The following is a 285,969-nucleotide window of genomic DNA, read 5'->3' as shown; positions in this document are numbered from 1 at the left end:
AAGCCTTCACGGTGAGTAACCAATGCGCCATTCTCCACATGAATGTGTCCTCCACTTGAGGACACAAATGCAATAAGCTGACGTGGCTGTGGCTGACCCTGTGTAAACAGCAGGCCCTCAGTCGGGCTTGTCCTTGTGGCTGTGTAACAAGCAGTGTGTGAATGTGTAGGAAAACTAAAGCCCTGTTTACACGTTGTGTTCAATGCACATATAATCTGTGGACCATATAAAGATTGTGCTCTCATCTCAAGTTGGTGTCGAGAGCACAATGGTCCTAGCAGTCGCATTCCATGTGATTTTCTTGGTAGAATACAGGAGTGATTTACCGGTGCCTCGTCCTCCACAGTATGAGATGATACCTTTCAGCACCTCCCTATATTGCTGCTACCCAATATAGGTGACTACAAATGTATATTTACTAGGCACTGTCTGGGAAGCCGGCGGGGATTTGAACTAACAGCCTCTTGCATTCTAGGCAAGCTGCTTCCCCGCTGTGCCACTGCAGCTGATGTGGACCATATACCTAGATACAAATCTGTATGCATATGCAGTTATTAACACACTATGTTTAATGCATGTACAGCACTTATCTGTACCCAGCATTTGAGTGAGACTGTACCCAGGTTTGTTTTTAAAATTAACGCATGTACAGTTACTCCTTACAAAATCATGTACATGTGTACAAACACCTGTACATAAAACTTATATGCATACAGTCTGAATAGGGCAATTGCTTGTTCATGTGCACTGGCTTTGAATCCCAACTCCATCCCAAGTCACTAGTCCCCTTCCTTGCTCAGCAAAGGTCCGGCAAACCTGGCATTTATTTATTTTATTTATTTATCATATTTGTATAGCGCCTGATATGCATATCTCTAGGCGGTGTACAAAATTTAAAATATTTAAAAGTCACAAATTAAAATACATGACAATAAAAACAATATAATAAAATTATTAAAACAAGTTTTTAAAATTATTAAAATTAATTCTAATTAAAAATCTGAGAGAACAGGAGGGACTTGAGGGTCTTTCTGAAAACAGAAGCAGATGCTCTTATTTCAGCAGGAAGCTTATTCCAAAGCTCTGGCAGCCACCAAGAAAGCCTGGTCCCTGGTCGCCACCAAACGAGCCGGTGGCAACCATAACTGGACCTCTCCAGAAGATTGTAACAGGTGGCAGGGATTATGACAAAGGAGGCACTTTCTCAGATAGCCTGGACCTAAACCGTTAGGGGCTTTATAGGTAATAACCAGCACTTGGTATTTCACCCGGAAACATATTGGCAGCCAGTGCAGTTCTTTTAGAACCGGTGTTATGTGGTCCTTTCCTGTTGTTCCAGAGACCAATCTGGCTGCCACATTTTGTACCAATTGTAGTTTTCAGACTATGTACAAAGGCAGCCCCACATAGAGCACATTACAGTAGTCAAGCCTGGAGGTTACCAGCTGAGCCCGTGTGGTGTAGTGGTTAGAGTGCTGGACTAGGACCGGGGAGACCCGAGTTCAAATCCCCATTCAGCCATGAAACTAGCTGGCTGACTCTGGGCCAGTCACTTCTCTCTCAGCCTAACCTACTTCACAGGGTTGTTGTGAGGAGAAACTCAAGTATGTAGTACACTGCTCTGGGCTCCTTGGAGGAAGAGTGGGATATACATGTAAGAATAAATAAACATGTACCATGGTTTTAAAGTCATTCACCTCTAGAAATGGACATAGCTGACGTATCAGCCGAAGCTGATAAAAAGTGCTCCTGGCCTCCACCTGAGAAACCAGGGAGAGCTTTAGGTCAAGGAGCACTCCCAAGCTACGTACCTGATCTTTCAGAGGGAGTGTAACCACATCCAGAACAGGCAAATCTAAGCCATCTCTTGGGTCCTGGCCCCCCACAGTCAGTACTTCCATCTTATTTGGATTCAACTTCAGTTTGTTATCCTTCATCCAGCCCATTACTGCCTCCAGGCAGGCATTTAGGGAAGATATGCCATTTCCTGATGAGGTCGGCATGGAGAAGTAAATCTGGGTGTCATCAGCATATTGATAACACCCAGCACCAAACCTGCTGATGATCTCTTCCAGCAGTTTCATGTAGATGTTGGAAAGCATTGGAGACAGTATGGAGCCTTGTGGGATTCCACACTTCAGTTCTTGCTTAGCAGAACAACAGTCTCCAAGTGACACCATCTGGAATCTGCCAGAGGTAGGAGTGGAACCACTGTAACACAATGCCACCCAATCCCATCTCCCTCAGGCAGTCCAGAAGGATACCATGGTCGATGGTATCGAAAGCCACAGATTCAAAAGGATCAGCAGAGTTACACTCCCTCTGTCAATAGCCAGTTGGAGATCATCCATCAGGCCGACCAAGGCAGTCTCGACCCCATAGCCAGTTTGAAAATGGGTCTAGATAATCTGCATCATCCAAAACTGCCTGGAGCTTAGAGGCCACCACCCGCTCAACCATCTTGCCCAGCCATTTACACCAACTACAGTTCTGAGGACTCTAGGCCCTTCTTTCAGTCTGCCTTGGTTTTCTCATTGGGTCGTATATTCTGCTCTGTCTTTGTAGAGGTGCAGTGCTTTCTAGCAGATTATGTTTCTGAACTGGGCCAGTCTTCAGCAGCTGGGTGTGGTCCAGCCCACTTCTTTGACTCTCTGGAACTGGTGGGGAGGTTTAGTGACCAGGCCAATGACTTTTGCTGGAGTGACAATGTGGATCGCTGCATCTCCTATCTTAACAAGGTAAGCAATAGCCTAAGGCAGTTTGGAGGAGGAAGAGGCTGGCATGTGGTGGTAAGGACTAAGCCTTTATGGTGCAAGTAGTTGGTCCTTCAGCTCTCTTTGCTGCTGTTCACTGAGTACTGTCATGCCATACAAGTAGTGACCAACAAATGTTCACCTGCTGTCCAAGCTGCATGCTGAGAACTTGAAGGAAGGATTCCAATTTCTGCCTTGAATGAGAAAAGTTCTGAAATCCCCAAATAGTCTCGGACAAGAGTGAACTCTGATGATGCTCACAGGCCTGAGCGGGCAGGAGAGGTTGGAAACCTTTTAGTGTGAGAAGATCTAGCTGATGGGGGGAGCAAGTGCAAGTGACACTGACTTAATCAAAGTCTGCTTGTAATGATCCCAAGTTGTTTAGCTTAGCTACTGCTGTTTACAGGGTCCTAACTCCATTTGAGGAGTGGACAATCATTTTACAGAAGTCAGTTCGTTCTTTCTGTGTGTGTGTGTGTGTGTGTGTGTGTGTGTGTGTGTGTGTGAGAGAGAGAGAGAGAGAGAGAGAGAGAGAGAGAGAGAGAGAGAGAGATGGGGGGGCATTGCTTATGTTTAACCCCATTTGTTCTACCCAGGAGGCAAGCTTGTGGATTTATTTCCTAGAAGTCTCCAGTTTAAATGCTCATCAGCACTGCTGTTGAGATTAGGCGAGGGAAGGGAAGTTGTTATATCCAGTAGAAATGCTTTCCTTCATGATGATCTTCAGTCCACCTTCATGAGGTTGGAGAATGGACTGAAAGCCATTGGGAAATGGATTGAAAGACTGAAAGTGTTAGTGGATCCGCCGGCTGATTTATCCTATTCTAGATTCTTTTTGGCACACACACTTCCAGTCTTGCTAGTCTATCATGTAGCTTTAGAATCCCAGCACGGTCCTGGTCTACAATTCATGTTTTGTTTTTATTTACTGAACTTCTACACATTCCTTCCCCAAAGAGTTCAGAGTAGCTTTCATATAATTGCCAGGTGCTCTTCTGCCCAGGCTGCTTCATATCATGTGTCTTCAGAAAATTATCTAGCCCCCTTTTAAAATAGTGTAAATCCTTTCTGTCTTTCTCTTCTGTACATTGGATTGTACTAGGCCGTGACAACAACACTCCATAACACCTTAACCGCTTCCAGTCTTGATAGTTTGGGTGAAACTAAGAACACACCACCAATACTGGCTGCAAAGATCCAACTGCTGTAAGAGCTGGAGCAAGGAATGGACTTCTCATAAAAGTCCCGCAGCTGGGCAAGAGACCAGTGCTGTTATGGGGACACTAGGAAAAAAGTGAGGCCTGTGGGTTGACCACAGAGCAGGTAGGGAGAGTGGGTATCTAATGGTAAGGTGGACAGGAGCTGGAGGAAAGTGAGTGGATCTAAATGGGCGCTGGACCTCTTTAGTAACTCTTCACTCCAACCATCTCTTGTACATAGGAACTGGTGGAACTGGGGCTGCCTTCCCTGTATAAGGATAGTGGCTCTGGCGATGATGCTGAGCATGGTGTTGATTTGCTGGCATTGACAAATGGTACCTGCAGGCTGCTGAATCTCTACCAAGGAATGTCTGCCAAGCTGGGTGACATGGAGGCAGAGGAGATGCGGCGAGCTGGGGAACTGGACTATCTGAGGACACGGCAGGGTAAACTTAAGGTCGGAGCTTCTGGGTCTTATATCATTAACCTCACAGTGCGTCTGGTCCAGTCTATATCTGACTTCTTCTTGCAGGGCTGACATTCTGCTACCTGAGATGGGAAATCCAAATGACACAACCCGCTATCATGGGGTACAATCGACTGGGAAGTTCTCCTGTGCAAGTCCTGTTGAAATTAATGGGATTTTGTGTGGCAGAACTTCCCAGTGGATTGTGTCCCTTGTGTCAGGTCTGTCTGCTTCCTGCTTTGTTGCCTTGGCACTTAAAGTTCGCTGCTTCCGTTTGCCCTTCAACAAAATGCCACGTTAGGTATGTAAGGTTAAAAGGAATGTCTCATAAATGATTGGGTGATGGTGATGCATTAGGGGAGAGGCTGGCTTAGTTAGATCTATGGAAATATTTCACCTAGGTAAAATTACACAGGGCTTAAAGTAGCAATGATAACCAAGGTTGTTATTAGATATGGAGCTTTGCTTGTAGCAATGGATCATCAGTATGAGGATGATAATACTGTCCTGCCTTTCAAGTTTGCTGTTACGATTACTGAGATACTGCATGAGAAATACTTCGAAGATTCCGAAGTGCTGAATACTTCTGCTTTTGGAACTCTTGTGAGCTCATCATTTGTGAGTTCATAAAAAAAGAAATCCCTTGTTGCCAAGAAAATGTTACTGTTCCATTCAGTCACGAATAGTTCAAAAAGACTTTTCTATGTAATGACAGTTAGCAGACTGGAGAGAAACATTCTATCAAGATGTCCTCGTTCAAGGACAGTTTTTGTACAGCAAGAAACTCTTTTAATACTTTATTAGAACATTCAGCACGTGGATTGCATAGTGGAATGCCATGTTCTCTCAAAGCTGGACATTACACTTTGTGTACTAAAAACAGCAGCAAAGGATGGCAGTGTCGTTTGCTGCCAAATGCAGGGTGTCTGTTGTGGGAGCAGATGTCCTCCTTGATCCCTGTTGGGAATTCTCTCTGGTAAGAGAAACCCTTCTAATATAGCAGAGTAGACAAAGGCACAACACAGAGGAGTCTGCTCAGGCATGCGTGTATGCTGAGAGCAAAATAACTTGGAGCCAGTTCATAGTTTCAAATCAAAATAAGGAGTATTTATTAGTTAACTCCATTCTAGATAGTAAAGTGGAGAGATAGTATCTCTAATCTAGCTAGCTAGCTAGCTGGATGCACATGGATGCATCTCTGGACACATGGTGCAGGGAGAGAGGAGCTTGCATGTTGCAAGGGAGAAGAAAAGGGAAGAGAAGAAAGAGGAAGTGGCAAGGAAGGAAGTGTCCCTGAGAGTAGCAATCTATATACCAAAGGGATAGTGTCAGAGCAGTAGAGAAGGAATGACCAATGTCTTGACCTCTCTAGCCCTCTGACTCACTAATCTGTACCCCTCTGTCATTGAGACATGAGACAGTGCAAAGTCTTTCTCTTCCAACAATCCTCAGGTGTTCAGATGGAGGACATATGGGGTTTGTTGAGCCCCTGAGGCTCTGTCTGCACCACTGCTCCACACTGCACTGCTTTCTTGGAGATGAGGAGGCCAAGTATATCCCTGGCATGCTTTCGTGAATGGAACGGTCTACGGCACACACATGCCTCACTGCAAAAATGGATAAAGGAATCCCTTTGTGAGCCTGCTGTGTCAAGTAGTGGCCTGGGGAACTTGCTCATGAATAGATGGTGGGGAGGGCTGCAGCCAGTCACTTGACGCTGCGGGTTGGCTCCTTGTGAGTAGTTACATCACATTGCCCTCTGAAATGCCAGGCTGTGTCACCTGTTCGTGAGTAGATCTACTGGTGAGTAAGTGTCCCATTCCCAGCCTACCCTAAACAAGGGCAAGGCTTCATTGGGAACTAATATCTATCTTAAATCAGCTTTGAGCCATGAGAACCTTCAACTTCCTTACCTAGACTGTGCTTGTGTTTGGACTGGCCCACAGGGCAACAGGGCATATTCCCAGTGCGCCCCACCCATGGGGCGCCTTTGTGCCCCGCCGCACTCAGCAGCAGTGAATACTCCCACCCTTAAGTACCCATTCTGCTCAAAACCCGGCGCATTCCACCGCCCTCTCAGTGCCCCAGTCTGGCCCTGATTGTGCTTGATTAAGTGCCGTCAAGTCAGTGTCGGCTCTTAGCGACCACACTGATAGATTCTCTCCAGGACGATTGGTCTTTAGCTTGGCCTTGAAGGTCTCTCAGTGGTGCATTCATTGCTGTCGTCATCGAGTCCATCCACCTTGCTGCTGGTCGTCCTCTTCTCTTTCGGATTGTGCTCAAGGACTATTATAAATAGTTTTTCCTCTTTGTTACTCATAACCTCCAAAATGTTTCAAAAGCTGTTCTATTACTCAGACTCCTGCCCTAAGGTTGCATTCTTAAAACTTACATGTTTATCTGTATATTGGGAGTCCCAGGTATACCCACCTTAATTTTCCTTCCTTCCCCTGTAAATGACCCTCCTGATTGCAGAATAAAGATGAAATGAGTTTTGCTCATTTTTAAAAAATGATTGTTCTCTGTATATGTGAATACTCAGTTAAAATACTTCTATATACACACATACCCTTGCGGCTCCTGTCAGTGATGTGCCTTGATCTTGTTGCAACTATTTCCCACTGTTCTTGGCACTTTGGTCTACTTCATTTTCTTCTGCCCCCCTCCACCCCACATCACTTCCCTTTTGTGCTTGGCAACTTCAAAACCCTTGGTGATACTGTAATGCTACTGTATTTTCTTACTCACTTCGCTACATACTTGTTCAACATTGCTGCTATCTACTTGTCCTGCGGTATATTTAATGGGGTGCTTCTATCTTCTTTGGGCGGGAGATCTGAAAGAGCATAGTAATACTTCCTGTCTTGGCTGAATTCTTCTCCTTCCCCTGCCACTTCCCTACCCCCTACATCTAGGATCAAGTGGAAGCTTGTGAAAGGGAAATTGCAGTTGTGCAGAGCAAAGAAAAAGAACTGCAAAGCAAGAACAAGCAGCTGAATAACACACTGAAGGAAGAGAAAGATGAGGTGAGGGGGTGAGGTGGGGTGCTCAGTCCGGTGGGGGCGAAGGGCAGAACCAGCCCAAGATGCTGGAAGTGGTAGATCTGGTTGGCATTAATTCTGGTTTGTGTTGAATTTGGTCCGTGTTAGTTAATATGGAGCACAGGTCACTGGGAAGTTCTGTACACGGGTCATTAAAATGAAGCTGCACCAGAGAACAACGGAGGCTTGTGTAGGACAAGTTCTCTTACACAATCCACCGATTGGGCTCCACGGGTGAGATCTGTTTCTGCATTTGACCACTCTTAACATGGCTGGCCTGAATGGGCTGCCTCCTAGGCTAGCCGCAAAGGGGCCACCAGCCTCCAGGTTCCATTTCGAATTCTGGACTCCCATCTTGGAGAACCTGGACAGCTGGCTCCTCAGGGTTACAGTTATGCCTCCTTTCTCCCAGTAGGCTTCTGACCTCTCCTGAGAGGGAGAGGCATTAATGGAGCCTAACTAGGGATTACTCTGGGTGTGCTTTTTGAGATGCAAGGCCTTCTTTGGGCTAAACTACATGTGACCATTGTAACATAGGATCCTGTGGCTTTGTAAATGTAAACAGCAATTGCAGAGGGCCCCCATTCTGAATTGGGGCCCATGCTGTGAAGGGGGATTTCACAGCCCGTCATGTCCTCTGCAGTCCCATTCCAGATCAGGGGGCTCTGCTCCTGATTTAATTTTAAAAACCAAAACCACACACTTTGGTCAAAACAACGTGATTAAAAAGGCATCTAGTCTGGGCCTCGGGTTGCCATATAGCACCCATGATTTAAACAAATGTAAACTGTAAACAAGTTTTGTTCTCTGCATCTGTAATGGAAGGAATCATTATCGGTAAAATAAAGTCTTATTCCTTAAAAACAAAAAACCATTATCAGAACTCCCATTGAGCAAAACTATATTTAAACTTTGTCTTCATTCCTGGGAACTAGGAATTGCTTTCTCTACTGGAAGCATTGAACACTCTGCTACTGTTCATCCAGAATGCAAATACATCAACATTTATTTTCTTTCCAGTTAATAGCATACTAAAGACACCTGTCCTGGTTAGGATAGCGCTATATGCAATTCTGTTATGCAAATCCACAGAGCTGTGCCATGTTTGACTAAACATACCATGCCTTTGTCTTCCTCATTTAACAAAGAGATGACCTGCTTTGACATTGCTGCCTAATGCTACCGTTTTGTTTAACCATTCATTATTTCTGGGTATCTCGTTTCCAGTATTTAAAATATAGTTTTTTGCTGCCACAGTCGACTCTACCCCATTGCCTCTATGTTGGTTATCACAAACAACAAAGGTTCAGTGGTGAACCTTTATTCTTAAGATTGTGTTTGACCTATGATGAATGTTTATATACTGCTTTTCAACCAAAGTTCCCAAAGCAGTTTACATAGATATAAATAAAATGGCCCCCTGTCCACAAAGGGCTCACAATCTAAAAAAGACAACAGACACCACCAGCAGCCACTGGAGGGATGCTGTGCTGGGACTGGATAGGGCCAGTTGCTTTCCCCCTGCTCAATATAGAGAATCGCCACTTTTAAAAGGTGCCTCTTTGGTTAGGGTTTCTGTTTTCCCTTCATTTCTAACCTTCCTTTTCTCCCCATTGAGTTTGTGAGCTGCAGTAATGCGATGGAACTCTTAAAAAATGTTTCCGATGATATCAGTTTGAGGGCTGCTGGTGTGGCTTGAAAGTTGCCAGCCCACTCTTGTGCATGTGTGACAGAAGGGGTTTCTTGCCGGTCATCATTGGAGGTGACTTGCAACGTACCACCCCACTTCTCAGCCACCAGACTCACTGCTCTGTGCCCTGGGCTGGAGGTCCAGCACTGATCATCACTTTTCTTCCTCTTGCTGGCCTCTTCAGTGGCCCACAGGGCTCTAGCTGATGTTGCCCTCGCTGCCATCAGTGCACCTGCTTGCTCGCTCATGCTCTCTCTCTCGGGCTTCCCTCCAGCATCAAACTTGTCTGCTTTGTCTCCTCCATTTTGGACAACTTTGGTGCAGGGGTGAGAGATCAAGCTGGAGCTGTGGTGGCAGCAGAGAGACCAGCTAGTGATGCTAGATTTATTTATTTATTTATTTATTCAGTTTCTATACCGCCCTTCCAAAAATGGCTCAGAGCGGTTTACACCAGAGAAATAATAAATCAGTCAGATGGATCCCTGTCCCCAAGGGGCTCACAGCCTAAAAAGAAACATAAGATATACACCAGCAACAGTCACTGGAGGCACTGTGCTGGGGATCGACAGGGCCATTTACTCTCCCCCCTGCTCAATAAAGAGAATCGCCATGTTAAAAGGTGCCAAGTTAGCAACCAGATGCCTGCTGATGGCTATAGCACGCAATGGAACCGGGCAGAGAATAGCACTGCAACAGAGAGGAGATGGGGGCAATGCTAGGCAAGCAGGTGGGGTTACGCCCATGGGGGCCCACCTCACATGCTGCCTGAGGCACTCACCTCACTTGGCCTCATGGGAGAAAAGCCACTACACTGACAGGTGAGAAGAAGGTCAGTGGCTGGGTTCAAAGGCAAGGGAACTTGACCAGTAGTGCCTCTCTTGGAAGGGAGAGGCCCAGCTGGATCATGGGTTTGGTTCCTGGTATGCCAGTTTAGGCTCTACACAGGAGGGACACAGTATGGTCAGTTTGAGGACGTTGACACTAGCTGCTGCCATAACTTTCACCTAACACACCAACAGATCACCAGGCTCTTGAGTGCCCTGTCAAGCCAGAAATCTCAGCACCTTCATGAACTAAAGAGGAAGGAGCAAGAGCTGATGCGACTCAAGGAAAAGATGAGCCAGCTGTTGAACGACAAGAAGGACAAGAGAGGAAGTGAGGTGGTGGGGTGGGAGGGGGCACCGTGGAAGGGTAATGGCTTTAGGGCTTGTGGGTTTAAAACCTCCTCCTTACAACTGGAATAATGGCAATTTGGACATATTTGTATGGTTTTTCTTGCGGTACAGTTGGAAGCCAAATATGATAACTTTATGCATGGTTTTGGTGGAGTTCTCTGGGAGAAGAAAGTTCTGTCCTTTATGGGGTGGGGAAGAACTATGATGAATATTTATATACCGCTCTTCAACCAAAGTTCTCAAAGCGGTTTACATATATAGAGAAAAACACATAAATAAGATGGCCTCCTGTCTCCAAAGGGCTCACAGTCTAAAAAGAAACGTAAGCTAGACATCCACTGGAGGGATGCTGTGCTGGGGTGGATAGGGCCAGTTGCTCTAAATAGAAGAGAATCTCCACTTTAAAATATGTCTCACTCTTTGCTCAGTTAGCAGTGGAAGCGTGAACTGCAGGTATCCCACTCCAGTTACTAGAAACCTACCCAGTAACTTCATGAGAACATGCAGAAACACTTTCAGATATTCTTCTGGAGGTGGCTGGAAACTTGCTTATTCTTCTGGAAAGAAAAGCTGTGATTTGGGTGACAAATGCCCCTGAGGAGTAGCTGTGTTCGACTGCAGAAGACGCAAGGACAAATTGTGTGGCACCTTGAAAACTCACAGATTGATTGAGGCAGAGCCCACATCATGAAGTGATCTCTAATCCATCCAAGCTTCTGTCACAGTAAATCTGTTAGCCGAAGGTGCAACAAGACTCAGTGTGTGTTTGATTCTTCTGGTGTGGAAATGATTGGATTCCACATTTAGGAATGTCATCAGTGGTACAATCCAATACTCTACGGCTAAATTAGGTGGTGATTGGGGCCTGTATGTATGGAATTTTTAAAATATAAATATCAGCCATGCATGCCCCTTGTCTAGACTGGGACCACATCAGGGGAAGGGGGCATTCTCGGCTGGTGTAGGAGGTCACCCAAGCTTGGGATTACATCCCCCCCACATGCTCCAAAAGGCAGGAAGTAGTCATACTTGAAGATCCTTAACCCAGTGCATGTGGGCGGATCTCCTCAGTTCTACTTCCTGCCTTTGCTCCAGAAGGCTCGCATTACAGCTCGCTGGTTTTGGCCTTGTTAACTAGGCCTCTTCTTTTCTTCTGCTTATATTCGTATTGTTTTTGACTATTTCCAATCTATTCTTCACCTGGTATTCTACTACTATTAGTTCTCTCTAGTTACTAAAGAAAATAATAATAATAATAATAATTTTAATTTTTTTTTTAAAAAAAAAATTCATATCTGTTCTTCTACTGTCCTTTCTGTTATTTGTTACCTCTCCTCACCTCTTGCCGACCTTTTGGCCGATGTCCGCTAAAAAGACCTTCGGACTCCTGGCTATTAGGGAGAGATCCGCCCATCAGCGCCTGTTCCCGCCAAAAACTCGGGACTGCGCAAATCCTGTAAGGAAAATGGCAGATGTATCAGATGACCTTGCTGGCGCCTGTAGGCCACAGCGGTTCTCTCTGTCGCCAGATACCGGTGAGGAGACTGGGCGCAATTCATGCCACCAGCAATCCACCGAAGCAGGACGCAGGTGGCGGCACCAGAATTGGAGGCTTCCCTACAAGGAGGCCCCGTTGGTGGCCAGATACCGGTGAGGAGACTGGGCGCAATTCATGCCACCAGCAATCCACCAAAGCAGGACGCAGGTGGTGGCACCAGAATCGGAGGCTTCCCTACAAGGAGGCCCCGTTGGTGAGAGAGCTTTCGCCTGGCAGCGCAAGCAAGGTAAGCCTGTGATATTTGGCCTGGCCCCCCCCCAACTCCTTTCCCTAGCAGTTGGGCGTGCAGGAGGAGGACTGCCTCAGCGAGTATTGGGGCCACGCCGAAAGGAACATCAGCAGGAGTGGCCGCCCCAGAGCCTGTCGGAATCAGACGGGGAAGACGTGCAGGATGATGAGGCAGGCGGTGCTGAGGCCGTGGATGGGGCGTCGGAGCACCCAGAAGGCCATGAACAGCTCCCCCCGGTAAGATTGGGACTTGCTCAGGGGGGGGAGGAGGTGAGTGCAGATGCCCCCTATGTGGCCCCTCCCTCAGGGCCTACTCCTACAGGGAATGTGGGGGTTCCCCCTGATGCTGCCACTGTAAAGGGCTGGATTCAGGAGGCCATTCAGGTCTCACTGGCAGCGACGCTTAAAGTGCGGAAGCCTGCAAGGCATTGCAAGGCAGGCTGTGATCCATGTGTCGCCCTCAGACTCTCAGGAGGAGACGGTGCCCGCTAAGCAGCCCAGGGTGGCTATACGCCAGGACTCTGTGCCCTTGGGTAGGGGGAGGTCTTCGGAGTCAGGAGAGGACTCCCCAGATTTATTGCGACCCAGGGTCAGTGGGTTGGAGACATTGCTGGGCAACCCAGACAAGGGGCCCTCCTCCTCGGAAGAGGGGGAGATTATTGAGGACTCTGCAGCAAACCTACACAGTCAGAGGCTCTCTCTTATGGTGGATTTTCAGCCACTAATTAACCAGCCTATTGCTGCGCTTGATCTGTAGCCAGTTACAGAGGAACAGATCTCTCCTGTGTCCAAGGGCTCCTTGGTGCTGCCTAAGGCTAAGGTACCACAGATTAAATCAATGATACCTGAGGACTTTACTAATACCATCAAGGAGGAATGGGCGTCTATTGCGACTCCCAAAGCGTATGTTGGCATTGGCTTGCAAATTGTACAACTTTGAGGAGGAGACTCTGGACTTGCTGAAGGTGCCACTTAGGGATGCTCTCTTCGGGGCCCTACTTAGTAGCATAGGGTACCCAAGGATGGGGACTCCTCTATTAAGGAGCCAGGAAACAGAAAAGCAGAATCTGCACTGCGCAGGGCCCATGAGGCTTGAGCAGTGGCCATCAGAGTTGACACCACTGCGTCCTTGGTGTCTAGAGCATTGGTCTTGTGGATCGGCGAGTTACCCAATGACCCTCCCGCTGATCAATCAAGATGCGGCGTAAGCTACTTCGTCTGCAGAAGGCAGCTGCCTTTTCAGCAGATGCTACTCTGGACAGTGTTCAGTTCTCAGCACGTGCGGTCAGTGCAGGTGTCCTGGCAAGAAGCAACATATGGCTAAAATTCTGGAAGTTGATAATACATCTAGGGCTAAATTAGCTGCTGTTCCCTATGCTGGGGGGGAAGCTAATTGGGGATGAGGCCCTGAAAGAGGTCCTCATTGAAACTGCCATCAGCCCCTAGGAAGGCGGACAAGAGTTTTAATCGTAGACCGACGCAAACCTTCAGGGCGTTTAGACCTCAGTTTGTCAGAGGGAGCCTTTTAGGCCTTTTCGATCGCAGTGGAACAGATCCAGAGGCCAAGGCAGGCAAGGGTTCACTCAGCAGAACCATCAGTCTTTCGGAAACCAGCAGCGGGGCCCCCAAGCAGCAGTCCTGACTCCCACTCAGGCAAAGTGGGGGTCTGCCATTTGGCCCGTTTGGAAAGAATCCATCGACAGGTGGGTTCTTTCCATTAGCCTACACGGGTACGAAGTGGAGCTGGCCAGCCCCCCAGGAAACAGATTCCTCCTTACCCCTAGATACGGGAAAAGCACAAGGGGTTGTCCATGGCCATTCAGTATCTGGTGGCTATAGGGGCCATAGAGGAGGTCCCACCTCTTCAGAGAGGCAAGGGCATCTATTCTGTGATTTTTACGGTGCCAAAAAAGGACGGATCGGCCAGGGCAGTTCTCAACCTACGCCCAGTCAACCGTTTTGTGATAAAAAGGAGGTTCAGGATGGAAACCCTTTGTACCATCTCAGAGGCATTGCAGATGGGGGACTACATGGCTTCAATAGATCTCCAGGAGGCCTATTTACACATCCCCATTCATCCACGCAGTCGACATATACTCCACTTCTGCTTCATGGGGAGGCATTATCAGTACAGAGCCCTTCCTTTTGGTCTCTCATCAGCCACCCGAGTTTTTATGAAGGCTCTAGTCTGCTAGTGGCCACTTTATGCACTGAGGGGGTCCACCTGTATTGTTACCTCGACAACTTGCTCAAGAAGGGGCAGTTCAGTCAGCTCTGTCCAGAACAATGTCTGTGTTACGTGCCCATGGGTTTCTGATAAATGTGGGCAAGAGTCTCCTGATGCCCACACAGAGCCTTCGTCATTTGGGCATGGTAATGGACACCTCAGTAGGCAAACTGTTTCTGCCACAGGATCGGATGGAGGTCTTATCGTCACTGGCTCGTGTGATTGCTTCGAGACTGTGGGCCAGCCTTCTCAATCTAGCAAGTTTGTTGGGTCTCATGGTGGCGGCTATGGACTCGGTGCCTTGGGCGAGGTTTTCATCTACGCCAGTTACAGTGGGCTTTCCTCCCTTACCAGCACAGGATTGCCCTCAAACGTGACAAGAACATTCCTCTCTAGGTGTCTCTTCACGAGTTGATTCGTTGGACAGCCCGGGGAACCTAGACAAGGGCAAGCTGTTCATAGAACCCGAGGGAGTGCTGGTCACGACGGACACCAGTCTATCGGGCTGGGGGGCTCACTGTTGGAACAGTTCTGCCCAGGGGCTTTGGTCGGTGGAAGAGTTGCTCCATAGCATAAACTGGCTCGAGCTGCGGGCTGTCTTTCTGGCCCTAAGAGCCTTCACGCCCTTGGTGAAGGGAAGGAATATCTTAATGTGTACAGAACAACTTAATATCCATTCTGGACCATCATGTAAACGGAATTTCCAATGTTCGGGCAGATTGGCTAAGACGGCAGGAGATCCAGCCGGCAGAATGGGGCCTGCACCCTCAAGTATTTAGGTGGCTGACAGAGCGGCTGGGGTGTCCCCAGATAGACTTGTTTGCATATCCTCAGAATGCCAAGATTCAGAGGTTTTACTCACATTTCCCGATTTTGGTGGCAGAAGAGACGGATACGCTATCGGTGCCATGGCCTCCGTGTCTGCTGAATGCATTTCCTCCAGTGCCGCTGCTCTCCCGTTGCCTCAGGAAGCTGCGGGGTTCCCGGGCATCCCTGATATTGATTGCGTCTTTTTGGCCCAGAGGGCCTTGGTTTTCCGAGATTGTCGACTTGACCGTAGGTCATCCACTCAGTTTGCCAGACCATCCAGTTCTGCTGTGTCAAGGTCCGTTTTACCATCCTTGCATATATAAAGTGTTCAGCCAACAAGATTTACCATTCGACTTGGTGTAGTTTTCTGCGCTGGACAGCAAAGCTCTCCCTGCAGCTGGACAAGTGCAGGTCGAGGGGATTACTAGGTTTTCTTCAGGATGGCCTTGCGCTTGGTCTGAAACCCAACACGCTTAAACACCAGGCAGCGTGCTTGATCCAGATGTTGTTTCTTCATCAGCATTTGTTCAGGCGTGGCACCCTCTTCTACGCAAGTTCTTGAGGGGGGCAGCTTTGTTGTCTCCTCTGGTCTGCCATCGTTTTCCGTCATGGGATTTGCATATTGTGTTGTGGGGTCTGCAGTTTCCGCCATTTGAACCACTTTGATCTGTATCATTGCAGATGCTGTCCTGGAAGGTGGCCTTTTTAGTAGCTGTAACATCAGCCAGGAGGGTTTCTGAATCGCAGGCTCTGTCAGTTAAGAGTAATTTGTGTATTTTCTCTAAGGACTCTGTGAGACTTATCCCGGATCCTTTGTTTATCCCTAAGGTAAAGTCTCAGTTTAATCGTGAGGCGGTCATTTAATTACCTTCTTTTTGTCCGGATGCTCGTCACCCTGCAGAGAAGGAGTGCAACCGGACGCAGGCTTTTCGTAAGTCAGATGCTCTTTTTGTGGCCTTTAAGGCTTCTAAGATGGGATGCAAGGTCTCTTCAGCCATTATTGCTCGATGGGTTCATTCTTGCATTACGATGTTGTATGAAGCCCAGAAACTTTCGGTGCCTGGTCAGATTACGGCGCACTCAACTACATCGGCAGCCACTTCCGCCGTGTTATCTTCACCGGTGTCCCATGAAGAGATTTGCAAGGCGGCTACTTGGTCGTCGCCTTTTACATTTTCAAGGCATTACAAGTTGGATGAACATGAAGCTGCCAGAGCAGCATTTGGTCAGAGGGTCCTGCAACAGGTCCTTCCGGGTCAGTAGCTCCAGCTTGGGTATTTTCCCTCCCGTGGTTGGTGCTGTGGTATGTCCCAAGCTTGGGTGACCTCCTACACCAGCCGAGAAAGGTACATTGGTACTCACCGTGAAGGTGTCTTCTGGCTGGTGTAGAAGAGGTCACCCAAGGCCTGCCCGGGTTGTGTTAGGCTGGAGCTGATGATCTGGTTGTAGGGGGACAGTTTTTCTGTCTTTCTCTGCATTATTGTTTGTATATTGTTGTATATTCTCTGTTGTGTTCTGTGGTTTTCATTCCGTAGCTTGAGCTGTTTTAAGCACTGAGGAGATCCGCCCACATGCACTGGGTTAAGGATCTTCAAGTATGACTACTTCCTGCCTTTTGGAGCATGTGGGGGGGATGTAATCCCAAGCTTGGGTGACCTCTTCTACACCAGCCAGAAGACACCTTCACGGTGAGTACCAATGTACCTTTTCCACTTGCCATGGTCTGTTGCAGGGGAGTAACAGCAGGAGGGAGGGCATGCCCTCAACTCCTGCCTGTAGGCTTCCAGCGGCATCTGGTGGGCCACTGTGTGAAACAGGATGCTGGACTAGATGGGCCTTGGACCTGATTCAGCAGGGCTGTTCTTTTGAGTGGTTTCCCGCTCCCTGCAGCTGCTATGTGTCCTAGAAGGAAAGCTCCCATTGGCGCTGATGGGGAACTTTCCTCCTAGGGCAAACAGCTGGGGGAAGGTGGGTAGTGATCCAGATAGGATCGAAGGGTTAAAGTCTCCCTTTACCCAGATTGGGGCCTTACATGGCTGGTATTTCTACCTGTGGTGTATTTGGGATCTGCTTGTATTGTCTAGTTTGGTCCCTGCGTTCAATCACTAGTTCTGCCACACTCTCCAAGGGAAAATCCTGCTGGAGGAAATAGCCATGCTCACTGAACTTCTGAATCGTGTTTCAGAGATGGGGGCAAGGGGGAAGAGAAGTGGAATCTTAGGCCTCCTACTCAGGTTTCTGCCTTGCTGTCCCTAGCAATCGGCTACCTTAACCCCCTGCCCCGGGCTGATTGCAAGAGGGCAACCGGGAAAACTGGAAAATCTCTTGGCAAGTAAGTAGATGGTGTTAACCCCACCCGTCCTTTAGGAAGGTAGAAGAAGGCAGGGTGAGGCTTGAGAAAGCACTCAAGAGAACTATCTGAACACAGGAACTGCTCGGTAAATCTGGTTGACTCTGCCCAGTATGTTGCTATTGCTATGCTCTTCATTTGGTGATTTTGCTCAGAGTTGTCCCTGGGGAGAAGAAGCATGATCTCTTTCTTCATTGGCATAGATGCTGGGATAGTGTTGGCCTCACAGCCTTCCCTGCTGTAGTGGGAATGCACAGGGGACTAGTACAGATTGAAGCCGCCTACCCCACCCCTGTCCAAGTACATGTGGACAGTTCACCTTAGCCCAATCTCCATGCAGACTAGCTCCCTGAAAGACAGGGCAATGGCAAAAGGGATACATTCAGGACTGAATCCAGCTGTTAAAAAGATATCAAAGTTTTGCAAAAAGAAACTGAATTCTGCAACTTGTGTAAATCATGCAAATTAGTTGAATTTGCATATTTTCTCTTATTTTGTATAATTTTGCTGGTCATGAGGAGGGACAAAGGGTACTAAAGGCTGTCCACTGGAGACTTGATTCAGCAGCTCTTTTGAGATTTTCTCAAGCATTGCCTGTACATTTTCAAGGGGAACTGAAATTTGTGGCTTTCTACACTCACAAGGAATTGCTGCACACACACAGCCAGTCTTCCCTGTAAGAGGGATTCCTAGATGTTGTTGAAAACTCCCAGAATCCCCAGCTGCAATGGCCTTTGCCTGGAGATTATGGGAGTTGTAAACATCATCTGGGAATCCCTCTTACAGGGAAGTCTGCACACAGCCCTGGTGAAGTGCCTAGGTTGCCAAAGTAGCATTTACTGGGGGAGAAGTGGGTGATGGGTAAACACTGAACAGGACAAGAATTATCTGAGTGGGGAAAAGAACACATGCAGTGTTCCCTCTAATCTTTTTTTATCTGCGCAGAATGAGTTCTGGGTGACCGTATCAAGGCAGTGTATGCACACATGCATTCAGAATGGGGCCTTCCTGGTTCAACTTGAGCAGGATCTAAAATTAACTGCGTGGACATAAACAAACTTGTGTGCACACACACCTTGGAGGGAACATTGCAATGCTGGTGTCACTACATGGTCAGAGTACTTAGTAGGCCTGTGTACAATTGAAAATATCAGATCCAATAAGAATTGGAATAACCTTTTGGGACTCTTGCAAATATTGGATATTGTGTCATTATTGGATTTCCAGTTGGAAATCAGATAAATCCCCTTGAAAGTCCATGGGAAAAGAGGAAAAAATGGGAATGGCTGAGCAAGGAGCTCGGAAATCTGGCAAACATGCAGTTCAGGGTGGCAGGACTCTGTTTAATTTTAAGTAAATTAGCCCTGCATTGCTTTGTAATGATTTTTTTAAGAATAGAGCCAAAATTGTACTTGCTTCTGAGAACTGTAGAAGAAAACTGGTGTCACATTTGCAAGTCACAGGGGAAGTTAGGTCGCCTGTACTGCCCCCACTCTACAGATAGCAGCAGCTGCAGGGATCATCCCCCTTTTTCGTTTGTCAAAACGCTGTTCTTGCACAAGAACACCTTGTCAAACCAAAACAAAAACAGCAGCTGCCACTATTGTTCACCAAAGCTTTTTTTTTAAAAACCCACACATTTTGGGGTAGGGTAGCTGCATAAAAACACCTTGTCGATTGTTTTAAAACCTTCAAGGAACGATATTGGCAGCTGCTGGGTTTTTTTGGTTTGGCAAAGTGTTCTTACACAAGAACATCTCTTCAAATCTAAAAGAAGAAAAGCTTCAGGGATCAATAATTGCAGCTGGGGCCATTTGAGAGGAGAGGCCATTCTGTGTTCTGGAGCACATATACAAATAGGCAGGCAGATGGCAGCCATTTTGCAAACTGCAGTCGGGTGGTGTGGGATTCCTTTAACTGTTGAAAGATGCAGAAGCCTTTTTTCTTCCAGTAGTGCAATATTTTTCTAGATCGTGATTCTGGTAATTCTGATCTGATATAGCTTCTAAATATGGGGTCGGAGGTTTTTCTGATATACCTTATATTGCACAGGCCTACTATTTAGTGCTAGGGGCCCAACAGTTATGTTCCGGTGGTAGTGATGGAAGCAAAGATGTGTTAGCTTTGGGCAGGTGGCATTCCACTCCTTTTGCTGTCTTTCCTCACCTGGCAGGAGGGAGGAAGAGCTCTACCGCACCCAGCTGGCCAAGCAGGATCAGCGAGAGCAGGGCCTAGTGCAAGAGAACACCAAACTGAAGCAGCTGATGAACCAAGTGAGCCAAGATGTGCAGCAGCTGCTGGGCATGGATGTTGGCATTGCCCAGGTAAGAGGTCTGGGGGGACAGTCGCAGCCACTTCTGCTTGGCCACCTCCTTCTGCCTTCCTTGATCATCAGCAACACATTGCTCTCTTCTCAGGGCATGGAGCAAAGCTCTCCCTATGAGGTCTTCCAGAAGCAGTGGTGTAGCCTCAGGAATAGCATGAAGACCATTGGTGGACAAGGTACGGGGTGGGGGTGGGGGTGGGGGTGTCGTAACCAGCCTATATCATGGTTTTTATCACCCTCGTGAGATGATGTGGAGATGATCACTAGCTTAGATCCCTTTAAAAAGGAATTGGACATCCCAAGGAAGATTGGTCTGAATATATGAACATAAGCTGCTTTTATACAGAGTCAGATCATTGGTCCATCCAGCTGCTGAATACTGTCTGCACTGACTTGCAGCAGCTCTCCAGGGTTTCAGTCCAAGAAGGATCTTTCCCAGCCCTTCTTGGAGATGTCAGGGGTTGAAGCCTGGACCTTCGGCATACAAAGCGCGTGTTTCACCACTAAGCTGCAAGCCCAGCAGTTATTGTCCCTAATAGCTTGATGGAATCTCCCATGTTCAGGAGAGTTGCATCTCTGCATACCAAGTGGTAGAAGTAAATGGGGGGGGGGGCGGTGGGAATCCTGAAGCCCTTCTGATCCTGAAGGCACCACCAGCTGCTTCCTCCTGCTGGAAATGGAATGCTGGACTAGATAGAATAGAACCCTTGGCCAGGCCTTATCCAGGAAGCTGGTTCCATGTTCAATCCTGGAATATTCCATTAAACCACTTAGTAGCAATACATGAGCTAAGAGGAACAAGAAAGGCAGAGGCGGAGGGAGGCCAGTGGTGGCCCGGGTTCAGCCCGCTGCCGCAGCCCTAGCCCTGCTTCCTGCGCCAGATGCAGGATGTGTGGTTAAGCCTTGCCACCTGTGCCTGACGTCAGACGCAGGGGGTGTAGCTTAGTTTGCAAACGGGGCTGAGCGGGGCTGCCTTTAGAAGTCAGGGAGAGCTGCTCCGGTCGTGCTGAGAATGCGGCACTGGCCGGATTTTGCTCGTAAACGGGGCCACGGAGCCCTGTTTGCAAGCGAAATGACGCCTCTGCGTCTGACGTCAGATTCAGGGGCATGATGTGTGGCTCCTGAGGGGCGGTGGCCCGGGTTCTTTGAACCCATTCACACAATGGTGGCTCTGCCCCGATTAAAGGTGTAGTGCCATGTGGGAGCACCCATTAGACCCAGAGCTCAGCTACCTAGTTTCTCAGTTGCTGGTTGTGTGGGGAAAACCCGCTTGTGGCTGAAGCAGAAGCCAGCAGTTGTCTTGAGCTCAACTTTCAAAAGGCAGTTTGAAGGACAAACCTTTGCCTGGTTTATGTGGGCATGTGACTTCTTTGTTTGGTGAGCTTTGATTCTGGTTGGATCAGATTCAAAAACAACTTAACCATAATCCTCCCAGTTTAGAAGGTTGACTTAAAACAAAGGCACCTGCTTGTATTGAAACTGTGCCCAGTGTAGCTGCTAGAATTCAGCCTGACTTTTCTAAAGCACAGGTGTGGTATGTTACGAACACAACAGATGGCATTGCTATAACTTATAAAGTTGTCTTAAGCCGTTTAGACTGCTTAAATGACAGTGTGTATACACAATTTTAAATGAAAATATCCACTTTAGTTTACAGCTTCAAAGTATATGCAATATGTTTTACAGCCCTTGTACAACCCTGTGAAGTAGGTCACTATCACTCCCTTCTTGCAGATGAGGAACAGAGGTTAAAACAGAGGCTCACCCAAGGCCATTACAAGCTCAGCTCTGCAAATTCAGAGCCCTCCTCACCAAACTATACTGCTTCTCAGAACACCTCAGTATGGCTTCCATATGACTTTGGGTCTACTAAGTGAATACATTCAGTTCCTGGTTAAACATCCTGCAGACCAAACCTCCCAGAGCGGAAATGAGAAGAACTGTACACTGACATCCCTCCTGTCCCCCTCTTCAGCTGTAGATTTTTCTAGATCTGGAATGCTTGGAGGGGACGGGCAAGACCCTGTCATCAGTGTGACGGATCATGAGAAGGAAATTGTGAAGCTGAAGGAGGAGATTGAGGAGAGCAGAGTGCTGATTGCCCTGCAGCAGCAGTGTTTCCAGGTAGGAGAAAGGCTTCCTTGCTTAGCCTTCTCAGGGTACTGCTTGGCCCTGCCTAGCCTCTGCAAGTGGCAGGCTGGACTCCAGGTGGTCATGGGCAAGACCCTTCCTAGTTCTCTTTCATGGGAACTCTTCCGGTCACTCGAGCACTCTCCACCCCCTTCCCCAAGCCACTGGAAGTCTTAGTCAGTAACGGCAGGCATTGCACACACGGTGTTAAGTCCGCCAACAACCATTGGGACTAAAAAACATGTTGTTTTTTTAAAAGGAAGCTTCACTCAATAGCATGTTCTGCATTTTGGACAGAGTTGCAGCACCTACGTGACTCAGATCTGCAGTCTACCATGGTTGATTCTGTTTAGCATGTGCAGGCAAAGGTCTCCAGCATAGGTGGTGGAACCAAATGGCCTTTAAAGCCCCTCAAATCTTTTGAATTAACCCTTTAGACCACCTCTGGGGAAATGTTGGGCACCTCTGAATCCTCACGTGGCCTCAGCGACCGGCCCTCTTCTTCAGGCTGTTTGTCCTGCCTCCAAATGGAGCCTTGTCAAAAATCACCAAATTCTTTCAGGCAACAGTTGTCATTTAGTTCTTAATTGATTACTACTTGAATGGTCTTTCCATTCTCTCATTATCTCAGCTGGGGTGTTAAAAGTAGTAAATGGGTGTTTCATCTCCACACCACCCTGCTCAATGCAACAGTTGGAACTAAAGCAAACGGACTAATGTGGCAGTCAGGGTTAATGAGCATGGATTGCAAGGAGGAGGGGTTGTGTATATGGTGGCAGAGCAATTACTTGGGCTGGTGGTGAGTCAAGGACCTTTGAGGGGGGAGGATGGTTTCTCTGGGGTGACAACCTCCTTCCTTAAGCACTGGAAAAGCCTTTTCTAATTTCTTGGTTGGTCTCCAGTAATAGCAGGTTCTTCTAGCTCCTCATTGCCTGTATGCTGGCCTCTGGCTTCCTCTGGTGGCTGAATCATTACACTGCAAATTTCCAAATGGGTTTATAGCCGTTCCTCCTTCCAAGGAATCTTGACAACTGCAGTTCTGTCAGGGAGGGATGGGGATCTCTGACAGCTCATAGCACCCACACCAAACTAAGCATCCCAGATTTGTTTGCAGAAGCCATGTCAGTTAGACTGGCATATAAGCCAATTCTTTCATTTCTTTTTAAAATGTTTTATATTCCATCTTTCTTCCATGCTGGAGCACAAGGTGGTGTAGATGGAGTTTCCAGGTGATCAGGCACTGGCCAGATCAAGACCTGCTTAGTTTCAGTGAGATGGTTCCCTTGTAGGCCTGCTTCAGACCAAGCGTGGAAGCCTGGGGTGTGAGTCCAAGGGGTGGATGTATAAGCAGAAGGGTGACTGTCTTGTATTTTGTCTCCCTCTGAGTGATCCGTCTCCTGCTTTCAGGAGCAGCTGTCCGCTGTCACCAGTTCAGAGCTACCAGCTCACCTGAAGGGCTCCTACTTCCTGGAGGAGGAGCAGCAGCTGCAAGAAGAGCAAGAGATGTTCAAGGAGCAGAAGCGGGCCTTTGAAGCAGAACGGAAAAACTTCACGGAGGCTGCCATCCGCCTGGGACGGGAGGTAGGCAGTCATGATGGCTGCTTGGCTGCTGAAAGGGATGAAACCAGGCCATTGTGGTCCTGGATCTTTGGATATTGGGAAGCAGCATCAATGCCTTCTTGGAACCCATCGATCATAGTCTCTCACTTTATCTATGCGGTGTGTGTGTGTGTGTGTTTCCCTCCAGGAAGGAAGAGCAAAAATATTCCCTCCACTTACTTTCTCTTGCATATTTTCAAGAGTTGGTGCAAAATATTGTCCTACTTCCCAATGACCTACTGATACCAAATCTTGCATACAGAATCCTGCCACTGAAAGTAGCTGAATATTCTACCTTTAAAACTAGAATATTCTTGGTGAACAGTTTTAAGGGGTTAGGTTTTCTTATATTTTTAGAAGAAATTCTGAATAAAATGATCATTTTGTTACATTTCTATACTGCCCTATCCAAAGGTTCTGGGTGGTGTACAATAGTTTTAACTGTTATTCCCAGCAGTTTTAACACTCAATCAGATGAATAATTCAAAAATTGCATCATGCCCAAGAGAAACAGAAGATCTTTTCCGGTTCTAATTTACTATGGTTCAAACTTACTATATCTGGTAATTATTTAATAAAATGAATAATGTCTGAAGTTGAAATTCTACAAATTTACAACTGTACTTTTACTTTTTGCAAGCACATTAATTAAAAAGATATTGCATTATAAATTCCATATATCCTCAAAATGACTTTGCCTGTTCAACAGTGAGCCTCACAGAGGCACTCTTACTCCTGGACTTACACCCCCTGGGGGCCCCCAAATCCTCTTTAGTCAGTCCTGAGTGGTGTGGTTTGTGCCCTCAAGAACCTACGTGTTAAAAGATGATACTTAACTTGCAATGGGGGGGGGGGGCTCCAAAGGCCTTTAGGTCCAGGCTCCAAAATTACTTGGGTGTACCTCTGGAGCCTCACCTGCTAACTAAAAATATGCATATACCACTTTTCAACAAGAAAAGTTCCTGAAGTGGTCTATATAGCAGAATAAATAAGAGGATGGTTTCCCATCCCAAAGGGGCTCACAATCAAAGAAGAAATACAAGAGAGACAGGTGAGGGATGATGTGCTGGGTTAAATGGGAACAGTTGCTCTCCTGCTGCTAAATATGAGAACCACCACTTGACAAGGTACCACTTTACCCAGTTATCAGAAGTCACTTGCAGTCAAGGAGACTGCTAGAACATTTCCTGCACTTGCAGTTTGAAGCAGTCCAGCTGAACACAGGTAGTTTTACCAGTTCCTGTGAGAACTGGGCTATGAAGAAAGAAGTTTGTTTGTACCCCCCGAGCTGTTCTAACCATCCAATGGAGTTCTGGCAATATTCATCTTTTTTTTTTTTTAAACTTCAACAGAGGAAGCAGTTTGAAGAAGAGAAGGCCCTCTTCCTGAAGCAAGAATTCTTGTGTTCATTGCCAAAGCTGGAAATTGGGGACCCCAAGCGGAGGCTTTCTGTCCCAGTTGCTATGAGAGGTATGTTTAGAGGACAAAGCAGTTCTCCTCTCTTCAGGATCACATCTTGTTTTGCACAGCAATTTTATTTGCAGTGGCTAAAGCAGTGTTTGCTGCGATAAAATGATAGAGGTGCATCTAAAGTCTGTCTTTCCACCTGCATTCAAAAGAATGGGTGGCCTGGCCTGCCTTTTCATTTTGCTGAGTTTTGGATGCTGTTACGCATTCCCGGCAGAGGCTCTCATTCCTTGAAGTTCTACAAGGGGAAAACTTTTCCTGGGTCCACTAACTCTGATTTGATTCTGCTTGTAGCCAGCCACTACTTGTGGCTGCCACCACCCAACCCCCGCCTTCCCTCACACTCTTTGCAAATCCAGAGAATGGCGGAGAGGAGGATCTCCCCCCCCCCATACATAAGAACAGCCCAGCTGGATCAGGCCCAAGGCCCAGCTAGTCCAGCATCCTGTTTCACACAGTGGCCCACCAGATGCCGCTGGAAGCCTACAGGCAGGAGCTGAGGGCATGCCCTCTCTCCTGCTGTTCCTCCCCTGCAGCTGGTATTCAGAGGCATCCTGCCTCTGAGGCTGGAGGTGGCCTGTAGCCTCTGATAGACCTCTACTCCATGAATTTATCCAAACCTGTCTTAAAGCCATCCAAACTAGTAGCCAACACCAATTCCACAAGTTGATTATGCGTTGTGTGGAAAAGTACTTCCGTTCGCTGGACCTAAATTTCTTGGCATCCAGTTTCATGAGATGACCCCTGGTTCTAGTGTGGTGTGAGTGAAAACTTTTTCTCTCTATCCACTTTCTCTACACCATGCGTACCTCTATCATGTCTCCCTGCTGTTGTCTTTCTTCTAAACTAAAAAAACCCAAATGTTGTACCCTTGCCTCATAAGGAAGGTGCTCTTAGTTGCCCTCTTCTGCACCTTTTCCAGTTCTACAATGTCCTTTTAAAAATAGGTTTTCTGCTGCTTCTGCCTTCTGTATAAAGCCTCCCATATAATGAGACACCATTCTGCCCTCTTTCTCCAACCCACTAGTCCTCTGGCACTTGCAGAGAGCTTGGGAGAAGGATGGGCTCTTGTTTACCCTCGCATCTGGAGAAAACAAGAAGCAGTGGAAATCTCTTGCTATATCCCCCTTTCTGAATGTCTGCACACAGGCACTATGGGAAAGAATGAGAGGGACTTGTTCCACTTCTAGGAGCCACTTGTGCTGCTTCTACAAGGCCATGTAAAAGGAGATGGACCCCTCTCCCATGTTCTTTTCAGTTTGTGGAGAACTCAAGGAGCAGGAAAGGGTTGTTGCCGTTGATGACTTGGCAACAGGGGTGTTCCTTTCATGAGGTGAGGTGAGGCGGTTGCAAAAAGGTGACAGTTTATTGGTCTGCCAGGATGGTGGCAGGATGGTTTTGATAGGGGGATGGCCCCACCAGAATTGTGGAGCATTGCCACAGGTGCTGCTATACCTTGGGCCATCTCTGCCTAGAAGGCATATTTGGTGGCCCACCTATACCTAATAGCGAGTTGCCCCATCCCCCCCCCCCGCCCATCTGAGAGAGAATGAGATGATGTTGCTGGATCAGTGATCATCCAACAGTATCCTGTGACCAGCATCAATGACTAGGAAGTTGTGGAGATGCCCTAACTGCGGTTGCATTCCCGACTATTTCAGCTGCCATTGATGGATCTATTTTCTTCTTATCCCTCCCCACAAATCATGCAGTGTTGACAATTAGATGCTGTGAAAATAAACTCCTTATTCAGGGGGATGGGGCTGCAGCTCAGTGGTAGAGCATCTGCTTTGCATGCAGAAGGTCCCTGGTTTACTCCCTGGCATCTTCAGGTAGGGCTGGGAGAGACCCCTGGGTCTCCACGTTCATGGAATGTAATTAGTTATTACTTTCTTATGCTGCCACAATATGATTATTTATTTCCCTGCTCTCAGTAAGCAACTCTTTGGGCATGTATCCTCGCAAGCGCATGATACGTATGTATGTTCAGTGCATAGAAAGAAACAAAGCTTAAAGTGTAGAAACCAATAAGAACAAGTTTATTATTTACAAAAGATGGATCTCTGCAAAGCAGGACACGTCAGCTTCACTACAACGTTGCTCTTAGGGTTGTTGTATATTTTAGAACAAGGTGTTTCAACTTTGTAGAACTCTTAGTCTATTAAAGCAGTAGCTTTTGTCTCTGTGTACCTTTCTCTCTCAAGGATTTCCCCCACCCCACCCCCTTAGGCTTATTACTCCAGACTCCCAGAGTACTGACCAAGAACTCTCTCAACCCCTGAACGATTTCCCTTGTTCAAACGTAGAGAGCCATTATAGCGTAGTGATTAGTGTTGTACTGGGAAGACCTGAGTTGGATTCCCCATTCAACAATCAAACTCACTGGGTGACTCTGGGCGACTCATGTGTCTCTCAGCCTAACCTCCCTCACATGGTTGTTGTGAGGATAAAAATAACCATGAGCTCCTCAGAGGAAGAGTGGGATATAAGTGTCAAATAATAAACACCACACAAACACTCGCTCTGAGTTCTGTCCTGCCCAACTCACTCTCTGACTCTTACCAGCCCTCCTCCCAACACTCAATTCATGGTTGCTATGGCAACTCTTGCTCTTTCTCTCCAGCACTTTGCATGTACATCTCTTCACAAGGGGATTAGACAAAATTATGGAGGAGGGTCAGCCTTTGAACAGTGTTCGGAGGCAGTATCCCTCTGAAGACCAGATGCTAAGAGGGGCAGATAGGGCACATCCTTTGATGCCCTGCCTGTGAATTTCCTGGACGCATCTGGCTGACCTCTGTTGGAATGGGGATGCTGGAGTCCATGGGCCTAGGCTCGCTCTTTTCTACTTCTTGTATTTATCTGAATCCAGGATAATAAACCTTCCATCACACACAAGTATGCTAAATTTTGTGTGGCTATTGTTAAGGTCCGCCAACAATTACTTTCCACTCTCTAGATTCCACCATAAAACATTTTGCTTTGTGGGTGTGCTGTATGATAGATTTCTTATCTGAATGCTGTATAATTGATTGTGTCTATGTCTGATCTATGATCGTAACAAAGTTACTCACTCATACCTGAATCCAGGACTAGGTTCTTTCCAAGTTCTTGGATGTTAGAATTCAGGGGGCCATCTTAAATTCAGATTGCTCCTTTTTTGAGGAAATATAGGTATAAACTGTATCTGACCTCTATCTTTTTTTTTTTTTTAAGGGGCTCATGTTAAATTCAGTCACCTTGTATCTGAGTAAATACAGTAGTTGCCTTGTGTTTTGCACAGGTCCCAGTTTTCCTGCCACGGCTAACCTGTTCTCTTTCTTTAGCCACAGAACGTGAGCACCAGTCCAAGCTGAGGTGGACCAAGCCCAACTGTACCCCTTACCCAAAGGTCATCATTACTCCATGCCACACCCCAGTGGGGTTCTTCAAAAGACCACAGCCTGCCTTCATTCCCAGCAGCCCTGCAATATTGTGCAGGCAGCAGATGCTCCTCTCAGACAGCTGGTAAGGCACATCGGAGATGAATGTTCTTCCTGGCCTCTTTGGGCAACGGGGTGAGAATTTATTTGATGGAGGTTCTAGAAGGCTTGAAAACACTTTCTAGACGAGTTTACTTTCCTCCCACATAAGTTTGCCTGCCGAACATGTCTGTTGTTCAGACAAGCTAATCCACTTGCACAGATGATTTGAAGAACAAAACATCACTTCACTGCTGAATACTTTATTTCCCAATAAGGTTCTGATGTGTAGATTGAGCTTGTTGAATCTATTTCTTTATTATCCATAGCTGCTAAGAGGGGAGTGTGTGTGTGGTGGGGGGAGGACTGGACTGGACACATGGTCTGGACAGGAGACAGACATAAAGCTGTCTGCTTCCCCCTAAACCATGGTGAAACTGATGTCTGCATGGTGATCAGATAGAAAAGAGAAGCAGAGTCTGTACCTTTTTTTAAAAGAGCTGTACAGTGGTCCCTCGACTTACGAAGTTAATCTGTTCCGAATGCACATTCGTAGGTCGAAAAGTTCGTAAGTCGAAAAGCGGTTTCCCATAGGAATGCATTGGAAACGGATTAATTCGTTCCGGAGCCTAGGAAAAAGACCCAGACACCCAGTTTTATGTGCAAAACTCTTTATCAAGTGCACTTTAAAGGCATGCAAAATGCTAGGGATGTGCACGGTCTGGAGCAGTCCGGACCGGCACCGAAGGGGGGCCTTCCTTTTAGGGCGGGGAGGGCTTGCTTACCCCTCCCGCCTCTTTGCCCCCGCCAGAAGTCGTATTTTACAGAATAACGGGGCGCTGGAAACCAGCCCCCCCCCGCCGCGAGCAGATTAAGCCCAAAACTACTGCTACCACTGCCGCCGCCCGCCAGCCAGCCAGCCCTCCCTCCCTCCCTCCCTCCCTCCCAGCCGCCCGCCCGCCCGCCCGAGTCCTCACCCGATGATGCCGTTGAAAACAAAGAGAGGAGCTACCGAACAGAGCTCCTCTCTCTATGAAGTCCTGCCGGCTACTGAAGCTTTGCGCGCGCACATGCGCGCGCCACAAAGGACGCCGATCGCCGGAGGCCCGGTCTACCTGCCGGGAAAAGGCCTGGTAGACTGGGCCTCCGATCGCCGGAATTGTACAGATGGAATTCCTGTACAGAAACAGGAATTCCATCAGGGGCAGCTTCTCACCCTGTATGACAAACTGCACCTACTGAAACTCTTCTACAAAATTGTTTAAAGGTGGAGTGCTCCTCCCTTTCCATCTGATCACCCTGTCTGCCTTTTGCACTGGGCAGTACTAGCAACCTTTTGAAATCTCTCTTTCTCTGGGGTCCTTCTGGAGCATGTCTTGGATCCACATGGTCCAAACAAAAGGTTTGTTTGTATTTCTCTCCTTGCCTTGGATCTGGCCATTCTAGAACTGAGACAGGTGCCCCTATTGTCCTCTACTAGTGCAGCTCTTCGTTTTCTTCTCTGGGGAAGCTCAAACACCTCAGAGAGGATGGCTGGCTTGCTATGGCAGAATTCAAGAATCTGGTTCTGTAGAACAGGGCAACTACTGTAATAGCAATGGGATATGAGAGGGTAGAGGCAATGGCTACTCCCAGTTGAAAAGACAGTTGCCGTGCTTTAGTTTTTGAAGCTCGCTGGTGGGAGAAGGCAGGCTGGTGATGTATTTCTCTCTGTGGTGGGTGAGGAGAGGAGATGGGTGTGTCACAGGTCTGGCAACACAGATTTGGTTTTATTAGTATTCTACACTTTAAAAGCACCTGCTGCAAAAGTCTCTGAATCTTGCTCTCTTGTCCACCAACTGGGAGCTACTGAAGATTCTGATGGTGGAATCTGAATTTTGGATGGCGCACCCAAGGAAGAGTGGAAGTACATTACTTTCTGGTATTCTTTTCTTCCTGCCTTCCATTCTCTCTAGGCCTGCTTCTCCCCCACAACTCCGCCAGAGTAAGGAGAGTCGCCAAGATACAGCTTGCCAGACAGAAATGCCTGCAAAGGATTACCTTCAGGGTAACCTCTGGGATCACTTGCTGGACAGCTCCTTCTAAGGATGGCAAAGTATCCTCTCCACCATGCTACTGTTAACATATGCTTAATTCTGTTTTTCTGTCAGTTGTAGGAAGATGGCATGTTAGTGCAGAACTCCTGGGTGTCAACATGTTGTGAGACACATCTTTCCCTTTGTTTGAGAGGTTTCTTAAGAGTTCCTGCCTTTTTATAATAAAGAGAATTTTTTGAAAGAATGCATATGCTCCCTCTTATGTTGAGGAAGGGAGCATGACATATTGGCAACCTGGATCTTGCTTGAATTCTGCCACCTCAGCCAGTATCCTGGCTGTTTGGGCCCTAGGCACCATGATTGTGAGTGCAACCCATGCTCCTCTTGAGATGTAGGCTATACCTGTCAGCAATAGTAGGGGTGGCCTGTGGAGGACAGATGGGGGAAGTGGGCTGAAAAACACAGAGGCCTGCCCAGGAGTCTTTGCTGTCGTCTGAGTGCCTAAACCTGCCTACCGGGTTGATCACAGTAGATTCTGAAATACTGTTGCAAGATTGCTGTTTATGCTACCTTGCAAAGCTTAGCCACTCTCTGGACAATGTGGCTGGGAACGGACACAAAAGCTGTGGCTTAGGCTAGAGACACAAAAGTACAGTTAAGGAATGTCCCTGTCTGCAAAAAAGAGAATGTGGCACAATAAAGAAGTAGTTGGGCATGAGCTGAGCCTAGTTTAGCCACACAGGTATTATGCAAACCGGTTAGTGCCCACCTGTGCACATATTTTATACAACTCAGTTTTATGCCAAGTCAGTGGACAGCAAAGGTTTAGGTGAGGTCCCTACCTTCTCTTGCATAAAGAGGAGCTTGAATGATAATGCAGCTTGATGCTGTGCCTTTTTTACTGCAGAAATAATGTCAATAGTTGTAACTTATGAACTGTTTTTGTGGACTGCTCCATGTGGAGTGCATGACAGTAGCAGACTCTGAAGGTCACTATATCATGATAGTCAAGCATTTCCCCGCTGCTCCACTTAAGGTGGTGCACTCTCTAAGTCTCAAATAGACGAGAGAGCCATCCTGTGCCTTTGCAAAAACAAAGAGGAGACTGCTGGTGCAAAACCTGAGGCACCTGCTCAGTCGTTCATGGATGGGAACCAAGAGCTCCCTTGGTCACCTGAGGGCAACTTATATTTATGGAAGGAGATGAGCTGAATGGTTATTTGTAAGCCTGGAACTGGAATGTCCATAAATATTTCCATGGATATTTGAAATGTCCAAAAATATTCTATGACTCTTCAGCAGCTGAACCAATGACTAAGGATGTCTCTTTTTTGTCAACAGAAGCCAGTGCTTACAGCCAATAGCCACTAGAGATAGCAGCCAGGGTTTAACCTCAGCGTTTCGCCCCCATAAATATATGTGTCCTGTGCTTTGATACCTCATTTGTTTCTCTATGGCTACAATGAAAGATTGCCCAAAGCTAACTTTGAAAACATATATGAAGAATGACTAATGGGATAGGGTGTATATCCCATCCTGGTTTAGTTGCACCCACATTGACAGAAAATAGCTCTTTTCTTAAATACTGAGCTTTCTTGGCCTTGTAACAAAGTTCCACAGGAGGTTAACAGTCTTCATTTTAACTAGTGATTCTGCTGGTACAAGCAGATATGTATTAAGAGAAACACACTTCTAATCCTGATGGATTTAGCCCTGCTCTATGTGCAAGGTAGATGGGCCAGCTTAAAACAGAGCAGGGTTTCTGGACCTTGAATAGCTGGAATAGCTTCTTCTGCCATGGAAGAGCACCTACAGAAATGATCCTTTCTAACTATTAAAGACACAAAAGGAAGGGTATGAACTATATTTAAACAGGCTCTATTCTTGGACTTGTTAGGCCACTGCCACATTTATGGGAGGATCAGGGGCGTAGCTAGGTGAAAGGGGGCCCATGTTCACCCCTTTCTCCAGTGGCCCCTCGGACTGAGAGAGAAAATAAAGAAGATAAGGAGGGGTGAAGCTGGAGGGGGGCCTCAGGAGCTTGGGGGCCCAGATTCTTATAGCCCATCTGCTCAAGTATAGCTACACCCCTGGGTAGCATGATATCTAAGACTGGGTGTCAGGGTCTTGTCGCCGTGGCCTGCCCACCAGGGGCAGTGGGCGACAGCAGCAATGGACCTCCTCCTGGGCAGCTGGAGGTTACCCCATTACCCTCGGAAGCTGTGACGGCCGGACCCCCGGCCAAGCCCGACAAGTGTTAGGCTCGAATGGCGAAATCTTGCAAGACTCGGGAACCGACGAAATCCCACGAGGTCTAGAGATCTCGCGAAAGTTCCAGTGAGACTGGGAACTCTCACAAGACTACCAGTGAGATCTCAACTGTATATAAAGACTGGTTGGCTGATGATGAGGGACCAGTCTGGTGAGAGCTGCCCAGCTAGTGGGAGCTGCAGGATCCAAGGGCCTAAAAGGGACAAGAGCATCGTAACCGGCGGCCTGTGGCATGAACAGGCATCTGTGAGGAGGCGAGCTCAAGGGCCCAAATTCTGAGGCTGGAGCCTAAGCTGCGGACTATAAAGGGTGCCCAACACTGGGCTTGCCATAAAAACAAGGAGCTGAAATGATGCTGGTAAAATTTCTTTCTTGCCACTATTAGTTGGTCTCTAAAAAAGACACACACATTTAAGTCAATGGAATTTTTGTGTTTGATTTGCAACTAGAGCTATTGCTGCAAATTCTTCTTTAATTGGTCCCTAAGGTTGCAGGGAAATGCTTTTTCACAGCTGCCTCACATTGGGTCAACACTTTCAACGAGCTGTCCACCATGACCCCAAGATCCCTCTCCTGGTCAGTCACCGACAGCTCAGATCCCATCAACATATACTTGAAGCTGGGGTTTTTCGTCCCAATGTGCATCACTTTACATTTGCCAACACTGAACCACATATCCCATTTTGTCGCCCACTCACCCAGTTTGGAGAGATCCATTTAGAGCTCCTCACAATCTGTTTTGGATTTCACTACCTGAAAGAGTTTCGTATCATCTGCAAATCTGGCCACCTCGCTGCTTACCCCTACTTCTAGATCATTTGTGAATAAATTAAAAAGCACTGGTCCCAGTACAGATCCCTGGGGGACCCCACTTCTTACTCCACTCCATTGTGAAAACTCTCCATTTATACCTACCCTCTGTTTCCTGTCTTTCAACCAGTTAGCAATCCACACATGTATTTGTCCCCTTATCCCATGACTGCTAAGTTTTCTCAGGAGTCTTTGATGAGGAACTTTGTTGAAAGCTTTTTGAAAGTCCAGGTATACTATGTCAACTGGATCACCTTGATCCACACACTTGTTGACAGTATAAAACTGACACGGCAACATCCAGACTAGTTAATCATGAATCAGCATGATTGAAATCAATGAGACATGTATGTTAATAATGACTATGTTAATGACTAACTTGAATCCTATTGATTCCAATGGGACTTAGTCATGATTGGATGTTGCCAACTCCATCATGTGATTGGCACTGTGATGTAATTTCTGCTTCAGTGTGCAAAGGGACGAGGACATTACTTCTTCAGATTGTTGGGAACTGCACATTTTTTAATGTAGCAGAGTGAGGAGTAAAAACATCTGATTTTAGGAAAGAAAAAAGCTGATCTCCTTCTACTTAATTACTATAATGCGTTTGGGTTCATCTGAAGATAGGGAAACAGGGGGCGCCTTTGAATGTGGGGCAGCTATCCCAGTGATGGTGAGGAATAGAAGGAGTAACTTTGTCAGGTCAGTGGGCCATTCCAGGGAAAGGATGGTCAGAAATTTAAGTGCTGTCCCCCCTTCTGGCTGTCCTGCCAGCAATCTGACCTCGGGGAACACTGCCAAAAACCCACATACAGAGGCGTATCTAGGGAAAATAGCGCCTAGGGCAAGCACTGAAATTTCGCTCCCTGTCCAAACATCTGACACCCATCTTTCAGATAACTTTACCATAATATCAGTTGAAAAATACAAGTCAAGCTTGTTAATCTTTTAATGTTTCAAAAACTATTTAGCAGTGGACGTAGCCAGAACAAAAAAATGCTGGAAAACTATGAATTTCAGTATGCTGGGGCTCATGAAATACCCAAATACTATGTGGAGGTGTACTTGGAAAACTAAACAGAAGTGCCTGTCTAATTCTCTACTATGCATTGTAGCATAGCTATTATATAAGTTTTAAAAATAAATGGAGAATTTGGCTTTTCCCAGATACTCTGAAAATAATTAAAGGATATGCAGAGTAAACTGTGTCTCTGTTTGGAATATAGTCTAGTATTTCAGAAAGACAATTAAAATAAAAGAGAGCAAGAAACTCCCAGTGGGCTTTAATACTAAGAATTTCACACTGATTCAAAGACAAACTCACCATTAATAGCCATATTATTAAGACATCACATTTAACTCACTTATCACAAGAAGCAAAGTAAGAGCAAATGAATACAATCCTAGCTCATAGGCTTCAGCTCAGTATACACAAGCCCTGATTCTCTGTACTTAGTGCCAAACTAAGTATGTCTACAGTGACATATATATATATATATATATATATATATATATATATATATATATATAAAATTACCTGTAGCCCCTTTGGGGGGCTTCCTAAAGGCCATGTGTGGGGGGGTCTGCAAAGGTTCCCCCTCCCGCTGCTGGCCTCTAGGGCCTCACAGGGACCATTTGAGCATGTGTGGTGGCCGTTTAAAAAAAAATATTTTTTTAATGGCCGCTGAAAACAAAATGGCCACTGCACATGCTCAAATGGCCTCTGCAAGGCCTGGCATGGCCTAGGGCCTCACAGAGGCCATCTGAGCATAAATGGTGGCTATTTTGTTTTTGGCAGCCATTTTAATTTTTTTTTAATTTTTATGAATGGCGCCCCCCTTCAAGTGGTGCCCGGGGCACGTGCCCTGCCTGCCCCACCCTAGATATGCCCCTGCATATCAGGGGTATGCCGTAAACAGAGATTGGGATCTACAGGTCTCTGAATAGATTGGCAAGGGTTTCTGACAAGTAAACATTCCCCATTCATTTCAATAAGACTGCTTTTGAGTAACTCCTTATGAGTAAAATGTTACAGCTATGTGATGGGCAACTCCAGCCAATGGCTTACATTTCGATTAAGCTACTCATAAGCAGTTCTAGTGAGATTAGTTTCAATTATTTTTTCTTAATTCCAGTGGGAGTACTCATGAGTAACTTCATCTGGATGTTAAGTCAGTAATTGGTGCCTGTCTCAAAACTGTAATATTTAAATGTATGTGCACACAGACAAAATCTCTATGGCGTACCTGAACTGAAGGTTTCTGACGGAGGGGGTGCACTACTTACGCCCAGAGATGCAAGTTTTGGGCGGTATAAAAATAGGTTAAATAAATAAAATAAAATAAAAAAATACATCCACAGGGTGACTCAAATAAATGAATTGCTGTTGTTTTCAATAAGGGTTTGCGTTTATCAACTCTATGGATTTCATCTACACAGAATCACCCAAGTGCACCAACCTGCAACCTCTCCCCAATTCATCTCCAGCGCCTATTCATTTATGAGACATTGCTTTTAATCTTACAGACCTAATGTGGCATTTTGTAGAAGGGCAAACGGAAGCAGTGAATTTTAAGTTTCAAGGCAACAGAGCAGTTAGCAGACAGACCTACCTAACACAAGCGACACAATCCACTGGGAAGTTTTTCCACACAAAATCCCATTAATTTCTACAGGACTTGCACAGGAGAATTTCCCATCTACACAGAATCACTCAAGTGCACTGATCTGGTGGGGTGCACTAATTTTTTATTAAAAAATAAATAGTCAAGTTGCTAAATGAACTGTGCACCCCACATTACACAGCAGAACAGCCCTCCTAAAATGGGAAAGTACAGCTATTTTTTGCCATGCATATGCAACATTATAACACTGAAATACAAAAATAAAACCGAAAGGTAGCATCAGATTTGTGAACAGCACCTTGTTGTCAGTGCAGCCACTGCAGTGTACAAACACAGGTAGGTGGGAAGCACACTTCGTGGATACGCTGTGAAACTGTTGTAGCATGTAATCCGGAATGTCCCTGGGAGGAGCAGGACAGGTCTTTCAGGTTGAAAAAATGAGATGTGTGGCTTGTAAGCAGGGTTCTTGCAGGAAACAGCAAGTGGCTGGATGCTGTGGTTGCTATCTGCCTATTGTAGCAGGTCAGTTGTGTTGGTTCTCCACCAAGTGGGTGGAAAGAATTTGTCTTCTTATAATGCTAGCACATGGGGTGGGTGTGGGGGGTGTCATCCAATGAAGCTGACAGTAAATTCAGGAAAGACAAAAGATAACATTACTTCACTCATCATCACTTAATTTATAGCATCTCAATTTATGCCACGAGATGCACTGACTGAGATGTCTTTGAAAGGAGTTTGGACAAATATCTGGAGAAGAGAGGTCTGTTAGCCATGTTGGCAAAATGAAAGAGATTCCGAGGCGGTGTAGCTCTGAAAACTAGGAAAGGGGTCAGGCGAGGGGAGTGGGGTTGTCTTTATCCCTTGCTTGTGGACTTGCCAGAGGCATCTGACTGGCAGCTGTGGGAAACCGGATGGGCCCTTAATCTGATCCGTCCTTGGAGTTCTCAGGATTTACCATTGTCCAGAAAAATAATGTGATGGTTTCCCCCTCTCCTTGGCCCAGCAAAATGGGATATTGCAGCAACAATGGTAGTGATATGTGAGGGAGGGGATCCCCCCCCGCCCCCGACCATGAATGGCAGGGATACTCTTGAATGTAGGTTTGGGAGGGAGACAGTGTGGATTCTGAGCCCTGGCATTGAGTCAGGTGGATCTTCTCCAGAACTGCAGTTGCTGCTACACACTTGAACAGAGCTATGGACCCTTAGAGGTTAGAGTCCAGCTCCTACTGAAGTAGTAAACCTAAGTCTGGGTTGAACTACTTTAGACGGCAAGTGGAGGGTCACATGATTGGTTGAACAGGTCTGTTGGTTCCCTGCATTTTGGACACTAGTATGTCGGAAAGAAAAGGTCTTCCTCATCTCCCTGACAAACTAGTTTGTTTCCTATATGGGGAGAACTTTTTTTTTATCTGGAGGAGAATTCAGCTACATGAGCTCCCACCTACCTGCAGTCTGAAGTGGTACAGCCCAAATGCAAGTTTAGCATCTCAGTGGGAACTAGGTCGAACTCTCACACTCTGACCTCTCAGCTTTCTGATGGAAAGGATTTTGTATCTGATGGAGGAGACTTGTCTCCGAAGGTTTGTTCCACAACAAAGCACCTCATCTCCAGGATGCCCTGTTGCAAATTTTGCCTACTCCCAAAAAGCTGTGCTGTTGTGTCTTGACAGTGTCAAAACGGTTTGAGCATGGAAAAATATGTGCCCTAGTTACAAATGTTGTGTCTCCCTGGATCACCATGGTTCTTCCTCCCCACCCTCCATTTCCTTAGTGTTTCTTGCCCACCCACCCTCTTGGTGGTATTAACGGGCTACTATGGGGTGGCTGTGTCTATGAGACTTGGGTGTACTTGTCTTGCTGGCATTAGGGCAAGTTGTGTTTACAGCTCTTCCAATTTCCCTTTGCCAGTTCTGTGGCTGCACCGTTGCAGGCCTGTCTCTTCTGTCCTCTAGCGTGATGCGCCTGATCAGTGAACAGAATCCACAGGATCAGCTGAATCTGCTGCTGGAGCACTGATCTCTCACTCAGGTAATTTTTATTTTATTTTATTTTTACACTTATATCCCGCTCTTCCTCTGAGGAGCTCAGAGCGGTCTACATGGTTTTTTTTTATTCTCACAACAACCCTGTGAGGTAGGTTAGGCTGTGATATACATGACTGGCCCAGAGTCACCCAGTGAATTTCATGGTTAAATGGGGATTTGAACTGAGGTCTTCCTGGTTCTTCTAGTCCAACACTCTAACCACTACACTACATAAGAGCTAGCTTCCCAAGGTTCCAGCAGCATCCTGTTTCCTTCAGTGGCCTCCTAGATGCCTCTAAGAAGGCTCATAACTAAGGGAATGAAAGCAGCAGCTGTCCCCTATGTGTTTATGTAATCTGGTATACACTGCCTCTGTACATGGAAGTTCTGTTTAGCTATCATTGCTAATAGGTACTGATTTTCTTATCTCTCCTTGAATTCCTTTCACCATCACCCTTACAAAAACGTCTTGGGTTCATTCCCCTCCCAGTATTAGTCCTGGGTTCTGGATATCAAACATGCAGACTATGCTCCAATCACTAAGGAAACAAGAACTACAGGTCTGTGTAGTGTAGCATTTTGCTTCTCCTCATGGCCAGATAGGTGCATGTCTGTAAGTTCACAAGCGGGGAGTGAAAGTGATGGCCACCCCCTGTTGCTAGAAAAAGGTCTGTGAAGCTTGTGGTGTTGGGGTGGTTGAAGAACCCTTGGCACCCTTCTTACACACACACATTTCTTTTCCTTTGTAAGTAAGCTTGTGTTCAGGCTCGGGGGCTTCAGGATGGTGGTAGTAGTTTATCCGGCACCGAGACAAGAATGAGAAATAGTAGAGGAATTGTTGAGGTTCTGTCAGGGACCTTTTGGCTAGAACCTCCGGTTGCCTGGTTCGCAATGCTGATTGACTTTGGGCATCCAGCTAGGAAGAATCCAGCCATCGCTAGTAGAAAGCTAGCAAAGAACCTCTGCTCCCAATGATTGACAGTAACCCCAGAACTCAAGACGGTGTGTGTCCTTGCTTGGTCTTTATTATATTTGACTACTTACATGTCAGTCATTTTCTTTCTTTCTTAATGCAAGTCTGGGACTGATCACCTCAGCACACTAATAGGAAAAATGGGCAAATCATTCTGTGTGTGTGTATGTGTATATATATATATATATATATATATAGAGAGAGAGAGAGAGAGAGAGAGAGAGAGAGAGAGAGAGAGAGAGCGCAAAGAAGATCAACTTGGGCAAGGGGTGATGCAAATGGTCTCCCCAGGCCATCAGCCCACACAGCTGCAGGCAGTGGCTGAGATCCGCTGCACCACTTGCCACTTGAATCTGTCGTCCATAAAGGCTATATTCTCATAGTCTGTGGGCTGACAGCAGGGGTCTCCCAAGGATGAGATCTCACCTCCTTTCAACAGAAATGACAGTACGAGGTCATAGTTGGTGGCCTTGGGTTGTGCAGTTGGTGGCCCACTGCAGTAATTGAATTTAAAGAGCTCTTCAGATTTGTAGCCTAAGCCCAGGTCATTGATAAAAATGACATGGCTTTGTAAAGGGCACTCTCCCTCCTCATCCCTCATCCATGTGCTCCACTTTGGGTGATTCCCGGCTGGGCTGGGGAGCAACCTTGATAGGAGGCTTGAAGGGCTGTTCCAGAGGCCTTCTGCAGTCAGAGCTCCTTGTTTGGAAGTGTGTATTTCTGAAACAAGACAAGAGGAAGAATGCACAGATCATTGGCACTCTACATAACCTGCTGTTGATTCGGGAATAATTCTTGGATTAACCTGTGGTAGATTTTGGCCCTAAATGGAACTGTTATTGATATGGAGGTCAGGCCACATACTCTCTGGGAACTGGGAAGGCACAAGGCAGTGAGCAGGAAGAGAATGGACTTTTGCCTGGAATCTGCATATAACACATCCATGTGCATTTTATTTATTTATTTATTTATTTATTTATTTATTTAGTTAGTTAGTTAGTTAGTTAGTTACTTGTTTAACAAACCTTTAAACAAGTGGTTCACAACAGGAGGTCCTCCAGATGTGGCTGAACTACAACTCCCAGCATCCCCAGGCACAATAAATTGTACCTGGGGATGCTGGGATTTGTAGTTCTGCAGCACCTGTGGGACCCCAGGTTGGGAACCACTGCTTTAAACCATTTAGGTCTTCAAGGTAGCTTACAAACTTATTTGAATATAATGGCTTACAGTCTCAGCAGAGGCAAGCTATCGCTAATAGTTTGGTTGGAAGAACATAGTTTGGGCCTGCCTATGATATTTTGATGCCAGGGGGCAGAAAATCCAGATTGTATTTCTCTCTACACAGAGCATTAACATGGAACATCAACCACATCAATATGGAGCATCATCCACAGAGAAGTCATTGCTCAGTGACAGATCATATGTTTTCACTCTGAGAAGTCCCTGGCATTTGAATGGGAATTTCCCATACTCAAAGGTCTTGGAGAACAACTCTCTATTGGAGTCGATAATACTAGGCTAAGTACAAACTGCCCTTCCTGGCTTTACCATGATGATTGACACTTCAATGCATGAAATAAGTCTTAACGTTGTACTTTTAAGCAGTACTGAAAATGGCAGCATGGAATATTGCAGGAGACAGGAGTAGCCCTGTAAGCATGAGTTGGAGGTGTGGCTACCTCCGGCCTGTATATAATAAAAGAGCTATAATCTAATACCAAAAGTCTGCTACCCTTAGAGAGGGTAGCTATTAAACTATTAAAATTCTAAGCATATAAAATAAGCTAATTTGCTGTGATGTTCCCTTACATTCAACTTTCTCACGCTTTTATTTTTGAAAATAACATTATGCTGTGTGCACGTTTATTTGTATTTGCATGAGCATGTAGGCACACCAGCCATAGTTCCCCACCCTCAGCTACTGTGGTCAAATAACAAACCAGCTTTATGAGCATAATAGTCACTGGATTCTTGGAGTGCCTGGCAGCCTTCATCATATGGTTGTTGTTTTTTGTTTTTTTTAGACCTGTGGTTGTAAGGGCCATTCAGAGCCAGCCCAAGATAATCTTACTGCTGCCAGCATTCATGTCTCACAGCTCAAAAGGTGCACCATTTCTTGCATTAGCATAGAGGATGCTATGGGCCAGCTCTCGGATCACATGTGAATGCTCGTGATCCAAGAATCCTTGGACTGTACATTGTTTTGTTAGTGCTCTATCAACTGTTTGTGCAGTTAGGCAATAGTAGCATGCTCAGGTCACACAAGGAGTTTGCAGAAGAGCAGGGATTTGAAGCTCGGCTGCTTAATTCTAGGACCTTGCCTTCACCACTTCTAGTCTGCCAATGGCATACCGACTTCCACCGCCAACCCCCTTCCCCAGCATTGCAGGAGTCGCTTACAAATGTCCAGGTGATTGTCATACCTAGAAGTCTTGGAGGTGAATCTTGGGTCCCAGTCTCCGTCTTTTGCATCATCGGGCTCTCATCTTGAGCGAGCTGGGAGAGAACTACTTGGACCAAGAGGATGAGGAAGAGGCTGTGTATGAGCTGGGGTGCGCCCATCCCTTCCCCAGTCAGCAGGGCCATGTTCTAGAGGGAAGATATCTCCTTTCCCTGCATTTATCTCTTGTTTGGAATAGTGGGCGGGAGGGGGAATAGCCTGTACACAAGCTGGAGGAAAACTGTTAACCCTTGCTCCTTCAAACACTTTCATTGCGATCACACAAGTGGGGTTTCCTGTATGAAGATGGGCTTAAGAGGCACAATTGAGGGAGTGCTCATCAATCATTGTAGCCATGCTGAGGTGTCTATGCAGGATGCAGTCACTCCCCAACAGCCTATTAGCCTTTCCCAGATTTCCCTGGGAACCCTCCCAGTCATAGGGAGGATAAAGAACTGACAGCCATCCTGAAGATGGCAGGCTTCCACTTTTCATGCCAAGTTCTGCACCTGCCTCACGACACTTGGCTGGAGGAACACATATTATAGGGATACCAATAAAAGAAGTTGTATCTGCAGGTTTCTTGACAACATTGCCATTTGTAGGGCACAACACTTAAGACACTCACAGCATAGAGTGTCTGAGATCCTCACCTGTCACCCAGGCTTTTGCCTGCTATTCTGCAGCACAACTCTGTGCATGAGCATCAAGGCAGCAAATGGGTCAGCCTTTGCTCAAGTCAAATGGCTTTGATGGAGGTTGGAACCACTGGCGTTGTCAAATGTTGTCTTCTAATCTGAAACAGTTAAAACCTGAAAGGAGCCCAGAATCCTTGAATGGAAATTCCTGGAGTTGATTATGCCCAGACCTGTTGTGTGGAAATGCCGTTGAGAGGAGTCGGTAGCATGTAGTTGACAAGATGTCCCGGAAGGGGCTCCCTTTTGATGGGTTGCAAAGAGAGGGAGCTGGGCCTCCCTCTTGAGAGAGCTGGAAAGCGATGATGCTGTGGTTTGAGAAAACTACCAAAGTTCTGGCAAGTTGAAAAATACTCAGAGCGGAGCTGAGTGATGCTCCTTCAGGAATTTGATTCACCCTGGGAACAATAGTGTGATAGTAAGATCATAAGAACAGTTATGCTTAATCAAGTCAATTGTCCATCTGGTTCACGGTTCACAGTAAACATAAGTCTATGGACACACGGAGATACACATTGGGGCATTCACACAACCAGTCAAGTGGATGTGGGGGGAAAGCTTCGCAAACCTTGCCTTCCCCCTGTCCCCCAATGACCACCCTGCCTTCCACACAATCAGCACTGCTCTTTGCAGCGGAAATCAGTGTGGATCACTCCAAGTCCGAGACTTGTTGTGCCAGCCTCTGGTATCCCAGCACGCACTGAGTGTGGTGAATTAGGGGATTTCCCATGCACTGAGGGATTACAAGCAGCTCGCACTGACACATGGTCCCAGCAGCCAGGTTAAAAACATGTTTGTGCCCTTCACCTGGGCTAAGAGCTGGGCTTCTGCACTGGGTTTGGTGCCACAGCGCTGCCGGGATCCATGTGCATCCTGGCAGTTCTCATGAGAACAGCCTCACTGAATGCCGAGTGATCGCATAAGCTTACTTTCCTTAAGGAAACTTGCTTTCTTTAAGGAAAGAAGGCTAAAAAGAGAGAATCAGATTAAATTGTTAGAGGGCGAACATAAAAGGCCTGGTTTGAAAGTGATTGATAGGAGATTGACTGCAGCTAGGAAACAACTTGATCTTTTAAACTGTGGTAATACTGAAACGTCCCTGCATCATTTACAACAATGTTTAAATCTGGAAATAAATCCAGTTAACTGATTTATTTGAGTAGTATATGGTGCTCACTAAAACAGAGTAGTATATACTCAAAGGAAAAAGCAAACAAGTGATATAGTTCCACATCTGAAAGATTGAGGAAATTAAAAAAATAACCTCAATACATTATTACATTTTTTTCTATTTTTACAAAAAATTGCACTCACCCAACTTGCCACAACCCAAACTTATTTTCAAAATCCCCAAATTATCAGCAAATCATGTGAACTGTCTTCAGGAACCCATTATTCTGCATGAAAGAAAGAAAAAAATCTGGAGACTGAAAAACAATAAATCCCTGGGTCCTGATTAATTTATTGCAGAATATTATAAAACATTCTTTGGTTCTCTTCCGGATTCCTTATTAAACTTAATAAATATAATTATGTGTACATATGCATGTCTGGGTTCTTGGACTGAAGCTAGAATCATAGTTCTTTCTTAGCCTGGGAAAGATACTTCACAGAGAGATTCTTACAGGCCTATAACTTTATTAAAGCAAGATGTTAAGATAAGAACCTGTAGTTTAGCGTCATGTTCAAATAATAGTGACTGGGAGTTGCAGGAGGAAATCAGGGAGGTGTCAAGGAGAGGCAGGGCTGTAATAATGGGTGATTTAAACTACCCACACATAGACTGGGTAAATTCACATTCAAGTCAGGACAAAGAGGTCAAATTTCTAGATACGCTAAATGACTGTGCCCTAGAACAGTTGGTCATGGAACCAACCAGAGAGAAGGCGACCTTAGATCTAATTCTGAGTGACACCCAGGACCTGGTGCGAGATGTCAGTGTCATCGACCCTTTAGGGAACAGTGACCATAGTGCCATCAAATTCAGCATACATGTGGGGAGAGAATCACCAAGGATGTCTAACACGGACATTTTGAATTTCAGAAGAGGAAACTTCTCCAAAATGAGGAGTATGGTGAAAAAAAAGCTGAGGGGGAAAATCAGGAGAGTCACTTCGCTCCAGAGTGCATGGAGTTTACTCAAAACCACAATACTAGAAGCCCAGTTAGATTGTATACCTAAAAGGAGGAAAGGTACCACTAAGTCCAGGAGGATGCCAGCATGGCTAACGGGTACCGTCAAGGAAGCCATAAAAGGGAAGAAGACTTCCTTCCGAAATTGGAAGGCCTGTCCAAACAAAGAGAACAGAAAGGAACACAAACTCTGGCAAAAGAAATGCAAAGGGACAATAAGGGAGGCAAAAAGAGAGTTTGAGGAACATTTAGCCAAAAGTATCAAGGGGAATAACAAAAACTTCTTTAAGTACATCAGAAGCAGGAAACCTGCCAGGGAGGCGGTTGGGCCATTAGACAATGAGGGAGTGAAAGGGATTATTAAGGAGGATATGGAGGTTGCAGAGAAACTGAATGAGTTCTTTGCATCTGTCTTCACGGCAGAGGATACTGAGCATATACCTGTTCCTGAACCAGGCTTTTTAGGGATGGAGGCTAGAGAGCTGAGTCGGATAAAAGTGACAAGGGATGATGTTCTAAACTGTCTGGAAAAACTGAAAGCTAACAAATCACCAGGGCCAGATGGCATCCATCCAAGAGTCCTCAAAGAACTCAAATGTGAAATTGCCGACCTTCTTGCTAAAATATTTAACTTATCCCTGAAATCGGGCTCTGTACCAGAGGACTGGAGAGTGGCAAATGTAACACCGGGTTTTCAAAAAGGGATCCAGGGGGATCCAGTTAGCCTAACATCCGTTCCAGGCAAATTGATGGAAAGCATCCTCAAGGATAAAATTGTAAAGCACCTAGAAGAACAGGCCCTGCTGGGAGTGAGCCAGCATGGCTTCCGCAAAGGTAAATCTTGCCTCACCAACCTTTTGGAGTTCTTTGAGAGTGTCAACAAGTGTGTGGATCAAGGTGATCCAGTTGACATAGTCTACCTGGACTTCCAAAAAGCTTTTGACAAAGTTCCTCATCAAAGGCTCCTGAGGAAACTTAGCTGTCATGGGATAAAGGGACAAGTACATGTGTGGATTGCTAACTGGTTGAAAGACAGGAAACACAGGGTAGGTATAAATGGAGAGTTTTCACAATGGAGGGAAGTAAGAAGTGGGGTCCCCCAGGGATCTGTACTGGGACCAGTGCTTTTTAATTTATTTATAAATGATCTAGAAGTAGGGGTAAGCAGCGACGTGGCCAAATTTGCAGATGATACCAAACTCTTCCGGGTAGTGAAATCTCAAACAGATTGTGAGCAGCTCCAAAAGGATCTCTCCAACCTGGGGGAGTGGGCGACAAAATGGCAAATGCAGTTCAATGTTAGCAAGTGTAAAGTGATGCACATTGGGACGAAAACCCCCAACTTCAAGTATATGCTGATGGGATCCGAGCTGTCGGTGACGGACCAGGAGAGGGATATTGGGGTTGTGGTGGACAGCTCGTTGAAAGTGTCGACTCAATGTGCGGCAGCTGTGAAAAAGGCAAATTCCATGCTAGGGATCATTAGGAAGGGGATAGAAAATAAAACGGCTAACATTATAATGCCCTTATACAAAACTATGGTGCGACCACACTTGGAGTACTGCGTACAGTTCTGGTCACCACATCTTAAAAAGGACATTGTAGAACTGGAGAAGGTACAGAAAAGGGCAACCAAGATGATCAGGGGACTAGAGCACCTTTCCTATGAGGCAAGACTACAACACCTGGGGCTTTTTAGTTTAGAAAAAAGACGACTGTGGGGAGACATGATAGAGGTCTATAAAATCATGCATGGTGTGGAGAAAGTGGAGAGAGAGAGATTCTTTTCCCTCTCACACAACACTAGAACCAGGGGTCACTCCATGAAATTGATTGCCAGAAGGTCTAGGACCAACAAACGGAAGTACTTTTTCACACAACGCGTGATCCACTTGTGGAACTCTCTGCCACAGGATGTGGTGACAGCCAACAACCTGGATGGCTTTAAGAGGGGTTTGGATGACTTCATGGAGCAGAGGTCTATCAATGGCTACTAGTCGGAGGGCTGTAGGCCACCTCCTGCCTCAAGGGCAGGGTGCCTCTGAGTACCAGTTGCAGGGGAGTAATGGCAGGTGAGAGGGCATGCCCTCAACTCCTGACTGTAGGCTCCCAATGGCATCTGGTGGGCCACTGTGCGAAACAGGATGCTGGACTAGATGGGCCTTGGGCCTGATCCAGCAGGGCTGTTCTTATGTTCTTATGTTCTTAATATTGGCCAATACGTTGCAGCATGAAGGTTGCTCCAAGCTCAGCCAAAGGTTTATGGAGCAGCAGAATATTTGTCAACACGGGGGAGTGAAGCAACAATTGTGGCTCTCCCGTCCCTCCAAAAGTGCTCTTTAGCTTCCAGGAATATGTTCTTCAAAACCGTGCAAGCCTCTGGGACATATTCCTGGAAGCCAGAGGGTTGCATATTCCTGTACACTCCTCAGGACTATGTTTCCAGAAGCTAAGGACATACAGTATTCTTACTTTTGGAGAGAGAAGTGCAGCAAACATTACCTTCCTCACCCTGCAGACATGCTCTGCTGTTCCACAAGCCTTTGGTTGCATTCGGAACGGACCTCCCTGCCAACACCCAGCTTCTAATACTGTTGTATATTTATATACAAATTGGTGGATACAGCTCAAACAGGCTTTGTTAAAAATTGAAATATTGCTTCAAATATATGCAGAACTCTTAATACTTTATTAATTGTTAAATTTATTTATTTTATTGTTATATTGATTGATTAATTGATTGATTGGATCAGGGCGGTTTACAAATTAAATTTATATACCGCCTTTCATTAAAATAATCACAAGGCAGTTAGAAAAAGTTAAAACAAGACTATAAAAATTACACAATTAAAATATGCTAAAATATAAAAACAGATCTAATTAAAAAATTTTTTTAATACATACATAAAAATACCATACAGTATACAAAGAAGCAGCAATGGAGACAATCACATAAAAGCCTGAGTAAAAAGCCAAGTCTTCACATGTTTTCTAAAAGCCGTGATGGAGACCGAGGAGCAAACAGCCACTGGGAGAGCATTCCAAAGTCTGGGGGCAGTAACAGAGAAGGCCCTGTCCCGCGTGCACTACAACCGAGCTTCCTTCATTGTCAGCACCTGACAATGGGCAGAGCCCTCTCAGATGACTTCATCAAGTGGGCAGCAACCCTTGGGGGCAGGCGGTCCCTCAGGTATCCTGGGCCCAAACTGTTAAGGGCTTTAAAGGTCAAAACTAGCACCTTGAATTGGACCCGGAAACAAACTGGTAGCCAGTGCAGCTCTTTCAAAAGGGGAGTGATATGCTCCCACTGGGCATCTCCAGACAAAACCCCGTCTGCCGCATTTTGCACTAGCTGCAGTTTCTGGATATTCTTCAAGGGCAGTCCTATGTCGAGTGTGTTACATAAAATCCAGCCGTGACATGACTAAGGCATGGGTAACTGTGACCAGATCTGCCTTCTCGAGAAAGGGACGCAGCTGGCGCACTAGCCAAAGCTGTGCAAAGGCACCCCTGGCCACTGCCTCCACCTGAACTTCCAAAAGCAGAGCTGGGTCCAGTAATACCCCGAAGCTGCGTACTTGCTCCTTCAAGGGGAGTGCGACCCCATCCAGAACCGGTAAAATCTCCTCATCCCGATTGGCTCTCCTACTGACTAACATTACCTTCGTCTTGTCCGGATTAAATCTCAGTTTATTAGCCCACATCCAACCCATCACAGCCTCCAGCCCCCGATTCAGGACATCCACCGCCTCCCTAGGATTAGGTGACAAAGGAGGAATAGAGCTGAGTGTCATTTGCATATTGCTAACAGCTCAGTCCAAATCCCTGGATGACCTCTCCAAGTGGTTTCATGTAGATGTTAAACAGCATGGGGGACAAGACCAAACCCTGTGGGACCCCACAGGCCAATGGCCACGGGGCTGAGCAGTAGTCCCCCAACACCACCTTCTGGACCTCCCCCCCCCCCCAAGGAAGGACCAGAGCCACTCCAATGTCATACCTCCGATTCCCACACTTGAGAGGTGATCCAAAAGGATACCATGGTGGATGGTATCGAAAGCCGCTGAGAGGTCCAGCAGAACCAACAGGGACGCACTCCCCCTGTCTAGTTCCCGGCGTAGGTCATCCACTAGAGCAACCAAGGCAGTTTCAGTCCCATATCCGGGGCAGAAGCCCGATTGAAAAGGGTCCAGATAATCCATATCATCCAAGACCCGCTGCAGCTGGGATGCCACCACACGCTCTATCACCTTGCCCAAAAAGGGCAGGCTAGAGACAGGTCTATAGTTGTCCAGGTTGGAGGAATCAAGGGAGGCCTTTAACAATGGTCTTACCAACACCTCCTTGCAGCATGATGGCATCCTCCCTTCCCTTAATGAGGGATTAATAATAACCTCCAACCATCTGCCTGCTCCCTCCCTGGCAGCTTTTATTAGCCATGAAGGGCAAGGGTCAAGAGCACACGATGTCGCCTGCACACTGCCCTCGATCTTGTCCACATCTGCAGGCTGCACCAACTGAAAAGATTCCAACACAATAGGACCAGATGGTACCAGAGGCACGTCTGCCGTAACTGTAGAAACTCTGGAGTCCAGATCAGCACAGATACGAGCAACTTTATCTGCATAGTGACATGCAAACTAATCACAACGGGCTGTAGATTATTCCTCCCCCATTACCTGGGGGGATATTTTCAGCAATGTCTTTGCTACATGAGACAGCTCCACTGGTCTGCACTGAGCAGATGCAATGGAGGCGGAGAAAAAAGTTTCTTCGCCGCCCCCACCGCCACAGAGTAGTCCCTAAAATGGGTTCTAGCCCGTGTTCAGTCGGATTCAGCACGACTCTTCCTACAGTTCTAGCTGTCGCCCAAGTTGTTTCATCACCCTAAGCTCCGAGGAAAACCAAGGAGCAGATTGGGCTCCACCAAGCCGGAGAGGGCGTTTAGGAGCAACCGTATCAACAGCCCGGGCCATCTCTCCATTCCAGAGATCAACCAGGGCCTTGACAAGGTCACCAGCTCTGGACACTGGAAACTCTCCGAGGGCCTTCTGGAATCCAAGCGGATCCATAAGCCTCTGGAGGCGGACCATTCTAATCAGTCCACCACCCCTGCAGAGGGCAGGCGGAGCAGTCAAACTAATCCCCACCAGATGATCTATCCATGACAAGGGAGTTATCTCAAACTCTTCCACCTCCAGATCATTTATTCCCCAATTGGCAAAAACCAGATCCAGAGTGTGTCCTGACATGTGGGTAGGGTCCAATACCAGCTGAGACAGGCCCATGGTTGCCATTGAGGCCATGAAATCCTGAGCTGCACCTACTAGGGGGGTCTCAGCGTGGACATTGAAATTCCCTTGGGGGAGCCCAAGGCCACCTCCGAGACCACCTCAACCAACTCAGGTAGGGAGACTGAAGTGCAGTGAGGTGGTTGGTACTCCAGCAGAATCCCCAGTCTGTCTCGGAGGCCCACCCCCAAGGACAAACACTCAAAATTCCGAGATTGCCTGACCAGGCACCTGGAAATGGGGTCTCTCGAAAGATGACTGCAACGCCCCCTCCCCCGACCCTCCAGGCAGGGCTGTTGCATGATCAGGAAACCTGGAGGACGGAACTGAGAGAGACCAACCCCTCTCAGCTCATCCAACCAGGTCTCTGTCACACATACCAGGTCAGCATGCTGACCACAATCAAATAGTGGATGAGAGATGTTTTTGCATTGACCGACCTGGCATTCAACATTCAATATTGGCTCACATATTGTACAATGCAACATTGACATAGGTGGAACTGGGGGGGGGGGGGGCAGGTAGGGCACATTCCCTAGGCACCACTGAGGTGGGGGTGCCAAGCCAGTTCCTGCCACCCCCACCCCATTGCCCACCTGCTCAGCCCCAGGGCCCCTCAGCCACTTGCCTCCAGCTGTGACGGCGAGGCCTAGAATCGGAGCAGCCTGCAAACTGCAGAGCTCTTCTCTCCCCGCCTCTCAGCTGATCGGCGGGTGGGCAGGGCTTCCAGAGAGGCCTCGGAGTAGGCCTCCTTGAAGCCTGAACTGGGCAGGCCCCAGCAAGCCAGGAAGGAGGCTGGCAGAGCTCCCTGCAGCAGACCAGACCATCCAGCACAGCTTTTGCAAGGTAGGCTGTGAATTCCTTTCTGTGGTTACCCCCGTATATAGGGATCTGCTTGCCATAGGGCTTTGATATGGGGGGTGGGGTGAGACTGAGAAGTCTCTGAGTATTTAATTTGAAACAGACTAAAAAATGTGCTGGCTTTAAAAACAAAAACTATCTAAAAAGGCCTATAAGTGGCTTGTTTCATGGCAGGAAATTACAAAAACTTCTGGAACAAGTATATTTTATTTATTTATTTATTTATTTATTTTCATTCATTCATTCATTCATTCATTCATTCATAAATGCACTTATGTTCAAGTTGTTTTGCAACCCAGAAGTTCTCTGAGTGAGAACTGTGAAGCATGTGTTGTGCTTTTATTTTATTTTATTTTATTTTTCTTGTGGAAAAAATGGAACAAATATTTATTCATTCTTTCATTCATATATAAATGCACTTATGTTCAAGTTGTTTTGCAACCCAGAAGGTCTGAGTGAGAACTGTGAAGCATGTCTTGTGCTTTTATTTTATTTTATTTTTCTTGTGTGTGAACTGCTCTCCAATAACTTGCAGGGACTTCAGGGTAAATCTGGCCAACATGTGAATGCAGCACCTCCATTCCAGAGGAGATGTGTGTTAAAGTGCTTTAAAAGCCTCGTGTGAAAAACCTCCTGGAATCAAACTTTACTGAATTTGTTCAGAATTCTGAGAAAACAAACATAGGCTCACCCTGCATGGTTGAAAGTCTCCTTTGCTAATCTGCAGCGAGGGGGCCATTTTAATAATTAGCGTTGCTAGTGTGTTCTAGGCATTAAAAGTAGAACAAATATATAGTACTCAATGTATATCACTATATATTGTGAAGTGTGCATGTGTGTATTCAGTGAAATGTATTTCCAGGCAGCATACTTATTTTGAAATATCAGACTTAAATCCTTGGGGGCATGGGATGTGTGGAGGCCCTGGACTTTGAGGGGCTGGGGGCCCATTTTAAAACCTCATCTTGCCCCATTTCAACCTTGCTATGCCCCTGGCGGTCACTACACATGGGTTTCTGCACAACACCTGCACAGAAGAAACTTCCATGTAGAAAATGTGTCTCTTGTAAATTGACCCTGAATTTTCCATCCATGACTGGGATATTTGAGAGTTAGAGTCAATAATAAAAGAACAGCACACTGCTTGTGACAGGAAGGGGCAAATTACAATGATTTCTTAGTCGGGCAGGGGCTGGTTTGGGAACCTGGCAGAACTTGGCTGTGTGCTCCTGTTGCAAATGCCTCTGTCTAGTGTGGCAAACTAATGTATCCTCCTCCCTCTTGGTGTCAAAGTAAGCACTAGTGTGGTGAATGCACATATACCCCATCATGAGCCAACAGTCATCATAAGACAAAGGCTGGCAGGAATCATTCACTGGTTTATAGACACCACCACCACCACCTTCTTCCCCTATTTTGCTAGTGGCGATTTGGGCAGGTGATCCTCTAGGACAAAGTCATGTTTTTTTAAAAAAAGAATGAGATGAGACAGAGAAAATGACACTTGGAATCCTCACATAACTCCTGACTGTTGTTCTAAGTCTTTTACAGAGATGGCTCATGTTTTCAGGTTTTGATCAACAACCATGTCTAGATGGTACAGTGTTCCTTTTAACAAGGATTTCCAGATATTGTTGACTACAAGTCCCATCATTCCTGTTTGGACAGGGGCGCAATTTCAGTGCTTGCCCTAGGCGCTATTTTCCCTAGTTATGCCTCTGAACATTGACATTGAGAGATCCCATCTTTGCTGCTGCAGAGCTTGAAAATACACCTGTGCTGCTTGCAGAGGCAAGGTGTACTGCTCCCATAGTGTGTTGTTTGATCACACAGTGCAGTATGCCATCCAATATTCCCTGGTTGGCCCTATTAAACCCCAGCACAGCTTTCCTCCAGTGGGTGGTGGTGGTGTTTCCTTTGCATTCCTTGTTTATCTGTGTGAGCTCTTTGGGGATACTATATTTATTATTTTTATTTGTTTGTTTGTTTGTAAACCATTTTGAGAGCTTTTTTTAAAAGTGGCGTATAAATATTTGTGGCAATAGTTGTAATATGCAGACAACGTAATAGTTTTTTGGGTTTTTTTTTACAAAGAAAGTCATTACTTTTGTCAAAACCTTTCCAAAGATTTTACTGAAACTCCTGGGTCTGATTAATCTTTAGAAGTCTGAATGGCTTGCCATTTTAATATCCCAAACTACAAAAGAGAGATTACCAGGCATCAACCAAAGAAAAGCTATCTCCAGGTTTATCTCCCGGTTCTCTGGGGGATGCTTTCATGAGGAGTTGGGACAAAGTTGGGACAGAACTATGACATGTTCCCACCATTTCCACCCATTACTAGCGTAGTAAACAAGATACTCTTTCTTGGCACGGGCTGCATCCTGATAACTCCAGGTTGACAAAGTCAAATATGGTATCCATTTGTTCTCAAAGTGTGCCGCAAGAAGTACATCAGACTCCTTCAGGAACTAGATCTTCTTTCAGTGAAAAATTGGAACGTTCTACATCACGACATAACCAATCTCAAGTTATTAGCATGAAGGATAATAGGGACAGAGTCCAAAAAACTCTTACAAAAGTTATTGTTTAATGAGAGAAAACCATCAACGAGGAAATCCCATGTGGCTAAATGGAAAAGGTTTAGAAGCAGTTCTCACGAGCTGTCAAGCCTGGCCTTGACTGCCTGTGGGAACCTCCAGGATCTTCATGGATCCTCGTGGTCCTGCAGTGCTAAACCCAGCACTGTAGCCTGGCTGCCGAGATCGTGTCCACGATTGCGTGTGACGCAGAGACCATTGTACAGAGCAGCAGGGATCATCAAACAATGATCATCGGGGTGCTGGGGGACATGGTTTAGGAAGCCTTTCCCCTGCCCACCTGCCTGGTAGGTGAATGGCCCCTCAGTCTCTACACCACTGAAAGGGAGATTATCTCAGAATCAGCTACTCTGTGTTCTACCCAGAGCTTTTGGATGGATGGTATAGAAATGTAATAAATAAGTAGTAATATGCAGATACTGAGAGACCTAATATTAGATACCTAATAGGCTTAAAGTCTTTGGGGTTGTCTAATACATCTTTGGAATTACGTTGAGTGGCGATCTCTAGTTGCCATTCTGGGACTCTTTTTTGCCGATCCAATGGCTAAGAAATTTTTGAAGCATTTATGAAAACTATACTTGCAAATTAAAGAGCCAATTAAGCAGTTGAGCTTATCATTCATCTTATCTCAGTAAATTTCTTGAACCTTTGAGCCACTGGAAATAGTCCCATTAAAATACTTGTCAACAAAAACTGCTCTTCTGATTACAATCACTATAGCAAGGTGGATGAGTGACCTTTTGACTTTAAGCAAAGTGGGTGAGTGACCTTTCAGCATTAAGAGCACATGCACTATATGTACAGTTTTATGAGGACAGCTGCCCAGCTTGTTCATTTTAAGATCCAGATAGTTCCTTTCAGCAAAAAATAATTACAGAGTTCTCAGCTGGTGTAGGAGGTCACCCAGTGTGGGTTAGGACATGCCAGGGGGCAGGAAATAGAATTAACTGAAGATCCTTTAACCCAAAATTTGTGTGCGGATTCTCTCAGTTTTATTTCCTGGGTGAGGGGACCTGTGTTCACTCTCTCCCTGGTGGCCCCTCTCAGAGTGAGGGAGATAATAAAGAAAACTAGCCGACCCCGCACAGAGCATCTGTGCACTCTTTGGGGCCGGTGGTTACCTCTCCCTCCCCCTTCTGCCCCAGTCTCTGCTTCCAGGCCCAGCCACCTCTACTCCCCACTGCCATTTCTCCCCCCCTTTCTTTCCCCCTTCCTGGGCCTTGCCTCCATGGCCGGGCCAGGACCACCACCTCTGGCCTCCACGGCCAGGCTGCCGCGGCGGCAACCAAACCTCCTGGGTGCGCCTCAGCCAATGAAGAACGTCCGCCGCCCAGCCAATCGGCTGGGCTCTGGGACGCACATTCCAAGGCACACCCAGGAGAATTAATATAATAGATAGGGAGGGGTGGATCTAGAGGGGGCTCTCAGGAGCTGGGGACCCCGGGTTCTTTGAACCCATCTGCTCAATTATAGCTGCACCCCTGTTCCTGCCTCTGCTCCAAAGCACTCGCTACAGCTTACTTTTTCCTGGATTTTTCCTGGCCTTCTCCCTGTCTGTTCTACTTATTTGCCCCCCTCTGTTCGCTATCCTTCTTTCTGCTCCTGCTGCTGCTTCTCCCTGCTTAAAAAATAAATAAAACACCTTTCCCTGCTATCTTGCCTCCGCTCCACTCACTACTGCTATTCCTTCTCCCTGGGGTTCTGTTCCCCTTCTCTTGCCCTCTGTTGTATCCCTCCTGAGTGCTTTCCGGTCTAGCTGCTCAACAGCAGCAAAATGCCTTCGTTCAGGCAAGTCACACTCAAAACATAAACAGCAGGGGGAGCAGGCTCATAGAAACTAACAACCCCCCCCAAAACAACAACTTTCTTATGCCAGATATACGATGTCCTAGCTCTATATTGCAGTGATTAAATTTGAAACAAGGCATTGGAAATGTGAACGGCACTGCTCTTCAACCAAAGTTCTCAAAATGGTTTGCATAGAAAATAAATAATACATATATAAGATAGTCCCCTGTCCCCAAAGGGCTCATAGTATAAAAAGAAATGCAAGGCAGATACCAGCAACAGCCCTTGGAGGGATGCTGTGCTGGGCGCTTTCCAGAGTAAACCCTACAACAGGGGTAAAATGCTTCGGCTTGGCAGGATCGTGTTGAAAACGATCCCCAGAATTTCAGACGCCTACAATGGGAAAATACAGCTACTTTTTTAATGACGCCCACGCAACGTTGTAGCACTATATTGCAAAGATAAAATCAGAAAGAAGGCATCGGAAATGTGAACGGTGTTGGAGAAAAATGACTCCCTAGAGGTTCTTTAGTAAGCAGAGGCCACACCATTCTGTCAGATTCAAAGCTTTATTAATCACGACATGCCGGACAATCAGCCTGGGGTTAAGAGCCCCAATTGTGGGGCGACACAAAGTTTATATACAGGGGTCTTATCAGTTATGCAAATATGAAGAGGATTCAAAAACACACCAGTCCAAAACCCATCACCATAATTTTTTTTTTTTTTTAAACAATCACAGTCAGGCTGCAACTTACATCTCCTCCTCATTACTGCACAAGCCTGACCTTGCACTGCAATCACACCATTGTGTGCAATCTGCAAATGTAGCAATACGAAGATGACAGTAATGGAGTCTCTTTTCTTTGTCAATTTCCCCCTTTGAGACTAGGTGAACCCATCACCTAAGCTTCACCTCACATTCTTGTCCATATACTCAACCTGCTCCTTTACCCTCAGGTTCTGGGCCTGCATTTTAGCATATATATCTCTGATCTCAGCTTTAGTGAAGGCCTCATATGCTCCCCCCCAACCTAGTTAGGGGCTGCAAACAATATAAAGCCAGGAACATATATATGACTATTGTCCAAGGCAGTGGTGCTGATCTGCTTGGATTTTAGGACCAACCTATTGTCCAAGGCAGTGGTGCTGATCTGCTTGGATCATTTTACTGTTTTCTTTGTTGCTGACCTTGCTGTTAGTGCAGGGACTGCAGTGTCACAACACAGGAAGTACGGAAGCACACTTAGCAGATCCGTAGTGACACTGTTGTAGGGTTCAATCTGGGAAGCGTTGGGTAGGGCTAGTTGCTCTCCCCCTGCTAAAAAGAAGAGAATCACTACTTTAAAAGGTGTCTCTTTGCTCAAATAGCAGGAGGGAGAAGAGATAGGACAACATCTTAGCTGTCCAGTTTCAGAGGCTGCGTATCCATTGCTGAATATCTGCTGTTGCAGGGCAAAATGCAGGGGAAGTTTTTTGCCTCCACGCCCTGCTTCTGAGTTTAAAAATGTATGTAGGTGGTCCCTGTTGGAAATTGGATGCTGGACTAGATGGACTCCTGGTCTAATCCAAGAGGATTCCAAGAGGATTAGAGTCAGCATAATGTAGTGATTATAGAGTTGGACTAGGACTGGGAAGACCCAAGTTTGAATCCCCATTCAACCATGAAACTCACTGGGTGACTCTGGGCCATTCATGTATCTCTCAGCCTAACCTACCTCACAGAGTTGTTGTAAGAATAAAAATAAGCCTGTACACAGCTCTGAGCTCCTTAGAGGAACAGTGGGATATAAATGTAATAAATAAATTCACCACCTTCGATGGTGGCTGAAGGGACACTTTCATCCCAAGCCTTGTACCTAACATAGGGAGGAAGGGAAACTACTACAGGTGATGCTACCCACATATTCTTGCAGATCCTCAGCCTCCAAATCCTACCCCTTTATGAGGCAGCACAGGAGTCTGGGCCTTTGGGCCTCAACCAATTATGGCTATGTTGGCGATGGTAACAGTGGAGACCCATCTGCTTCTGTCGGTCTTTGCAGACTGATTGTTACCACCGTGGTCTCTGTGTGATGAGGGTCGCACAATGGCTGGCAGCAAGGACGGTGGTGTGGAGTTCTTTCCCTTGCCTTCAAGGCAAGAGCTGAGCAGTTGTGCCTGCACGCCCTCTCTCTTCCTTTTGGGGGTGGGCGGGTCAGCACCCGCCTGCCTGCCTATGCACAAGTTTTTGAGAGGAAAGGAAAGCCTATTGATATCATTGCTTCTGAGTAATGCAGGGCACAAGAGCAGCAGGCAATTGGGATGTGCTTGGTACTTTTGTTCCTCAGAAAACCTCCTCTCGATCATGAGAAAGGACAGGAGAGGAACTAATCCCATCGTCGTGTGTTGTGTCCCTTTTCTTTGCATTTAGTTCTGCCCCAAGTAGGAAGCTCATAAATAACCCAACTACATCTAGTTGGAGGAAGTACATCTCTAGCTGGCTATTTGCTGAAGGGATTACGCTTGCTTGGTGTCCATCTCTCTCCTTCTCCATTCACCCAGCTTACTCATCTTGCTATACCTCTACTGTTTTGTATCTGTCTTGCCATTTATTTAGCTGCCTTGCATCTCTGTCACTTTCCCCTTCTGTGTTTATCTGTTCGACTCCTTTTCTATTCACTATTCAGCTGCATATTCCCCACCCACCTTTCCCAGCCTTTAGACCTTCCTGTTTACATTCCCATCCATCCCTTGCCTACTTCCCCCTCTCCAGATTCTCCAGTCCATTTCTCAGTCTTCTTTACTCTTCCTGCCACCTTTTAGGCTCTCGAATTAGTGAATATGCACCATCCCTCCCCTGACTCTAGGCTCTTCAGCTGCCCACAACCATTAAAGGATCAGTTGTTTCTGCTGTCCCCAGCAAGCCTGGGGGCAGACACGACGCTGCCTCTCCCACCATGCAGGCTTCCTCCTCCGGCACCAGCGTGTGTGCGCTCGCGCGCATGCACGATGCACGCAGCTCGCCTGCCGTGTGTGCCGCCTGGCTTTTAGGGCTCGGTGGCGATCGAGGGGAGCTGTCCAGGAAGGGGGTTGTGAAAACAGATGGGCGGAGGAGGAAGGAGGAGAAGGCTACAACACCGGAGGCAACAGGCAAGATTCTGCAAATGGTGGAGTGTCAGGGGTGGTGGAGAAGGTTAAAAAAAGTTTGTGCATTCAATACTTCTTGCTGTGTGTGTATGTGTGTGCGCAGTGCACACTTCTGAGGGGAGTCGTGTGTGTGTGTGCCTGATCCAAGAGGAGGCATGTAAAAGTGAGTCATGCAGAGAGGTAAGGGGCTATCTGAGGACAGGTAATTCCTTAGTCTTGCACATACTGTAAAAGGGTGTGCAGCCTCAGGTATATGAATGCACAATACCAATACCTGATGACTCAGCCTCATCATTTTTGTACATTTTAAAATAATCCTGTTAATTAACATACACGGCATTAAAATTGCTCCTGTTGGCTCTTGAAGCGACTTACAAAAGCTCCTCACAACAGTAAAATCACATTAGGAGCATAGGAAAGTGCTTTATACCGAGTCAGACCATTGGTCCATGTAGCTCCGTATAGTCTACACACAGACTGGCAGGCAGAAGCTTCTCCAAGGTTGCAGGCAGGAATCTCGGCGAGGGCTGAAGCTTCCCTGCTCAAATCCCCCAAATAAGCTTAGAGAACCACCCTGACCCCATTCGGGGAGATTGCCCATAATGCAGTGGATGGGGGGAAGCAGCAGAGGAGAAGAAAGAGTGCAAGCAAGAAAACACAGGGTTAAATGGAGTGTGCGGAGGGGAGGGGAGGGGAGGCTGTGCATGTGCACTGATGGAGGGGTTTCCACCATACTAAACAAAGGAGCTCTCATAAGAGGAGGAACCATATAAATGCTCACTATGGTGTAAAGCTTCTACAGTGTATTAGATCTACTTAATCCATTAAATTATGCAGTTGTCAAATTGGGGTCCACAGATGTTGTTGGATTACAACTCCCACCTCCCAGCCCGAAGGGCCTTGAAGCTGTGGGTGATGGGGGTTGTAGGTCCAACAATAACTGGGGGACTCAGTTTGACAATCTCTGGGTCAGATATAATTTTTTACCCATTTCTGAATTCAGAGGCATGTGTTCTTCACTCATATCACTGGGCTGGGTGCAATAAACTTGGTTCAAATTCAAATACTAAGCATAAGTACCCTGTGTGTTTTAGACAGCACTCCTCCACCTCAGAGCTTCAGGCTGCCATTCAAAAGGGGCTGCTGTTGCCTGTTTAAATAAGAAAGATCCACTTTTAATTTAAGAAAAAGGGAAATCTCAGCAGAGATCTTGTGCCATTTTTACTCCCCCCCAACACTCTCTTGACCCCAACACTCTCTTGACCCCCTAGTTCCTCTTTTCACTGGTCCTTCATGGTTTCAGAGACAGAAGGGGGAATGGGTAAAGAAATATGTGGTGATTCTCTTTATTTAGCAGGGAGAGAGCAACTGGCCCTATCCATCGCCAGAACAGCATCCCTGCAGTGGCTGCTGCCAGAGTTGAAAAGTGGTATATAAATACACCATGAGGGGCCCATTTTAAAATCTTATCTCCAGGTCCACTCCAACCTTGGTATGCCACCCACTCCAACCTTGGTGCGCCCTGCACTAGAGCAAGGAGAGTCACGCAATCTTGCATAGAGTCCTCTGCTCCCAATGATTGACAGTAACCCCAGAACAGGAGACAGTGTGTGTCCTTGCTTGGTCTTTATTGTATTGACACCGCTATTTCCAGGTCAGTCATTTTTCTTTCTTTCTTAATGCAAGTCTGGGACTGATCACCTCAGCACAGTAACAGGAAAAATGGGGAGGAGATATATATGGGGGAGAACAACTTGGGCAAGGGGTGGTGCAAATGCCAGCCCTTCCCCATATTCAGGGGAAGAAATAAATTAAATAACTTAGAAACCATCCATAAATATCTCAGATCCCTTGGCCTCAACCTTGCTTACCCCAACCTCTCAGGCCTATAGGCAGGATTCAGTCAAGCAAGCGGCATGTTTTTAACATGAAGTGGATCAGAAAGGGCTTCATAGAAGATAGGACATTGCTTGGGGGAGTCCCTCTTGCCATTCTTAGTTGGGGGTGGTCGTTCTGAAGGATTGCTTTGTGCTTGAACTAAGAGAATACGCAGGTGACCTTGAATCCCATGCTGGGGCGTTTTTGCTACAACTTTAAAAGCCCAATCCAGAGCCAAGGGTTGAACTAGGACAAAGTAAAGGCATGTGTTTCGACAGTTAAGGCTATGGCCATGCTCTGCTGCTGTCCTACAGTTCACTGGGCCCCTTTCCCCCTTCCCTTGGCATCTCCTCCCCAGGCCATCAGCCCACACAGCCGCAAGCAGAGGCTGAGAGCTGCTGAATTTTTTGCCACTGGTTGCTGTCATCCAGAAAGACCTCAGTCTCATAGGCTGTGGGGCGACAGCAGGGCTCTCTCAAGCCTGATATGCCACTCTGCTCTGACAGATAAAACATGGCTAGGTCATAGTTGGTCATGGGGCAACTCCCGGTGCAGTAACGGAATCTGATGGTCTCCTCAGAGTTGTAGCCAAAGCCCAGATCTTTGACGAGAAGGACCTGGCTTTCAAGACGGCATTCTCCTGCCGCAGCTGTCATGCTCCGCTTTGGGCGACTCCCGGCTGGACTGGGGAGTAACCTTGATAGGAGGCTTGAAGGGCTGTTCCAGAGGCCTCCTGCAGTCAGAGATCTATGTTTGGAAGTGCGTTTTTCTGAAACAGGACAAGAGAAAGAATGCACAGACTATTGGCACTTTCTACACAACCTGCTATTGAATCGGGAATAGCCTGGATTAACCTTTGTTAGACTTTGGCCCTAAATGGAACAGTTATTGATTTAGAGGTCTGGCCACTCTAGCTTGATTTGTTGTTGTTTTGTGGGGGGGGGGGGCGGCGGTTGGGGCTGGTGAGGAATTGGAAAGGCACAAGGCAATGAGCAGGAGGAGAATGGACTTTTACCTGGAAACGGCATAGAACACATCCATGAGCATTTATTTTTTAACACTGGTGGTTCCCAACCTGAGGTCCTCCAGATGTTGCTGAACTACAACTCTCAGCATGCCCAGGTACAATAGATTGTGGCTGCAGATGCTGGGAGTTGTACTTCAGAAGCTTCTGCAGGACCCCAGGTTGGGAACCGCTGCTTTAAACCATTTAGGTCTTCAAAGTGGCTCACAAACCTGTTAGAATGAAATGGCTTACGGGAACTTCCGGTTGGACTGCCAACGCAGCTGCATGCCTCCCTGACAGGGGAGGACCGAGAAGAAGAAATTAAGGGGGTTTTGAGGCTTCAAAAAAACCCCACCTCACCCTGGATTAAAGGGCTGACTCAAGATAAGCCACTGTCCCCCTTTTGCCAGCTCCCTAATTCAGAGTTGTGTCGAAGGACACAATTCTGTCTTAGGTAAAGAGCGGCGGGGGCTGGATTTAAATCAAGCTGTCTTCTTCTGCGGAAATCTTTTGACCAAAGCTGGCTGGCAGCCAATTTCTACGGTTTGGATCTAATTAATTGCTAAAGTTTAAGAAGCTCACCTTTCAACGTGATTGATGATAAATTGCTGGAATTCCTCCTGCGTTTACTGGGAAGATAGCTACAAGACGTGGCTGTAAGTTCTTTTTGGCTATAATTAAGGAGGGGAACCCAATCTTCTTGCTAATTATTGGAACTTAAGAGATTAACTGATGTTTAAAAGCTTTCAGTATTTGGAAAAAGATCTTATTAGTGGAAACTAATTTTCTTGCTGTTTTAAAAAGTTTATGGAAGAGGAGATTTGCTGTTTCTCATTCAAGCTGTCTATTACTAATTCAGCCAATTACAGCCAAAAGGCGTTTCACACTACCGTGAGAAAACTGAACTGCTAGCGATAAGATATATGAGTTGTGGTGCAGAACTGTTTATATTTGGAAAATAACTACAGGCTTCTACTTTCTCTTTTGAGATCAAGGACATTAAACCCTGCTGTGAAAGTGCTTTACTCCTTTCTCTGTCCTCTAAGAAAGGGGAAGGAGGGGAAAAAAAGAACAAGAAAGAGAGAAAGATAATGTCAAAAAAACTACACCAAAGCCAGATACATCCACAGCTTAGGAAACTTTCCCTTTCAAGTCCAGGTGTGGGGGAAGTCAAAATGTCCAAATTTGGATCAGACACTGTCAGAAATGAAACAAATTCTTCAGTCAAATGCTAATGCTCTCCAACAAGTTACTTTGGATATGACTCAACTCAAACAGAACATGCAGCAAATAAATGATAGAGCATCAAATATTGAGGAAACAGTCAAAAACTTAGCACAAGATAATAAAGAATTTAAATCAAGGGTTGACACTTTAGAGAAGGATGTGGGATCACTGAAAGATGACAAAGAAAAATTATTAGATCAAATGGCATTGCTGGAATTAAGACAAAAAGAGAGATTCTTAAGGTTCAGGGGCATCCCAGAGAAAGCTGACCAGGATATTAAGAAATTACTTGGGGAAGAACTTGCATCACTTTTGGGAATTACAGCTGGAGAGATGGAGGCACAGATTGAGACAGCTTTTCGCCTAAATTCAGATTTCGTTACAAGAAATAAATTAACTAAAGATTGCTTGGTGCAATTTACTTCTAAATCAATTACTGAGCGAATTTTTCAGGCTCACTTTGCTACAGCTCTCACAATTGAAGCTCACCAGATAAAAATTCTGAAAGAAATTCCAGCTAGAATTTTAAGAAAACATAAGGATTACAAATTTTTGACTGATGCATTAAATAAACAAATAAATAAATAATTCAATTTCTATACCGCCCTTCCAAAAATGGCTCAGGGCGGTTTACAAAGAGAAATAACAAACAAATAAGATGGCTCCCTGTCTCCAAAAGGCTCACATTCTAAAAAGAAACTTAAGACACACACCAGCAACAGCCACTGTAGAGATGCTGTGCTGGGGGTGGATAGGGCCAGTTACTCTCCCCCTGCTAAATAAAGAGAATCACCACAGTAAAAGGTGCCTCTTTGCCCAGTTAGCAGGGGATAAAATCTAAATTTAAAAAAAATGTAATACGTTTTAGGTGGGAACTACCAGAGGGAGTTTCTTTCTTCTACAAGGGTAAGAAGAATAGATTCACTGAGCTTCTTAAAGTGCAAGAATTTTGGCAGAAATACAAAAAAGACTTATCTCCTGAGTATTCTGCTTCCTCAACACATAATTAGAACTAGACTACATGGATTACAAATGATTTTTTTCTTGGAACATTAATGGCTTAAATTCAAAAGTTAAAAGAAATAGAGTTTTTCATTTTCTTAAGAAACAAAATTTGGACATTGTGTGCTTACAAGAAACCCATATTAGAAAGCAAGATAGAAAATTTTTGGTTCATAAGGCTTTAGGACAAGAATTTGTTTCTTCAGATAAGAAAAAAAAAGAGGGGTAGTATTTTATGTCAAACAACAATTTGAACCCAAATTGATTTTTAAAGATGAAGAAGGCAGGTTATTAGCATTGGAAATTCTAATTTCCGGGATTAAAGCAGTGATCATTGGAATTTATGCCCCTAATGAAAAGAAAGTTGAATTTTATAACTACTTGGATCAAAAGATGGCGGAGTTATCGAATGTCAATTTGACTATATTGGGAGATTTTAATGGAGTTGTTTCGATATCTTTGGGCAGAAAATCCGATATATCAGATAGGAATTTACAAGGTAAACTTCCCAAAGTATTCTTTGATTTAGTAGAACACATGGATCTTTATGATTTGTGGAGAATTAAAAATTCCAGTGCAAAAGAATATACTTATTTCTCTGAAAGATATCAATCACATTCAAGGATAGATATGGTTTGGACATCTAAAGTTATTACACCATGTATGGAAAGGATGGATATTTTACCTAGGACCTTTTCAGATCATAACCCAATTTGTTTTACATGGAAGAAGAAAGGAACGACCTCATTTCGTTGGAGATTGAATGAATACCTCTTGAAAAAACCAGACGTTGTGGAGAAAGTTAAAAAGAAACTAAAGGACTATTTTGAATTGAATTTAAACCAGGGAATGGACAATAAAATTGTCTGGGATGCAAGTAAAGTGGTTATGAGAGGTTTTTTTATACAGCAAAATTCATACTTTAAAAAGCAAAGAGGATTGAAAAAAGAGATATTATTGATGCAGATCTCCAAAAAGTAAAGGGAATTATTATGGGCTAAAGATAAGAAGACGGTCACTCAAGCTATCAAAATGTTGCAACAACAACTTTCTATGTTGATAGCAAATGAACTTGAACAGAATTTGAAATATGTTAAACAAAGGACATTCGAGTTTGCAAACAAACCAGGCAAGTTGTTAGCTTGGAAAATTAGATCTGAGAGGAAGAAAAATTATATAGTCAAAATACTTACAAAAAATGGGTTCTCTTATGATGGAAAGGAAATAAGAGCGGAATTTTTAAAATATTATTCAGAATTATATAAAGGCAAAATAGTTGAAGATAAAAAAATTGAGCAGTTTCTCAGGACCAAAAATATTCCAAAACTCACTAAGGAACAAATAGAAATTATGAATGCTCCGATAACAATTATGGAAGTAACAGAAGCAATAAATCAAGCTAAGCCCAACAAGGCCCGAGGGCCTGATGGACTGTCAGCCTTGTACTATAAATCATTTAAAGATCAAATCCTACAACCTCTTCAATGAATGATATTCTACAAAAAGGGATTATGCCGGATTCGTGGAAGTATGCGAATATTGCAGTAATCCCAAAACCAGATCAAGACCTAACATCAGTTAAAAACTATAGACCAATTTCACTTTTAAATAATGATTACAAACTTTTTGCTGCCATTTTGGCAAGAAGAATGAAGGTTATATTAAGGCATTTTATTCATGAAGATCAAGCTGGATTTTTGCCAAAGAGACAACTGAGAGACAATGTCAGAACAGTCTTGAATGTATTGGAGTACTATGAAAAACATAATGATAAACAGATGGCGATGATTTTTTTGGATGCAGAGAAAGCTTTTGACAATATTTCGTGGCAATTTATGTGAAGATTACTAGAGGTAATTACTGCTGGCAACAATTTTATTAGGGCAATTAAGACAATTTATTCGGAGCAATATGCTAAGATTATTGTAAATGGGGAACTATCAGACAACTGTGTAATACAAAAAGGGACTAGACAAGGACGTCCACTTTCCCCATTGCTTTTCATATTGGTTCTAGAAGTGATTTGTAGAACTATCAGAGAAGATGATAAATTACATGGTCCCAAAATTGGGAAACAGGATTACAAGTTGAGAGCCTTTGCAGATGATGTTGTGCTGTTTTTAGAGAATCCAATGGACAAGATTGAAAGACTCTTGGATAAAATACAACAATTTGGTCAGCTGGCTGGATTCTATATAAATAAGACTAAGACCAAGGTCTTAACTAAAAACATGGATCAGAAAACCAAGGACAGATTTTCTGAAATAAGTGAGTTGAAAGTGGAGAAGAAAGTTAAATATCTGGGGGTCTGGTTATCAAATAACAACTCCTTGTTGTTCATAAACAACTATGTTAAAATATGGAATTCAGTGAAAATTGATCTACAAAGATGGTCTAAAATGAATTTGTCTTTAATGGGAAGAATTTCAGTGGTGAAAATGAATGTCTTGCCTAAAATGTTGTTTCTCTTTCAGACTGTTCCCATAATTAACACTTTAACTTGTTTTAAGCAATGGCAGAAGGACATAACTAAGTTTGTTTGGCAGGGGAAAAGACCAAGAATTAATTTTAAGAATTTAACAGATGCAAAGGAAAGAGGTGGTCTTACCTTCCCAGACCTAAGGTTATATTTTGATGCTGTTTGTTTGACATGGTTAAAAGAATGGATAACATTAAGGAACCCTAGAATTCTTGATTTGGAAGGATTTGACAGAAGGTTTGGATGGTATGCGTATCTGTGGTATGAAAAAAGTAAAATACATAAAGACTTTTTGAACCACTATGTGAGAAGGAGTTTAATGAGGGTGTGGTTAAAATACAAAAATTGGTTTGAACCTAAAACTCTGTTATGGATATCTCCGATTGAGGCCTTATCACGTAAAGAAGTAAATATGCAAATGTGTTGGGGTACCTATAGGGATTTGTTACATTTTCAGGAAAAGGATTGTAAGTTAAAAAGTTTAACTGAAATACAAGATTTGGTTAGAGAATGGTTTCAGTATCATCAGTTAAATGAGATATATAAGAAAGACTTTAAAGTTGGATTTGAGGATCAGACTTCAAATTTTGAGAAGGAATTATGTCAAAATGATGAAAAATTAGTTTCTAAAATGTATAAACTGTTGCTTCTGGAGGAGACAAGAGAGGAAGTGGTTAAAACAACTATGATAAAGTGGGCTCAAGATGTGGGGCGTAATATAGAAATGGCAGCCTGGGAAAAGTTATGGAAAAATGATTTAAAATTCACTGCATGTTATGCTATAAAAGAAAACTATTATAAAATGATGTATAGATGGTATCTGACACAAAAAAAAATTGGCATTAATGTATAAAAATGTTTCAAACAAATGTTGGAAGTATGGACATTCTGAAGGCACCTTTTTTCTAGAGATGTGCACGGTCCGGACCAGTCCGGACCGGCACCGAAGGGGGCCCCTTCCTTTTAGGACGGGAGGGCTTTCTTACCCCTCCCGCCTCTTCACCCCCTCCAGCGCCCGTATTTAACTGAATAACGGGGCGCTGGAAACCAGCCGCCCCTGCCGCCCCCCCCCCAGCAGATTTACATTCAAAGGTACCCATACCCCTGCCGCCGCCGTCGCCCGCCCGCCCGCCAGCCCGCCAGCCAGCCAGCCCTCCCTCCCTCCCAGCTGCCCACCCGCCCGAGTCCTTACCCAATGGTTTAGGAGAAAACGAGAGGAGCTACCGAACAGAGCTCCTCTCGTTAGGAAGGCTTCCAGCAGACTGAAGGCGCTTTGCGCGCGTGCGCATGCGCGCACTGCAAAGGACGCCGATCGCCGGAGGCCTGGTCTACCCGCTGGGAAAAGGCCGGGTAGACCGGGCCTCGCACGCAAAGCGCCTTCAGTCTGCTGGAGGCCTTCCTAACGAGAGGAGCTCTATTCGGTAGCTCCTCTCGTTTTCTCCTAAACCATTGGGTAAGGACTCGGGTGGGTGGGCAGCTGGGAGGGAGGGCTGGCGGGCAGGCGGGCGACGGCGGCGGCAGGGGTATGGGTACCTTTGAATGTAAATCTGCTGGGGGGGGCGGCGGGGGCGGCTGGTTTCCAGCGCCCCGTTATTCAGTTAAATACGGGCGCTGGAGGGGGCGAAGAGGCGGGAGGGGTAAGAAAGCCCTCCCGCCCTTAAAGTTATACCCCCCACCTGGACCCGGACCAGCAAGGGCCGAACCGGTCCGGCAGTTCGGCCATTCCTTAGAATGGCCGCCGGACCGGTTCGGACTCACCCCTACTTTTTTCATATGTGGTGGACCTGTGGGAAGGCTAAAGCCTATTGGGATATGATATATAATGAATTAAAGAAAATATTTAAAATGACATTTCTTAAGAAGCCAGAATCCTTCCTGATGGAAATAACACAAGGTATAATCTCTACAACTAATTTAACATTTTTTATGTATGCTTCTACGGCGGCCAGAATTATATATGCACAGAAATGGAAGAGTAATGAAATGCTTTCAAAAGAAGACTGGCTGATAAAAATTTTGGAATATGCGGAGATGGCAAAACTTACAGCACTTAATAAGAGACCAAAACTTGGAATGTTTTAAAGAAGATTGGAAAACATTCTTGTTGTATCTAAAGAATTACTTTCCTACTATGGACTTTACAGCAGGGTTTGAAATTTAGTAAAAAACTGCAGGTTGGGTAGATTAGCTATGTTTGTAAGGGTTTGAATATATGTTTTGAATTATTATTATAGCAAGGGTAAATCTTATAGCTGACGATTCACGAAGAGTTGTGTGCGGGAAGTCCACCTTTTTGTGTGTATTTGCAATGAATGATAATATTACTACTGTTAAAATTAATAAAAATTGAATTTGAAAAAAAGAAGAAAAAAGAATGAAATGGCTTACGGTCTCAGCAGAGGCAGGCTATCGCTAATGGTTTGGTTGGGAGAACATAGCTAGGACCTGCCTATGATACTTTGATGCCAGGGGGCAGAAAATCCAGGTTGTATTGCTCTCTATACAGAGCATCATCCACAGAGAAGTTCTGTGCGTTTCAGAGAGGTCATTGCTCAATGACAGATCACATGCTTTTCATTCAGATTCAGTCCCTGGCTTTTGAATGGGAATTTCCCATACTCAAGGTCTTGGAGAGAAATGGAGGTGGTGCCCACAATCAGTGGGAGCCGCCTGGGGAGGGTTAGCAGGGAGAGCGGACTTAGCCCGCTCTCCCCACACAAGAGCAGGCAGTCTGCTCCCCACACGACTGCCGGCTCCATTACGGAATGGCAGGGGCTGGGAGGATTGGGGGCCGTGTGGCCCCCGGAAGCTCCGGCATGCCCTGTGCAAGCGCGCAGAGCATGCTGGAGAGACCCCCTTTTCAGCCTCCCGGTTGGGGGTCTACTCGTGAGTTGCCACGGTGTGGAGCCGTGCCGTGGCAACACACGATTAGAAAATCCGGGTTTGCAGAGTGCTTGCTCCGCAAACCCGGTTTAAGTGCAGGGCTACTTAAGCGGGTCACCCGCTTAAGAACCACCAGACTCGCAGCCAAGCCCGGTGGTTCTCACGATGGGAGAAAATCGGGCTAGCCTCTGCTAGCCCAATTTTCTTCCATCGTGTGAATCGCCTCACTGTCCATTGGAGTAGATAATACCAGGCTAAGTGAACCAGTAGTCTGTCCCAGTATTGTAGCTGTCTATGTCCAAAAGGAAAACCTGCTGGCGGATTGTGCCCCCAGGATCAGGAGTCTCCTGCTTCCCATTCTTTTGCTCTTAGTGGTATCCAAAATCTGCTGCCTGAGTGGCCACTTCACAGTTAGAGGTTTCCCAGACAATTTATAGCTGCTTCCTTACTGCTTCCTTACAGTTGTGGGGTGTTCAGACAACAAACTGCCCTTCCTGCCTTTACCCTGATGATTGACCCTTCAGTGCATGAAATAAGTCTTAAAGTTATACTTTTAAGCAGTCCTGTAAAGGGCAGTGTAGAATAGGAACATAGGAAACTGCAAGATACTAAGTCAGACCATAGGTCCACCTGGCAGAGGCTTCTCCAAGGTTGCAGGCAGGAATCTCTCTCAGCCCTATCTTGGAGACGCTGCCAGGGAGGGAACTTGCAACCTTTTGCTCTTCCCAGAGCGCCTCTATCTCTTAAGGGGGAATATCTGACCGTGTTCACACTTCTAGTCTCCCTTTCATATGCAACCAGGGCAGACCCTGCTTAGCTAAGGGGACAAGTCATGCTTGCTACCACAAGACCAGCTCTCTGAGTAGCCCTGTAAGCATGAACTGGAGGTGTGACAACCTGTCTGGGGTTGATTGTGGGAGTGTTGGCTCTGTTCTGTATCTGGGAGCCCCTCTGCAGTCCTCTTTCCTGTGGTATGCAACCCATGTCCAATTTGCTGCGATGTTCCCTTACATCCACCTTCCCCCCACTCTTTTATTTTTGAGAATAATGTTATGCTGTATGCACGTTTATTTGTATTTGCATGAGCCTGTAGATTCACCAGCCATGGCATCTGTGGTGTGCGTAGTTTTTTGGGGTGTGTGTGTGGATAGGGGATTGCTTTACTTCTTGATTCATTGACAGGCAGGTGTACCTTGTATTCCTCCACTTTATATATATTTATTTATATCTCTGAGGAGTATTTGTACAAATGCGTGTTTGCACAAGTGTGTGACCACATTTTCCTTCCTGGACATTCCTTCTATAGCCCTTACATCTCTTGGTCATTTTCTTGGGGTGCAAGTTGGGGTGGGGTTTTTTTTTTGGCTGTGCTTCCTATTTGGGCAGGTGGTAGCTAAGGTACTTTGCTGGGTTTCTGCTCGGCACTATTTATTATTATTATTATTATTATTATTATTATTATTATTATTATTATTATTTTAAGAGCATCTGCACACTTTCACCCTTTTGCAAGCTCAGGAAAGCATACCCATGGCAGTAAAAGTTCAGTTTCTGGCATGCCAGGTCTTTATTCTGCGTGTGTAATGGCTCTGGTTATTCTCAGCTGAGATACTGGGAACAGACAGCAGCAAACATGCAGGATAGAGACACAGTCCCATACCAAATTAAAAATGTCCGTGGTGAGTTGAGGTTCTCCTGGTCATCCCCTCAAGATCCCTCCTCTCTACCACAACCTCTTTAGGGTGTTTGTGTGTGTGTGCACGCCAAACTTTGCTATTCAAAAAATAAGCTCATTTCCACCCCACATAAAGCATGCAAGTCAACGAGAGCCCATTTGTACTACAAACCAATATTGACAAACACCTGGTTGGCAACATCAGCTCTTCTGTTGGAGATGCTTAGCTTCTCTCTCACAGCTGTCATTCCCATGGTTCTTTATGGAATGGGAATGCTTATTAACCAGTTTAAGTCTCTAGTGCAGATACACCAGTCCCTGAAGGGAGAAGGACTCAAGTGTGGTAAAGTTGTTGGGTAGCAGACAGGCAGGTACGGAGAAACCTCTTAAAAGTTCTGCACTTGCCATGACCAGTGGAATGACCTGACTTTCCATGAGACCTACCAGACTGAAGGTTTGCTCACAGCTGGTCTGAAGCAGACAGACACCCTTGGTGAATTCCTAAATGGTGCTTCAGCCTGCCCTCCTCCTGCACTGGATTCTGGGAGTCCTGGTGCTGGCAGTCCACCCAACATGGGGCTCCCCCTTTTTTTTTATCCACCCCTTGCTGTATTCCAAGACACCAGTTTTCCCATTCTCTTGTGCAATTGCTCAAACATCCGCTATGGTTTAGACCAAAGAATTTTTAATAACTAATGCTTCGGACATGTTTCATAGTTCCTGTGTTGTGGGTGTTCATATTTCCCTCCCCTTTGCTGCTAACTGCCCATCTCCTAAGAAATTCCATGTGACATATATGGTGTCCCCACTCCCTGTGCCCTTTTCTCCTCAGAATACAGTGAGGAAGGTTAGGCTTAGAGATAGCAACTGGATCCAGGTAATCAGTAAGCTTCATGGCTGAGGTGGGATGGATACTCAGGTCTCTTACTGTAGTTCTGGCCGAGATAGTCTAGTTCCTGTATTTAACTGACTCTTCTGGGATGGAGAAGGCTCTAAACATTTTCTTTGCAGTTCTGGCCTTAGATAGTCCAGGTCCTGTTCATGCTATGCGAAGTTCCCCACCCTCAGCTCCTAGGGTCAAAAAACAAATTGGCTTTATTAGCAGAAGAGTCTCTGGATTCTTGGAGTGCCTGGCAGCCGCCCTAGTGAAATAAGAGCTTCCCCATCTCTGACAGCTTTTAAAATGTCTTTTAAGACACATCTGTTCACCCAGGCTTTTAATTAATATTGTTTTAATGGTTTTAATGCTGTTTTAAAATATTCTGTTAAAATTTTTAAATCATTGTAATGTTATAAACTTTTCATTTTTGTTTTAACTAATGTTTTACTTGATTTTTATTTTGCTGTAAACCTCCCAGAGACGTAAGTTCTGGGTGGTATTAAAATGTGTTAATAAATAAATAATAAAACAAAATCACATGTGTTTTTTTGAGACAAGTGGCTGTGAGGGCCGTCCAGGGCCAGCCCAAGATAATTTTACTGCCGCCAGCAGTCGTGCCTCGCAGCTCAAAAGGTGCACCATTTCTTGCACTAGCATAGAGGATGCTGTGGGCCAGCTCTCGGATCACATGTGACTGCTCGTGATCCAAGAATCCTTGGACTGTACATTATTTTGTTAGTGCTCTATCAACTGCTTGTGCAGTTAGGCAATAGTGGTATGCTCAGGTCACACAAGGAGTTTGCAGAAGAGCAAGGATTAGAAGCTCGGCTGCTTAATTCTAGGACCTTGCCTTCACCACCTCTAGTCTGCCAACTGCATACTGACTTCCACCGCCAACCCCCTTCCCCAGCATTGCAGGAGTCGCTTACAAATGTCCAGGTGATTGTCATACCTAGAAGTCTTGGAGGTGAATCTTGGGTCCCAGTCTCTGTCTTTTGCATCATCGGGCTCTCATCTTGAGCGAGCTGGGAGAGAACTACTTGGACCAAGAGGATGAGGAAGAGGCTGTGTGTGAGCTGGAGGGCGCCCACCCCTTCCCCAGTCAGTAGAGCCATGTTCTATAGGGAAGATATCTCCTTTCCCTGCATTTATCTCTTGTTTGGAATAGTGGGCGGGAGGTGGAATAAATAGTCTGTCCACGAGCTGGAGGAAAACTGTTAACCCTTGCTCCTTCAAACACTTTCATTGCGATCACAGAAGTAGGGTTTCCTGTATGATGATGGGCTTAAGAGGCACAATTGAGGGAGTGCTCATCATCAATCATTGTAGCCCTGCTGAGGTGTCTATGCAGGACGCAGTCACTCCCCAGCAGCCTTTTAGCCTTTCCCAGATTTCCCTGGGAACTCTCCTAACCAGAGGGAGGATAAAGAATACAAATACGAAAAATATATTTATATACCGCTTTTCAACAAAAGTTCTCATAGCAGTTTACATAGATACAAATAAATAAATATAATGGCTAATTTTGTTTATAAATAAATAACTGACAGTCACCCTGAAGATAGCATGCTCACACAGTCTGTGCCAATTTCTGGGCCTGCCTCATGACATTTGGCGGGAGGAGGGTACTATGGGGGTATTACGGGGGTACCAATAAAAGAGGTTCTATCTGCAGGTTCTTTGACAACATTGCCATTTGTAGGGCACAACACCTAAGTCACTCACAACCATAGAGTGTCTGAGACCCTCACCTGTCATCCAGGCTTTTTCCTGATATTCTGAAGCACAAATCTGTGCATTAGCATCAAGGCAGCAAATGGGTCAGCCTTTGCTCACGTCCAATGGCTTTGATGGAGGTTGGAACCATTGGCGTTGTCAAATGTTGTCTTCCAATCTGAAACAGTCAAAACTTGAAAGGAGCCCAGAATCCTTGAATGGAAATTCCTGGAGTGGATTGTGCCCAGACCTGCTATGGGGAAATGCCTTTGAGAGGGGTTGCTATTGACAAGATGTAGCTATTGACAAGATATCCTTGTCAATAGCTATTGACAAGATGCTATTGACATCTATTGATGAGATGTCCCGAGGAGGGACCCCCTTTCTCCATTGTGATGGATTGCAAGGAGAGGGAGCCAGGGCTCCCTCTTGAGAGAGCTGGAAAGAGACTATGCTATGAATCTGTGAAACACAGTTGTGTTTACAGGGTGTCCCTGATGGGACAGAAAACAATTGAAGAAGCCGCAATGGGCAGGTTGTGCGGCTGTGTGGTGTGAGAAAACTCCCAAAGTTCTGGCAAGCTTAAAATTAATCAGAGTGGAGTTGTGTGATGCTCCTTTGGGAATTTGATCTGTGGTCTTCAGTTCACCCTGGGAACAATAGTGTGATACTAAGACCATAAGAACAGTTATGCTTAATCAAGTCAATTGTCCATCTGGTTTACAGTTCACAGTAAACATTCATCTATGGACACACACGGGGATACACATTGGGGGCATTCCCACGACATGTCAAGTGGATGTGGGGTGGGGGAAGCTTCGCAAACCTTGCCTCCCCACCATCCCCCAACAACCATCCTGTCTTCCACACGATCAGCACTGCTCTGTGCAGCGGAAAGCAGTGTGGATTGCTCCAAGGCCAGGACTTGTACCAGCCTCGGGTATCCCAGCGTGCACTGAGTGCGGTACATTAGGGGATTTCCCATGCACTGAGGGATTACAAGCAGCTCGCACTGACACATGGCCCCAGCAGCCAGGTTAAAAACATGTTTGCACCCTTCACCTGGGCTAAGAGCTGGGCTTCTGCACGGGGTTCTACATCGAGAACTGTTCTTGTGGTAACAAGCATGACTTGTCCCCTCAGCTAAGCAGGGTCTGCCCTGGTTGCATATGAATGGGAGACTAGAAGTGTGAGCACTGTAAGATAATCCAGATAGGGGATGGAGCTGCTATGGGAAGAGCATCTACGTTCCAAGTTCCTTCCCTGGCAGCATCTCCAAGATAGGGCTGAGAGAGATTTCTGCCTGCAAGCTTGGAGAAGCCCCTGCCAGTCTGTGAAGACAATACTGAGCTAGATAGACCAATGGTCTGACTCAGGATATGGCAGCTTCCTAGGTTCCTATGAGTTTGGTGCCACAGCACTGCCGGGATCCACTTGGATCCTGGCAGTTCTCATGAGAACAGCCTCACTGAATGCTGGGTGATCACGTAAGCTTACTTTCCTTAAGGAAAGTAGGCTTAAAAAGGAAGAGAGAACTCCTTAATCAGATTAAATTGTTAGAGGGCGAACATAAAAGGCCTGGATAGGAGATTGACTGCAGCTAGGAAACAACTTGCTCTCTCAGACTGTGGTAATACTGAAAAATCCTTGCATCTTTTAAAACAATGTTTAAATCTGGAAATAAATCCAGTTACCTGATTTATTTGAGTAGTATATGGTACTCAGTAAAATACTCAAGGGAAAAAAGAAAACCAGTGATATTGTTCCACCTTTGAAAGATGGAGATAATAAAATAAACTCAATACACTGTTACAGAATTTTCCAATTTTTACAGAAAACTGTACTCACCCAACTTGCCACAACCAAACTTATTTTTAAAATCCCCAGATGATCAGCAAATCATGTGAACTGTCTCCAGTTACTCTGGATGAAAGAAAGAAAACAGCCTTGAGAATGAAAAATAATAAATCCCTGGGGCCTGAATGATTGATTGCAGAATATAATAAAACATTCTTTGGTTCTCTCTAGGATTCCTTATTAAATTTAATAAATATAATTATGTGTGCATATGCATGTCTGGGTTCTTGGACTAAAGCTAGAATCATAGTTATCCCTAAGTTTAGGAAAGATACTTCACAGACAGATTCTTACAGGCCTATAGCTTTATTAAAGCAAGATGTTAAGATAAGAGACTGTACTTGAACGTCATGTTCAAATACTATTGGCCAATCCATTGCGGCAGGAGCTCTATGCTCACAGTGAAGGTTGCTCTGCTGTTCCACATGCTCTGCTGTTCCACAAGCCTTTGGCTGGGTTCGGAACAGGCCTCCCTACCAACACGCAGCTTCTAATGCTGATCAACATGCTGGCCATTATATACGAACTGCTGGATACAGATCAAATTGGCTTTGTTAACAATTGAAATATTGCTTCAAATATATGCAGAACTCTTAATATTGGCTCACATATTTCACGGTACAACGCTGACATAGAGAGATCCCATCCTCGCTGCTGTAGAGTTTGAAAACTCACCCGCATTGTTTGCAGAGGCAAGGTGTACTGCTCCCGCAGTGTGTTGTATGATCACACAGTGCAACACTTCTTCCAATATTCCCTGGTTGGCCCTATTAAACCCCAGCACAGCTTTCCTCCAGTGGGGGGTATTGGTGTCTCCCTGGTGTTTCTTGTTTGTCTGTGAGCATTGTGGGGATACTATATTATTGTTGTTGTTGTTGTTGTATGTAAACCACTTTGAGACCTTTTTTTGAAAAGTGGCATATAAATATTTGTGGCAATGGTAGTAATATACAGACAACATAATAGTATTTTTGACAAAGAAAGTTGTTTACTACTTTTGGCAAAACCTTTCCTAAGATTTTACTGAAACTCCTGGGTCTGATTAATTTTTAGAAGTCTGAATGGCTTGCCATTATAATATCCCAAACTACAAAAGAGAGATTAGCAGGCATCAACCAAAGGAAAGCTATCTCCAGGTTTATCTCCCGGTTCTCTGGGGGATGCTTTCAGGAGGAGTTGGGACAAAGTTGGGACAGAACTGTTACATGTTCCCACCATTTCCACCCATTACTAGCATAGTAAACAAGATACTCTTTCTTGGCACGGGCTGCATCCTCATAACTCCAGGTTGACAAAGTCAAATATGGTATCCATTTGTTCTCAAAGTGTGCTGCAAGAAGTACATCAGACTCCTTCAGGAACTAGATCTTCTTTCAGTGAAAAGTTGGAACGTTCTACACCACGACATAACCAATCTCAAGTTATAATAGGGACAGAGTCCAAAAAACTCTTACAAAAGTTATTGTTTAATGAGAGAAAACCATCAACGAGGAAATCCCATGTGGCTAAATGGAAAAGGTTTGGAGGCTTGGCCTGGGCTTGGCTGCCTGTAAGAACCTCCAGGATCTGCACAGATCCCGGTGGTCCTGCAGTGCTAAACCCAGCACTGTAGCCTGGCTGCCAGGATCGTGTCTGGGATCATGTGTATCCGGGATCGTGTCGTGTCCAGGATCATACTTGGGCTCAGCTGCCCGTGAGAACCTCCAGGATCTGTGCAGATCCTGGTGGTCCTGAGGGGCTAAACCCAGTGCCGCAGCCTGACCAGAACCTAGAGCGCCCTCCCACTGCGGAAATCCCCCAGTGCACTGCATTCAGCTGGGACAATGATTGCCGGCCTTGTAGCAATCCATGATGCACAGAGTAGGGATGTGCACAGAACCAGCTGGCCCAGTTAAGTTCGAGTCTCGACGGGACTCGAACCTGACTGGACCAGTTCGGTCCAGCTTTTTTTTTAAATGGCCTCCGTGCATGTGCAGATGGCCTCTGCGAGGCCCTGGGCCATGCCAGGCCTCACGGAGGCAATTTGCCCATGCACAGTGGTGAGCAAAATGGCCACCACACTGATCTATGGAGGCCCAAACGGGCTGTAGAACTGGCTGGTTCGGCCAGAGGGGGTTATGACCAAGGCTGGTGGGGGGAGGGCTCGCCTTCACAGACACCCCCCACCTGTGGCCTAGAGGAAGCCCCCTGAAGGGGCTAGAGGTAAAACTTTTTTAAAAAATCTCGAACCCCCCGAACCTTTGCGGGGGAGGTAGTTTCGGTCCGAGGTCTGACCAAACTGGGGGGGGGGTTCGGTTTGACCCCAAGCGGTCAAACCACACTGGCTTGACCTTGAACAGGTTCGGGGTCGAACCTGTTTGCACACCCCAGCACAGAATGGCAGGGATCGTGTGGGAGTGAAATCAGTTCTCCCACTAGTCAAACAATGATCATCTGGCCGAAAGGCAAGGTTTGGGAAGCCTCCTCCCCACCTGTCTGCCTGGTAGGTCATGTGAATGGCCCCTTAGTCTCTACACTGCTGAGAGGGAATTATCTCAGAATCAGCTACTACTATACATGTTCTGAGATACCTAACTGGCTAAAGGTCTTTGGGGTTGTCTAAAACATCTTTGGAAGTGCATTTAGCAGTACTCTAGTTACCATTCTAGTTTAGATCTCTAGTTACCATTCTGGTACCGTTTTTTGGAGTTCCAATGGCTAAGAAATGTGTGAAGTGTTTATGAAACCCCTACTCACAAATTAAATAGCCACTTAAACAGTGGAGCTTATCATTGGTCTTATCTCAGTTAATGTCTCAAACCTTTGATCCATTGGAAATGGTCCCACTAAAATACCTGTCAACAAAAACTGCTCTTCTGATTGTAATCACTCCAGCAAGGTGGGTGAGTGACCTTTTGGCATTAAGAGCAGACATACTATATGTACGCTTTCATGAGGATAAAGTGGCCCAGATGGTTCCTTTCGGATACAACAGATAGTTCCTTTCAGCCAAAAATAACTACTGCGTTTCACATAGATCCGGTTATCATACTCTCTGCATTTTTCCAAAATCCTGTAACACTGCTGGGGAAAAAGCTTCACATGCTAGATGTAAGATGTAAGAAGAGCAATAGCCTTTTACCTTTCAGTGTGGATAACAGTTTGATTATTTCTTACAAGGACTTTGTGAAAGGAAAAAAGCATTGTGAAACAAAGAAACTGTTCTCATGACCAATGATTCCCACATAGGAGACCATTAATCCAGGAATCTCTGGTTGTCTGGGGTAGCAGGAGCTCTCTTGACCCAGCAGCTCCATTCCTCCGTAGCCTAGACTCGCTCCCCAGGCTAAATGTGAGGGAGGACATGAAGCACCTGTGGCGGGGGTGTGTGTGTGTCATCTGCAGCACCAGTGCAATTTAAACTGCTCCCAGGCTGCCAATAACTATTGATGTGCATGAACCTCGGTTCATGTACAGGTTCAGCAACAAACTGGTTCAGGCGAGGGCCGAACTGGTTCTGTTGGAGATCCAGTTCCAGATGACATCGAGCTTTTGAACCATTAACCCTAATGACCACTAGGGGCATTGGGAGTAGAGATAGGATAGATAAACAGGATCCCTTTCCTGTTTATCTCTGATCCCTCTATTGATAGAATGTACTCAGGGAACTTCCTGGGAGTGACTTCTTTCTTCTTCCCAGCATACTTCTAGCTCTCTCGCTGAGCACCATGTTTCTATAGGTCTCTCTCTAATCCAGTGGCAGAGCGGGACCGCCGGTGGTCTGTGTGCGGCTGCGGCGGCTGCCCCGCTGATCTCGCCCCCTGTGTCTGACGTCAGACGCAGGGCTAGCCACGCCCCCACATCTGACATCAGCCTTGAGGCTCCGTTTGAGAGTGGAGTTTAACTCCCGAAGGGGCCGCGTGGCCCCTTCTGGAGCTACTTAGGCTGGTGCCGCATTCGCAGCGTGCAACCAGGAGCGGCTCTTCCTTGCCTTTGCAGGGAATGCAGCGCCAGCCTTAGTTTAACTCCCAAAAGGGCCACGTGGCCCCCGCTCAGGAGCTAAACTAGCACCCCCTGCGCCTGATGTCAGACGCGCGGGGGGGGGGGGTGTCGGGGCCGCAAAGTGTGGCCCCTGATTGGGCGCGGCCCAGGTTCTTTGAACCCATTCACCCAATGATAGCTCAGCCCCTGCTCTAATCAACATGTAGCCAGAAGTTCGATATAGGTCATTCCCTATCACCATGTACTTCTGAATAAAGTAGATTAGTTTAACCTTACCTGAATTTCCATGCTTATCATTTGCAAGCTGTCGCCTCTGAGACCCTGTTAATTCTGCTGTAATTCTGCTGTACTGGGAGGGAGTTAGCTCCTGAAATACTCTGCTGTATAAGTAATGACTCTCCACAGGGTTACGGGCCCAGGGTTTTTGGGACTCAAATCTGATCTCAGGATTGATAAAGGCATATCTACAGTAACAAAGAGACAGCATGGATTCCAGCCAGATTAGCCTCAGCATTCGCAAACTGGATGGCTCAAATTACAGCGACTGGTCATTTCAGATAAAATCCTAGCTGATGAGCCAAGGACTTGACAGTGTTCTGGAGAACACACAGAGACCTGGTGAGCAACAAGCAGATGCAGCAAAGCTTTGGGATTCTTCAAACAAGAAAACTCTTGGAATCCTTGGGATGCATGTAAGTCCAAAATTATATACTCATTTTGTGGGCATGGAATTTGCCAGTGAAGCTTGGAAAAGGCTGGATGAGCTTTATAATAGCAAGGACCCCAGTGATACCGTTTTTCTCATTCAAAAGCTCTGCAACTTAAGGCTGAATGAAAGACAAAATCCCACTGAGCATATAAGACAAGTCCAGGATCTGGGAAAACATCTTAAAGTGAGGCTGCAATTGTGAGGTTCATTTGGAACTCACTGCCTGAAAGTTATCAAGCCCTTAAAATGGCAATTGAAGTTTGAGATGCATCTTTAAATTGAAAATATCTCTTTGGGTTAAGGGTGTGCAAACCAGCTCGATGTTGAGCCAGTTCGGTTTGACAGTTTGGGGTCGAACCGAACCATCCCCTGTTGGTTGAACCGAACCATCCCCTGGACCGAACACCAGGGTTGGTGAACACCAGGGTTGGCGGCCTCCAACACTGGACTGAACACTCCCGGACTGTTCAGGGGTTCAACAAACCTTTTTTTAAAAACTCAGAATTTTTTTAAAGGCACCTACCCCCTCCAGGGGAGTTGCTGGAGGTGGCCAGGGTGGTGGTGGTGGTCCGCGGAGGTTCTCCTCCCCCCTTCCGGCCTCAATGCAGCCCATACCGGCCCATTCGGCTGGCTCTTTGGCTCGCTCAGGCATTCCCCATCGGCATGGTGGCCATTTTGGCCATTTTGGCGCTGTGCCTGCACAATTGGCCTCTGAGAGGCCTGGCATGACCCGGGCCTCTCAGAGGCCAATTGCGCAGGTGTGGCGGCCTCCAAAATGGCCACCGCGCCAAGGGGGGAGGGCCCAAATGGGCTGAAGATCTGGTCGAATGGGCTGGTTTGGGCTGCATTGAGGCCAGCAGGGGGGCCCCTCTGCAGACACCCCCCCCCGCCACCTCCAGTAACTCCCCTGGAGGAGGAAAGTGCCTTAATTTTTTTTCCTGAGTTTTTTTTTTTAAAAAAAGGTTCTGCAACCCCCCCAGGACCAGACCAAACTGAGGGTGGTTTGAGGGGGGTGCTGGACCAAACTGGCCTGGCCTGGTCCAAGTCTGGTCCAGACTCGAACTGAACCGGGCCAGCTGGTTCCATGCACATCCCTATTCTGGGTGTTTGGTTGAACACTTTCTTAGAAAGCAAGAAATGCCCTCTACTCCTGCAGATATTGTTACAGTGTTCCACTCAGACAGCACAAACAAAAGGTGTTTTCAGTGTAAAGGTGAAAACCATTTGTATGCTAATTGCCTTGCTAAGCCTGGGAATGCTGCCGCTAGCAGAGACAGGACAAAAAGGAAAGACCATGAGGGTTAAGATTCCTGATGGCGCCATCAGAATTCCATACTGAGAGGAGATTCTCATAAACAGAAGTACATAAAGGGCAAACCCAAGCTCAAAAGTTATAATACCATGATCGAAACCAATAAAAATGTATGCTGCAATGATTCTGGAGCAACAGAAAATATTTTGAAAGATATTGAACTGTTTACAGAATTGGATAAGGATGATGGAGTCCTGCTTTATCTCGCAGATGGTAGATCTCTTTCTGCTTAGGGGAGAGGTGTTGCAAAAGTGCATTGTAAGCTACCAGTTGGTCAATGTGTGACTGTTATTATTAAGGATGCATTATTTGTGCCGTCATTGCAGAATAATTTGATTTCTGTGAAATGTGGCGTTGGAAAAGGATGCAGAGTTGAGTTCAAAGACAAGCATTGTTATATTACAAATGGAAGTGATTTGATTATGATTGCAACTCTAAGAAAGAGTGGATTGTTTGAATTGGACTCTGTACACGAAAGAGCAATTCTAGCAACAGCGTGCAAGCACAAGTCATGTGACCTACTTTGGCACTGTCGCCTTGCTCATTGTAATATTAAAGAGATGCATGAACTTGAGAAGGGGGAATTAATTGAAGACTTTAAAGTACCGCCATGCAGAAAGGCTGCATCCAGATGTGACTGTTGCCTTCGTGCTAAAGCTGTGAAGCCTAACTTTCATAAGAGAGAGGAGAAAGAGTCACAGCACCCCCTAGAGTTGATTCACAGTGATCTTTGTGGTCAGTTAGAATATAGCACGGGTGACAATCGTGACATACTCACATTTATTGATGATTTTAAAAGATTTGCTTATGTTTATGCTCTAAGAGAGAAGAGTCAAGTGTTTCAGAAGCTTGAAGAGTATGTTGCACTGGTCAGTAACAAATTTGGAAGAAATCCTCAGAGACTAATGTCAGACAATGGAGGTGAGTAAATGTCAAATGACATGAAAACATTCCTGAAGGAACAGGGGATTGAACATGAGACTATTGCCCCTTACACACCAGAACTGAATGAGGTAGCCGAGAGGAAAAATTGTTCTTTACTAGAAATGGCCAAATGCATGCTGCAAGATGCAGGTTTGGCACGTTTGGGGGAGAAGCAGTGATGACTGCCAGCTATTTACAGAACAGATTGCCAACCAAAGCAGTAGAAAAGACACCATCTGAACTGTGATTTGGATACAAGCCTAGCCTAAAGCATATCAGAGTGTTTGGATGTGAAGTATATGCATATGTACCAAAAGCAAAGAGAAACAAGCTGAATTGCAGAAATAAGAAAGGAGTCCTCTATGGATATGTACTAGGAGGAGTCCTTAGTGTTGAAACTGGTGATCTTGAAATTTGCAATGTTGTGTACTTTGATGAGAGACAAAGGCCAACCAGAAGTTGGGCTGAGGACCCAGATGAGTGAGAAACCAGGTGAGCCGACTTTCATATACCTCATGCCAGCCAGTGAACCCAAACCAGAACAAGAGCCAGGTTCAGAAGGGGTTGCACAACCTGAGCCAGAACTGAGGTGCTCACAGACACCCAACAAAGGGGTTCCACCCAAAAGACTCTCACTCATCACCAGAAGTGTAGAGTTACAGGAACCCTGCACATGGCAAGATGCTGAAAAGGTGCCAACCAACAAAGCTGAGAAATGGAGGAGAGCTGCAAAAGAAGAAATGGAATCTCTGCACAAGAACAAGACATGGACACTTGTGGAACTACCTGCTGGAAGAAAGACTGTAGGATGCAAATGGGTCTTTAAGATCAAGATGCAGAAGGGTATGTACAGCACTACAAGGCAAGGTTAGTAGCCAAAGAATACTCCCAAATATATGGCGAAGACTTCGATGAGACATTTGCACCAGTCATGAAACACACTTCCATCAGGACACTACTCAGCATAGCAGCAGCCAGAAAGACGTACATTGACCACTTGGATGTAACTACAAGGCAACTATGTTGCCTTCCTACATGGACAAATCGGGGAAGACATCTATATGCAGCAACCACCATGCTTTGAAGAACCTGGAAAAGAGAGGCTTCTCTTGACTGTTGTATCCTTTACTGTTGACAGTCGATCCTAAAAGGCAGAAGCTATCCACCACTTCAGTGTCTTCATTATCAGTTCTGAGGCTGGATTCTGTACCCATTGTCATTAGTTTAGTCTTCTTTACATGTAATTGTAGTCCCATTTTTTTCACTGTGCTCCTTGACATTCATTACGCTATATCATAACTGTAATATTCAAATGTATGAGCACACACAATCTCTATTGGGTACCTGAAGGTTTATGAAGGTTTATGACGATCTGTGCATGACAGTGGGGAGATGACAGCAGTCCCCACCCATGGAACACCACCCTGATCAGAGCAAAAGACCCAACTGAGAGTGTGAAACCACTGGGGATAGGCCGATAGTCGTCATGGCCACTATGAATTCCTGAGCCGCTCCCAACAACTTGGTTCGAAATAGACATTGAAGTTCCCCTCGAACAATAATCCGGGTCACTCCAAGGCCAACTCTGCAACCAGGTCCATCAGCTCATGTAGGGCAACAAAGTCCCTAACTGAGCTGACTGACTTGGTTGCAGAGTTGGCCTTGGAGTGACCTGGGTTATTGTTTGAGGGGAACTTCAATGTCCATTTCGGGACACAATCCAGCGGGGTGATCCCAATCTATCCTTGGTCCCTAGACTTAGGTACACACTTTCAATAAAGGCCAATTCCCTGATAAAGATCCTGGTAAGTGAAATGGTATTCTTATAGACCATAGCCATCCAGCCTCCCTACCCACATCCTCACACCTGCTCCAATTTGTGTGAGGGTACACTTATGCATATGGTTTGGTCCTGTCCAGTTATTCCTCCATTTTGACTTGAAATCCATACACTTATTAACATGACTTTGCAGCAATCATTGCCTGTCAAGGACATTTATGTTTTGTTGGGGTACATCCCCAGCAAATGGAACCTAGCATTACATCAAGAATGGTCGATTCTTCATGCTGGAGGGAGTGGCCCGAAGGATTATAATACAGCACTGAAAGGACAAATTTATTCCTGAACTGCAACTTTGGATAACTGATATGTGTTCCTAGTCAGCATTTGAACTGGGTTGTGGCCCCCTGCCTAACCGACTGAAAGGTAAAGAAGAGAAATATCCAGCAATTTGGTTGAATTGCAATTAATTGTTTAAGTTTTGAAATATTATTATTATTATAAAGTTCTGCTTAAGGGATCTTTTCATTTTCTTTTTCCTTCTTTCCTCTTCCACCCCCACTTTTAGTTATCCACATATATAATTGTTAACCTTGATTATGTTATATACATACGACTGTAAACTTATTTGAAATAAAAGAGAGAGAAGTTACATTGTGGTTTGAAGGCCCTACATCACTTGTTAGAATCCAGAACACCTCAATTATAATCTTTTAAAGGTCTAGAATTCCTATTTGATGGCATAAATGTAAAAATCCTAGTAGCAGGACACCAATATTGGAACATTATAAAGATGTTTCCTATGTTTTGTTTTGTTTTTTGCCTATTTGAGTATTTTTGTCAGGCTAAGTCATGTTTTTCACATTTCAAGTTAATTATTCCAGAATAAAATGAACACTCTGCACTGTAACCTACCAGCTGTGGTTCACTTTCATTATGGAGTGTTTTCAACTTCGAATTGAAGGAGCTCCTGACACACAATCACTGCAAACCAACTAAAAATGTGGCCATAACTAAGTTACACTGAAAGTAATGGGGCTTAAGTTTGTCAGGACTAATTTAATCCATTATGTCTTAGTCATGACTATAGCAGGATCAGGATTTATAGATAAGATAATTTTATTCACATTCATTCTGACCAAATTACTTTTAGGAGGATTGAGTGAGCCAAAAAGGAATGGAACCTGAACGGAACCAAGCCTTAATCTGTTCAGGTGTGCTCCTTTATTACCCACCCAGCCCCCACTCTCATTTTTAACACATTATACATTTGAGTGTGTGTCTGGTACTTGAATTTCCCAGAGGGAGAAAGCCAAAACCTAACTTGTACTGGACAGAGAACCGATTCCCAGTGTAGCTAATCCAGATTCATCAGATGCATGAAGTAAACCAATAAGGGTCAGATATATAACACAGGTACAGATCAGTCGAGATGCAGTGGAAGATAAACCCAGAAATCAGGGAGGGAACTAGAGGCACCAGCAATGCAGAGCACAACAGGACACCACTGGGGTGCTAAGCATAAATACCATCTAAACATCCACTGAGTAGTAGTTGGTATCTTGGGCTTCTTTTTGTTTTGTTTTTTACTTCTTTTTAGACCAGACTTTCTAAAGAGGGGGCTGTTGCATCATAGTGATGCAACACATTATGAACCATTAGTACCACAGTTTTTCAAGAGCTTTCAAAAGCATAAATGTGCTAACAGCCACCAAAAAATATTTTTAGGACCCCTTACTGGTTCCAACCTCAGACCTAAAAGCTCACGATTTCCCCCGTGACATTCTGTTCTCCCATAGCACCCATTACCAGCCACCATGGGCATACCAAAAAACCCACAGCCTCCTGCTGCTACTGAGGAATGTTTATGCTAGATCCTCTGCAGATCTAACAATCAAGGGTTTTGTTTTGTTTTTGCTTTTAATTAACCAGCCTCGGGAGTGTGGTAGAATTTTCCCTAGCAGCATTCAGCGTACAGGTTTCACAACTGTGGTGCAGGTAAAACAAAGATTACATTGGGATTTAAAAACATGTCAGCATAAGCCTTTATTGGAACTTCTGTGAAATGCCTGTTTAAAAGGGACTCGGACACAACATCTTTATAGCAATTATTGATCCTTAGTGACACAAAGTGAGCGATACAAATCAAGATACGGCAAAATTATATTAAACCTGCAGTTGCTTTTCCTTTTCACAAATAAAACATCAACTCATTTTCTAACGTTACAATTTAAAAACAATGAATGATCAAGGGAGGACCTATATTACAAGGGGATAAATATGGCAGGTTCGGGGGACAAGGTTCCATTACTACAGAAAGCACAAGGCGGCTTGCTTTTAGGAAAAGACAAACTTCAAATGACTTTTTTAAGGCATAAAAGATGTTCAAAGATATTAAAACAAGTTACATATTTCCCCAAATATGTAATTTTTTTCCAAGCAGTGCAGATGATGTAGGCACGTGGTAGCACGCTCAAAGAGGAGGCACGCCATCCATCTTGGGGGGGAGAGGCGAGTTGGACCCTGCTGCCAGCCCACTGGTCCTGTGAATACCCTTAATATCTTCTCTGCAAAAGGTCTGCCCTCTCTCCTCCCTCATGTGTGGTGCAATGGTCAGAGCGTCGGAAGACCCAAGTTCAAATCCCCACTTGTCTATGAAACTCAGTGGGTGACCCTGGGCCAGTCACTTATATCTCAGCCTAACCCACCTCTCAGCGGGGTTGTGAGGATAAACAGAACCTCTGGGCAAGGAAGAGGTGCCCACACACACACACACACACACACACACACACACTCACACTCAGAAAAGTCATAAATAATAAATGTATCTATGGTCTGTTTGCTGCGTTTGGTTCTCAGCTTCTGTATTTAAGTGCCGTCAGCTGACATGCTAAATGGAGCCCTGAGGATGGTGTATTACACCCAAACATTGGCTCAGGTTTGTTTTCGTTTACATGTTTTGTGGGGAAATTGGGAAGTTATTTTAATATCTTTTCATATCTTTTATGCATTAAAGAGGTCATTTCAAGTTGACCTTTGGAGCAGTGAGTGCAATGCATATTTCATTGCTGGTATATTGTATTTTATGAAAAGTCTAATCAAAAGTTGTTGTTGCTTTCTCCTCATTTAAAAATGACCGGGTAGAAAATGACACTTTCTCTTATTATGAGTCCCGCCGATGTGACTCTTCCATCAGCTTTTTCAGCCTTGCAAACAAAGACGATCTGTTGGCTAGAAACCGGTTGCCTAAGTCCCTTTCTGTGCTGCTAGGCTGATTGCCTGTCTCAAGTGAACTACTACTACTACTACTACTACTCTCCCTCACAGGAGATTCCTGTTGATTGGCACTTTCCTGCAGCTGTGCAACTCTACGTGGAGTCTCATCTTCATCCTCCATTGTGGTAGTCACATTGCTGTCCATGTCAATTTTGTCTGATTCATTAGCTCGGTCATAACTACAGTCTCTGACTTCCAAGACGGGTGAAGGAAACTCTCTTTCTCTGTCATTCCGTTGCATGGTGGGACTCCAGGAAATGTTACTATCACGCTCAATATTGCCTTGGATTTCAAGGTCTTTGTCACTGTCGCTGTCTATTGTAATGACAAGTGGAGAAGAGAATGGAGAACTACCCGTAAGGCTTTTTGGTGTGTTTTCCTCCCTTTCCCTCTTCTTTGTATGGTGTCTCGCATCGGTGGCGTTTCCTTCATCAATAATCTCCACAGTTGGGCTTCTCGACCTTTTCTTCCCCTTTTTGTGTTGAATCTCCGTTTCTGGTTGCCCAGCCACAAAACTAGCTGTCTTTTTGTAAGAGTCTCTGTAGTTGAGCAAAGGTGTCTGAAGAGCCCTTTCTTCCTTGGCAGAAGAAGCGTCTTCATTTCCTCTGGGTGTGCTGCTCTCCAAGTGATGAGACTTGTACTTCCTTTTCCCTCTAGGCTTTTCAGCTCTTGTTCCCTCAGACTCACTAGAAAGAGTTCTAGCTCTGCTATTGGGTTGCCTTCTTGGTTCATAACCATCTGGGCTTCTATTTCTATGGTAACAGCTATGTTTTTTACATTGGTAACCATCTCTGAAGTAATCTTTGCTCTGTGATTCTCTTTTCCTGGACTCACCGCTGCGGGATCTTGATCCGCTTCGATCCCTAGACATACCACTCTCGCTACTTGGAGAGTGTGTTTGACTTTTGCAAGACAGACTCTTGTCTCTGGTTCTTGACTTCTTTTTGTTCTTCCTATGTTTGCGTCTGCTGCGATCTCTCTTCCTTTCTCGTTTTTCCCGGCTATGATGCTTTCTCTTTCTTTTAAGGCCATGCCGCTCTCTACTGTGAGAATCTTGTACATCAGATTTCCTTTTTTTAGATAATCTGTGGCCATAAGCATCAAACCTGTGATACCGGATGGGCTGTACTTCTTTCACTTCTCCACGTTTGCCCCCATCAGCTGATGCCTCAGACTCAGAGTCTGAAGACAGCTCCACAAGTTCTGGTGTCCTCTCCACTCGTGGTTTCACATAGCCAACAACAGCACAGTTGTTAGAGGAATCGTCGCCACTGGCACCATTGGTCTCTGCACTTGCTGGTAACTGCCTTTGAGGCTCAGTGGTGTGTGCAGAGGGCCCTTCATCACCGTTCTCTGAAGTGCCCAAAGCAGCAGATATGGCAGCACGAGCCTGCTCTGAGCTGGAGTAGGAAGGGCCTGGTGTTTCATCATCCCAAGGAGCCTGGCCAGTACCAACTGTGAAGGGATTACAATCTGCTGGTTGGGAATCTGCCCCATCTGGAGAGATCGTAATAATGGAGGATCCCAAACGACTTCCTTCTTCATACGAAGGAGCAGGACACTCATAGTTTGCGTGCTGATCATATGCCTCTATATTAAAAGGGCACCTGGCAAAGCTGATAAACCCATGCACGAAGTGTTCTGTGCAATGGAGCAAGTAAGGTTTTAACATTTTAGCAAGTGCTTGGCTCTCCATATCATGTCTAACCACATGTCTCATGATGATACGTTGCACAAACCTGACTAGAGAGCTGAGAGTGCCCAACAAGACAGTAAGTTCACGCGTTAGCCATGGGACCAGCCTCTGAAGAGAGGCAGAATTCCTGCAAAGAAATTCAGCTGAGGTGTCTCTATAACGTCCTCCATCTCCAATGCTCCTAACATGAATACCAGAGCGATACAGAGCTCTTCGGAAACGAATGATCTCCTGTTCTTGAATCTGTGGCCTAGGTCGGCCTTCCAAGCTAGCCTCTCGCCTTGACACAAGGCGTCTGAGCATTTCGACATCTCTTTGCCATGTTGGTTGACCTGGCAGTCCTTCCAGCAATACCCCATCATCTGGAACAGGCACTGGTCTTCTAGATGAGGACGTTCTTTGAGGATTCATTGTTGTGCAGGGTTCCCTCATTAGTGTAGCCTGGTAATAGGATCGCCTCCCATGAGGTGATGCATCAGCTGATGTTGGCTGATGCGGCCTGTTTGGGCCAGACCTGGCTGATGAGTCATCTGTCTCCGAAGCCATATTCTGCAAATAAAGAGAGAAACATCAGCGTACACTTGATTTAATTCCTGCCGATCAAAACCAGTGCTAAGTTAGCACTTTTCTACAGAGCTCGACTTTGAATCAGTGCTGCGTCTTTACTGTGTCCCAACTAGGCATGGGAAAGCCTTATGAAAAGTGCTTTACAACATTTTCCCACTCTAAATAGATCATGAATTCTGGTTTGGATATTACCATATGTATTTGGGTTTTATCTTAACCCTGTTAGAGAGCAATAGTGCAAGTCAGACAGAAAGATAGGCACGTATATGGACATACTCTCTTGCACTTCCACCGAAGCACAACCCCCTCCCCCCAAAAAAACCAACAACGTTAATTTCAACTTTAAAACTGCCCAATCTTCCTACTATTCTATTGGCATCCATTCATGTAGTACTGCTTCAAAAAATTAATCTGTGAAGCAATTAACTTTTGAATGAAGTGGTAATTAATAGAACCTGAAGTTGTTCTGCAGAAAAATATAGTCATAAACATTTTCCATTTCAGAAAATGTTTTGCTCCACATGGTACACTGTGTACAAATATTAGCTGCTTGGAAGAAGACGCAAATCATTTAACATGAGGCCTGAAATCCTATCCACATATACAAGTCCTCTTGAACTGGGATTTACTTCTGGGTTAACAAGCATAGAACTGACTGGAAATACAGTAGGACACGCAAAAACCATGCTTTGATTTCATTCCAAGTTAGGGGCCTTTTCAGACAATCTCTGACTTGCCACAATAAATGCACGTTACACAATTGCTACATAGGATTCCACATTCATTTATTCCTCAAGACAATGAATGCTGCAGGAATATTGCAGTTTCCCAGCACTGGCACTGCTATGAAATGTGATCTCCCTTGATCTAGCTCATCCAAATGCTAGGAGAAGGATCCACAACTGGAATAGGCCCCCACTGGAATGATAAGCAGTTTTTCTCCACTGCTAGAAATCTGGATGGGGGGTCCTGGAAGTGTGCAGGGTACAGGGTCCCTTAAGGCTGTCAGATCTTCCATCAGAGCTGTGCACAGGTATTTGTCAGAAAACCGGAGAGCTAGTGTAAATATAGTGGCGAATGAGAGTGTTGGCCTTGGACCAGGGAAACTTGGGTTCAGAATTCAAATCCCTACTCCATGAAGCTCTGCGCATGGGGAAATCTTGGCTGAGTTACACACTCTCTGCCTAACCCACCACACAGGGCTGTTGCAAGGGCAATCACAGAATACAAACTTATTCATAACGGTTATAATTTTAGAACACCAGAGAGAATAACTCCTCTCATTCCAGCGCTGCTCTACATGCCATTCACGACCAAGGTACTACTTCCCTTCAGATTTGCTTAGTGGCCAATAAGTTGAAATGATCCCATCTCAAGAAAAAACATCTGGTAATTTGCTTTCAGTTGCTTGCCCAAGAGTGCTTATTGCTTGCCCGGTAAGTAAGTGATTGGCAGTTGGAAAGCAACTTTGAAAAAAAAACACCCATCATCTGAATTACAGCTCCCATCATCTCCTCATGGGGATGATGGGAACTGTAGTTCAGCAACAGCTGGGGAGCCAAGGTTGCCTCCCCTGTCATGAAGGCTAAAAGACTCCAGCACAGTTGAGCATATGCTTGGATGGGCTGGGGCGGGCAGGCTGTCCTGATCAAGCCCTGAACAGCTGATGCTAACCAGAAAGGGAAGGGAGCGCACACAGTCTGCGGTAAAAGTGTTTCCCCTCCCTCAGGCAAGAACTTTCGAAGGGCTCCTTCTCTGGCTGACCACTTTGAAGCCAAAGCAGCTCCAGGAGCGGGCAGGATATTTTCGGCTGGACTGGAGCAAGCACGGCTCTCTCTCGCCCCACTTTCACCATTGCGCCAAGAGCTGCTCAGGCTGTCAAGACGGAGGCGGTCCCTCCCCAGGCAATGGAAAGTGTCCCCAGAGGAGGGACGAAATGAGGTCTGGAGATGCGCGCCGTGTGGCCCCCGCTTCCCTCGACCCCACCCTCCACAGGTCAGCATGGCTGGGTGGCCCCTTATCCCACGCGGCGGCACGTGCCAAAAAGCAGAGTCACAGTGACGCCCCCTCTGGGGTAACCACGAAGAAAGAAAGGGGCTTCGCCCTGCTTTGGTTTTCGGGCTTGGGGGGGGGGCAGCCTCGCAACGCACCCAGTCAGGAAGAAGACTCAAGCCCCCAAAGGCTAGGAGGGAAGTTAGCTGCTGCTGCTGCTCCAAGAGGCGGAAAAAGGCGCGCAGCAACAGCAGCCACACACGGACAGGCAGGCAGGCAGGCAGCCGTGCGCACCACGCAGGGGGCTCGTCTCGCGCCTCTCCAGACTCCGCAGAGACCGCAGCCAGCTCGAGGGGCGTTCTACCCAACGGCCCTCGCTCACTCCGAAGCAAACACTCAACGGTTCCGATCTCTGGTGCCAGCGACTGTTGCTCGCTCGCCTTGCTCGCTCCGCCAGGGACTCGTCCGCAGCGGCCGAAGCAACAGCTGGCGCCTTGTTGTCCGGTCCCCGCCGCCCCTCGAGCTGGCTGCGGTCTCTGCGGAGTCTGGAGAGGCGCGAGACGAGCCCCCTGCGTGGTGCGCACGGCTGCCTGCCTGCCTGCCTGTCCGTGTGTGGCTGCTGTTGCTGCGCGCCTTTTTCCGCCTCTTGGAGCAGCAGCAGCAGCTAACTTCCCTCCTAGCCTTTGGGGGCTTGAGTCTTCTTCCTGACTGGGTGCGTTGCGAGGCTGCCCCCCCCCCAAGCCCGAAAACCAAAGCAGGGCGAAGCCCCTTTCTTTCTTCGTGGTTACCCCAGAGGGGGCGTCACTGTGACTCTGCTTTTTGGCACGTGCCGCCGCGTGGGATAAGGGGCCACCCAGCCATGCTGACCTGTGGAGGGTGGGGTCGAGGGAAGCGGGGGCCACACGGCGCGCATCTCCAGACCTCATTTCGTCCCTCCTCTGGGGACACTTTCCATTGCCTGGGGAGGGACCGCCTCCGTCTTGACAGCCTGAGCAGCTCTTGGCGCAACGGTGAAAGTGGGGCGAGAGGGAGCCGTGCTTGCTCCAGTCCAGCCGAAAATTTCGGGCCCCCTCCTGGAGCTGCTTTGGCTTCAAAGTGGTCAGCCAGAGAAGGAGCCCTTCGAAAGTTCTTGCCTGAGGGAGGGGAAACACTTTTACCCCAGGGACTGTGTGCGCTCCCTTCCCTTTCTGGTTAGCATCAGCTGTTCAGGGCTTGATCAGGACAGCCTGCCCGCCCCAGCCCATCCAAGCATATGCTCAACTGTGCTGGAGTCTTTTGTTTTTTCTTATATAACAGTAGCCTTTTTGACAGGGGAGGCAACCTTGGCTCCCCAGCTGTTGCTGAACTACAGTTCCCATCATCCCCATGAGGAGATGATGGGAGCTGTAATTCAGATGATGGGTGTTTTTTTTTTCAAAGTTGCTTTCCAACTGCCAATCGCTTACTTACTGGGCAAGCAATAAGCACTCTTGGGCAAGCAACTGAAAGCAAATTACCAGATGTTTTTTCTTGAGATGGGATCATTTCAACTTATTGGCCACTAAGCAAATCTGAAGGGAAGTAGTACCTTGGTCCTGAATGGCATGTAGAGCAGCGCTGGAATGAGAGGAGTCATTTCTCTCTGGTGTTCTAAAATTATAACCGTTATAAATAAGTTTGTATTCCATGATTGCCCTTGCAACAGCCCTGTGTGGTGGGTTAGGCAGAGAGTGTGTAACTCAGACAAGATTTCCCCATGCGCAGAGGTTCATGATGGAGTAGATATTTAAATTCTGAACCCAAGTTTCCCTGGTCCAAGGCCAACACTCTCAGTCGCCAGTGCCACTATATTTACACTAGCCAGGGGCGTAACTACCATTAGGCAAGGGGAGGCGGCTGCCTGGGGGCCCCTACGCCTCGACGGGCCCCCCAGAGGCAAGTCACATGTGAAGTGAGTGTGTGTGTATCAGTGAGGGGCCCATTTTAAAATTTTGTCTCTGGGCCCACTCCAGCCTCGTTACGTCCCTGAAACTAGCTCTCCGGTTTTCTGACAAATACCTGTGCACAGCTCTGATGGAAGATCTGACAGCCTTAAGGGCCCCTGTACCCTGCACACTTCCAGGACCCCCCATCCAGATTTCTAGCAGTGGAGAAAAACTGCTTATCATTCCAGTGGGGGCCTATTCCAGTTGTGGATCCTTCTCCTAGCATTTGGATGAGCTAGATCAAGGGGGATCATATTTCCTAGCAGTGCCAGTGCTGGAAAACTGCAATATTCCTGCCAGGGGCGTAACTACTATCAAGGCAAGGGGAGGCGGCTGCCTGGGGGCCCCCATGCCTCGAGGGGCCCCCCAGAGGCAAGAAACATGACTATTGTGAAGAGTGTGTGTGTATCAGCGAGGGGCCCATTTTAAAATTTTGTCTCTGGGCCCACTCCAGCATTATTACGCCCCTGATTCCTGCAACATTCATTGTCTTGAGGAATAAATGAATGTGGAATCCTATGTAACAATTGTGTAACGTGCATTTATTGTGGCAAGTCAGAGATTGTCTGAAAAGGCCCCTAACTTGGAATGAAATCAAAGCATGGTTTTTGCGTGTCCTACTGTATTTCCAGTCAGTTCTATGCTTGTTAACCCAGAAGTAAATCCCAGTTCAAGAGGACTTGTATATGTGGATAGGATTTCAGGCCTCATGTTAAATGATTTGCGTCTTCTTCCAAGCAGCTAATATTTGTACACAGTGTACCATGTGGAGCAAAACATTTTCTGAAATGGAAAATGTTTATGACTATATTTTTCTGCAGAACAACTTCAGGTTCTATTAATTACCACTTCATTCAAAAGTTAATTGCTTCACAGATTAATTTTTTGAAGCAGTACTACATGAATGGATGCCAATAGAATAGTAGGAAGATTGGGCAGTTTTAAAGTTGAAATTAACGTTGTTGGTTTTTTTGGGGGAGGGGGTTGTGCTTCGATGGAAGTGCAAGAGAGTATGTCCATATACGTGCCTATCTTTCTGTCTGACTTGCACTATTGCTCTCTAACAGGGTTAAGATAAAACCCAAATACATATGGTAATATCCAAACCAGAATTCATGATCTATTTAGAGTGTTGGAAAATGTTGTAAAGCACTTTTCATAAGGATTTCCCATGCCTAGTTGGGACACAGTAAAGACGCAGCACTGATTCAAAGTCGAGCTCTGTAGAAAAGTGCTAACTTAGCACTGGTTTTGATCAGCAGGAATTAAATCAAGTGTACGCTGATGTTTCTCTCTTTATTTGCAGAATATGGCATCGGAGACAGATGACTCATCAGCCAGGTCTGGCCCAAACAGGCCGCATCAGCCAACATCAGCTGATGCATCGCCTCATGGGAGGCGATCCTATTACCAGGCTACACTAATGAGGGAACCCTGCACAACAATGAATCCTCAAAGAACGTCCTCATCTAGAAGACCAGTGCCTGTTCCAGATGACGGGGTATTGCTGGAAGGACTGCCAGGTCAGCCAACATGGCAAAGAGATGTCGAAATGCTCAGACGCCTTGTGTCAAGGCGAGAGGCTAGCTTGGAAGGCCAACCTAGGCCACAGATTCAAGAACAGGAGATCATTCGTTTCCGAAGAGCTCTGTATCGCTCTGGTATTCACGTTAGGAGCATTGGAGATGGAGGACGTTATAGAGACACCTCGGCTGAATTTCTTTGCAGGAATTCTGCCTCTCTTCAGAGGCTGGTCCCATGGCTAACGCGTGAACTTACTGTCTTGTTGGGCACTCTCAGCTCTCTAGTCAGGTTTGTGCAACGTATCATCATGAGACATGTGGTTAGACATGATATGGAGAGCCAAGCACTTGCTAAAATGTTAAAACCTTACTTGCTCCATTGCACAGAACACTTCGTGCATGGGTTTATCAGCTTTGCCAGGTGCCCTTTTAATATAGAGGCATATGATCAGCACGCAAACTATGAGTGTCCTGCTCCTTCGTATGAAGAAGGAAGTCGTTTGGGATCCTCCATTATTACGATCTCTCCAGACGGGGCAGATTCCCAACCAGCAGATTGTAATCCCTTCACAGTTGGTACTGGCCAGGCTCCTTGGGATGATGAAACACCAGGCCCTTCCTACTCCAGCTCAGAGCAGGCTCGTGCTGCCATATCTGCTGCTTTGGGCACTTCAGAGAACAGTGATGAAGGGCCCTCTGCACACACCACTGAGCCTCAAAGGCAGTTACCAGCAAGTGCAGAGACCAATGGTGCCAGTGGCGACGATTCCTCTAACAACTGTGCTGTTGTTGGCTATGTGAAACCACGAGTGGAGAGGACACCAGAACTTGTGGAGCTGTCTTCAGACTCTGAGTCTGAGGCATCAGCTGATGGGGGCAAACGTGGAGAAGTGAAAGAAGTACAGCCCATCCGGTATCACAGGTTTGATGCTTATGGCCACAGATTATCTAAAAAAAGGAAATCTGATGTGCAAGATTCTCACAGTAGAGAGCGGCATGGCCTTAAAAGAAAGAGAAAGCATCATAGCCGGGAAAAACGAGAAAGGAAGAGAGATCGCAGCAGACGCAAACATAGGAAGAACAAAAAGAAGTCAAGAACTAGAGACAAGAGTCTGTCTCGCAAAAGTCAAACACGCTCTCCAAGTAGCGAGAGTGGTATGTCTAGGGATCGAAGCGGACCAAGATCCCGCAGCGGTGAGTCCAAGATAAGAGAATCACAGAGCAAAGATTACTTCAGAGATGGTTACCAATGTAAAAAACATAGCTGTTACCATAGAAATAGAAGCCCAGATGGTTATGAACCAAGAAGGCAACCCAATAGCAGAGCTAGAACTCTTTCTAGTGAGTCTGAGGGAACAAGAGCTGAAAAGCTTCGAGGGAAAAGGAAGTACAAGTCTCATCACTTGGAGAGCAGCACACCCAGAGGAAATGAAGACGCTTCTTCTGCCAAGGAAGAAAGGGCTCTTCAGACACCTTTGCTCAACTACAGAGACTCTTACAAAAAGACAGCTAGTTTTGTGGCTGGGCAACCAGAAACGGAGATTCAACACAAAAAGGGGAAGAAAAGGTCGAGAAGCCCAACTGTGGAGATTATTGATGAAGGAAACGCCACCGACGTGAGACACCATACAAAGAAGAGGGAAAGGGAGGAAAACACACCAAAAAGCCATACGGGCAACTCTCCATTCTCTTCTCCACTTGTCATCACAATAGACAGTGAAAGTGACAAAGACCTTGAAATCCAAGGCAATATTGAGCGTGATAGTAGCATTTCCTGGAGTCCCACCATGCAACGGAATGACAGAGAAAGAGCGTTTCCTTCACCCGTCTTGGAAGTCAGAGACTGTAGTTATGACCGAGCTAATGAATCAGACAAAATTGACATGGACAGCAATGTGACTACCACAGTGGAGGATGGAGATGAGACTCCATGTAGAGTTGCACAGCTGCAGGAAAGTGCCAATCAACAGGAATCTCCTGTGAGGGAGAGTAGTAGTAGTAGTAGTAGTAGTTCACTTGAGACAGGCAATCAGCCTAGCAGCACAGAAAGGGACTTAGGCAACCGGTTTCTAGCCAACAGATCGTCTTTGTTTGCAAGGCTGAAAAAGCTGATGGAAGAGTCACATCGGCGGGACTCATAATAAGAGAAAGTGTCATTTTCTACCCGGTCATTTTTAAATGAGGAGAAAGCAACAACAACTTTTGATTAGACTTTTCATAAAATACAATATACCAGCAATGAAATATGCATTGCACTCACTGCTCCAAAGGTCAACTTGAAATGACCTCTTTAATGCATAAAAGATATGAAAAGATATTAAAATAACTTCCCAATTTCCCCACAAAACATGTAAGCGAAAACAAACCTGAGCCAATGTTTGGGTGTAATACACCATCCTCAGGGCTCCATTTAGCATGTCAGCTGACGGCACTTAAATACAGAAGCTGAGAACCAAACGCAGCAAACAGACCATAGATACATTTATTATTTATGACTTTTCTGAGTGTGTGTGTGTGTGTGTGTGTGTGTGTGTGGGCACCTCTTCCTTGCCCAGAGGTTCTGTTTATCCTCACAACCCCGCTGAGAGGTGGGTTAGGCTGAGATATAAGTGACTGGCCCAGGGTCACCCACTGAGTTTCATAGACAAGTGGGGATTTGAACTCAGGTCTTCCAACGCTCTGACCATTACACCACACATGAGGGAGGAGAGAGAGCAGACCTTTTGCACAGAAGATATTAAGGGTATTCACACGACCAGTGGGATGGCAGCAGGGTCCAACTCGCCTCCCCCCCCCCATGATGGCATGCCTCCTCTTCGAGCGTGCTACTGTGTGACTACATGATCTGCACTGCTTGGAACAGTGCGGATCTCCAGAGGCCAGGACACTGCGTCCTGGCCTCCGGGTATCCCACAATGCACCACGCAACAAGTGCAGTGCCTTGGGGGAATACCCCCATGAGACGGGCCCTCTAGGCGCCCCCCTCTGTGTGTGCTTGGGCTGCAAGCAGCCTGAGCTCACACATGATCACGGCTGCAGAGTTAGGGGCACGCTCATGCCCTTAGCCTCGGTGAAAGGCTGGGCTTAGAGGGTGGGTTTGGCTGGGTGGAAGCACCAGAATCCAAGATCACTAGAGCAGCTGTTGCACTTGGCGTGGCCACTCATCCCCCCGACTCACTGCCAGAAATGGCGGGCCAGGGGGAAGCCATTTGACTTGACGGCTTTGCCCAGACGAATTGAATTTGTGCAACCTAGATACTGAGATCATAGAGCTCCTGTCTCATGGGGGTATTCCCCAGTGCACCGCGCTCATTGCACAGTGCATTCTGGGATACCCGGAGGCCAGGGCAAAATGTCCCAGCCTCCAGAGATCCAGGCTCCTCCGAGCAGCATGGATCATGTGGGCGCACGGCAGCCCGCGCGAAGGGGCGGCACACCATTATCTGGGGGGAAGGTGACTTGGACCTTGCCTTCCCCCCTACCCCCATCCACCCACCATTCCCCCCTACCCATGACCTGTGAAAACCCTTCATATCCGAATACGAATATGATGAATAATATCACATTTATTTTACCCTTAATATCTTCTCTGCTCTCTCCTCCCTCATGTTGTTGCAAACTGTCCAGATACAGAAGATTTGACAAATAGACAAAAACAATCAAATGTATTATCTCTTTGCTGCTTTCATTGCTCAGCTCTGTAATTAAGTGCCTTCAACTGGCATTCTAAGTGGAGCACTGAGGGTGATGTGTCACACCGTAACATTGGCTCAGTTTTGTTTTAGCTTACATGTTTTGTGGGGAAATATGTAACTTGTTTTACTATCTTTGAACATCTTTTATGCATTGAAGAAGTCATTTGAAATTTGTCTTTTCCTAAAAGCAACAAAGAATTGGAGAATTGGTAGAGCATTTTCCATGGTGCAGCCCCATCTAGGGTCTGTTGGTACATTAAGAGTCCTGTTCTGCTAACCAGGAAATGATTCAAGACACACAGTTTTAGGCTGGTTCACTATGCTAGTGCATATGTTGCTGGATCCTTGTGGTTCAATCTTTTATTCTTGTGTTAATTATCCATTAAATTTTCCAAGAAGTTTAAAAAAACAACAAAAAACCTTCTCCCCAAAACCTGCCATATTTCTCCCCTTGTAATATAGGTCCTCCCCTGATCATTCATTGTTTTTAAATTGTAAAGTTAGAAAATGAGTTGATGTTTTATTTGTGAAAAGGAAAATTACATATTTGGGGAAATATGTAACTTGTTTTAATATCTTTGAATATCTTTTATGCCTTAAAAAAGTCATTTGGAAGTTTAGTTGGTTTGCAGTGATTGTGTGTCAGGCACAGGCGTAACTAGGGAAAATAGCGCCTAGGGCAAGCACTGAAATTGCGCCCCTGTCCAGACAGGAATGATGGGACTTGTAGTCAACAATATCTGGAAATCCTTGTTAAAAGGAACACTGTACCATCTAGACATGGTTGTTGATCAAAACCTGAAAACACGAGCCATCTCTGTTAAAGGCTTAGAACAACAGTCAGGAGTTATGCGAGGATTCCAAGTGTCATTTTCTCTGTCTCATCTCATTCTTTTTTAAAAACATGACTTTGTCCTACAGGATCACCTGCCCAAATTTCCACTATCAAAATAGGGGAAGAAAAAAGGTAGTGGTGGTGGTGGGGTGTATAAACCAGTGAATGATTCCTGCCAGCCTTTTGTCTTATAATGACTGTTGGCTCATGATGGGGTATATGTGCATTCACCACACCAGTGCTTACTTTGACACCAGGAGGGAGGAGGATACATTCATTTGCCATTTGCAACAGGAGCAGACAGACAAGTTCTGCCAGGGCCAAAACCAGCCCCTGCCAGACTAAGAAATCATTGTCATTTGCCCCTTCCTGTCACAAGCAGTGTGCTGTTCTTTTATGATTGACTCTAACTTTCAAATATCCCAGTCATGGATTGAAAATTCAGGGTCAATTTACAAGAGACACATTTTCTACATGGAAGTTTCTTCTGTGCAGGTGTTGTGCAGAAACCCATGTGTAGTGACCGCCAGGGGCATAGCAAGGTTGGAATGGGCCAAGATGAGATTTTAAAATGGGCCCCCAGCCCCTCAAAGTCCAGGGCCCCAAGGATTTAAGTCTGATATTTCAAAATAAGTATGCTGCCTGGAAATACATTTCACTGAATACACACATACACACTTCACAATATATAGTGATATACATTGAGTACTATATATTTGTGCTACTTTTAATGCCTAGAACACACTAGCAACGCTAATTATTAAAATGACCCCCTCGCTGCAGATTAGCAAAGGAGACTTTCAACCATGCAGGGTGAGCCTATGTTTGTTTTCTCAGAATTCTTGAACAAATTCAGTCAAGTTTGATTCCAGGAGGTTTTTCACACAAGGCTTTTAAAGCCCTTTAACACACATCTCCTCTGGAATGGAGGTGCTGCATTCACATGTTGGCCAGATTTACCCTGAAGTCCCTGCAAGTTATTGGAGAGCAGTTCACACACAAGAAAAATAAAATAAAATAAAAGCACAACACATGCTTCACAGTTCTCCCTCAGACCTTCTGGGTTGCAAAACAACTTGAACATAAGTGCATTTATGAATGAATGAATGAATAAATAAATAAATATTTGTTCCAGAAGTTTTTGTGATTTCCTGCCATGAAACAAGCCACTTGCAGGCCTTTTAAGATAGTTTTTGTTTTTAAAGCCAGCACATTTTCCAGTCTGTTTTAAATTAAATATTCAGAGACTTCTCAGTCTTGCCCCACCACCCATATCAAAGCCCTATGGCAAGCAGATCCCTATATACGGGGTGGGGGGTAACCACAGAAAGGAATTCACAGCCTACCTTGCAAAAGCTGTGCTGGATGGTCTGGTCTGCTGCAGGGAGCTCTGCCAGCCTCCTACCTGGCTTGCTGGGGCCTGCCGGGTTCAGGCTTCAGGGAGGCCTACTCCGAGGCCTCTCTGGAAGCCCCGCCCACCCTCCGATCAGCTGAGAGGCGGGGAGAGAGCTCTGCAGTTTGCAGGCCTTGCCGATCCTAGGATGGAGCTGGAGGCAAGTGGCTGAGGGGCCCTGGGGCTGGGCAGGTGGGCAATGGGGTTGGGGTGGCAGGAACTGGAGTGGCGCCCACACCTCAGTGGCGCCTAGGGCACGTGCCCTGCCTGCCCCCCCCAGTTCCACCTATGGTGTCAGGAGCTCCTTCAATTCGAAGTTGAAAACGCTGCATAATGAAAGTGAATCACAGCTGGTAGGTTACAGTGCACAGTGTTCATTTTATTCTGGAATAATTAACTTGAAATGTGGAAAACAGCCTGACAAAAATACTCAAATAGGCAAAAACACACACATAGGAAACATCTTTATAATGTTCCAATATTGGTGTCCTGCTACTAGGATGCTTACGTTTATGCCATCAAATAGGAATTCTAGACCTTTAAAAGAATATAATTGAGGTGTTCTGGATTCTAACAAGTGATGTAGGGCCTTCAAACCACAATGTAATTTCTCTCTCTCTTTTATTTCAAATAAGTTTACAGTAGTATGTACAGGTGAAACTCGGAAAATTAGAATATCGTGCAAAAGTCCATTAATTTCAGTAATGCAAATTAAAAGGTGAAACTGATATATGAGACAGACGCATTACATGCAAAGCGAGATAAGTCAAGCCTTAATTTGTTATAATTGTGATGATCATGGCGTACAGCTCATGAAAACCCCAAATCCACAATCCCAGAAAATTAGAATATTACATGGAACCAAGAAGACAAGGATTGTAGAATAGAAAAATATCGGACCTCTGAAAAGTATACAGTGTACTGTGCTTGATTGGCCAGCAAACTCGCCTGACCTGACCCCATAGAGAATCTATGGGGCATTGCCAAGAGAAGGATGAGAGACATGAGACCAAACAATGCAGAATTGCTGAAGGCCACTAATGAAGCATCCTGGTCTTCCATAATACCTCATCAGTGCCACAGGCTGATAGCATCCATGCCACGCCGCATTGAGGCAGTAATTGCTGCAAAAGGGGCCCAAACCAAGTACTGAATACATATGCATGCTTATACTTTTCAGAGGTCCGATATTGTTCTATTCTACAATCCTTGTCTTCTTGGTTCCATGTAATATTCTAATTTTCTGGGATTGTGGATTTGGGGTTTTCATGAGCTGTACGCCATGATCATCACAATTATAACAAATTAAGGCTTGACTTATCTCGCTTTGCATGTAATGCGTCTGTCTCATATCAGTTTCACCTTTTAATTTGCATTACTGAAATTAATGGACTTTTGCACGATATTCTAATTTTCCGAGTTTCACCTGTATATAACATAATCAAAGATAACAATTATATCTGTGTATAACTGAAAGTGGGGGTGGAAGAGGAAAGAAGGAAAAAGAAAAAGAAAAGATCTCTTAAGCATAAATGTTAAACATCATAAAGTAAAGTTGTGCCGTCGAGTTGATGTCGACTCCTGGCAAGCACAGTGCCATGTGGTTTTCTTTGGTAGGGGTTTACCATTGCCATCTCCCGTGCAGTATGAGATGATGCCTTTCAGCATCTTCCTATATCGCTGCTGCCCAATATATATTATAGGTGTATATAAACATACCAGCGAGGATTCCAACTGGCAACCTCTTGCTCGCTAGGCAAGTTCCTTCCCCTCTGTGCCATTAGGTGGCTCCCAACATCTTAAAGTACAAGCTGCCAAGAAAAAAGTGTGAGGGGGAGGATATATTTCAAAACTTAAACAATTCATTGAAATTCAACCAAATTGCTGAATATTTCTCTTCTTTACATTTTAGTCGGTCAGGCGGGGGGCAACAACCCAGTTCAAATGCTGACTAGGAACACATATCAGTTATCTAAAGTTGCAATTCAGAAGTAAATTTGTCTTTTCAGTGCTGTATTATAATCCTTTTGGCCACTCCCTCCAGCATGGAGAATCCACCATTCTTGATGTAATGCTAGGTTCCATTTGCTGGGGATGTACCCCAACAAAACATAAATGTCCTTGACAGGCAATGATTGCTGCAAAATCATGTTAACAAGCGTATGGATTTCAAGTCAAAATGGAGCAATAACTAGACAGGACCAAACCATATGCATGTATACCCTCACACAAATTGGAGCAGGTGTGAGGATGTGGGCAGGGAGATGGAATGGCTATGGTCTATAAGAATACCATTTCACTGACCAGGAGCCCTGTCAGGGAACTGGCCTATATTGAAAGTGTGTGCCTAAGTCTAGGGACCAAGGATAGATTGGGATCACCCCGCTGTCCAACAGAGTCCCTAACTGAGCTGACAAACCTGGTTGTAGAGTTGGCCTTGGAGTGGCCCAGGTTGTTGTTGGTGGAGAATTTCAATATCCATTTCAGGACCATGTTGTTGGATTCAATAGGATTCCAAGAAGCCTTGGAAGGGTTTCAAGCTGGTCCTGCTAGTGATTCTGTTGATGCTCTGGTGCAAATATGGAATAATGAACTTACTAGAGTAATAGACACAATTGCTCCTTAGTGCCCTCTCCAACCTGCTTTAAAGTCAGCCCCATGGCACTCGGAAGAACTATGGGAGCTGAAGCAGCGAGGTAGACGACTAGAGGGCAAGTGGAGGAAGACTCAGTGCAAATCCAACAGATTGCAACACAGAGCACATTTGAAGATCTATGCTCTGGCAGTGCAGGTGGCGAAGAAGCCCACATTGCTTCCACTAATTCACGCCCAGCTGAGTTGTCTAGGGTTGTGAGGGGGCTAGTTCACACCCCCTCCACCTTGAATTTGAACTTGGAACTATCTATCTCTCACTGTGATGTCTTTAATAACTGTTTTTCAGAGAAAACCTCTTGAATTCATGCCGAACCAGACTCTAGTTATTGCAGAGTCTGTTATAGGGGTGTCCAGCAACTCCTCTTGTAGGATTGAATTGGATCACTTTCAGTTTTTTACTCCGGAGGATGTGGACAAACTGCTTCGGACTGCATGTCCCACCATCTGCTCTCTTGACTCTTGCCCAACTTGGCTTAGTTCATATGGTAGTCATATTATTAGAGATAGTCTGGTAAATATCATTAATGCTTCTCTGAGGGAGGGCAGGATGCCTCCTTGTCTTAAGGAGGCTATTATTAGACTTTATTTGAAGAAACCTGCATTGGACCCCTCAGAATTGGCTAACTACAGACCTGTTTCTAATCTTCCTTGGTTGGGCAAGGTGATTGAGTGAGTGGTCACTTCTCAGCTCCAGGCAGTTTTGGATGACACAGATTATCTAGAACAGGGATTCTCAAAGTTGGGTACAGTGTTCCCTCTAAAGCGTGCACACATGCATGCACTCACAATTTTTTTTATATCCTTTCAGTTAATGTTAGATCCCACTCAGGTTGAATCAGGAAGGCCCCACTCTGAATGCATGTGTGCGCACACTGCAGGTACCACATGTTTGTATTGTTAGGAACATAGGAAGCTGTCTTATACGACGTCAGGCCATAGATGGGCAGCAGCTTCTCTAAGGTTGCAGCCAGGAGTCTCTCTCAGCTCTCTCTCAGAGATGCCAGGGAGGGAACTTGGAACCTTCTGCATGCAAGCAAGCAGGTGTAGGGCTTTAAAGGCCCAAAGCAGCACCGTGATTGTGCTTGGAAACCAACTGGTAGCTGACCCAGATGTGTTACAAGTGGTGTAATGCTTGTGGCCTACTGACACTTCACTTAAAATTCTGGCATCTGCCTTTTTGGGCCAGTTATTAGGGGTGTGTCCGAACCGGTCTGGAAGCCATTGTAAAGGCCTCCGGACTTTCCAGACCGGTTCGGCAGAATGCAGCCACTCTGTATGTGGGGGAAAGTCGCATGGTAGCCGGAAGTGAGGGTTGCCGCGGCGCGTCCTCCATGGCAGAGCCGCTTTCAGTGGCTGCTGGGAGGCGGCGGCGGCTCCTGGGGGAGCCGCCGGGCGGAGAGGCGCCGAAGTGGAGGCCGGCTTCTTCTTCAACTTCATTATTGGCACTGGGCAGCAGTAATTTATTTTCAAAACTGTGAGTCAAAGCTGGCGGCATTGTAGAGGTACAAGGGGCAGCAGGGAAGTATCCTGCTGCCCCAATTATTACATTAAATACGCGCGCTGGACGGGGGCAAGTGGCGGGGGGGTAAGTAAACCCTCCCCGCCCTTAAAGGAACCCACCCCACAGTGCCGGACCGCAGCTCTGCGGTTCCGTGCACAACCCTACCAGTTATAATTTCTGAAGAGCCTTCAAGGGCAGCTTTACATCGAGCACATTGCAGTAGAGATGACCAAAGTACTATATGAATCATGCTGGCAAAGGACTCAATCTTTGAAAAGAGGATGAAGATGAATAAGGGCTATCCTGGTCACAGCTACCTCCTGAGAAGGAGGTGTGGCCTCAAGCTCTGAAGAGCCGAGCGAGCTCTTTGGTCTCATTTCAGGCAGCGTTTGCTGCCTGAAAGCATCTATTCTACCTTTCTCTCCCTCTCAGGTGCCTGAAAACACTGCCTGAAAATAATTGGCAAGTGCTCACTCAAAGGGATGCCTAGTAGCCGGGGCTGGGTGAGCGCCGCACACACTCTCCGCAGCCAATGGGAGAGTGCCCGCGCCCGGACTCAGAGATCTCTTGCGCGACTCAAGTCACGCCTGCGCGTGAGTTGGGGGGTGCGGGCCACGCAGCAGCGGGCCCACCCAGCAGCACCTGCTGGGATTGAATTAGGGTTTTTTTAAAAATAATAATAATAATAATAAATTAAAAATTAAAAAAATGTTTTTGGTGGTTGGGAGCTGGGGGTGGGGCATGGCAGGCACTTAGCACCCCCTGCAGCTGGTGCCTAGGGCACGTGCCCTGCCTGCCCCTCTGGATACGTGCCTGTGAGTGTCATCTGCATATTGATGACACCTCAAGCCAAATCTCCTGATGACCTCTCCCAGCAGTTTTATGTAGATGATAAACAACATAGGGGAAAGAATGGAACCTTGTGGAACCCCATAGCATAACTGTCAGGGGGTTGAGCAGTAGTCCCCCAGAACCACCTTCTATGAACGGGCCTCAAAATAGGAGTGGAACCAGCTCCAAGCAGTGCCTCCCACACCCAACTCAGCCAGCCTATCCAAAAGGATAGATGTTTACATCCTCTGGGTCCAGACTGGGCTTCTTTAGGAATGGATGAATAATAGCTTGCTTCAGTAAAGCTGGGACCACTCCCTCTCTCAATGAGGCATTTAAAACCTGCTGGACCCAGCTAAAAATTCCCTCCTTACTAGATTTAATAAGCCATGAAGGGCAAGTGTCAAGCATGCTCTTGGTCGGCTGAACTCAACACCTTGTCCACATCCTCAGGGACCAATAATTGAAACTCCTCCAGCAAAACTAGACCAGGATTTGCTCCGGGCACCTCTCCCAATGATCCTGCATCAGCCATAGTATCCAACTCATGGCAAATGCAAGCAGGGGCATAGCAAGGTTGGAGTGGGCCCAGACACAAGATTTTAAAATGCCCCCCCCCCGAAGCTCAGCTCATGAAGTAAAGAAATCTCAAATGAGGCTGAATAGCGGCAACAAAAAGCAATTTTTTTTTGAAGGTTTTGTAAATTGTGGACGATGCAAGTCATTTCATGGTACTACAGAAAGACCTGCTGTTCTGGTAGCTCCAGGTCTTAACACTCACATCAGTTTCGGAGAATGAATACAAGTGAAGGAAGCCTGGGTGGGTGCACGGCTGGGGAAGTCAGTCATGTGACTTGCCTCTGCTCCCCCCCGCCCCCGCCAAGGCTGAATGGCTGACATTCAGATTGAGTTATCCATAAGCAGCTCTGCTGAATTTTTCAATTATTTCCTATTAAGCTCATGAGTAACTGGATCTGGATATAAATTAGTAACTGGAGTACGCTATTGATTGATTAATTAAGAGCCGTCAAGTCGGTAGATAGTAGTCATCCTTTTCTTCTCTTTCCTTCAACTTTTCCCAGCATTATAGACTTCTCAAGGTTGCTGGGTCTTTGCATCATGTGTCCGAAGTATGATAGTTTGAGCCTGGTCATTTGTGCCTCGAGTGAAAGTTCTGGATTGATTTGTTCTTTGATCCATTTGTTTGTTTTCCTGGCTGTCCATAGTATCCTCAAAAGTCTTCTCCAGCACCAAAGTTCAAAAGTGTCAATGCTTTTTCTATCTTGCTTCTTCAGAGTCCAGCTTTCGCATCCATAGTGTCACAGGGAAAACCATGGTCCAAACGATTCTAATCTTTGTAAGGGTAGACTTGTCACGGCATCTAAATATCCTTTCCAAGGCCTTCATTCCAACCCTACCAAGTGCTAGTCTGCGGTGTATTTCTTGACTGTTGTATCCGTTACCGTTGACAAGCGATCCTAAAAGGCAGAAGCTATCCACCACTTCATTGTCTTCATTATCAATTTGGAGGCTTCTTTAGTTTAGTCTTCTTTACATTTAATTGTAGTCCCATTTTTTTCACTGTGCTCCTTGACTTTCATTATGCTATATCATAACTGTAATATTTAAATGTATGAGCACACACACACACACAATCTCTCCTGGGTCCCTGAGCTGAAGATTTATGACAGAAGGGGTGCACTACACTTGTTTTAAAACCCTTGCGGTTTATTACTGCATCAGTTACCGCCCTAATATATGCAGAAGCTGAACCTCAGCTGGTCCCATCATGCCAGTTCCATGAGAACTTCCTTGTTCTCAAGAAAGGGGGGGAGGCAGACCAGATCGCCTAAATCTTGCCATACATAAAGGCGGTAAGATCTCTGTTTTTTCAGTAGAGGGCAGAGTAGCTAATAGGGAGCTGGGCTCACAGCTGTGTCTTTTGCCATTTCAGGAGTAAAGCAGGCTCCAGGGAATCTGAAATCACACTCTTCCAGAAGGAGTTGTTTTCACATGTTACAAATGAACGTGCATAGAGGGGGGAAATGGGCTAGACCAGAGGCACTCTTACCTCTGGACTTCCGGGACAAAGTCTAGGGCCTCCATACCCCCTGCCCTTTAAGTCTGTCCTCCGACCTGTGCTGGACCTGGCAGCTTAGGCGACTGTGACCTGAGCCCAGCAGCCGAGCGTGACCTCTGCTTTAGAGATAGCTGGGGAAAGAAATATGTGAGATGCAAATACGTTAAGCTGCGTGTTGAAATGTTGCTGCTAATGCATAAATATACCGGTTTTATATTTTTAAGTTCACCGTGTGAATTCCGTTGCTGTTAGACTAGCTGTTCTCGCTCCCCTGTGCCAGTTCAGCATAACTTTGGGTGGAAAGCAGCGCGGCGAAAAGACGTTGACAGAAGCGCGCATACCGAAGCCCTGTGCCCAGCAACACTAATCGCGCTCTTCTGGAAATCAGCTGCAGTTGACATCACTTCTGAAAGGTTTTCACACGCTAGTACAGTCGAAGCTGCGGAGAGGGGACTAAATGCCCTGTTCTTCTCGCTCCTCTTCCTGCGCCTGTTCAGCATGAGTTCTGAGCAGTCGTAGTCGGTCTTGCGGAAGGCGGGGCGACGACGTGACGTTGCCGGGCTGGGGGACGCGCTTGTGTGGAAGCCTTGCGCTTTATTACGGCGTGAGTGACCGCCCTAATATAGGCAGAAAAGCGGAACCTCGGCTTTGCAAAGTTGCAAACCAGCCGAGGCTGGCCGGCCCCATCATGCACCGCGGGCTCGGCCGCTGCCTCAGGGCACGGGTGGGTCAGTCATGCCACACCGCTGCTTAGTGGCCGCGCGGCAGCAGCTCCAGCGGCGCTTGCAGCAGAGCGCGCGGCGGGCGAGGTGCGGAGAGGAGGTGCAGCCGCTGCCACCGCTAGAGGCCTGGGCGTCGCCGTCGTCGGGATCGAGCGCGGCGCTGTGGCGGAGGTTGCGGGCGGGCGGCTTGTCGGTGGTGCCGGTCTTCGTGAGCGAGGAAGAGGAGGCGCTGCTGGTCGGGGAGCTGGAACCACAGCTGCGCCGCCGCCGCTACCAGGACGCGCACTGGGACGGGGTGGGTGCAACTGGAGCTGCCTCCTTCCTACCAAGGATCCAGTCGAGCTGCAAAGGGCAAGGATCAGACCGCGGGGTGGGGTGGCCAGAACCCTCTCGCTGAGGAAGAGGCTGTAGCGTTCGGGGCTTCTTAGTTTGTTGGGGAAGGAAGGCGACGAAGTGAGGACCCGGCGAAGGGTTGAAGCTGTGCACAGTGTGGAGAAAGCGGATTGGGTTCTCCACCTTTACCCTAGGGATACTAAACTGCCATCAAGGAGAGCCAGAGCCTTCTCAGTGGTGGCCCCCGACTCTATGGAACGGTCTCCCAGATAAAATCGGAGCTCTCCATGATCTGTTGGCCTTTCATAAGGCATGTAAGACCGAAATGTTCTGCAGGGGGTTTCGTCGCTGAGATAGCTGGTCCTAGAGTGATTCTGTAATCCATGGTTATTATGTCATGTGGAATGAGTATTGAAGGAGTTGTGGCTTATGAGGTTATGTAAGATATATTTTTATGGAATTGTGTTGCTGTGTATGCTATTGCTTGTAAGCCGCCCTGAGTCATATGGGAGTAGGGAGACACACAAATCTAAATAAATAAATAAAGTAAGTGCGAGGGACACCCAACTCAGGACAGGCAAAAGAAAATATGATTCAAACTCTGAGGAAGGACAATCCAGGGGCGTAACGAGGCTGGAGTGGGCCCAGAGACAAAATTTTAAAATGGGCCCCTCACTGATACACACACACTCACTTCACATGTGACTTGCCTCTGGGGGGCCCCTCGAGACGTGGGGGCCCCCAGGTAGCCGCCTCCCCTTGCCTAATGGTAGTTACGCCCCTGGGACAATCCATGCATGCATGGGACTAAATCCCACTGAACTTAGTGGGACTTACTCCCAGCTCATCATCAATGTGTGGAGGATTGCAGCCCGTTAATGCTACAAGATGTGGTGGTGTTCATTGGCATAGTAGACCCTTTTAAAAGGGAATTAGATACATATCTGCTTGGGTGGAGAGATCTGTCAACAGCTAAGAATCACAATGACTAAATTGAACCTCCAGGCTCTGAGCTGCTGCCAGGCAAACTATAGGGGAAGGTTGTTGCCTCCATGCCCTGCTTGTGAGTTTTAAAAAGTATGTAGGTGGCCTCTGTTGGAAACTGGATGCTAGACTAGATGGACTCCTGGTCTAATCCAAGAAGATTCTCACATCTCTTTCTGACAGTGTTGTGTACATCTTTGCTCACTGCACATTTTTTTGCTCAGGATTAATTAATCCAGTACTACTATAGGGCTCACACAATCTGAAATACTACTAAACCCCAGATGAAACTTAGTAAAGTGAGACACTAATCTGCACTCTGAAAATAGAGTATGTACCTAAGAGCTTGAAACTCTAGGCTGGTTCACATGTACCTGCTCTTCGCTTGATAACTTGTTGCTGCATCATACATGAAAAGCATTTGTACTTGAGGTGTTATGAGGCAAGTTCTGTCTGTAACTGCCCTGTTCGCACATGTGAAACATCCTTTAAAGCTACGATAATCAATGAATGAAAATGTATGTATGAACCACTTCCAAATGTGAGACAGATAACATGATCAGAGGAGCAGCTGTATGAAAAAGGATGTGCCAATGGTGACTTATTGGTTTTTAGTTGGCCAGTTTTTGGCCCATGGCCTGCCATCGTTACCCATCACTTGTGCTCTTTCAGTAGCTAAAGGGACACTTTCATCCCAAGCCTTGTACCTAACATAGGGAGGAAGGGAAATGACTACAGGTGATGCTACCCACATATTCTTGCAGATCCTCAGCCTCCAAATCCTACCTCTTTATGAGGCAGCACAGGAGTAGCAGTGGAGACTCATCTGCTTCTCTTGATCTTTGCAGACTGATTGTTACCACCATGATCTCTGTGTGATGATTTTGCATGAGCGAAGTGGGCTGTAGTCATAGATAGTTGCCTCATCTCTCTCTCTTAGACCATTTATAATATATTGGAGAATTCTCTTCACTGCTGCATTGCTTTTGTAAACCATATGATAAACATTCTCTAATAAAAGTCAGTCTCTTCTCCCTCCTGCAGGCGATTCATAAGTACCGTGAGACAGAAAAATCACACTGGAGCAAGGAGAGTCACGGGATCTTGCAAAGGGTCCGAGATGCGGCTTTCCCCCCAGGAGTGCCACATCTCGCTCAAGTCCATGTCCTGGATCTGGATAAAGCTGGCTATATAAAGCCCCACGTGGACAGTGTCAAGGTAACACTGCAAGCAGTTCTTGTATTTAAGAGCTACAAAACATTCTCTTGCGGCAGCAGGAGGAGTGGTCTCTTGGGAAGCAGCATCCTGATAGCAGGATAGCTTTGCAAGAAAACTCTGCAGCTTGGTGCACTTGGGTGATTCTGTGTAGTTGGGAAGTTCTCCCGTGCAAGTCCTGTAGAAATTAAAGGGATTTTGTGCGGAAGAACTTCCCAGTGGATTGTGTCCCTTGTGTTAGGTCTGTCTGTCTACTTCCTGCTCTGTTGCCTTGGCACTTAAAATTCATTGATTCCGTTTGCCCTTTGACAAAATGCCACGGCACTTAAGGTCTGTAAGGCAGTAAACTAAATAGAAAGTAACTAGTTTGACAGATAGGTTTATGTGTAGTAAAAGGTTTTTTAAAGCCACTGGCAGAGGCCAAAGGAGGGATGGAAGAGCACAGCTAATTAACAATAGGTGAAAAATGAAAATGAGCTTGCATAATTGCACAAAAATCCCAGCAAACAAATTAATAATAAAAAGACCATTTCAGAAGCTGAGGTGTGACTAAGATATTTACAAATCTGAGGAACTAGAAAAGAAATTATTAAAAAGTCACTGGCAGAGGCTGAAGGAGGGACAGAAGAACACAACTAATTTAAAATAGGTGAAAAGCAAATGTTGTTGCTTCACCATTGTTCAAAACCCTCAGCAAGCATTTTTTTTTTAAAAAATAACAAAATTGTCAAGTTGCTGAATGAACCGTGCACCCCACCCCACACTACACAGCAAAGCAGCCCTCCTAAAACGGGAAAATACAGCTATTTTTTGTCATGCATATGCAACATTATAGCATTGAAATACAAAAATAAAACCAAAAGGTGTCATCAGATATGTGAACAACACGTTGTTGTTGTCATTATTATTACTTTAATTTCTATACTGCCCTTCAAAAAATGGCTCAGGGTGGTTTACATAGAGAAATAACAACAAACAAATAAGATAAGATGGACCCCTGTCCCCAAAGGGCTCACGATCTAAAAAGAAACATCAGATAGACCACAGCAACAGTCACTGGAGGTATAGTGCTGGGGGTGGAGAGGGCCAGTTACTCTCCTGCTGCTAAATAAAGAGAATCACCATGTTAAAAGGTGCCTCGTTGCCAAGTTAGCAGGCGCAGCCACTGCAATGTACAAACACAGGTAGGTGGGAAGCACGCTTAGTGGATATGCTGTGAAACTGTTGTAGTGTGCAATCCGGAATGTCCCTGGGAGGAGCAGGTCAGGTCGTTCAGGTTGAACAAATGAGATGTGTGGCTTGTAAGCAGGGTTCTTGCAGGAAACAGCAAGTGGCTGGATGCTCTCTGCCTATTGTAGCAGGTCAGTTCTGTTGGTTCTCCAGAATTTATTTTCTTATAATGCTAGCACATGGGGTGGGTGTGGGGCTGTCATCCAATGAAGCTGACAGTAAATCCAGGAAAGACAAAAGATAACATTTCTTCACTCATCATCACTTAATTTATAGCATCTCAGTTTATGCCACAAGATGTGCTGGCTGAGATGTCTTTGAAAGGAGTTTGGACAAATATCTGGAGAAGAGAGGTCTGTTAGCCATGTTGGCAAAATGAAAGAGATTCATTCAGAGGCGGTGTAGCTCTGAAAATCAGGAAAGGGGATCAGGCGAGGGGAGTGGGGTTGTCTTTATCCCCTGCTTGTGGACTTGCCAGACACATCTGACTGGCAGCTGTGGGAAACCGGATGGGCCCTTAATCTGATGGTTTCCCCCTCTCCTTGGCCCAGCAAAATGGGATATCGCAGCAACAATGGTAGTGATATGTGAGGGAGAGGATTCTGCCCCCCCCCCCCCGCCCAACATGAATGGCAGGGATACTCTTGAATGTAGGTTTGGGAGGGAGACAGTGTGGATTCTGAGCCCTGGCATTGAGTCAGGTGTTTCTTCTCCAGAACTGCAGTTGCTGCTACACACTTGAACAGAGCTATGGACCCTTAGAGGTTAGAGTCCAGCTCCTACTGAGTTTAGCATCTTAGTGGGAGATGCGAATTTTGCATCTTAGTGGGAACTAGGCCGAACTCTCACACTCTGACCTCTCAGCTTTCTGATGGAAATGATTTTGTATCTGATGGAGGAGACTTGTCTGCGAAGGTTTGTTCCACAACAAAGCACCTCATCTCCAGGATGCCCTGTTGCAAATTGACAATGTAAAAACGGTTTGAGCACGGAAAAATGTGTGCTCTAGTTACAAATGTTGTGTCTCCCTAGATCTCCATGGTTCTTCCCTCCCCCCCCTTTCCTTAGTGCTTCCTGCCCCCCTCCAATGGTATTAACGGGCTACAATGGGGTGGCTGTGTCTATGAGACTTGGGTGCACTTGTCTTGCAGGCATTAGGGCAAGTTGTGTTTACAACTCTTCCAATTTCCCTTTGCCAGTTCTGTGGCTGCACCGTTGCAGGCCTGTCTCTTCTGTCCTCTAGCGTGATGCGCCTGATCAGTGAACAGAATCCACAGGATCAGCTGGATCTGCTGCTGGAGCGCCGATCTCTGTATATCCTCAGGTAATAAGCAACATAAGAGCTGGCTTCCCAAGGTTCCAGCAGCATCCTGTTTCCTTCAGTGGCCTCCTAGATGCCTCTGAGAAGGCTTATAAATAAGGGCATGAAAGCAACAGCTGTTTCCCTGTGTGTTCACGTGATCTGCTATACACTGCCTCTGTACATGGAAGTTCTGTTCAGTACCTACTAGCAATGATAGCTAATTTTCTTATCCCTCCATGAAGTCCTTTCACCATCACCACTACAAACACGTCTTGAGTTCATTCCCCTCCCATTATCAGTCCTGGGTTCTAGATATTGAACATGAACACTGTGCTCCAATCACTAAGGAAACAAGAACTGCTCCCCTGCTGGGTCAGACCAAGGTCTGTCTAGTGTAGCATTTTCCTTCTCATCATGGTCAGACAGGTGCACGTCTGAAAGTTCACAAGCGGGGAGTTAAAATGATGGCCAATTCTTGTTGCTTTGTTAGAGGTATACAGTTATTGAGGTGCAGGTTTCATTTGGTTATCATGGCAGAGAGCCAAATTGATGGGGGACCAATCAGTGATGAATACTCTTGCCCATTGCCACATTTTGTGGTAGTCAGTTCCATAAGTTAATCATGCTTTCTGAGAAGAAGTAATCTTTGAGAGGAATTTACAAAAGAGAGAGAGAGAGACAGGTTGTGTATCTTTAAGGCGCGTATACATGAAGTATACAAATGCTGTTTATGGAGTGTAGAACCATAGGTTGTACTGCTGCAGTCAGTTCCTGAAAACAGAACTGGAGATCTTTCCTTCTCAAATGGAGTTGGATCTACCCCAACCTCTTCCCAATGCACAAGGAACAAGCAGATACAAAATACCCAAGTCTTGGTGCTGAGGCACAAGGCTCTTGCCTGCCTCTTGATCATGGGGGCAGAAAAAATGGGATGCACGCCGAATCAGGAGGAAAAATGAAAAAGAAACCGTGCAAAGTGTGGAGACAAAGAGGCCATGAAAAAGATGCCAATGATTTTAGAAACACAAATTGTGCTGCATTTAAAGATCCAGAGATCTATGTGGAGGAAATGAACAAGACACATGTATCCATTTATCAATCCTAAAGATGCTATATTAATAGTCTAGAGTAAATAGATAACAATACCAATTAGTAATCTAGAATAGCTAGATAACAATAGCAATTATCTTGCAAAATTCCCTTTCACTTCAGATTTGCCATGCAGGTTCCAGATTGAGTATTCTTTCAATGGCACTATACTAGCATCCAATACTTAATTTTTTAAAAATCTTCTTAAAATTTCAATTCTTTTTATATAAGTTCCCCAAAGTTCTGTATGGCAGAGAGCTGGTGTTTTCCTGCAGTACAACCTCCTTGTTCTGTGATGCTCAGGACAGGACTCCCCCACCCCACAATAGTTTCTTCATTTTATTTTAAAAAATTAAAAGTAACTTACTTGAGTATTAAAAATTATATGCAGTCTTTCAACAGTGTTTCTAGAACAGGTTACAAAATGTTTTACTGTCTTTATTATACATAAATGTGAAGCAAAAGAAAGTAAAAATCCAAATTCACAAATAGATATAATTGTGAAATACACTTCTCTAAGTTTCCTTCCATATTAATGGTGTGTGTGTGTTGCATCTATAATGGCACTGGCACATACGAATGCACATGTGCGCACACTGCCTTGATATTGCTGCCCAGAAAAAAATTCACTCGCTGATGAAAAAAATTAGAAGGAACACTGATGGTGTTTCTTCCCTGCTTGAAACAGAAGCCCTTTCAAATCCTGGTAATTCACTGGTGTTTCTTTTTTGTGTTTAGAGGGCCAGCTCGCTATGAATTCACCCATGAGATCCTTAAGGATGATGAGTCCTTTTTCGATGGGAGGAAGATCCCCCGGGAGAGAAGGATCTCTGTTATCTGCCGGAACCTACCCATGCCATGTGATTCGTCGTAGAATTGCAGGTTGAGACTGTAGATTCTGACTGTTCAGATGGAATGTAGGCTGCTCATGTGATGGAGCTCTGACCTGCTTCTCCGTGGGACTCAGCTTTATGGTCAAGAATAGGTAATAGGATAGCTCCTCTGTGCACAAGAAGGAATCTGAGGATGTTCAAGATCTAAGGAGGTATTCTGGCCACTTTCTCCTAACAAATTTTCTGTGTGTTGGCAGGAACCCTGCAAAGAGTTGGGAGAAATAGGCCTGACTGTCCTTAACCAAGTACTGTTGAATAAAGGAAATAAAATCTTGATGCTTCTCCTGTGATGTGTGTTGCTTACAGCAACCAAAGGTAAAACCAGTGCAAGCTGACCTGTGCAGGCCTTTCAATAGAGAAAGGCCGCATAGCATAGATCTTACAATTGCCTTTGCCTGTTCCTTGAACACAGAGTGTTCTTCCCTACATTCACCATCACACAGGCTGCTTCAAAGCTTACAAAAGAGGTTGGTTGAGAGCATTGTGAAGTAACTGTAGTGAGGGTGGGGAGTATCACGTACATAGTACCTTATGACCCACATATGTGCCTGGGGTCTGAACTAAGTAATATCCTGGCAGCTTCTGGAAAGGCAGAGAATTCCCATTTCTCCCAATCCAAGGTCTGAGGTGCTTGAATTCTGGTTTTTCCTGCATGGCTAGTGCTACAGAATGGATTTACCATCTTTGTGAGTTGTGTGTGTCATAATTAGTCTTGCAAGGAAGTGGAGCTCCTGAACATCTGCCTTAGAATTCAGGAGCTAAAAGTTTATTTGGTAGTTAAGTTAATTCAGGGTTTCCTGTTACAGGGTGGATGTAGTCGAAGACAAAGGCTAGAATTAATTGAAGTAAATGTCCAATACTGATCTGAAGCACCAAAGTTCTATGGGGATAGTAAACAGCAGAAATACAGAAGAAATAAAGAGGGTGGACTAGATTTTTCTCTGTGGGGGAAAAAGGCACTGGGGAATTAGGAAAGTGGGTAGTAGTGCTCTTATAACCCTTGAATGAATCGAAGTGGGGGAAGAACTTAAAACCAACTGGAGTGTTAAAAAAACAACCCACCCACTCTCTATTATCTCATGAATACTAATACTTCTGAAGAAGGCAAGAGATAAAGGTTTACAATACAAGGTTATTTTTCACTTGGAGAATGTTATTGATGCCTTAGAGGAAGAAGTTGTATGAGTGCTGTTTTAAATGCCACTGAGGAAGACCAAGAAGGTTGAAACGCGTTTGGCAGAAATAAACAAGCTATATTGATTACACACTCCTCAGATGAATTCCAACTACAAGAGGATAAACTTTTGGCAAGGCTTAACAGTGTGTTTTCTTCTCATGCATTTTGTGGAAAGTGAGCTGTTGAAAGAATGGAAGTGTAATTGTTTTATGAGGTTATATTTTACTTGATTATTGTTATCCATTACTGTGACTTTATATGATTGTCATTTGTATAGTGAAAATAAATTCCTGGCTTTCCTACTTATCTCATGAATACTAATGTATAATAATAGATGGGGGCCATTCTTGATCTTTTCACCGTTTATATGTCCATCCTTTTTTGTCTTCTGTTTTTCTCTTTGTCCTTTTTAAAAAAACAAATCCTAGATGATATCCTGAAAGTTTCCCAAACATAAGCTAGGAGTTCCAGACCTGCTCAATTTAGCCCCCCCAGCTGTTTTTGGACTACAACTCACATAATCCCCAGCCACAGTGGCCCATAGCCAGGGATTATGGGAGTTGTAGGCCAACATCTGCAGGAGGGCCGAAGTTGAGCAGCCCTGACACCCATACTTTGCTAAATAGAAAAAGGTCTGTGAAGCTTGTGGTGGTACGATGGCTGAAGAATTCTTGGCACCCTTCTTACACATACATTTCTTTTCCATTGTAGGTAAGCTTGTGTGCTGGGTCAGTTTCTGATGTTATATTTGCATGGGGTCTAGTATAACTCAGGTGCTGTGGGGTGGTGGTGGTGGTAGTAGTTTATCTGGCACGGAGACAAGAATGAGAAATTGTTGAGGTTCTGTCAGGGATCCATTTGCTAGAACCTCCAGTTGCCTGGATCGCAGTACTGATTGACTGCAAGGAAGAATCCAGCCATCGCTAGTATGAAGCTAGCAAAGAACTTCTGTCCCAATGATTGACGGTAACCCCAGAACAGGAGACAGTGTGTGTCCTTGCTTGGTCTTTATTGTATTGACACCGCTATCTACATGTCAGTCATTTTTCTTTCTTTTTTAATGCAAGTCTGGGACTGATCACCTCAGCATAGTAACAGGAAAAATGGGAAGGAGATATATATATGGGGGAGAACAACTTGGGCAAGGGGTGGTACAAATGCCAGCCCTTCCCCATATTCAGGGGAAGAAATAAATTAAATAACTTAGAAACAATCCATAAATATCTCAGATCGCTTGGCCTCAACCTTGCTTACCCCAACCTCTCAGGCCTATAGGCAGGATTCAGTCAAGTAAGCGGCATGTTTTTAACATGAAGTGGATCAGAAAGGGCTTCATAGAAGATAGGACATTGCTTGGGGGAGTCCCTCTTGCCATTCTTAGTTGGGGGTGGTGGTTCTGAAGGATTTATGTGTGCTTGAACTAAGAGAATGCGCAGGTGACCTTGAATCCCATGCTGGGGCGTTTTTGCTACAACTTTAAAAGCCCATTCCAGAGCCAAGGGTTGAACTAGGACAAAGTAAAGGCATGTGTTTCGACAGTTAAGGCTATGGCCATGCTCTGCTGCTGTCCTACAGTTCACTGGGCCCCTTTCCCCCTTCCCTTGGCATCTCCTCCCCAGGCCATCAGCCCACACAGCCGCAAGCAGAGGCTGAGAGCTGTTCGACCTCGTGCCACTGGTTGCTGTCATCCAGAAAGGCCACATTCTCATAGTGTGTGGGGCGACAGCAGGGGTCTCCCAGAGCTGGGATCTCGCTCTTCTGCAACAGAATAGACAGTGTCAGGTCATGATTGCTGCGGGCCTTGGGGCAATTCCCGCTGCAGTACTTGAAGATAATGGTCTCCTCGGAGTTGTAACCTAAGCCCAGATCCTTGATGCGAACCAGCAGGCTTCGTAAACGGCACTCTCGTTCCTCAGGCCTCTCCCACATGCTCCGCTTTGAGCGACTCCTGGCTGGGCTGGGGAGCAAGCTGCCTAGGAGGCTTGAAGGCCTGTTCCTGAGGCCTTCTGCAGTCAGAGATCCTTGTTTGGAAGGGTGTATTTCTGAAACAGGACAAGAGGAAGAATGCACAGATCATTGGCACTTTATACATAGCCTTCTATTGAATCGGGAGTAGCCTGGATTAACTTTTGGTAGATTTTGGCCCTAAATGGAACCGTTATTGATTTGGAGGTCAGGCCACATACTCTCTGGGAACTGGGAAGGTACAAGGCAATGAACAGGAGGAGAATGGACCTTTACCTGGAATTTGCATATAACACATCCATGTGCATTTATTTATTTAACAAACCTTTTAAACTGGTGGTTCCCAACCTGAGGCCTTTCAAATGTTGCTGAACTACAACTTCTAGCATCCCCAGGCACCATAAATTGTAGCTCTGGATGCTGGGAGTTATAGTTCAGCTGCATCTGCAGATTTGGAACCACTGCTTTAAACTATTTAGGTATTCAAGGTGGCTCAAAAACCTGTTTGAATGAAATGGCTTACAGTCTCCGCAGAGGCAGGCTATCGCTAATAGTTTGGTTGGGAGAACATAGCTAGGGCCTGCCTATGATACTTTGATGCTAGGGGGCAGAAAATCCAGGTTGTATTTCTCTCTACATGGAGCATCAACATGGAACATCATCCACAGAGAAGTTCTTCTGTGTGTTTCAGAGAGGTCATAGCTCAATGACCGAACACATGCTTTGCACGCTGATTCAGTCCCTGGCATTTGAATGGGAATTTCCCATACTTGAGGTCTTGGAGAGAAACGGTCAATTGGAGTAGATAATACCAGGTTAAGTGAACCAGTAGTCTGTCCCAGTATTGTAGCTGCCTATGTTCAAAAGGAAAACATGCTGGCAGATTGTGCCCCCAGGATCAGGAGTCTCCTGCCTCCCATTCTTTTGCTCTTAGTGGTATCCAAAATCTGCTGCCTGAGTGGCCACTTCACAGTTGGAGGTTTCCCAGACAATTTATAGCTGCTTCATTACTGCTTTGTTACAGTTTTGTTCAGACTACAAACTGCCCTTCCTGGCTTTACCCTGATGATCGACCCTTTGATGCATGAAATAAGTCTTAAAGTTATACTTCTAAGCAATCCTGAAAACGGCAGCATAGAATATTGTGGGAGATAGGAGTAGCCCTGTAAGCATGAGTTGGAGGTGTGGCTACCTGTCTGGGGTTGACTGTGGGAGTTTTGGCTCTATTCTGTATCTGGGAGCCCTTCTGCAGTCCTTCCTGTGGTGTGCAATCCACTGCCAGTCAATAGCTAATTTGTTGTGATGTTCCCTTACATTCACCTTTTCCCCACTCCTTTATTTTTGAAAGTAATGTTATGTTGTATGCATGTTTATTTGTATTTGCATGAGCCTGTAGACCCACCAGCCATAACATCTATAGTGTGGGTGTATGGTCTGGCTTTTCTGTGGTGTGGGTGGGTTTTGGGGGGTGGATTGGGGATTGCTTTACTTCTGGATTCTTCCCTAGGGAGGTGTGCCTAGTATAAGTATTCCTCCCCTATAACTTACTTATTTACTTGTTTGTTTATTTTGTGGAGTATTTGTACAAACATACATTTGCACAAGCTGGTGACAACATTTTAGTTGCTGGGCATTCCTCCTATAGCCATAACATCCTGTGCTCACTTTCTTGGGGTGCGAGTTGGGGTTTTTTGGCTGTGCTTCCTGTTTGGGCAGGTGGTAGCTATGGTACATCATCATCATCATCAATTTTATTACAGCCATTGGCCAGCAAAAATAGAAGTAACAAATATTTCCAATACAACAATCAATAAACAATGCTAAAACACAATAAAACAAAATACAGTACTTCACCATAGCAAAACTTTGCTGGGTTTCTGCTCCACACTATTTGTTGTTATTTTAGGAGTATTTAAGCACATTTACCCTTTTGCAAGCTCAGGGAAGTGTTCAGGTCTTTATTCTGCTTGTGTAATGGCTCTGGTTATTCTCAGTTGAGATATTGGGAACAGACAGCCGCAAACATGCAGGATAGAGACACGGTTCCATACCAAATTAAAAATGCCCACAGTGAGTTGAAGTTCTCCTGATCCTTTCCTCAAGCTCCTTCCTCTCTGCCACAATCTCTTTAGGGTGCTTGTATGTATGAGTACACTCGCCAAACATTACTATTCCAAAAATAAGCCCTTTTCCATACCTCCCTCCACAAACACGCAAGTCAGAGAGTCCATCTGTACTACAAACCAATATTGATTGTATGTCAATTAACCATCATGGCTTCTCCCAAAGTATCCTGCAACACCTAGTTTGCTGAGACTCTTCCGTAGGAGGTCCCTAGCTTCTCTCTCACAACTGTAGTTCCCACGGTTCCTTATGGAATGGGAATGCTTATTAACCAGTTTAAGTCTCTACTACAGATACACCAGTCCCTGAAGGGAGAAGGACTCAAGTGCAGTAAAGTTGGGCAGCAGACAGGCAGGTACAGAGAAACCTCTTAGAAGTTCTGCACTGGCCGTGACCAGTGGAATGACCTACCTTTCCATGAGACCTACCAGACCAGGCTCACAGATGGTCTGAAGCAGACAGACACCCTGGGTGATTTACTAAATGCTGCTTCAGCCTGCCCGCCTCCTGCACTGGATTCTGGGAGTCCTGGTGCTGGCAGTCCACCCAACATGGGACTCCCTATTTTTTTTGACCCAAGGAGCCACCCCCTTGCTGTATTCCAAGACCCACATTGTCCCTTCACACCTATCAAGCCACAGGGAACTGTAGCAGCAGCAGCAGCAGCAGCAGCAGTTAACCATACATGTCCCAAACTCCCTGATCTTCTTCCCTTCCTTCCCACTGCATTGAAGAGCCTTTGCCTGACTCCTCCTCGTCTTGTTGAGCAGCAGAAATCCTTGTGCTCCCATCTGCTCCTGCATTCAGCATGCTGCCCACCCTAGGCAAAAGTGCCTATGTTGTGGGTGGGCATATTTCCCTCCCCTTTGCTACTAACTGGCCATTATTGTTGTCCCAAGACTATTAAAAACTGCACTTGGCCATTATTATGTAGTTGATTAGGAAAAAATGAACAACTTGCAATGCATTTTGAGAAAGGGGATGTTAGTAATACCATAACTGTCTTGAAGCACCTCTCAAAAGTAGGTATTCATTAAATTTTTCTCTTGCCCTTGTAAAGAATTCCACGTGGCATACACGCTTGTCCCCTTCCATGTGCCATTTTCTTCTCACAATACGATGAGGAAGGTTTGGCTTAGAGATAGCAACTGGATCTAGGTAGTCGAGCAAGGATCATGATTGAGGTGGGATGGATACCCAGGTCTCTTACTGCAGTTCTGGCCTAGATAGTCTAGGTCCTGTTCATGCTATGCGAAGTCCCCCACCCTCAGCTACTAGGGCCAAAAAACAAATCAGCTTTATTAGCAGAAGAGTCACTGGATTCTTGGAGTGCCTGGCAGCCTTCATCACATGTATATTTTTGGAGACATGTGGCTGTGAGGGCTGTTCAGGGCCAGCCCAAGATAATCTTACTGCCGCCAGCAGTCATCCCTCGCACTTCAAAAGGTGCACCATTCCTTGCACTAGCACAGAGGATGCTATGGGCCAGCTCTCAGATCACATGTGACTGTTCATGATTCAAGAGTCTCACCTCAGCATACCCGGAGACAGTGAAACAAGATTCTGTGATGCACTCCTTGGACTGCACACTGTTTTGTTAGTGCTCTATCAGCTGCTTGTGCAGTTAGACAATAGTGATATGCTCAGGCCACAAAAGGAGTTTGCAGAAGAGCAGGGATTAGAAGCTCGGCTGCTTAATTCTAGGACCTTGCCGTCACCACCTCTAGTCTGCCAACTGCATACTGACTTCCACCGCCAACCCCCTTCCCCAGCATTGCAGGAGTCGCTTACAAATCTCCAGGTGATTGTCATACCTAGAAGTCTTGGAGGTGAATCTTGGGTCCCAGTCTCCGTCTTTTGCATCATCGGGCTCTCATCTTGAGCGAGCTGGGAGAGAACTACTTGGACCAAGAGGATGAGGAAGAGGCTGTGTATGAGCTGGGGTGCGCCCATCCCTTCCCCAGTCAGCAGGGCCATGTTCTATAGGGAAGATATCTCCTTTCCCTGCATTTATATCTTGTTTGGAATAGTGGGCGGGAGGGGGAATAGCCTGTACACAAGCTGGAGGAAAACTGTTAACCCTTGCTCCATTAAACACTTTCATTCCGATCACACAAGTGGGGTTTCCTGTATGATGATGGGCTTAAGAGGCACAATTGAGGGAGTGCTCATCAATCATTGTAGCCATGCTGAGGTGTCTATGCGGGATACAGTCACTCCCCAGCAGCCTATTAGCCTTTCCCAGATTTCCCTGCCTGGGAACCCTCCCAGTTGGACGGAGGATAAAGAACTGACAGCCCCCCCCCAAAGATGGCAGGCTTCCACTTTCCGTGCCACGTTCTGGGCCTGCCTCTTGACACTTTGCTGGGGGAAGACATATTATGGGGTACCAATAAAAGAGCTTGCATCCGCAGGTTCCTTGACAATATTGTCATTTGTAGGGCACAACACTTAAGTCACTCACAGCCATAAAGTGTCTGAGACCCTCACCTGTCATCCAGGCTTTTGCCTGATATTCTGAAAGCACACCTCAGTGCATTTACCTCAAGGTAGCAAATAGGTCAGCCGTTGCTCAACTCAAATGGCTTCGATGGAGGTTGGAACCACTGGCGTTGTCATACGTTGTCTTCCAATCTGAAACAGTTAAAAGAGCCCAGAATCCTTGAATGGAAATTCCTGGAGTTGATTATGCCCAGACCTGCTGTGGGGAAATGCCTTTGAGAGGAGTCGGTAGTGGTTGGGGGCGGGGGAGGATGACAGAACCAAGGGCAATTCCATAAATTATGGATTCAAGGAACATGCTGAACTGCCTGGCTTGGCCTTGGCTTCAGAGACAGCCCCGGCCTGCAGCTATCTGACAAGATGTCCGGGACTCCCTTTCTCCATTGTGATGGATGGCAAGGAGAGGGAGCCAGGCCTCCCTCTTGAGAGAACTGGAAAGGGATGATGCTATGAATCTGTAAACACAACTGTGCTTCATAGTGTGTCTCTGGTGGGACAGGGAATAATTGAAGAAGCTGCAATGGGCAGGTTGTGCAGCAGTGTGGTTTGAAAAAACTACCAAACCTCTGGCAAGCTGAAAAATAATCAGAGCAGAGCTGTATGATGCTCCTATGGGAATTTGATCTGCGGTCTTCAATTCACCCTGGGAACAACAGTGTGATACTAAGACCATAAGAACTGTTATGCTTAATCAAGTCAATTGTCCATCTGGCTTGCTGGTCAGAGAACATCAGTCTATGGTGGGAAAGGGCTGACTAGAAGGTGATTAATGTAATGGAACACCTAGGGGAAGCTGTTACAGATAGTGCCTGCTTTTGTCCTGCCCTTCCAGGTATATAAGAAATGCAGGCCTTACAAAACAGGCTTTGTTTACTCCTGAGGCCTTGTTTACAAACACAGAATATATAATACTGTTGGAATGTCCCTTTTTGGTTAAATGTGTAGACCTGGCCAAATCCTCCCACCCAAACCTCTTTCTAAATTCGGAAACTTAGGTCTTATAGATACATGATCTCTTTTTAACCCATAAGGGCTTATACTCTTCCCTGCCCCTGTGCCTCACAATTATTATTTCCACATTAATATGTTTTTCACTGCTCCTTGTGGTAAAAGAAGCAGTAATAACTGTCAAGATTGACCCACAGACATATGCAGATCAATCACTGATAGTTATAGAATCCTAGAGAGAGAACTCCAATGTACTGGCAGTTGGGTAATTCTTTATTGTATAGTAAAATAAATTTTAGTGCATCCTAATTATTATTTTAGGCACATCCGTGTCTCTGAATATTTTCAAGTCAACAATACATGACATGTCTAGTTGTATGATGGAAAGCATTAAAAATATTCATTGGGGGGCATTTATGCAAAAGTCTAGAGTCAAAATCGACTTGATGGCACACTTTACCTTTACCTTAGTTGCATTAGAAAATGAGCTTTTTATAGTAAGAACTAATCTAACTACTTTCCTTTCGCTATAATCTAATTGATAATTACCATTCTCGCAAGTTAGCCCACTTCAGCCTTAAACGCTCACATGTCCACCATCTTGAACTGGGGTGGATGACAGACAACGCCGTTTACATCACAAACTATGCCGTTGAGCCATCCCTACAAGGGTACCCAATTTGGTTCATATTGGTCTCTAGGCACTGCAAAGTTGATGGTGGGTGTGGGGGACACACACTGGGGCCATGCACACGACCTATTGGGCGGGAAGGCAGGCAGGGGGAAAGCTTCACTAACTGCCTTCCACCCCACCCCAGACAATTGTCCTGTCCTCCGCACGATCAGCACTGCTCTGTGTAACGGGGAACAGTGCAGATCACTCCGAGGCCAGGACTCATTGTCCCGGGCTCCGGTTTCCCACAGTGCACCGTGTGCTGAGTGTGGTGCCCTAGGTGATTTCCCATGCACTGAGGGAATGCAAGCAGCTCGTAGTGACACATGGTCCCAGCAGCCAGGTTACGAATGCGTTTGCACCCTTAACCTCAGCTAAAAGACAGGCTTCTGCGCTGGTTTTGGCACCGCAGCACCTCCAGAATCGACGTGGATCCTAGCAATGCTCTTGGGAATAGCCTCCCTGAATGTCGGGTGATCTCATAAGCTTACTTTCCTTAAGGAAAGTAGGCTAAAAAAGGAAAAGAGAATGTAGGAATTCTTTAATCAGATTAAATTGTTAGAGGGTGATCATAAAAGGACTTGTTTGAAAGTAATGTATAGGAGATTGACTGCAGCTAGGAAACAACTTGATCTCTCAAACTGTGGTAATACTGAAAAATCCTTGCATCTTTTACAACAATGTTTAAATCTGGAAATAAATCCTGTAAACTGATTTATTTGAATAGTGTATGCTACTCAGTAAACTTGAGTAGCATATACTCAAAGGAAAAAAGCAAACAAGTAATATAATTTCACATGTGAAAGATGCAGATAATATAAATAACTCCTCTCAAGAAATGGTTACAAAATTTTCAAATTTTTATAGAAAATTGTACTCACACAACTTGCCACAACCCAAACTTATTTTTAATTTCCTGAAAAAATTTAAAATCCCTAAATTATCAGCAAATCATGTGAACTGTCTTAGGAACATAGGAACATAGGAAACTGCCATATACTGAGTCAGACCATTGGTCTATCTAGCTCAGTATTGTCTTCACAGACTGGCAGCGGCTTCTCCAAGTTTGCAGGCAGGAATCTCTAAAACAGCCTTGAGAATGAAAAATAATAAATCCCTGGGGCCTGATTAATTTATTGCAGAATATTATAAAATATTATTTGGTTCTCTCTAGGATTCCTTATTAAACTTAATAAATTATGTGTGCATATGCATATCTGGGTTCTTGGACTGAAGCTAGAATCATAGTTATCCATAAGCTTGGGAAAGATACTTCACAAACAACATCTTACAGGCCTATAGCTTTATTAAAGCAAGATGTTAAGGTAAGAGCCTGTATTTTATTGTCATGTTCAAATAATATTGGCAGATACGTTGCAGCAGGAGCTGTGTGTTCACAGTGAAGGCTTCTCCAAGCTCAGCCAAAGGCAGTTGAATACTAGTTGACATAGGGGGAGTGGGAGCAAAATTTGTGGCTCTCCCATCCCTCCAAAAGTGCCCTTTGGCTTCCAGGAATATGTTCTTCAAAACCGTGCAAGCCTGAGGGACATATTCCTGGAAGCCAGAGGGTTGCATATTCCTGTACACTCCTCAGGAGCACGTTTCTGGAATGTAGGGACATACAGTATTCTCATTTTGGGGGAGAGGAGAGCAGCAAAAATTACCTGCCTCACTTTGTACACATGCACTGCAGCCCTGCAAGTCTTTGGCTGAATTTGGAACAGGCCTCACTGCCAGTGTGCAGCTCCTGCTTTGCTCTTCTAATGCTGTTCAACAGGCTGGCTATTATATATGAATTGGTGGAAACAGATCAAACAGGCTTTGTGAAACATTGGAATATTGCTTCAAATATATGTAGAATGCTTAATATTTGTCACATATTGCACAGTGCAACATTGACAGTGAGAGATCCCATCCTCACTGCTGTGGAGCTTGAAAACACCCCCTGCTTTACTTTACTGCTTCCTCAGAGTAAGAGATCTAACAGGCTTAAAGTCTTTGGGGTTGTCTAATAATATGTCTTTGAGCCACCTTAAGTGGCACAGCAGGGAAATGCTTGACTAACAAGCAGAAGGTTGCTTGTTCAAATCCCTGCTGGTATGTTTCCCAGACTATGGGAAACACCTAATCGGGCAGCAGTGATATAGGAAGATGCTGAAAGGCATCATCTCATACTGCGCGGGAGGAGGCAATGGTAAACCCCCTCCTGTAGTCTACCAAAGAAAACCACAGGATTCTGTGGGCGCCAGGAGTCGAAATCAACTTGATGGCACACTTTAACACATCTTTGGAAGCACGTTTAGCAGCGATCTCCAGTTACCATTCTGGAACTGTTTTTTTGCAAATCCAATGGCTAAGAAATGTTTGTAGCGTCTATGAAACCTATACTTGCAAATTAGAGAGCCAGTTAAGCAATGGAGCTTATCTTTGGTTTTATCTTGGTTAATGTCTTGAAGCTTTGAGCCACTAGAAACGGTCCCACTGAAATAGTCATCGACAAACATTTCTGATTGCAATCACTGGTGAGTGACCTTTCGGCATTAAAAGTAGATGGCCTATATGTATGCTTTCATGAGGATAAAGTGGCCCAGATAGTTCTTTTCAATGAAAAGTGACTCCAGAATTCCACATCAATCAGGTTATCATACTCTCTGCATTTTTCCACAATCCTGAAATGTTGCTGGGAAAAAAGCTTCACGTGCTAGATGTAAGAAGGGCAATAGCCTTTTACCTGGAAAGAACGTAAGTCTTTCAGTGTGGATAACAGTTTGCTTATTTCTTACAAGGATTCTATGAAAGGAAAAAGCATTAGGAAACAAAGGAAAAACCAGTGATTCCTGGGTAGGAGAGAGTTAACCCAGGGATCTCTGGTTGTCTGGAGTAGCGGGAGCTCTCCCGACCCAGCAGCTCCATTTCTCTGTAGCACAGACTAACTCTCCAGGCTAAATATAAGGTAGGACGTAAAGAGAGCCCATTCCAGCGCTTTTTTTGGGTCCCGGACTGCTGGCAACTAAGGATTTGCACAAACCACAGTTCATGCACTGAGTTTGAACTGGTTCGGGTGAGGGCCAAACTGGTTCAGTGCTAGTGGGGAGGGGGTCAGCAAGCAGGATCTTTAAAAGGGGGTATAGCTGGTCCTTACCTGCTCTTTGCTGCCCTATACAGTTTCCTGATATGATGGTGCTCACCCAACAACTTGTCCATGGTGGCAACACACATGCGCAGAGGCCATTTGTGTGGTCAGCAACACCATGCTGACCATGCAAATGGTGGTTGCACATTTATTTTATTTTATTTTTTATTTTATTTTATTTTATTTTATTTTATTTTATTTTATTTTAATACCGCCCAAAACCTACGTCTCTGGGCGGTTTACAACAAAATAAAAAACAAAGTAAAACATTAGTTAAAACAAAAACAGAAAGTTTAAAACATTGCAACAATTTAAAATTTTTAAAACAATATTTTAAAATAGCATTCCAACCATTACAACAATATTAATTAAAAGCCTGGGTGAACAGATGCGTCTTTAAAGACATATGCGTGCATATGCGTGGAAGCCATGTGCTTGTCACTGCTGCACAAGGGTTCTTGCGGGGCAGCTGTGCCGTTGCAGCAGAAAGCTGCATAGGGCAATGGAGAACGGGTAAAGACCTGCTGTACTCCCTTTTAAAGATTCCCTTGTCACTCACTGCTCTCCCCCCACCCCGGCAGCCCCGAATTGGTTCTGCCCTCACCTGAACTGGTCGGTGGTGAACCTGTGCATGAACATTGGTTCATGCACATCCCTACTGGTGACTATGTTTACAATGGAGTCCCCACATCACTGGAGTCTGATGTGGGGGGAGGCAGAGTGGAGCTGCTGCAATACTGAGGGCTGCCTCTTTGCTGCTTCCACAATGCATTGTGTTACAGCTGGAGGCCCCAGCTCCAGATTTCAGTAATGGAGATCGCTTCCCCACCATTCATGTGGGTGTGCAAACTTCAGAACCCAGAGCAGATTTTGGTCATGTGGGAACAGGCAGACAGGATCTTGTCTTCCCTCTAACCAGTGTTCCCTCTAACAGGGATTCCCAGATGTTGCTGACTACAACTCCCATAATACTCAAGCAAAAGCCATTGCAGCTGGGGATTCTGGGAGTTGTAGTCAACAATACCTGGGAATCCCTGTTAGACGGAACACTGCCTCCGACTCCCCCCGCCCACCAATTTGGCTCTGAGCTCAAATACCTTTTAGATGGATTGTTTTGACAACCGAGGAAGCTCGCAAGTGCCAGAACCTAACTCCACCATTTAGTGTGGAGGCATATTCTAAAAGAGCAGTGGGGTCATTGGCTGTGAGCTTATCTGGAATTGGCATAGAAGGTATTTGCAAGGCTGCAACATGGCCATTGGAACAATTATTCAAACACATACCTTTTAGATGTTTGAACAGCTGCAGAAGCATCATTCAGAAAAGGTGTTCTAAAGCAGGTGCATTCGTAAAACCATGCTACCCCCCTCTGAGTGGTAAGCTAGCTAATTGCCCATCAGAGAATACGCACTGGATCATGTCAAGGACAACCAGATTGCTTACCTGTAACAGATGATCCATGAGTGATCCATGGATATTCACACAAGTTACACAACCCACCTTCCATCCCCACAGCAGGTTTCAATTATATGCATATTTTCTTTCTCACTTGCCTTCTCAGATTCTTTGATGAGATGTTCGTCAAGTTTCAGCAGTCATCTAAGAACAGAGGAAGGCGATTCTTAACTGCCATATACAATGGCAGCACAGAAGCATGAGGAGTGCAGCATGAGGGGTGCATGGAACTATGAAATTATTCCGGAACTGTTGCTGCGTGAGTGCATTATCCATCAATGTGAATACCTATGGAACACTCAAAGATCATCTGCTATAGGTATGCAACCTGTTTTTACCTGGTCACCCTTACACTCATGCCATCTTTCAAGGCAGCTGCTGTCTGGTTAAATTGATGATCGCTTCCAGATGCCTCCAGCACAAAATTAATTACTCTTAAGTAATTAAGAAGCTAAAGCTAAACTTAAGGGCGAAGGGTGTGACATTTAAACAATAATAGACAGTTTGTTGAGCCAATACCCCATCAGTCATCTGCCATAATGAGCCTGCCTGCCTCCAAACTTGTATGTGTTGCCTGTCCTCCGTGCCAGAACAACTGTGCCAGTACAGATACATGACTTAGGCTTGGCCCTTAGGGATTTGCTAGAAAAAATGCTGTGAACATCATTGTGTACCATTTCAATGTACTTGCACACCTCTGCAGGTTTTTGGTTTTTTTTTAAATCTAATATTTTTGTATTTAAGTCACATTCATGTATGCTGATTTTCACAATATTTTCCTCAAATCAATATTATCTCCAGTTGTTCTGGCTTCTTTAACACTAGAAAATGATTTCCAGTCTAAGTGGAGGAAGTCCTTAGTGGATAAATTATCATTTTATGGATTTACCCCTCGGTTCCTGATTTTTGGGGATTATTCCAAGGCTAAAATTAGACAACATATGTTGGACACCGAATTGCAAAAAGACTCACATTTGGTTCTTAATTTTTCTAGCTTAGGGTGTTCTAGGAATAATTTTACTCCAGCGAGGTACCTTTTCAATCTGATAGTCTTGAAACATTGGAGGGCATTGACAATGGCACTTTTTAACATTTTACCTTTGGCTTTGCTTGTGGGAAGATATTGGAACATCCCATTTTCTGAGCTTACCTGTCCATGTGAAGCAGGTGAAGTGAAATGGTGGGCCATTATGTTGCTGTATTGTATATATTACTGGGACATTTGTGCCACTTTCATCACACCTTTTTAAAAATGAAATTGCCAGGCAGATCTGCGGAATTTGATGTCTCCTTTCTTTTATCAGATCAGAACCATTATTTCTTACAGTGTTGCTGAGTTTTGTCCAGTAGACTTTATCAAATTCCTGTATACACAGGAATTTTATGAGTGTGTGTGTGTGTGTGTGTGTGTGTGTGTGTGTGTGTGTGTAAAAACAAATAATGCATCTGGTGCTCCACATTAGCCTAGCCAAGAATACAGAGGGGACAAGTGCCCCCTTTGCCCCCCTGCAGATGCCCATGCTCTGATCTGGGGGAGATTTGCATACAGATCTCATTTCCTGATACAACAAAAGAAGTTTACCAATGATGATGAGCAACCAAAGTCTCATGCAATGCAGGTTGCCCTTGAGATATGCATCTAATATGGATGGAAATGCACATCTCCAATGGAGTTCAGTAGCTGCATACAACAAAGATGGTGAGAACTGGATTGTGGTCAATGGCAGTTCCTTCATTATCAGTGAAAATGGGGGAAAGGGTGGGACTGCAGCTCAGTGGTAGAGCATTGGCTTTGCATGCACAAGGTCTCGGGTTCAGTCCCTGTCATTTCCAGGTAGGGCTGGGGAAGATATGTCAGAAACCCTGGAGAACGGCTTCCAGTCAATGAACTTGGTTGACCAGTGGTCTGACTTGGTGTAAAACACCTTCCTGTATTGCCCAAGTGGCAGCCAGGTCCCCAGCTCAATCAGGATATTTTAAAAGAAGTTAGAGCTAAAACAAAAATTACATTTGCATCTCATCCTTTCTTTAAGGAGCTCGGGGCAGTATTCAAGGGGTTACACAGCAAACTCAGGCAACAGTGGGCACTCATTTGGCCCAGTTGAGAGACCGACACTGATGCTAGAGAGCAGCTGCTGCAGGGATAGTTTAGTAAAGGTTAGATATGGCTCTGCGACCTTTGCTGTTTGATCCACTTTTGACCCAGAATGCTCAAAGACCATGTCAAAGACAACCTGAACTGCATGTGACTTTGTCTGCTCATTGCTGTTGGCAAGCTTCTTTTGTCATAGCAGGATAAACAAGATCAACCCTTCGAAAGGGCTTTTCCTAGGTGCATTTTGTGCTGTTTGGGCTAGTGTGTGACTCGGGATCAGCTGCTTCCATGTCTAGCGTTCCTGAGATGCCGAGGGAAAGGTCAACAAAGGGGGAAGAGGAATTTGGGGTAGGCGAGCCGTCGTCTGGCTGCCGGCTTAGCCCGGCAGTATATGGAACATCTTCTTGAGCCTCAGAGAGGCTGGGAGGGCCTGCGTGTGGCATGACAAGGGCTGATAAATCACCATCAAGCTGACACACAAAGGATCTCTGCTGTCTGCGCTTGGTCTCTCCAAGCACATTCCTTCCACTTAGCCTAGGCAATGCCACAACAGGGCTTGATGGAGGCTTAGCAGGAGTGGAAACAGTCTGGAGGAGGAGGAGGAGGAGGAGGAGGAGGAGGAGGAGGAGGAGGAGAGGAGTCACCAGCTATAGGGAGACAAGGATGGTCGTGGTTAGGACTTGGGTGTGAGGGTAGATGGGAGGACCACTGGATTCCTAACTCTGCTCTGGAAAGAGAGTGGAGTCTCTACTTGATTGGAAGAGGGTGAATTAGGAGCTCTTGCCCCTACTTCTGAATCTGCAACAGGACACAAGAGGTTAAAGCAGTGGTTTCCCAGCTGTATGTTGGGGAACCCTGTGCTCCTCAGAATATTGTCTCTTGGCGCAAGTTGCCCCCATTGCCCTGTGCCGAGCACCTTCTTTTTGGGCAAGGTGCTTGATGATGGCACCACAGCTCTAGGTTCCTCTGGATGGCACTGATTTTCTGGACCCATTTCAGATTGGCTTTGGGCTGGGTTTTAGCCTGGACTGAAACCCAGCCTGAAATGGGTCCAGAAAATCATTGCCATTCAGAGGAACCTAGAGCTGGCATGCCACTGCCACCCATTGAAGCACCTTGTCCAAAAAGAAGATGCTTGACATGGGGCAATGGGGCATGAAGAAATGGAGTGTGGTAAGGTGTGTGCTTTCATGGTCACATGGGGGTAGGGTGAATGGAGAACCACTAAAAGACTGGTCTTCTCAAAAGCATTTCTCAGATAATATGTTTACTTAACAAAGTTTACCTCTATTTCTTCTCAGGAGTTGATGTATAAATCATTCAATAGACTGTGGGCTCAACATGGTTTACTGCAATTTCAAGATCTGTCTCTTTACCCAAAGGGTTCACACTTCTGTTTGGATAAGAAAATAAAAAGAGCCCCACTGAATCAGGAGTCTACCTAGTCTTGCATTCTATTTCCAACACTAGCCACCCAGCTGCTGAAATGTACAAGCAAGGCACAACCATCAGGGGTGTAGCAAGGTTGGAGGGGGCCCAGAGACAAGATTTTAAAATGCCCCCACCCCTCAATGAAGCTCAGCTCATGAAGTAAAGAAATCTTAAATGAGGATGAATAGTGGTAACAAAAAGCATAGTAAAATCTATCTATCTATCTATCTATCTATCTATCTATCTATCTATCTATCTATCTATCTATCTAATGTGCCACAATAGATCATCATCTTACATTATTTTTTAAAAGGTTTTGTAAATTGTGGACGATGCAAGTCATTTAATAGTACTAGAGAAAGACCTGCTGTTCTGGTAGCTCCAGGTCTTAACACCCACATCAATTTCGGAGGATAAATACAACTGAAGGCAGCCCGGGTGGGTGCACGGCTGGGGGAGTCAGTCATGTGACTTGCCTCTGGGGGGCCCCCCCAAGGCAGTGGGCCCCCAAACAACTGTCTCCCCTTGCCCTATGATAGTTACGCCCCTGACAGCTGTCCTTGTTCGGCTTTCAATAAACCCTTCTCTACTTTGAGTCTTTTACGCTGAGAGAACCCTTTCCACATTGTCTGTTTCTCCCTAGCACACGGCATTGTGATATATACTACCTCTGAACATGGGGGCTCTGTTTAGCTGTTATGGCTAGTAGCTCCTGATAGACGTGTTCCCTGAATTTATCTAATCCTTATAAGAACATCAGCAGAACTGCCTTGCTGGATCAGACGAAAGATCTACAGGAGTCTTGCATCCCGTTTCCAACTGTGGCTTGACAGATGCTTCTGGGAAAACCATAAACAGGGCATGAAGGAATGCTTGAGGAAACTAAAAACAGGAATTCCTTTCCACTCACAAACATTTTCTTGTCCCGTACTCCCCTTCTCCCCAAATGCTGCACTCTCACAACAGACACTATTTTCATTCATCACCACCACCCCTGATTTCTTGGTCCACAGAGACAAAGCTAGCAGGAAAATAGCCTCCATAAACACTCTCCCATCCAACAAAAAATGGTATTTTTAAAGGTACATTTAATCTGTCTCTGGGCCTTAAAAAGCTCCCTGTGCAAGCACCATCTGATGGATGAGCAGTGGTTGGTGGCAATGACGATTTGCTTTGCTTCTCTCCATCTTTTGCTCACAGGGTGGTTGATGCTAAATGGTCACTATGAGGTTAAGAGCTTGTAGGCATTCTTTATGAACTTCATTTTTCTAATGTGTTTTAAACCAGCCTACAGTTGAAACTATAGATTGTGGAAAGTTAAACACTTTTTGATTTGTTTTGCCAGTGTAAGATTGAAGTGAAAGCTGGTAACTTGTTTTCATTGGCTGATAGGATGAGGAAAATTTCTCAAAGTAGTCCCACTGAAATTAAAAGGACAACTTGGGCAATGTTCAATTTAAATGAGTCTATCTTCTTTATATATAATTCTCTTAGACGTACCCGGCACTAATCTCATGTGTGGCAGCTCTCGCGAGAGTTCACGAGCAGCTGCCGGATAGGATAGCGATGGGGATGGGGAGAAAATAGGGATGCCGGCTGGCAGCGGGCCAGCCCGGCCAGTGAGAGCAGGAGGCGGCGGTGGGCCAGTCCGTCCGCCAGGAAAAGGAGGTGGCGGCGGGCCCGCCCGCGGGAGGCGGAGGCTGCTGCTGGGAGTTGGTGGGTGTGTGGGAGTAGGTGGCGGGCCGTCTTTCCGGCCGGCCCGCCAGCCAGAAAGCACTGGGGCGGACGGAGAAGGTTGGGGAGAAGAAGCCAGCCAGCCTGAAAGTGTGGGGGTGGGGCGAGAAGCGGGCTGGCCAGTTGGCCAGCCGGCCAGAAAGCCAGGTGGGCAGACCGGCCGCAGGCGCAGATGCTCTGAGCCCGGCCTAGCTAGTTTTGTGTAATTTTCCTCCTCATGTCAGCCATTGTAAATATACTGTTGGATGTATATATGCCCTTATCCTCAGGATCAATAGGTTAGGAAATACAAATAATAAATCATTTATCTCCATACTTTGTCAGCCTCAGTGCATTTTCTGAGGTGGCACAAAATTGCCTTATTTTATATCTTGGTCTACTTTTTGAAGTGCTTACCCTGAGAAGGAATGGACAGATATCAGAGTAAGTCTGCAGAGTAACAGCAAGAGAGAAGGCATGCCCTCACCTCTTGCCTGTGGGCTCCGCAGAGGCATCTGGTGGGCCACTGTGTAAAACAGGGTGCTGGATTAGATGGGCCTTAGGCCTGATCCAGCAGGGCTGTTCTTATTTAGTCAGGAGAGGGGCTACAAAATTGTTGTTGCTAGGGAAGATTCCTATGAATTATGACTATAAAGGGAATGTTCTATCTAGTGGGCTATGGAGAGCAGAGAAAGGGAAGGAAGAAATGTCTATCACATAAAGCGGGGAGAGGGAAGCAGAAGTAAAGAGCAGGTCTGTTTTGCTTACAAAGCTCTGCTGTAACCATCCCCTAATGCCCCAAAGGATCACCATTTAACATAACATACACACACCCCTCCCTGGGGGTACTTTATATATATTCCATTTCATTTTTTGGAATGTTTCTTCAGGAAGGTTTTAGTCACTGGGGAAAATCCCTCAGAAGTTTTCCTTAATTGTAATTAACTATGCTCAGTGTTCTCAAACTTGGGTCCACAGATGTTGTTGGATTACAATGGCCATCACCCGCAGCCACTATGACCACAGGAAGATGGGAGTTGTAGTCCCACACCACCTGTCCTTTGGCTATTGTGGTTGTGCATATAGCAGTTGCAATCTAACAACATCTGGAGTTTGAAGACCTCTGCGTTATGCAGTGGTTGCTAACATCGCCAAGCCATACCATGGCCAACTTGGCAAGGGCTATGTGGGTTATGTGCCATCTGCCCCCGCTGCAACAACATACAAGAAGCCTATGTGTAGTGTACATTTGCAGCTTCCTGTCTGCCCCTTCCCTCCTGCACCTGAGATACCAGAAGTACTATACTACCAGCCTTGCAAGTACCATGACAAACTGGCTTGCAGACATCCACGTAACCAAAGTGCAAAGAAGCTGGCTGCATCCCAAGGGGAGGCCTGTATGCCTCTGTACAGGTGTTATCTCAAGCAGACTATTTTTAGCCTGGAGATCTGAAGGCCTGTTCTCCTGCCAGCAACCACAGTGGGTAGTGGCATGCGAGGAATAATTTGAGGAATGTCAGGGAAGAGGGATTTGCCAAGGATAAATCACACTTAGACTTTCCTTGAAGCTCTGGAGTTGGTGATGAATGAGGACAAAGTATATTGTGAAGGCAGAAAGCAATGCTACAGAAAGAGGACATTTTAAGAGACAATCGCCACGTACATGCATCACATTCAATTATACACTTTTTGCTCTTTCACAAGAGCAAAAACTGTGCAAATCGATTTGTACAACAGTGAAGCCATCATTAGCCTACTTTCCAGTAAGCTTATGAGATCACCCTCATTCTGTGTGTGTGTCCCCGCTATCAACTTGACAATGCCTAGACCAATATGAACCAAACTTTCTACAGCTGTAGGGACACCACAATGGCATAGCTTGTGATGATGTCATCCACCCCAATTCAAGATGGCCGACACATAAACCTTTGAGGCACAAGTGGGCAAATTTGTGGACTGTAACTGATTTGTACCAAATTTGGTACAGTTGTAATGAGTGACACACAAGAACACCTCAAAGGTGTAGTTTGTGATGATGTTGTCCACCTCAATTCAAGATGGCGGACATGTAAATGTTTAAGGTGCAAATGGGATAACATGTGAACCCCCTTAATTGATTTGAACCAAATTTGCTACCGCCTTAGGGACAAAAAGGGATGCCTCAATGGCAGTTTGTGATGCTGTCATCCACCCCGATTCAAGTTGGCAGACATGTGAATGTTTGTGGCACAAGTGGACTAACTTGTGGCCTAACAAATCTGAACCAAATTTGGTACAGCTGTAGTGAGTGACACACAGGGACACCTCAACAGCATGGTTTGTAATGATGTAATCCACCCCAATCCAGGATGGTGGGCATGTGAATGTTTGAGGCACAAGAAGGCTAACTTGTGGACCACCTAACTGATTTGAACCAAATTTGCTACAGGTATAGGCTCAAGGGCATAGTTTGTAATAATGTCATCCACCCTGATTCAAGATAGTGGACACATGAATGTTTGAGGTGCAAATGGGAACCAATTTGGACCAAATTTGGTACAGTTGTAGAGGCATCTCAAACGCATAGTTTGTGATGATGTCATCTACCCAATTCAAGATGGCATACTCATGAATGTTTGAGGCACAAGTGATCTAACTTGTAAACTGCCTAACTGATTTGGACCACATTTAGTCCAGTTGTAGGTCTAGTGAAAGGAAAGTAGGCAGATTAGTTTTTACTAGAATAAATATAAATGGCTTCACTGTCATGCAATTCTGTTTGCGAAATTTTGCGCTGCCACAGCTGCACAGCTATTACATTCCACCATATTTGTTACATTGCACAGTATGTCAGCCACACATAGAAGCCAGCTGGTAGAGATATCAACATAATTGAATCAGACCCTTCTAATCTTTGGGAAACAGGCATCCCCCCACCCATCACACATCTTCAACTAATTCCTAGTTTATTGCCAGAACAAAACTGATCACCAGTTCAGAGAGAGGAGAGCTGATCTTGTGGCAGCTTCCTATGTTCCTATGTACCAAGAGAGGGGATGATTATGTAGATTCTACCTTGATACAGCTCTAAGCCAGCATGGTGTAGTGGTTAGAGTGCTGGACTAGGACCAGGGAGACCCGAGTTCAGATCCCCATTCAGCCATGATTCTAGCTGGGTGACTCTGGGCCAGTCACTTCTCTCTCGGCCTAAACTACTTCACAGGGTAGTTGTGAAAGAGAAACTCAAGTATGTAGTACACCGCTCTGGGCTCCTTGGAGGAAGAGCGGGATATAAATGTAGTAATAATAATAATAATAATAATAATAAAAAATAAATCCTGATGATCATGTTGTTCATTCATTTAGAATATTTTTACTTTGCTTTTCTCACAAACTTGGTTTAAAATCAACAATGCAAATGAAGCATTTCTGGTGTGTGTGTGTTTTTTTTAATTACATTTTTATACCGCCTTTCGTTAAAAGAAAACCCCAAGGCGGTTTACAAAAATTAAAAACATACAGCAAAAAGCAGTAAAAACATCAAGCTAAAAACAAGCTTAAAAACAAGACAACAGATAAAAACACACAAGAACAGCAGTAAAAGACAATTATGTAAAAGCCTGGGTAAAAAGCCAAGTCTTTAAAAGCTTTCTAAAAGCTGTGATGGAGTCCGAGGAACGAATGGCCACCAGGAGAGCATTCCAGAGTCTAGGGGCAGCAACAGAGAAGGCCCTGTCCCGAGTGCATGACAGCCGGGCCTCCCTCATTGTCGGCACCCGGAGCAGGGCCCCCTCAGATGTCCTAGTCAAGTGGGCAGCAACCCTTGGGAGCAGGCGGTCCCTCAAATACCCTGGGCCCAAACCGTTTAGGGCTTTAAAGGTCAAAACCAGCACCTTGAATTGGACCCGGAAACAAACCGGCAGCCAGTGCAGCTCTTTCAAAATGGGGGTGATATGTTCCCAACGGGCAGCTCCGGATAGAACCCTCGCTGCCGCATTTTGCACTAGCTGTAGTTTCCGGATATTCTTCAAGGGCAGCCCCACGTAGAGCGCGTTACAGTAATCCAGCCGCGACGTGACTAAGGCGTGGGTAACCGTGGCCAGATCTGCCTTCTCGAGAAAGGGACGCAGCTGGCGCACCAGCCGAAGCCATGCAAAGGCACCCCTGGCCACCGCCTCCACCTGAGCCTCCAAAAGCAGAGCTGGGTCCAGTAGTACCCCCAAGCTGCGTACTTGCTCCTTCAAGGGGAGTGCAACCCCATCCAGAACCGGTAAAATCTCCTCATCCTGATTGGCTCTCCTACTGACCAACAGTACCTCCGTCTTATCCGGATTCAATTTCAGTTTGTTAGCCCACATCCAACCCATCACGGCCTCCAACCCCTGATTCAGGACATCCACTGCCTCCCTAGGATCAGATGACAAGGAGAGATAGAGCTGTCATCTGCATATTGCTGACAACTCAGTCCAAATCCCCGGATGACCTCTCCCAGCGGCTTCATGTAGATGTTAAACAGCATGGGGGACAAGACTGAACCCTGCGGGACCCCATAGGCCAACGGCCACGGGGCCGAGCAGTAGTCCCCCAGCACCACCTTCTGGACCCTCCCCTCAAGAAAGGACCTGAACAACTGCAACACAGTGCCTCCGATTCCCACACTCGAGAGGCGGCCCAGAAGGATACCATGGTCGATGGTATCGAACGCCGCCGAGAGGTCCAGCAGAACCAACAGGGACGCACTCCCCCTGTCTAGTTCCCGCCGTAGGTCATCCACTAGAGCGACCAAGGCAGTCTCAGTCCCATACCCGGGGCGGAAGCCAGATTGAAAAGGGTCCAGATAATCCGTATCATCCAAGACCCTCTGCAGCTGGGACGCCACCACACGCTCCATCACCTTGCCCAAGAAGGGAAGGTTTGACACAGGTCTATAATTGTCCAGGTTGGAGGGATCAAGGGAGGGCTTTTTTAATAGAGGTCTTACCACTGCCTCCTTAAGGCACGATGGCATCCTGACCTCCCTTAATGAAGCATTAACGATCACCTCCAGCCATCTGCCTGTCCCCTCCCTGGCAGCTTTTATTAGCCATGAAGGGCAAGGGTCAAGAGCGCACGAAGTCGCCCGCACACTGCCCAGGATCTTGTCCACATCCTCAGGCCTCACCAACTGAAAAGAATCCAAAACAACGGGACCAGATGGTACCAGAGGCACGTCTGCCGGAACTGCCAAAACTCTGGAGTCCAGGTCAGCACGGATGCAAGCGACTTTATCTGCAAAGCGACAGGCAAACCGATCACAAAGAGCCGTAGATGACTCCTCCCCCATTGTCCGGGGGGATGTGTGGAGCAATGTTTTCACCACACGAAACAGCTCTGTTTGCCTGCACTGAGCAGACGCAATGGAGGCGGAGAAAAAACGTTTCTTTGCCACCCCCACCACCACGGCGTAGTCCCTAAAATGGGTTCTAGCCCGTGTTCGATCGGATTTGTGACGACTCTTCCTCCAGTGTCGCTCCAGCCGTCGTCCGAGTTGCTTCATCGCCCTAAGCTCCGAGGAAAACCAAGGAGCAGAACGGGCTCCACCAAGCCGGACAGGGCGCTTGGGGGCAACCGTGTCAACAGCCCGGGCCATCTCTCCATTCCAGAGATCAACCAAGGCCTCAACAGGGTCACCAGCTCTGGACACTGGAAACTCCCCAAGGGCCGTCTGAAATCCAAGCGGATCCATAAGCCTCCGGGGGTGGACCATCTTAATCGGCCCACCACCCCTGCAGAGGGCAGACGGAGCAGTCAAACTAAACCCCACCAGGTGATGATCTGTCCATGACAAGGGAGTGATCTCAAATTCCCCCACCTCTAGATCATTTATTTCCCGGTCGGCAAAAACCAGATCCAGAGTGTGTCCCGCCACGTGGGTAGGGCCCGATACCAATTGAGACAGGCCCATGGTTGCCATGGAGGCCATGAAATCCTGAGCTGCACCCACTAGGGGGGCCTCAGCGTGGACATTGAAATCCCCCCAAACAATAAGCCTGGGGGAACCCAAGGCCACCTCTGAGACCACCCCCGCCAGCTCAGGTAGGGAGACTGAAGTGCAGCGGGGTGGTCGGTACACCAGCAGAATCCCCAGCCTATCTCGGAGGCCCACCCTCAAGGACAAACACTCGAAATTCTGAGATTGCCTGACCGGGCACCTGGAAATGGGGAGAGTCTCTCGAAAGATGACTGCAACGCCTCCTCCCCGACCCTCGAGGCGGGGCTGCTGCACGATCTGGAAACCTGGAGGACAAAGCTGAGAGAGACCAACCCCGCCCAGCGCATCCAACTAGGTCTCCGTCACGCATACCAGGTCAGCACGCTCATCCACAATCAGATCATGGATGAGAGATGTTTTTGCGTTAACTGACCTGGCATTCAGCAGCAGCACCCTAATCCTCAAGGGAGTGTTCTCAGAGCTCCCTAGGGTCAGAGGGTTGGGAGAAGGGCCGGAAAAAGGAACAGGCCTCAATTGCCTGGACCGATTTCCCCTGTAACGGCTTGCCCAACTCCCACCGCCATACCTCCCTCTGCCCACTACCCGTGATATTGCCGCCCCCACTCCAGACCCACTTTTTTGCTCTCCCAGACACATCTCCCCAGACTAACCCACCACGGCCTCTTGGCTTAATAAAAACCAGAACCAGTCTTATGTAAACTCCTGCTAGCTTCTTGATTAAGGGAAGACGGATCTTCAGGCAGAAGGAGAGAGATCTTCTGGGCCCCCAGGCAGCTCGCCCCACAGCTGAGAGCCACAAGGACGAGAGCCCCTGGGCCAGCCTGCCCTTTATATTGGCAGAAGCCCCAGCTCAGCAACAGCCCAGGAGATGTTACACACCTGGAAGAGAAGTGGAGCAGAGGCAACAAACAGTCAGTGCCCCACCCAAGCTGTTCCCTGTTTCCTTCTTCCCTGTTTCATATTCTTCTATTGGTGCTTCATACCTTCTGAGCATTTCTTCTTTGTATGCTCAAATCCAGATCTGCTGTGGGCAGAGGTGGTGGTGGAGCAAGTTTTAGATGGCCTAGACTTGTGTGTGCACAGCAGGGGTGCAGACAGAGGGAAACCTTGAGGAGCAACTCTTCACTTAGTTTTGTGGGGAGGTGGGGGAAGGAAAGACACTAGGGGGTAAGAAAAAGTGTTTCAGGGATTGAAGATAACAGATTATTACAACAGTTCTCAAACCTGGGTCCCCAGATGATGCTGGATGACAACTCCCATCATAGTTTGATGGGAACTATAGTCCAGCAACATCTGGGGTTTGGCGCAGGGAAGTTCAATAAAATGAGGAGAATCCTCAAATTCTTTATGGCAGGAACTGTGTACCCATGATGCACAACATAGTTTGACTTGGGCTGCTGGGGCCTGTGGATGGATTAGGGAGAAGCAAAGGAGGTGCTGCAGTAACAGAGTAGCCAAGGATGTGGATGTCTTTCTCCACCCACTGAATATTTCGAGTGAAGTCATCTCCTTGTACTTCTGGCATTCACCATAGAAGGTGATGGTGGTAAGGGAGAGAGGGGGCCATCACCTAGGAGTACTTGTTATCCTTTCCTCCTCCACAAACACACAGGACACATGGATGTGCTAGAATGCTTGGCAGACAACATAGCACATTTTTAGTGAATTAATCACAACATACCAGGCATGCTGGAGACAAGTTGCTTGAATGAGAGCAGATTATGATGCAGGTTGAAAGAGTCAGGACTGCTAAGGTGTCTAAGAGGGAGCCCTCATAGCTCTTGTCATTAAATAAAGCTCCTGGCGATGACTTAATTCCTTCTGAGTTACTTCGAGCAAATGCTGATTGGTGGGCGCCTATTCCAGCACCACTTAGTATAGCACCAGATTGGGGAAAGGCTAACAGTGGTGCCAATATTTGAGAAAGGACTTAGAGAAGATCTAGACATCTACAGGCCAAAAGCCTTTTAAATATAATTAGTAAGCTGTAGACGAAACATCTTTATGATAAATAAACGGATTGACACTGAAAATATTCTATGCCAGGAACAAGCTGATTTCAGATATGGATAGTCAGCTTTGAATAACTGATTAGTGCTATCTCACTTAGTTGAGAAGTACACAAAAGGAATCAAGGGCCAATTGTTTGTTCCTTTTATCAATCTGAAATCTGTGTTTGACACTATTTCTTGTGGAAAACTATGGGAGAGATTGGAAGCTACAACTATGGTTAAAAGGCTTCTTATGCAGATTAAGAATCTTTATACCAATCCTTCTTTACAATTTTGATGTAGCATATATGGTCAACTAACAGTTCAGATTAGTTCTGTTCAAAGGGTTCTGTTCAAGGATGTATACTGGCTCCAGTTCTTTTAAAGTTGTGTATAAGTAATTTTGTGTCCAGTCTTATGACAGTTGAATCTCCTCTTCTAACCGAGCAAAGAGGCACCTTTTAAAAGTGGTGATTAGGGATATGCATGGAACTGGTTTGAACGGCAGGTGGTTCCCCCGGTTCGACAGCAGGGTGTGTGTGTGTGTGTGTGTGCGCGCGCGCATCTTGAAGGGTGGGGGAGGCGATTGCCATGTATGCATGCTCACTCAGGCGCATCTGATACTTCCGGGAGACACGGCAATGGGGCGGCAGGGAGGTATGCTGCCACCCTGAGGAGCATTAGCAAAATGGAGTGCTGGCAGAGAAATGTGGCGGGAGGGGTGAGTGCATCCCCGCCCCGCCCCCCCACCGTCAAACCACCCCTGCCCGGTTCTGTGCACATCCCTAGTGGTGATTCTCTTTATTTAGCAGGGGAGCGCAACTGGCCCTATCCATCCCTAGCATAGTATCCCCCCAGTGGCTGTTGCTGGTGTTTATCTTATGTTTCTTTTTTAGACTGTGAGTCCTTTGGGGACAGGCAAGCCATTTTATTTATTTATTTATACCTTCTCTATGTCAACTGCTTTGGGAACATTTGTTGAAAAGTGATACATAAATATTCATCGTATAGTATTATTCTCCCAAATTAGCTTTAAAGCCATAAATATGTCGTATTCGTTTAATCCCTCGAGGATTATTGTCTTTATTATTTGCTGACTCTTGTGTGTCTTCTTTTGTAAAAAGTTGGCAATTGAAGTTGAATACTATAGGCCTTTCCTGTATGTCTAAGGCAAAGGCTTCTAAACACAGATAGTCAATATACATTAGCTTCTGCTAGGAACTGTGGTTCCCCTCTTTAGACTTGTCCTAGTCTTCTTTCTTCCTCTTTCCCAGCACCCCATTTATCAAACTCGACAGAGATAAGACACAGGAAATCCTTTTCACTTGCTGTATTCAATGTTTTACCACCCGCTGTGCTGACAGTCTGTAGGGCCAGAATTCCTTTTGCAGACAGTCTGTGTCTATGTGGATCTGGGAAATGGAAGATTTGATCCATTTTTTAAAAATTGCAATTTCTACAATGGTTTACGTGATGTATTTATTCAGCCATTGCTTATGGCATGTCCTGGGAGATCTTTGGGGTCCTAGGTGCATTTGTTATTAGCCAATACTAAGCCCTAGGTTACAAGAAATGTAGCCAGCTTTTTCGTTGCTGAAATCATAGTACGGGGCAAAGCTGATATGATCCAATTGTTCTGAATTATTTTGAGTCAATGTTTCTGTTTTTTACTGTTCCCTGGATTTTTTCTTTTTAAGTCACAACGTAATTTTTGAGTTAATGAGGCACTTCACAACTGATGTGAAGCACCGTTAGGGTTAGTGCAGGGAGCCATCCCTGGGCGGCCAAATTGGCCACCCACACGCCCACACGGGCTCCGTCACAGAGCCGGCAGGGGGCGGTGGGGATCAGAGGCCAGCTGGCCCCCAGAAGTTCCAGGATGCCCCGCGCAGGTGCGCGATACATTCTGGAGAAACCCCCAGGGCTGGGAGGCTTGTTTTGGCCTTCTGGCAAGGGCCTCCTCGTGTGTTGCTGCAGTGCGGAGACGCGCCACAGCAGCAGACGATTAACCAAATGGGGTTAGCAGAGCACTCGCTCCGCTAACCCTGTTTAAGAGCTGGGGTACTTTGGGTAGTTTGCTGCCAGAAGCCACGCGGCTCCCGTGGCAGCAGACGACCAGGAGAAATCGGGCTAGGCTCCCTTAGCCTGATTTCTCCTGGTCATGGGAAAAGCTTCAACATCTTTTATAGCTAAACAAATACACGGATGGACTCCCCCCGCCCCCCCCCATATATGATAAAACACAGCGGCAGCAACAGCAATCTGGAAGTTACAGATTGTGCATTCAGAGCTCACCTGCACAGACCTCTCCAGGGGCAGCCCTTCCATGAGGCAAGGTGAGACAGGCAGATTATTGGGGCACCAGTAGGACAGCAAGATGCTCCTTGCAGCTGCCATCAGACATCTCGGGGACCAACCTGATCCAGGTTGCAGGCAGTCTCTCTCTCTCCGCTCTCCTTGCTAACAGTGCAAAAGGAGGAGCGGAGGTTCCTGGCAACCTTCTCCCCACCCCCTGGATCGCTTTCAAAGCGGGCAAGAGGCAGTTTGAAAGGAGGATGGCCCCCAACAGCACCATGGGACAGGGCAGCATTTGGCAGCTTGCCTCAGGTGTCACAATACGTTGGGCTGCCCCTGGACCTCTCTCTAGTAACATAGAGAGGGTGGGAGTGATCCACAGTTCACCTCCCCCCACCCCCCCACCCCATTCATTTGTACTGATTTTGACCATCTGCACTGGCTGCATAAAGACATCTTCTCTAGAGGCAAGTCAATCGCAACTGCAGGAGTTCTTCATGGAAGCAATTGCACCACACTGCAAGTTTGTAGCAAATAGGATGGCAGGGGGTACAAGTTGGCAGTCTCCGAAAAGGTGAAACAAGGTTTTCCATGACCCCCAACTCTGTTTTCCCAGCCCCTCCAACCCTCAACCTCCCCACTAAGCCAAAACTCTTAGCTCCACTCCCAACCCTCTCCTAAAGGCCAATAATCTATGAAGTGTGTGTGGAGCATGGAAGTTAAACATGTTTATGTAACTCTATCCAATCCAACTCTATCCAATGCATAATTTATTCCAGTGTTACAGAATTTGTAATTCTACATTCTAAAAAGATCCCAGAGCCTTTCATCACAGACTAAAATACAATAGTCCAGGTTCGGTTGGAGGAAACTAGTGACAGCCAGATGGTCTGGTGCCGAAGGAGGCCAACCCTAAGAACAAGGGCTCAGATCAGAGCATGGAGCTTTAGACCTATTAAAAGTGTATATGGAGAAATATGTCTACACCAGCAACAATGTTCTCCAAGTCTGTGCTGAGGGAGGAGGGATTAGGGATGAGAATGAAGCACGTTACAAGTGACTCATCAGGAGGGCATAAGGTTTGCCCATCAAGGCTTTCTAGCATAGGAGTAAACAGAGGGAAGGAGTGTAAAAGACGCCCTCATTTATTAAAAAGGAAAAAAAAATGGCAGCATTTCATTTGCAAATCCCTCCACATGGAGGAAAAATTCTTCCCCATTCAGAGGTCATATGTTTCCAGTGCCCCTTTATAGGCAGTGCCAATCTAATCTCAAAGGGGCACTTGGGTGAAGTTAGGGCAATGGCTCCTTCCCTTAAGGAGATGTCTTTCCCCAACAGAGGCAAATGCCAGCCCACACAGTCCTAACTACTAACCACCCCGGCTGCTGGTTAAATACAGGGGCTCAGAGCCACCAAGCAAGACGGTGGGGGCCAAAGAGAGCTTGTCTCTGGTCTGCCCTCTTATTCCTTGAGGAAGAAGTGCATCTTGTCATTGATGTTCTTGCGCTCGGGGTTGAGGCGCTTGAGGATCTGGGCCAGCACGTTGACTGTCTGCTCACTGCTCAGCCCGGTTTTCTTTGTCTGGAACTTCTTCAGCAGATCCTTGGTGGTCATGGGTTTGCGGGTCAAGTAACGGCGCACTGCATCCTCAGTCAGCTGCACATCACTGCAAGAAGGAAACACACTAAGAGACAGGTCCATGCAGCAGCTATAGCCCTATACCACAAGGACAGGAAGAGCCTGGCTCTCACACAGAGGCGTATCTAAGGAAAATAGCGCCTAGGGCAAGCATTGAAATTGCGCCCCCTGTCCAAACATCTGACACCCATCTTTCAGATAACTTTACCATAATATCAGCGGGAAAATACAAGTCTGAAGGTCACATACAAGTCACATAGCTGAACATGTGTACAGTGACTTATATTAATTTTTTTTAAAAAAATTACCTGTAGCCCCTTTGGGGGGCTTCTTAAGGCTGGGGGTCTGCAAAGGTTCCCCCTCCCCCTGCTGGCCTCTAGGGCCTCACAGGGACCATTTAAGCATGTGCGGTGGCCATTTTTTAAAATATATATATTTTAAAAAATAGCAGCTGAAAACAAAATGGCCACCACACATGCTCAAATGGCCTCTGTGAGGCCTGGTATGGCCTAGGGCCTCACAGAGGCCATTTGAGCATGTGCGGTGGCCATTTTGTTTTCGGCAGCCTTTTTTTAAAAAAAAATAATTTTAATGGCGCCCCCCTTCAAGTGGCGCCCGGTGCACGTGCCCTGCCTGCCCCACCCTAGATATGCCCCTGCTCTCACACCGGAAAGGCAGAGCCAGTATGGGCCTAGACCCCTTCTCAGTGTGAACTGTTTTGTAGGCTGACTGCAGGGTTTGAAAGTGTCAGAAGTCCTTCTACACCTTGTCAAACTCCACACCTTTAAGCTTTGTAGCAGCCCACGTCCACAACAATAATACTTAGCATTTAAATAGTACTTCAGAGCATTCAGAGTGCTTCACGGAGATTATCTCAGCAATTCTTACAACAGCCCTTTATAAACAGGCCAGTATTTATTTGTTTTATTGTTTTACACCATGCCCCTCCAGCACACTGCTGCTCAGGACAGCTTGACAAACACACAAGAACACACCAAAAATTAAAACCAACAACAGAGGCTACTATTGTTTAAACTGGGAAACAGATGACAAACTAGATTTAAAACGCTTCTCAGATGCAATTTCCAGTTAGTGCAAATGAGGGATGATTGAGATAGTGGCTTGCCTAAAGCAGCCTATTATTATTATTATTATTATTATTATTATTATTATTATTATTAATTCAATTTCTATACCACCCAAAAATGGCTCAGGGCGGTTTACACAGAGAAACAGCAAATAAATAAGATGGCTCCCTGTCCCCAAAGGGCTCACAATCTAAAAAGAAACATAAGGCAGACACCAGCAACAGTCACTGGAGGAATGCTGAGCTGGGGGTGGATAGGGCCAGTTGCTCTCCCCCTGCTAAATAAAGAGAATCACCACGTTAAAAAGGTGCCTCTTTGCCAAGTTAGCAAGGGCAAAGAGCAATCTCAGCAATTAGCAATCTCATAGGAGATAAGGTATTTAAACCAAGAGATTTCCACCACCCCCAATATCATATTCTTTGCCACTATGCTACACTAGAACAACAACAACAACAACAAATTGATTTATACAGTGTTTTTACTTGCGCAATGTATATCTGAGCAGCTCACAGAAGAGCCCAACTGACTATTTAGCCAAGCAGACATCCGCAAGGTTCACATACTTACCCACTGCTGGGTGTCGATTTGCCGGACTGTGGCTGTGGGGTAGATTTACCAGATGTTGTGGAGGCTTGGGGCCCAGCATCCATCTTCAGCCTCTTGGCTGCAGGGAGCTCACTAGATCCTGCCTGCCGTTTACCTGTTCCAGGGAAACAAACCAGCCAGCTTTAGGATTACAGCCCTAAAGTGCATTCGTCTTCCATCTGTAGTGCTCAAACCAAGCTGTTCCTTCTCTGGAGAGAGAAGCCAAGAGCTAGTCCATGAATGAATGAATGAATGAGGGTGGCTGAAGAGAGAATTAATGTCTCTCTCTCCCTGGTATACTCAGTTCTCCTAGATATGCAAATAAGTTCAGTGTCACCACAGTCAAAATTACACCCCAAATAAAAGAGCTCTCTACCCAGATGGAGTCATGCAAATGTGCTTGTTTTTGCACATACTGCTCTCTTGCCACAAATTATATTGGAATGTTTGTAGGATTTAGTTTTTTAGCATTAGTGGTATGGCACTGGGAGGAAAACAGATGGTACACAAAGAATGGGAGAGAAGCAAGACTGAAGGCCACAGAGAGGTGGTGAGGTGGGTGGGACACCTAACTCTGGAGGATTACAAAGCAGTTCTGCTCATTGAATGCTGGAACCTTCTTGCATTCACTGCTTATGTATTTTCTACAGCCAGAAGGCCTAGGAACTTACTTGGAAAAGGGGAAAAGAAGAAGAGACAGCAAGCACATATTTTTTTCAGGAAGCTGCTAGTTTCAGCATGCACATCCCAAACCAAGAGACAATCAAGGTCAGCTCCAGTCACATGTCCACATGTTACTATACCTTGCTCCAGTTTGTTGGCTGCAGCCCGCAGTGTGGAGGAGGTGCCTGCATCCACTGAAGGTGTCCCCGGGCGGCTGTTTCCTTGTGAGCTGCTAGCCGAGCCCTTCCGTTCCTTCTTGGGTGGGGTCTTCTTTTTCTGTGAAGCCAGGAAGCTTTGAACCAAACTGGGCCCTCCAGACAGTTTATAACAATTGTACAAGAGAAGGCAGGATGGGACCCATGAGATGCTGGTTGGTATTAGTCAGGAGCTGGGACTATTATTGGCAGGCGCAAGGTATGTGGCGGGGTGGGTGGGGCGATGACAGTCTCCCAGTCTACCCAAATCCTCCTTGCAGCTCCAGAAGTCCTCACTATTTATTTCATAGATGTCTATTCCACTTTTCCTATCAATCTCAGCATGATGGTGACCTTCTCAAGTTACCTTACCGGCTAGATCCACGCAAGTCCCTTTACAGAGGAGTATCTACTAAGTCAAATGACCCTCACTACAAAACAAGCCTTCCCAGTGCTGCACTGGAATGGAGATGTATTGAATTCTGCTCTGTACTCAAGCTGTCAATCAAGGAGACAGACTGCATTAAACACCATACTCTGAGATGGAGGTCTGGACCAGCTGTGAAGCAGAAGTACAACCTTGATATGGCAGATGACTAGAGCATCAGGTTGCAACTGGAAGAATACTTTGAAAAATATATTTTTTTGCATGGGGGAAAACACTCAACAGACCAAGGTAAGAGGTTATAGCTTAACCTGTTCTTTGGTGTGCTATTTTCTACTTGCAGGGAGTTTTAAACAGAAAAGCACACTAAAAAAAGGAAAGTGTTTTCCCTTTTACCTGCAGCGGTACTTTTCAGAATTTAAATACAGTCATGCCTTGCCAACTGTGAGGGTTCCTCTCCTAGAAAACCCCATGATTGGCAAATTTGCAGTTGGTGAGGCATTAAAACCAATGGGAAATGGGGTTAGTGGAATCACGATTGAGAAAATACCTAAAAATAAAGGAAAACATCCTAGAAAAATAGGCAAAAATCCCTTAAAATTGCCAAGAGTCAGCAAGAGGAGTGAGCAGACTGAATCTCTGGAAATTTTTTGATCCCCGCAAAATCACTAAAGACACTTTAAATCACAAGGAGTCAGAAGGGTCAGCAAGAGGAATGAGCAGGTTGAACCTCTGAACCTGCCAAAATCACAAAACAACCCCGCCTTCACTAAAAAAATCTTGCCAGTGGCAGATACTTGGGTTGCAGTTGGCAAGACTGGTCACAATTTCCCAGTTGTGGGTACTCAAAACTGTGATTGGGAAAACCGCGATTGGCAAGGGATGACTGTACCCCATTCTGCAGCATTTGGAGATGAGATCTGAGATGGGAACCGTAGCTGATATCCTCACAGGAGCCAAGCCCCCATGGAACCCCCACCAAACTTCATCTGGGATTACCGTCATGAAGAGTGCCGAAGAGGCTTCACTGTCAATGTCACTATCTTCAGATGTCTCGGATTCATCACTGGTATCTGAAAAACAGCCTGCAAGTCAATGTGGGTTTGCTACCTTCATGGGAGATGAGGAAAGAAACCACTTGCTGGCAACATACCTGCAAAAAAAACCGTTCAACTACCAACCACCTGGATTGGGGTAGGTCACAGCTTGTTTGCCAGGGAATTCTCCAGGCCTGCTGAAAGGCCGCTCAGTCCCCAAAGAAGACCAGACTCTCTCCAAAGTGACACAATCACAAAAATAGTGCCGTGGTGCTCACTCTTCTAATGCTACTGGGCTCGCAGCTAGTAAGGTGTGGTGCGGGTAATTCATTCCAGCAAAGCAAAGCTGAGAATGCTAGAACAGCTGAAAATCTGCACCAAGGAAAACTTAATTCTGCAACTATGCAATTTCTTCCTTTGAATGATTTATTCTGCTTTTGGTAGTCATGGGGAGAAGCTCGTTATACAAGGCACTCAAACCATACTTCTAGCAGGCACTGCCCACACAAATCAATTTTTTTAACCATATGAGCTAGAATACCAATCTTTCTTTTTTACAAAAAAAACACATTCTTAGAAAGTGGAATTCTGTGCCCGACGCTGCATTCCGCACAGCTGTAAAATCATGGCACACACTCAGCTCTACCTTTCCTGAACCCAACTCCTGCTTCCCCTTTCCAGCTTCCCCTTCTGTTCTACCCAGCTTCATAATCCCAGCCTTCTTCACCTCTCTTTTTCTTCTTGTCCTGTGGAGTGGGGACCTTCTTCTCCTCCTCTTCCTCTTCCTTCTCCTCTGCAGGCTTTTCTTCCTCACTTTCTTCACTACTTTCACTTGCTTCATCTATACCTGCAAAGCAACACAGCAATGGGATTGGAGGAATCGCATCTGGGTGGACGAGTATCTGGACCAAGGTCCTCAGGAACTTGCTCAGGACAAGAGTTGGAATAAGTAGAGTCTGTGTGTAGGGGAAAAGGTAGAGAAGAGGGAACAATCCCTACTGTGGTTTCTTCTGGTGAAGCAGTAAATATGTCTAGCAGTTTTCCTTGTCACCTTTGCCACTGTCCACTAAGAGCAAAACCCAGCAAATCAATGAGCCTGGCTGTCTCTGCTGGCAATGTTACTGCTACCTACTTGCTATGCCAGCAATTACAGGCAAGCTGACTGATATGTGTGCAATGGAAAAACAGCATGTATGTATGGCATCTATATTAAATCATTCCCCCGCCCCCAGTCCCTCTTTATAGGGAAATACAATTCAGAAGGGGACAGGGGAGAGAACATATGCACTAAGAATCTAACAAGAGAGTCCCTTTGCACCCTCACCAAGCTACAATTCCCAGCATTCTTTGGACAACCATGACACTTAGACTAGCCTAAACCAATGTATGTTTGTAATGTAGATATACCATATATGACAACAGAGGGCAAAAGCACAACAGGACCTAACTGCACTGCAAAACAAGATACCAAACCATAAACATGGAAAAATAACCATCTCCTGCAGCATACCTCACTCAGCTGGAGGTCCCAAACCAAAGAAGGGCGTTCACTTTGGCCCGCTGCCATGGTCTCCCCTCAGCAGTACTGGAGGGCCATTACAGAAAGACCCCATTGCTGAGCGTTTATGCCCCTGTGGCTCGGAACAGATCAAAACTATTGAGCATGTCCTTCTATTTTGTCTGTTCTACAGAGACATACGTGCTGCCCTCATTTTCCCATTGCTAAGTAAGTTCCCAGGATGTACGAGTCAATTCTACAGTCATTTATTGCTCTCTGACTCTAACTCTGCCATTACACAGAATGTTGCCAAGTTCTGTGCCACTGTGATTGGCATCTGGCAAAGGAGGATAGGCGGTGAGCCCCACTAATCTGACTCTCGATGACTCTGGGTCGATCTCACACTTGCCCACTCCTCCATACCCATTGTTTTATTACATTATATTGCGTTTTATTTACTGCATTTTATTGCATTCCATTGTCTTTTTATTGCTTTGTACACTATACAGTCGTCCCCCCTTTTAACTTATTACTATATTTTATTTTCTCTATTTTTTAATAACTTTAGTACCAATGTGTATTTTTAGTTAAAGTTTTAGTTTTAGCCTTTTGACGATGAATTAATATCTATTGTTTTTTTAAATCTTAAACTGCAATCATCCTGGTCACAGACCAGAGTTGGTCTAAAAAGAGCGTTAGAATGCTTGAGTCTGTTCTGCAAGGAGGAATTTTTGGAAATCAACTACTCCAAAACTAAAATCGTGAGATTTGCAAAGAAGCAACGGGTTTTTGGATGGTCCATAGGTGGTGCCAGAGTAGAGCAGGTGAAGTCTTACAGATACCTGGGGGTGGTGTTTCAGTTTAATGGCGGTACCTCTATGCACATCAGTGCCGCTAAATTGAATGCCACTCGATCTTCCATGGCAATCAGGAAATTTTTCTGGGCACAAGGTGGTGGCTATATTCCGGCAGCTAATAAAGCCTTTCAGGCTAAAGTGATACCTCAGCTGCTATATGGGATTCAGGTTAGACCGCCAAAAGACTTACAAGCTTTAGAAAAAGTACAATCGGGCTTTCTGAGATCACTATTGGGGGTACCAAAATGCGTCCCAAACTCCTTAATACGGCTGGAAACTGGGCTATGGAAATTGGAGACCAGGGCCTGGCTGCTCATTATCCTGTATTGGATTAAGACTTATCTTTACCCGGCAGGACTTCTACCTCATCTCCTTGCCGCTACCCCACAACCCCGTTGGTGTATGACAGTTGAGGAAAGACTCTGGAAGATGGGCTTCTGCCCAGCACAATTGTTAGAACAGGGCGAGTCAACGGCAAGATCCCTAGTTAAACAAAGGCTTAGGGACATAAATTTCCAGGAGGAAAGGGCCTCTGTAAATAGACCGCTACAATTCCTAAGCACCAAGAAAGACTGGGTCACAGCCTCTTATTTCTATACAATCTATTCACCAAAGCTGCGCTGGGCGTTTACAAGAGCTCGGTTGAATGCTTTATCCTCAGCGATGCTAGTAGGGAAATTTGAGAGAAAACCCTATGAGGAGAGACTACGCCTTTGCGGAGCTGCTCCCGAAACATTGTCGCATTCACTGTTACATTGTCCACTTTATACTGATGAAAGAGATTTATTTTTATCTCAGTATCTGAAAGATCTCCAAAGCCACTCAGTGGAGACAATTCTTATATGCTTATTAGAAGACAGGGACCCAACAATATCCCTGGCGGTTGCTAAATTTTGTTATACATTGACCAAACTAAGAGAAGCTAGAGCACAGCAATCGGTTACTTTCAAAGATTCCTGATTTTATATGTTTGATGACATTTTAGACTTTGTTTCCATTATTGTTTTCTCTTTTTACTGTGTATATTCTGTGTATATTGATGTTTGATCTAAGATCGTAAATAAACAACTAACTGCAATCATCCTTAATTTTAGCTTTGTTACCTGTAATTTCTAATCTGTATTAATTCTATGCTGGTCTCCAACTGTAATAAAAGATTGATTGATAACCATCAGGGCAAACGGGTAAAAGCCACCAAGACTGAGGTGGGCTCTTGACCTTGCTGCTGTTGTAACTCTAGGATTATTCATTTCCACAAGAGCAGCTTGTCTGTTGGTCGACACATACCTTTCAGGACGTCTTCCTCTTTGGTCGCCTTGGGTTTGCCCGCTGCTTCCTCTAGAGAACTGCTGTAAGGAAACAGAGAAAAGCCCCTGGTGTGAGTGGCACAACATAAAGGGGCAGCAGGGAATGTAACTGGCCACACGGGGCAGAAGTGTGCAGTAGCCGCACATGGTCAGACTGCAAGGGGATCTGCCAGGCACGGCTTGTCCCAACAGGAAAGACATTGCTTCTGCCCACTGTGGTGTCTACCTAGATCCATCAGACATGTAATCCACCTCCTGGCCTTCAAAGTCCCCATCGTCACTGTCCTCAAAGGCCTCATCATCTGATCCCTTCTTCTTCTTTTTCTTCTTCTTGTTCACAGGGGCTTTCTTTTTGGGTTTGGCTGACTTCTCACCTAAAGGATAATGTGCAATTGTTATCCAATCTTTCAAAAGGCAAAAACGGTGCAATGGCATCAGGTATCACACAAGCAAAAAGAAAACACAAAACAAATGAAACTCTTTGCCACAGGATGTCATGAAGCCATAAAGGGCTTTTAAAAACAGATTAAAGGCGCTGAGCTCAAAGGAGGTCCGTCTGCCCAGTCTCAATGACACAGGAGTCATTCCTGACCCAGGCAAGCAGAATCTGGTAATATTATAGATGTAAAAGCTGCAGGAAAGGGTCAGACTTGCTTCCACCATCACCCCCACTGTCATTTGGGAAGATCCCTCCCTGTTTCATGGCCCAAGTGTGTCACAAGCTGGTGGCAGCAAGGCGACAGCAGTGACCACAGCAGACAGATTCAACAGGGTTGAGAGTGACTCCACCATAGGGCAAGCTGATGCCTTTCAACAGGGTCCTCCAGGGGTCCAATACACAGTTATCTTCCCAAACTCCCTTCATACCATCAGCATCGCTTAGCTCGCTTTCATCTGTACTCATCTCCAGCTCGTCTTCCAGGTCGTAGATTTTTAGATCACTCCCCTTCTTTTTGCCCTTCTTCTCCTTCTCCTCCTCTTCCTCCTCGCCTTGGTCCTTCAGCCGCCGCTGCTGCATGATGCTGAAGTGGTTCAGAACTTTGTTCCGCCTGCAAAGGAGAAAGAAAGGCTGGACTGAACTGGTCTATTGGATCAGCATGATGATGCAGTTCAAGTCCTCTCTCAAGGACCATTATGGGTTCAGATTCAAGGCCTCCACTGGCAGGACTCAAGCCAGAAACAGACTGAGAACTCAGGCAGGCACCCCTGCAGCACCCAGATCTCTCTGGGCTTGCTCCTGGCTTAAGGATAACAAATAGGATTTGTGGCACTGGGGTGATGAGGGGGAATTCTCAGTCTCCTCGATTTTATTCCAAGCATCAAGAGTAGGCTCAATGGGCCTAGATTCAAAGAACTGCACTGCTGAGAGCTGGTGCACCATAGTGGCCAAGGCCCCAGTTCAACTCTCAACTCAGCCATGAGTTCAGTAGATGGCCTTGGGCAAGACACTCCCCCCAAAGTCCTCTCTAAAAGTTAAGTATTACTGGATTCATTTTGCATGCTCAAGCAGCTTTTGGACTTGTGTTTGTTGAACAGCTGTCTCTGGTGCCAAGCAGAAAGCAGTTTTTGAGATGAAAGGGAATGATGAAACATGGAAGTCTGCTGTTCAAAGGGGGGAAATGGTGGGAAAAGGTCCCACTGGACATACACATGCGCACAATAATTGTTTATTATCATTATTAGTCACCCCAGGGATACAAACACACAAGAGCAAGGTATACATTGAATTAGCAAATAAAGTAAAAGTAGCCTTTTAAATTCTAGCCTAGAGAGATCACAGTGGAGTTTAGGGAGAACTGAAATTGAGGACTCGCCACCCAAAAGGAATGCCACTAGCATACTAAGCCCAAATACATATGACTGAGTTGAAGTTATTAATTATTATTATTATTATTATTACTACATTTATATCCCGCTCTTCCTCCAAGGAGCCCAGAGCGGTGTACTACATACTTGAGTTTCTCTTTCACAACAACCCTGTGAAGTAGGTTAGGCTGAAAGAGAAGTGACTGGCCCAGAGTCACCCAGCTAGTTTCATGACGGAATGGGGATTTGAACTCGGGTCTCCCCGGTCCTAAGTCCAGCACTCTAACCACTACACCACGTTGTCTCTTTCCCATATTTGTATTCTTCCCATATTTACCCTCCACTCCATTGACTCTCCTGTGTTGAATTTCAGATTGTGAACTCCCTGGGATAGGCTTCTTTATGATTCCCTAAAGCACCAAGCACATTAAAAGTGCTTCATAAAAAACCACCACCATCGCCATCACCACCACCAAGTTTTTCCTCTTGGGAGTGAGATGACACCACATCCTGGGCACACATTTCCACTCCTCATCTTAACTAAACTGGCACTTACATGTTGGAAACATGGCACTTACGGTTGGAAAAGAGCTACTCACTCACATAGGCCAGATTGGGGAACACAATTTACATAGATTTGTGTAAGTTTGTTCCCAGCATGCACCAAGCTCTTCAAGTTATTACGATGCAGCATATCTTGGGCAGGACTTGAAGCCTCATGCACTTACCGCTCCCACTCCTCCTCAGCTTCCTCTGCAGTCAGTGTGCGGTGCTTGGCAACGGGTGTGAAGTTGTACCAGTTGTTGACAGGGAAGGCTTCAAAAGCACCATCTGGACATTGTGTGAAGATGTAATAGGATGTGTTTTCTGTCACACCACCCTTTTTCACACCCTTGAACCTGAACCAAAAGAAACAGGAGATTGCTAAGAACTGAACTCTGCCACGGAAGCTCTCAAGAATTTAAAGCAGTACCACCATAAGAGGGCTAGGTCCATAAGGCTTTAACTCCAGATCCAGAAAGGAGTCAGGTGGGGTCAAGGAGAGGCGAGAGGAGTCTAGGAATCTATACAGTTATGTTCACAAATGGAGGAATATAGCTTTTCTCACATAATTTGCAACCCACCCACCCCGGATCCTTATTTTATTTATTTATTCGATTTCTATACCACCCTTCCAAAAATGGCTTATTTTTACACAGATAGATAGATAGATAGATAGATAGATAGATAGATAGATAGATAGATAGATAAGACGACTCCCTGTCCCCAAAGGGCTCACAAACCAAAAAGAAACATAAGATAGACACCAGCAACAGTCACTGGAGGTACTATGCTGGGGGTGGATAGGGCAAGTTACTCTCCCCCTGCTAAATAAAAGAGAATCACCGCGTTAAACGGTGCCTCTTTGCCAAGTTAGCAGGGGTTAGACTTAGACTTTTAGCTTCCATTTTCAAAAAACATGAGAATAAGAAAGAAAGAAAGCTATTTATTTGTTAACAGTTCTTTGGTTAAAACCTCCGGTTCTCATGACTGCTGAAATATTAACACACACACAAGTTCTGGGTGTAGGATCCACTTAGATCTCTGCCAAAAATTATTTTTTAATTCCAAATCCTGCAATCACTTCCAAGTTCAGAGCCAGAACAATTTACTGATGGGGCCCATTTTAACTAGTGAGGGCAAATTTTATGTAGAAGGGTTGAAAGGTGATGGTAGTGGTTTTGTAATACTATTTTGGTTCTGGTAAGTTCCTGTAACAGGAAATGACATATTCCAGATGGCCTTTCTTGCTAACAACAAGTGGTTGTAGGTTACATTACAGTTCCTTCAGGATCTTCAGGTGGCTTCTGTTTTGAGGTTTTGGTGATATGCAAACATCTGTGTTTAACGCATGACTCAATCAATCAAGTTCAATAAATTCAATAAAGCTATTAAACAGCTTAACATTCTTTAAACACCAATAAATTAGGAAAATATATAGGAGTTTGCACTCACATTCCAATTATGGAATTTGAGCTTTGTGTTTGCAAAATGTGGGATTTTTAACAACAGTTTTCTAGACCTCTTCACAAAGCTGGAGAAGTACACACACACCCCGCCGCCCTTTCCCCAAAGAGAGCATAGTCATGATGGGTCCCATTTCAGAACTGAGCCGCCCTCATCTGGCAAGTACACCAGCCCCCACTCACTTGCGCCCAGCTTTGCCGTTGACTTTCAGGATCCAAGGTTGGTCTTCAGGTTTGAACTCCTTTAAAACGATGCCATATTTCTTGCGCCGTGCCTCCTCACGCAGCTTGCGGTTGAATTCGCTGCCCGCTCCAGACTCTGGCATCTCTTCTTCCTGGTAGATCTTCTTATTGCTGAGATCTCGTTCCATCTTTGCCTAGAAAAGGGCAGGAAAAAGTGTGCCAAGGAGATCACATCGTCTGTGATCTTTCTCCCCCACACTTCTAATAGCAAGCAGCCCCACTGCCAGTTAAGGGCCTACTTGCACAAAGTATAGAAACGAAGGGCCCTACCTGGTGCCAGGTAGCAAAGTTGACCTTGTCAGCAGCATTGAAAGCCATAATGTTATATTTTTTGGACATGTTTCTGTAGAGAGAAGCAGAAGAAAAAAGCTAAATCAGGGCCAAGTTCCCCAGAATGGAGCAAAGTGGGAACATATCACACCTTGGGAAAGAAATGTCCCTCTGACCAGAAGTAAGAACCCAGGTCCCCTACAGAGAGGGATGATGTATGGCGGTAGTTCAGCATTACTGACGGCTAGCAGCTTTAACCAGCATATCTTAATGGGTATATGCCATAAGCCAGGAATACCCAAAAAAGAATGAAGTGGAATCATATAGGATCAGTATGCAGTGGCGCTCTTATCCCTGGACTTTGGGGAGTCCAGGGCCTCCACACCCTCGGGGGGCCCCCCAAATCCTCTTTAGTCTCTCCTGGGTGGTGTGGTCGCTGCTGACCCACACGGCACCGGGCGGCCAAGTGCGATTGTGACCTGTGCCGGGTGTTTTAGAGACAGCGGGGAGTGGGGAAAAGAAATATGTGGGATGGGAATATGTTAAGTTATGTGTTGAAATGTTTCTGCTCATGCTTATTTGCATAAATATACATTTTATATTCTTACGTGTTAAAAAATTATATGTGTGTATTTGTGTGTAGGGGGACGGTGCTTAACTTGCAGTGGGGGGGGGGGGCTAAGGTCTTTAGGTCCAGGCTCCAAAATTACCTATACGCACCTCTGAGTATAGGAGACCATGTGGACTAGTGATCCAGAACATGTTATGGAATTTTTTTCCTCTTGAAACAAGTTCCCTGAAATTTAGGATTCCACAGTTTGATTTCCAGTATTAATTTTTTTTAATCCCCTCTAAGTTTCTTACTTTCATGGACACACATTAAGATCTAAAATGTTTGAGGTCCAGAGTGGTCAAGCAGACAGAGTGAAGTTTTTGATCCAGGAAGACTGCGCTGCTGCTTCCATTATTAACACTGCAGGTTTGGTGACTGCCAATGCAAAATCTCTGCTGTTGGGAGAAAAGCGTCTCTCTCGCTGGCTGCTGCAGGACCCTTTCCCTCCATCATTCCCCTCCAAGTACCCTGTGGGATCTGCCTTGCAGTTTAAGAGCCACTGGTTTAAGCAATGATCTTGGCTCAAGGGACTGGCTCTCAAGGCATTAGCATGCCTCAACTACTAAATGCCTTGTGGAACATGGGGGCTAATATTGAAAGATGTTCGCTGGCCAAGAAACTTGAGCAGCAACACTTTTGCCGGTGTTCCATAGCCTAATGTCTAGTTGATCTTACATTATGGCCAACTGGCTTAGGGCAGGAAAAACTCGCAAGGAAGCACAACTAAAGTAAAAATGACAAAAAGAGAGCCATACTTACTTGGGAACGCGGACCACATATTCAGTAACTGTTTGGCTGCTAGTCCCCTAAAAAAGAAGAAGAAGAAGATAGGAATCATGTAGGTAGATGTGGGAGCGCAGAGGAAACTGGCCAGGCTGTTCCACAATCCACACACAACAGCAAGGATGATTCAAGGGCATTAGAAGGAAATCAGTTTAGCAGGAAATACATATTTATTTTAACCAACATGATCCTGCAGGATATGAAGGATTGCTTTGTTGCACATAAACTACAGACACCAGTGAGAACAAGCTGAAAAAGAGCAAAGAAGAATTAATGCAACATCATAAATGACTGTACAAGGCAATGTCATCTCAATGGCTGCCCCCTCACCACCACCATGCAGGGTGATCTGGGAAATGAGGACTCATGGGTGCAGTTGCTAGGGAGACATACGCTTCAATCACTTTCAGAATAGGAGCATGGGATACAGGGAGGTGGAATGCGCTCTACTTTCTAAGAATGTTCCAGCTTGGACACACATGAACACCAGGTCCCTGCCACTATAATGGAAAAAGGGCTAGATGCAATTGGTGGGGGGCAGCTAAAAATGGGGCCTTGTTGTGTGTTGTCACCACACCTGTTAGATGAAACCTGGCACTGAGCCAGGACTCAAGAACATAAATTGCTAAAGCAGGCATGAGATACAGGGTAATGCAGTTCCGACTGCCTGGTGCACATAACAGAATATGCATTTTGGGCTACTTTGGGCACACTGAGGGAGCGGGGGGAATGAACAAGAAGGGTTGCCAGGGTCAGTTAAGAGCAGCAGAAACATTGGCTAGGTTGGTCAGGGGGCCTGAACTTGGGGCAGTATGAAATACTGTTCGATGTTAGGTTACATGTTTATTCCATTATTTGGGAAATGAAAAACAGCAATAGGGGCACACAGAACTGACACAAGAGGAGAACTAAAACTAGACAGGCCAATACAATTCAGAGGGCTGTTTGCCTGAACCCCAGCATAATGAGAACTCACCAAAGAAGCCATTTCTGGATATGCTGTGTAGATGACCAGCTAAGCCTCTGTAAAAGCACCAGTCTGGGTAAAGAAAAAGATGAAATCATCATTTCCACACAGAGGAATCAGCACTGGGAATGAAATTCGATGAGGTATTGGGACTCCAGGGAGAGTGGGAAGAAGAGGGAAGAGTAACAACGTCAAGGGGATAAGAGAAGCAAGAAGCCCCGCCTGAGATTACCACTTTTATCCAAAAGGGGAAAAAGTGCAAAGTACCTTTTCTCCCAGAAGAGTTTTAAATGGGCAACGTGCTTTTGTCCGGTGCAGAATCCCTTTCTTTTTCTGACAGGAAGCAGTTCTAAAAAGCAATGGAAAGGCAGAGCACCTTTAAGCATGTGTAAAAAGCTCCTCTTAAGGCTGCCACCTTTTCTCAAAAAGACACTCACACCACAAATGTATCTTATAGGAAGTGGGAAAATAATAAGAAAACCACTTTTCCAGGTGTTACATCCTCTGGCTCTGTCAGTTGAACAAAATCAAATCCTGGCAGGGTGGCAATCCTGGCCCCAATCTGTGGTCTTTCGATAGATATGCAGGGCAGCCAGCCTACACTATGCTGACCTTGGTGCCATCCCCTCTCTATTACTAATTTTATTATTATTATTATTATTATTATTATTATTATTATTATTATTATTATTATTTTACATGTATATCTCGCTCTTCCTGCAAGGAGCCCAGAGCAGTGTACATGGTTATGTTTACCCTCACAACAACCCTGTGAGGTAGGTTAGGTGGAGAGATACGTGGCTTGCCCAGAGTGACCCAGTGAGTTTCATGGCTAACCTGTACTAGAAGGGAGGTAGGGACGAGTTGGGAGCCAGGACGCCTGGGTCCTCGCTCAGAATGATGGTGGTGGTGATGATGATGGGGAGGACAATCCAGTCTGCCTGGATCTAGTCTGCCATCGGAGATTGGGGAGCGTAACAAGGTGGGGGTGAATAGCTAGGCGGCCTGGGACCCCTGCTACGACTGGGCTGGGGGAAGGAGCACGGGAGGATAAGGTGCCCGGGCAGCTGGGTGCATTCGGGAGAAGGGGCGAGATGGAAGCCCGGGCACTTAGATCCAGCGACAGGACTTGCAGGGGTAGGAGGAAGGCAGTAAAGTATCTGGGTGTTTTTTCCCTTTCATCCTCACCTAGGCAGCCCAAGTCTCTGCTTTTTCCACCACCCCGCGCGCGCACGCGCGTCAACACCCGGCGGCAGCAAAGCGGATACAGTATTTATGGGTCTCTAATAATACTTCCGTTTCCCGCTTGCTGTTGTCTTCCATGTGCGGGTGCAATGGTCGTGGCTCCAGTTTTGTTGCAGGCTTTCCAATAACATTGCCCGACTTCCCAAAATGAAAAAGAAGCTAAACCGTTTCTTTTGGCAGGACTCCGAAATGGTAAGTGGCTGGCAGAAATGCCACAGATGGAGATGTAAGGGTGAGAAAAACTTCAGCTGGTGGATTTATAAATCGCTCTCACACCTATAGTTAGGCACAGGAATGTAACGTTGCGGCTCACATCTGATGCTGCTTTTTGAAAACGTGCTTGACATAAAAGAGAAGCCCTAAACATTTGCTGTAACACTCTTAGACGCGCCAATTTGCCTGCACTGGGGGAAAATGGGCTCCCACCTCATAAAAGACTCAAATTAAAAGTTAATGTTCAGTATTCTGCTACTACTTCAAAGCACGAAAGGGAGTTTGTAACCCTCCCCGTTTCGTTTTTAGTTCTGTTTTTTACGTTGATTCCGAATCCCTTGTACTCGCCTTTCATATTAAAGTTTCTAATGGGAACCGGTTGTGTGGAGCTACATGTTGCTTTTTTGTTAGACTGTATCTCTTTAGCTGCGACAGACTCCACCTGTTGACAGAGCATGAGCGGAAACTCCAGCTCCTCTTGCCGGAAGTGGGTGGCCTTGCGAGGTTCTACGGAAACTGTGCGCCCTTCTTTTTCTGGCCTGAAGGGTGGCTTCCCTGTTGAGTGGCGAGAAAATATAGTCTCGTTTTAGTGTTAAATTATTGTCATTATGAAATGTCGTAATACTTTTGCACTGGGAGAATGCAGGCTAAATAGACTATTCCAGCTAATAACAGAATATTGTTAATTTGGGGTTTATTGGCAGCATATCGGAGAGAAGCGCTTCAATGTCTTGTGTTATTCGCTTAAGATGTTAGTGTATACGGGGTTTTATCACAACAACCATGTGAGGTAGGCTAGGCTGAGAGAATGACTGGGTCAGGGTTAGCGTCATGGTTTCAACAGCCTATACCATTCTGACTTTCAGTTGAGCATTTATAAACGGCTTGGGCGATATCTGTACCTATCTGGTTGAAAGGGCTGAACAGTGCAATTCTGTTACCTAAATGTTACACTGCATGTAAAGGTAAAGGTGCAGTACAAGTAAAGTGTGCCATCGAGTCGGTGTCAACTCCTGGTGACGACAGAGCCCTGTGGTTGTCTCTGGTAGAACACAGGAGAGGTTTGCTGCTGCCATCGTAAATATATCTTTTGGTCTGAAAGTTCCAGGTTTGCCAGCAATTAGATCTCATAATGGGAGCATCTAATTAATTTTACTGATCTCTACCTCATGCTCCAAAACAAATGTGTCCTATATTTGTCTGGCATGGAGATACCATGCTTATGAAAACCTCTCTGTGCATCTGCACAGTACTGCATATGCTTATTGTGCAGTCTATAGTTGTGAACCTCACAGCTAGCAGGCAATCGCAGGTCCAAAGGAGACCATATGTACTCTTTGTGATCAATTTTGGATGCCGCCATGGGGATGTCCTGCAAGAAAAGCTGTCTTTTCCCCCAAGGACACTTTGCGCACATACAGCAAATCCAAATTTTCAGTGCACCAAACTGGTTTGACCATATGAGCTGACTCTTATAGAAGCACTGACCTAGGAAGAAAGGCATGGGGGTTACACAGTCCCCTAAACAGGCACCCCGCAACAACAATAACCAGGATTAAAGTCTGTAAATGAGAAGTGGCAACAGCCAAAGTGTTGCTCCCATAAGACTTGAGATCACCTCCATACTTACCCTGAAAGTCTTTGTGTTGCCAAGGATTAGCATGTATCAGGATCTAGCCTTCAGCAGCCTCCTCCTTACCTCTGAGGGAGTTACAAAGTGAAGGAGAGAGATGCTTCATTCTCCACTGCTTGCGAACATAGATGGTTCCAATTGATATATTTTCTTCAACTCCAAATTGAAATGAACGGAATGCCAGTTTCTTGATTCTGGCTCCCTATCCCTTCCTTCCCCTCCATTGTCTGTTGTCTTTAGTAAGAACACAACAGCTGTTCCACTACAAATCTGCCTGTCCCAGCCTTGGCTGCCCCGGGCTAGAAAGTCCATGACATCAGATATCTGTGACATCAGAAAGACAACTAAGGGGGAGGCACATGTCAACCAAACTGAAATGGCCAGATTAGTTTTGTACAGGAGTTTGAAGGTTACCAGACTGGTAACCTGGGATCCCTTGGGTTGAGCCCTCGGGATGGGGATTTGCCAGGGCAGCCTTCCAAAAACCACCAAGCCCTTGAAGCGTGAACTGAAAGGTAATTTGTTACATTTCTTTCTATATTATGCACGTGATGGACTTTTGAAATAATGTAACAGCATGCATTCTGGTTAGCAGGCTGAGGTTGTTTTTTTTTGTTCATTTCTGGGAGAGAAAAAGGCCACCTGTTTGAAACTCTGCACCTTCACCAGGAAGTTCTTCACAAGCCTCCTTAGATTCGGCACAAGAATTCTGGTTCATCTCCATGGTGAGGCTTGCACAGGAGAGTGTCCTGGTAGATTGGGTATCCTGGCTGCATGTCTCTCATTCTGCCACCCTTAATGGAACCAGGGTTTAGGATACTGTGAGCAACAACAAAAGTCCTGATTATTAGAAAATTCTGCCTGTATTTGACTGACAGCGAAACGTTTTGATGCTGAGTGCAACAACAATAACAACTAGCAAGACTACCATGTAGGTGTTGTGACTGGAATAAATATTTGCTGGCTTATTCAGCAGAAAATACAGCCAGTTTACAAACCAGACAGGCAAACATTCCAGGTGCTACAATGGCTCTGGAGAAGGTCTCGTGTTTATGCACTGCTGTTCACTAACCATAATAGTGCTTTTGCACAGACCCCATTTGTTTCAAGTGAGGACTGCAAAGGAGAACTTACTGAGAAGTTGTGCCTCATGTTGAGGAGGCAGTTGCCATTTGGATTTTCAGCCTAATATGTCTTGGGATGGTCCTGCACAATTTAGCCCTTAAACAGCAGCCCAGGGAACAAAACTTTGGGAAACCAAATAGCTATCTAATCAGGAGGAGAAAGTGGAACCAGAACCGGCAGACTAACAGCAGCTGAGGCTTTAGTTGCCCCTGCAAGACTTTCACCTTTGCACATCTTCCTCTAGAGCAGGGATGTTCTTCGGTAAACTAGAGAGCCACTGTATGGAAGAACTAGCATGCAAGAGCCCATGTAAAGAATACAATGTCTATGACCTCTGGAGTTCACAGTGTGGCTGGCAGGAGTGGTGGTGGTAATAGTAGTAATAATAGTAGCAGGCTCCTCTCACTGACACGGACTTTCTTTCTGATCTTCAGTTGAGATAGGGAATGTATGCATTCCCTGGCATGGTGCCCAAGTCTCTCATTTCTGTGGCTGAGATAGAGCCATCCTTACTGCCACTGGCTGAATTGGCTCAAGGTGTTAAGAAGTGCCATTGTTTTACAGAGGGGTGAGAAGTGAACTGACCACATTAGGGCAGAGAAGGTTTGTGTGAAAACTGGAAGTCTGCACACAGAGAGCTGGCATGTCTTAGTGCAAGACAATTGTGTTGTAAAAGGCTAGGCTAGAAGACTAGAGGGTTCAGTGGTGTGGCACATACATCAAGTGAAGATGCTTTTGTTTCAGCCAGTCTTCTGAGGTTGTGTTTTTTATTGGCTATGCTGAAGTTTTAATAGATGAATGCTTTCATGTTTGCATGTTGTTAATGTGGTTTTAAAATAGTTGTTGTATGTCTCTTTGAACACCACCCCTGCCTGAGACTTTGTAGAGTATACCATGCTGGGCTAGACAGACCAACAGATTGACACTGTATAAGGCAACTTCTTATACTCGTGGCCAGAGCAGGAGTATAAGGGGGCTTGGAGGAAAATCCTCCAGAGAGGGCTCATGGCTTAGCAACAGAGCATGTGTTTGCATGCAGGAAATCCCAGACACAATCCTCAGCACCTCCAGTTAAAAGAATCCCAGGTAGCAGGGCTGCTAGGAAATCTCTCTCTCTGCCTGAGACCTTAGAAAGTTGCTGTCCTCTGAAGCCAGCAGTCCTGTCTTGACTATAAAGTAAAGTGTGCTATCGAGTCAGTGTCGACTCCTGGTGACCACAGAGCCATGTGGTTTTCTTGGTAGAATACAGGAGGGATTTACCATTGCCTCCTCCCATGCAGTAGGAGATGATGCCTTTCAGCATCTTCCTAGATCGCTGCTGCCCGATATAGGTGTTTCCCATAGTCTGGGAAACATACCAGCAGGGATTCGAACTGGCAAACTCTGGCTTGGTAGTCAAGCCATTTCACTGCTGCGCCATTAGGTGGCTGTAGGGCAGCTTTATGCCTTCCTATACATGGAGGAAGTTTGACCTCTGTTTACAAAGATAGCAGCAACAGTCACTGGAGGTGCTGTGCTGGGGGTGGATAGGGCCAGTTACTCTCCCCCTGGTAAATAAAGAGAATCACCGTGTTAAAAGGTGCCTCTTTGCCAAGTTAGCAGGGATATTAGACAGCAAAGATCTACAACAATTAATTGATCATACCTTGCTTGAGAATATCTTTGTGGCTACCATCAGATAACTCACTTATGGCCAAGACAAATAAATTCACTTGACAAAAGAATAGTAGGATAGACAGAGAACTGGCTTGACTCTTCATGGTCAGCACTGATAGTTCAGTTGGTACCTGAGGTGGAAAATCTAGATGGTACCCTTTCTTAAGTATTAGCATGGAGACTTTCAGGACAAGCTCAACTGAAAGTGAATTGTGCTCCCCTCCTGTGCAGCTCCTGCTGAACCTCCATGGGACTTATGTAGAACTTTCTGGGGAATTGCACCCCCTGATGGGTCTGATTGTCTCCTACTTTGCTGTCCTGAGTGGCCCCCAATATCTACAGCCTGAAGGTCAGCTCGCCTCACCTCATGGTAGGGCTGCCTGCCTCTGTGACCCCATTCTGGAATCTTTCCATTCTGGTTTCTGTTAGTGGCCTGCACCTTCTCATATGCCTCTCTTTCTTTTGCTTCAGATAAGCTGCAGGCCCCCATCATCATCTTTATGGTAGGAGGCCCAGGTTGTGGCAAGGGAGTGCAATGTGCCCGGCTGGCTGACAAATACAATTTCTACCATGTGGCTATTGGAGATCTGCTGAGGGAGGAAGCCAGCAGAGCTACCAGCAAGGGCAAAGTCATTAAGGATATCATGCTGAAAGGGGCTCTGGTGCCCACGGTAAGAAGCCTCCACGTTTTCTCCCTGCAGGATCCCATGAGATTTTTTTAAAAAAATCAAAAAAACACCCTGTATATTGCATTTCAGATAATTATGTACAATGCCTTCCTTCTTTTAAAGGATTAAAGGAAGACTTTATACAGATTAATTGCAATAAATCACATTGAAATAATTTTAAAACTGAATATGCTTGAACTGATATTCTGTGGAGGCAGATGTCAGGGGGCCCTTGGCTTTTGGGTTCCCTCAAATCCTAGTGGGTGTTTATCTGGGCAGAAGGGCCATGGCCCAGAATGCTTTGTGGTAGTTGTGCTGATGAGCACCATGGTTATTTTCTGTTTGTTCTTTAACAATGCAGTGCACCTGCCCTGCTGGATATATTGCACTGTTGTTTTAAAAAAGGTGCCCACCAGCACAACTGCCATGAAGCCCTCTGAACTGCTGCTAGTAAGACCCCATAAGCATTTGGGAGAGGCTTACCTGGGTGGCAGCAGTCTAGAGCAAACTGTGGCCCTCCTACAGATGTTGGCCTACAACTCCCATCATCCCTGGCTGTGACTGGGGATGATGGGAGTTGTAGGCCAACAACAGCTGAAGGGCCGCAGTTGGGACACCCCTTGGTTAGAGTGTTTTGTGGCAGCTGTGCTGGCAGATGCCATCTTTTAAAAACAACAATGCAACATCTCAACAGGCACATTAAAAAATAAAAATGCACCTGCCAGCACAACCACTGCAAATTGCTCCAGGTTGCTGCCACTCCAACCAAATAAGCGCCAACTAGGGTTTTCCCCCCATGCCGTCTCCATCTGTTAATGGGAGCTTTTCTCAGAGGCCTCTGCATCATCCCAATCTACCATCTGATTGGAAATCTCATTAATTCCAGATTTTAAAAAGTCAGTCTTCCATTGAAGAAAAGAATGGATCCTGTAGCTGAATGGATACTTGCCACTGAATTTCAAAAACCAGCATTTGGAAATGTGGATTTTGGATTAAATAGACTTTTGGAGGCTGTTCTCACCACCAGCCTGGGGCAGCCCAGCTGGGGTTAGGCTGGTCATGAGCAGCAGAGGGACCCTCATGGATCCCTCCACTTCCCACCTGCCTAACCCTCTTAAGGAACATGACTCTTAGCTGAGGCTAAGGATGCGCTTCTACCCTTACCCCGGCTACCGGGTATCGTGTGTTTCCTCAGGCTGAGTTCAGCCTGAGGAGAGACAGAGACAGATGCATAGAGTGCCCATCTGATGGAGGAATCCCCAGTGTAGCGCATGTGTAGAATTTTGCATTATGGGATATCTGGAGGCCGGAACAACAAGTTCTGGCCCCAGATCCCTCCATCCTGCTCCGTGTCATGCAGAGCTGCAGAGAGAAGGGCTGCCCATGTCGGCGTGCGGGAGGCATGCCAACAACGGACAGTTTGGTCATCTGTGGGGAAGGTAGATTAAGAGCAGCCTTCACCCGGCACCCTCCCAGCACACTCCTGGCCATCGTGAGAATTGCCTCTCAGTCTCATCCAGCAGGCTCTCCTCAGGATCTTCTATGACTCTAAAATGGGATTAGATAAATCTATGGAGGAGAAAAGGTCTATGAGTGGCTACTAGCTATGATGGCTAAATGGAATTTCTCTGTTCAGAGATCGTATGCTACTGAATTCCAGTTACTGGGGGGCAAGCAGAGGGGGAAGGTGGTTGCTTTCACACTCTGCTTGTGCCACTGAGAAACAGGATACTGGACTAGATGGATGTTTCTTCTAATCCTGGAGGGCTCTCTTATAATGTTCTAAACATGTCCAACTTTCAAAAAGTTGTATTTGAATTCTGATAGTTTTGTAAAAATTGACATTAGTGCAATAGTTAATCTAATGCAGACTCTGGGGTCAGCTCCTGCTTTTAATGCTCCTCTGCCTACAGCAAAAGAGCACAGCTCAGTCATGCTTTTGGCTGGTGTGCCAAGTGCCAGAAACAATGATGGGGGTTGATGTGGAGAGTATTGGAAAGGACATGAGCCTTGTACTCTTAAAGGGGAGCCCCCATTGCCTAGACACAATGGCAGTAGGCCTCTCTGACAATGAGTGCATATATTTTGCTCATTTCCATGATCTTAAACCACCCTCCCTGCTGGTGCTGGTTTCCTGAGCAAGGGAAGGTGAATCATGCTGGATCCAAGGCTCTGGCCAACTCCCTGAACTTGCAAGGGTTGATGCTGCTCAAGTGCTTATGGGTACTGCTGGTGGATGGTTTGACTGTACAGCCCTTCACATACAGGCTCTTGCACAGATACAGTTTAACCAGCATTGGTGACATACTGCTCCTGTTGAATGGTTCTTTCTAGGACTCAGACCTAGGAGGCACCTTAGAAGGCTCAAATTCCTGGCAGGAATGTGGCCAGAGATCCAGACCCTGCAAGGAAAGAGAGCAGGTGGATCCGATAGTATTAAGAAGGGTGGTCTTTTAACCTCTTTCTGGTTGTAATTGGGCTTTTTGAGGATTGGGGTGCCTGTCTCTCCAGGGCTACATCTTGGATTTGCTGACTGACAATATGCTAAAATCCGAACGTGTCAAGGGATATTTTATTGAAGGCTTCCCCCGGGAAATTAACCAGGCCAGGATGTTCGAGGAAGTCGTAAGTACATTCCCTGGGTGGGAGGTGAAAGGGGCAGGCAGGCAGGCTTGGGCTTTGCCGATCTGAAAACAGTAATCCTCCATAGGAGTGGGACAGAGGAGGATGTACCAGTGGGCAGCATCTAATGAGCCACAGGTGAGATGCAGAAGAACTACTTGCCAAGAGCTTACTGGCAATTGGATGTATACAGAGTACTTCGATTCTGTTTCTAGCTCTGGGAGAGGCCTAGGGTCCCAAATATATATATATAAAAATATATATATATATTTAGCGCATTTTTATACTGCCCCAACCCAAGGTCTCAGGGCAAATATGTCAGAATACTGTATTTCTTGAATAGAAGATGGCTCTGAATTTAAGACCTCCTTCAAAAGTAGAGGTTAAATTCCATTTACTTGAAAGGTTCAGGAATCTGAATTTTAGACAATATCCTGATTTCTAATATTAAAAAACCTAGTCTTGGATTCAGGTAAATACTGTAGGCAGCTAGCTGGGATGCAAGAATCTTGAGTTCATAACTGCTTTGTCAGTCAGATTTCAAGTTAGATGCTGATTAGGAAGCAAGGGTGTGACAGTCATTGACCCCTACTCAGAAGGTGCCATGGGAATCAAGTGTAGCCCAAGAAGTGTGGGCCTATTAGCAGGAGGATTTGATTAAGCCTAGTTATTTGGAAATCCCACACCCCATTAGTGTTGTGAGAGGCGTTCTCTTTCTGCCACTATGAGGTCAGAGGAGGAACTGCGTCCCAGTAGGGAAATGCCAGCTTATTGAATTAACGTGTCATGTTCTAGAATGCCACGATCTGATTTTGTTCTGCCCACAGAAGTTTTGACTAACATGTTATGTTAATTATTTGGGTGAGTGGTGAATGGACAGGACTAGGACTGCAGCTAGCCCTGGTGGCCTCTGCTGCTCGGCTTGTATCAGAAGCAGAGCATGAGCTAAGAGGCTGTCTCAGGAGCCCAAGTTTGGAGGTGAGCAACTGTTGAACTCCCAATCCCCTGTTGCTCTGCTACATGATACCACCTAGCTTCCTCTCCATTCCTGATATATAGGCTAGTGTTCTAAATACTAAAGATTTTGCATTATCCTCCCTAAATCCTAGCTGTTGGTGGTCATTGGCTTAGATGGATTTAAAAGAAATTAATGGAGGAGCTGTCTCTCCACGTGGAGAGACAGTACACCTCTGAACCCTTGCAATCAGGATGTTGGACTTCAATGGAAGGCTTGCATTATGTCACCTAAGGTGCACCATTATTTTATGCATTGAAACCCTGGCTCTAGCCTCCTCCATTCCTCTCCGGAAGAGCTTTGCAGATCTAGCAAGACCCCAGCAAGCATAAGGCAACCAACAGTCTGGTTATGCTTTTCACGGCACAGGTGGGGCGTCCACCCAACATCGTGATAGTGTTTGACTGCTCTACAGAGACTATGATTCAACGACTGCTGATCCGAAGCCAGATGGGTGAGAGAGTCGATGACCATGAAAGAATCATCCGACAGCGGCTAGAGACCCACTATACGCTGTGTGAGCCTGTCTTCACCTACTACCTACAGAAGAGCTTACTTCGGAATGTAGGTCTCTGAGCATCTGGCTGGGCCCCATTCCCCCAGAACTAGGCAGGGAAATCTGGGCTACCTTGCACCATGACAGCTAAGCTGAAATTAGTTGCTGCTCTAGCCTGGAAGCCAATGCAGTCCTTTCAGAATGAGCCTATCCCTCTCCTCCCCATAAACAGGGTAAGCTACAAGCTTGTGTCCACGGAGAAAAGGTAGTGGCCCAGGACAGCATTACTCTGCATGGCAAGCTCTCTGTCAGAATGGCTCTTAACCATTCATGATTTGCTGCACAGTATGTGAGCCTTTGCCTTTCACTTCTATGGGAAAACTAACCAGTTGTACTGAGGACACCCTGTTGGTGGCGACACCTCACCTACTCCCACACCTGCCAGACACTGGGCAGCCTTCCTTTCAGTGACGAAGACCCTGAGTGAGAGGTTGTGATGATGTAGTGCTGAACTTTTGCTATATACTGATCCTACTCTTGCCTTCCCCATCCTGACAGGCCTTCAACAGGTTTATTTCCCTGATCTACTCTTCTTTGTGATCCTCCTCTTTGCAGTAATTTCAGATTTGAGTAAACAAATTGCCTCATCTTCCCCTCAACCATCTTTAAAAAAAAAATCCTGCATTATTTAATTTATTTATTTATTGGATTTATATACCACCTAATGAAACTAGTTAGTAGTAGGTTCAGGGCAGATAAGACACCCCCCCCCACACACACACAGGCACTGCTCAGTGTTTCTGTATTCACAGATGTGTTAACAGAGTAGTTGGCTGTGAAAGGGAGGTTTGATGGACTGGTATGTAGAAGCTTGTTAAGAGTTCTTTATTTTGATTTTGCATTTACAGATCCTGGCTGAAGAGCCCCCAGAAGTAGTCTTTTGCAAGTGCTGCAGTGTCATTGATGATGTCTTGAAGGCAGCTGCCTCACAGGCCTCAACTAACAATCCTACTTAATTCTACATAAAATAAAGGTTTATGTTGCTGGTCCCTTATTGTGCCCTCCTTAGGAAGCCTTAAAAACCAGAGCCTCCAGACTGGTTCACCAACACATGTACAGCACTTAATGGCTTGCAGCGGAATGTGTGAACCGACTAACAATGATGTATTCTCAGTTACTGAGTGGTGGCACACATGCATGTGTGAACTAGCCTTTAATGAGCACAGCCCAAAAGATACAGCCAACAGAGTGCCTAAACCACTTGGCTAGAAACCACCTCAGTGGATCATAGGGTCCTTTTTATGAACAGAGAACATGGTCCAAAAATTCAACTACACTAGTAGTTCCTGCTATTTCTTCAGTACTGGTTGGTGTTGTGACTCTCTCCCTTTACCTTTCAACTCAGTGGAACATACGACTCGTATTAGCAGTTCTTTTCTACGAGTCATTCATATTTAAGCTTCTCCAGTAATCCTTTAGTGACTTTCTTCCAAGGAGGCATAGTTGAGCTCCAGGATTGGAAGTTTAGCAACAGTTACCAGGCAGCCCTGGGAATTTGAGCTGCACCTGAAACATATGCAGGCCTATTACTGGATCAGCTAGGCACAGTCTTACTTTTAACTTTTGAGGGAAAGTATGCTTATGGAGCAAGGGTGCCCACTTTACAGCTTTTTATGGCACCTCTTCACTTATCCGCCATCACAGTTGAATTCAGTAGCAACTAATGCCCATCTGAACAAGGTCTCTCTTATAATCAAGAAAAGTTGTGTGTGTATAGGGGAGGGGAAAGTGTAGCAGTTTTGAGAGAACAGGACCCATCAGCACAGGAGCCACTTGTCATAAGGAGCCCAAACAAGGCACAGCAGTCTCCACTTGCCAGCAGCTCTGTTTACTCCTCTCCCCCAACCCATCCCCATGTTGAGAGCCTAGCTGTATGCAGGCTGGCCAACAGGTAGAGCTGTGTGTGACCAGCTTGTGCAGCAATACTTGATGAGCTGTATGTACTACCTGCTAGCCTGCAGGTAGCACAGCTCTCAATGCTGGGGTAGGGTAGGATGGGAGTGACAAGAGCAAACAGAGCTGCTGCAAGGAGAAGCAGCTATGCCTCCTTCGGCACCCCCCCCCCCCCCCAAATAAAGAAGCTAGGTGCTCTTGCATCAGCACCACTCATCACAATCCACTTAAATTCATCATGCATAGACAAGAATGTAAGCTAATCATTTCATGCAAAAATGAACACATTGTTTAGCACTGGCTCAGCTTTGCATTCTTTATACTCTATTGAGGCCACTTAAACGAATCAGATTGCAAAGATGCCAAAGGAGATATCCTTTAGTGTTAGAAACATTAGTCAAGGTACTCAGATCCAGCAGAAAGTCTTAGAAATTACCCAAATAAATTATATCAAGCCTCTGAATAAAGACAACAGAAATGACTGTAGGCAGCTGTATTAACTAGAACTTCCAACAGGCTGGTGGCCACATGGACTCCTGTGTGAAGTCCTCCATCCCCTCATTTGCAAGTTAAACTAGAAGACAGCCATGGATTCAAAGTTGACAGGGATACAGTATATGCATTGAGTTTACAAGAGTGCCAAAAGCTCAGTCTACTCCAGCTCTCTCCTGCTCCCAGCTGGACATCCACCTTTGAGAAACTAGTGCTTATTCCCAGAGCCGAGTGAAGCTCAGGCCCTACCTTTGGAAACACACACGGTTGCATCAGAGACTTTAAAACAAAAAAGCATTTTATTCAACAAAAATGCACAAATGCCTGCTCAAACTATAAAAACACAGGAAGCTCTTAATTCATGACCATTATCAGGCTTTTACAACAGCTATATTGTGAACAAACATCAGCTTCAAAAAACCTTATGGACAGAGAGAGAAAGACAGACACCACCCAGCAGACACAGGGGGATGTTTTGTTATCATTTATTTGTGAAGTTAAAAACGAGCGGTAAAAAGTAAAAATTGAGCATACAATTTTGTTTCAATTTTCTCTTGGACAAAAACACGACAGATCAGTCCCAGCAGTGGAGAAATGGAGGGGCAGGGAAGGTTTTGTCTGAAACACCAACACCTTTGTCCGAGGAATGTTCCAACTCTAACTAAAAAGCAGAGTGACTTTTCCTTGTAAAGTTTATTTTTAAAACAAAAACAGAAAGAAAAGAGGAAGTGTTACCCTGAAAACTGAGGTGTGTGTCAGGCAGGATTGGGTCTGGCGGCAGCGGCGGTTTTAGTCTGCTATCTTCTACAGCTGCTGGCTCAACATTAGGAGTTTGGAGATTTGGATTTATTTTAAAGAGACTCGAAGGGGGCATGGCCAAAATTCCCAGAAGAAACCCAGCAATCAGAGCAACAGGCCAGCTCCCTTCCCACCCCGTCACTTTCTGCTGCGGCCACCTCTTCCCAAAACAAAAAGGTTCTCAGAGATGGGGAGGTTCACATTCAACTCACTGAGCCTGTGGGAGGGAGAAAGGGGAAAAAAGAGATGAGAATCTGTTATTGAAGCTTGAAGCAAAAGGGATCATCTCAAGGATAGATCGATCTTTATCATGGTACTTGACCAGATACAATTAACAACCATTACAGTTCATAAGAGCCTACTATCAATACAATTAACCCTATTTAGACAAGCTTGCTTACTAGGTGAACATCATTACCTAACTGATTGAGGGAGCCTTAACCCTTATTTGGTGAATTTTATATGCAATAGTGCAAAACTGGGCAAAACAGGAAATAACTAATACACCTTTATCTGTAAAAAGAGATGTTTCATAAAATTCCATAGATCTTCCCGTCAAACCTTTTAAAAAGGGTAAAATCAATTTACTGCATGGAGTGCTGTAAAATCTGCCCCACATTTTCTGCTTCCCCTGAATCACAGAGGCACCTGCGCAAATAAGGCATCCTTATATATCTGCCCTCCAACCATGCCAATGGGAAAACGTTGAAATGAGCCAAGATAAAGACTCCCCAATGTGTTGGGCATTATAAAGATAACTTGCTGAGGATTGAGGAGCAGCAACCCACCAGTTCTTAATACAGTTGGGAAGTTTACTTCTCTCCTCCTGCATTTCAACATCCAAGATGTGCTGCTCCGTTATTTTAATGGCATGTTTCATACCCCTTAGCAAATTAAGAATTCAGAGAGTCTAAACTTAAGAGGTTTTCTCTTCAGCTTTAGCAACCACTTTGAGTGGGACTGGTCTTTCAAAATGAGGTGGGCCAACCCACTTGGGCAAAATTTGAGTCTTAACCAATATTTAAATACTGCCATCCTGGCTCTGGTCTCTACCTTGTTCACCCCAGCCTCCAACCCATCTCAAGGATGTATATTCCATGGCCCTGGTACAGAATTTTACTGTTTGGCACTCCAGTGTCACTTTTTTGTTAAAAAACCTGGGATTTTTATTGAATTTTCACAAAGAATGTGGAATCTGTATATAAGCTCCCAGAATACAGAAGAGGCATTTGCTAAATATACAGGCCACTAAGTTTTTCTGGAAGTATTTAATAATCTTTTTCTTCCCTGCCTCCTCACCTTTCAAATGTAACTTTTAAGAGCTTCTGCTCCTCGTGGACATCCAAACTTTGAAGGCCTAGAAACTAAATGGCACTTATCAAGAGCACTATTCATTGCCTCCGGTGAACCTGCCCTTCCTACATTACTAAGGTAATAATATTGAATGCCCTAAAGCTAGATGTACAAAAATGTGCATATTCCACACATAGATGTCTTCAATTTGCTCCTTTAATCATTCCTTGATCCAGCTGCCTTTCTACTTCTGGAGAATTATTATTTAACTAAGAATTGAGGGCAGGGTCTTCATAGCCTTACCTATCCCAAGATCTGGCAACAAGTATCAACAACATACTGACTGTAGTGCTTGGTTCGCCTGAGACTAGCTTTGTGCATTTTGCAATCTCAATCACAATCACAATACACACACACATGGAATTTGGAACTGGCCAAATGTTGATGTCCCTAGCAGCCTCTGCTTTCAGTTTTAATTTAAAAAAGCAAAACTGTGGTGGCAAACACAAGATGGAAAATAGGAGCTGTGTCAGAAGTCTTTGCTTGCTTTGTAAACAGGAGGGGGCGAGGAGTACAAAGTTCCTTGCCAGTAGCTAGCAGAAGTAGAATTATGAATAAGAAACAAACGTGTAATTTACACAGATTGCAGGTATGACTTGTTTTAGCATAGTTCACAGCTTTGGCTATGTTCATGTCTTGTCTTTGCACAAGAGTTCTCCAGCTTCTCTCCGAGCACACTTTAGCAGCTTACGGGTCCCAAGGCAAGGAAGCCAGTCCTAAGCTCAGAGCTGTCCAAAGAGCTACACCTGCAGTGCTATTCCATGTGCTCAGCATTGCTGGTCTCACCAGCTGGTCTCATGAAGACAAACTTGCATGGTTAGTCCACCAATTTGTAGGGATGGCTCGGGCTTCCACAAGAGCGGTATCATTTTACTAGTCCTCTCTCAAATTACTTAAAATGCATATAATTTGATAGTTTTAAAATTAAAAATTATTTTTAAATAATAATTATTAAAAATGGAACAGAATGACATGTCAGGAGATCCCACAAGACCACTTTCAAGCTGGTAGCAGAAGGGTCTCTCTTTGGGGCATGTCCATTCACAGATCCATTAGACACCAGTGAGTGAATTTGACAGGAGTCCTCATGTTCTCCTGTACTTGCTGAGGAACTCTGACATTAGAAGTGTATCTTGGTTACATAACAAGGGCAGCGTGCAGTTAAACGCATGCCTTCTACTGTTGTGGGGGGAGGGGACCGGGAACACCCAAATGCACCCAGATAGCATTTCTAAGGCTAGAGCATATATAAAAATCTCCATTATGAGATGGCTGCAAAATGATAATTGTGTGTTGGAAAAACTGGTGTGCAAATTCATTCCAGTGCCTGGCTTGGAATGAAACCAGTATTTTGACTGAATAACGTTTGTAGGACTTTTGACTGAAAAAAATATGGTTCAAACTTCGGATAACACGACTAAATAAATCAATGTCTGGCATTAAAAATGAAAGCAAGAAAGACATTTTCATTCCTGGATGTGGGCAGCTACTGCTAGTTAAGCAGAACACACACATGCTCACTCAAACTCTGATTTGCACAGAACTTCTGCCTTGGATGCTATTTGCATCTATTTTACATTTTCTGTTGGGAAACTAGCAGGGTGGTCCACTCTGGCACATGCTTCATCTCACACATTTGAAGCCAAAGAAGCTGTCTCATCTAGAATATAATCCTAAATGCTCCATTTTAACTCTAGTGATACTCCCACAAAACAGACATACTGCTGAGATAGCCATCTAGGCATCCCTCTTCATCCCCAAGATCTAAGAAAAACATTTCCTGCATGTATCTACATCAAAGGAGCAGCATGAGTGTGTGTGTGTTGGGGTAAAGATATAAAATTTCTGGAAATGTTGAAGCCATGCAACACACTGAGTTTTCCCCCTGGGAAAACAGAAATTTTGGGAGGAAATTGAAAAATATGCCACACTTTTTTTTAAAATGCCTTTTACAGATCACAGTTGCTTTAGGAACAAAACATTTATTATACATAACGTCCTTTAATTAGAATATTGATCATGTTCAGTATATTACATTTAGAAATATAATTTATTCAGAGAAGTACAAAGGTATTAACTGTATTTACTTTTAAATGTTTGTTACAAGTGGGCTGCAAGCTGCTGAGCTCCAAGGAATCCAGCATCTCTGAGTTTTCGCCAGTTTGTGTGAAGCAGGCAGAACAGAAGAAACTGGCTACATACAGTGTCGCGCTCCACTGATCAAAGAGCAGAGCATGTGCGCCCATTCTATGCATCCCCAAACCCAGTCCTGAGCTCACTGAGGCTCCATTGCTACTAAGGATTCTGACACTGCTGCAGCCTCCCATTACCACCAATGGAAGGCTTGTTGCTGCAGTGATGATGCAAATCTTAGGAGCCATGGAGTTCTGTAAGTCTGGTGGAAGTGAGGATGCTGTTTGAGGGATGCACAGAATGAGTGTGCATGTCCTGCTCTTGGATGAAGAGGCTGCTGCACTGTATCTAAGCCACTAACAACATTATAGTGAATCAAAGAAAGTTGTGTGTTCTGGCCTTAAGTCTCCTCCAGTGTCAAGCAAATTCAGAAACCACACATTTTCAGGAAGAGGAAAAGAGTGAAAGAATGCAAGACTTATTGAATACAGGTTTTTGCCACATGAAACTTTGTCTAATTACTAATTTTCTGAGCTCTCACTATCTAATGTTTCTGCTTCTTCTGATCCTTCAGTGTTATCATCTGGATAACATCTGGCCCTATCCACCTCCTGCACAGTACCTCCAGTGACTGTTGCTAGTGTCTATCTTGTGTTTCTTTTTAGATTGTGAGCCCTTTGGGGACAGGGATCCATCTTAATTATTTATTTATTATTTCTCTATGTAAACCGCCCTGATCCATTTTTGGAAGGGCAGTATAGAAATAAAAAAAAACCCATCATCATCGACTTCTCTAAAAACTGAAATTTGCCTGGATTGAGATAAGCTTTTCTACTTTTTCATGTTAGCATATTTTTTGATGTTGTGTACCTCCAAACACAAACCAGTATCTTCCCCATGATGCAGAAGATAGAGGAATCTGAAGCAAGCAAGAAGCTTGGGAGAGCAAAGTCCAGAACACCTTTTTAATATGAATATATTTGCACACCTTTTCTTAAACATTTTATTCATAATAATTCCAAGAGGAAATGTTTCATAATCCAAAATTTCCCAATTTTTCAGAAATAAAAGTCCTTGCAAGAAACAGAAAAACCTGTCCCCTCCCCACTAAATCTTCCAGTCCCATTCCACACACCCCCCACCTTCACATCTCTAGTTGTGGGGTGGGGGGGAGGGGAGAATAATACACCAACCCTTCCTCCCCGCAAGATACATCTTCTGCCTAGGAGTCTGGCTCTAGACCAGAGGGCATACTTTTGATACAGACACCTGCTCCCAAGCAAAAGGGGCCATCCAGCTTTGGTTTTACAACTCACCTGCTGTCCCTGCTGTGTGGGTGGTGGCACTGGGCCACCAGCGCCGGGTGTCTGTCCATAGTAGGCAGCTTGTTGTCTGTAGTATTCTGCCCAGGCTGCACTGTAGTCTGGCTGAGGTCCTGGTGGTGCTGCTGGCCCTGCCCCAGTAGCTACTTGAGCTGCTTCCAAATGGAAAGAGGGACTAAGTCACTCGAGGGAAACACTCCGCACCCAGCCGGAAGAGAGTGCTACAGCCAAGGTCCTCCAAGGCAGCTCCTCAGGCCCTTCACTCACCTTGCTTCTTATAATACTCTTCCCAAGCTTTTGTGTAGTCCTGCTGTGGTGGGGCTCCTGGCTGCTGTGGCTGCTGGCCTGCAAGCAGTGTCAAAGACAACAGGAGCCGGGTCACACAAAGCTTTCAACGACAGGTTTCCAAGCCTGCCTTTCAGAAGCCTGCCCTGAACAGGGCCTTGTTAGTCAGCCAATCCCCCAACGGGGAGAGGTGGAGGCTTGTCTGCCCACTGAAGACAAACTCTTCCCCACCACCGGAAAGACTCCGAAATCGTAAGTCTTGGACAAACCACCCAACTAGATTGCCTGTGGTCCTTGGGGCCTGGAGGGACTTCAGCAATCACTTCACTTTAAGAAATTCAGGCGAAATAAGAAGAAGCCATTACAAAAAGATAAGTTCTGAATCAGACACCAGTTGACAGAACTTGTGCTGGCTTGAGGCATCAATGTAACTGGCATTCAAGTCAGCTCAGTTACTTGTGCCTGAGGCACCCAGAAGTGAATGGGCAAGCCCTTTCATCCAAGTGGCAAAGGTAAATACAATGGGTGTCAAGCAGTGTTCCCTTACATTTTTTCCCATCGATGTGAGGAATGAGATTTGTTCTCATCAGCAGGATCAAGGCAATAAAATTAAAATAAAAACATACAAGAACAATGCTGCAAAGTCAATCTAAGAAGGCTAGAAAATAAATCTCAAAAAATGTCAATGTTGACTTCTGTTAAGCGTTTCTGATTGTCCCTTCTCAATGGCTTCCCTGCCAAAAAGGGGTCAAGTCCTTGTGCACGGAGTTACCTAGTTTTTTATAGTACTCCTCCCACGCTTTCGTGTAGTCCGACTGCCCAGTCGGGGGCGGCTGCGGTGGCTCCCCTTGCACCGGTGGGGCTGTGGGGGCTGGGGGTGCTCCCGGAACTGGGCCAGGTGGCTGCTGGTAGTAGTGCGAATAATAGGCTGCCCAGGCTGCATTGGGGTCTGCTGCTGCCGCTGCTGCCGCTTTACCTGGAAAGAGGACAACAATGTAAGAGGCCACGTGCGTCTAGCTCCCTTTCACCACCCCCTGAGGAACAAACAGGAACTGCTGTACGTACTTGGGTCGTGAGGTGCAGGAGGCTGCCACTGTGGATAGGCGTTCCCCCAGCCTTGGGGTGGGTACTGTGGAGGTGGTGGCCCCCCAGGGCTAGAAGAGGAAGAGGGAGAGAGTCACTGGCAGAATTAAGGACGGATGGAACACTCTAGAACCAAGTCCCACCCCTGGCGCACGGAGCAAACAGGCACCTTTTAAAGTGGTGACTCTCTGATATTTAGCAGGGAGAGAGCACCTGTTCCTATCCATGCGTCCCTCCAGCAGCTGATAAACGGAGGAGAAGCACTCAAAGTAGTTGCACTGAAATTAAAAGGACCAGTTAGGCATCGTTAACTTGTCCTAATTTCAATGGGACTACTTCGAGTAGTTTTCCTCAGTATGTTAGCTGGTGTCTACTTATGCAGTTTTTCATTTTAAGATTGTGAGCTCTTTTAAGACAGGGAACCTTAGTTTTCTACATAAAACACTTTGAGAACATTTTTTTGAAAAGTGGCATATTAACATTAAAAACAAGAACCAGCAGCCATCTGGGCCATCTGTGCAGAGGTGCTCTTACCCCTGGACCTTGGGGCCCCAGTCTGTGGCCTCCTGCCACTGCGCCGAACCTCCGCCCTGTGACATCACGGGCTTGCGACGATCTAGTTCAACTGCGCAGGCGCACTGGAGCACCTCAGAGTTCTCAAGAGCCGCTGGGCCGGATGGACAGGCCCAACAGGCACCCCGTCTGCTGCCGCCGCCATGGGGGTGGGCCTGCTCGCCCCCCCGCCCCCGGTCATGCACATGGAAGCTAAAATTATGGGGGGAAATCAGAGGTTCAGCGTGGCGGGCATGGGGTGGCGGCAGGAGGCCCCCAAAAGCAGGTTTCCTCCCCCGCTTCCCCCAACGGGGGGCCTTGCAGCAGGCGCGGTCTGGGTGCCAAAACTACCTAGGTGTGCCACTGCATCTGTGGCCTGCTAAGTGGTAACCAAACTGCTCTGGGAAATCAAGCAGCAAGGGAGCTCAGTCCCAGGCAAATCTCCCTGGCTAAAGAGGTAGTGAGGAGAACTTTACATGCTTAAGGACATCTCTGACATCAGTAAGAGGAAAAGCAGGATGAACAAGAGGAAGTCATTGCTTAATACGTTTTCATGAAACCACAACCTGCCTAAGGCTGTGAGTGGGGTCTATACCAGTTTCCCAGAAGGGAAATGTATAACTGACATACTAACTTTTGGGACTGTAACTTTTACTCTCCTAGCAGTACTAATCCATGACAGCAAAACTATTAATATGGCACTTGGCTTTTGTTTCCATCTAAGATTGTCCTGGTATCTCATTTTCAGCTCCAAATGCCTCCAATAAAAGCTGTGTCAGATTTCTGGGTTGTCCGACTCTCAATGTGCAAGTTACAAATGGGAGAAGCAGAGTTTCTGCTAAAAGGGAAAACACTTCCTGGGAAGAACTACTGTTGACATCAACCAATGGCAACCCACAGTATAGCACAATCCCTGTTCCTTCTCTTAGCAAGTGCCGTGTCAAGGGAAGGGGAGAAGGACTGTGCTGGAGACTGCCTTGGAGGCAACCAATTTTGCATGCTCATGTGCCCCTCAAAAAGCCACCAAAAATGGTGGGGAAGGAGAATTTCATGCCAAAAAGAGGTCTGCTCTTTTCAGCTCAGCACTATCTGTGACTTCATGGCCCATCTGGCTTAGCAGTACACAGGCATCTCTTCAAGTATTCCAGTTCCAATTTTCTTTTCCGAGATGGCTAGAAGGATTCCCAGTACTTCCAAGTGAGAAAGAAGCCAAGTGCCCATAGAGGGTGGCATGCTGGAGGAGCCTTATGACTTACTGAGGGGGAGCACTGGGTGGCCCTTGATTGAAAGGCCCTGGGTTGAAGGGGCCCATTGGAGCCGGTCCAGGAGGTCCGCCAGGCCCAGGTCCTGGTCCAATCGGGCAGAGAGGACCCTAGGGAAGAAATGAATCGTCTCAGCAGTGAGAACCCTTGCATCCAGACACACACACACCCCATCAGCAGGCTTGCTTCCCCATCTGGGAGGCCTGCTGTCCCGAGAAGGGCAGAGAGCTACCTCAATCTTTTCTTCGATAAGCTGCTTGGCATGATCAATTTGCTGAGGTGAGCCTCGGATGATGAACAGTTTGAAGTTGGGGTCTCCATTGGGCGGTAGCTGCCGGGATATTTCCACAAAGGCTCCTGTCTGCTGGTTTATGGCCTTGACGTTTTCTCCACCTGAAAGGGAATGTGGAGGTTTCAACCAATCAAGAGGCTCGATTCCCACCATTTCAGGTCAGCTGACATGAAGCTGGGAAGCACAAGAGACACTTACCTCGGCCAATAACCAGCCCGCACTTGTGAGTGGGGATAGAGAAGGTCATCTCTCCTCCAGGAGGCCCCCAATTACCTTGCCCTCTGCCTCTACCTCTGCCTCCACCAGGAGGCATTCCTGATCCAGGGGGACCTGGTGGGCCACTCTGCAAGAACAGAACACAACTCTCTCAAACTGGAACCAAACTCAGGCGCAGCCTGTGGTTATGGGGGCAAATACTCCCCCACTTTACTAGAACATTGCAGTTCCCAGAACACAGCACCCTGCTTTGGCATATGACACCAAACCGGGGACCTTTGGATGCTGCCGAACCTTATCAGGGTACTGAAAATGGGAGTATCACTAACAGCAGACAAGCTTTGCTGCAAGACCGCCTGCCCACCACCATTCCCCATCTTCCCCCATAGTGTGCAGCTGCAGGGGATTCTGGACACGTTCTAGGGTGCATTCTTAGTTCAAACAAGGGAAATCCACCACCCAGCAGGCCTGGCTACCATTCCACATCAACTAAGTGTGCATGCCCCAGAATAATCGGCAACACACCAGGGGTTCTTAGCAAAATTTGGCGGATCCTCCATCACTGTGGAAAGAGTTCCATAAAGGTAGCAAAGTCACTGCTGTGGAGAAGTGGGCAATCTCTCTATTGTATTTGAGAGAACCAAGTCTCTTAGGTAAGAAACCCCCAAAGATGGGTTGAATTTTATCCTTGAGCTGTTAAAAACATCCACAGTAATGAAGACTAAGGTGCTTTAGCACCTTCAAGGTGTTTGTCAGACATGACTAGGAGGATTCCAAAACTACTTGATTAATTCATGCACTGAAGTTCTAATGTACACTGATGGGATGTATTGGATGGGAATTCTATTATCTTGAGAGCTGATATTAGCACCAAAGAGCACTGCATACCCGGAGACTCTGGAGCAGGTCATTGATAATCCTGGCAGCATGTTCACATCTGTCCGGTGGACCCATAATATGGGCAATCTTCTCAGGACCCGTCCCATCATCTGAAAGAAGAACCAGCAGGAAATGTCATCAGGCCTTATACTTATGGTGAGTTTCAGAACCAGGTGCAGAAGCTTGCCTTGAACTGCTGACCTAAGCAACTAGGGACAGCATGCAAGCATTAGCCTTCAAAAGACAGACATAAATTTAGCCCCCTTAATTACTTCTTCTATCAATAGCAATAAACTACACCAGTTTTATGGGATAACATATGCAACTCACGAATGGGAAAAAGCCAGACCCAAAAGAGGTAACATTGCCCCTTTAGAAACATGGGCATTACCACCATGCTAAGACATCAGATTTGCAACTTTGGTGTCAAAACTCCATATGGGCAAAAAACTCCATATGGAATTTTGATTGTGTAAAGGCACCCCTAATCTGAGATGTCCGTAGGAAGAGATCTCACTCCCTGAGCTCTGCAGAATGCACTTCCACACTTGCAGGGAGAAAAGGATGAAGGGAATAGGGAACAGTGATCACAGCCTGATCAGGCAAAGAGAAAGCATTTTCAGGCAGAGAAATGCAAAAACATTCAGTTGGTCTGATGCTGCACCACACAGTATGAAGACAGATTGTAGAGGAGGGGGAAGCAATCTGGGCTTCTGACCTTGCTTAAACTGTATTCGAACTCCAGCATCATTTTGTATTTTCTTAATCATCTCACCACTACGCCCAATAACCACACCAACAGAATGCCTGGGCACGGGAACCTGGACAAGTGGGAAAGGCATAAATGAACTAGGACAGTTATGAGCAATTCAAGTTATCAAAAAAGTTGGGCTCCTGCTGCCACCCCTACCCCACTTTTAGACATTCGTACACAGGGACAATGGAGGGAGAGGAGAGGAGAGGATGTCCCACCAGAAACTACTTTTTCTACTTGCCCAAGAAGTTCCAACCAATGTTCTTACATCTATTCCTCCACCAATCCTGGAACCGTACTCGTTTCGGTCACCAAAGCCACCCTGGTCCCGTTCTCGTAAGATGTCCATTACCATTTCACAGGCTTGCTGCAAAACAAAGCATTAGTTGCAAAATCGTCTGGAAATCTTCCACAAAGTACACTCTCCCCAAGGTAGGCAAGGGGGATTTTTAGAAGAGCCCCCATGGTAAACTGAGCACTTGAAAATGCTTTAATTCCATGGCAGGACACCAGAAAGGGAAGCTGGCAATTCAGAGTCACCACCCAAGTAAAACTGTACAAAGGAGATTTTTGGCCATTAAGAGTTGGAAGAGTGAAGATCATGGGAAGAGGTAAAACACAGAGCAGCATTTCCCAACCAGTGTGCCACACTAATTCCACATCAGCTGCAAAAGTGAGGAGTTCCCCAATTTTGCAACTGACCCGCCTCATAATGCACTGGGACAGGGATGCCTCCTTTCAAATGCACAAAGGAGCAAGTCAGCTGCAAAAACTTCTGGTTTTTGCAGCTGACTCAACCCATAATGCACCAGGTGATTACGTGGATTTTACCAGGAGGATTTTTTTTTAAGTCAGCCAAAAGCTTTGCCTCCACACACAAGGAGGATGGGGGGAGTGTACCCCATTTTTTTCCTCTTCTTCTAAGTGTGCCTTAGGGAAGGAGGAAGATTGGGAAACACCAATGTAAAGGACAGAAAGATAGGGTTGTGGCAAAAACAGAGAGAGCTTTTAGTCGTTAAGAAAAAGTGATGGATGTGGATGGGGAAATAGCTCAGTGGCAAAGGACTGATTTGCAAGTGGAAGATTCCAGTTTAATGAGTTTGTCGGCAGAGCTTTGGATCATGGTGAGAGGACTCAGGTGTGACAAGGGAAGGCCACAGAGAAGGCTGCAGTAGTCAAAAGCAGGAAACTGGGCCACAAGTTTTAACTGATAAGGGCAGATTTGTCACCATGTGTTTGGGAGAAGTGATACTATTGATGAGAGTTTGAATCTGGGCAAGTGGGAGAAAAGTTAAAACCCAAAGACCTGTGCCTAGATAGTGACAGAGAGACACAGAAATTCAGGAGGAAAGATGAAAAATTTATCTTCTGACATACTGCCAGTAGATGAGATATCTGTGTAAAAATATTAGACCAGCAACTGGAAATGTAATATTGGATGGAAGAGAAAACTTCAGTGGCAGAAAGGTAGAGCTGGGCATCAGTGTATGGAGTGTACTGGAAGCCATCATTTTCCATACAGTGCCAAAAATACAGAGAGGTCCTTGGATGAGCAGTTTGGACAGACAAGCACTGCAAAATTAAAGCCAAGCCTGCCACCCACCCATGTCTGCCCTGTGATATTTCTGTTTATGAACACCCACTTAACAAACCTCTCAAACAAGAGCCAACATCCTGGTGCACAGCCACTGCTAGCTTTCTTGCTCAAAGACACCAACTACAGCTCTGACAAGAGGAGGTTGGCCATTTGATTGAAAGGTGTGCAGTGCATCAGCAACTGAAGAGAGGCACCTGTGCAACCTTAGATCTGGTAGCCCCTGGCTGAGACAGGAAACTGCAACTGTACCCCAGTCACAAAGAAGGCAGGAGTGCAGTCATTTCTCTTCCCCACACAGGCTCAGAGGACTGAGAAAGCTGACCAACCAGTCTTACCTGTACTTTGTAAGGGTCGCCAATTATCCGAAGGGGCTTATCTACATTCGTGTTTTGTGAACCGTCCTGAATTAAAATCATTTTCACTCCAGCTCGCTCCTATATTAAGGGAGAGTAAGTAGTTAAGCAGGTTGTACAATTGCCTCGTGCTCCCTCAGACAAACTCAATTGGCCCCACTCTAAGAAGCCATGAGAAAGAAATACCACATCCTTCTCCAAAAAGGCCAGAGAAACCAGAATGCCAGAAAGAAGGTGAACAAATGAAGATAAGCATAAGCTCTTAATACAAGAAATCCGGCAGGCAGGCAGGCGGGGCCTACCCCTTACCTGTAGCTGCTTAATCGTTTCCCCTCCCTTGCCGATCACCAAGCCTGCTTTCCCAGCTGGGATCATGATTTCCTGCACTGTACCATTCTGCCCATTGGCGTTATCGTGAAACTGACCAGGAGGCCCACCACGCCCTCGAGATACAATATCATCAAGCATCATTTTTGCCTTCCTGAAAACAAATGAAAGAAGACAGCATAGTGGCGAATGACAAGATTTACAGCGTCTACCCTCTCGTTATGAAAGGTACTAGACATTTGAAATGAAGCTTCTGGGAACACCTTCTGTCCAGGAATCACTTGCAGATGAGATTGCTGGTGTTGTGTTGGTTCAGCAACCTGACAAATGACAGGTATCTGGACCGGTTTTAATCACAAACAACGGCTTAATGTTTCTCTAGACACCTATGGCCAATCAAGGACCTTGCATTTTAAGATCATACGCGAGAACTCGCTACACTGTGTATTTTATTAAATTTATACACTGCTCAACTGACCAAGGTCCTCAAAGCTGTTTACAAAAAGAACATTAAAAGCCAAGTCTAAAACAAAAAAACTTGGAAACAGCCAGTAAGCCAACACAAAGCCAGCTGAAATGCAAGTATCCAGCAAATTACAAATTATAAGCTTGCTGGAAGAGAAAGGCTTTAGCCTGGTGTCTAAACGAATACAACACTCACCAGGCAGATATCCCTAGGGAGGGTCTTGAGGTACCAATTCTCACTGCCGCTGCAGGCCTGGACATTTCAACCCACTTTATCTCTACTACCTTTTCCCTTCACTTTCTCTCTCAGCATTTATCAGTGATCTCTGCACCACTGATGCCTTGTTTCTCTGTCACAGCCCTGAACTATGTCATGCTTTCAGCCCTATCCCTACTGTTGTCCAAGCCCCTTAACTTTCTTGAAACACCCTGACAAAGGATGAGAGATTACTCACTGCACAGATTCTGGCGATCCTGTCAGCGATACACTTCGCTCTGGCAATCCTCCACTGTCTGTAGAAGGAAAGGAAGATGGTCAGGAGAAGCGCCACTAAACTTCTCTCCATGTAAGCATAACTTTCCCAGAGAATCTGCCCCCTCCTTCAAATCACAGATTGCCAGCAAGATCCAAAGGTGCTGGCATAGCTGAAGGGGAGTCCCTTCAAGCATACACACACTTCAAAAGGTGGGTTGAATTTCTATGTGGTGCAGGCTGCTGGTGCAGTTTGATGTTCACCCAGTCTGGTGACAAAAGCAAGCAGCACAAGGGTTGAAACATTTGCAGACTTCAGCAAACTTAGCAGCTGAAGCCTGCTCACAACAATGTAAGTCACCCAAGAAGCACTAGATTGCCTGAGAGCTGGAAACAACTGTTTACTTAGTGAGGGTACTTTATGTGTGCTAATGAGAAACTCCGATGTCCCAGCATCTTCAGAACAGGCCAGCTAAAACAAGATGTCTGATACTAGCAGGATGCTTTGTTGACCCCTGCACCACACAGCTCGGACATGATAATGCCTCTTTATTTACTCTCACCCACCCCCACCCTTCATTATAGGGTTGAGAAGGAACAATGGTCATCTTTAGCTTCAGCTAAATTCACCTCAGGTTCTGCTCTCCCACCTCACACATACCTGGCGAAATCTGTACTTTACATCCAGAGTCCTGCTGTATTTTGTTGATCTGCTCCCCACCTCTTCCTATGACTGCAAAATAAGGAGAGCAGCACTAAAAAAACTCAAGCTTAAGGGGGGGGGGGAGAAATAAAACTGTTATCCTGACAGAGAGGCTAGAAGACAGCATGTTTTTCTGCTTCCCTCCTCAGAAGAGATCTGATTTACTGAAGAACTGGGAAGCTACTCAGCAGGTTCCAGATAGGCCTACAGCACCAAGAACTCAAAACCCGATTCTGCATGACGCTTCCCCCTCCCCCTCCCCGCCTCCACCCCACAAGGTATTCTATATAGACAGTTAAAAATACATCCAAACACAGAAGGGATTTGTGTGTCTGTATCAAGCAGTAGCTGCATGGAACAATAGGCAAGATTCCTTCAAGTTACACTGTTTACATAACACAGTAGAAAGAAAGAGGGACAGAGAAGCTCCTCCTAGATGTGCAAATCCAGTAACAGGAAACAAAATGCTCAAGGGTCTTAGCGGCTGTAGAGGCAAGACAGCCTACCAGAACCAGTCAGGTCAATGGGTGCCCCAGCACCCAAGTTTCAACCAACTTCTCTTCTAGCATTCAGAGCTTGAATGCCAAGCCAATTTAAACCAAGGGCTTGTAAACAAAATGCCTTCTGGGAGCCAATTCTCTCCTGCTTAGTTCAAACTCTGCGTCAGGCAGTGTTTTGCAGCCACCATTCCTTCTGGCAAAGGCCTAGCCTGGACCTCCAACCTTAGCCAGGATCACTCAGAGAGAGTTGATGCATCCAAAGCCAAGTCCATAAGCAATCCAAAAAGGAACTCTGAACTCCTGCAGCACTCCTAAGCCTGAGCCTGTCAGGTGTCCAGAGCAAATCTGTGCTGCTGCTGTTGCTGCTGCTGCTCAAATCCCAAAAGTCCTGCTATGCACGGGAAGTGCTCACATGACACCAGCCTCAAGCTGTCCTTAGCAACCAGCCCCTAGCATTTCATGAATGGAAACCTGGCCCGAGCACTTCGCGGAGCAGAACACCCACCCAACATCTCTGGAGCCAAGTACTGCTGTGGAGCTCTGAGCACAGAGAGGAAACTCAAATGCTTGTCATCTCTCAAGGGCGGCGGCGGGGGTGTCACAAAAGGGTCAAACACAATCCAGCCTGCCTGAGCCTTCCCAGTGGGAAGCTCAGCCAACAGGCACCGAAAAGTCAGGAAGACACGGGTTAGTAGAGGTAAAGTGACAGTCTTTCAACTAGAGCAACAGCAGGTTTCTCCCCTCTCTGTCTAATACTCACTGAGTCCCACCATGCCATCAGGTACTCTGTACTCTTCAGTCACTGTAGACCTGCAAGGGAAATGGTCAGCAGCTTAAAGTAAGGAGTGGGAGGGTTACAGAAATGGACCTGGTGTTCACCAGCATCCACCAAGAAACAAAACCCGGAGAGCTCTCCTTCTCCTGGAAGGGCAGATAGGAAGGTGGCTGAGCAATCAAGCCCTGAGGAAATCACTACGCGCCAGTGCAAAATGCACTCGTGCAGCCTGGCAGGACCCGTGGTCAACTGAGTGGCCCCAGAGGCCACTGTAGCAGCATTTGCACACAAGGCTCTTCCAACACAGAACCAGAAGCCACACAAGAACAGGAAGTACCTCAGTCATGGCCAAGCAGCACAACCCTTCACTACCTAAACAAGGCACACAGTGCCAGGAGTGACTGGTCTTTCAACGGCAGGTCTCTCACAAAGCTGGGTGCTGAGCCTCATCTAACGAAAGCAGCCTTTTCTCTTTTTGGTGGGGGGTACAGAAATATTGGCCTCCCTTGCAGGCAAACTGAACTCACACGGTGGAATTATTTAGCACTGCTCTGACCAGCTACAGCACATTGTCGGGGGCGGGGGGGAGAAGAGAGGCACACTGCTAAATTTACCTGGGGGGAGGATGGATAGGTCCAAGCTGAGGGGGTGGTGGCATGGCTGGAAAACAAAGAAAGGGTCTGGTTATGAATTCACATTCTAGAAGACAAACTAAGTCAGCTGTTAGCCAACCCACAAGCTGTGTTTTTTTTTTTAAAGGTCCTGGTAAAATTAACGGGGGGGGGGGAGAATACCTCCCAAAAAAGGTTTAGTTTACATGTTCTCCCACTTTTCACTATCAATACAAAAATGAAAACAAACAAGGTCTGCACGTAGGTTATCTTTCCCCAGCCCTTTAAAAATAAACTGAACTTACGTTCTGGCTGTGGAGCCATTTTCTTGCTCTCTGGCTGGTCTGTCAAAACAAAAACAAGAGATGCATCCGGGTTCTTCCCAACCATTAGAAGTCACCCTTCCCCTCTCTCCAAATTCTCAAAGCCAACCTCCAAGACAGTGGCTATCACGCAGTACCTCCATCTTCCAGTTGTCTCTTCTGACCACTGAATCCAAAGTCAGGAGTAGTGTTGTTCACTGTTGTGGCCGAGTCCCCCCCAATTTTAGCCGCTATCTGAAAGTAGAATTGAACTGCAGTTACTACATTATACTACTTTATACTACTTGCAGTATAAAAAGTCCTCTATACATCAGTGACAATGAGAGGCAAGTTGTATATAGTACCTATAACTATTTCAGAGACTAGGAACCATCAAATATACAATGAAACACAATGCATACCATATAATACTGCCCAAAATGGTTTACATATAAACACTAAATATTTAAAGTGGCGTAAGAACCACAATAACGAAAAGCTAATAGTATTAGCACCTAGGCTTCCCCAGTCTTACCTTCATAAGAACATAACAGCAGCCCTGCTGGATCAGGCCCAAGGATGCCCATCTAGTCCAGCATCCTGTTTTGTACAGTGGCCCACCAGATGCTGCTGGAAGCCACAGGCAGGAGTTGAGGGCAGGCCCTCTCTCCTGCCGTTACTCCTCTGTAACTGGTACTCAGAGGCATCCTGCCACTGAGACTGGAGGTGGCCTATAGCTCTCAGACTAGTAGCCATTGATAGACCTCTCCTCCATGAAATTATTCAAACCCCTCTTAAAGCCATCCAGGTTGTTGGCTGTCACCACATCTTGTGGCAGATAATTCCACAAGTTGATTATGCGTTGTGTGAAAGAGTACTTCTGTTTGTTGGCCCTAGATTTCCTGGCAATCAATTTCATGGGATGACCCCTGGTTCTAGTGTTATGTGCCAGCGTAAGGAGCCAGCGTGGTGTAGTGGTTAGAGTGCTGGACTAGGACCGAGGAGACCCAAGTTCAAATCCCCATTCAGCCATGAAACTAACTGGGTGACTCTGGGCCAGTCACTTCTCTCTCAGCCTAAACTACTCCACAGGGTTGTTGTGAAAGAGAAACTCAAGTATGTACTACATGGGCTCCTTGGAGGAAGAGAGGGATATAAATGTAAAAATCATCATCATCATCAGGAAGGACTCGATGTCTGGATAAAACAAACCAGTCAACAATACCTGTCTGACTGTGTAAATAAATAAATAAATAAATAGATTACACCAGATATAACTGTAGACGAGAAGAAAGAAAAACAAGTTAATATAATCGACATAGCAATACCAGGGGATAGCAGAATAGAAGAAAAAGAAATAGAACAAACAAAATACAAATATCTACAAATTGAAACTGAAAGGCTATGGCAGAAAAAGACCAAAATAATCCCAGCGGTAATTGGCGCCCTGGGTGCAGTTCCAAAAGACCTTGAAGAGCACCTCAACACCATAGGGGCCACAGAAATCACCATCAGCCAATTAGAAAAAGCAGCTTTACTGGGAACAGCCTATATTCTGTGACGATATCTATAACAACAGCAACAACATTGACAATAAAATTCTGCCATCCCAGCTGTGTGTATAATAAATAGATAGATAGATAGATAGATAGATAGATAGATAGATAGTGTGAGGGTGAACAATTTCTCTCTATCCACTTTCACCACACCATGCATGATTTTATGGACCTCTATCATGTCTCCCCGCAGTCGTCTTTTTTCTAAACTAAAAAGACCCTGGTGTTGTAGCCTTGCCTCATAAGAAAGGTGCTCTAGGCCCCTGATCATCTTGGTTGCCCTCTTCTGCACCTTTTTCAGTTCTACAATGTCATTTTTAAGATGTGGTGACCAGAATTGTACGCAGTACTCCAAGTGTGGTCGCACCATAGTTTTGTATAAGGGCATCATAATATTAGCTGTTTTATTTTCAATCCCCTTCCTAATGATCCCTAGCATGGAATTGGCCTTTTTTACAGCTGCTGCACATTGAGTTGACACTTTCAACGAGCTGTCCACCACGACCCCAAGATCCCTCTCCTGGTCAGTGCATGGCACATGGATCTTTAAGAAGCTGTTTTAAAGCATGGACTAGCCTCAGATGTAGCTCTATTGTGCAACTGGCAGGTAGCCCAACTTACATCTTAACAGCATCAGAAAACTGATTCTATAAACAAAGTGAACAGCATTTACTGTTAAATAATAGGTACTCTTCCACATACTCCTTTCCCTTTAGGAGTGAATTATTTCCACATGAACTGACAAAAGCAGCTTTCTTATGGCATTCACGCAGAGTACGTTACCCCACCAAAGTTATCTTGCTATGCTATGCACTAATAGGAGATGCTTTTAGACACACACGTGTGTGTGTTCGTGTTCCCGCCCCCCACACACCAGGAAAGCACTACACTACATGAAAGTTTCAGTTGAACACAGACATTTTAGCCATCAAGTTGTGTTCTACTCCTGTACCTCAGAGATGCAACAGTATTTCTCAGATTTCTTGCAAATGCCACACACCCTCTGCCCCATGCTCATCATACAATAGCTTTCAAAGTCATCTATCTACAGGTGAAACTCGGAAAATTAGAATATCGTGCAAAAGTCCATTAATTTTAGTAATGCAAATTAAAAGGTGAAACTGATATATGAGACAGACGCATTACATGCAAAGCGAGATAAGTCAAGCCTTAATTTGTTATAATTGTGATGATCATGGCGTACAGCTCATGAAAACCCCAAATCCACAATCTCAGAAAATTAGAATATTACATGGAACCAAGAAGACAAGGATTGAAGAATAGAACAATATCGGACCTCTGAAAAGTATACAGTGTACTGTGCTTGATTGGCCAGCAAACTCGCCTGACCTGACCCCATAGAGAATCTATGGGGCATTGCCAAGAGGAGGATGAGAGACACGAGACCAAACAATGCAGAATTGCTGAAGGCCGCTAATGAAGCATCCTGGTCTTCCATAATACCTCATCAGTGCCACAGGCTGATAGCATCCATGCCACGCCGCATTGAGGCAGTAATTGCTGCAAAAGGGGCCCAAACCAAGTACTGAATACATATGCATGCTTATACTTTTCAGAGGTCCGATATTGTTCTATTCTTCAATCCTTGTCTTCTTGGTTCTATGTAATATTCTAATTTTCTGAGATTGTGGATTTGGGGTTTTCATGAGCTGTACGCCATGATCATCACAATTATAACAAATTAAGGCTTGACTTATCTCGCTTTGCATGTAATGCGTCTGTCTCATATATCAGTTTCACCTTTTAATTTGCATTACTAAAATTAATGGACTTTTGCACGATATTCTAATTTTCCGAGTTTCACCTGTAGATCTCTATAAAACATCTGCTTGCACTAAAGCCAAAAAGGTACACCTATGTCAAGTACACCCACTTTTCAGCCTCAAGGCTATATGAGAGGGGACAGACCGATACAGAAACGAACACTGGAAAGCAGCACCCTCTAGAGCTGATTCCAGCAAGCACCTTAAACAACATTAAGTCATCATGTCCTTATGGTTATAGCAACCAATCAGTATGAACTTTTATTTAGGAAATATCAAAATAATAAACGGATAATTATTTAAATCTATCCATTCTGAATAGAAGTATAAAAACCCAATGGCTGATCACCACATTCTACACCAAGACAACTGTTCATATGCAACTCCTAAACAAGCCTCTCGTCTACAAATCTCTAGTCCTCTGGTGAGCAGGACACCCAGCACCACTCAGATCTCCTCATCAGAGGTCTTATTTCCACTGCCACTTTTGAGGAGGCAAGAAACAGCAGGAATCCTTTCTGGGCAGTAGAAGAGGGCTCCCTTACCATCACCATCACCATCACCCTCAAGAGCTGCTCCTCTCCTAAGCCCTCTGCCCATGTGCCAGCAAAGGAAATAGGTGGCAATCACAAATAATGGCAGGTAGTGGACTAAGCCTTAATTGGTGAGGCCCTGCTCATAAATGTTCATGAGTCACTATGCTCAAGCCAATAGGTTCAGGTAGCAGAATCTGTAGTGATGGTGCAGGAGGAAACACATTCTAAGGCTCACATACTAAACAATGATTATACAGCATCAGATCTGTATGCTCAACACTGAGCATGTAGGGAGCAATAGGAAAACACGTCTACCAACTCCACTCTGCACAAAAGGACTGCTGCAGAGGCCCCAATATATTAGTGTTTCTCAAGGCCTGGGTTCTATGGATCTAGGAGCCAGCCAATGGACACTTGAAAATTAGCACTTTGTGATAGATATGGGGGTGGGAGTTAAAATGGGCTTCCCTTTATCTGCATTACAGGTAACATACTTAAAACAAACAGGGCTGCCTGAGGCAAATATAATCCTACCTGAATATTCCAGTCTCGGTACCAAAATTAAATTTCTAGGTGCCATGGCTCCCTAGCTCCTGGGATTTGTCAAACCCCGTCTTAACCATATCTAGAGACTGATCAGTAGGGTTCTGGAACACCTAACAAAAACCAGCCTCTGTCATACAGCAAAAGACACAGACTTGCTATCAGGCTTCCAATGCAAGTAACTAACTAGGGAGAAGATGTGGGTAACCGTTGGCTGTTTAAACACATGAAAGGAAAGGGGCAAATGGATGCCAGGATGTATGGTGTTCCAGTGACAGGGAACAGTAAAGGAAAAGGCACACAGTTGGGGAATGGAGGAAGTAATTTTGGGTTTACAGAAAAGTTCAAAGAGAGCACACAGGGGGGGTATGAGGAGACAGAGAAGAGGTAATAAGTGAGCACGGAGCATTGGCTACTCACTGTGAATGCTCCTTCTTGCTGCAGGGTCCAAGGGTGTCTCACGTGTGGGTTATGCGATCCCACATGACTCCAAGGCAGGACTAAGTTAATTAGTGTAGCCTTTGAGGCTGGGAGGAGCAAACCCTCAATTCTTTAGTACAAGAGGCGAAAGGTACTTTGATGAAGCAGGAAAACCTGGTAGAAACTAGGCATAGTAACAAGTCAAAAGACAAGCAAACCCAGCCCCCGTTCCCCGGCACCCTAGGCCTAAGTCCACTAGGAACACTGTAAAAACAAATATACATGCAGAAAATACCCCAGTCCCTGGACAGTAGGCACTGGTAGAATAAGAGCAGGTCGAGACGCCCTTGGACCCCACAGCAAGAAAAAGCCTTCACGGTGAGTAACCAATGCTCCTTTCTCTGCTACAGGGGTCGAAGGGCATCTCATGTGTGGGGACATACCACAGCCCAAAGTCCAACCAGGGAGGGTACCAGCTTCTATTGTGAAGGGAGGACCTGTTGGAAGACTCTCTTCCTGAATGCTGCCTGAGCAGATGCAAAGACATCTAGTTTATAGTGCTTAGTAAATGTAGAAGGCGCCTGCCAGGTGGCTGCTCTGCAAATGTCCTGGACAGGCACGTTTGTAGAAAAGGCCACTGATGCAGCAGCCGCCCTCATGGAGTGGGCAAACACTTTGGTGGGCGCACTGAGGTTCTGTGATTCGTAGGCTAGGGTTATACACGCCTTCAGCCACCTACCTATGGAGGCAGGCGTGACAGGCTGTCACATAGACCTTGGGAAGAATGAAACGAAAAGGAACTCCGAGGTTCTAATGTGTGCCATCTGCTTGATGTATACTTTAAGGCATCTGCAGACATCAAGCTTATGCCAAGCCCTTTCCAGTGAGTGAACTGGCTTAGGACAAAAGGAGGACAAAATAACGTCCTGAGATACATGGAAGAGGGGAGCCACCTTAGGCCGAAAAAAAGGATCTGGAATGAGTTTGACAGAGTCTGTTGAAAAAATACAGAGGTTCTTGTGTACAGATAAGGCCTTGAGTTTCAACACCCTTCGTGCCAAGGTAATGGCCACGAGGAATGCCAACTTGAAGAATAGTATGCAGAGAGGAACTGAGGACTGGGGTTCAAAGGGGGGATCCTACAGAGCCTTAAGAACGGTATGCAGTTGCCAATTAGGGAAACTATGAACCACCAGGGGAGACAGGAGAGTAGCGCCCTTCAAGAAGCATTTCAGGTGAGGGTGGTGATGCATGGCGCCTTTCGATGACCCCGAGATTAGGTCCACCAAAGAGGCGGCCTGGCACTTCAACGTATTAGCAGACAGCCCCTTATCTAGTCCATCTTGCAGAAACTGTAACAGGTGATTCGTGGAGGTAGAACCCCTGGGGACTCCATGACATCCAACCATCGGAGGAAGGACCCCCTGGAAAGAGATCCCTGAAGGAGGTCCAAGCGGCTCAACCAGACTGCTACAGTGTTCAGGTCACCCTGTACATGATGGGCTGTCAAGGATGTCACATGCTGTTCCACCCAGTGGAATAGCAGTACTGTTTCCAATTGCAGGGACCTGGACCTGGTACCCCCATGGCAATTTGTGTGAACCTTTGCTGTGGTATTGTCCGTGTAGATGAGAATGTGGCAGTGAAGGACCATGGGTTCGTCTTTGCGGAAAGCTAGGTGAATGGCTCTGAGTTCCAGCCAGTTTATACTGTGCTGGTGTTCCTGTGTCGACCACTTGCCCTGGATGGACCGGTGCTGACAGTGAGCCCCCCAGCCCTTCTTGCTGGCGTCCATAAGTATCTATGATCTAGAAAGGGTCCAGGAATTCCTTTCCCACTGACAAATGTGGTGCAGTGATCCACCAGCGTAGGGAGTGGAGAACTCGGCATGGCAGGGAGATATGTCTGTTGGACCTCACTGCAATGTCCGCATGAAAGGGGAGCAGGAACCACTGGAGGGGCCTCAGATGGAAGCACCCCCAGTGGACCGATTGTAGACTTGCCACCATTAGGCCCAGAAGCCTGGAGAGGTCCATAAGACAGGAGAGTTCCAAGCCCAGGACCTTGTGTACTTCTGACTCCAGAGTGCACTTCCAGTCTTGTGGCAGGAACAGTTTGTCTTGTTGAGTGTCTATAAGCACACCAAGATGAAGGATCTGGTGCATCGGGTGTAGTTGGCTCTTCGTTTCGTTGATTAGGAACCCATGACAGTTGAGCGTGCAAATAGTGGTCCGTAGGTCTTTTTGGGCTGTCTGGCGCAACTTTGACTGGATGAGGAGATCGTTTAAGTATCAAAAAATCCTCACACCCTGGAGTCTGAGGTGTGCTATCACAGGAGCCAGGACCTTCATGAAGATGCGCAGGGACAATGAAAGACCGAAGGGAAGCGCTTTGTATTGGTAGTGTATCCCCCAAGTACAGAAAACAGAGGTGGCAGCAACTGTCTTGGTGGATAGGTATATGTAAGCAGGCCTCCTTGAGGTCTATGGACATGACAAGATCCAGGTGGTGTAGGGCCTCTGCGATGGATCTCAGTGATTCAATGCGGAAGGTACGTTTGTGCATGAAGTGGTCCAGAGGTTCTAAGTCTAGCACCGCCCGTAGTGAACTGTCCTTTGTTGGTACGTTGAATATTATGGAGTAGGCTCCTGCATCATGCTGGTGTTATGGAACCAGTTCTACGGCTCCTATCGCTAGAAGGTGACGAATCACCCTGATGTTTGTGCTGGCAGCAGGAGGGAAGAGTGGGCAGGAATCTGTGAGGTGGCTGGCTGGTCAACTCTATGGAGTAGCTTTCTTTTATGGTGTAAGAGTACCCACAAGTCTCATGTGATGGCCTCCCAAGCACGCCAGTGAGAGAAGAGGCGACCACCGAGGGGTACCTCTCCCATCCCGTCATGCTTTTTACTTGGACTGCTTGGTCTGGGCGTTGAAGGATGCCCTACTTCCAAAAACCTGCCTAGACACCCTAGTCCTACCCCAGTAGGGACACTGGGATTTGGATCCCTTGCCTTGGCCACCGAAGGAGGACCGAAAGGGTTGAACAAACTGCCTTCCTTGAAAGTGGTCATCCTTTTAATGGAAGAAGGCACGGCTTTCTTTTTATCTTTGGATTCTACTAGGATGTCATTCAGAGCTGTGTTCCCAAATAGTTTTTCGCCATCATATGGAACGGCAGCCAGATTGGTCTTGATGCAGCATCTACCTGTCAGTATTTAAGCCACAGATTGCAACAGCCTACCACTGAGGCGGCAGCAGCTCTAGATGCAAAACGGAGGCCATCCAGGCTAGTGTGCGTCTTGTGCAACTTTAATAGAGTCTGGCACAACCTTGCCGGATCCAAGGGGAGGATCCTGAATTAAGTTGTCCATAGTAGCAGCCTCCATGATGACAAGAGCCAGATCAAGGAGGCTCTTGTGATTACAGAGGCTGCCGCCGAGGCCCTCATGGACAAGGCTGTTGATTCATGCATGCTGTTTAGGGCCCCTTCCATGCGTTTGCCTGCAGGATCCTTAAGGGCCAATTCTCCATTTCTAGTCAGGACCGAGTCAGAAATTAGTAGTATGACGGGCGCGTCTGAAGCGTGCATAGTGAAGATTTCGCTCCCCTCTTGTTGGAAGGAATAAAGCTTATTAGCCACAGTGGTAGCACTCTTAGAGGTGGTGGCTAGAGACCATTCTGATTTGACCACTTTCACAAATTGTTTTGGAAGTGGAAGGGATACGCTAGAGTGCTTTGAGCCTGGAAAGACCAGGACGCTTTTTCCAGCCAGCTGGGTCTCTTGAGAGGTGGGAGGATTAAGGCCCAGCACATGTACTGTCTTGGACATATGTGGTGCTAGATCTACCGCTTGAAAGAGTCTGAGTGGTGCCTCTGATGACTCTGGTTCTTGGGTATCAGACCATTCACTCTCAGATCTATGCTGCTCCAGATCCTCTTGACCCAATGAGTCTGTTGGCGAGAAAAGGTCCTCAGCTAGAGGGATAAGTGGTATGAAGCTGGGAGGGGGTCGTTGGGAAGCCTCCTGTGAGGGATCAGTTGCTAAGTTCCCTGTACTCCTGTTAGTTGGAACCCTAGAGTTTGGGGACCCATGTGCAGAGATATCAGATGAATCAACACTGAGTTCTTTCTATCTAGATCTAGACCTGGCCTTTGGACTTTTTTACATGCTTCCTCTTTTTATTCACTTTCTTAGGAGCTGGAGTCTCAGGCAGGGAGGAAGCGGCACTGGAAGAGGAAGGAGAAGCCGCCTGGTCTGCTTTTTAAATTTTAAATCATCATCTCTCTCAAAAGACTTCACCAATAAGTCCTCAAAACCACAACCCCCAGGTAGGTGGCATATGCCCAGGAACTTCCATTAAAGTCTGAGTTGTGGGAATATCCTGGGTCAGACTAGATGACCCAGAGGAACACAGAGTTGGGAGCTCAGATAAATGTGGAGGCCCAGCATGGGCCAAGCTCACCACTTCAGCAGATGCTGTCCAAGTCGAGTTCCTCGTCACCAGTGTGCGGGGCACTGCTGTTTGTTTAGGAGGCGCAGGGGCCGCCATCACACTTTCCAAGGATGACCCAAACCTTGCCGCCGCCAGCTTTTTCGGGGCCTTTTGGCCAGAAGATGCCATCGCTGGTGTTAGGGGGCCTGCTCGGCCTTCCACATGCCCCGAGAGGCCTCGGTGGGCGAGCGGGGGTAGCAGGAATGCCGACTCTGCTGGCAGTTGGCAGGAGGAGACTCGGTCAACTGCACTGACCGAGCAGAGGCAATGCTCGGGCCGCTTTCCCGCCCTTGAAATAGCCAGCCTGTTGTCTGTGCAGCTCTGGAATGCCGCTGAACAGTTGACTGGCTGCGTCCTTGCGTTCTGGAGGCCTTCGGATGAAGACGGAGCACGTCGGCGAACACGGCCTCTGAGGCAGAATTGCGGGCAGCCCAGAGGACATAGGCAGGCCGGGTAGCTGTGACTCCCTCAGTACTCTGACGTGGAGTACTCTGGAGGCTTTGTCCATGCAGGAGGGAGAGACAGAATCAGGAGAGATTTGGGGGGAGGGAGAGGTAAGGAGAAAGTGAAAGTGCGGAGCGCTGAAAGAGAGCTGCCTGGAGCCATGCAGGAGTTTGCTCCTCCCAGCCTTAAAAGTTACACTAATTAACTTAGTCCTGCCTTGGAGTTACATGGGATCGCATAATCCACATGTGAGATGCCCTTGGACCCCTGCAGCAGAGAACGACAGGTTGCTTACCTGTAACTTGGGTTCTTCTAGTGGTCATCTGTGCTCTTACACGAATGGGCTTTGTGCCTGGGCAGAGACCACGTTGGAGCTTCCAAGCTAGATTTCTTAACTTTTGGTAGTAACCCCGCCCCCTTGGTATATAGGCGGCTGCACGGGCTTCCCTCTCCAGTCTTCTGAGTCCGCCAATCTGAAAGACTAACAGAAAAGACATTAGAAGAGGGGAGGATGGGTGGGCGTGTAAGAGCACAGATGACCACTAGAAGAACCCAAGTTACAGGTAAGCAACCTGTCGTTCTTTGACGTGGTCTCTGTGCTTTACACCAATGGGCGCATAGCAAGCTGTACCCGTGCCATGCTCACCTGGAGGAGGGATCAGGCGAAGATGGATTGTAACACCGCCCTACCAAACACCGTGTCTTTTCTGGCTTGGACATCGAGGGCGTAGTGCTGCACAAAGGAGTGTTTTGACGCCCACGTAGCCACCTGGCAGATGACATCCAAGGGAATGGACCTGTCAAAGGCAGTGGAAGCCACAACCACCCTCGCTGAGTGCGCTTTGATGGAGGGTGGAAGAGGCTTCCTGGAAAGCTGGTATGCTAGAGAGATGGTGCAAACCACCCATCTGGATATAGTCTGCGTAAAAGCCTGTTTGCCTCTGTTGGGCCCAGAGTGAAGCACGAAGAGAGAGTTGGAGGTGCAGAGAGCGGAGGTTTGGTCTACGTAGAAGGTGAGCGATCTGCGAACGTCAAGAGTGTGGAGAAGTCGTTTGGCCTCAGTCGATGGCTCAGAGAAGAACGCAGGTAAGGAGATTGGTTGGGAGCAATGAAACAATGTGACTACCTTTGGCAGGAAGGCAATGTCCGGCCTAAGGACAACCTTTTTCTTTGTGGAAAACCAGGTAAGGCGGGTCAACTCTAAGGCGGGTTCACTGACCCGCCTGGCAGAAGTGATGGCCGTCAGGAAGGCTACCTTACAGGAAAAGACGTCCAGATAAATTGTAGCCATGGGCTCGAAGGGAGAGTACATGAGGGAAGAACACCAAAGTCAGGTCCCATGTAGGGGCCATGACCGGCGGGTCCGGATAAAGGTGAGTAAGTCCTTTAAGGAAACGCTTGACCGTGGGGTGTTGGAACCACGATGGTGTAGATGGCGGGGAGTTAGCCACTATGGCTGTGAGATGAACGCGTAAGGAAGGCATCTTAAGTCTGGCCTCCTCAAGGGACAGTAAATATGAACAAACATGTTCTACAGAAATGGACTGTAAGGGAACCTCCCTATCCTTTAGAAAGTTCTGAAAGCGTGTCCATTTATGGGAACAGGAGGCGACGGTAGCAGGTTTACACAAGGCATTGTCTATTCTCTGTAGATCTATGAGCAGGTGGGGACTATGTGCCAAGCCGTGAGATGGAGGAGGCAACCCCCTTGCAGGGAGAGGAGGTGAGGCATGTGCGGCAAGTGGTGGTAATGATGGTTGGATAGGCGGAGGAGGCAGGGGAACTAGGGCCTCCTAGGCCACCAAGGGGCAATTAGTATGCAATGCGGGTGGTCCTGGGAGGTTTTCTGAAGAGGAAGTAGAGGAACTGGGGCGAAGGCATAGACTAGAAGTCCCATCCAGTTCATGGCAAATGCATCCCCCAGGGAATTGAGTCCGATCCCGGACCTGGAGCAATATAGGTGGCATTGTGCATTCGTCTCTGATGTGAAGAGGTCTATTTCTGGGAGGAACCAGCGGCAGCGGAGCGTGGGGGGATGTAGTTGCCATTCGTGTGATGTTGTTTGAGTCCTGCTCAGCCTGTCCACTGTGACGTGCTGTCCTTGAATATGGACCTCCAGAGGGGTTACGCCGTGGCGAATGCACCAGAACCACATTTCCATGGCAAGGAAGAGGAGGGAGCTGGAGGAGGTGCCGCCTTGCCTGTTCAGGTAAGCTTTGGCGGTAGTAATGTCCGTTTGGACCAAGACGTGAGAGCCCAGTATTAGAGGGAGGAAAGCTTTTAGTGCCTTGAAGGTGGCCAGCAGCTTGAGGTAGTTGATATGGTGGGCGGCTTCCGTCGGGGACCAGATGCCGTGGATGTTGTGATTGTTTGCGTGGGCACCCCAGCCATCCATGGACGTGTCCATGGTGAATAGAAAGGCGTGACGAGAGAGCTAGATGGGGGAGCCGACGCTGAGGTCAGCAGGGTCTGTTCATCATAGCAGGGAATGTAGGACCCAAGGCAGGATCCTTAGGGTGTAGATGAGGGAATCCTCATGAGGAGAGAACACCAAAAAGAACCAGTGTTGAAGAGTCCTGGGACGTAGATGGGTGTGAGGCAGGATGTAGGTGGTGGAAGCCATGTGGCCTAATAGGCGCTGGATTGTCCGTGCTGGTTGACGCGGGTGGTAGAGGAGATGGGAGGATAAGTCCAGGATACCTTGAATCCTGCACTGAGGTAAGAAATTTTTTGACTGGATGGAGTTGAAGAGGATCCCCAGAAATTCTATCGTTCTGGATGGGCTGAGCTTCGACTTTTCATAATTCACTTGTAGACCCAGGTTGGAAAGGAGGTCAATGACCTTGTAGAGGTCTCTCAGGAGGGACTGCGGGTTGTCGGCTACTACGAGCCAGTCGTCGAAGTCTAGGAAAATTTGAATGTTTTGTTGTTGCAGGGCCGCCACTACTGGAGCCATATATTTGGTGAACACTCGCAGCACGGATGCCAACCCGAAGGGCAGGGCAGGGCACGGAACTGGTAAGTGGTGTCTGCTATCTGGAAGTGGCTGAAATGACGGTGTTGAGGTCTGATGGTGATATGATAGTAGGCATCTCTGAGGTCTATTGAGACGAACCACCTATTCTTGTGTAGAAGGGAGATGGTGGTGGGAATGATGGCCATCCGAAACCTCCGGTATGTGACATAGGAGTTCAGCTCTCGGAGATCCAAGAAGGGAGCCGTCTGGTTTGTGTACTGTGAAGTATCAGGAGTGGAAACCTGGGGATTGTAGGTTGTGGACCAGTTCTATTGCAGATTTTGTGAGTAGAGAGTCAACTTCCGCAAGGAGAGCAGGGGTGGCCGGAGTGGAGAGTTGGGGAGTGTATAGTGGGGTGGATACAAACTCTATAGCATAACCGACCCTCATGATGGCAAGGGCTCAGGAGTCGGAGGTGGTGTTCTCCCAGGTGGAAATGAAGGGGGAGAGTCTGGTGCCCCACCGGAGAGGGGTTTTTAAGTCATTGTCTCTTAGTCTGGGGCTGTGACCCCTTAGAGCATTGCTGCTGTTTGGAGCCGGTGAAGTTCGAGCGCTTTCTGTATGGCTGGTACCTGGCGGAGTGAAAGGACCTGTCCTGTGGTTGGTAGTAATGGTGTTTGGAGGAGTATGACTGCTGCTGCCATTTTTGAGGCTTATAAGGCCGGGATGAGGATTGCTGAAACCCCATGGAGCGGGCCGTGTTACGAAGTTTCTGCACTTTCTGAAGTGTATCATCTTAGTCTGCCTCCTCCTCAACTTGACGGGTGTAGCGCTCATCGAGGTCAGCTTCAAGCTCTCGATTAGACCACCGGCAGCGTTGCTCTGGGGGAAGTTCCTCAGGTTCAGAATCCCGTTCGGAGTCATATATGGGATCGTGGGGACTAGATGCATAGACCACCTCAGCATCTAGAATAGTCTCCTTCTGGAGCATACGGGATCGATGTTCGGTATCATATGTCGATTTATGCTTTTTCTTAGGAGGCTCCGTAGGAGCATGACGGGCCTTCTTTCTCTCTTTTTTTTGGCAGATTGGACGGAGTGAGGTTCAATGAGTGCCACTGTTGAGATCGACACTGCCACTGAATTCTTCGGTACCGAAGTTGAAGCCCGAGCCACAGAATCAACCGGTACATTGGCCTCTGGAGTGTTCACCGAGATCCTCGGTGGTGAGGAAAAAGGCTGTAAGCCCCGGGTCAAAGGAGAAGCGCTCGTAGGGGCCTGCATAGTAGGCGGTTTGTCCAAGCCTGAACACTTGAAGGCCTGTTCCCAAAGCCAAGAATGAAGTCGAGACACCAGATTCTTCCGTGCCTGTTTGGTAAAGGCCACATAGTGCGAGCAAGAGCCAACGTTATGGGCCTTGCCCAAGCAAAAAAGGCAAAGTTTGTGGCCGTCAGTCGAGGGAATCTTAGATTTACAGTGACCACACTGCTTAAAGTTTGTAGTCTTAGCCATAGGCCGGAAAGGGACTGGAGCGTAACATGCTGGGCCCGAAGGCCACAACGTAATGGCGAATTCGAGAAAAACTTGGGGGGGGGTACCGGGGATGAAATAAAAATGCTAACGAAGGGGAATACTGAACAAAATATCGGGTAAAACCGGCAAGGGTAAATACTTAACAGCGTAATCTAGCAAGGAGTGCTCAACAATGTCTCTTCTATTGCGGACGAAGAAAGACTGGAGAGGGAAGCCCGCGCAGCCACCTATATACCGAGGGGGCAGGGTTACCGCCAAAAGTTAAGAAATCTAGCTTGGAAGCTCCAACGTGGTCTCTGCGCAGGCGCAAAGCCTATTTGTGTAAAGCACAGAGTCCACGCCGAAGGAAAAAAAAAAGGACGTTAGAAAGTTTAAATGGTATGTAGCCAATAAGAGGACTAACCCTGCTAACTCAATAAAAAGGCATCTTTTAAAGTGGTGATTCTCTTATATTTATGAGAGTAGGAGCAATTATCCCTATCCATCCCAGCACAGCATCCCTCCAGTGACTGTTACTGGTGTCTATCTTATATTTCTTTATAGACTATGAGCCCTGTGGGACTATATTATTTCTCTATGTAAACTGCTTTGAGAATGTGTGTTGGAAAACAGTATATAAATAGTAGTAGTAACATTATAACAATGATGAATTAAATAAACTAGGCAAATTGAGAAATTAGAGACAGGGAAAGTAGAGAGAAATTAGAGAGAAAGGGCAGGAGCATATCTATGAAGCTGGTACAGACTCAAACGTATTTTTATGCAAGGACTGTTCAGAAATAATGGGTGGTGGTGGTGGTGGAATCATTTTTGTGAGTGAGCAATGCATAAATGATGGCCAAGCTGGATACATCCTAAGACAAGGGATTGGTAATATTTTGCCAATAGACTTTGTAGAAGTTGAGTTTAGTGGACCTTTGAAGAAAAGGATCATACATTTTACTCTTTGGTTCATAAGACACACTCAAGGATCAATCTGTTTTTTGTATCAGATACAGTAAAATGTACTGATAGCTATAAAATAGGGATAAGGATTTTTTCAAATTGTTCTTATTAACTGCTCATTAAGAATAAAAAGGAACCAGGGGATCTGGTTACTGAATAAATATTTAAAAGGAGATCAGATACTGGTAAATAAGATTTTCAACATAATTTGCAATTGTTTTCAATTAAAGACAATTCCAGGGATGAAGTGCTCACCAATTTGAAAGGCAACAGAGACCTTTATCAGAGAGCCATCTTAAGAAAAGCAGCTAAAGGGAAGTTGAAATACAGAAAAAAAACCCTGGGGAAAAGTTTGGAAGAACTGGAGAACAAAAATCAAGAGAGGATGTTGACTGCAGTTAACTTGGATCTACTCCAAATTATTTGAAGTGAGGGTAAGGATTAATAGGATTATAAAGACTGAAAAAGCTTTAACATATAAAACACAATCACTTCAAATGAATATGGAAATAAGTCAGCAACTACTAACTAACATGAATAGACAAATTGTGCCCCCCCCCGCCCCTCAAATAAACTGGAGAGCAAGGTACAGAAAAATGCAGGGGAGTGTGTGACATTTTATTCAGAGCTTTATTTTGTCAGGCATACCATTTTCAAACTGGCCAGTGGTTGACAGAGATTTATTAGCTGTTCAGACAATCTGGGAAGGTACTAGATATTGAATCCGGTATATTAGATTCACTATATTGTGATTAATAAAAGCAATTGCACAGGCAGATTCCTAACAGTACTTCACAAAACCCTTTCTACTATTGGGGCAGAACCTCCACTTTTGATAATAAATTAATATTTGGAATAGAATTAAATCCTGGAAGGATGTTATTAGTTTAAGACACACAAAAATTCAGTATTAATTCAGTCCTATCATTCAATATCTTTTGTCAATATTTCAGAATATTAGGTTCAGTTTTGGCAAGGAGAATTAACAGCATGAGAGGCAAGTATAGGTAAGATCAGATCAGTAACAAGTGGAAGGCATGCAAAAGACAAAGCAAGAAACAATTAAATTAAAACTATGTAAACATCAATTTTTAATTAATTTAGGTGAAATGGGATGGGTTTGGGTGGGGAGATTATTTAAGAGTTTTTAAAGGTATTGTGGTTAGATAGGAATTTTACTAAATGGATTAATCTGATTTATAAAAAGTCCTTCCGCCAAGTCTGGAGTGAATGGTAAGTTGTCCAGGACAGTGATTCTCAACGTTGTGTCCCCAGATGTCATTGGACTTCACCTCCCATAATCCCCAGCCCCAGTGGCCTTTGGTTGGGGATTATGGGTGTTGAAGTCCAATAACATCTGGGGACCCAACATTGAGAATCCCTGGTCCAGGAGACAGATACCAGTGAGAGACATTTAGCAGTGGTGCCCACTGTACCCCTTTTTGCTTAATGCACTGAGGTTATGTCATTACATTAGTAATGGTAATCTGTGGCAATGAGAATATTAAGAGTTTGATGTATGTGGATGGTCTGATGCAGGCCTGCTCAACTTCGGCCCTCCTGCAGATGTTGGCCTACAACTCCCATAATCCCTGGCTATTGGCCCCTGTGGCTGGGGCTTATGGGAGTTGTAGTCCAAAAACAGCTGGGGGGCCTAAGTTGAGCAGGCCTGTCAGCAGTTAAATATTCATCTCTCTCTGTGTGCTGTAATTTAACATCAGAATTAAAATCAGTGGCAAGTGGGACCTGCAACAAAACTTCCATATCCAGGATACTATCAGCTGTTAAAGGCTCCAGCAGGCCAATTCCCAACTCACCACCCCCCACCGCTGTTCTTTTTCAAAAGACACTTTAAACATTCTGTGGCTCTTTGGGGCGGCTGTGCAACCTCAAGTCCTTGATAGACTGTGGGATTTTTTAGTGTCTCCCTGCCCCAATTTCTCACACTTGACTTTCTCTTTTAGTTTACAAGCTTATTTACCTCTTCATCGCTAGGGTATCTCCCAAGTATGTAGAAAACACTACATTATTTTGGGGTGATCTTGTTTTGCTTTGTTTGATAGGCACTGAAGACACTTGAGTTAGCTATTAGTGCACTTAAAATTTTGGACACAAATAATAAAGATCTGACAGTAAGGGAAACTGTACTTAGCAATAGCACTTACATTTATATACCGCTCTAAAGCTGGAAGCTCTCTAAGCGGTTTACAATGATTTAGCATATTGCCCCCAACATTCTGGGTACTCATTTTACCGACCTCGGAAGGATGGAAGGCTGAGTCAACCTTGAGCCCTTGGTCAGGATTGAACTTGCAACCTTCTGGTTACAGGGCAGCAGTTTTACCACTGCGCCACCAGGGGCTCAGTTTGAAGGGACAGCTTTATTGAAGACACATGTCTTCAACCGCCTAGAGATTTTTATATTAGGCAGTATAAAATAAACAATAAATAAGTGTACTCCCCAGATGACTCTTTCTACTGAGGAGCATAGTGTGTTAGTTATGTACTGCACAAGTAGGTTTGTAAAGAAGTATCCAGATTTGGAGCTGGACACAACATAATGGTAGAGGTAAGGCCAAGAACTAAAACAGTGGCCTGCGAAGTAGAATATATGTGACAAGTATCAAATAGAAGATTAGTGGATATTTGAATACCTGGAATAGATATGTGAAATTTCCAGAAATGTTGAGGCCCTGGAACACTCCCCCTGCCCCATTTTTTCCTGTTTTTTTTTTTTTTAAAGAAAAACAGATGTTTTAGGGAAATATTGGAATGCATGCTTTAACATTTACACCTTACTGTTTTTAAGGGGGGGGAAATGAACCAGGTGCAGCTTAGTTAGCACAAAGGATTTTCATTTTTTAAAAAGGGTTCCCTTTTTCAGGCAACTAAGGCATTTTTTATTTTAAATGTCATAGGTATACTAAAAAAATAATTACAAACACATGTAGTGCTAGAGATTGACCTGTAGAATGCAGTTTATGTACTTTCTTCTATGGATCTTGATGTCAAGGTGGGATGGAATGGGACCAAGAGGGAGCAGATTCCAAGCGAATCAATTTAAATGTTCCAGATTCCCCAGAGGCTTTACTACCCACAACAAGCTTCTGGCAGCATCTGCCCTCTTTGACTCTCTTTTAACAATCCACACTCAAGCAGGCAGGACAATCAGGTGCTTGTTTTCCTGCAGGAGGGTGAAACACATTGAGGGGTAAGAGAATATCCCCAAGATTAACAGGGGCCACTATCCAGATCAAAGAGGAAGGCAGCCAACAACTGAGAAGCAAAGACAGGTCCTAGGAAGGGTCTGTGTCTGTGTGTTCCTCTAATAAAAATGACAGTGCGTCCTGTGAAAAGTAAAGGTCAAAATGCATTGGGATTTGAGAATTATACCTTACTCTATATACTATACAGGGTTAGCACTGTAATTACCTAATAATGCTCATTGTCTCACATAAAAGATCTTCCTTTTACAAAGTTGTTAGCATTCTGAAAGAGCAAAAGGCAGGAACTTATATTTTAAAGCCATGCTTCGTAAAGCATTTCATGCACCATGCTAGCACAAAATATTTTGTAAAGAGTTTTAAAATTTTCCCCCTCAGATTTTCCTTTCCTGGCCTTGGAAAATAAATGGAGTGTTGTTTTTTGTGGGGGCAGGGAGAGAAACAGAAGAAGAGTCTTCAAATTACCCCTGCTAACTCGGCAAAGAGGCACCTTTTAACGTGGTGATTCTCTTTATTTAGCAGGGGGAGAGTAACTGGCCCTGTCCACCTCCAGCACAGTACCTCCAATGACTGTTGCTGGTGTCTATCTTCTGTTTCTTTTTAGATTGTGAGCCCTTTGGGGACAGGGAGCCATCTTATTTATTTATTTATTTATTATTCCTCTGTGTAAACTGCCTTGAGCCATTTTTGGAATGGTGGATTAGAAATCGAATAAATAAAATAAATTTTCCAGGATAAATAAAAAGTGTTTCTTTCAGACTGGTTTTGCTATGTTGATGTCTCCAGATACAAGCTCTAGGGATGTACACAAACCTGTTCGGAGGCCCTTTTACAGGCCTCTGAACAGGTTCAAACACAGGGCCTGTTCGAAGTTCGAAGGCCCCAGGGGTTGGCGCCTTAAGGGCAAGGGAGGGTGCACTCACCTCTCCCTCTGCTTCCCCCCACCGGCGCCGTTTGTTCCTAAAAACCTTCAGGACAGCAGTGTACCTCCCTGCATGATACTTCCGGCCACTTCCAGCCAATGAGAGCAATGGGGCGGCAGGGAGGTATGCTGCCGCCCCAAAAGTTTTTAGGAACAAATGGCGCTGGCGGGGGAAAAGCAGCGGGAGGAGTGAGTGCACCCTCCCTTGCTCTTAAAGAGGCACCCCCACCACCTTCAAACCGCAGAGGCGTGGTTCCATGTACATCTCTAGCAAGCTCTAGAACAGTCATGAACAAGAAAACTTGAAGGATTTGTAGTGATGTTCGCATCCTACATATCAACCCTCAGTTCATATATAGTTCAAAAAGAACAGTTCCATATTTGGTTTTTACCTGTTTATATTTCTCATTTTTGCTGAATTATTTTCACCATAAATCAATGATACAAATATACTCATGATCTCAGTTAATTTTACCTGCTCTGTCTAAACTGTAAGAGCATCTCCCGCATGATTTGAAAACTTTCACCTGAAATATGAAGCTAAGACCTGGAAGTGCATTAAGATCGTATGTGTCAATATGTGAGTACAGAATCCCACATTTTCATAAATAAAAAAGTTGAGAGAAGATCACGACAGAGGATGAGAAAGGAGCAAATAAGAGATTTAGTTGCATGAAAAAGAGGGAAAGGAGTGAATGTTATAAGCATAACAAAGATTTAAACAAGATTACAAGCTGAACAAGTATGTTGAAAGAAAGAAGAATCGAAGACAACCCCCAGGTATTACTTGAAAAGGTGGACTTGAAAGAAAAAGAATTAGCTGGATTGAGAATCCGCCCAGAAAGAAAGAGGGAACTCACCAGAAATTTTAGCTAAGAAAGGAGCGAGACAGCAATGATTAGTTCACCTGAAGTTCCTCAGCACAGAAAGGGTATCAGAATCAGAGAACAACCAAATGTATTACAGAACCAAAAGGAGAATTCTTTGCTCAATATGCCAGGCACAGGAAAAATCTCCAGTTGAAGCAAAACTTCAGCAACAGCAATAGGATTGATAAAAACTGATGATTTTTTATATTTTTAAATTAAATTTTTAAAAATAAAAACTGATGATTAAAAAAACAGATTTTTTAATTTAAATTGGATTTTTTAAATTTTTATTTTAATATTTTAAAAAATTCATAAAAGAGAAACCTAGGTCAAAGATATAATCATAAATATTAATCATACCTTCTAATTATATTCTATGAACAAGTTAACAGCAGTATATGGAGATAATAGACCTAATCAATCCTATTCTGCAGGTGGTGTATTTATTTAAAATATTTATACCCTGCTCCTCCAGTACACTACTGCTCAGGGCGGGTCACAACAATAGCTACAATGTAAAATAAAAGTAATAAAATTAACCAAATTAAGTAAACAAGAAAAGTCAGGCTAAACCCACAATCAGAATTAAGTTTCTAATTAAAAAATATTTTTAAAGCTAAACACTGAGAATTCTAAAAACTACAGAACTTAACAGATATAACCAAAGCCACTGCTGTACATTCAACACCAGTGTTCCCTAAGGCATGTGCACATGCATGCACTCACATTTTTTTAATGTCTGCTTAGTCAATTTTAGATCCCGCTCGGGTTGAATCAGGAAGTCCCCACTCTGAATGCACATTTATGTGCACACACTGTCTTGATACTGCAGCCCAGAACAAAACTCATTCCACACAGAGATGAAAAAAATAGAGAGAATACTGTGCAGCACATGCATGTGCACACACACTCAAGCTCTTGTGCCCCCACCCCGTCTGAAAGTGCAAAGTCAGAGAAGGTCAATAAATGGAGGATTTGGGGGAATGGAGTCGATCTGAGCAAGGAGGAAGAGTTTGGATATAAATGAAAGGTAGAGAGGAGGAGAAAAGAAAAGTGAAAAAAGTTAACACAACATATCTATGCAGTCCTGAGGAAACATTTTCCAAGTGTATCAAAGGGAAACACCTATCATGGCAGCAAGCCATAAAGGAGACCCCTATCTGGGAATATTTTGATGAAATTCCTGTACCTGTGGGCAAGAAAGGCATGCATGCGAAATGCAAACAGCGCAACAAAGGCCTGGCTGTCTGAAACAGCATTATGAGAAGTGCGAACTATTATAGTTAACAGTATGAGAAGTTTGTACCTACCTTCTAAAAATGTTGTTTGATCTAAGATTGTAAATAAACAACTAACTTCTAAAAATGAAACCTGCATCTATCTCTAAATGTGTGCGGAAGTTGTTAGACAAGAATATATTTTTACTAGAAAATGATGAAATAGAATCTTCCTGACTAGTGGTTTTAAAAAGTTTTATTTAACTAGTGATGATTTTTAATGTTTAAATTTTAAATTGTTATATTTTAACCTTTTTATTTGTTGTATCGTTGTAAACTGCCCAGAGACTTGCGTTTTGGGCAGTATACAAATATGTTACATAAATAAAATAAATAGTGATTCTGTGAAGCTATTTAAATCAGATCAAACCTAAACAGCACAGGATCAGGACGTGAATAAATGTATTCAAACAACTGTATTAATATTGGGGGGGGGGGGCAGGGGAGAGTTGCAGCAAGCAAGACTAACTGCAACAGTCCTAGAAGAGAAGCACAGAACAAGTTGATGTTTATTCATCTTGTGGGAACCTGTTATCTAAGAACTGAACTAATACAGCAGGATTGATGTGGACTTCATTTGGAAGTCCATTCAGGGAAGAAAATGTGGAGACATTGGGCTGTCTCAGCTATGACACCAAACCATGATTTACCACAAACCATGTCCAGTTCAGATATAACATCAAATTATAATTTGTTGCTATACCTGAAATGAGAAAGTAAACTGGCACGTGTGAGCATAAGGACTGTGGACATTGCATCAAACCATGGTTTGGCATTATGTCTGAACTGACTCACTATAGTCCCAACATTAATGTAGTGATCTGAATACAAGAACTGCATCACATTTTTCTAACAAAAAAACCCTGTAGTAGTGGAAATGAATTGGCTGAACAAACTGCCATGAGCCATTTTTGGAAGTGTGGTATATAAATTGAAATTAAATTAAATCAATCATACATCAAGGGTGCCCAGAGGGCAAAGAGTCAGACAAGATAGTCAACAACCCATCTGGACTTCAAGGGACGAAACTGAGGAAGTCAGGGCAAGGTTGCAAGAATTCTCTCACTTAGCTGGAACAGAACAAGAAATATCACTAAAATGGACAAGTGCGTCGACAAGAAAGAAAAAGTAGGAGAAATATAAGAATGTGGATTCCAGAGAGCAAGAAGGTAGTGGGACTGACTAGAGAGAAAACTCCTTATAACAATACAGAACCAAGAATGGCTTTGGCTGTGTTCCAGTTTGCCTGACTTTTTCTCAGAGTGCCTATGTGCTTTGAAGATAGAATTCCATGATGATGTGAAAGAGCAATTACTGGACCTCATCATTCAGGAAAAAGAATACTATAAATGAAGAATTTGGTTCTGAGAATCTGAATGTCGCCAAGAGCAAATACATCAATCAATCTGCTCTAGTGAGTGCTCATAGGGGCATCCTAAAAAGAACAGATGATGCAACCTTGGAGAAGCCGCTGCCAGTCTGTGAAGACAATACTGAGCAAGATGGACGTATGGTCTGACTCGGTATATGGCAGGTTCCTATGTTGTGATGCCAACTCAGGAACTGGTGAGCAAGTTATTTTTATACATTCACTGGAGGCACTAGATTAGCATCTGTGCAGGTTAAAGGTTCTTCTCAGCTGAAAAAAAGCAAGTGGCGCACAGGCAACCACCTGCAAAGCCCTCAGCCATGTGGTAATTCTATTACTATCCATTAGCTGCAACATCACTCCTTTAAATAAGACATTTCCCTGTGAAAAAGGGCATTCTCTAAATTTGCCAAGGACTTTTCTTTTGCGGATACTGAAGTTCAAACAGATGTTAGTGGGCATGTCGAACGTGGACTCCTGAAATTGAGAAGCAAGCAAACTCCTCACGGAGAGCCAGGGGGAATTTCAGGTTACAGTCTTGAATGTCCTCCTGCCAGCAGAGGTCTACCCAAACAACCAGACCTATGTTCTTGCTACCAGTCTAGGCAATATGAAATTTAGAATTCCCAAGCACTTAGATACACAAAATATTCTGCCAGGCCTGCGGAAGCTAATAATCTTAGTACCGCAATCCTATGTACCATTATATGGAGAGATTCCATGGCATTCAAGAGGATTCACATTGAAATAATAGTGTTTAGGATTGAGATGACAGAATTTGAAATATTCTTCCTTGAAGAGAGTGCATTCATCTGTCCTTTTCTCCTTGCAGAGGGGGAAAAATATAGCTAATTAGGGAAAAGCTACTATATTGTACTTAGAAAAAATGAGAATTCCCTTTTCAGCCAAGATAAATTAATTACAGTTAAAAAAAAAAGTAGTGCACTAGAAAAGACCCTAATACTCAAACTTTAGAGACTTTAAATTTTTGTCATCATGTCCTACATTAAGAACTTTGGTGGCCAAAACTACATTGACAGCACTTTTTTCACAATAGCTAGCTAGCATCCTGTGGAATGAAAGTCATTCCAGGACCCAAACAGCATACACAGAAAGTCTAATTAGAATAATTCATGTACATTCTGGACTTCTAAAATGTCAGTGTTTCCAGTGCTCTCCACAAAAACAAAGCTGAAAGATGTGAAAGCTCAGTAAGCAATATCATGCTCAAGAAATAACTAACAGAAGTGGCATCATCCACCACCCACCTACCAATTTTGAATTGCTCATTTTAACACAACTTTCACACTGTAATAAACTGATTAAACAACCCTGAGATGCCCAAATGAAATAAAGTTTTGAATGGCTCTAACCTCACAGTCAAGAAAGTTGTAGGATGCTGAACAAAAGAAAATCAATGTTTCTGTTCGCAAAGTTCCTCCCTTGAGCAACACTCCTGAGAGATTAAAAAACCTGTTTCATTGTTCCAAAAGAGAATTCTAAAAGAAACTCACTATCCCTCAGCGGCCTGCAAATTAATTTATAAGAATAAGCCAATCACTGTGAATGCTCAGCACTCAAGTACCCCAGACCACTATAACCCAGTGAAGAAAGCCCATAGATAAACCCTGATCTCTTTCCAAAACTATCTTTCCATCTACGGCTAAGGTGGCAAGGTAGCTAGTATGGAGTATTGAACAAGGAAGGCCTGAGTTCAAGCCCCTGTTCAGCCATGGAGTTCTTTAGATGGCCTCAGGTCAATCATTCTCTCTCAGGCTAAAATGATCTCATTGGTGGGCTATGAGGACAAAGTGATATTCTATGCATGCCAACCTGAGTGTCTTAATGAATGGTTGAGGAATAAAAGTGTGAACATGTATTATTTTTCAAGTTTCCACTGCACCAGAGCACTCCACCCTCCACATCTATTTTAAGAACTTAATTTCCTAAATAAACAAACCTGCATGGAAGCAATAACCTGTGAGCTGGAAATCTTGGTTGCAAACTCAAATGTACAAAGAGGCAGAGCACTCTGCACACGCTCAATAGAGATGTCATATTATAACTTCCAATACTGAATAAAAGACATTCATAATACATACCCTCTACCACAGCTTCCATACCACCTCTCATTTATCCTTGCTCCCCTTCTTGTGTACACAGCTTTCTGCAATATTACAACTATTTATTATATAGCAATGCCAACAGGATAGGTCCTCTGCCCATCAATCTACACATACAGCAGGTGAGAATAAGGTGACAGAATTCTGAAGTGATACAATGGACTATACTACTTCAGTCTACACATGCAGATATTTTCCAATATGTTCATATGCAAGAAGCATGCGTGTGCATACATGCACAACACTCTCTACAAACTGGGATAGTGCATCAGAATTTCCAATTTCAACAACAATGTACGATTCCCTTGGCACCATGTGGAGACAGGCACTCTGGCACTCCTGGTGTAGCCAGCTCTACACAATACCCATGTGGTACAGAGGAGAGAGAGTGTTCTGACGCATAACTGCACTACAAACCCCCTTAAAACCCCTATAGGGCAAAACCTGCATCATCAGGAGAAAGGCTGTGCTAGATCTTAACTTCCTGGGTTTCTACTCATAAGAGATTTTTTTAAAAATAGTTTTTCAAAAACTGTTACCTCTCCCCAGCCTTATGATGTTGGTCATGTGTTGGGAAGTGTCCTCCAAATGTTTCCATAGGGATACAGTATCAATCAACTCTGCTCCTATCTTTTTTCCTTCAGCCTGTGACTATGCATACCATACATTGAAACGGTACAAACAAGAAATAGAATGGATTGTACCATTTTACAGTAAAAATACAGGCTGGATAGCATAATCTTTCTCAGATATTATTGGGTCATTTTCCCCTTCTGCAAGTAGTTTTAAGAAGTGGTAGAGTATTTTAAAAATGGGATAACCACCGACAACAAATAAAGTGGTAAAACTCATACTACTTTCTTATTCTGATGCACCCACAAAGTCCAAGAACTGTTCAGCACATTCTACAGAATAAAGTGGCAGAGTTCTAACATTCCAGAATATATGTGGTTGATTTGGTTTTCTGTTTAAACACTGCCCTATATTAAACACACAAAAAACCCTCCTGCCTGTAGTAAACCAGTACATTAAGGAAAGACATATGCCAAAACGTTCTCCCCGGTGCACTAGTTTTCTACACACAGGGAGTTCAGCTGCTGCGTTGGTTTATAAGATGGAAGAACATTCAAACATGTGATTCCACCACCTACGTCTGAGGTGGTTCCGTCCAGAATTCTATTACAGCAATATTCCTAGAAGAGGTCTTCTGAGACCTTGACTGAGGCATGATCTCCACGTGCCTGACTTAAAAATAAAAAAATAAAAAATGACATCCCCGCATTTGGCGATTCTTAACCTTTCAACCTGCCGTGTTTACTTTGGACTTGCAGAGAGTTTAAAGGAGCAAAACAGGGGTCTTCTTTAATCTGAAGCGTACAACCCAGGATTCCACCATATTCATCTGCACAGAACCTCAGAGAGCCCCACACGCTCCCCACGTGCTCCGCTTTTTAAAAAGCACCTTCCTGCAAGCAGAAAAGAGGCATCCGAGAGAGAGATCTCTTCCTGCGGCGCTCACTTCCTGCCTGCGGGGAGCGATCTCTCCTCCTCCTCCTCCCCCCGCTTCGCCTGAAATAGCACGCTCCAGCCTTCTCCCCCCTCAGACTCTCCTGCTGCCCCAGTTCTCCCGCACGCGTAGGGCGCCTCTCCGGCCACCCCACCACAAGGCCAGTTGGGGGGGGGGGGAGAGAGAGAAGAGCGCTTTCTTCCCACCTCCTTCATAGTCGGCTCCCCATCCTCTTCCCTCACCTGCCGGGCGCGCTGAACCGCGTCCGCGAAGGCGTCCTTACGGATCCCGCCCGGCCCGGGACCCGCCGCTCCGCCGGCCTGACCAGCGCCGCCAGCGCCTCCTCCGCCACCCTGATTGGGCGGCCCGGCGGCTCCAGCCGCGCCCGGCGGCCCAGCGGAAGGCGGTGGCGGACCGCCTGCGCTATAGTCCGACATAGCGTTGGTGGCGGAAGAAATGGAGGCGGCGGCGGCAACGAGAGCTCAAGGCGGGAACCAGGCCGAGCGCTCTCTCCCCACACACACACGCCCGCACTGCACGCTGGGAACGTGAGGAGGCGGGACTCCTCCTCCATTGTTCCCTCCTCTTTCGCAGGCCAATCCAGCATGGGTTCGAGGTGACCGACAAATCCAAGAAGCCAGTGGGCATGAAGAGAAATAGGCGGCTTCCGTGCTCGGCCTATGAGACGCGTCCTGAGGCGGGAGCTATAGTTGGAGTGTCAGGTGGCTCTCCGAATGGCGGTGAGGGAAGCGTTTCCTGCATGTCTCATCCCTATTGGAGAATGCCGGGAAGGGGCGGGATGAGAAAGGAACCTTGAGCCACTCACAGAGGAAACGTTGCTCCGCTTCGATTCTTCTATTGGAAGAACGGCGCATACGTAATATTGTCATAGGAAATGATTGCGTTAGTCTCAACCAGTTAAATGCCACAGTCGAATTATAACCCTGGGCTTCATCGACTCTCACTCGCCGATTGAAAGCGCTGAAGGGCAGGGCTGACCTGGCATAACCCCAAAGTTCTAAGGAACAAAACGAAAGTCCACCCCAAACCCAAACAGAATCCGAAATGCCTAAGGACGGTGTTGAATGCGAGTCCATGTTGGTAAAGCAACGAGAAAAGGGACGAGGGGCTACCCTTTTCAGGACAGGACAGCACAGCACGAGATATTGTCGGAACTATTTTCTTAAAAGGGGGCCTTTTCCGCGTTATTTCCTCGACATTGGAAGCCCATAGGTTGAAGGGCTAGGAAGGTGGGGATACGAGTTTATTGGCATGTCGCCGAACCAATAAAGCGAGACAGAAGCGGCCTCCTCACCGCTGCCGCCCAGAGTTCTTGTCCTCCAAGTTGAAACCATGAAGCTTGGATGGGCGCGGCGGGCGGAGCAGAGCCAACCAGGTGGAGCCCCGCCCCCCGTTCCCGCGAGCGTGAGCAGAAGACCGGGTTGTCCCACAATGCCCTGCTGCGCGTTGTGTTGCCCTCCCCGGGTAGATGATGGCCTTTGGACTTTCGTCCTCCGCCCTTTCATCTCTGCCCTTTCACCCCAATGGGTGCCCTTGAAGCATCAGTAGAGCTTAATGATGGGTTTTCCTCCCTCTTCCGTGAATAAAGACGTCATCGCATCATCATCATGTTCAAAAGCATAGCGATGCCATCTAATAGATTTAGCATCTGAGGACCGGCGAATACTCTACATTCCACATATTCGAATAAATACTGCTATAGGAATATGATTGGAAATGAAACGCCTTTGCATCTACGGGACCCCCGCAACAAAGAGACAGCCTTTCAAGAATCTAGCTTCTATTTAACAGACCCCCAATGCATTCATTATTCCATGTTGAATAATGTAATCCCACTTTCCTTCAACAAAAACTTAAAAGGGAGGCTCCTGCATAAAGATTGCTAATCAATACGTTTGACTCTTATTTGTTTAGGGCTTAATCAGAATCAGGACTGCTTCTTATTATGTTACCTTAATAAAAGATAACACTCAAATACTCATTTGGTGTAATGTCTGTGACATTTTGCCACTCTGATGGCTGGCAGCCATTGGCTGCATTAAAGCTATTCGCCCCCCCAGATCCTTTGCAGTTTTGCAGGGGGATGAGCCCTTGATTGATGCAGCCTCTTGCAGTGGTTTATGCTGGGCCCAAAGAAACGTCTAGGCCACCTTAAGTGGCCCAGTGGGGAAATACTTGACTAACAAGCAGAAAGCTGCCACTTCGAATCCCCACTGGTACTATATTGGGCAGCAGTGATATAGGAAGATGCTGAAAGGCATCATCTCATACTGTCTTGGAGGAGGAAATGGTAAACCCCTCTTGTATTCTAGCAAGAAAATCACAGAGCTTTGTGAGCACCAGGAGTCGAAATCAACTTGACGGCACACTTTACCTTTAAAGAAAGGTCTAGTTCTCACTGAGATGGGCAAACCTGTGCCTGGACTTCAGATTGGATGGTGGAAGGTATTGCATGACTGAGTGCTCCTCTATACAAACAGAGTAACAGGATTTGAACGGGGTAGGGGTGGGTGAAGGATTTGAATGGGTTTGGGAAGGTTTCAGAAGCCTTAAAGCCATTGGTTTAAAACTGTCATCTTTAAAGCCACAACGTCTGATTTTGAATTATCTCAGGAATGCTATCGTCTAGCTAGACATCGCATCTTATGAATGTGCATACATTTTTTGTGTGTTCTGTGTATTTACCTATGCTCTCTCTGAATTTCTTTGTACAACCATCTGCTTTCTCTCCGTGCTCACTGAAATTTTAAGTGTTGTATTTCCTCAGTTTTGTATCATTGCTTAAACCTCAAAATTCCTAAGTCTTGAAGAGCTTGTTAGGGTTAAATTTTTTGATTGTGCAGTCAAACCTTGCATTAGATTCCCCTTCCCAGTTAGATGCTGATGGAAATTATATATTTTTGTAAGTCGCATTATTTGTTCAGATCACACAATACATTCTGTGGTCACATAATTTGGGATAGATTGGTGGAATGCAGCTTTTGTTAAATTTATTATTATGCAATATGTGGCATTAACAACGCAAGTTGATAATTCTTGAATATTGTTATGTTCAGAAAAGTCTCTTTCCTGTATTTAGGTGGCAACACCTCTCACAATCTGAAAGAGGGGCAAAGAAACTGTTTGTAGTCAGATTTTGCAGTTTGAATTTTGGAGGTAGAGAGCTGACAAAAGCTTAAACATTTATGAGTTCCTCTCTTTAGGGACCTGGTGCAGAATCAGTAGGTCTGCTGCACAAATGCCACTTTGCCTCCACTTTCTCTGCTTTTATACTTGCAATTATAAAGCAGATCTTACAACGACATAGGCCTAGTTTACATAACTGAACATACCAGCAAAGCCTATCCACACTCTCCTCCCATTATCCCCTCATCTCTTGTTGCAGAGATGTTTCAGTCCTGGCTTGTTGGATGTCTACATGGTTTGTGTGAAGCCAGGAACTGTGGTTTAATTCTGACTTAAAACTCATAGAAGTTAATTTCACATCTTGACTTGTAAACTAGAGTAAAACCACAGTTCTGGGTTTCGCACCAGCCACAGGGCCATACAAGCACCGATCACACCATGAGACCTCAGTGTGCAACCAGCCAGGAGATGGTGAACCTTGTACAGCTTTCCTGCTCTTAAATGCCTTGAGTTAGGAAGCAAGTCCAACGAATAGATGCAGCTCCTGATCTAAAAGAAAAATAGATATGGCATATCAACTACTGTCCCTAAACTTTACATCCCTAAATACAATATCCCTAAAGTCTACACACATGAATATTATGGGGCCTTACAGATGGACATTGAAAATGGCTACTCTGTGCAATGCTGGCTGCTAAGAGACCAATTCTTTAGCACTGAAAATATTAAGCATACATTGGTGGATGGAGAACCTGACAGCACTGTTCAAATCCACGAGGACAGTATATTGAAGAGAACTGTGCACGGGGATTTACCCAGATATCTGGATGGATGGCATACATCAGGGTTTCTCAACGTGTGGGTCCCCAGATGTTATTGGACTTCAACTCCCATAATCCCCAGCCCCAGTGGCCTTTGGTTGGGAATTATGGGAGTTGAAGTCCAATTACATCTGGGGACCCACACGCTGAGAAACCCTGCCATACATGAACATTTATGCCTGATACAGATTTTCTAAACATGTATATATGCAAATAGAGTATAGCATTTGTATGTAGACTGATTCTCCCCTTTTTTGCCTATTAAAACCACCAATGAAAAAAATATACGGTGCATCCCTGGATCAAGTTGTTTGTATTTTACAGTAGAACTCATTTCCAAGACAAGAGACGTAGGGAAAGGTTAGAAAATTTATTAGCTTGTGGTTTTTTTCCCTTTGAAATACCAACACAAAGAACAGCAGCAAATGTGCAGAAATAGCCTCGCTGGAGTAAAACTCAAGCAAGGTGTTAAAAGAAAGAGGAGCTCAGGATGAGTGCAAAAGCCGTGGGGCTGGGATTTCCACAATCCTTAAAAACAAGTCACTCCCTAAGAATCTAGATGGTTCAACACACTTGTTCTCATCAGTGGAAGTGACAGAGCCATCTGACCTCTTGGTGGGCAATTTTTGGTCAGAGGTCATCTGACCTTCACAGTCTAAAGGTCTTCCCACTGCTCAAAGATCCACCCACCCATCCACCAGGAACCTTGGTTGGATATCATGCTCTCTAGGCATTTTGCAGAATTACAGAAAGGAATATATCTGAAGGCCATCTAGTCCAGCCCCCTACCTCCACAGAATTCTCCACACATTATCCCATGTCCGACTCCACACCATGCTTTAGTTCATGTACCAATTATCCTTCTCATTAGGTTGCAAAGCAGAAATTCTATCTTCATCTTTAAAGTGCAGTGCTGAATTGGGAGACAAGACAGCTGCAAGGCACCTCCCCACTGTTCCACCCCCCACCCCCCACTGCCATCCTTCTGTCTCCATTTTCTATGCAAGCACACCTGGGAGTCCTTCCCACTATAGCAAGTGGAAAATGGGTATGTATGAAGTCCTGCTGCCTTTTCTATGGCAAATGCTCCAGGTTTGGCAATCCTGTCTTTCATCCACATTGTAGCATGTTGTAGGGCAGGGCTGCTCAACTTGGGCCCTCCTGAAGATGTTGGCCTGCAGTTCTCATAATCCCTGGTACTGGCCATAGTGGGGATTATGGGAGCTGTAGTTCAAAAACAGCCGACGAGCCTAAGTTGAGCAGGCCTGTTGTAAGGAGACAGCAGGAGTGGCCAAGTTGCCCAAGGCCAGAGTTGCTAGCCAGGTTCAAGGAACAGCTTATTTTCATAACATACATTTGGGAACCAGCTCTTGCCTGTTTTTCCTTTTTCTGCACCTCTGCCCACCTTTACTATTAAAATCAAAGAATTATTAGTTTGAATCATACAAGTTTCCATTGAAAACAATCTTAACATTTTCTGCAAAAATCAGCTAACAAACGAGAGGCTGTGGCCCTGTTAACAGCAGCTTTAGATCTTTCTCAGTTTTTAAATGACTTCCATCTCATGGATTCCCCACCATCCTTTCTCCTTTGGATTTTGGTACTACCCACTCCCTGTTACTTGGGTGTTTGATAGCCAGGGTACTTGGTGGATGTGTGCACAAAACTGGAAAACCCGTTTTGGCTAGAATCGAATTCTAGCTAAGCTGGGTCTAGTTCTGTGCGCACTCAAACTGGGCCCAGTTTGAACTGGGTCCAGCTCAAGCAGGCTTGGAAATTACTGGTAAAGGGGGGATCCAGTAAGGATTCCCCTTCACCAGTAAAGGTGAGCGCAGGGAGCTTCACAAAAATGAGTTGGGGTGGGAGCGGGGTGCCTTTTTACCTTTCAAAGTGCTTGTAGTGGCTACAGCTGCATTGGTCATGGGGGTGGGCTGTGGTCGCAACAGCTCCCCACCACCACCAGAGCAGGCAGGGCCAGTTTGGGCCTCTGTGCATGCATTGATTGCTTGATTGAGGCAGTGCCATTAAGTCAGTGTCGACTCTTAGAGACCACATAGATAGATTCTCTCCAGGATGATCTGTCTTCAACTTGGCCGTTTAGGTCTCTTAGTGGTGCCTTCATTGATGTTGTAATCGAATCTATACACTTTGCTGCTGGTCATCTTCTTCTCTTTCCTTCAAATTTTCCCAGCATTATTGACTTCTCAAGGGAGCTGGCTTTTTGCATAATATGTCCAAAGGATGAGAGTTTGAGCCTAGTCATTTGTGCCTTGAGTGAAAATTCTGGATTGCTTTGTTCTATGATCCATTTGTTTGTTTTCCTGGCTGTCCGTGGTATCCTCAAAAGTCTTCTCCAGCACCAAAGTTCAAAAGGGTCAATACTTTTTCTATCTTGTTTCTTCAAAGCCCAGTTTTTGCATCCATATAGTGTCACCGAAAAACTATTATCTGAATGATTCTAATCTTTGCAGACACGTCACCTAAATATCCTTTCCAAGGCCTTCATTGCAACCCTACCAAGTGCTAGTCTGCGGCGTATTTCTTGACTGCTGGATCCTTTACTGTTGATGGTCGATCCTAAGAGGTAGCAACTATACACCAGTTCAATGTCTTCACTATCAATTGCGTGGTCATGCAAGTAGCATATGCGCAAAGTGGAGGCCATTTTAGTGGCCTGCACGCTTGCGCAGAGACCCAAACCGGGCCCAAACTGGTCCTGTCTGCTCTGGCAGAATGGAGCTGCCACCACTGCTGCGGCCAACCCAGCCGAAGCCACTACAAGCACTTTTAAAGGTAATAATAATAATAATAATAATAATAATAATAATAATAATAATAATAAAAGGACAGTACCTCCAGTGACTGTTGCTGGTATCTATCTTGTGTTTCTTTTTAGATTGTGAGCCCTTTGGGGACAGGGATCCATCTTATTTTTTTATTTCTCTGTGTAAACTGCCCGAGCCCTTTTTGTAAGGGTGGTATAAAAATCAAATTAATAAATAACAATAATAATAATAAATAATAAATAATGATGAACTCTTCTCCCACCCCAACTCATTTTAGTGAAGCCCCTTGGTCCCCCCTTTACTGGTAAAGAGGAATCCTTACCAGTAATTTTTTAACCAGCTTGAACCGAACTGGACCTGGTTTGGCTTGAATTTGGGCTGAACCCGGCTCGACCCGAACCCTTTGAGTCGAGCTGGATTGCACACTCCTAGTACTTGGTGGAACAACTGTAGGCAGGCATATAGTCATACATTCTCATCTCTTTCCCTCCCTCCTCCATGCCTTCTAGACAGGGTGACATACTGAGTTCTTTCTTTAAAAGATCTGATGAAAGACCATATTCATCAGGAACTGCTTTTTGTCTCTCTACAAGGGAAAAGGCTACACTTGTAACATCACTACCTTCCTCAAACCTCTGACAGAAACTGAAGCTCTGTATCACTTGGCAAAGAATTGCTCTGCTCACTATGCAAGTCCAGATGGAAGACTTCCTTAATGCTTTTTCAATCTAATTACTGCTAGGCGAGACAGTCACGGGGATCACACAATCAGGCCTGCTGGCACATTCTAACATAGGAAGCTGCCTTATACTGAGTCAGACCATTGGTCCATCTAGTTCTGTATTGTCTATACAGACTGACAGTGGCTTTTCCAAGCTTGCAGGCAGGAGTTTCTCTCGGCCCTGTCTTGGAGATGCCAGGGAGGGAACTTGGAACCTTCTGCATGCAAACAAGCAGGTGCTCTTCCCAGAGCGGCCCCATCCCCTAAGGGGAATATCTTACAGTGCTCACATGTAGCCTCCCATTCTAAAGCAAACCAGGGCAGATCCTGCTTTGCAAAAGGGACAATTCATGCTTGCTACAAAACTTTGCCCTACAAGTTTTCACCTGGATTCAACCTGGAGGCACGCTTCGATCTTGTGCTAAAAAAGTGATAGCTATCACCCTACTTGGCATCTCTTTCTAGACTCCCTTCCCCCAACACATTTCTGATTTAGTCATATCAAGGAAAGTTATTGTCTAGATCAGGATTGCATAACTGCAAGTCCCTGCACAACTTCAGCCCTCCAGCTGTTGTTGGGACTACAATTCCTATCATCCCTAGCCACAGTGACCAAGTGTCAAGGGTGATGGGAGTTGCAGTCCAACATCTGCAGGAGAGCCAAAGTTGTACATCCCTGGTCTAGGCAGGCCTTTACGGTGACATTCTCAGATGGCAATGATTCCCTGTGTTCCACAAGAGGCTGATACTCGTGTGCCTTAAAAAATTAAACCATCATATTGGATGCATCCTCTGTACTCTAGAAGTGAAGAAGCTTGGGGTACACTGATTCTTCCCCAGCTCCTCCTCTTTCAGTATATGGCCAGAGATACAAATCTGCCTGCATACCTCAACACAACCCATGCTACCACTGAATCCTTACAGGTTCAGGGGAATTCCAGAGGCATCACCATAGCCCAGAAAGCACAAGACCACCCTTGAGCCTGGACGGACAGGGCAGATGGGAAGACTGGAAGCAATAGCAACTTGCAGTGGGAAGGGGAAGGCTGTAAGGCCAGCTCCAGATTTAAGGGGGCCCTTGGAAAACTGTGCTTTGTGGGCCTCTGCCTATCTGGGTGGGCCCCAAGCAAGTAATTCCATCACCACCATCACCTGGGTCCTTCATAGCAGCCCAAGAATGCAAATTTCTGATGCCAGCCTGACTGCCCATTATTCTGAAAGCTAATATTGAAAACGATAGCTATCACTTTTTTAGCACAAGATCTAAGTGTGCCTCCAGGTTGAATCCAGGTGAAAAAGCCAACTTTGCCTCAGGTATCAAAATCTGGGAAATGAATCTCAGCTTCTGCAGAAGTGTTCACTCTTTTTTTTTCATCTGTGGGCGGAATGAGTTTTGTTCTGGGCGGCAGTATCAAGGCAGTGTGTGCACATGTGAATTCAGAGTGGGGCCTTCCTGATTCAACCTGAGCAGGATCTAAAATGGACTGAGCAGACATACAAAAACGTGTTCGCATGCCTGAGAGGGAACACTGTTCTACAGATGTTCTGTGCATTAGTGCCCTCTAGTGATTACACTCAGGACCATATGCATTCTGCAGTTCCATTGAAGTGCAGAATGTGTATACTGGGTACTACATTTGGCTTCATGAGAATTTCAGCTTTCCTTTAAAAACAAATTTCTAGCCCTTATGATTTTAAAGCATGTGGGCAATGAATGCTTGAGGGGAAATCTCAGAAGCCAATAGAGTTATTGACCTACATCCAGAATAATTTACAGAACAGTACTACTCGGGAAGCAGTCTAAAGGACTACTAAATATCAATAGGACTTCCTCTAGTAAATTTAGTCAGGATGTCAGCCACTAAGACTGGGGGGGTGGAAGGTTTGATTTCCTTCCATACATCTCCTCATGTGCAGGAGAAGCCGAATCAATTATATAGATAGCAAATATTACCACATAAAATATGCAGACTTGCTTAATTGCATCATTTACACAGGCTGATCTTCTTAGTGCAGAATTTTGAATATTTTTTTTTAGCACAGTTCTGGTTACATTTTGTGGAACCATGGATATGCAGGAGCTATGCCTTCTGTGCAACGAGAGCCATACCTCCTTTAAGTAGAGACTGACAACTTTCATCTTCCCCAAAACTGTCCATATCAGTAGATGGTGTTTTAGGTAACTTTTTGCCGTCAGGTTTTTTACTGGAGGGAGGAGTGGGGAGAGAGAAGTCACAAGCTGCCTAGCTACTATCCTGCCACTTATCACTTTTAAAGCATGATCACTTGGAAGAATAAAGGGGTGGGGGGGGGGGAGAGAAGGAAAGGAAAAAGTATTACCACTTGCTAATAAATAAAGAGGGCAGCAAGACAAACAAGGCGAAGACGACCAGGGTGCATGGCTTCAAGGGCTTGGAGGATGGCATTTCTCAAACAGCAAAACTGGCCCAGCCAGCGCAGGGTCTCACAGCGAATAGAAATGTGTGCTTGCAGAGAAATCCAGAGACCTCAAATCTTGATCAGGGTAAGACCATGCTTTGCCAGGCAAAGTGCACTGAGGTGCTTAGGACAACAACAAGCTAGTAGCCCTTGTAAGGTCTTGCTGCATTCTCCACCATCCACCTCAGAGGAGAAGGGAAGGAAGTGGGAAAAGACAGGCTTCGGCATCTGCAGGAGTCTAGGCAGGGTACAGACCGGTCTTATAAGTTAAAAACAGTCAATGTGCAAAATATACAGACACTTCCCACAGTAAGGGAGAGGTAACACAGTGCTGGGTTGAAATGCAATCACCTGGGGCTCCAGTGGCCCTGTAAGATGTGAAAGGAGGAGGAATAGAAGATAGATTAAATGTGATTCACATTTACAATTGAAAATATCAGGGGAAAGTAAAAATCTGTCTGCCTGCATCCTCAGATGCCCATGCCACTGGAGTCTAGGCAACAGTTTTTGGAGGACTCCTGTTGGTAACCAGTGACATTTCTGTGATTTGAACTGTCTCCATTGTGACAGATTGTCCCAGAATGGGTTGTCTCCAGTGTTGGTGATGGCCGATTCATTGAGGAGCGACTCTGATTTTTCTGCTATGCTAATTGGATAGCACTCCATTGAGATCTGGCAGCACCCGAATGGTAATAAATGTTGATGGAGTTTGTTTTTCACTTGATCATGATGCAGCTTGTAGGAATATACAAAACAGGAAAACATGCCGCAGACATCACATCTGGTAGCTGGGGAAGAAGACGGCAACACACATGCAGAGAGCAGCAGGCTGCCAGTGGGGAGCCTTGACTCAGAAGCGAGCCTGTTTGATGAGACCATTTTCAAAGACTCCAAACTGTGGGAGACCTAAGAAAATCTACATCAAAAGGGCCATGGTGCTTCCCATCCCCAAGCCTCTGTGGGAAGAATATGATGGCTAGTAAGTGGGACAGCCCTCCTTGGTGCTTCTTGCCTGCAGAGGACTCCACTCTTGTGAAGATGACCAAGACATGAGCCCATCTGTGCCAACACTCCTCCAGCCTCCATCTCACAGCCCCCAGGGCCCCAGGGAAGAGGAGGCATGGCCCCATCTGTTATTGCGTTCAGAATGCACTGTTGACCAGAGTGGTCCTTCTTGAGAGGTAGGTACCACACACTTGGGTGAGGCAGGCACCAGCTTCATCTGGAGGTCACTCCAAGAGCCTGCTTCATGTTCTCATAGACAACGTAGCTGATGCTGACGGCAGGAATCACCTTCATGAAGTTGGGGGCAATGCCACGGTAGAGGCCCAGAACTCCTTCCCGGGACAGGATGTGCCTGAAGAGCCCCAGCATGGTGAGCTGTGGAGCACCCTCAATAGTTGCTGCAGAGAGAGATTGAGAGAGAGTAGACCAGAGATCAAGGACAGGGCAGGGCAGTTATAAGAGAGTGGTTTCAGAGGTGCACCTGGGTAACTTTGGAGCCTGGACCTAAAGGCCTTTTGCACCCACCCCTCCACACAGTTTTTTTAAAAACACATCAATAGAAACGTGTTAAAACATGTCAATGGAAATGACAAAACCCTTGTTTAAAAAAGGAGGGGAGAAATCTGCCCTGCCAAACAGCAAGAACGTGATTTATAAAGTTATCTTTTGCTCCACAGCCTTCCATTCTGGGTGAGGAAAGTGCATATAAAACTGCTTTCATCGCCTCCTTTTAAAAAGAAGACGTGTGTGTTCATACAAGGCTAGAATAAAACCGCACTGAGAGGTGTTTTTTTTTTTTTAAAGTTCATTCTATATGGCTCCATCCCCATCCCCATGCCATCCCCATCACCATCCCTCTTTGAAAATTGGAAACAAAGAAAGTCCCTTTTGTAGCCTGCTTAAAGAATGTTATTGACAGTCAAAAAAGAAGAACTGTGAAGGACATTCTTGATTACTTGAGTGGAAAAGTTGTTTTCTACAGCAGAAAGACAAGCAAAATAAAAGGAAGGCGTTTAAGGAGAGGAAGGGAAGTGTGGGGAGGAGGATGTCCATATGGTGGCCTGGGGAGGAGGCAGCACACTCAGCCCAGGAGCAGGAGGAGATGTGGAAAAGCAGTGGCTGGTTCCTTCCAGCCTGGCTCGGCCCTTCCTCCTCCCGCGAGCTCTCTTACCCCTGCTAACTGAGCAAAGAGGCACCTTTTAAAAGTGGAGATTCTCTTTATTTAGCAGGGGAGAACAACTGGCCCTATCCAACCCCAGCACAGCATCCCTCCAGTGGCTGTTGCTGATGTCAACCTTATGTTTCTTTTTAGATTGTGAGTCCTTTGGGGACAGGGGACCATCTTATTTATGTATTATTTATTTTTCTATGTAAACCGCTTTTGAGAACTTTGGTTGAAGAGCAGTATATAAATATTCGTCATCTCCAAGAGCCCGCTCCGAGTGCATGGAAACCTCACCCCCACCACCGAACAGAAGAGTGATCAGGCTGGTGGGGGCCATGGTGGGGTGCACTCATCCGCCCAGCGGCAGCACCACATGGGCCAGTACTGGCGGTATGGCCACAACAGTGCCACCCAGATGGCCCCTGCGGGGGACATCTGGAACACCACCACCACCACCACCACGGTGGAGAACCAGACCTCAGACCAGAAGTCCGGTCCAAAGAGCGCTAGTGGATGGTGGTTTGGACAACTGAGATTCAGAGGTTGTTATCTGATTGCGACTGTCCCATTCAGACCCCAAGACTCAGTGAGTGGAACTTAGGGATAGAGGCTGAGCAGAGTCCAGTGGTGGGGGATAGGATGGCACCTGGTAGGTGAGGCAAGATCCTGATGGGGTGTGTGTGTAACCTCATCCTACCGAAGACTCTAACAAAAAGGCTAAAAAAAAAAAGACACAGAAGTCCTACCTGACTGTGAACAGGCCCAAGGATTACAACTTTGCCCAGTATCTATGAAGCAGCCATCTTTCTTAACCCTGCCAGTCTCTCCCTTTCTTCTCCACCTTAATTTCTCCTTATTTCACCCTGCAATAATTATACCCCAGTCCAAGCCCAGGGGTTGGTTCTTTCATGAGCAATTATAGGGCAGCAAGGTGACCCCCCCACTGCCACAATCAAAGCAGCTCTGAGGCTGACTCGACCCTTGCAGGCTTTGCAAGAAGTGCCTTTCATACTCCTTGCAAAGCCTGCAAGAAGCACAAAGAGGGAAGGGAAGCCTATTAGCAGCCTTCTTCTTCACCCCCACCCCACCCCCATTTTCAAAGCTTACAAGAGTCAGCTTTGGAAGAGGACCAGCACCCAGCAGGGGCACAGGGCAAGGCAGCATGTGGCACCTCGCCTCAGGTGCTGCAGTATCTTGGGCCACCCCTGCCCCAGTCATCAGCCACACACAGTGCTCTCCTCGGAGGGAAGATGGAATGATGTCCCTTTCTCACCTTGTGCCTGCATCCGGGTCCGCACCAGGGCTAAGGGGTAGCTGGCGATCTGACCACAGGTGCTGGAGACGGTGCCACAGGCCAAGAGCACCAGAATGCCAGGGTCAGCTGTGTTCTTGCTATACTTCTGCAGCCAGGTGTTCTTCAGGGTCTGTAGGGAAGGGGAAGCAAGATGGGGTCAGAGCAGGGGCATCAAGCAGGCAGCAAGGCAGTAGCTTCCCAACTGAGCTTGAAATCTGGTGGGATCTCATAGAAAGCTGCTTCACATTGAGTCAGACCATTGGTCCATCTAGCTCAGTATTGTCTATAGCAGGAGTTCCCAACAGGGGTACATAAAGTGCTCTCGGAGGGTACTCAGAGCCCTCCTGCCTTCCCACACTACAGCCACACTATTTGTTCCCCACTGAGGATCACTAGTTTGAAGCTGATGCCCAGTGCATCCTAAGTGAAGTGTCTGCTGCAGAAAGGGAGGAAGGGAGGATGAAGACCCTCCTCCTCTGCTTCTGATTGGCTTGCAACATGCTGAAGTTTAGAAAATTAGCACCGGGTATTCCCAATGAAATTAATAGAATAATTCCCATTATTATCCCATTCATTCATTCATTCATTCATTCAACATATTTTTATACCGCCCCAAACTTACGTCTCTGGGCGGTTTACAACAAAATAAAAACAGAAAGTAAAACATTAGTTAAAACAAAACAAAAAGTTTAAAACATTACAACAATTTAAGTTTTTAAAACAATATTTTAAAACAGCATTAAAACCATTAAAACAATTTTAATTAAAAGCCTGGGTGAACAGATGCGTCTTTAAAGACTTTTTAAAAGCAATCAGAGATGGGGAGGCTCTTATTTCACTAGGGAGCGCATTCCAATGCCTCAGGGCAGCAACGGAGAATGTCCATTCCTGAGTGGCCACCAGACGAACCGGTGGCAAATCCAGATGGACCTCTCCAGATGATTTCAGTGGGTGGTGGGGTTCGTGACAAAGAAGATATTCTCTTAAACACCCAGGGCCCAAGCTGTTTAGGGCTTTATAGGTTATAACCAACACCTTGTATTTTACCCGGAAACATATCAGCAGTCAGTGTAGCTCCTTCAATACAGGAGTTATATGGTCTCTCCAAGATGACCCAGAGAACAACCTGGCTGCCGCATTCAGGACCTACTGTAGTTTCCGGACTACATACAAGGGCAGCCCCATATAGAGTGCATTGCAGTAATCCAGTCTGGAGGTTACCAGCAGATGTACCACTGTTTTGAGGTCGTTCATCTCAAGAAACGGATGCAGCTGGTGTATCAGCTGAAGCTGATAGAAGGCACTTCTGGCCTGGGAGAGGCTTGGATCCATAAGCACTCCCAGACTGCGTACCTGTTTCTTCTGGGGGAGTGTTACCCCATCCAGAACAGGCAGATCAAAATAGTCTCTCGAGTTCCAACCCCGCACAATGAGTACCTCCGTCTTATCTGGATTGTCTGTTTGTTATCCCTCATCCAGCCCAACACCGACTCCAGGCATGCCTTCTCCCAATGAGGCAGACATGGAGAAACAGATTTGGGTGTCATCAGCATACTGACAGCACCCTGCACCAAATCTCCTAATGATCTCTCCCAGCAGTTTCATATAGATATTAAACAACATGGGAGACAATATGGAGCCCCGAGGCACACCATACAAGAGTTCAGATTTTGAAGAACAGAAGTCTCCAAGGGACACCATCTGGAACCTGCCCTAGAGGTAGGAGCTGAACCACCGCAAAGCAGTGCCCCCAACCCCCTCAGACACTCCAGAAGGATACTATGGTTGATAGTGTCAAAAGCCGCTAAGAGGTCCAAAAGGACCAATAGAGTCACACTTCCGCTGTCCATTAATTTCAGTAAGACTGCTTATGGCAACTTAGTGTGGATGTGGGCCAGGGAGTAGCATAGCCTGTCTCTCCAAATGTAACACAAATTTTTGTTTTTATGTATATACCAGCTTAGCCTCCGCAGAGCATCTGCATGCTAGGACTTTATTGCTCTCCTTGCCCCCTACGCAGCCACTGCTTTATTGCTCAGTGTCAGCCATCTCCTTCCCCTTCACTCAGCCACACCTTTTCGTCGCACCACTGAGTATCCTCGCAAGCAGCAGGATGGCCAAGCTGGGGCTTTCCATCCGGCTTGCATGGATGACCCTTGGTGTGCTCTCCCGCCCCAGCTTGGCTGTTCTCCTCGCAATGAGACTTGGCAGGCTGTGACGCAACAGAGGCTGGAGGTTGGAGCCGACCTAGGTCACCGCCGCCATGCCGCTGCTCTTCCTGCCCTCGGTGCGCTCTCCTGTCCTGGCTCGGCTGTCCTCCTCGCGATTATACTCGGCGGGGCAACGCAACCAAGGCCTTTGGTTGGAGCCGACCTAGGCCACTGTGATGCCACTGCTCTTCTGGGCGGGCTAGAGGAGGAAGGCGCTTCTTAGTGGTCATTGGTTGTGGCTGCTGCAAGGGCGAGGCTTGCCACATACATCTTTAGCCATATATGTGTTGTGTGGGGTGTGTGTGTGTGTGTGTGTGTGTGTGTGTGTGGTACACACACACACACAAATTTAAATGTTACAGTCATGAGATGGGCTACTCCTGACACTGGCATACATCCAGATTAAGTTACTCATAAGCAGACTTATTGAAGTTAATGAGACAAGTTTACTTGACCTACTAATTTCAATGCGAGTACTCAACATCTCATTTAAATTGTGTGTACACAGTTTCACTCCAACCCATTCCCAGCCACTGACCTCATAAACTGCCAAGTCAATGCCGGCATAGGGGATAATGCCCAGCATATTGGGCAGGTAGCCCTTGTAAAAGGCAAGGAGCCCTTCCTTCCGCATGACCTGCCGTGCACAGTCAGCCACCCCTGAGTACTGGCCTGTCTTGCGAAGCGTCAGCCGTGTTTTCAGAACCTGGTGGGGTAAAAAAAATAGGTTCATGAATGAAGACATGGGATGTGGTGATGGCCACCAGCTTGGGTGGCTTTATAAGGGGCTTAGACAAATTCATGGAGGACAGGTCTATCAGTGGCTACTAGTCTCGATGGCTATAGCACAATGGCTCCTTACAGACTAGACGAGGTTTTTCGCCTGTGTCCTCATTTCATGTCAGCATCCTTGAAAACACACAGTTCAGCTTAGAGTAAAAAAAGGTGTATTAAGTAATGGGTTAATCTGGACTAAAGATATGGTTAACTAGATGCACAGGAAGAAAACCCAGCACATCCGTTTAGCTTGTACTTTAAGTTAGATTTCTGAAGTCCTTACCAGCAATTCTAAGGTGAATGATACTCATGAACATAGAACTCCACTAGTTCCTATTTAACTCTTGCCTCTCCCTTTCCTTTCTCCCCTCCTCTCACATACGCATGCGCCACTATACAAATATTAGTTACTAGCTGATCCAGAGCAGAGCATCTGCGCCCCTAGTTCGCCGCCACAGCCTTCTTCCCCCACCACTGCTTTTTTGCCTGCCCACTCCCGCCCATCTTCTCCCCCCACCCGCCTGTAGCTGCCGTCTTCTTCTTCCCCGCCTGCCCCCATCTCCTTCTTTTGCACTGCCTGCCCCACTCTCTGGTTGCCCGCCTGCCTGCCGGCCAGCCACAAATCACAGCTGCTTGGCTGCCCGCCACCATTTCCTTCGGCTGGCCGGCCACCATCACCATATTCTTTCTCTGGCCCTGTGGCTATCTGGCAGGTCTCCGAACTCTCATGAGAGCTACCACTCATGGGATTAGCCAAGGGTATGTCTTGGGAAAACTAGTCTAGGATTCAGGTAAATACAGTAGATAATTCTCAGCACTATCACAAAACTACCATCTCCAGGATTCTTTGGGGAAAGCCAAGACTGTCAAGCTCGTTTCACACATCCTCATCTGCTGGGATGGTGTCCATCTGAGCTCCTAACTTGATATTTCAGTTTCTTTTTTGAGCCCCTCTGCTGTGGATCTCTCTTGCTATGCTATCACTTCTTTTATCATCTGCTTAGCAGGGTGTCATCCCCGGTCATGTTCACCAGCCATTCCTCCCCTCTTTCTGCAACCAAAGAGCAACACAATTAGGCTGTTTCTCAGGCAAAACAGCATATTTATATTCTTCTATTTATGTCTTCTCCCTCCCCACCTTTTTACCTCATTTGTTGATTGACTCATTACTGCCAGAGTGTGTGTAATTAAAGTTGTGAACAATATAAGCAGGTGATCCACAGAAGATGGAGGAACAACACTGAGGCTAGCATTTGATGCTGAAACAGAGGTTTGCTTTTACTATGCTTTTAACAACATTTTAAACAATGTTTTTACAAGGTACTATCATCTGTTTTTATGTAATAAATTTGAAAGTCTTAAAAGGAGATGTATATTATCCAGTTGTTATCCAGAAAAGAAGAAGTTTTGTATCTTCTTCCATCTTTCCAGCTTATGGAGATGGCTGGCCACAGGCAAAGAGCGCCCTCACTGAAAGCTTACAAGTTGAATGCATTCAGAGCAGGAAACTGCATGCCAAAAAGCACAGCCCTGCAGTTGTACTGCACCGCAGAGCCTTGGCTAGGACAGAGGCTCATTCTGATGACTGACAGCTGGGTAGCAAGAGCATCCTGCCAGGCTCCAAGCCCCGTATGTGTTCCTGAGAAATGGTTGTGTGTAGGCAAAAACAGAGCTAAGAGGAGGGGAGGTGATCGTATGCTAGCCTGATCCGGGTAGGATGGTACTGAGTGTGCTTTTTCTCTGCCCTCAATACAGTGCTGAGTACACAGCGTGGGTTGACCACTGCCACCCTACGCCCAGATGGCTAGCAGATGATCACCTCTCCCTACCTTGATTTTTTTTGCCCATACATGACTAGTTCTCAGGAGTGCACAGGGCTTCGAGGCTGGCTGGACAACTTCTTGGTTGTGAGCACCAGCCTAATATTCCTTACAGGCCTGGCCCTATATACTTGGCTCTACAATGGTATTGGACTCTCATATACATCGAGACTACTTCTTCAGTGGGATGACTCAGCTATAATCATCAACAGACTGAGGGATCTAGTCCATGAGCTCTAGACTACACAGAGAGGGAATCTTACCTCCATGGGGTAGATGATGGTCTGTGCGGTGGCACCAGCCAGCGAGCCCGCAATAAATCTTTCTTGCACCCTCAGTGTCTCCTGCTGCCCACGAATCACCCGCTTGATCTGTAATGGAAAGCAATAGAGTGAGGACCTCCAAAGAGGTTTGTGGATCTCCCCTTAACCTCCATGGGCTGAATGAGGGACATGTGTGCGAGGCAATGCAATTTATTTTTAACACCTGGGGAAGGATGCTTTATTGGAAGGGGATGTGGATCAGTGCAGGGATCTTGCTATAAATGAAGGGGAGTCCTTATTAAACTATTCTCCATTATAACACGGTCACTTGGTTGCTTTGTTACTTGCTGGAAAGAATATGGCAGGAATGTTGACATGCAGGATGTTGGAAGAATGTTGGGAGTATGGGGTGTCCTTTTTATTTATTATTTTTATTTTATTGTATGCATTTAAATATCATCTCAACTCATGTCTCTAGGTGGTTTACATCTTAAACATTTGCAGTTTTATAATGTTAAGTACAAAATACTGTGGGTCAGCCCCCACCCCATTCTCAAGCTCCCACCCCATTTGGAAGGTATCAGGCACAGAAAGTGTGTAGTGTTCTAGGGCAGAATAAGACTCTGAGGCAGATGGTGCCTTCCTCCTGCACCAGCCAAGACCTGGGTGGACTGAAGAGTCCTTGGCAGTGGACTCTTATTGTGGCTGCCTCCTTATTGCCCCATTTTTTTAAGGTGATATTGGGGAAAGTGAATTCAGAATGCTTTTCTGCTTACATTTCCCTATGATTTTAGGAGAGGGTCAGAGATATACTCATCTAACGGCAGTGAGAGATTAGTACCCCAGATCCACAGATCCTTCCACAAAGCAGCAAAGCAATGTGGTGTAGTGGTTAGAATGTCAGATTAGGACTGGTTATACCTAGGTTCAAATCACCATTTGGCCATGAAGCTTATGGAGTAACTTTGAACCACTCACAATCTTTGAGCCTAACTATTTCAAAGGGTTGTGAGGACAACATGGTGAGGAAGAAGAACCATATGCTGCCCTGAATTCACAGGAGGAAGGTCAGCATAAACACGGAATAAACCAACTTAGGTGGTATTCAAATGCAAGGATCTCTGCACATTTGCCTGTAGAATACATGATTGGTACTGGGTTGGCGGTTGCAAAGACAGCAAAGAGAGAGTTCAAAAGATTTGAAAAGTATTGCAATAAGTGCTAACTACAACTTGTGAAAAGGCTTACCCAGGGGAAAGTTTCTAAGATGTGCTTGTATGGTTATTAATAAAGTTATTTTGTTGGAAATTAGAACATAACTCCATGGCTGCTGCTTCTTCTTTTAAATTGCTGGTGCTATCCTTCCTGTCTGGCAGATTTTAACAACCTGGGGCATAATCCGACATACTGCACTCTTGTGCAACTCCTGTTTATGTCAGCATGAATCACAGAGCATAACTTTTTGTTGAGCAGAGCTACCACTTGGATTCCCTGGGGCTATTCCCACGATCAGGCAAAACTGGGCTAGGCGAGCCCGGTGTGTCTCAGGCACTTAACCCGCCTAAGTACCCTTCCCTTTAAACCGGGTTTGCAGAGCAAGCGCTCCGCAAACCCAGTTTTCAAGATCATGAGCAGCCGCGGCGTGGCTCCACACCATGGCTACTCATGAGTAAACCCCCGGAGGGGAGGCGAAAAGCCACCTCCTGGCTCCAGGGGTCTCCCCAGTATGCCCTGCGCGCTCGCACGCCCCCCCAAGCTCCCCAGCCCCTGCTGGCTCCATCATGGAGCTGGCAATCGTGTGGGCAGCCAATCCGGCTGCCCAGGGCTCCCACTTGCTCGTGTGCAGGGAGAGCAGGCTTAGCCCGCTCTCCCAGCTCTGCTGCACAAACCGGGTCTCACTGATGGCACCAAGGCTGACTCTGGCCTGCTCTGAATCAAGGGCACATTTACACTTCAAACCTATGTGGGGCTTAACGGTCTTAGTTTTCCACCACGGAATCCAGCTGTGTTTCTCTGGAGGGAGAAGCAGCCACATTCTGCTATTCTCAACCCTTCCTTCACATAAGGAGGCTACAGCCAGGTGTGGCTGAATGACTTTTGCTTGCAAGGGTAATGGCCTCACAAATGAATCTTAGGAACTGCAATTTTGTGGTGGAGCTGGGGTGCTGAGACAGCCCAGTTGGTGATAAAGTGTAAATGTGCCCTTGATTCAGAGCAGGCCAGAGTCAGCCTTGTGCCACAATTCTAGAAGAGCACAGAATTTACCTGCCTGAGAATCTCAGCTTTCATTTACAGCAACAACAACAACAAAAAAAGCATGTTTCTGATCCTTTGCCTACAAAGATATGCTTGAACGTGTATGGATAAAATGCCTTCTGAAACCTCAGAATCCAGAGGGGAGGCAGAATAGGATTACCAACAAAGGTGAAGGCTTCAGTGCCCTGCATAGTTCATTGCCTCACCCCACAACTAGCAAAACAAGAAAAGTCATGCCCCAAGCACTAAACATTGTAGAATAAATCACACAAAGTAAAATAAAAAAATGCAAATATGTTAAATATCTATAATTTATGCAGGTCACAGAATAGGGACTGCCAGGATGCAGAATTTAATTTAATTAAAACAACAACAACAAAACCATGGCATACACATACAAATCCTGCCTCAAACTCCCTCCCAGGATAAAGATTTCAGAGGTTTATTTATTTTATTTTTATTTATTTTTACATTTTATATCCCACTCTTCCTCCAAGGAACCCAGAGCGGTGTACTACATACTTAGGTTTCTCCTCACAACAACCCTGTGAAGTAGGTTAGGCTGAGAGAGAGGTGACTGGCCCAGAGTCACCCAGCTAGTATCATGGCTGAATGGGGATTTGAACTCGGGTCTCCCCGGTCCTAGTCCAACACTCTAGCCACTACACCACGCTGGTTCCTTAGGCATGATAGTTCAGTTGGCTTATGTTTGCAATAAAGACATGCCCATGGTGAGCTGGGACAAGGTTACTTACCCGAATACTGTGCTGGACAAGGTCATTGCACCAAATGAAACATTTTCTGAAAAACCCTCATGTTTGCATACACCACACCTTGAGGTCCTACCTGCTCATAGGCCATAAACTTGATTGCAGATTCAGGGGCAATCTTGAGCACATTGATGCCATTGCCTCGCCAAAGGGAGCGGATGCCTCCTTCACGTATCATTCCCTGCAGCCCACCTAACACATTCATGCTGTTGCTCTTGGAGGCATGAACCTACAGCAAGGAGGAGCCACAGTGTCAGTGCTTGCCTAGGAAAGAGGGGCTCCCTTCCTACCTGCCTGCTAGGTCACCCATCATTTTTTCCAAGGCACTAGTGAAACCCTGGAGCAAAAAAGGTTAAGGTAGGGGTTTTTTTTTTGTTTTTGCATGAAAGAGAGAAGAGAGCAATGAATGGGGGCGGGGGCTCTATACCCCTCTAAACTACTTTAGGTGTGAAGGGCAGCTGATAGGCCTGGGGCTGAAAGAGGGGGAATACAAGATAAAACCAAGGGTGAGGCTTCTGAATTAAACAAACAAACAAACAATAATTGTAAAGCTTTGAGATGAGGGTTCCAAACTGATACTATGATAACCATGGCAAACCCTCTTTGGTGGGCCTTGCCCTCAGGTCTCTAAGGAAAGGTAGGTCTGGATGAAGGAAACCCACGCCCTGCTCTTATCTGTGCACGGGAGCCTTCTAAAAGCCTCACGCTCAGGCTACTAATTATAATGGCTGAATCGCCGAGAAGTTTCAGGAGGAACTGTGGGCCCAAGAAGACATGATGGAAGCCACCATGTTTGTTCACTCATGCATCTTCATTGTTCATGGATAAAGTGGGAGATGGGGACTGATTTTTAACAACAAAAGAGGTGCACATGTCAGGCAAGCTGAACCCTTCCCACTTACTTCTGGTATTGGAACCACAATGCAAGAAAAATACCAGTAGTGACAAAGTGTAAGGAGGAGGGAGGTAAGGATGGGGAAAGGTTGAGGTCTCCTCAACTGCATGCCCTTTCGATGTTAACATTAGACTAAGATGCCTCCATCACAAATAGTTCAGCTCTGAGCTGCCAAATCCTGCCAGAAGGGATGCAGTTACACAGAAGAAAGTAAGGAATCCCTCTCCCCAACTGGGGCTGATGCTGCCATCTGCCTACTCAGCACTAGAGAGCACAGGCAGCAGCTATGAGTTTTATTTTCAAGAGCATTCTATGCCTTTAACATGATAGGAAGACTTTAATGCAACAGGCAGAAATTCAACAGCTGCTGCTTTCCCCCTCAGTGCATATATATACACAAGGGAAGCTGTACCTGTTGGATTTTTCCTGTTGCAATAAAAGTGTTCATATTAAAAGCATAATATCTTCATCAGGGGTAGGTGGCAATCCCAGAAGCACCTTGGAGCAATAGAGTATGGTAACACACATTCACAAGAGCACTGGATTTCTTATGAGGAGAACGGAGAAAAAGGTACTGGCATCTCTCTGATCCGACAGGAAGGTTGTTTGAAGCCTATTTCAGTCTCTCCCTTTCCCACACATATCTTTTATGTATTTATTTATTTAACTTATTTTTATACCGCCCAAAACTCATGTCTCTGGGCTACAACCACAAGGGACATTGATTCCTTCTAGTTAACTTATTTTCCCTTAGAAATCTGGCAGAGCAAAGCCCTCACTGACCACCCCCCGCCCCACAACACACACACACGTGAGCCCTAGGCTGCCTTCCAGACGGTAGTTCCCTGGCCATTCTCAAGGTTATGATATAAGCCAGGACTCCATAATTCTAAGAAAAAAAATTCTAAGGCCCACAAATGGAGCTATGTGCAGTCAGAGGGTACAACATGTGCAACATCACAAGGGATTGTTGAGAGCCGCTTGTGGGTTGTGCATTTGTCACACATCTTGGGCTGGTTCTGTGCTAGGTACTGGAATGAATGTAGAAGAGGCACAGCCCCTGCCCAAAAGGCTTGCCATCTACAGAAGAGGCCCGCTTGCTGGCTGAGTTGTCATGGCAACATGGAGACCCTGTGGTTGCAGCTTCTTTTGCCCTGCGACTTCCCCAGTCCTGGCACCTTCCTGCTTCTTCCTGTGGAGCAAAACGAGAGCCCTGCTTGCGCCAGGAGGTGAATGGAAGAGTGAGCAAGTGGACCAGGGATCAGGGCTGATATGATTTAAATCAAATCAAATTTAATCACAATTTAAATAATGATTTAAATCGCTTCACAGAAGGACTCTATTTTAAGGATTTAAATCACTAGTCAGGAAGATTTTATTTAATCATCATTTTCTAGCAAAAGTACATTCTTCTTGTCTAATATAACCTTAATGCATATTCAGAGATAGATGCAGGTTTCATTTTTAGAAGGTAGGTACACACTTCTCGTAACGCTGTTCCATTCAGGCAACCACCTTGCATTTCTCAGTTGCACTGTTCGCATTTTGCATGCATGCCCGGCTTACCCACAGATACAGTAACTTCACTGAAATATTCCTAAATGGGGTCTCTTTTACGGCCTGCTGCCATGATAGAGGTTTCCCTTTTACAATGGAGGATATACTCAGAAAAGGTTTCCTCAGGACTGCATGAATATGTTTTGTTCACATTTATTTCCCCTTTCTATTCCCCTCCCCAATCCCTTGCATTTATATCCAGATTCTTTCTTCTTGCTCAGATCTACTCCATCCCGCCAAATCCTCTATTCATTTATTATTGACCTTTTTTGTCTTTGCGCTTTTAGTAAAAGAGAGGGGCAAGGGCTTGACTGTGTGCGTACATTCTGTATATACACCACCTGCAGAATAGGACTGACCAGGTCTGTTATTTCTCATCCCCATATACTGCAGCTTACATGTTCATAGAATATAATCAGAAGTTATGATTGATATTCATGATATATCTATACCTAGGGGTTTCTTTTTAATTCCTGAAAAAATAGATTTAAATTTTAAAAATCCAGTTTTTAAACCATTTTTTTGCATTGATTTTTATCAACCCTCCTCCTTTGCAGTTGCTGATGCAACCCTTGGATTTCACACTGCTGGGGTGGCAAGGCACTAAAGGAAATGTCTTCAAAATTCAAAATTGACTAGAAAGTGGCCTCCCAAAGAAGTAGAGTTTGCAAGCCCAGCCAATGGTGCAGACCTTTCCACTTCCCCCAACAGCCAGTTTCTCCCCCCTGTCCTTCAATCTGCATTTCTCAGTTACTCCTGAAATGGTACTGCAGCTTTTTTTATTTCAGGATCACAATCCACCACGTATTGCAAAACGTGAGTTGGGCCAGGACGTGGAGAGTCCTGATCTTCATCTATACCAGGGGTAAGCAACTTTGGCTCTCTGGCTGCTGTTGAAGTACAAGTTGTACAATAAATTGTGGCTGGGGGTGATGGGAGTTTAATTCAACAATAGATGGAGAGCCAAGGTTGTCTACCCCAATCATGATGTGAGAGGCAGAAACCAACAAACCCTCCACATGTTTCAAATGGGACATGGTTCTGCTGTGGCCAGATCTGGAGACAGCAGCTTCTCTGTGCACAGCAATCCAGAGCAGAATGCTATTCTTAAATCTTCCTTCTTACTCAAACAGGCTATCCATTTTTTGGTGGAATGCTGAAGAGAATAAATCACATGGAAAGGCTGCTTCTACATGTTTGTTTTTCCCCTGAGGAAGAATCTGAAATGTGCTGGGAATCTTCTTGGTAATTAAAACACTTCCCAAACGTGTCTGATTTCTGCTCTTTGCATTTATCCGCTGTGTCTCCATCTCTCTTTTTGCAGCCACATGTTTTGCAGCATCTACAAAATTGGCCACATCTCCAAAATGGCAGTTTGAGGTTTAAGGTCACTTCACTGGGGCTATTCTGACGATCGGGGAAAATTGGGCTAGGAAAGCCTAGCCCGATTTTCCCCGATCGGGGGAACCACTGGGCTCGGCTGTGAGCCTGGTGGTTCCTAGGTGGGTAACTCACCTAAGTGCCCCTGCCCTTAGCCCGGGTTTGCGGACTGAGCACTCCACAAAACTGGGCTCCCTGATCGTGAGTAGCTGTGGTGTGGCTCTGCGCCGCGGCTACTCACGAGTAGACCCCTGACTGGGAGGTGACATGCCGCCTCCCGGCTCCTGGGGTCTCCCCAGTATGCCTTGCGCACCCACGCAGGGCATACTGGGGCTTCCGGGGACCACGTGGCCCCCGCTCCCCCCAGCCCCCGCCGGCTCTGTCACCGAGCCGGCAATCATGTGGGCAGCCGATCTGGCCGCCCAGGGCTCCCTGCCCAATCGTCTGCGGGGAGAGCGGGCTTAGCCCGCTCTCCCCGCAGTTTCAGCAAAAGCGGGTCTCACGGATCGTAAGACCCGCCTCGCTGTGTGTCACTGCCCCCATTCAGGAACTGGTACCTTTAAGAACATCAGAAACAAAATGCCCTGCAGCATCAGACAAAGGCAAGTCAAAGTTCCCGCCCATCAAAGGCCTACCAGAAGCCTCTGAGAAGTTCAGAAGTAGGAGGTGCAGACAAATACAACCTCTCTGGTATTTTCAGAGAGAAGCCTGACTGAAGGGGGAGGCTGGGGGTGTGGGTTGCCCAGGGCCCACACGCTGCAAAAAGCAACAGATACTCAACAGACAGACCCCAACAGAGCTGGAATAATATTGCTTCATGAGAGAGGGGCCCCGCAAAAGCTAGAGACAGCCTTGTTCTTGGCATAATTGTCCTTGAGAGAGGAGGCAAGAACTCCTGATAAAAACATGTCCAGGGCAAGCCACATGTCCAGGGCATTTTCCAGATTAACCCCTACAATAGTTTCACATCGTATCTGCTAAGTGTGCTTCCGTACTTCCTGTGTTGTGACACCGCAGTCCCTATGCTGTCAGCAGAGTGCTGTTCATATTTTAGATGCCTTTTGGGGGTTTTATTGCTGCAATTTAGTGCTATAACATATGTCCATTGCAAAAAAGTAGCTGTATTTTCCTCTTGTAGATTCTGGGAATCGTTTTCAATGTGATCCTCCCACACCAAAGCATTTTACCACAGCTGTAGTGGGTAATCTGGAAAGTGCCCAGGTGCTACTGTAGGATACAGTCTCTCTTCCCACCCCCAAACCATTTAGCAGCTCTTTACCTGCATGAATACTTTCAGTCGGTCCAATGGAGCAGTTCCAGTCCTGGAAACAGCCCCAGCCATTGCTCCAGCAATGAGCTGCTTCCACCACATGCCCGTCTTCTTCTCCTTCTCGGAAAACTCATCTGGGACAGTGAGGCACTCACCAATGTCAAGAACCTACCGAGGAATGCAGTCAAAAAAGAAAAGCCAAAGAATGGACAAGCAACTCAACACTGTGATTCAAAGTACCTCCTATCTATTAGGAAAAGGTCAGGGTTGAGCCAAAAGAAATTTGAAAAATATTCCAAATTTGCCAAGCATTTAGACTGGTGTTTTGAATAAGAGATGTTTATCTCAGACATTAACATCCAGAATATCCAAGAGCTTTTTAAAATTCGTTGGCATCTCTTGGTTGTTTTGATTCTGGCAATTGTCAAATACTAAACATCTTTTGCATGTTCTATAAAAAAGAGTCATATATTATCAACTGTCAGCTATCCAATACTGGAATCATATGTTCATGCCAAGGTAATTGCATTTCAGTACAGATATCAAATATTCTGTGACTATTTGAATGAATATCCAATTAATAGTCACTATCGATATGTGCATAATATAATTTCAAGGAGCTAATTAGGTCTAGTACTCAATGAGGTGGTAAATCTAGTAAATAAATCCCTGAATATCAGATGTCTTCTTCTATGTGTGTTGCCAACTAACCACCACACATCTTGGAATTTAGCCTCCACCCAGAGCAAGACTGTTGCATGGAGCAAAAACCTGTTATCACGAGGATTTGCCTCCATTTTGGGCCACTAGAGTCAGTCATGCAACTGAGATCGGTGAAGAGAGTCTGCAAACGGTCGACTCCCACCTAGCACTCCTTCAGACTTCATCTCCATTTGGAGTAAACAGGGTCCCAGGACAAAGGAATAACCCAACAGGAGCTTTTCCAGACATGGCTTCATGGCTTCGGGTATCCGAAGAGCAAATCTGCTTCGTGGCAGATTCGCAACTGTTTAATTTGGGGGATTAAATGGACCATTCACATAGGGTCAGCTCCTCTCTGCATTCCCTGCAGATCTTTTTCCTGTGTGCGTTGCGTTCCCACAGCTTGCTCTGGGTTTTTTCTCCAACCAATCACATCCCAGAGGAGGTGGCGAGGCGTGCGACTATACCTATGCCACCTAATAGATTTCCTTGCTCCTTCTCTTTCCTGTTTCCCCTCATTTCCCTCCAATCTCTCTTCCTGGGCTAGCAGAACGGGGCTGGCTGCTAGGTGACTTGAATACCTAGAATCCCAGCTCCGTTGCCCTCCACTCCCCTTTCTCCTGTGTGCAAGAAGGACCCCTTCCGGGTTACCAATAATGATCCCTATTATAATCATCATCACCATCATCACAACATGGGAGCAGCCAGCCAGCCAGACACCCTGTGGGAGGAGAAGGAGAGTGGTGGGGGCTCCCTCCTGGCAGCTGGAGGAGGGCGCAAGGAGCTGAGCTGAGCTCAGCCTAACCTACCTCACAGGGTTGTTGTGAGGATAAAGATAACCATGTACTGGGCTAGTGCTACCTAAATGGGGGTGGTACCAGCTCGAGCAAGCCAGCAGGCTGCTATGCTGCCTTTTGATTCTGCTCGCATGGCAAGGGAGGCAGGCAGACAGGGAGGACGCTTCTTGTGCACTAGGAGCACAGCAGCGGCGGGCATGGAGAGGACGGATCCTGCACCAGTTCACACAAATAAATTCTTCTCCCAACAAATGTGTTTTCCTTAAAATCAAAAGAAAGATCGCCTCTGGGTGCACAACCTTTTTTTGTTGTTGTTAGTCTGACAGTTCCCATTCGCACTTGCTTTAACTTCAGCATTGCGGAAGATCAGCGAGACAAATTGCCAAGCAGCACCCTCTGCTGACACCTAGAGTTCCACAAGTTCACACCGCAAATATTGAACATTTTAAAAAACATGGAAGTGTGAGTTTTTAAAAAGCTGAATTATTGGAAATGGCCCCTCCACACATCACAGAGAAGCCTCAGGGCATGCCAGAAGCCTCAGGGGTTTTTTTTGTTCTTGTTTTTAACCAGCTGAAAATTGAGGATTTTTTTTACCCCGGACATAATTTGGGCTAAACCAGAATGCGCAGCCGTAATTCAGGGAAAACCAGAGTCCTGTATCAACTGGCCCCTGATAGCCCGCTGAGACTTTGGGGTAAATCTGGCTGAAATGTGAACTCACACCCTCCATTCTGGAGGAGATGCGAGCTAAAAGCCATTCCTCCAAGGAGCTCAGAGTGGTGTACATGTTTATCCTCACAACAACCCTGTGAGGTACATGGTTATGTTTATCCTCACAACAACCCCGTGAGGCTGAGGAATTAGGAATCTCCCTTGTGTCCTGGCACTTGAATAACCCAGCCTCACCTACAAAACCCTCCAGACTCCCCTATAACTTCATCCCAAATGAGACTAGAAGCTGAGCCTCCCTCCAGAGCTGAATCACCAGAAATCACTGAGTGAAAACACTGGATATGGCAAACTCACAAGTGGGCTTCCCTGTATGAGACTGCCCCAGAAATCCCTATGTCCCTGTGCTTCCGATACACACATTTCCCCTCCTCTCAGGATTGTGGATTTTATCTTTTACTTGTTTCTTTAAAGAATGAGAAATCTGCATAATTAAAACTGCCTCCCCCACACGTTAATGTGATGCGCACAAAAGAGGAGATGGAGGTGGAAATCTTGAGAAACCAAGGAGTTCTAAAATAAATGGGGTTGTGCAAGTCACGGGGGAGGACACAAAAGCCTCTATCCTCCTACCCAAGACGTTATCAGAACAAATGAGCGAAGCTTCTATGGAGAGAAAAAAACAGATCTGCAGAAATATCACCTAGCCATTTTTAAAAGCAAAAGGGATCGGATTATGAAAGAAGGTGGCCTTGACTATAGTCGGAAAAGGAGGACATGAGGAAATAGTAGTACAGGGGTTCCCAGCCCTGGTCCCCAGATTCTGTTGGACTACAACTCCCATCATCCCCAGCCACAGTGGCTGAAGGGAGTCATAGTCTAACAACATTGGAGGATCCTAGATTGTGATCCCCTGGCGTACATAGTAGGCAGAGCATCAGATTAGACCTGGGGAGACCTGGGTTCAAATCCCCATTGAGGGACCTTGGGTCAGTCAGTGCTCACTGGAGCAAGGCCTTGAAAACTGTAACAAGCCCCAGGACTACAGCTGCCCCATGACTGCAACTGCTGATGCACCAGCTATTTCAGGGTTGAACCCAGTAAAGATCTGAGGTGGTAGATTGTGGTTTTTTTTAGCAGGCCCAGTCCTGACGTGGCCAGTATGCCTGTCCCTCAACCATCTAAGCAGTGGTGGGGCAGCTGCAGCAGCAGGGCTTATTACTGTGTTAAGGCATAGGCTGCCTGTTTGACTGCCCCGACGAGGAGTGGCTACCACTGGGGCCAGCCACCCTTTAATTTAACCTACCCTGCAAGGTTGATGCAAAGATTAAATCGGGGAGGATGGGACGGGACAGCCACATCCCCTGAGCTCCTTGGAAGAAAGAAGGGATATATATGAAATAAACCATGGGAAGGTTTCACATGAAGAAAACAGGACTCCAAGCACTCAGCGAAAACAAACCGAGAAAGAACTGGGAGATGAGATGCTGGGAGCACCAGTTCCACACCACACTGTTTTCAAGGAGGGTGAAATTTGACCAGGCCAGATGCATGCTCAGATGTGACTCTTTTCTAGGACACGCCCCATTCTGCACTGAGCAACAGATTTCCCGACAATGAAGCCTGCCATAGTCCCTACATGCAGTATCAAACAAAGAGGACAGGTGCAGGACTACCCCTGAGCTACAGGATGGAAGCAGAGCCTAATGACTTTGGGAAGCCGAGTGGGGTGGGGTGGGGTTCACAACTAGAAGCGGGGCCCAAGAAGCAATGCCTAGAGTCTTGAAGCAGTCGATGGGTTAGGAAGAGAGAAGGGAGCCAGGAACAAGAGAGGTCAGCCCTACCATGTCACGCTCCCCCAGGATGGACTCCATGCCTTTGGAGCGCCTGTTGTCAGCCTCCCAGAGCTCGGCCAGGCCCAGCAGCTTGGCCTCCCCATGGACCCCCGAGAGGGTACGGGCATCAGGGCCCCTCCTGACTGGAGAACTCTCTTCCATTGTGGGAGTGTGCAGAAAGGTGAAGGCACTGCAAGGAGGGCACACAATAAACCCTCCTGCAATCTTCTAATGGGATTGAAGAGCTAAGAGGGGCTGGACTCAGACGGAAGAGCCAATCCCATCAGCACCTGCAGATTAGTGACACGGGGCAGGAAAGGGACCTGCCTAATATCAGCCGAGGAGTCAGAGGTGGAGAGAGAAATAGAACCCCGAAGGAAGTTTGGCCCCACACATTTTGGGGATATGAATGTTGTCTGGTGGCCTGCCCCTCTCTCAAAACTGCCAAGCCCTGTCTCACCAGGTCTTCCACCTGACACTGTTGGCAGAGTCTAGCAAGCCTCTGCCTTTTCTCTACTCACCTCCCAGGGGGGGAGGAACATCATGTTTAAATATAAACTTTAATCTGCCCTGTTCCGATCGGCTGATGAGATTAGTGTGGCTGGAACAGGACAGTGAAGAAAGAGGGCCTTGGCCAGCACCCAGCCCAGAGACCTGAACTTTTTCCGTTCCTATTTTCTCCTAGTTTCCACAAAACGTGGAAAGAACAGAAAGGAATGTCAGTGGGCATCCAAGGTGGCTTCCTAGCAATTCCCTAGATGGAGAGCTTCACAGCCCTCACTTCCCAAGATGATAGGAAATTCCAGGAGCAGCTTAGGAATCAGTTCCCTTGTGCAGGGAGGGTACTAGGAATTTTTGGCACCTTGTGGCACTCTGCTTATTTGCCATGATACAAGCTGAGCATGGGTGAGTAGGATGATCCCCAAGCAGCACTAGTTTTCAAAGGAGCACTGGTTCCCCAAAAGCAAACTGCATGCCCTTGGAGACCCTACTCTAGCCAGCTGCAAAAAATGGAATACCTATCACCTTCACTCACAGCCTGCATTCAGAACTGCTCCAGCTTCTGTTTCCTGCAGCATAGAGTGATTTATATGCATCACTCTGGGAACATTAACTAACCGGCAGTGGCCACTGAGCAAGCATCAAGCTACACAAAAGCCTGGAAAGATAGCTGATTTTCACTTGACATCGCAGGACAAAGAAAGCTCCTTATATGGAGCTGAACCATGGTCTACCTGGCTCAGAACTTACATGATCGGCAGGAGCTCTACAAGGTTTCAGACAGGAGTCTTTCCCCAGTCCTACCTGGAGATGCTAGAGATTCAATCAGAGACCTTTTGTATGCAAAGCAGTGCTTCATCCCTGAGCCACAGCCCCAACTCCATCTGATAAGGGATCCCTTCGCAATGTTGCGGAGGATGCAGAGACTCTGTAGCTCTAACCACTAGAGTCCAGTCCCCTGCCAAAACTATTATCAGCAGCCAGAGGTCTTGATTTTAGGCCAAGCCTAAACTGTGCTCTGCTGCCTGCCAGAAGCAAAGGGCAACCTTCACTGAGTAGACAACATTGCAGTACAATTTCCTGGTGCTAATTCCAGGCCCTTTATTCTAGAGTGGCCCTCTTCTCTCCCAGAAAACTTTGGAAGTTTGGAATTCCCAGTACTCCTGGCTATGATGCAGAGGTGCTCTAACCTCTGGACCTTGGGGACCCAGGCCGTAGCCTCCAAGACCGGGGAGGTGGCTACAAGGGGAGCTTCCGGTGGGCTTCCTGCCACCACACTGCGCCCGTCCCGCCGCTACCCCACCATGCCGAACTGCCAAAAGTTACTTTATTTTCAGCCGCCAATGTGTGCAGCCAGGGGGTGGGGGGTGAGCCAAGCAGGCCTCTCTTCATCCCATGGCGGCGGTGGTGGGTAGAGCGGCCGCTGACCCTGCCTGTTCGGCCCAGCGGTCCTCGAAAACTGCGAGGTGCTCCTTTCCGCGCAGGTGCGCTGGAGCGCCTTGCAGTTTTCAAGGACCACTGGGCCAGACAGGGCAGACCCAGCAGCCATTCTGCCCACCACCGCGACGGGGCAGGGAGAGGCCTGCTCAGCTCCCCCACCCCAACCCCACCCGCACACATTAGCAGCTAAAAATAATGTGACTTTTGGCGGTTCGGAACAGCAGGTACAGGGTGGCAGCAGGAGTCCCCCTCCCCCTCATTCCAGGGGGCCGTCCCATGGCGGGGGGGGGGGCCATCCAGGCGCCAGTTTTACCTAGGTGCGCCACTGCTAGTACGTAGGATGCCAATTTGAATCTACCTTGACTCCACTTCTCCGCTGACTTGAGTGCCGAGGTGAGTGTGTGGTATGCATAGGTGACAATGAACATAGCTGATGACTTCATTAGTTGACAAAACCCTATTGAGGCTGCCTTTTTTCTTTTGGGAAAAATAACAAGGGAATACAGGATCTCTTGCATTCTTTTCTTTATCAGTTGGGAAAGCCAATTAAAAAGAGAATAGCAGGAACTCTATGGACTGTACATGGAAAAACAAACATCTTTACCTGGAGCTGTGACTGTATGATCATATTTATCTATACATTAATTTAATTTAAAATATTTATATCCTCCGCCCTCCAGTACACTACTGCTTGGGGCGGCACATAACATCAACAAAACAGATACAAAACAAATACAATGTAAAGTAAAATATTAATAAAGTTAAACAAGTTAAAAGACCATGCTAAAACCACATTTAAAATTATAATTTTTTAAAGTTTCAAATTAAAAATTAATAAAGAACAAAAAAATTAATAAAAAGCCAAAAATTAAAAATTAAAATTAATAAAAAGCTTTAAAATAGTTATTTGAAATATTTCAATATGTGTGGAGAGATATTTGCATTGCCATGCCAAGTGGTGAGTGCAAGGAGATACAAACTGACCTACCATCAGGGGCGTATCTAGGGGTAGGGCAGGCAGGGCACGTGCCCTGGGCACCACTTGAAGGGGGGCGCCATTTTGTAAAATTACTTTTTTTAAAAAAATGGCTGCCAAAAACAAAATGGTCACTGTGCATGCTCAAATGGCCTTTGTGAGGCCCTAGGTCTTGCCAGGCCTTGCAGAGGCCATTTGAGCATGCGCGGTGGCCATTTTGTTTTCAGTGGCCATTTTTTAAAAAAAGATTTTTTAAAATGGCCACTGCACATGCTCAAATGGTCCCTGCGAGGCCCTAGAGGCCAGTGGGGGGAGGAGGAACCTTTGCAACCCCCCCAGCCTTTAGGAAGCCCCCCAAAGGGGCTACAGGTAAAATAATAATAATATATAATATAAGTCACTGTACACATATTCAGATTGGCACTATGTACAGAGAATCAGGGCTTATGAATACTGAGCTGATGCTTATGAGCTAGGGTTGTATTCATTTGCTCTTACTTTGCTTCTTGTGATAAGTGAGTTAAATATGATGTCTTGCTAATATGGCTATTAATGGTGAATTTGTCTTTGAATCAGTGTGAAATCCTTAATATTAAGGCCCACTGGGAGTTTCTTGCTCTCTTTCTCTCATTTTAACTGTCTTTCTGAAAGACTAGAATATATTCCAAGCAGTGACACAGTTTACTCTGCATATCCTTTAATTATTTACAGAGTATCTGGGAAAAGTCAAATTCTCCATTGATTTTTAAAACTTATGTAATGGTTATGCTACAGTGCATAGTAGAGAATTAGACAGGCACTTCTGTTTAGTTTTCCAAGTACACCTCCACATAGTATTTGGGTATTTCATGAGCCCCAGCATACTGAAATTTGTAGTTTTCCAGCATTTTTTGGTCTGGCTAAGTCCACTGCTAAAATAGTTTTTGAAAGATTAAAAGATTAATGAGCCTGACTTGTATTTTTCAGCTGATATTATGGTAAAGTTATCTGAAAGATGGGTGTCAGATGCTTGGACAGGGGGCGCAATTTCAGTGTTTGCCCTAGGCGCTATTTTCCCTAGATACGCCTCTGCCTACCATCTAATGCTATACTTGCTCTCTGAGAATCGGGTTGGGGAGTTATGCAGGCCTGGCACAAGGGAGTTATGCAGGCCTCCCATAAGGGTGGAATGTCAATTTGCTTACCGTCGAGTGTTTCCAGTAGTGAACGATCTCCTCCATGTTCTCCAAGGGGTTGAGGATGAAGTGGTCCCGCCACTCATGCCAGTCGATGGTCATGGTGCCATCCTTGTCTATGCTGCAGAGTACACAAGCACAGTGGGGTGACGTGTGGTGCATGGGGTGTGTGTGTGGGGGGGGGGGAGAAGCCACTGTGGGCTAGACTAAAGGGCATCATGCCCTGATTTATCATGCTGCTCCCCACAGACTCCCCAGGTCTGTGGGGTCCTCAACATGTGAGCACCAAGGGCCCTCCTCCTTTGAGGGGGTTAGATGGGAGACCATGGGAATAACTTCTCCTCTTTCCACCTTCTCTATTAATTTGGTAACAGTGGATGCTCCCCCTTCTTCCATTCTCTGAGTGTGAGAGGAGAAAGAGCTACTGCAACCACTGCCACTGCATGGATGAAAGGTGGGAGGGTGTCAGGACCCACCTGCACTCAGACCTTAAGCAGGCCTTCTTGGAGGAAGGAGGAGGAGGAGGAAGTCCCAGCTGAGAACCCTGGCCCCAGTGAAAACCTCCCAGGTCCCAGGGACTCTGAGTAGCCAGAGCTTGCTCCTTCTTTGGCCATCCATCAGGGGAATCTGGGGATACCAAAGACCCATATCCCATTCCATCCTCAGAACCCTCTCCATCACCCTCAAAAGTGGAGGCCATGTAGGGCAGAACAGAACTCCCACACTGGAGGCAAGGGAGCATAATGGTAAGGGCAGAAGAAACCAAACTTGCCTTCCATCCCTAACCACTTAGTCCCAATTCAGTGCTGGACCTGGCACCAGAGCCTTGGCCTTGAGCTTTGCTTCCCCCCTGCCCCAAGACAAGCACAGCTGTCATAATGTGGCAGAGTCCTATCCTGACCCAGTTAACTGGACCACCAAAAAGGGGTTTCTTGAGTGGCAGTGCAAAGCAAGTACAATCCCAGCCTTACCTGTGCAAGATTTTCTCTGCTTGTTGCATGGAGATATAAACTCCCAGACTGTGGAAGGTTTGCTGGATCTCAGACACATCAATCTGGCCTGAAGGACAAGCACAGGGACAGAGAGGGTCAGTCTGGGGAAGCAGGGTTCAGTCCAGGACACGGACGGGTTAGGGAAAGCCGAGGAGCAAAAAGGGCTCTATAGGGTCCCCTAACAGGAAGCAGCAGGATGTGCCCAGACTCTGATGGGCTTGAGGGGCAGAAAAGGGACTCCTTTGAGGGATTTCTTGAAGGGATGGTAGAAAGTGGTGGTGATAGAAGTAGTTTGGTAGCTGGTCCAGGGGTGCATGCGGTAAGGATGGGGAGGGAGACACCGTACAGTCAGCCATACTAGCCTTCTGGATTTCTACATTCTGGAATCCCCTGCTGGCATCTCACCTGGAAAAGAGACAGAGAGGGCTGCAGAGGGGGTACAGGCATGTGCCATGGCCTGAGGAACAAGTGAGACCCTGGTGTAGCTCTGGAAGTTACCATCCTGGCACCCACATTGCAGGAGTGCTATTGATTGGTAATGGATGGGCTGGGCTGGAGATCATTTTAAATCTGTATGTCGCTTTGAGAACTTTGTTGTTCTTGAAAAGTGGTATGTAAATATTCTTAACATGAAGCTAGTTCACACTACTGTTAATGGGGTGGGACAGGCATTCTACCCAATTCTGGGTGTCTGGTTGTGCGTGCTCCCAATTTTCAGTCATGTGTGAGTAAAAACCTGGGTAGGAGGATGGGGAGTGGTCTCTTCAGAGAGGAGCTGAGTAGTATAGCATTGTCCTAACCAGCACATTGACATTGGGTTAATAGGACCTGATCTATCCAGCACACAGAAGAGCCCTGACATTGGCTCGGCTGGATGTGCTGCCCTCTGGAGGGTAGGTATAGGAGAGTTCCCTATTTGGAGAGACTGCCCTTGTGGAAGTGGGAATATTGAGACGGATGGCCATGTGCTTCTGTATCGTTCTTTCTATCATGAGCTGCGTTCCTAATATATTGCTCCTCTCATCCTTAGATACCCTGACAATTTGGATGAATTTTATATACACTTATTTCTTTCTGATAAACACACTTATGTCTCGCAGTCAGTAGCCAAATTCTGCATGGCTGCGATTAAAATAAGCTCGTGGTGTGTCAGAAACAGTCAATTATAATCGTCCCTCTTTTTTCTTTTTAACTTTGTTTTATCCTATCTTTTTTATCTCAATCTTCTATGTAACTGATTCTACATATGTATATGCATGCATGTGTTTATACTGATATCTACCCACAGGGTAGATTTATTTAATCTAGATTGTGTATTTGATCAAAGATCACAACAAACTAAACTGAACTGAACATATGGGTTAACTCCTCCTCAGAGATCATCTCTGGGCGGAAAAAAAGGTGTGCATTTTTATGTGTCTGACAGGAAGTCAGCAGGGGTGGGGGCCCTGAGGCAAAGCCCTGTAGTGCTTTGTAGTGTTGTGTCCCTGCCCCATTCTCTCTGAAGCTCCAAGCCCTTACCCAAGCGAGAATGAAGGACGCAGGTGGACGGACATGGTGCCAGGGGAAGGGGGCTGTTTCCACCCACCTGCTCAGTGAATGGGTTTGTCCTCTCTGCCCCCACAGAGCATGGGAGGAGGAGGAGGAGCTGCCAGTGAACTGTTACCCTCCCTGCACACATCCAACTAAAGGGGAGAAGCCTTCTGCAAATCTTGGGGAGTTGGCACCTCCTCCCTGGGCCTTTTCCCCAGAGTCCCTGGTATTATCATTTTGCCTTCTGCCACCTGTTCCGATCCACAAATAGGATTGTTCATGGGGACGTTCCCATGGTCAGATGGGGAGGTAGGCATGACAAGAGAGGGGTGGTGCAAAAGGCTTGTGTCACTACTGCCGCCTCCTGACAACCGCCCCCACTCTCACTGCCCATAAAGACCATGGGGCCTTTGGGGGAGACTGCAGGCCCAACCTGGCCAACATCTGACACCAGTCCTGGACGCAAGCATTTATTTTGCTAGAAATGCACAGGTTATGGCAAAATAAACACTTATAAAGGGCTCAGAGGCAGTGAAGGATAGAAGCCATGTGCATATGTACATATAGGCACTTGGATAGATAGATAGATAGATAGATAGATAGATAGATAGATAGATAGATAGATAGATAGATAATTTTATATATTTTTATTTATTTGTACACACACACACACACACACCATAGAGTGGGAGAGGGATTGCTTTTTTGGACTTTGCCACCTGATGGCAAGCAAGGAGAGTGGTTTGCCTTTCTGAAGACTTGAATTGTCTCTTGCCTGCCTCACCTATGGAGCCCCATCTCTTCATCAAGAGTTTTCTTTAATGAAGAATGCTTATACATTTAGTAAGTAAATATAACATACTACAGCGACATTTGAGGTGCACCTCTGCTAATTCCTTGCTTATTTGCTAATAATAAGGTGCACCTCTGCTAATTCCTTACTTCACCCCTGCTAACTTGGCAAAGAGGCAACTTTTAATGTGGTGATTCTCTTTAGTTAGCAGGGGGAGAGTAACTGGCCCTATCCACCCCAGCACAGTACCTCCAGTGACTGTTGCTGGTGTGTGTCTTATGTTTCTTTTTAGAATGTGAGCCCTTTGGGGACAGGGAGCCATCTTATTTATTATTCTCTGTGTAAACCACCCTGAGCCATTTTTGGAAGGGTGGTATAGAAATCAAATTATTTATTTATTATTTCTTGTTTACACAGTCAGACAGGTGTTATTGACTGGTTTGTTTTATCCAGACATCGAGTCCTTCCCAAGGACCTGGGATGGCTGAATTTTACTGTCAGTTGTTATAGATATCGTCACAGAATATAGGCTGTTCCCAGTAAAGCTACTTTTTGTAATTGGCTGATGGTGATTTCTGTGGCCCCTATGGTGTTGAGGTGCTCTTCAAGGTCTTTTGGAACTGTACCCAGGGCACCAATTACCACTGGGATTATTTTGGTCTTCTTCTGCCACAGCCTTTCAATTTATTATTATTATTATTTATTTACACAGTCAGACAGGTGTTATTGACTGGTTTGTTTTATCCAGACATCGAGTCCTTCCCAAGGACCTAGGATGGCTGAATTTTATTGTCAATGTTGTTGCTGTTGTTATAGATATCGTCGCAGAATACAGGCTGTTCCCAGTAAAGCTGCTTTTTGTAATTGGCTGATGGTGATTTCTGTGGCCCCTGTGGTGTTGAGGTGCTCTTCAAGGTCTTTTGGAACTGCACCCAGGGCGCCAATTATCACTGGGATTATTTTGGTCTTCTTCTGCCACAGCCTTTCAATTTCAATTTGTAGATCTTTGGTGATATTTTCTATTTCTTTTTCTTCTATTCTGCTATCCCCTGGTATTGCTATGTCGATTATTTTAACTTGTTTTTCTTTCTTCTCGACTACAGTTATATCTGGTGTATTGTGTGGCAGATGCTTTTCTGTTTGTAGTCGGAAGTCCCATAATATTTTTACATCTTCATTTTCTTCAACTTTTTCAATTTGATGGTCCCACCAATTTTTGGCTACAGGTAGCTTGTATTTTTTGCAGATGTTCCAGTGTATCATCCCTGCTACCTTGTCATGCCTTTGTTTGTAGTCAGTCTGTGCGATCTTTTTACAACAGCTGATTAGGTGGTCCACTGTTTCATCTGCTTCTTTACAACGGCGGCACTTGCTGTTTGTTGTCGATTTTTCTACTTTTGCTCTTATTGCATTTGTTCTTAGTGCTATTTAACAGCCACACAGTGATGCTAATGGCAGAAAATTACTCTGAAATGATCATAAGAGGGGAAATCCCAAGGCTTATTGTGGCTGGAAACAGTGCTGGAGAGATCATAGTAACTAGGATGGCACAATCAGAAGAGGGGATCTGTTATTCTTATCCAGCACTGTTGGGAGTGTTGCTGAATATGGACATTGCTGCCGTGGACTGCTTTGTATCATCCCGCCCCCCAAAAAACAACAACAACCAAAAAAACAAACAAACTGGAAGCACTCTATAGCCTTCAAAAAGAGGGGAAACTTCCATCAACCACTATAGAACAGATCACTCGCCAATTGCTAATGGGATCTTGGGAATGCATCACATGCTGAGGCTGCGTATGCACATTGTACACTAGTGCCATGAGCCAACACACCTTGCAGGATTGGGGTTTCCGTCTGGAGGGGAATGTCTGACAGCTGATCAAGTCATACTTGCTGTGTTGGGTTTCACTTCCCAGTGCTTGATACCAGCAATGGGCAAGCCACTCTAGGGGGCACCCCGATTCTTGGACAGGTACACGTGCAAACTACTGATCAACTACAGACAGGGAAGAATGGCCTTCCAAGGCATCCAGTTTACATAGCGCAGATGACCAAATATGCTGGCGGATAGATGTGGGTGTCCAAGCTGAGCAGGATCTGGCCCTTAGTGCTGTCACTGATACTGCAGAAGGGTTAAATGGGACTGGGAGCATGGCTTGTCGTCAGAAGGGTTACATATGTATAAATGTACTGTATATGTTTGGGGCCTAATTCTATCTCACAACTTTAATGTTACCTTTCTCTGCAGCTGTGCGCATTGGGAGCCTTCTCTGTGCAACATACAGTGTGCAGACCTTATACTGGGGAGGCCCAGGTTCCAAACCCTGCTCCACCATGAAGAACACAGGCTGACGTAGGGCCACTCAGTCAGTCACTTACTCATTCACTCTCAGCCTAACCCACTTCGCAGAGTTGTTGTGAGAGTAACATGAAGCAGAAGACCTTGAGGGCCTTGGAGGAAGGGCAAGACAAAAATATAATAATTAAAACGTTGATCCTTCATGCCATGCCTCTAGGTTATCAGCAAGGCTAGGTGCTGATTTTGAAAGCTAGAGGTTCCCATACGCTTGCAAGAAACTCGGAACAGAACGCAAAGGTCGTTCCATGCACATCCCTAAAGTACAGCCCCAACAGAAATCACTTTCCACCCACCCCTGGCCCCTCAAGTTGTTTTTTGTGTTTTAAAGTAAGCTGCCATTAGCAACTTCTTTCTTAATACGAACAGCAAATCTGGGAGGGAGGCAGTTTTCACTGGGACTCCAACACAGGTGAAAAGGGGTGTGTGTGTGTGTGTGTGTGTGTGTGTGTGTGTGTGTATCTATCTATCTATATACACACACACACACCCTCACCGACCATAGTCCTAAACGTGACTGTGCCCCTCCTCCAGCTGCTATTTAAAGTAAAGGAGTGGGGGTGGGGAATAGTTACAAACTACATGCTCAACCTAAAATGTAAGATAACATGCAGTTTGGCCTGAAGAAGAAAGGGGGACGGGGTTAAGAATGATCCAATAGATAAGAACATAAGAAAAGCCATGCTGGATCAGGCCTAAGGCCTATCTAGTCCAGCGTCCTGTTTCACACAGTGGCCCACCAGATGCCCCTGGGAAGCCCACAGGCAAGAGCTGAGGGCATGCCCTCTCTCCTGCTGCTACTCCCTTGCAACTGGTATTTAGAGGCATCCTGCCTCTGAGCCTGGAGGTGGCTTATAGTCACCAGACTAGTAGCCATTGATAGTCCTTTCTAGTCCCCTGCACTGAACCCCTGCTAACTGAGCAAAGAGGCACCTTTTAAAGTGGTGATTCTCTTATATTTAGCAGGGGGAGAGCAACTGTCCTTATCCAACCCCAGCACAGCATCCCTCCAGTGGCTGTGGCTGGTATCTGCCTTATGTTTCTTTTTCTATTATGAACCCTTTTGGACAGGGAAGCATCTTTATTTATTACTTATTTCCATCTGTAAACTGCTTTGAGCACTTTTGTTGAAAAACCGTATATAGACATTTGTAGCAGTTGTAGTACATTTTGCCCTGTGTTCTTTCCTGGTCAGCGAGACTCTCTTCAGTGCATTTAAACAAGTTGCTAGATCTTGTGTCCTCCCCAAGCTTCTCAAGGGTTAACTGGCACTGGGAAGGCCTGACTCTGGCAGCTCCCAGTGGAGGATTAATTGATGGTTTCCTTTCTCTCAAGTCCAAATGTGGCAGCACAAAATAGTCTGTAGGAACGAGTCCTTCTCCCTGCCTCTTGCCCTTGCTTGAAGGATGCTGCTGTGACCCTTCAGCGGGTGCCTGCCGCAGAGAAAGGCAGAATGTCTTGTAAATCTCTGCTCTGGAAGCAAAGCGTGAAGTACTTTGCCTATAAACTGTGCCACAAAAATGGTAAATACTGATGATTTAAAGGCTCAGCCTTCTCCCACCCTGGAGGTTTGTCTAGTCCGAAAGGGACAACTGAAGCTTATTAAGTGGGCGGTGGTGACAGCGGCAGCAGCGAGGGGGGGAGGCGCTCTCTCACTGCCTGTTTTGGCTACTAGCCAGCCACAACAAGCTACAGAACCTTCCAGACAGAAACAGCTACTCTCAGCTAGGAGCCAAAAGCAACTCTTTGGCCCAGAGAGTGATGTTCTTCAAGAAAGGACTCATGTGGGGAGGGAGAGAGGGCTGTACTTTTGTCTGCAGATACTGTTAGCTTTCTGCTTTATTTTTTCCACGCCCCCTAGTTTCTTATACCTGCCGAGAAGACAATCAGCTAAGTGTCCAAGAAGTCAAGACTCCATACTAGATATTTCAGATCATGCAATATATAGCCCAGACTTTATAATCCGTTTTACAGCAGGCGTACGGTATTTGCCGAGGGAGCAGGCAGACTAAGCAGTCTCCTGATGATTTTAATAAATACAGATTGCAACCTCACAACAATTTATACGTGTCCCTGCTTTCTCCTAAATATGGTTTGTATGCAGAAGATCTCTGTTCAGTCCCTGAGGTCTCCATTTGAAAGGATCTTGGGTACCACTCATAGGAACATAGGAAGCTGCCATATACTGAGTCAGACCATTGGTCCTTCTAGCTCAGTATTGTCTACCCAGACTGGCAGCAGCTTCTCCAAGGTTGCAGGCAGGAGTCTCTCTCAGCCCTATCTTGGAGATGCCAGGGAGGGAACTTCCTAGAGCAGCTCCATCCCCTGAAGGGAATATCTTGCAGTGCTCACACTTCTAGTCTCCCATTCATATACAACCAGGGCGGACCTTGCTTAGCTAAGGGGACAAGTCATGCTTGCTACCACAAGACCAGCTCTCCTCTCCTTGGGATTCCTGGGAAGGATCTCTGCTTGAGGCCTTGGAAAGCCACTGGCAGCCACACCAGACACTACTGAGCTAGATCAGAGGTGCACAACTCAAATATCCATGTGGGCCAGAATCAACCTTGACCTGAAGTGTTCAAAGCCCCCTCCTCTTCTCTATGTCCCCCCACCCCTGCTTACTGTCCTCCCAGACTCTGGGAGGAGTTGCCGAGCACCCTGAAGGAAACCCGGGGGCAGGATGGGACGGCGACGCAGCTACCTAACTCTCTCCCACTCCCCACCCCACCCCCCGCCACTCGCACTGGCCTCCGCCGAATTCAGTTCTCTCCTTACCCAACTGACTGAGCAAAGAAGGCAGGAACACAAAACAGGGCGCCCTAGCGCCGGCACGAGGAAGAGAGGGAGACTGCTGCCGCTGGCGGCTCTGGAGCCTCCTCCGGCGCGAGGGACAGCAACAGCCGTGGCCACCCCATCCCCTCGGCCCCGCCCCTCTCCGTGTGTGTTTCCCTCACGCTGGCTCTCAGACTGGCCCAGCGCCGTCGCCACTGCCAGCCGCGCACACTCCTCACCACCACTCGCCCAGCCCCGCCTAGCGCGCTGCAGCTGCCCAGCCCGCCCCCTCTCAAAGCCTCATCTTCATCTCCCCATTGGTTAGCTTCGCCCACCCAGGGCACAGCTATGCTAACCAGGGCGCAGCAGGTCGTATGGACTAGGGAGGGAGGCTGGCTGGAAATACTTCGGCTTCTTCAGCAAGAGAGAGCGCTTTTAGGCAGCTTGGCTTTGGTTTGCATTCGCAGCCGCCACCCGCCGGGCTTCTCTAGAGGCAGGCGGCTGGTGGTGCGGTTGGCTGCAGCCTGCTGCTCGGTCGCTCTGTGTGGCGGTGGCGGCAATTCAAACAAGAAAATTTTTTCGGTAAATTTTCGGGGATCGGCGGGGGCACTTTTTGGCGCCCCCCACGTGACCCCAGGGAGTGGCGCCTGGGGCACATGCCCCTCCTGCCCCCCCTATCATTACGCCTCTGTCCCAGAGTGCAAACTCTCCCCACTTTAGCTCAATTTGTCCTCTGCCCACAGGGCTCTGACACTTGCTTGGATGATGCGGTGGAAGTCAGTGGGGCGGTGGGCGGGTGTCACTTCTGCTTCTTTCCAGTACTTGGAGAAAAGTGAAGGAAGGCATCCCCCTCAAAGAGAAACATAGGATCCCTTTTTTCTTTCTCTTCCAGATATCTCACTTGCAGATGAGTGGAGCTCTGCTAGAGGGCCCTTCAGGCCATCTCTGACTAGAATCAGTATGGCTGTAAGTGGTCCTGGTGGGCTGCACAGAGCCCCGGAGCATATGCTGTGCACCCCAGAGTTAGATGGATCACTGGTCTGGCTCAGTACAGGCAGCCTCCTACTGTATATACACCCAAGTGAAGCTCAGCAAGGCAGCTTAAAATCTCTGAAACAGAGTTTGCAACATTTTTGCACAGCCACCAAGATAAAGGCTCCGGTTAGCCTTGACTCAATTAACCGTTGTGCTGATGGAACTTGTAACTAGTGTTAAGGCCAACTGGGGAATTCACATAGGAAAGGGAAGGGGGAGTGTCATGCAGCAGCTTGCTCCTATGCAATGTTGTTGGTTTTTTGGTAAATGAATTCCATTAATCTATTCACAATGTCATGCTCTTCCAGAGGTTTTGTAAGATTACTTTGGGCAATTTTTCTATCTAGAAGAGGGCCAAAAATGAAACCTTCATCTGGTTGTAAATATTAAGATTATACCAGCAAGAATGAGTCTTTATATTTTAAAAAAAAACATGATTTAAATCTAGTCATACTGACTAGTGATTTAAATTGTGATTTAAATCAATTTGATTTAAATCAAATCCACCCTGACAAAACACTGTCCAAATTCAGAGACAAGAGATGTAGTAGTAGCAGCAGCAGCAGACATGGGCACCTGTCCTATCCCCAATGACAACTTAAAGTGTGGTGGGGGGAAAGACTTCATTAGCCCCAGTCCAGATCTCAATGGGAACCTTGAATAAAAGAGAAGAGTTACTTTGGCCAGCTACTGAAAAAAGCACCCCAGTTCCCCAGGTCTCAGAGTGACTGAAGAAAGAATGGTGTAAGGCTGAAATGGAAAAACTGACTGTGCTTATGCAAGCATGAGAGATTAAGTCACATGAAAATTCCAATGAAAAAATGAACACATTTTCCTGAGATGCTGGAATGAAAACTATTAGAACATCAACAAGACAAAATGTACACTGAACATTAATGAAAGAATTAAAGGCATCCTATGACGGGCAACTTCAGTGCATTGAGCTGGTAAGTGCCCTTCCTTCCTTGCGTGGCTCTCAGGCTCTGAAATGTATGATCGATCTCTCTCAGGCTGGAAACAAAGGAGTTTTTTTCCTTAAAACTGAAGGTTGTTTTGAGAGCTGGAGTGCTGCACACTGTGTGCTTCCTTATCCCACTTTCACTTCTGGTAGCAGGCTTTTGTATTGCTTCAAAAGCCTACAAAACCTGTATGACCAGAGGTGATGTGGGAATCAAAGAAATGCCTTGGGAAGTACTGCCTTCCTTGTGGAGTGTGGGTCTGGTATTATATTGTTTTGTCATACAAAACAATATCCCTGGATCCCTCGGCGATGGATAATTATAGGCCAATCTCTACTCTCCCTTGGTTGGGCAAACTGATTGAGAGGGTGGTGGCCAACCAGCTCCAGGCGGTTTTGGAGGAAACTGATTATCTAGACCCATTTCAAACTGGCTTTAGAGCGGGCTATGGGGTCGAGACAGCCTTGGTCGGCCTGATTCCACCTATACCGGGGAATCGACAGAGGGAGTATGACTCTGTCGGTTCTCTTGGATCTCTCAGCGGCATTCGATACCATCGACCATGGTATCTTTCTGGGTCGCCTGGGGGAGTTGGGGATAGGAGGCACTGCTCTGCAGTGGTTCCGCTCCTATCTCTCAGGCAGATCCCAGATGGTGGAGCTTGGTGACAGTTGCTCTTCTCAACGAGAGCTGTTATATGGAGTCCCTCAGGGCTCCATTCTGTCACCAATGCTTTTCAATATCTACATGAAACCGCTGGGTGAGGTCATCAGGAGAACTGGTGCTGGGTGTTATCAGTATGCTGATGACACCCAAATCTACTTCTCTCTTTCATCTCCTTCATCAGGAAATGGTATTCATTCCCTAAATGCCTGCCTACAGGCAGTAATGGGCTGGATGAGGGATAACAAATTGAAGCAGAATCCAAGCAAGACAGAGGTGCTCATTGGAGGGGCTCAGAATCTGAGGGATGAGTTAGATCTCCCTGTGCTGGATGGGGTTACACTCCCCCAGAAGGAGCAGGTATGCAGCTTGGGGGTACTCCTGGATCCAGGCCTCACTCTGGTATCTCAGGTGGAGGCTGTGGCCAGGAGTGCTTTTTATCAGCTTAGGCTGATTTGACAGCTGCATCCACTCCTGGAGGATGACGACCTCCAGGTGCACCAGCTGGTAACCTCCAGGCTTGACTACTGTAATGTGCTCTACGTGGGGCTGCCTTTGTACGTAGTTCGGAAAATTCAGTTAGCCCAAAATGCGGCAGCCAGGCTGGTCTCCGGGGCAACTCGGAGAGACCATATTATGCTTGTTTTGAAACAGCTGCACTGGCTGCCGATAAGTTTCCGGGCAAAATACAAAGTGCTGGTTATTACCTTTAAAGCCCTGAATGGCTTAGGTCAAAGTTACCTTAGAGAGCACCTTCTTTGGTCTGATCCCCACTGCACGCTAAGATCATCTGAGCAGGTCCAGCTCCAGTTGCCACCGGCTCATCTCATGGCAACCCAGAGGCGGGCCTTCTCTGTAGCCGCTCCTACATTGTGGAATGCACTCCCTGCAGAAATCCGTAATTTGAATTCTTTGTTGGCATTTAGGAGAGCCCTAAAGACCTACCTGTTTGGCCTGGCCTTCCAGTGTTTTTTAATTGTTTTAAAGGGTCCGTAATGTATCAGGTTTTTATTAAGTTTTGAATTGTTTTACTTTTTAGCTGTTTTATTGTACTTTAAAATTTGTTATGCCCGATCATTGATTGATTTTAACTGTTTGATGATATTTGTGAACCGCCCTGCACTATTTTGTAAGGGCGGTCTAAAAATCTAACAAATAATAATAAATAAATACAGTATTTATATGTTATATATAAATATGTTATATGGTAGCCACCAAATGGCGCAGTGGGGAAAGTAACGCCTAGCGAGCAAGAGGTTGCCGATTCAAATTCCCACTGGTACGTTTCCCAGACTATGGGAAACACTTATATCGGGCAGCAGAAATTTAGGAAGATGCTAAAAGGCATCATCTCATACTGCAAGGGAGATGGCAATGGTAAACCCCTCCTGTGTTCTACCAAAGAAAACCACAGGGCTCTGTGGGCGCCAGGAGTCAACACCAACTCGATGGCACAACTTTACCTTTATTTATATGTTGCTTTTTGCAATGTGTCTAGTTTAAAAACATAACACAGAATCAAAAACAATAGAGCAAATTAAATGCTGCAGCCTGACTTAAAGCTACCAATATGGCTTGTGAGCAAAATAATGAAGTAAGCACACCTGGACCTTGCTTAAAGTAAATATAACAAGATTTGTCAACCAGAGCTGGTTTGGAGGAAGGTTCCTTTGACCCTTGATTAAGGTTGAGAATTGCTTAACCAGTTCTGGTGACAACACTCAATATTTGACTAAGCTGTTTCCTAAACTCTGCAAGCAACAGTCTGCTAAAGGATGTTTGAATTGGCTTAAAGGTTGTCTCACCTTTAGGCTCCCTCCCACCATCTATAGATAGATGGTGATCTATCTATATGTACATGCTCTATATAGCCACCTAATGGCTCAGCGGGAAATGACTTGAGTAGCAAGCCAGAGGTGACCAGTTCGAATCCCCACTGGAAACACCTATATCGGGCAGCAGCAATAGAGGAAGGTGCTGAAAGACACCAGGGCTATTCTCACGATTGGCTAAAATCAGGCTAGGGGAGGCTGGCCTGATTTTAGCAGACCGTGAGGAACCTGGCCTCACAGCGGTTATCCGCTTAGGAAGCCCTCCCCTTAGCCCAGGTTAGCGGAGCAAGTGCTCCGCTAACCTGGGCTATGCGGTCGTGTGTTGCCGTGGCGCGGCTCCACGCCACCGAAACCCGCAAGGAGACCCCCGACCAGGAGGCTAAAAAGCAACCTCCCGGCTCGGGGGACTCTCGGGGAATGCAGGTGAGCACACACTACCTTGATAGTGGTTAGAGTGCTGGACTAGGACCAGGGAGACCCGAGTTCAAATCCCCATTCAGCCATTAGACTTGCTGGGTGACTCTGGGCCAGTCACTTCTCTCTTAGCCTAATCTACTCCACAGGGTAGTTGTGAGGAGAAACTTAAGTATGTACACTGCTCTGGGCTCCTTGGAGGAAGAACGGGATATAAAAAATGTGAATGTTACTGCTTGCTGGCAGATAGCAGCTGGGAGGTGGCGGCGGGGGGTTGCTAATACACAATGCTGGATTTGGAATGCAATGAACATGCTGATCAGGGAGTGTAAGGACTACATCCAGTCTCCAGTACCTCTCTGAATAGCTGATAGGTGTGATTCCTGCTTTCTGAAGAAGGCTGTATCTGTGCTGCCTCAGCAATTTGCATCACTGAAAGCAAGTAAAGTGCAGTTATAATTTTCAGGTAGTGCCATAATTGTTTAATTAAAAGATTAATAAGCTTGACTTTTACTTTTTGAGCTGATATTATGGTGAAGTTATCTGAAAGATGGATGTCAGATATTTGCGGGGTGGGGGCACAATTTCAGTGCTTGCCCTAGGCGCTGTTTTCCCTAGATATGCCTCTGCTGCAGGGAGAGTGGGCTTAGCCTGCTCTCCCTGCAAACCCTCTGGAGGCAGGTCTCACTGATCGTGAGATCCGCCTCATTCTCTCATACTGATCAGGAGGAGGCAATGGTAAACCCCTCCTGTATTCTATCAAAGACAACCACAGGGCTCTGTGGTCGCCAGGAGTCGACACAGATTCGACGCGGCACACTTTACCTTACCTTTTCATGCTCTATATATTAGTTGATACATTATATTCTGCTCTGAAGTTTGATATCCACTGCATTTTAACCAGAAGAGCAGCTTCAGTCATTTGCTAATTCTGAAGAAGTACTGAACACACATTTAGTTTTAATCTGCAGCCGGGGAAGCCAATGTGTCATTTTGTAGTGTGGCATTTATATAAGTGGCAACTTTTTGCTCTCATTTGAATTCTTCAATATGAAGTCTTCTGAATCGACTGACCAAATTCTGTACCATCTGAAATCATTATTTGTGTGTCTGCTTTTCATAAAGAGAAAGCCTTGCAGCCGTGTTAGACAGCCTAAAGGATCTTGGACACTGGTTTCTTGTCAGACACATTTCAACTTTGTTAAAAATTCTTGTCTGTCTCTAGCCAGAGAGAATCAGAAAGTGCGAGTGAATACATTTCAGAGATTCTTCCTGCATCTCACAGGGAGCAAGCAGCAGAAATATGAATTGGGCACCCAGATGCATCTCGTGAAGCCCTGACTCCCTGTTTTGCTCACAACTATTTAATTGGACTTCTTGCCCATTGCATTCCAAGCACTCAGGGCAGGTAACAAGGAGGTCATTCACACAATCAAAAACTGTGTTCTACCCAGGTTTGGGAACTGTGTGTACTCCCAATTTTTGATTGTGTGCAAGCAAGGTTAGAGGAAAACCTGGGTAGAAGTGATTGTGTGCAAGCAAGGTTAGAGGTAAACCTGGGTAGCTTTTTCTCGTACCTTGCTTCCACACAATCACTTCTACCCAGGTTTTCCTCTAACATTGCTTCCACACAATCAAAAATTGGAAGTCCACACAGTTCCCAAACCCAGGTAGAACACAGTTTTTGATTGTGTGAATGACTTCAATATATAAATTCTCCTACCCTAATCCTGGCTCCCAAAAGCCAGTTTGAATAAAAATGCCTTACACTGGTTCAGAAAGAAGCTGACGTTTGGGCTATGGAAAGGACCTGGGGTGTTTTGCACTGGCTGAAGCCTCTGCACAAATATCCAGGAGAACCTTGCATAAAGTTCATTGAACTTTCAAGTTTTGAAGGCATGAATGATGGTCACTAAGTCTGCATCTAGATCCAGGGGATCCTTCTGATTTTTTTCCTATTATTTTGCTCATCAGGCAACAGAAAGCATCCTGGAGTATTTTTAGAGCCAGATCCTAGCTGAGGAGTGTCTTCTTCTTTGGCACTTTCTCGCCCACTCCAGCTCCTGCATAAATACATTCAAGCACAGCCATCTTTTCCCAGTGAGAGAAAGAGGAATAGTCCCTGACCACACAGGGCAAGAGGCAATGAGATAGCCTTAAAGTGCTGCAAGAAAGGGTGCAATGACTTCTGGTTAGAGGGTCTTAGAGGTGATGGGATTTTGAAAAAACAAACCAACCTCTGAGGGACTCAACTGTCCCATTTCTCAAATGCCCTGTTCAGTTATGGCTGCTGTCTTTCTTAATTTCTTCACAAAGACAATTTTGCTTGCGGCATGTATGCTCATCCCAAGTTTATCTCTGGTAAACACAGTTTGCAGGTGTTTATATTGTTTCAAAACCTATAAAACCTGCTCAGTGGTGACAGAGACAAAAGGAATGTGTACACAACATGGGAAGCCACAGTGATACCACTTTCAACTCTCTCAGAAATGGTCTCCAGCTTCCTCCCCTCTTTTAAAAATACCACTGAAGCAGAGATCAACAAATTCAGAGATTTATTAGCAAACTGGGTGCCTTTGGCCTAAAGCTGGTTTTGGGGAGCGGAACACAGGGGGGACATCTCTCTCATAAATGGTCTCCAGCTTTTCCTGCCTGCAACCTTGGAGAGGCTGCTGCCAGTCTGTGTAGACAATACTGAGCTAGATGGACCTATGGTCTGACTCAGTATATGGTAGCTTTCTATGTTCCTATGGTTCCCCGCCTCCCGCTTTTAAAAACTGAAATAAAACACTCTCCACTGAAGCAGAGGTCAACAAATTCAGAGATTTATTACCAAACTGGGTGCCTTTTGCTTAAAGCTGGTTTTGGGGAGCGGAACACAGGGAGGACAAAGTGTGTGAAACAGGACGTGCAAAACAGGGGTGTGTGTGTAGTGATCAGACTCCCCTCCCCACTGTACAAAACAGGATGCTGGACTAGATGGGCCTTGGGCCTGATCCAGCAGGGCAGTTCTTATGTTCTTAACTGCAGCTTCCTAGTCTTCCTGAACCTGACAAGATTCTGCATATTACTTTATGGGCCAAGCAGCAAGAAAGGACATAGCTGCTGTGCCTCTTGCCCCCTTGATCCACGAGTCCCTATGTAGCGGATTAAAGCCTTTGTCTCAGAGCAAGCTCATGTGAGGGAAAGAAATGCCAAATCATCCCTGCTTGAGCTGCCTGGCTAGGCTTCTCTTAAAACTATTCTGGCTTATTGGTAGGTTCAAAATGCTGCTGCCACCACCCCTCTTATCAACAGAGCTTGAACCTCCCTGGGGTTGGGGTGGAATCCCAGGGAAAACGCTCTTTATTTTGGCTCTTGGTAGAGGTATAGCTAGGGGTATAGTTTCAGCTTTGTGTGCTCAACTCTTTTAAGACAGGAGCTGTCAACTCCCATTTCCAGCCGCCTGTCTCAATTTAAGGGTGTGTGTGTGTGTGTGTAGTGATCAGACTCCCCTCCCCCTAAAGAGTTAACTGGAAGTGAACCCTGTCTTGACTGACAGGCTGGTGAACTCCAGGGTTCAGCCAATCAGCACACCAGGGGAGTGGGACCTAGCGAGCTGTTGCCAGGAAGAAGAGAGGTCTTTGTTAGAAAGAAGCTAGGTGGAAGGTGCATAGGAGGACATGTGGCCATCGAAGTTGGTTGCAGGAGGGTGGGATGATTGCAGCTCCTGGAAGATAGAACTGCAGGGGCTTGAATCTCAACCAACGTTTGGTGAGTTCAAGGAAAAAGGAAGCCAAGGCTAGTTACTTCAGAAGTTTAGGACAGGAGAAAGTGATTTATTAAGAGTTTGCATTATAATTTCTATTTATTTGGTGTGCGTGTTTTTGCATATTCCTGATTTTGTTCTATTATCATTTACCAGTAACATAATTAACATCAGAAACATTAGCCTATGCACATCCTACCTAGAGCGTTGCAAAAGACTCTATAAACATTTAAGCATGCCTAAAAACAACCTATTTTTGTAACTTACTAAGTATTTTTAACTGTATTTAAAAGCTGAGAAAGCCTCAGAAACAATCTGTAGTAATTGAATAAAGCTGGGGGTTTTCCCCCAGTTCTTTTCTTTTTACAAACCTCTCCAAGGTGGTTCTTAACACAGGGAAAGTGCAAGGGGAGACTTCTTCAGTGCAAACACGTCCTCAAACGTTCAGCAACTATCAGTTTTCTCACCACGTGGAGGCTTGCACATGGAAGATTTTTGTACTTGTCCAAGAGCCAAAATAAAGAGCATTTCCCCTCTGATTCCACCCCAAGCCCAGGGACGTTCAAGCTCTGCCAGTAAGAGCGGTGCGGGCGGCAGCATTTTGAACCTACCAATAAGACAGAATAGTTTTAGGAGCTAGCCAGGTAGCTCAAGCAGGGATGATTTGGCATTTCTTTCCCTCACGTGAGCCTGCTCTGAGACAAAGGCTATAATCTGCTACACCCTATATCTACCCTGTGCCCCCACCTGATACAACTCTTTTTTGCCCTACAGCAGGTGAAAAAGGAGCACAGGCAAAGGGACTACAGGATGGGAGGTGAAGCAGCTGCCCCCTCACTCACTATTTCAAGAGCAGGTACATGTTCTCTGTACTCAAACCTCTTCTCCTCTTTGGGGCAATTTTGTTTGGGTATATTAAAAGGCAGACAGAGGATTGCAGAGTTAACTAAGAGTTGAAAGGTCATAGGGGGACAGCCGAGGAGGGTCAGGCAGGATTATGATTCAGCTCTGAAGATGACCTTGTTTCACCAATAGTCTTTTTGATCCTTGTCTTTTTATTTGGACTAGTGTTCCTTTTAAAAAGCCACTTAGGGACACCCCCCCCCCCAAAAAAAAAAGAAGAAGAAGGAAAGGGGTGATTTCCAAGTGTTCTGGCTACGTAGGAGCCACTGATCAGGATGTGAAGCAAACTGATTCAGAGGACACTTGACTGAACACAAAGGCCCTGCAAACCTGTTTTGGCTGCCCCATTGGAATGTGCAGAAATATCCTGAACAAGGACAGGCATGGCCCAAGGAAGGAAAAAGAAATGGAATAGTTTTGAGCTGAGTGCATTAGATGCTAGGAAGCAAAGCCTCAGTGGAAGTTGCTTTGGGCATTCCAAGCTTGTTGGATGACAGAGCCTGAGCTTACTCTGGTACTGGCACTGTCTGAGCTTTCTACTTGGTCCCAAATGTTCTTGCTGTGCGTATCCTCTATAATAAAAGCCTTGAGCGTGATCCCGTGTCCTTTTCCAGCCCGTGTCTTTCTCGGCCATTCTGGTCGGCCAAGAAAGATACGGCTGTCCAGACACAGGCGGCCATGTTGAGCGGCAGCGGGGGAACCGGGAGGGCTGAGGCGGCAGCGGGGGAACCGGGAGGGCTGAGGCGGCAGCGGGGGAACCGGGAGGGCAGTGGGGAACAAAAAAAAAAAAACGGCGGGCAGAAAAGTAAAGAGTTAAAAGACGGGCCCGCGGGGAGACCGGGAGAGCAGAGACGGCAATGGCGGGAAGCGGCAAAACAGGAACTGGGGAGAACTCTGGGCGGCGGCGGCAGCGGAACTCTCTGCCCGCCGCCCACAGCGACGAGCAAGCGGCAAAGCGGGAACTGGGGAGAACTCTGGGCGGCCGGGGCAGCGGAACTCTCCACCCGGCTGCCCGACAAACAAAAAAAACAAACAAGGCAAGGAGGGCAAGAGAGAGGGAGAAGGAATAAAGGGGGGGGGGGAAAGGTACTAGCGCCCATTATTTACCACACAAAGTAACACACAAGCACCCCTCCCCAAACCAGACAAAGCTCCATACAGTGCGGCAGGGGGGAGGGGCAAGGGCAGGAGGGAGTGCGGCAGGGGGGAGGGCAAGAGGAAGTGGGGCATGGGGGAGGAACTCTCCCCTACTAGCGCCCGTTATTTTAATGGGCTTGAAAACACTAGTATATAATAAAGGTATTAAGTCTTCAGTGCTAAGCCCTCCAAAGGAGACTGATTTGGGAACAACAGGATTGCCAGCTGTTTATACTGGTTCTTATCCTGCACCTTTAACTGTGAAGCTTTTTTAATCACTTTATCTCCATGCTAGGAAAAGCTTCACCTGAGCCCAGGAGCAGGACCAATAAGCAGGTGGCCGCCTTAGTTGCAACTCTTCACATAAAGCTTATCTGAGTCAGAGTTCAGGCTAATAGGGAAGATTCCAAAGTAGTAGGGTCAAAATTAATCCCCAAAATTAATCCCTAGAGAGGAATTCCCATTTTATGACAAAGTAACAAAGGAGGGTTGGGTTTGAAGGGTCAGGTGTGGCCTTGACCCTCATGCCACAGAAGCAAAGAACCTTCTAGTGTTTCCCCAAGCATCACTTCACACATGATGACTCTCATGTGGAAACTTCATGAAGCAGCTGCCACTCCAAGTGTAGAGTGGCTTCACATATAGGCCAGCTTCGGACGTAACGCGGAACCACCACCTCTCTCCCCATTCTCCCATCCGCTTACAGATGTTCTCTCTGCAGTCCCTTCAGAGCACTCCATGCCAAGACCCTGCAGTGCTTTGCCTCCTAGCATAAAATGCAGACCTGGATCGTGCCTGATCCATTTGGCACTTGGGTCCTCTTGCATATATCCAAGGGCCTTGTGAAAGACAGGGCAGAGCTGCTGGGGAGGGTAGCCAGCTGGAAGGACCTGCAGTCCTCAGGTAGGAATTGGAAAGAGCTGCGAGTGTCTCAGCAGAAAGCCACGTCACCCACTCCCTGGGGCAGAGGCTGCCAAGGAGCGAGGCTAGATGTGCCTGGATTTCATCTTGGAGCCATCTGCAGTTTAGCCTGACAGCTCTCGCTTAAGGAAGCAGAACAGAACGAACGCTTCCTGGCTGTCTTCAGCCCCACAGAAGAAAAGCAGCTCCTACACTCTTATGCCCTGGACTTCAACCTTCTCTGACAAGCAGCAAGCACAACAGAGCCTTAAGTGGCAGGGGTGACAGGTGTGCCAAGGGGCCATACCCCGGGTCTTACCTGAGTTACCTCTGTCAGCCTCTCCCTGCCAAGGTGACACCTCATTTCAAGGGACATGTGATGGGGTACTTTCATGTGTGTACAATATGAGACCCAAGTATGGGGGGGGGCATACGGGGTTGCCTAGCCATATAGCCGGAGTAGCCCTGCTGGCTGTGGGAGCTAGAATGCAGCATTTTACTAACAGGCGTTGTGGGAAAGGGAGAGAAAGGGTTGGGAAGGGGCAGACTTGGCTTGCTTACAGCTTTGCTTGCATACATGTTTCAGGGAAACCTAAAGTTGGGACCAGCCAGGTTGTGGGGGGAGTCAGGGGCTGACATGGAAACAGCAAGGGAAGGCTTCATACCATCATGGTTGCGGTCCAGGCTGTGAAACATCAGCAGCAGCTTGCGCTCCCGTTCCTGGAGGTAGCGTGCAAATTCCTCAAAATTAAGCTCCCCGTCATGGTCCATATCACCCTCGCGTAGGATATCCTGCAGGCAGTGAAAGCAAAGTGGGTTTGGGAGGTGGCAGCAGCAAAACTTTACACTGGGATTCACAAACATGACAAGCATCATTTTCAAGTATTTGCACAGGTATTGCATGAGGAAGACAGACCTCTGGGTGGCTGTTTATTAGGTGGACCACAAATCCAGAAGAGGAGCACTGCTCTTCCGACAGCACTTAGGGTTATCTGCACAGAGAGAGCTAGGGCATGCGTACTCAGTGAAGTTGGGTGTGGGGACCTCACTGGTATTTGAGGTGCATATGGGGTTTCATTGCAGGACTCTGCACAAGCACCCAAGGTAAGATGTGAAAATATCAAAGCTTGAGCACACCACTACAAATTATTATGAACACATCCAGACTAAGTTAGTCACAACTAAGTCTTACTGAAATTAATGGGACTAGTTAGTCATATCTAACTTGTCTCGTTGATTTCTACAGTGCTTAGAGTGCAAAAGAGAGGGGAGTTGTCCTTGGGATCAGGGACTTGCTGGAAACAATGTAGGAAGCCTGGGGGTGGGGTAGGGGCTGTGTTCCCGCTAAGGCGCACGTGTGCACACATTTTTTTTTAATGTCCGCTCAATTTTAGATCCCACTCAGGTTGAATCAGGAAGGCCCGACTCTGAATGCAGGTGTGCACACACTGCCTTGGTACTCCCGCCCAGAATAAAAATCATTCTGCACACAGATGAAAAGATTGAGAGAGAAGACTGTGTGTGTGAGTGTGAGAGTGAGTGTGAGAGTGAGTGTGAGAGTGAGTGTGAGAGTGAGTGTGAGGCAGGGGGCAGGGAATTTGGGCCCAGAGCCACCAACTGCATTTCTCTCCCTTACGCTCTAGTCCGCATGTTTTCACTTGCTACATTTCCCCCTCATTGTTATCTTATCTTTGAGAGACTTTAAAGAAACCCGAGCCCTGAAGCCATTTCTCAGGACACAGTCAAACCACAGATCTCCTGCTCTCACACACTCAGAAACAGGCAGACATCTGCTCAAGACCTATTTTTATTTTATTGTTGCAAACACTAATGCCTTCAAGAACAAGCACCCAATTCAGACAACAAAGCCATGGGTGTAGGAGCCAGCGTGGTGTAGCAGTTAGAGTGCTGGACTAGGACCGGGGAGACTCGAATTCAAATCCCCATTCAGCCAGGATACTTGCTGGGTGACTCTGGGCCAGTCACTTCTCTCTCAGCCTAACCTACTTCACAGGGTTGTTGTGAGGAGAAACTTAAGTATGTAGTGCACTGCTCTGGGCTCCTTGGAGGAAGAGCGGGATATAAATGTAATAAATAAATAAATAAATGGGTATGAACACATGGACTTGCACGCACTCACCCTGCCATCTCTCTCCTTCCCCATTAATCCAAAGTAGCCAACAGCACCTATTCATATCACATAGCTCTGCATACCCCAGTGGGGGTGCAGGTCTAGTGATCCCACTCTCCTCCATACTTCCATACCCATGGATAGATTGTCTGAACAAGGGCAAGGTGCCAGTACAAAAAAATTTGAACTGGTGGGAGCAGGGCAATCTGTCATTGTACCTACTAACTGAGACAGGACACATTTTAACAAACAGTTCTGTGGACTGGAGAGGCACCTCTTGCATAAGGCAAATGATACAAATCCTGGTCTTGGATGAGAGAAGACGTAGAAGAGCCATCACTTTCAGGACTGCAATGGAATCTTAAGCACTAGCTTTGTACAATCTAAACCAAAACAATCAAGAATGATAGAATTCATTACAATCTATAAACAGAGATCCATTAGGGTAGAGGTGGCCAACCTGAGGCTCTCCAGCAGTTGCTGGACTACAACTCCCATCATCCCCAGTCACCATTTATTGCAAATGGGAATGATGGAGGTTGTAGTCCAACAATAGCTGGAGAGCTTCCAAGTTGGCCACTCTTGCATTAGGGGGACAGTTTCTTTCACCAGACAAGAACCTATGAAAACCTGAATTACGTCCATAGCAACTCTCCTTTTACTTTGCTGTACCCAAACTCAAGTGTAAGTGAAACAATTGCAGATTCCTCCCCAGTTTACCCCTCCTTCCATTGTCTCCCTTGTGTTGAATGGCATGGCATAGTAGGGCAGGTTCACATTCCCAAAGGGAAAACCAAGGAGTACAGTTAGGAGAGGATGTATCCACCACCGCGAGAGGTCTGAGCAGATGTTCCACCCCCAGGCCACATTCCTACTTCATTTAGTTTTGAAAATCAAGAACAAAACCCAGGAGTCCCGTCCCCCCTGCGCCCTGCTCTTTCCCTAGCAGCAGGGTGGTGTTCTTCCCACACACTTCTCACACAGGATGCTCAAATGCCTCGTGAAGCAGGCATGGGAGCCAGACAGGCTTCAGGAATGTAAACAAAGAAGTATGAAAATAGCTCTCAACACTACATGCTTTGAACAATATCCTAGAAACGCGGAGGACTAAAGAGCTTCCCGGCTGGGTGTTCCAAATCCATCCATCCCAAGCTTGAAGCATGCTCCCTTCTCGGCAGCATCCATCATATAATACTGTACTACAAGTTCCTTGAACTAGGCCTAGCCTAATCTGGAAAGATGACCCAGTTCAAACATTATTTTTTGAAATCCCCCAACTTAAACTGGGGTAGACAGTGGAATGTGGGGCAGAGCAGACTCATGGAACAATCTTTATATATAATTTATATATAATCTGCTAAGGCATATCCATGGTTGATTCCATGTGTGGCTGTTCTCGCAAGAGTTCAGAGAGCTGCTGGATAGGATAGCGATGGGGATGGCCGAGGGAAAGAAAATGGCGGTGGCAGCCAACTGCCAAGTGGTGGCTGGGCGGGAAAACAATGGCGCTGTGGCCTGGCGGAGAAGGCAAGGGTGGAGGCAGAAACGGCAGCGGGCGGAAGAAGGAAGGAAACACTGGTGGAGGCGGGTGGGTGGGTGGAGGAAGGAAGGAAACATCGGCGGAGGTGGGCAGGTGGGTGGCCAGGAAAACGATGGTGCCAGCGGGCATGGGGAGGCAGGAGAAGGCGGGGCGGGTGGGCGGGCAGGTGAAAATGGCAACGGCAGGGGGTAGGGGAGAGGAGACGACGGCAGGGGCAGGTGGGGAGAACTAGAGGTGCAGATGTTCTGTGCCCGGCCCAGCTAGTATAGCTAAATAGAATAAAGGGCATCTGCTCAACTCTACTGGTATCATGCTGCATAGAGGAGGGCGGGGAGAACTGCCCCCATTTGCATCCTGGAAGTGTCTTCTGCACCATTTCCCCAAGTGCTGGGCGGCCCCTGAAACAACAGGACCATGTGCTGAGCCCAAGTCCCCTCCGTAAACACCACCCATCGTGGTGTTTTTGGTTAATCCATTCCTTGATCCAGTTTTTGAATGGGGCTTTAGTTACTTGTATTCCAGTCCTTGATCAGAGGCGGGGCTAACAAACAGCCGGCAGCAAGAGCACGGAAAAGCCGTTTGCACTTGCCTCTCTGAAAAGCAATCTATCTATTTCATTAAAGGCAAAGTGTGCCGTCAAGTCAGTGTCGACTCCTGGCAACCACAGAGCCCTGTGGTTGTCTTTGGCAGAATACAGGAGGGGTTTACCATTGCCTCCTCCCGTGCAGTATGCCTTTCAGCATCTTCCTATATCACTGCTGCCCGATATAGGCATTTCCCATAGTCTGGGAAACATACCAGTGGGGATGCAAACCGGCAACCTCTGGCTTGCTAGGCAAGTCATTTCCCTGCTGCGCCCTAGGTGGCTTATCTATTTTATTAAACTACAAGTGAATTTTGGCCCGTTGAATAACGGGCGCTAGTAATGGCACTCCTGGCCCCCGCCGCCATTCCCCCTCCCTCCCCTACCTTTAAGGGCCAAATCGGCCCAGGCACTTGCCCCCGCCAGGCCGGGGAGACGGAGACCGGGGGCGGAGCGGAGGCCATGTAACTTAAAAAAAAAAATTTACTCCCGCGGCCGACGCCGCCGACCGCCCACCCTCCCTCCCAGCTGCCGAGTCCCCCTTACCCTGGCCGACTGCTGTCGGCCGAAGACTGCCCTCAATTTAAGAGGCAGAGAGGAGCTCGCAAGCAGAGCTCCTCTCTGTGCAAAGCCTCTTGCCGAACTGCCGCTTTGGGCGCAAGGGACGCAAGCGCCCAAAGCGGCAGTTCGGCAAGAGGCTTTGCACAGAGAGGAGCTCTGCTTGCGAGCTCCTCTCTGCCTCTTAAATTAAGGGCTGTGTACGGCCGACAGCAGTCGGCCAGGGTAAGGGGGACTTGGCAGCTGGGAGGGAGGGTGGGCGGTCGGCGGCGTCGGCCGCGGGAGTAAATTTTTTTTAAAGGTTACATGGCCTCCGCTCCGCCCCCGGCCTCCATCTATTTTGGCTGAGGCGGCGGCTCCGCCGCCGCCTCGGTCACTTTCCCGCCGCCGCCTCTCTGACTTCTTCGGGGCGGCCGCTTCTGGCCGCCCAAGATGGCTGCCGGGTGCCGGCGAGCGTGTCTCCCTTGCCCTGTTCTGGGCTTGCGCTTCGCGCAGGCGCAGAACAGGGCAGGGAGGCACGGACACACGCTTGGTGTCCGTCCACGGACGGACACCAAGCGTTTTATTAGAGAGGATTAATATTCCTGATTCAACCCCACTGCCTTGTACTTGCATACCACAGCTCTTTCCTTTGGGATTCTACACCCACCAGGAGCACCTCTTGGGGGACTAACACACCTGCCAGGTTCTCCCACAGCACACAACACATTCTCCACGATGGGTGCAAGCATATCTGTGTGTGCACACACAAGATGGTGCGGGTGAGGTGGAATATCTGACAAGAATTTCAGGATTCTTTTTATTCTGTAGGGCACAAAGACTAAACTAGGCCTGTCTCCTTGTTTCATTCTGGAGCACTTCTAGAATTGATTTCTGAACTGGGACGTGCATGGTTTGCTGCGGTTTTCAATTGCATCAAGACTGATTAGAACACAGCGCGAAAAGCAAAGTGCACGCATGCTAATGTATACTGGTAGCCTGTTGGGTGGGGGAAGAGAAAGAGAGCCAACTGAAAACTGCAGCAAAACCGCATATGCACAGTGGTTTGAACAAAATCTGGAAGTTAAAAAAAAAATGAAATGAAAAAATGGTGACTCACTAATGCATCTGCACCACTCTGCAAAGAAAATCAGGTAATCTGGAGTTTCAAACTACAGGGAGAAATCTGGATGGGAGAATCTCGATAAGCATCTCCACACAAGTATTTTGGTCTTAAGAGAGATATGCAGGTGGGTGCAAATGTTTGCTGGTCTTGGGTGGCAGCAGCAGCAACAAGGAGCGGGGACCGGAAGTAAGGAGGGAGGCTGACCTAACAAGTGTCGAGCCAAGCTGAACGGCAGCCAAAAGGATCCAGCAGCACAAACCTGATCTTTGCACCACTGAACTGCAACCCACATGATCTATGGAGGAGGACTGCTTGGCAGCTTCCTGCTTAATGTTTGCTTTAGCAAGGGCCCTCCCGAGGACGCTACTTTTGTCAAGATCCTACACTCCCTCAGCTTTGGATAAATGGCTCATGTGAAGACTGAGCCTGCAATCCTATGCAGAGGTGCACCTTTAGGAGCTTAGACCTAAGGGAATTGGAACACCCACCCCCACAAATTAAGCATCATCCCCCTCTACACACACACACAATTTTTGACACATGGGTTCTTAGGGCACAAACAGCAACTGAACTCACAAGAATGTAAGAATAGAACACAGATATATTTATGCAAAGATGCATTGGCACGCAACTTAACATATCCCCACCCCACATATTACTTTCCCCACTCCCCCTTTGTCTCTAAAGCAGAGGTCGTGCTCAGCCACAGGTCACACTCACACTTGGCCACCCGGGCCGGCAGCACAGCGACCACACCAGCCAGGACAGACTAGAGAGGACTTAGGGGGCCCCAGTACTGAGGCCTAGAAGTCCAGGAGTAAGAGCGCTTCTGATCCTATGCACACCTACTAGGGAGCAAATTCCATTTTACTTATTTCTGCATAAGCACGCAGAGGAGCCCTCTGCCAGTTTAATTAATGGATATATTAAGCAAACTAGCATGTGGACTCATAGACATGACCACTGTTTGAACTGATGCCTTGCTGACTTCAGAAGAGAGCAGGTATTTCCACTCCGGCAGACTTAATTTTTGCAAAGAAAAATCAGAGCTGGGACGTGGCTCTTGACGCTCCCTCATCGAAAACCATTTCTGATTCGAAGAGTTGGGATGCAGCTTGTGTGTGGGGTCAGAGGAAAAACAGGTCCCAGGAGAAGGTAATGCTGCGGCAAGAGGTCATAATGCAGTGGTGAAAAGTTTGATGGGGCCACAGCTCAATGGCAGCACGTGTGCTTTCCACACAGAAGGTCTTGGGTTCAATCCACAGCATCTACAGGTAGTATTCGAGAAGGTCCCCCTTCTGAAACCCTGGAAAGCTGCATGGACAAGTCTGACATCGGCTACTTGTCCGGATGGCTGTAGGCTACCTCCAGGCTCAGAGGCAGGATGCCTATGTTGTGGTATTTAAGGGGGGGGGGCGCAGAGTGACAGATCACCTATGAACCATGCTGTGTCCATACACTAAATCTACACACCATGCTGTGTACACAGACTACAGCACATCACAAAGCCCCACACCCACTGGGGTTTAAAGGAATACTTGAGAATTTGAACTCTAAAGGATTTACTGCATCATTTGATGGTGAAGCCAGCTTAATTCTCTTTACATGCACAGCAGAAAAAAGGAAAGACACCCACACAGATGCAGAGCGTGTGAGGGGGAGCTGGAGAGCTCTGAGTCTTCTCATCTCGCTGCTGCTATTCAGCGATTGCACAAGGCTATGAGACGCTCTTTGGGGTAGCCTTTTCCTTTGAGCAGCAGCTGGTATTCTAAAGCTCAACAGGTCATTTCCGCCCCTGTCATCTGGGACCCAAGAGACAGAAATAAGGCCACCCTGGACAGGTTAAAAATAACTCTGGGAGCCAACCATGAGCAATCCTCTATTTATAAACTCCTGTGTTTATTTGGGTGTTTTTATTCCCCACAGCCCCTCTGGCACTTTCCTTTTTCGAGTTACCTAGGTGTGGGGACCTCTCTCAATGGGGATTCCTCTTTGCAACAAGCCTGTCTGAGATCATACAGCTCTCTCATTTGCAGAGGGGTGAATTCTGCAAACCTCTACGGGGTGGGGGCACAGAGGGAAAGGGTTTTGCATAGGGAAAAGATGAAGGAAGGAGCAGCTTTGATTCTAAGCCCTAAGAGAGGCACCGGAGCTCAAGCCTGCAGAATGTCCTGCTCTCCAATGAATAAGAGCATCTCACAGTCTCAGATGCATAGGGGATACAGGGGTGATTCTAGCCCCATTCAGACATGTTGGACAAGTGTACAGATGTCTGTACATCATACACGTTTTTATGTGGATGACGATACCGGAGTTCGTTCTTAAAAGCACAAGCACGGTCCTCTCAAATGCTTCAGATAGGAAGCGTACTGCTGTACCTGTGTTCCACATAATGTGTGAATTACTGTACCTGTGTATGCCTTACACTCGTCATACCAGTATTCAACATAATGACTGAATAGGACTCCAGTGGCAAGGGAAAAGAGACATGCAGTGTCATCTCATGCATAAAGTATGCCCTCCTGAACACAGGGCAGCTTAGTCCCAGGTAAATAAATGTACATCGGATCTGCAGCCTCTTCCCCTTCTTTATTACATATTCTAGGGCTGAGCTCTGGCATTAAAAACAGTCCCAGAGTCTCAGCCCTCATGTGTATGGGATAGGTTTAAACCCTGCTTAGGAGTTGTTTCTGGTTCAGATTTTAGGAGGAGGTGGGAGCCAGAGGTTTGGGGAGAAGGCAGCCAGCACAGTGTCCACGTGTGTGTAGTGTCTTCCCTCAACGTATGGAAAAGTAACTAATATAGTGTCGCTATTAAAATGCCGCTCAGTGTCATTTGGAGTTCAAGTCCTCAGGAGGCTGTAAACACTTCCTATTCTACTGTGGGTAGGAAGGAACACTGCATTGGTCATTGCACTTTCCCTGTCAGCTGGCTTCCTTTACACCAGAGATGTCAGACTGCAGCCCTCCAGCTATTGTCGGCCTGCAGTTCCCAGCATCCCCAGTCACCGTGGCCAGTAGCCAGGAATGATGGGAGTTGTAGGCCAGCCACAGCAGAAGGGCGGCAGTCTGACACTCCTGCTTCACACCATTTATTTCTAAGACCTACAGGCAGGTCTTCCACATAAATGGTGGTCTAGAAGCACAACGTTGGCACATATGGAGTTCACACACTGAGGGCAAGCAGTAAGTGCGGAGTGGGGGGGGGGAATAACAAACCCTACCAACATCACATCAGCCGTAATTTTTATTATTATTTCTAAGGCACCTAATACAGGAGAACCCCGTTATTCGCAGGGGGTTCCATTCCATAGGGGGAGGCGGATAGCAAATCCGCGAATAATGAGGCTTTAGGGCAATGGGAATTGGGGCAGGGTTAGGTTACTGGATGCAGGAAATCAGCCCAAAATTGTGGGTTTTGCTCCATTTCCCCACCCAGTTGCCCCCAAATGGACCATCAAGTTGCTCTACCGTGCTGCACTGTTGCCCACGGGGCCAAAAATCACATTTTTTTTTTGGCCTCCATTTTGAGCCATAAAATCCCTCTCAATCTCTGCGGCAGTCAAGATGGCGGCCAGAAATGACCTCTAAAATCATTTCCGGCCACCCACGACCCGTGGAACACAGGTTTAACCCTTTTTCATGGGTTTAACCCTTTTTCTCCACTCCCCCCCACCCCGCTTATACTGAGTTGGATGCTAATTACCCAGCCACGGATATGTGAAACCGTGAGTGCTGGACCCACAAATAGTGAGGTCCTCCTGTACTGCTAGGGGCTGTACAATATATATATTTTAAAGCCAACAATCTAAACATGTATGTTATAGCACATCCAATCTGCACATTCTGCAAACGGTAATATATGCATTCATGCCTGGCTGATATATATGCATTTCTGTGCTTTTGGCAAAGAAAAAAAAGGTCCCTTTCCAGCAAGAGTCTCGGTCAGGTAAGAGGACTTCCCTTTGCTTTTGCCTTTGCTGCCTCCAGAAAATGACCAGAGCTAAAGCAGCTGCTGGAAATAACCTGAAATAGACCTGCTAATTAGCCCATTTGGTTTGCAGAATAGGCCAGCCTGACTGCACAAGCGGTAGCCCAGAAGTGGTTGCTTGGGGCAGCAATGCATAAGGAGCAGCCAGGAAGCAGCAAGCAAATGAGAAGGTGCCACTCGGTCTGCCTGCAGACTCCCCTGCAACACCGCAAGGGATCCTAGAACATAAATCTCCAGTTATATAGCAAAGCTGCAGGGGGAGTTTTTGGCCAGTCTTCCAGTCCACTTGTGCGGTCATTGGATTGCATGCGGAGGATAAACACTATTAACATTCCTTCATTTTTCCAACAGTTCAAGTCCACTCACAAAATGATTACAGAAATAGACCATTTGCTTATATTGAAACTGTACAACTTTAAGATGACACTTTGATAAAGCTCTTCAGTCCCATGGGGTCATTTTAAAAAATTATTATCCCCATTTAGGCTAAGAAAACAGACCCAGAAAATGTAAAGAATATCCTAGTTAAGCTGGCAATTAAGTTGGAAGAGAGGCCTCCCAGCTGCTTCTTCCCTCTTGATCCCAGAACACATTCAGTTGCCCAGTCTAGAACTGAAGGGACATTTTAAAAAAAAAAAAACTTGCCTACATTTTCGCTTTTAAATCTTGACCTGGATTTGCGACCTCAACACTTCATAAAAAGAGCACTTTACTACAGGTGGCAGAATCCATCGAAGCAGATGCTGGTCAGATCAATGTGACAGATTTGTCTGCCTTCTTGAATTTCTTTTTTAGGCCACTAGTTTCCCTGGCAACCAGTTCCAGCTTATTTTAAATATTGAATTCAAAATAAAGAATATAAACTACTAAACAGCAGTTTGGTTTCAAACCAGCTGTTGTGGAATTTCATTGTAGCACTATCTGATTTGAGATCCTTTTAAACTTCAGTCCCTTCGGTATTTGCAGCCCCTCAGAATTTAGTATCAGCTGGGCATCTAATGTTTAAGTTTTTCTATGCCACTTTCCCATAGAAATATTGTTCACACCCTAATCACGATCAGTATAGAATAAATATATTCAAAACGCATGGTTTTCATGTGTGAATGAGTCATTTGAGATTAACCACCAGATAAGGTGTCCCTATCACCTTATGTGACCTAAAACAATGCTTTTCAGTGGATTTATTGCTGTGAAAATCTTTGTGCTGAATAATTAGCAGGGGCATAGCATAGTTGGAATAGGCCAGGGTGGGGCGGAAGATGGGCCCCTGCCCTCCCTTCTTCAGAGAGGTGCTAAGGGGAGTGCAAAGAGCAAACTGTCACCCAGTTGGCCAGCCCCATCCCTCAGGGGCCCAGGGACATTTGTTCCCTCCACCCTTTTCCAACTACAGCTACACCCCTGATAATCAGGTCCTAGAAGAACAAGTCATGTCCATAAATGTGTGAACTGGCTCTTTGGTCACCGATGGATGGATGTACTGAAGAACATCAGGTCTAGCACTGATCCGTATGGAGTACCTCCAATACAAAGAACCTTTTATTACCAGCCTTCTCTGCCCTTTCCTTGTTGTTCCTTTTAAATGAAAGCGTGCAGCTAAACAAAGCGATAGCTTCCATTAAAGACATAACCACATGGTGCACTTGGGGCTGTTCTAGCACACTTGGAATGAAGCGATGGGGACGGCAAATGATGCCCTAATGGGAAGGGAGCAGCTGTAAAACAGCCTCTGTAGAAGAACAGAGGGAAGGCAAACACTCATCAAAATGAGATTCCTTTTGGAATAAATATACAGCCCAGCTGAGTGGGGAGAAAGCTATTATACCACAAAAGACGCTCACACAGTGCTGCTTGCTGCTTTTGCTGGCCCTGGAGCACCACTAAGCTGGATCTGACCTGGCTTGTGCATTGATGTGGCTCCATTTGTCAGAGTTGTGGCTCACATCATGTGGTGGACAAAAGGCATGCATACAGCTTTGCATCACTGCTGTATAACTCAGTAGTAACTCCATTCCCCCTCCATGTGACCAGCTGACCTGGAAAGCTCAGCTTGTAATCTCCCCCCCACCCCACCTGCTATTCCAGTGCAGGGATCAAGGCATACATTTTGCACATGTTCCAAGACACTCTTATTACTTAACATATCCTCAGCATTCACAAGATACCCTAGGGCTCAAATTCAAGCTTGCCAGCCAGCACCAATACATATGCACCCAGCCATATACATGTGCCCATTTCTGTGCCTGCATTTCCCAGAGTGATCAGGGGCGAAGGAGGGCAAGGCTCTGGGCCTTTCAGAGGGAATTTTGACTGCTGCGCTGACCGTGGCGAGAGAGAAGCTGCACCCACCGAGGTTTCCCTCTTCTGCACAACTATTAAGAGGCCAAGGAGCTCTTTGACAACCACTCCCCCTCATAGCCTCATCCCCAGAGTATGTACGTGCCTACCCACTACTACGCAACCGCCCACTAAAGTTTTACCCTGCTGCTTACGCATCCACCCGGGTAAAAGGAGGAGTCGTGTCGTTCCGGACTGTTCTGATAATCTGGGGGGGCGGGCAGAGAGCTGTTCTCTTGCCAGAGGATTGGGGGGAGCCTCTGGGTGACTCATAAGCAGCAGAACCTTCCTGTAACTCAGGGACTCTATGTTAGATGCGATCGGATTCTGTCCCTATTTATGGACGATATAAACACCAAGAGGCCCCTCTGCAGCAACCAAGCAGGGAATCACGCTTGGCGGCGGCGGCACACCAAGGAAGCTGCCCCCCCCCCCACACCAGTAGCAGAGGAACTCCTAAGAGATTCCTTCGGGACACGGATCCCCTGGCCTCAAGAAACTGGAAGTCAGAGTCCATGGAGGGAGGACCGGGTTGGGGGGAAGACCGGGATGGGGGGGGGAACACTCCCCGGCCAGCTTTGCAGGTAGGGCTTGAGCAGAGGAGGGCTGCAGATCTAGCCTCCTGCGCTTAAAGACAGATATAGGAAGGAGGAGACCACACTCTAGCTCGGTGGCCGTCCTTCCTCCTGTCTCCACGCTAAGCTTTGTGGGAGGGATCGCCCCGCCGCGTGGGGGTCCAGCTTAGCCCCTCTGGGGCTTACCTGCTCGGCGTGGGAGCCGGCGTCCATGCCCATCCGGGCCAGGCCCTCGCGGAGCTCATTGATGTCCACGCGCCCATCCTTGTTGGTGTCCAGCTGCTCGAAGAGGCCGGCCCAGCGCTGGTGGCGATCGGGGTCGCGGGGGCTCCCGTGCAGAGGCACCTGCCGGGACCCCGGCATGACACTTGCTCTCCCCACTACACCCCCGCGATCGGCGGCAGCTGGTGGTGCTGGTGCAGCAGCAGCAGGTTCATGCCCGCCGGGCGTTTGTGGCTGCTGCTCGCTCCGCAGCCCGGGCCAGGCTCCATAGCTTCGCTCCTCCTGCTCTGTCTCCACCAGACTCGCTTTGCGAAAACCCAGCCACCCGCCAGCACAAGGGCATTTAATAATGTGCTGGTTGGCGTCGCCTCCCACTGCGATTATTTCCTCCTCCCCCCCTAAAAGGAACTAGAGAAAAGCCTTCAGCAGGATGCAGAAGAGTTAACGCGCCTCAAAGAGGCGGGGTTCTACAGGCGGCAGGAGGAGGCTTCAGGAGTCCGGCTTGCTAGCAAAGAGCACGCGGGATCAGATGAGTGTTTTGCCTGGTCAGGAAGTTTGGACTTTGCCACGAATTCACGAGTGGTGGCCTTAGGCAAGCCACTTATTCCGAGTTAGACCACTGGTCTGTCCACTTAGCCCAGAAGGCCTACTCTTCTCTAGCACTAGCTGTATTAGGATCGCAGCAGCCTTTCTCAGCCCCAGAGGTGCACCTAGGTAATTTTGGAGCCTGGACCTAAAGGCCTTTGGAGAGTCCCCCTCCCCTGCAAATTAAGCATCATCATGCTCCGCCAGGCAACCACAGCACCCAGGACAGACTAAAGAGGATTTGGAGGGCCCCAGGGGCTGTGGAGGCCCAGGGATGGAGGCGGAGCCACCATTGGGTGAACGGGTTCAAA

At 46.2% G+C, this 285,969-nt stretch overlaps 8 protein-coding genes and 2 long non-coding RNA genes across 33 annotated transcripts in view; 5 read left to right on the top strand and 5 right to left on the bottom strand.

The window, feature by feature from the left end:
* LOC128345920 (afadin- and alpha-actinin-binding protein-like) overlaps window positions 1-79,324 on the top strand; it is an 88,946-nt gene extending 9,622 nt beyond the window's left edge. For 3 of the 6 annotated variants that reach the window (XM_053298601.1, XM_053298600.1, XM_053298599.1), the window contains exons 3-14: window positions 2,566-2,738; window positions 4,194-4,409; window positions 7,334-7,444; window positions 10,169-10,304; window positions 17,404-17,479; window positions 19,671-19,821; window positions 19,915-19,999; window positions 21,799-21,947; window positions 23,361-23,534; window positions 24,905-25,022; window positions 28,346-28,526; window positions 30,436-30,760. In XM_053298601.1, coding sequence (XP_053154576.1) covers window positions 2,566-2,738; window positions 4,194-4,409; window positions 7,334-7,444; window positions 10,169-10,304; window positions 17,404-17,479; window positions 19,671-19,821; window positions 19,915-19,999; window positions 21,799-21,947; window positions 23,361-23,534; window positions 24,905-25,022; window positions 28,346-28,526; window positions 30,436-30,565 — 1,700 coding nt within the window. In that variant the 3' untranslated portion in view covers window positions 30,566-30,760. Of the gene's footprint in view, window positions 1-2,565; window positions 2,739-4,193; window positions 4,410-7,333; window positions 7,445-10,168; window positions 10,305-17,403; window positions 17,480-19,670; window positions 19,822-19,914; window positions 20,000-21,798; window positions 21,948-23,360; window positions 23,535-24,904; window positions 25,023-28,345; window positions 28,527-30,435; window positions 30,761-38,134; window positions 38,255-40,571; window positions 40,962-79,155; window positions 79,172-79,307 lie in introns of those variants that run through there. The other 3 variants (XR_008316702.1, XR_008316703.1, XR_008316701.1) reach the window with 3 other exon arrangements.
* On the bottom strand, window positions 59,778-71,568 carry LOC128345932 (uncharacterized). Its single transcript, XR_008316707.1, has 2 exons — window positions 71,245-71,568; window positions 59,778-60,813 (listed from the first exon to the last, which is right to left on the bottom strand). It is a non-coding gene; the product is annotated as an uncharacterized LOC128345932 (long non-coding RNA).
* Window positions 79,325-86,638: 7,314 nt separating the features above from the next.
* On the bottom strand, window positions 86,639-91,291 carry LOC128343716 (E3 ubiquitin-protein ligase Topors-like). Its single transcript, XM_053293153.1, has 2 exons — window positions 91,165-91,291; window positions 86,639-88,996 (listed from the first exon to the last, which is right to left on the bottom strand). Exon 2 carries the CDS (start codon window positions 88,991-88,993, stop codon window positions 86,639-86,641), a length of 2,355 nt encoding a protein of 784 aa, XP_053149128.1. The 5' UTR covers window positions 88,994-88,996; window positions 91,165-91,291.
* A 299-nt stretch (window positions 91,292-91,590) lies between these two features.
* Window positions 91,591-97,879, top strand: LOC128345919 (E3 ubiquitin-protein ligase Topors-like). Its single transcript, XM_053298598.1, has 2 exons — window positions 91,591-91,718; window positions 94,277-97,879. Exon 2 carries the CDS (start codon window positions 94,280-94,282, stop codon window positions 96,632-96,634), a length of 2,355 nt encoding a protein of 784 aa, XP_053154573.1. The 5' UTR covers window positions 91,591-91,718; window positions 94,277-94,279; the 3' UTR covers window positions 96,635-97,879.
* Window positions 97,880-108,093: 10,214 nt separating this feature from the next.
* On the top strand, window positions 108,094-116,735 carry ALKBH7 (alkB homolog 7). Its single transcript, XM_053298622.1, has 4 exons — window positions 108,094-108,500; window positions 110,567-110,740; window positions 113,167-113,291; window positions 115,098-116,735. Exons 1-4 carry the CDS (start codon window positions 108,219-108,221, stop codon window positions 115,231-115,233), a joined length of 717 nt encoding a protein of 238 aa, XP_053154597.1. The 5' UTR covers window positions 108,094-108,218; the 3' UTR covers window positions 115,234-116,735.
* A 28,743-nt stretch (window positions 116,736-145,478) lies between these two features.
* Window positions 145,479-161,975, bottom strand: GTF2F1 (general transcription factor IIF subunit 1). The gene is made up of 15 exons (XM_053298602.1): window positions 161,854-161,975; window positions 160,933-161,014; window positions 160,675-160,737; window positions 159,675-159,721; window positions 158,303-158,375; window positions 157,973-158,166; window positions 156,512-156,682; window positions 154,845-155,026; window positions 154,204-154,351; window positions 153,958-154,019; window positions 151,043-151,162; window positions 150,278-150,351; window positions 148,840-148,975; window positions 148,019-148,151; window positions 145,479-146,391 (listed from the first exon to the last, which is right to left on the bottom strand). Exons 3-15 carry the CDS (start codon window positions 160,684-160,686, stop codon window positions 146,187-146,189), a joined length of 1,557 nt encoding a protein of 518 aa, XP_053154577.1. The 5' UTR covers window positions 160,687-160,737; window positions 160,933-161,014; window positions 161,854-161,975; the 3' UTR covers window positions 145,479-146,186.
* On the top strand, window positions 161,967-172,387 carry LOC128345925 (adenylate kinase isoenzyme 1-like). Of its 12 annotated transcripts, XM_053298610.1 has the most exons (7): window positions 162,687-162,913; window positions 164,352-164,481; window positions 166,769-166,907; window positions 167,009-167,208; window positions 169,717-169,830; window positions 171,212-171,406; window positions 172,247-172,387. In XM_053298610.1, exons 2-7 carry the CDS (start codon window positions 164,479-164,481, stop codon window positions 172,352-172,354), a joined length of 759 nt encoding a protein of 252 aa, XP_053154585.1. In that variant the 5' UTR covers window positions 162,687-162,913; window positions 164,352-164,478; the 3' UTR covers window positions 172,355-172,387. The 12 variants fall into 12 exon arrangements, with proteins under 12 accessions (XP_053154592.1, XP_053154582.1, XP_053154591.1 ...); XM_053298607.1 differs by lacking the exons at window positions 162,687-162,913; window positions 164,352-164,481 and adding an exon at window positions 161,983-162,102 and having other exon boundaries at window positions 166,769-166,886; XM_053298616.1 differs by lacking the exons at window positions 162,687-162,913; window positions 164,352-164,481 and adding an exon at window positions 161,983-162,102 and having other exon boundaries at window positions 171,212-171,359.
* Window positions 172,388-174,063: 1,676 nt separating this feature from the next.
* KHSRP (KH-type splicing regulatory protein) lies at window positions 174,064-217,867 on the bottom strand. Of its 7 annotated transcripts, none has more exons than XM_053298591.1 (21): window positions 217,525-217,867; window positions 190,976-191,072; window positions 190,821-190,859; window positions 190,519-190,564; window positions 189,890-189,939; window positions 188,588-188,659; window positions 187,910-187,967; window positions 186,972-187,143; window positions 186,645-186,743; window positions 184,981-185,079; window positions 184,677-184,779; window positions 183,968-184,068; window positions 183,062-183,206; window positions 182,804-182,964; window positions 182,566-182,681; window positions 181,292-181,522; window positions 180,740-180,828; window positions 180,447-180,650; window positions 179,657-179,734; window positions 179,384-179,544; window positions 174,064-174,798 (listed from the first exon to the last, which is right to left on the bottom strand). In XM_053298591.1, the coding sequence occupies exons 1-21, from the start codon at window positions 217,753-217,755 to the stop codon at window positions 174,790-174,792; spliced, it is 2,361 nt and encodes a 786-aa protein (XP_053154566.1). In that variant the 5' UTR covers window positions 217,756-217,867; the 3' UTR covers window positions 174,064-174,789. The 7 variants fall into 7 exon arrangements, with proteins under 7 accessions (XP_053154566.1, XP_053154567.1, XP_053154568.1 ...); XM_053298592.1 differs by having other exon boundaries at window positions 179,384-179,541; window positions 217,525-217,866; XM_053298593.1 differs by having other exon boundaries at window positions 217,561-217,866.
* Window positions 217,868-221,642: 3,775 nt separating this feature from the next.
* Window positions 221,643-285,501, bottom strand: LOC128345922 (calcium-binding mitochondrial carrier protein SCaMC-3). Of its 2 annotated transcripts, none has more exons than XM_053298603.1 (10): window positions 285,038-285,501; window positions 272,701-272,827; window positions 252,964-253,051; window positions 252,002-252,113; window positions 243,904-244,062; window positions 238,869-239,021; window positions 235,767-235,874; window positions 233,445-233,612; window positions 230,676-230,826; window positions 221,643-228,635 (listed from the first exon to the last, which is right to left on the bottom strand). In XM_053298603.1, the coding sequence occupies exons 1-10, from the start codon at window positions 285,212-285,214 to the stop codon at window positions 228,451-228,453; spliced, it is 1,428 nt and encodes a 475-aa protein (XP_053154578.1). In that variant the 5' UTR covers window positions 285,215-285,501; the 3' UTR covers window positions 221,643-228,450. The 2 variants fall into 2 exon arrangements, with proteins under 2 accessions (XP_053154578.1, XP_053154579.1); XM_053298604.1 differs by lacking the exon at window positions 285,038-285,501 and adding an exon at window positions 269,467-269,702 and having other exon boundaries at window positions 272,701-272,831.
* Window positions 240,483-242,514, top strand: LOC128345931 (uncharacterized). The gene is made up of 2 exons (XR_008316706.1): window positions 240,483-242,109; window positions 242,378-242,514. It is a non-coding gene; the product is annotated as an uncharacterized LOC128345931 (long non-coding RNA).
* Window positions 285,502-285,969: the final 468 nt, after the last annotated feature.

This window comes from Hemicordylus capensis, chromosome 2 (genome assembly GCF_027244095.1).
Source record: "Hemicordylus capensis ecotype Gifberg chromosome 2, rHemCap1.1.pri, whole genome shotgun sequence".
Lineage (NCBI taxonomy): Eukaryota > Metazoa > Chordata > Lepidosauria > Squamata > Cordylidae > Hemicordylus > Hemicordylus capensis.
Note: the sequence above shows the minus strand (reverse complement) of the source record. Positions and strands in the feature narration are given on the sequence as shown.

Bases quoted from the DNA above. Each gene is read 5' to 3' on its own strand.
- LOC128343716 (XM_053293153.1), bottom strand. From the start codon at position 88,993: ATGGCTTCGGAGACAGATGACTCATCAGCCAGGTCTGGCCCAAACAGG.
- LOC128345919 (XM_053298598.1), top strand. From the start codon at position 94,280: ATGGCATCGGAGACAGATGACTCATCAGCCAGGTCTGGCCCAAACAGG.
- ALKBH7 (XM_053298622.1), top strand. From the start codon at position 108,219: ATGCCACACCGCTGCTTAGTGGCCGCGCGGCAGCAGCTCCAGCGGCGC. The intron at 110,741-113,166 runs GTAACACTGCAA...TCCCTTTGCCAG, and splicing joins CCCACGTGGACAGTGTCAAG to TTCTGTGGCTGCACCGTTGC. The intron at 113,292-115,097 runs GTAATAAGCAAC...TTTTGTGTTTAG, and splicing joins CGATCTCTGTATATCCTCAG to AGGGCCAGCTCGCTATGAAT.
- GTF2F1 (XM_053298602.1), bottom strand. The intron at 148,152-148,839 runs GTATAGTAACAT...TCCCTGGAACAG, and splicing joins AGCCAACAAACTGGAGCAAG to GTAAACGGCAGGCAGGATCT. The intron at 146,392-148,018 runs GTAAGTATGTGA...TCCTTCTTGCAG, and splicing joins AAATCGACACCCAGCAGTGG to TGATGTGCAGCTGACTGAGG.
- LOC128345925 (XM_053298606.1), top strand. From the start codon at position 162,058: ATGAAAAAGAAGCTAAACCGTTTCTTTTGGCAGGACTCCGAAATG. The intron at 166,908-167,008 runs GTAGGGCTGCCT...CTTTTGCTTCAG, and splicing joins TCAGCTCGCCTCACCTCATG to ATAAGCTGCAGGCCCCCATC. The intron at 171,407-172,246 runs GTAGGTCTCTGA...TTGCATTTACAG, and splicing joins AGAAGAGCTTACTTCGGAAT to ATCCTGGCTGAAGAGCCCCC.
- KHSRP (XM_053298591.1), bottom strand. From the start codon at position 217,755: ATGTCGGACTATAGCGCAGGCGGTCCGCCACCGCCTTCCGCTGGGCCG. The intron at 187,968-188,587 runs GTATGTGTGAGG...TTCCTTCTACAG, and splicing joins TAAAGTACAGATTTCGCCAG to ACAGTGGAGGATTGCCAGAG. The intron at 183,207-183,967 runs GTATGCAGTGCT...CTGTTCTTGCAG, and splicing joins ACCTGCTCCAGAGTCTCCGG to AGTGGCCCACCAGGTCCCCC.
- LOC128345922 (XM_053298603.1), bottom strand. From the start codon at position 285,214: ATGCCGGGGTCCCGGCAGGTGCCTCTGCACGGGAGCCCCCGCGACCCC. The intron at 244,063-252,001 runs GTAAGCAAATTG...ATTCCTCGGTAG, and splicing joins ACTACTGGAAACACTCGACG to GTTCTTGACATTGGTGAGTG. The intron at 233,613-235,766 runs GTAAGATTCCCT...TTACCCCACCAG, and splicing joins CCATCATCTACCCCATGGAG to GTTCTGAAAACACGGCTGAC.